General features: G+C 43.8%; 2 protein-coding genes across 6 annotated transcripts; one reads left to right on the top strand and one right to left on the bottom strand.

The window, feature by feature from the left end:
- Positions 1-114,099: 114,099 nt before the first annotated feature.
- Positions 114,100-114,591, top strand: CRH (corticotropin releasing hormone). Its single transcript, XM_029592703.1, has one exon. It carries the CDS (start codon positions 114,100-114,102, stop codon positions 114,589-114,591), a length of 492 nt encoding a protein of 163 aa, XP_029448563.1.
- Positions 114,592-123,588: 8,997 nt separating this feature from the next.
- On the bottom strand, positions 123,589-284,458 carry TRIM55 (tripartite motif containing 55). 5 transcript variants are annotated; one of them, XM_029591393.1, is made up of 11 exons: positions 284,036-284,458; positions 283,114-283,286; positions 267,011-267,176; positions 260,183-260,278; positions 195,772-196,005; positions 193,590-193,612; positions 193,361-193,485; positions 178,658-178,851; positions 170,796-171,015; positions 169,478-169,568; positions 123,589-124,643 (listed from the first exon to the last, which is right to left on the bottom strand). In XM_029591393.1, exons 1-11 carry the CDS (start codon positions 284,201-284,203, stop codon positions 124,550-124,552), a joined length of 1,584 nt encoding a protein of 527 aa, XP_029447253.1. In that variant the 5' UTR covers positions 284,204-284,458; the 3' UTR covers positions 123,589-124,549. The 5 variants fall into 5 exon arrangements, with proteins under 5 accessions (XP_029447253.1, XP_029447255.1, XP_029447254.1 ...); XM_029591395.1 differs by having other exon boundaries at positions 170,761-171,015; positions 284,036-284,203; XM_029591394.1 differs by lacking the exon at positions 169,478-169,568 and having other exon boundaries at positions 170,761-171,015; positions 284,036-284,203.
- Between the last annotated feature and the right edge of the window lie 3,900 nt (positions 284,459-288,358).

The following is a 288,358-nucleotide window of genomic DNA, read 5'->3' as shown; positions in this document are numbered from 1 at the left end:
AATGTCAAATTTTGCTTTAGACTATGGATAGCATTGAGATAGTGACACAGTTGTTCTGTGTTGTGATACTGTATAATAAAAGTCTAAAAACTGAAACTAACAATAAGGCAGTTTAAATGATGGAGTTTTTTTCTTCATTAGCTTCTGTATTAGAACAAGAATTTTACATGTAAGCCCTAAAAAATAATAATTGGTTTTACAGGGATTGACAAAACAATATTATTAGCAGCTAGAGGTGACCTTTAGAGGCTGTTATACTGAGATGAAAATAAGGTTAATATCTCATTATCTATAAAGTCATTCAATGGCAAAGACCTTCTGACAATCAAGCCTCTTCCTGGCCTTCATGTGGTGGGGTGGGAGTCAGATTAGTGGCACTTAAAATCAGTAGCTGTGGGCTTGTTAGCCTTGAATGGAAACTCATCCAGGAGAAAGTAAAATCTGATTTTAAAATCCCATCAGTTTGTTGGTAAACCTCTCGAGTGATAGAAGGCTAAAAGAGTAAATAGCAACAGAAAATCAGGAGTAGAACCTAAGGTGGTATAATGTCAATCTCAACAATGTCCCAGAAAGTCTTGCAAAGAAGTTGGTACCAAACTGCATTGGGTTGGGCCTCTCCTTTGAAGAATACCAGTGACATCAAGATGGAAACCCATTGCTTGGGCAACATAGGATATCACCCTGCCCAGGCTTCTGCTGTGAAAACACCAGCTTTATTTCACAGCATTGACATAAAACGGGAGGCAACAGTTGCTGTTTATAAGCCCTTGCTCAATTGATTTAAAGATATGGGGACAGGGATTGCTTCTGATGGTGGGAGAGATTCTCATATCTTGAGTCATAGGACAGCTACCACCTGCCATATACTGGGCAATCCCTAGCCAATAGGGTACTGTCTTTCCATGGTCTACCTACTTCCTTGAGGTGTGTGAAACTCATGGTGTTGCCCATCAAGTGGACAGTAATAGCTGCACCAGGCAAAACAAATGCAAAATAAAATAGGAAATCAGTCCTCAAGTTCAGGTGCTGAAACATTAGAAATATGATACATTGAATGTCTGATGTCCTTCAATAAATTAACAATGAATGTAAGACAACTGTAATCAATGAAGACAAGTTGACATTGTTACTCTACAAGAAACAAAGCTTGCATTAATAGGCCTTTAGGAATGTGGACTATACATTGTTTTGGCAGGAAAAGAGTCCTGCAGAACTTAGGGAACAAGAAGTAGGTTTTGCTGTTAAAATAAACACTGTTAGTAATGATGGAACAATCCACAAATGGATCATAGAGTTTCCTGGTAGTTCATCTGTTGACTCTCGATGGCTCAGGTAAACTAGTGAATGCATATTCATCAACACTTTGCTCTTCACCTGAAATAAAAGATCGGTTCTATAATAAACACAATACTACGATCAGCAAGATTCCCACCTGGGACATCTTTATCTCCTTGGAGCATAAAGCCTCTTGGAGACACCGAGGATCAAGTTATTGGCATCAACTGGATCTGATCATTACAACACACTGACTTTAAAAGAATCTTCCTTACACAATAGTTATCAAAGTGCTAATTGTGACATGAACATGGTATGCTGTAAGGTCAGTCTTCTGACTAAAAAGACCCTTTGCTCCAATCAGAAAGGACCAGTATGCATAGAGATCAGCAAATCAGTGGATCCAGAGAAGGCAAATTTTATGTTGACACTTTAGAGAAGAAAAGTCCGAAGTCCATACGTTGGTTAAATAGATATTTGCTTATTTATTTGGTACGGTGACTCCACAGATTGAATTAAATGCAGTTCTTATATTTCAACAGATCCCCCGACACGGTACCCTTGTTTCGCCATGCGGCTGCATTGGGTGGTACAACAATAGGTTTTTAGTAATTCTGAAGGATTTCTGCGCACAAAATGACAGGGACCCTCCATTACGAGTAGATCTCCTTCCTGATCTTAAACAATCCATGTACCCCGTAGTCCTTGGACTTTCCAGGCTCCAGTTACATGCACCCCACTTCGACTGGCAATCCCTGCAACTAAATCAGTGGGGCCCTCAATGTCAACCCCACTGTTTATGGAAAATCTCTCCATCTGTGACCATTGTAAACTCTACAACCCTTCCTGCCCCGTACTCAGAATTCAAAGATGTGTTCTCCAAACAAAATGCTGATATCCTGCCTCCACTCCGAGAGTTTAACTGCCCCATAGAAATTCTACCTGGAACCATGCCTCCCAAGGGAAGAACCTATCCCCTTTCACTCCCTGAAACCCAAGCAATGTCAAAGTACATCAAGGAAAATTTGGCTAAAGGATTCATAAGGCCCTCTAATTCCCCGGCAGGAGCCGGGTTCTTCTTTGTAAAGAAGAAGGATGGCAGTTTAAGACCTTGCATAGACTACAGAGGGTTGAATGCAGTAACTCGTAAGGACTGTTACCCACTGCCACTTATTAGTGAACTATTCGATTGCCTGCAGGGTGCACAAATCTTTACAAAATTGGATCTCTGAGGGGCATATAACCTAGCATGGATTCAACCAGAAGACATCTGGAAAACCACCTTCAACACAAGAGATGGCCACTATGAGTGCGTAGTAATGCCCTTCATACTTTGCAACGCCCCTGCAGTCTTTCAGCGGCTAATGAACGAGATCTTCTGGCACCTTTTATACTCATTTGCCGAAGTATATCTGGACGATATACTAATATTCTCCAAAGACCTGAAGTCTCATCGTTCCCACATTTAAACAGTCCTCCAATGCCAAAGAGACCGTCATTTCTATGCGAAACTAGAGAAGTGCATTTTTTAACAACCCAGTCTTCCATTTTTAGGCTACATCATTTCCAACCGTGGCTTCACAATGGACCTCGACAAGCTCCAGGGTATTCGAGATTGGCCTCAACCAGTGGGCCTCCGCGCCCTACAAAGATTCCTTGGAGTCACAACTTACTATCGAAACTTCATCGCTAATTATTCCATGCTGGCCACTCCACTCACCGCCATGACTAAGAAGGGATGTGACCTTCGGGTGTGGAGCCCCAAGGCCCAGTCAACATTCCACGCCTTAAAAGAAGCCTTCTATACCGATCCGTGTCTATGTCATCTGGATCCTAACTGCCCCTTCATCGTCGAAGTCGACGCATCCACCATTGGAGTAGGAGCGGTTTTGAGTCAAAACTCCACTAAGGGAACTCTAGTACCATGCTCCTTCTACTCACATAAATTCTCCTCCACAGAACAAAATTATACTATAGGGGACTGTGAACTCCTAGCAGTGAAACTTGCGCTCCAGGAATGGCGTCCCTGGCTGGAAGGGGCGCAACACAAATTCACATTATTTACTGACCCAAGAATCTAGAACACCTAAAGGAGGCTCATTTACTTAACCCAAGACAAGCCCGCTGGGCCCTGTTCTTTGAATGCTTCAACTTCAAGCTCTGCTATCGTCCAGCGGCAAAAAACCTCCGTGCAGATGAGCTCTCTCACTCTGTTGAGCCAGAAGACACACCCGAGACTCCTAGGCACATCATTGATCCAGCTTGCATATCAATTGCAGTCACCACCATGGTTCCAGCTGGGAAGATGGTGGTCCCCCGCCGTCTCCATGAGCGCGTGCTCCATTGGGCTCATGACTGTAAGCTGGCCGGTCACCCCGGTCGAACCCAGACTCTCAAAATGCTTAGAAGGCACTATTGGTGGCCTAGTATGATAAAGGACTCCCACAAATACATGGACTCCTATCCAGTTTGTGCGCAGCAAAAACCCCCGACTGGCCGCCCATGGGGCTTCTCCAACCTCTTCCTGTGCCCATCAAGCCCTGGTCAAGTCTTTCCACTGATTTTATCGTGGATGTGCCTCCTTCAATAGGAAATACTGTAATGTGGGTCATTGACTGCTTCTCAAAAATGGCCCACATTTTCCCATTACCCAGTCCCCCCTCGGCTCCAGAACTAGCTATACTCTTCTTAACCAACGTATTTCATTTACATGGATTATCACAAGAAATCGTCTCTGATCGTGGGCCTCAATTTGCTGCTAAATATTGGAGGTCTCTTTGTAAAAAGTTCAATATTACGTTAACTTAACATCAGCCTATCATCAGCAAGCAAATGGCCAAGCCGAAAGGACTAATCACTCCTTTGAAAACGTTCCTGCGATCATATGTCAATGACCAGCAAGATAACTGGGCTGACTTCTGCCATGGGCAGAACTATCCCATAACACCCATATTGTCTCTGCCACAGATATTTCACCCTTTGTGGTAGTCTTTGGCCGCCAACCACACCTACCCCTACCGGTTCCACTCAGTGTACCCTCACCTGCAGCCCAGTCTACAGCATAAACCATACGCAGGCTCTGGAACCAAGTAAAGGAGAGATTCTGCCAAGCAGCTGCTCGGGCAAAACGCTTCACCATCGTCGGGTCGCACCACTGTTCCGGTCTGGCCAGAAAGTCTGGCTCAGTACGAAGCACATCCGAATATGATTGCCATCTCAACAGCTAGCCCCTAGATTCATTGGTCCATTTTCCATCCTTTGACACATAGGAGCAGTCACCTACCAGCTACAACTCCCGGCCTCCATGAGAATTCACAACACATTCCACGTGTCACTACTTAAGCCTTTGGTCCTATCCTGGTCTTCCCAAAGGCCTCCTCCACTTACACAGCATACAGCGGAACCTGAAAACACTCTGCAGGTCAAGGAGGTCCTGGACATCTGACGCCGTCATGTTCTTTGGGAGTACCTCCTATCATGGGAGGGCTTCAGCCCAGAAGAAAACTTTTGGGAACCCTCTCACAACACCTTTGACAAAAACCTACTCCAGGAGTTCTACCGGGATCACCCTGAAAAGCCCAGACTGGTAAGGGGGAGGCCAAGGAGGGGAGGTACTGTTGTGCATCCCAGCCGCATGGGTGCCGTGACTGGGCCTGCTCACCTTGTGCTGCCCTCAACCAGTGCTGGCCTCGCCGCTGCTGTTAGCTCCCAGCGTCCCCAATGCTCACCGTGGCCTGCCTCGTCTTCCTCCTAGCTCCAGGGCTCGCAGGGGAGCTTCCGCCGGGGCTCCACGTCTTTGGCTGTCTCGGCTGCGGCCCTAGGTATGCGCACGGCTGACGTCTCTGTATTTAAAGGGCCGAGAGTGGGAAACCCGAACACAGTGCGAAGTGATGACATCACCGCTTAATCCTATTTAAAGTGAGGCCCTGTCCCCCCGTTGGTGTACTAGTTTGCCTTCTTGTGTTCCAGTGTTCTCTTGTTCCAGTGTCTCTGTGTGTTCCTGTGTCCTTCTCAGGTAGTACCTCTTCGGACTGACCTCTGGTACTGACCCCTGCCTGTCTTATCATTCTCCTGTCTGCAGCCTGGAATTGACCACTGCCTGCCTGACCATTCTCTTGTCTACTGCCTGGAACTGACCACTGCCTGCCTGACAATTCTTTTATCTGCCGCCTGGAATCGACCCTCACTTGCCTTGACTACACTCGGACTGACTTTGATATTGACCCCTGCTTTGGCTGATTACTCCTGGACTGATACTCTTGCTCTGACCCTTGCGCTTCACTCGGACACTCTCTTCCACCTGACTAGATCAGCAGGTGCTGCCTGCCTTGCCTGGAGAAGCTTCCTGAACAGTTACCTCCCTGAGGTCTCCAGAGCTTCCATTTCGGGTCCAGTCCATCCACTCTGCATCAGCCGCACACCCTTGCTCATGGTGGGCACACCCCTCTGCTACCTCTCTGGGAGACCACCTGAGGCCCACCTAAGTCCAGGCGGTCCGGGTACCCAAGGGCTCAACCTGTGGAAACCCTGGACTGCTATTGGTGAAGTTCCAATTAGCCTTTGTCTCCTTGTGTGCTCTGCCTCCTGGTGGCAGGCACTTTCTGGGTCTGACCAGAGGGCCGTACAAATCCTGCACCAGTCCAAGGGTCCACCTCCAGTTCAACAAGAGGTTGTTGATGAGTTCACATAATTGGGTTCTGTCATCGCAGACAATCTTTCACTTAATGCAGAAGTAGATCTACACATTGGTAAAACTGTTGCCACTCTGTCCAGGCTTACAAAAAAGAATCTGGAAGAACATAAAACTTACAGAACACATCATCATCAACATCTGCAAATCTTGTGTTATTAGTACTCTCCTCTATGATAGGGAGACATAGATGCTGTACTCGTTTCAGGAGAAGATGCTACCTGTGATGCATCTTTAACGATGTGTCAGAGGTGCACCCTTGGGTCAAGGTGGGGTTGACGCAACCCTTAGGTAGGGACCAAGGGTGCCCACCATTGGCAGGTGGAGTGGGATGAAGATAGAGGCCACTGGAGCTTCACTTATACCAGCCCTCGTTCCCTGCGGGTTGAGCCTTTGGGTGCTGGGGCCAGCAGGACTTAGGTGGGCCTCGAGGTTGGTTCATGAAGTAAGGTGATTCAGCCCAGAGACAGCAGTCAATAAGTGGGGTAGTCCTACCCTGGACTGGGTTCGGTACAGGAACTCAGGCACTAATGGAACTGGAGGTAACTGGAGGTGCCTGAGAAAAGAAAGGCCAAAGCCTTGTAAGTCCACATTCAGGAAGTAGGCTGGAGGAGGCATCACTGACAGGCTGGAGTCAGGGCTGGCAGCAAGCGAAGGTCATGGCAAGTAATGAAGAACTCTGGACAGAATAATCTGTAACGTAGTCAATCAAGGCAATGGTCAGGGCATGGAGAAGGCAGGCATGGTCAAACATAGCAAAGGTCCAGGGTTGGAGATAGGCTGAAGAGTAGTCAAACGTAGCGAAGGTCCGGGGTTGGAGATAAGCTGAAGAGTAGTCAAACAAAGCGAAGTCAAAATCCAGAAAGTCAGTCCAACACATAAACAGGGCAGGAACAGGGAAGACTGGAACCGGAAACCACGGGAGACAGGAACACAATGTAGAGACGATTCTCTATCAGCAACGAGTACGAGAAGAACGAGGAGACCTGTTGCAAAGCCAACACTATGGAGCGAGACCTGAGCTTATATATGCTGAAGAGTCTGACGTCAGTATCCAGGGCCATGGCCAGGTTCCCGACGTGGGCCCTTTAAAAGAATCAGCGATGCACGCGAGCACCTAGGGAGGGGCGTGGCGTTGATGGCAGTGTCTCTCCGATGGCCACACAGAGAGGCCCGAAGAGCAGGGACATCTTGGCTGGCAACACTGAGGACCATGGCAGAGCCGGAGGCAACAGAGCGACCCGAGGTTGGAGCTGGCGGCCCACCGCCGTCAGTGAAGAGGAACCAGGAGCTGGAGTCCATACAAGAAGATGAGAGGGCTGCGCTGCAGGTCGGCCATGGGTGGCACTCATAACATTTAATGAGAAAGGCTGGGGAGATTGCAAGTGCCCATGGATCCGCAAGCAAATTTTCAAAGAGAAACTCTCATTGTTACTGCACTCTCACGATATTTCAAGCTATGCACCATTGGGAGTGCAGTGGCGATGCTGGCAGGAGGATGGGGAGTAAAAGTGTCTCCTTGCTGGGAGATTCTCCAGAATGGGTAAGTATCCATACCAGAGGGATGGGGGTATTCACCTGGAACCCAGAGGGACTTTGTTCTTGGATTGGGGTAGGGTGGGGTAAGAAGGGGTTGGAAGCCACTGCAGATAGCCTTTCATGGTTTTGAAGATGGGAAGAGAATCAGTGGCCCAATGAGAGGCTTCTTTTGTGTCATGATTGGAAGTATCCCCCATGCTAACCGTCCTTTGCATTTTTGGCCTGCATTTTGGCATGCAGTGTACATACTAAAAGGCCTATGCTCCCTTTTAACGTGCACACATTTAATGAATCAGTCACAAATGCTAATTTTAGGGTGCATCCTATAATATTTTTTGCTTGCTCTTTAGCGACTCAACTCCATAGTTTTCCTATAGCTGCACACTTTATTTGTTTGCCTCCTTCACTCCTCTAAATACATCATCCCCTATCCTTTTTTGTTTGAAAACAAACACTGAATATGTAGTCCAATCTATAGTTTGCTTATGAGTACTAGCTCATTTTGCATTGTCCCTTCTAAAGGAAATTTAACTCTCAAAAGCTAGTTACAAAGTATTAAGTTAGTCCAACTAAAAGGTAACACCTGTTGCTTGTTTCTGTCTGGAATACAGGAAATAGCCATTGTACTGGTGAACCCAAAATGTATCTTTTACTAAATAATAATGAAATTGTTCCATGTAAGAATGCTGCCTAAGTCAGTAGGTTGATTGATGCTAGCTTAATAATACTGATCGATTATATCAGCGGTGTCAACCTCAGGAAGAATGGGCTTCAGTTAATGGCATCTGTGAGTAATAGATCCTTCCTTAAATGTCAACCTGCTAAGTGAAGAAGGTCCAATGAGCACTTAAACTTCGAGCTGGTGAAAAAGATCACCTCTTTATCAGCTTCATGACAGAAGGATTTATTGAAAGAAAAAAAAAATCAGCACATGCCTGTCATTGTTTCTCTATTGTATGCATATGTTGTAATCAGTAAGTGCATGATTTATTTTTTTCCCCCCTTTCTGCTGTGGTATATTAACTAGCACTAAAAAAAGCTGATAGATTTGCTTAGGGTTAATTCTAGAATGCCACTCCTTAATGGTTTATTTTGATTCTTCTTCACTTGTTTGTAAAAAGGGCCGTCTCACTGGATTTTATAGTCAGAGGTGCATGATGGAAATTGTCCCCACACTACATTGATACATTCTGTGCCCCAGCTCTCATGTATCATCCTTTTGGCTGCAGGAGATAAACAAACAGAACTAGAAACAGCACAAAACTGAAAAACCTATATTAAACTGCTTTCTTTTTGTAAATGAAAGGAGAGTTTGAAAGCACTTCTAAAGCCCCTTGTCATTTTTCTTTCAAAAGGAAAGATGAAATATCTTAGTGTGAAAAAAGTTTTGAGCATTAGTCAAAACATACAAAATTGATGGTGCCTTTACCCCAAATGGGCATGATTTTGCAAATGTAAGCAGTACCTGAAAAATCATAGCCATGAATATTTGGGGTGAGCTGTGTGAAAGTTTCTTTTCTTCTTACAGAGCCCTCCCTAACTTTGGCATTTTACTTCTGTGGTCTTCTGCAAGAATGATTTTCTGTAAGCCCATCATTTCAGCTTATTATTCTTCCATTGGTCTAGATCCTCTAAAAAATCAATCTGAAAAGAAAAGAAGTTTCTTAAACCATAACAGTGCTGCTGCTGCTTCCATGTAGTTCCTCAGCGCAGTCAGGAACCAAAACACTTACTCCCTGACCTCTCATCATTTTACATCCACCATCTTGCAAATCACCATGGTTCCATTCCTCCACTTTGCTCTTTGTCCATCCTTTCTACCTCACATCCAGAGGGAGGAGACTGGGTTTCTGGCCCACACACTTTCCAAGACTCCATTCACCAGGATCCTTTATTGACAATGTGCAATTCTGGTCACCGCATCTCAAAAGGGATATAGTTGCACTGGAGAAAGTGCAGAGAAGGGCAACCAAAATGATAGGGGCATGGAACAGCTGCCCTATGAGGAAAGGTTAAAGAAGTTAGGGCTGTTCAGTTTGGAGAAGAGATGACTGAGGGGGGATATGATAGAAGTCTACAAAATCATGAAAGGACTTGAACAAGTTAATGTAAATTGGTTATTTACTCTCTCAGATAATAGAAGGACCAGAGGGCACTCCATGAAGTTAGCAAGTAGCTCATTTAAAACAAACTGAAGAAAATTCTTTTTCACTCAGCACATAGTTAAACTCTAATTCATTGCCAGGGGATGTGGTTACAGCATTTAATGTTACTAGGTTTAAAAAAGGTATGGATAAGTTCCTAGAGGTTAAATCCATAAACTGCTATTATGGTAATTAATAAGCAACAGTAGCTTGTGACCTAGCTAATGTTTGGGTACTTGCCAGGTACATGTGACTTGGATTGGCCAGTGTTGGAAACAGGATACTGGGCTTGATGGACCCTTGGTCTGACCCAGTATGGCACTTCTTATGTTTTATGTATGTTCTATGTTCTAACCCTAGCAGTGGCATAGCCAGAATTGATTTTTTTTGGGTGGGCACAAGGTTAACATGGGTAGGCTGTGGGCATGCAGGTCTGAGACCTACTAGTTGTATTCTTATTGATAAATAATGCCATATATTGCACCCTACAATGGCTTTCTAAGTAGTTTGCAACCGCCATTATGCATCATGCATGAAACTTTAAAATATTTTACCTCAGCTATTTCAAGCACTTACCAGTATTACAAATTCCTTATTAAACTGTATTAATCTGTAATAAAACAAAAATTAATTTATTCTTTCATGAATCCTCTTTGCTGAAAGCCAAAAATCTTCATAACTACAATAAAATATCATTAATCATCAGAACAGGTGCAGAGCAGAGCTAGGACAATTCACATTACAACTAACATGGAAAAAAAAATCAAATTCCGATGTCACCTCAGCAAAAAATATCCCTTCACTGCTATTTTGTGAAATAACACAAACTCCTGCAAAGAAAGAGACATCTAGAACCTTGCCATACCATACAGTCACAGCACTGACTCTCAGGATTCAAATAACAGCAACCTTATGAAAAAGCAGCAATGCAAATACCACACCCGGCCCTAGAACATTACTACATCTCCTACTGGAATAAGAAAACAAGCTGTACTACTACAAAGAAACTACACATACGAGCAGAATTCAGTCATACACACACAAGCAAAACAGAGACCAACCTTTACCTGTTCAGAGTCTAGTTCAGAGAAACTAGACTCTGAACAGTGGAATACTGAAGAAAGAGCAAAATACAAAAAAATAAGAAATGCACATTCCCAAAGATAGTCTATTCAAATTGCTAAAATCTCAAAATAATTTTTTGTTTACCTTTATTGTCTGATCTTTGTATTTTTCTAATCAGTTGGTCCTGGTTTCTTTCTCCCATTTTTCCCTTGTTGCTCATTTCCAAATTCCTTTTCAGTGTCTCTCTTCTCCTATTTTCTTCTTCCTTTCCTCCCTCACTCACAGGCTTTCTCTCACAGACTCCCTCACACATGCAAGCTCTCACTCTCTCACTCCCTCCCCCCCAAGGCTCTCATTCTTATGCACACACAGACCAACACCCAGGCTCCCATTCTTATACATACAGATGCACTCCCAGGCTCCCATTCTCACCCACAAACACCCATTCAAGCTCTCATTCTCACCAATACACACACCCAGGCTCCCATTCGCACCCACAATCGCACATTCAAGCTCCCATTCTCACCCACACGCACGCAGGGCCTTTTCACAAGCTGCACAACCAAAGTCCTACTTCTGTTGCTATGGGGATGGGATCCCATGGTGGCCTTGCAGCTCTGGCCTTCCTCTTCGCTGTCACAGGGATGGGATCCCGTGACGGCATTGCTCCAACAAGCCTCTTCCAGTTGGGTGTGGACCCCTGCCCACCCAGGCTCACCCGTGGCTATGCCACTGAACCCTAGGAAGGTCTCTTCAGTGGCTTTTGTTTTACCCTCCTTTCCTTATTAGTATTGAATATACCCTAATTATAGCAGCAATTATAATATTATGCACATGGAGCTTATAAAAAAGATGTACCCTCATAATCCACTGATCCCCCTTTCACCTGCCAGATCTTATTTAAAAAATTTGCCTCAATCCTGCCTCCTGCCCACTCAGCCTGAGACAAAAAATAGTGTCTGGATGACTCTTCCCACTCCATTGGACTCCTCCAAAAGTTCTTAATGCCAAGTTGGCAGTCATGACAGAGCCTTACCTTGTACTGGCCTGGTGTCCATTGTATCCCTGGCACTGCCTAGAGCAAGAACATTGGATACAGAGCAGTAGGACATGAGGTTATGCCCTCTTGGTGATTAATCAATAAGAACTATTTGGGGAGGGGGCGTGGGGCTGGGTGGTGAGAGGATAGGTTAGGAACTGTCCAGAGGCTACTTTTTGATTTTGATTGGTTGGATGGGATGGGGGATTGGGCTGATGGTATCTTATTATGAGATAGAGTGGGAAGGGAGGGGGGGGGTATTTTCTTTTATGAGATTAAGTGGGAGGTAAAAAGGAAGAAAGGATTGAGGACTTGGGGGACAGGGTTTATTTTAGCATTGGGAATGATGGAACTGGGTGAGGGGGCAGTTATTTTTTGGAGAAAGGGGTACATTCTCAGTAAGCCACTCAGTAATTAGACAGCTGGCTCAGTTATAGCTGTGTAAATTGACTAAAGCTAATTTTCAGCCACAACTTAGCATATTAGGTTGTGGCTGAAAATGATTTATTTATTTTAAAAGATTTTAAAAAATGATCCTAAAGCTAGCTGTCTAAATATAGCTGGCTATCTTGGCCACGCAGCTGCTCTTTGAAAACTTACCCCAGTATGCCTATATAGTTTAGTGATGTACAACTCCATTTCAGGCATCCTCTTGCATACACCTCTTGTCATTCACCATTATCTCTGGCCGATTGCATTTCACACCCTGGTTTCTTGAATATAGAGAATTACACAGCTCATCACCTCAGCATTTCCTGGAACTGAATGCCTTAGACAACCTTCTCTTTCAATCCACATAGACTTTTCATTGAATTGATACAGGCACTATACTCCTATCCTCGGCTACATGTCCACAGAACATTAGTCTATCAAATTCCCTACCACAGCGGACTCACCTAACATACTACTCAATCTTCCCATCCCAAAAGCCAACTCAGTTTTCTCTTATTTTCCTCTGTTCTAGAATGGACTGAACTGCTTCTTTACATAGCTTCGGGTGAAAATTGATAGCCTGTCATCTGGACTAGAAGGAAATCATTTGCTTCCTAGTCTCACCTCATCTAAGCCCTTAAACTAAAATAAGGAGCAACAGATAGGACTACATAAGGGAATCTACACTCCCTCCTCAAGGCTTACATATCTCCACATGGGTGTATGTCAGTTCCACAGATCACATTCTCAGCAGAAGTACTAATGCACTAAGTGGATTTTCTATGTTCCATGTATGATTTAGCTGATTTCTAACTTTATACAGGATGCTTCACGCAGTCTGCAGACTTTTCACCCCTGGTTAGTTTTCAGAGAGGCAACCAATGTATCACAATTGTGCAATAAGTGAATTATATACTTATTCTGTACTGGTTCTATTACTTATTCACAACTTTTTGTCTGACTTCTTGACTAGACATAAAGTCATAAAAACTGCTTTGTCTAAAATATATATGCACACCATGGATGAATCCTGAAAATTGTCTACTATATATCCATAAGAACATAAGAAATTGCCATTCTGGGTCAGACCAAGGGTCCATCAAGCCCAGCATCCTGTTTCCATAATCAACATGTTTGAGTTACAACATACTCGAGTATTGATACTCTGATACAATGTACATTTATGGTTCATAGTTTCCTGAGATTGCAAGATACTAAGCCCTCATGAGTGAAATCAATAGCCACCTACTGGAGAGTTGCAAAAAATGTGATCAAAACTCAAACCAGGTGAATTTTAATATAAGTAAAATGTAATGGAATGTTTACATTTTCTCAAAATTTGCTGTGAAAAATGTGGCCATATTTGCTACAGAATCATTGATTTGTGCAAATCTATAACAACTCTGCCTTCTCCAGACTCCTTGAAATGTATGAATTTGCTCAAACACCAATACAGATTTACTAATTGAAAGGGTTTGTGTCAGATTTTTTTTTTTAAGTTCACTATACTAATAAAATAAAGTGGCAAACATGTTGTGGGTTTGTCAAGCTATGTTTTCAAACTTTTTAAAGAAAGTACATATATCTCTAGCCACAATAATTTTGGGAAAATTATCTAGTTGGTAGAATCTCTGTTGAACATCTTGTATTTCCTGAATTAAACAAGGAAACTAAATATATTGGGGGAAGCAGGCTATCATAGCCTCCAATAAGTAAGGTGGTGGAACATCTGAAGATAGTGGGGTGACTAAGACCATTCTGTTTATAGTCACCTTAATAAAGAACCAGTGACAATGGAGCAAAGAGTTGTCAAGTCTTTAGGCTTTGTAGACAAGCTGTTGGAGGTGCCTAGGCATCCCCTAAACCCACTTGCCCTGAGATCAGAGGCTGGTCAAGCAAAACCTAGCCATCTATCTCAGTAAGCTCTTCCAGATCTAGTCTCAGTCAATATACCCTGATCTATTCTGCTCAACAAGATCTTAATCTTATTGCCAAGATGGTGATCAGTTGTACAACCAAAGAGATGCCCTGCATGATAATGAAAAGGAAGGTTAAAAGAATGTGATTTTAAATAAGTCTATTTCCTAGAACACCTCCCTTAACCTAGGTATTCCTGATTGCTGAGAATTTCTTAACCAGGATTACAGACTGTGTGTAGAGACCCTAAGATTCTCTAGCAGGAACAGTTGATTTCTTAAAAAAGGGGGAGGGGGAAATGGAGTAGGTAATGTGAGAGTGATGGCTCCCCTTTGTGGGAGTGTGGATAGAAGGTTCCTATTCAATAAAGAGCTTTGCCACAATCTTATTGTGATCCTTTTGGGGCAGCATGGTTTTTTTTTTCTGTTCCCATTTTGGTTATGTTCCTAGAAAAGGTTTATGGGTTCTCATGATGGAAACCTGGGTAAAGAGAGGAGATGGAGCCCTTTTACCTATTTATTACCCTGGTTTTGGAAGTTTTTTTTGTAGGGAGAGAATTTTCTATCCTGCCTACCTCTTATTTTGGTTTCTATTCTGTTTTATTGAGATTTTCCTTTTGTGTTTGTTGAGATCCCACAGATTTTGGGATTCGGGAATTTGTACCATTGAGGTAAGTAGAATTTTTCATTGTGAAAAACTCAAGGGAACATCCATGTCCAAAAAGGGGAAAATAATTCCTGTTCATTTGCTAAGAGGAGAAAAAAGGAGGAGAAGCTTGATGGTCCCACCCAGGGGATCACGATTATTTCAAAGAGGAAATGGGAGGAAAGGAGCCACAGGGTACCACTTTGGTATGAACAGTATGGAGGAGAGAGGAGAGAAGCTACATGGAGGTATGGGAGTTTGGATTTATTGTGGAATGCAGTGACTTTGATTAAAGATCTATTCCTTATAAACTAGGAGGGACATTTTCTCATCATATGATTGAACATGAGAACTGATAAGTTTTACAAGCGGCAATAAATTGACATCTGTCTTTATTGAAAATAAATTAAGAGTCACAAATGTATTACAAGCAAACCAGGGAAACTTGTACAGTATGTTTTGGAGATAACCGCTCTAAAGACTTCCATTAGTTATAAAATGCCCAATAAAAATTATGTTGCAAGCATTAGTGGCCCCAGCATAGTTATTGCTACAGTGTATCTCTTGAAGCTTCTTTGTGCTGTTTAGAAGGCATATGAAATTGGAATTTGACTTAAAGCAAATGCTTGGGGCCTATAACAACATATTTCCCTGCTTAGATACTCAGGTAACATTACAAAGTGGGAAGGCTTTTATATTAAGAGACAATGTTTGAGATATGGTTCCTGGAGCCTTATCTGGGACTATCAGCCCAGGAGATACATGTGAAAGATGAAAAGAGTCAGGAAAATCACAGAAAACTTAATAAAGCCTCAGGTTGTACTGATAACTTTGTTAAATGTCCTGGAATGTTTTTCTTGTGACTTGTAATCATGTTCAAGAAAACTCCACTCAGCTATAAAACCTGGATAAAAAATGGATTTTATATCACAATCAGAGAATTATTTTTTTGTCCTCCTCTGGTTTGAAGGGATGTTCATTTATTTAAAATGATACAGACGATGTCAACACCGTCTATGTCGTTTTCAAAATGAAACAATAGAAAGAAACATGAAATTCCGTGTTTTTCCTTCTATTGCTTTTAGTGTGCACTATTTAGAATAGTATACACTATTTCCAAAACTGAAAAAAATAATGAACCCCCCCCCCCCAAAAAAAACAAAACTGGGAAAAACCTGAACACCACAGAAATTTGCTCCAAACAACGTGAAGTGATACAAAGTGAAATTTGTTTTGGCCTGCATACACTTACTGGTTTGTAACTACTATAATTAACTATAATTATTAACCTAACTTTGCAAGTCTGCATATATTTGCTGACTGTTATTTAATCATGAATATAAGAAAAAATCTAATTTTGCTGGCTTTGCCGGTGTTGATTAACTTCCTGAATATCCAGTGAGAAAATACAAAAGAAATCACCTTCATACACTTGAACAGGGGATCGCATGTAACAGTGCTAAAGAAAATTCAAAGTCATTATCTTTATGCAAGATAGCATGCAACTGGATTTTGGTGACACCCTATATAAATTTAAATTTAGTGTTTATTTCCTAAGAGCATAAACACTTTTAAAACAATTTCAGGTGCATATTTTGTTCATCCAAAGAAAGACAATAAAGGGATATTTTTTATTTTAGATGAAATATTAATGGATAGGTGAATGACAAGCCCTGGAAATTAGTAATTCACTCTATTATCCAAACCAGCAGGTCTCCAATTATCTAGGGCAGCTAGTAGCTCCTGGATTATGAAGTAGATCAAGGAGCCCTTTTTTCTTTAATTAAATTTATTAGTCAAGCTTAAATGGTTTAAAAACTGAATACTGTTTCCCATGAGTTATTTGACTGGAAATTAGTTAAGTTGTATTAGTACCTTTATATCCATTTTATTTTGTTGACAATGAAATGGTGCTGCCATTGTTGAGTAGGCAGTGTTATCTCATGCCATGTGACATTTTAGGCTGATAGAGTAAGAACATTTTTAACAGCTCACATTCACTTTAACAGGAAATGTTACCGTCTAATGCTCTTGAGGACATACTGAACTCCTTGTGGTCTGAATCATCATGGACTCAATTCATCCAAATTTGGGATTTAGAAACATTTCCATCAGAAAGATATTCACCAGCTTGAATGAATAAAAATAATCAAATCCCATGTATAGAAAATGTTGCTTTGAGGCCTTGCTTTTCTTGAAAAAAAAAAATCATGTAATCCCTCTTTATATGATTTTACAGCAGGGGTGGGCAAACCTTTTTTTAAAAAAGGGCCACATTACTAGTGTTTATCAGAACCGGGGGGGCCACAGGCGTCCCCCCTTAGAACTCCATGAGCGGGGGTGGGGGAGAAATAGGTGGGGAGATACAGTGGTAAATACACCACACACAGTGAGGATCAAAGCAGCAACCACATCAATAAGAAGAAGAATTGAAACCCGTTAACAAACAGAACATCTAAATAGTTCAAAAGTCATAAAAAATATTCCAAACACTCATAAAATATTTCAACGCCGACACATCAAATAATACCCAATTATTAAAATGAGTAAGGAGTTTAAAAAATTCCCCACTTTCCAATTCTGGGAAATTCTGATTTTCAGAAGGCCTGAGAGTGTCCTGTTTTAGCTGAGCAGGTAGAGAGAGGGGAGGGGGAGGGCGGGGGTTTGTGGTAGACACACATGCTCTCTTTCTCTCATCCACACACATACTGTATATACATGCTGTCACCCATCCATACAAACACACATAGGGGTAGATTTTCAAAGGGGTATGCGCGTAAGATACGCGCGTACCCCCAAAAACCTACCCCCAAACCCCCCCTGCGCACGCCGAGCCCGGCAAAATAGTCCTGGCAAAATAGGATCGGCGCGCGCAGGTTGCACAAATGTGCACCCCCTTGCGTGCGCCGACCCCGGATTTTATAAGATACGCACGGCTACGCGCGTATCTTATAAAATCCAGTGTATGTTTGTTCGCACCTGGTGCATGAAGAAAAGTACACGCGTGTGTAAATTTATAAAATCTACCCCAGCATATTCTTTCACCCATGCACATACACACAGGGATAGATTTTAAAAAAGAGCGCGATCACGTACTTTTGTTCGCGCAGCAGGCGCAAACAAAAGTACGCTGGATTTTATAAGATACGCGCATAGCCGCGCGTATCTTATAAAATCCTGGATCGGTGCGCGCAAGGCTGCCGATTTTGGGCAGCCTGCACGTGCTGAGCCGCGCAGCCTGCCTCCGTTCCCTCCGAGGCCACTCTGAAATCGGAGCGGCCTTGGAGGGAACTTTCTTTCGCCCTCCCCTCACCTTCCCCTCCCTTCCCCTACCTAACCCACCCCCCCCCGGCCCTATCTAAACCCCCCCCTTACCTTTGTCCCTCGATTACGCCTGCTAGAAGCAGACGTAAATCTACGCGCGCCAGCAGTCCGCTGGCGCGCCGTCATCCTACCTGGGGGCTGGTCCGGAGGCCTCGACCACGCCCCCGGGCCTGCCCCCGAAACGCCACATCCCGCCCCCGACACACCCCCGACACGCCCCCTTAAAACCCCGGGACTTACGCGCATCCCGGGGCTCTGCGCACGCCGGCGGCCTATGCAAAATAGGCGCGCCGGTGCGCGAGGATCCTGCTTGCGTAAATCCGCCCGGATTTACGCGAGCAGGGCATTTAAAATCCGCCCGACAATGCTTTCTGACACACCCATTTAGTCTCTCACCCACCCATACATACACAATGCAGTCTCTCTCCCACATATACACACGATTCTGTGTCTCACCCACTCATACATGCACAGTGCTGTCTCTTGCCCATCCATATACACAAAATGCTGTCTCTCACCCATCCATTCCACACAATGCTATCTCTCGCCTACACACATAATGAGGCCGATTTTAAATTTTACACAAGCAGGGTACATTTGTGCGTGCTGCACGGCGTGCACAAATGTACACCTGATTTTATAACATGCGTGTGCTGCCGTGCACATGTTATAAAATCCAGGGTTGGCGCACCAAGGGGGTGCACACTTGTGCACCTTGCGTGCGCCGAGCCCAAGGGAAGCCCAGATGGCTTTCCCCGCTCCCCCCAACCTTCCCGTCCCTTCCCCTATCTAACCCACCCCCCAGCCCTAACTAAATCTCCCCCTACCTTTGTTGCAGGAGTTACGCCTGCCTGAGGCATGAGTAACTGCCGGCACGCCATCCCCCAGCACAGTCTGCTGTGCCGGAGGACTCGGGACCGCCCCGGGACCATCCCTGGACCGCCACCACACCGCCGGCCCTGCCTCCAGACCACCCCTATGCAAAATAGGCTCAGCGTGCACAGGGGTAGGTTTTCGGGGGTTACACGCGTATCTTACATGCATAACCCTTTGAAAATCTACCCCAATGCTTTCTAACCCACCCATACACACACACACGCGCATTGCTTTCTGACTCACCCATACACGTATTGCTATGGGCTATTCAGCAGCCCCCTCGATAGCCAATTTAGTAATGGATCATTTAGAATGTCAATATATTTACACATCACCATATTTCTCACAGATACCTTTTTGGATAAGTTACGTAGACAATCTTTTGTTTTTTTGGAAATCAGATGAACTAGCTTTGAAAGATTTTTAGGTCTGGGTCAATACTATTGATAGTCTTTTAAAATTCACCTTTGCAAACAGTCAGTAACAAATAACTTTTTTGGACATTTTGATCAACAAAAATAAGAAGACTTTTGATACCACTATCTATTGTAAACAATAATCTATTGATGTATCATAACTTTCACCCCACTGCTTTCAAGAACTGACTTCCAGTAAGTCAGTTTTTCAGGTTGCAAAGAATTTGCTCCACAGATATAAAATTTAAACATCAAACTCAAGTGTTAGCAATGAAATTTTTTGAAAGAGGCTATCCATATACGGTGGTCCAGAGGGCATATAAATGGGCAAAATATTCCCCTCTCTCTGCACTTTTGGAATACCAATCCAAAAAACACCCCCTGACTGATGTTTGTGTTTTACAACATTCAGATAAATCTCATTTAATTGCTGCAAGCATTAGACGCCACTGGCACATCTTACAACTACATACAGGGACTTTTCCGGATTTACCACTATTTTTCTACAGAAGGGGTAAAAACATCAGGGACCAAGTAGTGCACACGACCACAAACAAAATGAGCTCTGAGCTCACAATGGGATACCACAATGCGTGTGATGATTGCAACATCACATGCATTGTGGTTTTTTTTCTTCAATCAATATTATGTACTCCATGTTATTTTTAACTCTTATGTTCTTTGTAATTTCGAACTTTAGTTCTCTGTAAACCGACGCGATATGTACTATTACATGAACATCGGTATATAAAAGCCTTTAAATAAATAAATAAATAAACATGTGTGCACAAACAATCAAAGGCATATTCTCGCAACACCCAAGCACTGGAGGGCAATACAAGAAAAGAAGAATTACTGATTTTACATCAACAAATGTCATCTATTTAATACAGTGTCCCTGCCCCTCCTTATATATAGGACGTACCAGTAGACAAGTTAAGGTCTGCTTAAGAGAACATAGAAGCAGGATCAATACACTTCATCTGGAAGCCCCAATGGTCAAATATTGTGTTGAACATTCTCATACATTCCAGCAATTGAAATGGACAATCCTAGATCAAATAGTTGGTTCAGATCATGGAGGTGATTTACATTCTCAGCTAAATTATTGCGAGCAAAATGGATATTCACACTGTCATCATATAGCCCACTAAGTATGAACGATTCAGTTGATTGGTTAACAATAATCTGATGTTGCATTTTTTAATTTCTTCATTGGTGAATGAGGTTTGTTCGTTGTGAGTTCTGTGATTGGCTAATGTTAACATCCTATGACAGGGTTTAAAAATGGCCCAGGAAAAGCAAGATGGAGGATCGCATTTGGGAAACTCTATAGCGGATTTGAAACGAGCAGGACTGTTTGAGCAACCTCTGGAATGTATGTATGGTGTTTTCTTCAGATAAATTGTTTTCTTTTATAGAGAATTTAATAATTGGTCTGTTTTCATCATAGAAAACCCAAAGATATAGTGACTGCCCCTGACGAAGCAGCCGATGAAACACGAGCCGTGTCGGGCAGCAGATTGTGCACCTCTCCTCCAGTGTTTATTCGCTCAGCCTTCAGCATGAAATGATAAGTGTTATTTTGCTAGACATTAGGGATGTGAATCGGGCTTCGGACGATTGAAAATATTGTCGATATTTTCAAAATCGTCAGAAATTTGGGGCTCCCCCAAAATGATAGGAAAACCCCATGATATTGTTCGTGGGGGTTCTCTTATCGTTTTGGGGGAGGGCGGGAAAACCAGCACACAAAAACAACCCCTAAACCCACCCTCCTGACCCCCCAACGCAAATGCTTAATTCAGGGGGTGGAGCATATGTTAAGTAGGAAAGAGTTATCATGTGCCACAGTCAATAGCTACACCTCTTTCATTTGCAGTATATTGTGTGCTAGAGGCCAGTAAAGGTTTATCACAGTTCACAATGTTGAGAGAGAGAGACAGAGAGAGAGAGAGAGACTTGCTATAGGGTCTACTCCCTAGACAGGTATTTGTGTCCCTATGGGAGGCCCACCTAGTAACTCGAGGTGGGGATTAGGTATTAGTGTAGAGGGTTGGGGCCACTTTCACATTCAACATGAGACGTACGAACAGAACAGTGGTCTCTTGTGAAGATTTGATGGCCTTCGGAGTAAGGAAACTCACTCCAAGATGAGATTTGGGCAATGTTCTCTCAAACTAGCTTGTTGTTGCCCAGGTAGAGTGTCCATCAAGCTAGGTGGAGAGAACATTGCCCAAATCTCATCTTGGAGTGAGTTTCCTTACTCCGAAGGCCATCAAATCTTCACAAGAGACCACTGTTCTGTTTGTACGTCTCATGTTGAATGTGAAAGTGGCCCCAACCCCCTACACTAATACCTAATCCCCACCTCGAGTTACTAGGTGGGCCTCCCATAGGGATACAAATACCTGTCTAGGGAGTAGACCCTATAGCAAGTCTCTCTCTCTCTCTCTCTCTCTCTCTCTCTCTCTCTCTCTCTCTCTCTCTCTCTCTCTCTCTCTCTCTCTCTCTCTCTCTCTCTCTCTCTCTCTCTCTCTCATATTTGCATGGGAAACACCCCTTAATGTGTTACCAATGCAATATTGGTAAATTAGGCCCCATGTGACAGGGTATCTGTGCCATTGGCTGGCCCCTGTCACATGGTAGGAGCACTGGATGGCCTGTGCCATCAACTAGTAAGGAACCCACACAGGAGGAGGGCAATACTGGATCAGGTGTTTACCAACAACATCCCATGAAGTTAGCAAGTAGCACATTTAAGACTAATCAGAGAAAATTCTTTTCACACAATAAAGCTCTGGAATTTATTGCCAGAGGATGTTGTTAGTGCAGTTAGTGTAGCTGGGTTCAAAAAAGGTTTGGATAAGTTCTTGGAGGAGAAGTCCATTAACGACTATTAATCAAGTTTACTTAGGAAATAGCCACTGCTATTAATTGCATCAGTAGCATGGGATCTTCTTAGTGTTTGGGTAATTGCCAGGTTCTTGTGGTCTGGTTTGGCCTCTGTTGGAAACAGGATGCTGGGCTTGATGGACCCTTGGTCTGACCCAGCATGGCAATTTCTTATGTTCTTAGTATCTGTGATGCTGTAGTGGATAGTCATCTGTGTTCCAGTTATCACTAGATGGTGTAGTTCAGTATTAGAGTGCAGGAGATATAGGTTCATTCAAAGGTGAAGTTCCTAGAGTTCAGGAAAACTAAGTTTGTTAAAAAGGGGGAGTACCTCAAGGCATCATTGTTGCACCTGTCGATCACAGGTGGCTGCGATCTTTGCTGCTCACCTCCTTTCTCTATGCAGCTCCAAGTCTGGGCAGAATGGCGGCCTCCGCTTCCACACGCCAACCCTCATGGCGTGCTCGGGATGGCGTGGGTGCTCCTGGCAGCCATCTTTCATCCTGGGTTACATAAGCACGCGCGCATGCGCCTGCACCCTTTTAACTACGTCATGGGGGGAACCTCAGGGGCGTCCCCGCCACATGACGTCATCCGCTCACGATACTTAAACCCAGCTGACCATCTGAGTTACGAGTTAGCAAGAAATCTCGTCCTGCTAGTTCCGCTACTCTGGGACTTCCTCACTGACTACTGGGTGACCTATGTACCCGCTCCTCGGGGGCCTTGCCGCACTCAGAAGCTATCCGCTTCTCGGAGAACCATCTCATTTCATTCTGTTCCTGCTCCAGTCATCCTTGGGGCTTTGCTACATCTGCCTCCTCTTTACCAGTGTGTGTACACTACCTTTGTGGCACAGATTCTCGGGTTACCCCACTTGCAGACCACTACCAGAGCCATCGTGTCCTGTGCATTCTAAAAGCTGCTCCCGGCCTACCCCGCACTGCGGACCACTACTGGGATAGCCAGCACAAGCAAGCCTAGATAAGGTATTTACCGGACCTCTCCGTGCTGCGGAGTTCTACTGGACTAATCAGCTGTAGTACAGACTTGTTTGCTCTGCTCTTCAGGATTCATTGCTGTACAATAATGTTGTTTCCTCTGTTGCATTCTCTACTGAGACCTTGCCTGTTGGGGTAAGGGCCCACAGGGCTCCTCCCTGTGGGCATAATCTCTACTCGCCTTGACCCAAGGGCCCACTATTAAGTTAAAGACACACCGAACATAACAGATTGCTAACTCCATGGACCCGGCTCAGCTCTCAGCCTTGCAGGCCCTTCCTGGCCTGGCCCAACAGATCACCGAGCAACAAAGGTCTCGCGACACTTTGACTACAGCCTTCAACCAGCTGAATTCCAGACTTATGGACACTTCTAATTCCAGCATGACTGCATCGCCCCTGGTAGTTACTGGGCGTACTATAGTTCCTCTACCAGCCCCCACATGTTTCACTGGAGACTCCCTGTTGTTTAGGGGCTTCCTCAATCAATGCTGAATGCATTTTTCTTTGCAACTAGCTCATTTTCCGACAGCTACTACCAAGACTACCTACATTTTATCCCTGTTGAATTGGAAAGCCCTGGTGTGGGCTTCACCCCTTTGGGAGCATAATGACCCTATATTAAATGACTTGTCTGGGTTTCTGGCTCTCTTTAAGTCAGTTTTTGATGACCCCACTTGCCAGTCTATTGCTAGTTCAGTGCTCCTGGATCTACAACAGGGAACCAAACCACTCCCGGACTACGTGATTGAATTTAAGACTGTCTTCTGAACTCCTATGAGGCTCAGGTTGCCTAAGAGCTATTTTTCTACGAGTACTTAATTACTGCATTAAGGATGATCTTGCCCCCCGGGAGTTACCAGACACTCTAAGCTCACTGATGAACGTGGTTGGGCGAATTGACCACCGTATACGTGAACGCTCAACTGAGGTAAAACTTCTGAAGAAACATGTATCCAGTGGTGTCCATTTCCTGAATTTACCACCCTCTCTAATCCAGACTGCACCTAGCCCAGAAGAAGAAGATGAATCTATGCAATTAGGCCGTAGCCATCTAACAGCCAAAGAGAGGCGCTTTCGTAAAAAGATGGGCCTGCGCATGTATTGCGGGAAGTTTGGCCATGCAGTTCAAACCTGCCCTATCTGTCCGGGAAACACACAGACCTAGGATACGCTGGAGGACTCTTCCTAGGTCTAACTGCACTTTCTCCTCCACTGACTCTTCCTGTTTCCATCATCTCTGGACCTCTCGAATTTGTCACTCAAGCCCTGATCGATTCAGGCGCCGGTGGGAATATCATTCTCAAGAGGTTAGTTGAACACTTACGACTGCCAACTGAGCCAGTGCCCACTCCACTCCTTCTCTCGTCCATTCATGGTGAACCCTTGCCTGGAGAAGTTACGACTACCACACAGCCTGTCTGCCTCTGCACGGGATCCTTACATACTGAAACCATCACCTTCCTAGTTCTCGAAAAAGCCATCCACCCTGTTGTGCTAGGCATACCCTGGCTACAAGAACACTCTCCTCAATTTGTTTGGTCAACTATGGAGCTATCTCAATGGGGACCTGACTGCCATAACAGATGTTTAAAAAAAATAACCCCACTGCCATTTATGGCCACTACGTCCGCTTCTCCTGGATTGGAAAGGGCGGTAAATACCTTTCAAGAGGTATTTTCTAAGCAGGCTGCTGACATGCTTCCACCACACAGATCCTTTGACTGTGCAATCAATTTAAAGCCTAATTCTGAGCCACCTAGGGGAAGAGTATATCCACTCTCCCTAGTCGAAACTGAAGCTATGTCAGCTTACATCCAAGAGAACTTGCAGAAGGGATTTATTAGACCCTCCAAATCTCCGGCAGGAGCCGGATTTTTTTTCATTGGCAAGAAGGACGGATCCCTTCGCTCTTGCATTGACTACAGAGGCCTGAATGAGATTACCATCAAAGACCGGTATCCCTTATTTATTTTATTTATTTATTTATTTAAGGTTTTTATATACCGGCAATCATGAGAACATATCTTGCTGGTTTACATGAAACGGGAGTGCATTAAATACATCAAACTAGAACTCAGGTGACCGAAAGTACAGTTACAATTAACAAGGGTGGCAGAACTTGGTGAAGAGGAAGAAAAAGGAAAGAATAAATGGTTAAACGATATATATGAATAAATGGTTAAACGATATATATGGTTAAAGAATAAATGGTTAAACGATATTATTGTTAATTTCAGAATTATTTGATCGGCTCCAGGGGGCGAAGATTTTCACAAAATTGGATCTAAAGGGTGCCTACAATCTTGTTCGTATCCGCCATGGAGATGAGTGGAAAACGGCCTTTAATACTCGCAATGGCCACTTCGAATATTTGGTAATGCCTTTTGGCCTCTGTAATGCCCCGGCCGTATTTCAAAATATGGTGAACGACATTGAATGGGACCTACTGTATCAATGTGTGGTTGTTTATCTTGATGACATCCTCATTTTTTCCCGTGATGTGCAGACCCACCAAGCAGATATCGTTACTGTTTTACAGCGGCTCCGTGATAACTGTTTGTATGCCAAGCTTGAAAAGTATACCTTTCACCAAGAGTCTGTTCCATTCCTTGGGTACATTGTGTCGAGTAAAGGATTTCAGATGGATCCCCAGAAGATGAGAAGCATACAAGACTGGCCTCAACCTTCTGATATCAAAGCCCTATGCCGCTTTCTTGGCTTCACTAATTATTATCGTTCTTTTATCAAGGACTACTCTACCTTGACAAAGAAAGGAGCTAACCCCTTTGATTGGTCTCTAGAGGCCATCTCCACTTTCCAACTACTAAAGAAGGCCTTCTTTCAGAAACCATGTTTACGCCACCCTGATCCTCATAAGCTGTTCATCGTTGAGGTAGATGCCTCAGACATCGGCGTAGGGGCTGTACTTAACCAGCACAGTGATTCACTCGTTCTACATCTCTGCTTTCTTCTTGAGATGCTTCACATAAGCAGAGAGGAACTATGGCATCGGCGATAAGAAACTGCTTGCTATCAAGCTAGCATTTGAAGAGTGGCGTCCCTGGATAGAAGGTGCCCAACACCAGATAGTGTTCACTGACCACAAGAATCTGGAATATCTTAGGCACACTCAGAGGCTCAATCATCACCAAGCTAGATGGTCATTGTTTTTCAACAGATTCAACTTTCTGCTCAAATACCGACCTACTGATAAAAATGTTCGGGCAGATACCCTCTCCCGGTCCTTCACTCCGGATGATGTCCCTGATGAGCCACGTCACATCATTGACCCTGAGAAGTTAATACTGGCCGCTACCCATTCGGTTCCTGCAGGGAAGACGGCGGTTTCCCTGTCTTTAAGGAAGAAGCTTTTGAATTGGGCTCATGACTCTAAGTTAGCAGGCCCCCCTGGACAGGCCCATACCCTTGCTACCCTACGGCGATACTATTGGTGGCCATCTATGAGGAAAGACGTGCAAGCATGTGTAGAATCCTGCACCTCCTGCGCCAGGCAAAAGCCTCCTGCCGGTCACCCTTGGAGCCTGCTCCAACCTTTGCCCATACCTGATGAACCGTGGACACATATTGCAACTGATGTTGTGGTCGACCTGCCCCTTTCTAAAGGTAACAATATGATATGGGTTACCGTGGACCAGTTCTCGAAGATGGTGCATTTTGTTGCTCTTCTAGGACTGCCATCTGCCCCGGAGTTACCCAAGCTCTTTGTTCGACACATTTTTTGTTTACATGGGATGCTGAAACATATAGTATCAGACAGAGGAGTCCAGTTCACCACCAAGTTCTGGAGGGAACTGTGTTGAAAATTTGATATCTCTCTGGATTTGACGTCTGCATACCACCCTCAATCCAATGGACAAACAGAAAGAATGAACAGGACTCTTATGCAATTCATCCGCGACTATGTCAACTCGAGGCAAAATGATTGGGCAGAGTTACTACCCTGGGCTGCATTTGCCTTAAATTTGCATCCGGCATCTGCCACAGGATCCTCACCTTTTCAGATTGTGTATGGTCGCCAGCCACTTCCACCACTCCCATTATAATTGACTGGTACATCGGCTGATGAAACTCATCAACACTGGATCCAGACCAAGGAGCTTATACATAAAGCTGGACAACGAGCAAAGAAATTCTATGATATTCATCATCAAGCAGCTCCTCAGTTTAAGCCAGGAAATAAGGTATGGCTCAGTACCAGATATATTCGACTCAAGCTACCCTCGGTTCGTTTCGCTCTGTGATATATTGGACCCTTCACCATCCTCCGATGTTTGGGACCTTTGACTTACAGCTTGAGGTTACCACCCTCAATGAAAATACATAATGAATTTCGGTATATAAAAATGTTAAATAAATAAATAAATAAATAAATAAATAATGCCTTGCATGTTTCACTTCTGAAACCACTTATTCTATCCAAGTTTTCTCAGAAGACTCCTGATCCACAACCCCTCGATGCTGAAGATGACATCGCATACAAGGTAGATGATATCCTGGATATGCATAAAAAAGGAAAACACTGGGAGTATCTCATCTCCTGGGAAGGGTACGGACCAGAGGAGAACAGCTGGGAACCTGCTGCCAACATACTGGACAACGAGATGCTACATCGCTTCCACCTTGCTCATCCCAGGAAGCCAAAATCCCCTGGGAGGGGCCCTAAGAAGGGGGGTACTGTTGCACCTGTTGGTAGCAGGCGGCTGTGACCTTTGCTGCTCACCTCCTTTCTCTATGCAGCTCCAAGTTTGGGCAGAATGGAGGCCTCCGCTTCCACACGCCGACCCTCATGGTGTGCCCGGAATGGCGTGGGCAATCCCGGCAGCCATCTTTCATCCGGGGTTACCTAGGCATGCGCATGTGTGCCTGCTACCCTTTTAACTATGTCATGGCGGGAACCTCAGGGGTGTCCCCACCGCACGACGTCACCCGCTCATGATACTTAAACCCAGCTGACCACTGGAGCTAAAAGCTAGCAAGGAATCTCATACTACTAGTTCCGCTACTCTGGGACTTACTCACTGACTACTGGGTGACCTAGGTACCCGCTCCTCGGGGACCTTAACACACTCAGTGCTATCCGCTTCTCAGAGAGCCATCTCTCTCTCTTCTCATTTCAGTGAGTTCCTGCATCGTTCTCATCTACTCCGGCTGTTCCTGCTCCAGTCATTCTCGGGGCTTTGCTACATCTGCCTCTACTTTACCGGTGTGGGTACACTACCTTTGTGGCACAGATTCTCGGGTTACCCCACTTGCGGACCACTACCGAATCCATCGTGTCTTGTGCATTCTACCAGCGGCTCCTGGCCTATCCCGCACTGCGGACCACTACTGGGATAGCCAGCACAAGCAAGCCTAGATAAGGTATTCACTGGACCTCTCCGGGCTGCGGAGTTCTACTGGACTGATCAGCTACAGTACAGACTCATTTGCTCTGCTCTTCAGGATTCATTGCTGTACAATAAAGTTGTTTCCTCTGTTGTCATCTCTACTGAGACCTTTCCTTTTGGGGTAAGGGCCCACAGGGCTCCTCCCTGTGGGCGGAGTCTCTACCCGCCTCGACCCAAGGGCCCACTATTAAGTTCAAGACACACCGAACATAACAATCATCAGCTGGATGGGAAAATCTAAGGGAAGTAGAAGAGCAGTGGATCAACCTAAAATTAGATATTATAAGGGCAACTAACCTTTTTTTCAGGAAAGTACACAAAGGAAAGAAGAAAAAGAGGCCCCTGCAGTTTTATAAAGAACTAGCTGATAAGATTAGGGAACAAACGCTAGTGTTCACAAATTATTAAAAGATCACTGAAAGAGGAAGACAGACAATATCTGGAAAAGCAAAGAGAAGCTGGGAAAGCAGTCAGGAATGCAAAAATTCAAATGGAAGAAAACATAGCAAATATGGTAAAACAGAGGGACAAGAGTTTTTTTTAGATATGTTAGTGTAGAAGGAAGTGCATTTTGAGACATAGAGATGAATGGGAGGAATATGTAGAGGCTGATGAGGAGAAAGCAAACTTGCTAAACAAATATTTTTAGGTTTGGTGTTCACTGAGGAAGGGCCAGGAGCAGGACCACAAAAAGCAAACACAAATAGGATTGGAAGTGAACTAAACCTCAATCTGGAGGAGAGGAGGTGTAGGAGTGATATGATACAGACCTTCAGATACTTGAAAGGTTTTAATGATCCATGATCGTCAACAAACCCTTTCCATTGGAAACAATTTAGTAGAACTAGGGGTCATGATTTGAAACTCCAGGGAGGAAGACTTAGAACCAATGTCAGGAAATACTTCTTCACGGAGAGGGTGGTGGATGCCTGGAATGCCTTTCTGGAGGAAGTGGTGAAGACTAAAACTGTGAAGGATTTCAAAGGGGCATGGGATATACACCATGGATCCCTAAAGGCTAGAGGATGGGAATGAATAAAAAAGCTTAGAGGCAACTTGCACAGAGCGGCAGTTACTACCCTTAACAGAAACGAGGGGGTAACCTGCATGGAGCAGCAGTTACTACCTTGGGAAGCTTGCTGGGCAGACTGGATGGACCATTTTGGTCTTTTTCTGCCATCATTACTATATATAAAAATGTTAAATAAATAAATAAATAAATAAATAAATAATGTTACCATGTAATAGTGTGTTTGTGAGGAGTTAATTAAACTTAAAGTAGATAAGGCAATTAGCTATATGGCATACATATGAGGGTACTAAGGGAACTTAGAGAAGTTCTGTTAGCTCTGCTGGCTGACCTTTTCAATGCTTCTTTAGTGTCAGGAGTAGTTCCAGAGGACTGGAGAAGAGTGGATATGGTTCCTATTCATAAAAGTGAAAGTAAGGAGGAGGCTGGGAACTTACAGGCTGGTTAGTATGAACTCTGTGGTGAGCAATTTATGGAATCACTGCTAAAACAGAAGATAATGCACTTTCTGCAATCCAATGGATTGTAAGATCCAAGTCAGCATGGTTCTACCAGAGGAAGATCATGTCAAATGAATCTAATCAATTTCTTTGATTGATTGACCAGAAAGTTAGATAAAGAGAGCGCCTTAGATGTAGTGTACTTGGATTTCAGTAAGATCTTTGACATAGTTCGTCTTAGATGACTTATAGGTAAATTGAGCACCTTTGGTATGAGCCCTAGAGTGACTGATTGGGTTAGAAACTGGCTGAGTGGGATGTGACAAAAGATAGTGGCAAAAGGAGTTCACTTCAAGGAGGTAGGTGTTACTGGTGGTGTGCCTCAGGGATCGGGCCTTGGACTGGTTCTTTTCAACATTTTTGTATGTGACATGAAGGATTGTTGGGAAAGGTTTGTCTTTTTGCCAATGATGCCATAATTTGCAACAGAGTAGTCAACAGGGCAGATGTCAAAAACAGGAGGAGGGATCTAGCAAAGCTTGAGGAATGGTTTAAGATCTGGCACCTAAGATTTAAGTCTAAAAAATGCAGAATTATGCATTTAGGATACAAAAATCCAAGGAAAAGGTACAGAATTTATATCCACAAAAGTAAAGTGGGATCGGAGGGTGATTGTACCTGATGATCTTAAGGTGGCCCAACAGGTGGATAAAACAATGGTAAAAGCAAGAAATATTCTTTGCTACATAAGGAGAGGAATGGTCAGCAGAAAAATGGAGGTGATATTGCTCCTGTGTAGATCCCTGGTAAGATCTCATTTGGAATATTGTGTACAGTTCTGGAGACCACACCTTCAAAAGGATTTAAACTGGCTAGAGCTGGTCCATGGGGTGGCTACTAAAATGGTCAGTGACTTTCGTTCTAAAGCATTTGGGCACAGGCTTAAAGATCTAAACATGTACACCCTGGAGAAAAGGCAAGATATTATAGAGATATTTAATATCTTCAATGTTTCCATGCACAGAAGGTGAGCTCCTTTCAATGGGTAGAAGGCTCTAGGATGAGCTGTCATAGATAAGAGTCAAAAGGGGTAGACTTGGGAGTAATCTTAGGAAATATTTCTTTACAGAGAGTGTAGTGAATGCATGCAACAGCCTTCCAGTTGAGGTGATGGAGACAAAAACTATATCTGAATTCAAGAAATCATGTAAACATAGGGGATCTCTGAGGTATTGAAGAGAACTGTAAAGCTAAACTATTTGAACGGATGGGCAAACTAGATAGGCCATATGGTCTTTTTTCTGCTGTCACGTTTCTATGTTTCTGTTAGGGGTGTGCATTCGTTCCCTACGAATTGGTAATCCGCAACATATAGGGCCATATTCGTTGTATTCGTGGGGAAGTGAAACGTATCGCGATTCCCCATGAATACAACGAATCTTGGCCGAATTATTTGGCCGTCTAAAGGAGACAATTTAAACAAACCCCCCACCCTCCTGACCCCCCCAAGACTTACCAAAACTCCCTGGTGGTCCAGCGGGGGGTCCGAGAGCCATCTCCTGCATTCACACCCTCGGCTGCTGGTATTCAAAATGGCACTGATAGCCTTTGACCTACTATGTCACAGGGGCTACCGGTGCCAATGGTCAGCCCCTGTCACATGGTAGGAGCAATGGATGGCCATTTTGAATACTGGCAGCTAATAGCCTTTGCCCTCACTATGTCACAGGGGCTGACGGTCGGCCCCTGTGACATAGTGAGGGCAAAGGCTATTAGCGCCATTTTGAATACTGGCAGCCGACGGTCCGAGTGCAGGAGGTCGCTCCCGGACCCCTGCTGGACTTGGCAAGTCTTGTGGGGGTCAGGAGGGTCCCCCAAGATTTGCCAAAAGTCCCTGGTGTTCCAGCAGGGTTCCGGGAGCAATCTCCTGCTCTCGGGCCGTCGGCTGCCAGTAATCAAAATGGCACCGATAGCCTTTGCCCTTACTATGTCACAGGGGCTACCGATGCAATTGGTCAGCCCCTGTCACATGGTAGGAGCACAAGATGGCGTTTTGGTAAGTCTTGGGGGGGTTGTAGTTAATTTAATTTTAGCCGGAAAACGAATAAGAATCAACGTATAAATGTATCAGGGGCCCCTTGCCGAATGCAACGTATCTGCCCCCCGACGAATACGAATCCCAAATTCAACGTATAGCATCCCTCTGCACATCCATAGTTTCTGTTATAGTTATGAGGTGTTGGAATAGATTCTTGGGTACTGTGGTGATGACCACTCCCACGGGGAGGAGCCCCATGAGGAACTGCAGTACTAGGCTAGACTCTAAACACGCAGACACAGAGAAGTTGTATTTATTGTACTGCTCGATGGTACTGCCCGGGGAGCGGGCAGCAGTGAAGTAGTCCAGGGGACCTCAGCAGAGGAGACCAGTCTCACACTTGAGTAGGTGATAGGCAGCGCGGCATTTCAGGGACAGGTCCCGGATGTAGACACAGAGCGCTGAAGCTGAAGGTGAGACAGACTGAAAGAGTTAGTACTCACTGAAGCAGAAAACTGTAATGTTGAAGGCCCTGGCAGGCAGAAGTTGTTCAGTGGCAGGCATCAGATTAGGGAGAGCAGGTCCTCAAGGAGCGAGTACCTGGTATCCCAAGATAGGTACCTGAAATAGAGCGGAAGGGCCCCCGAGGAGCGGGTACCCTGTTTAGTGAAGAAATACTCTGAAGGGCAGAGAGAGCTTCCTGAGGCAGCTGGGAAGCGGCAGAGCAGCTTAGACCGGAGGCAATCCAATCCTTGCTAACTCAGTTTGTTAGCAAACGAAGGGCAGGCTAAATACCAGGATGTGATGTCACTCAGAGGGGATGCCCCTGAGGTTCCCGCCATGACATGGATAAAGACATGGGTGGCGTGCGGAACACCGTCGCCATTGCCGATCTGGGAACACCAACGAGAGTGGCATGAAGACGCAGCAGCAGCCATCTTCCCAAGGCTTGAGGAGAGAGAAGGAAGAAAAGTGAAGCACAGAGGTCGAAGCCGTCTGAGACCGACGGATGCAACAGTTTCAGGAATAGACAGAGACCTTTAATGTGATGCATGACTTATAAGATATGAGACTGTGCCAAAAATTATGTAAAACCTTTGTTTGAAGTTTATTCAGTATATTAATATCAGCTGATTTCTCAGTCAACATTTATGCACTTTTATATCTCCTGTTTCCCTATTGTTTCCTATGGAGCAAGGCTGCATAAGCATTTCATAAGATATTTAAATGAAGTAGTGATTGAATTGTGGGGAAGTGAATTGGGGTTTTTTTTGCCATCTTGGCCATACTTCATGCTGGTATAATGCAGCAAGCATGCTCTGTGTGCTTGCTTGCCTTATTCCAGATATTGCTGACATCAGCAAGGCAACTTTGCATATCCAAAATAGGAATAAAGAGGCACATGCAAGTTGTAATTAAAGTCTGACTCACTGGTAGGTTTAATACCCCAAATATAGGGTTATTTGAGATATATGGGGCTTTTAGCCTTTTGCAAAGAAATCCAATGCTCATTCCTATTTTTCTCAGATCTATGCACTGTAATTTCATTTGGATTTTGGTTTTGGTGAAGGAAAACAATGTATTTGAAACATCACATTTCTGAATCACATAATTTTCATGTAGGTGTTTTTCATCAAGTTAGACAAGTTTGCTGTGGTGAAAAAGAACATGTGTGAGTTGTTTCCCTTTGGAGCCCAAATCAGAATTGAATACATTTGAGACCCAACCCAAGAAAGAACATTTCTCTGATTTGCTTATTTCCTGTTTCAGAGCTTTCTGGTCGTGTAGTGCACGTCTCTTCTTAAGTGTAAACAAGTTCAAGTGCTGTCAGTAACTTAACTGAGCATTATGTGCAATTTCTCCAGAAAGACACAGTAGGTAAGATTTTTTTTTTTAAGTAAAAATATCTTTATTCCATTTCTTTTAGTAGAAATAACAGCAATTTATATTGCCATTTAGCCTTAGTTCATGCATTAACTGAGTCATAAGTGATAGAGGAGTTATTTAGAACACATGGTTTCCCAAATGTTTTAAAGTGACAATAATGAACTTACAGGGTGGATAAAGCTGGAGTATAAATGTAGAAGTACTTTTTTTTCTTATACTCTTTTATTGATCTTTATCCCCCCATTTGTTTTTGTGGTGGTGGGCCTTGTAAGCACTTTGAGCAGTGTGATGACTGAAGTATAAATGTTCTTGGCTTTCCAACCTTTGGTACCATTGATATTATGGTGGGATTATGCTCAGTTGCCCTCTTTTACTCAAGGTCAGATGCTGGTGACATCAAGAGAGTGACTGCATATCGGTAGAGTAATAAACAGTGTCATGAAGAGAAGCTGAAAGTATATTATACAATCAGGAGCTGGAGGGTAGGGTAATGGTGGATGTTTCTGAGAGATGCATGGATTTTGAGATGCCTATATATATATATATATATATATATATATATATATAGGAGCATTTTTACTTGCTGATTTCGATGAATAACTTTCTGCTGGACATTTTTTCTAAGTCAATTTCTGGTAAATCAACTCTTCATAGCATAAAATGCAAAAATGACCACCAACAATATTATTTACAGCATGAATACATTTTATTGCTTTGAATACATATAGCCCTTTCATAATGTACCAGGAGTCACTTGCTAGATTCCCATTCCATCTGCACATGCATGTTTTATGAAAAACCTAACAGAGTGGTGCTTAATGGGATGACAAAAGATATAAAAAAAGCCAAGGGTATATGTGATAAGAAAATCAGAATTTAATAAAAATATTAACCCATAAATCTCAATATTATGAATACACAGATAAACATGAATACATGGGGTACAAATTAAAATTAAGTGCAAGAAATATAAATAGATAAGTTCAAAACACAAATGGCCATGCTTCAGTAGATTGCCTGCATCAGGGGATATTTCTTGAATATTTAAGAAAAACCATATGGGGTAATTTTCAAACACTTAATGGGGTCTAAGTGCCTAAATTCAGTGTATACACATGCATGTCATTTTTATGTTGGTAGAGTGAATTTTCATAAGGGAAGAAATAAGTGTGTATATAACAAAACAGTACGTTTTGAGGGCATTCTGATGTATGTATACATTTACATATTTTATGAACAGGTCCCTTATTAGTTACTCATCTTTTAATATTAGTTTGTTACCTGCCTATATTTATACCTGTTAATAATCTGTGGGATTTGAACCCATAAGTGTGGGATACCTAGACTGTGAACCTGCTCCAGAGCTGCAGAGGTTGCTGGGTTGCCTGTGAATTGAAGTATATTTGTCCTGTTTCCTAGGAGAGTCAGACACACGCCCGCAGCCATCCAACTGGACCAGCACTTGGTGTGCCTCTTATTCCCAGCAGTATATAAGGTCTGCTCAGAAGACACACCATGCTGGGTCAACAGTCATCTTGGCATCTGTCCTGTGGATGTGCTACCTGTTTGTTTCCTGATTGCCAAGCTTTGTTCTAATTGAAGTATTCTGTTTCCAAGATTCCCGCACTTGCATTTGAAGATTCCTACACCTGTATTTATGAACAGCACTCTTGCACATAAAGCTTCCTGCTTCACAGCTCAGTTTCCAGTGTTTGCTTGTGTCTGAATCCAGTGTTTCTGATCCATGTGCTTCTTCTGGAAATTCTCCGTCTCCTGACCTTGCCACCATGCCTCTACACTGCCCCTCCAAGTAAGCAGCTTCCCTCTGGGGCAGCCCTGATTGCCAAGCTCAGACACCCATGACAGACTGAACCAGTGGAGGCCCAGTGAGCTTTTTGTTTTTTCTTTGTGTGAATATGTTTTCCCCACAACAAATTTATAATTGTGGATTGCTTTCTTGTGTCTGTGACACTCATCGAGAACAAGAGCTGTATAGAAGTGCCTGTTCTGTAAGACTCCTAGGATATGATTGCAGCCTAGGTGATACATGATTCCATGCTGGCACTCCAGTTTTTCAAATGGGCTCTTGACCCACAGCAACAGACTTCGTCCCAGGCTGTGCTCACAGTGTCCAAGAATCTGCCCAAGCCTGTGCCTGCAATGTCCAAGTCTCCACTCAAGGCTGTGCCTACAGCATCCAAGACTCGGACAAGGGTGGCAACCGCAGTGCTTCCTATGACTCAGCTCCAGTCTGTCCCCACTTCATTGTCAGAAGCTTGGCTTCAGGTTGTGGAAGCCACAGTGATATTGGCTGAGATCCTGGCTGAAATCCTGGCTGCTTACACAGCACCCATGCCTTCATTCCAGGCTGCATCTACAGCATTCAAATCTTCATTCCATTCTGTGTCCACAGCAAATTCAAAGACTTTACCCCAGGCTGTACTCACAGCAGATTCAAGGACTCCTCCAGGTTGCACCTGCAGCAGTTCCCAGGATTCCTCTCCAGCCTGCGACCACAGCATCCAAGATTCCATTCCAGGCTATGCCTGCAACATCCAAGACTCAGCCCCAGACTGCATACAACATCATCAACGGCTGGGCTTCAAGTTGTGGGAGCCACAGTGATAATGGCTGAGATCCTGGCTGCATTTAAAAAATGGCTGAGATCCTGGCTACATTTAAAAAAAAACTCAAAACTTGGCTCTTCTTACAAGCCTTCCCTGATCCATCAAACTTTCACTAGATAACTACTCAGCTTTTGAATATGGAACTTCGCCCTGCCAATATTCACCTCATTTACTAGTTTGGACATATCACAATGTACTTAATTTAATACCTTCTTAAGGCTTCTCTTTTTCCAGCTGAACCAGCTTCCAAGTTCAAGGTCCTTGTTATTATGTAACTTTTTGCTTCTCTGCTCTTGTCTCTTACCACAAAATTTGCTCCTTATGTTATGTTACGTTATACTGATCTACCCCTGTTCGATGTAAACCGACCTGATATGGTATTCAACCTTGAAGGTCGGTATAGAAAAATGTTAAATAAATAAATAAATAAATACTGTTACGCTCCACGGCCGCAGATGGCTGCGACCGCTGCTGCTCACCTCTCTTTTTGCTGCATTGGCTCCGTTGGGTGGACTCGTGGCCTCTGCCAGCCACCACCGGCCATCCGGCCTCCGTTCCCTGGCCTACCTGAGCAGCATGGACATTGCCGACCACCATCTTACCCTCGGGGTTCCCTAGGTGCGCGCACGCGTCCCAACCAACTTTAACCACGTCATGGCGGGAACATCAGGGACGTCCCCATCAGATGGTGTCACTCCGCTCCGGTATTTAATCTCGCCAGCCCAGACAGCTGGCGACTTGGCAATGAGTTCAATTGCTGCATTTACCTACTCTCACTTTCAGCGTTGTTCCGGTTCCTGCTTCCGTAGTGTGAGACCTTTAGGTACGCGCTCCTCGGGGGCCTTCCTCGTCTCTTGGCTATCCGCTCTTCGGAAGGCCTTTCACCCGGACTCCTGCCTGCCTCGCTTCCCAAGGTTTTCTTCGGAACTTATACGCATCTTCAGCCGCTGTGAGTACCACACTGTGGACCCCCACTTGTGTAATCTACGAGGGACCTCTCTCCGGTGTACCCTGCTCTGCGGACCATTGCCATGATTACTAGAGGAACTCTCTCCGGTGTACCCTGCTCTGTGGACCATTGCCATGACTACTTGAAGAACCCTCGTCGGTGTACCCCGCTTTGTGGACCACTACCGTGATCTCCCACCGAGGAACCCTCTTGAGTATCATCCCTTCGGACCCAGTGTAACTACCGTGACTGTAACTTCCTCCAGCACCCCCACTCCTCGGGTAGTGCCGCAACTATTGCTTGACTCCAGTCTTCCAAGCTGAGTCCGACGGCAGTATCGGCGCTGCTGCTCCGCGGCCCTCCTCCTGGGGTCTCCCTCTCTTTCTCCATCTACACATCTGCTGTATATCATCCCGCAGCTGAGACTCCACCTCCCAACAGTGAGGCTCAGCGGGACTCCTCCCCCTGGGCGGTGCCACCTCTCATCTCGGCCAAAGGGCCCACACACTTACAAATCCTAACACATACACAGCACCCATGCTGTTGTTTCAGGCTACTCCTGCAGTACTTCTAGAGACCCAACTCCTGTCTGCATCCACAGCACTTTCCAAGACTCTATATCAAACTGTTCCCACAGCAGACTACTACCAGTTACACTCACACTGGATACAAAGACTATTCACCAGGCTGCGTCTGCCACAGCACTCAGGAAGTGTTGCGGCTCCGGGTCGGCCCCGGCCGCTTCGCCTACCTCCGCGGGATTCCGGGGCTTCCCGGTCCTCCTCGGGTCTCCAGGGGCTCTCGCCGCGGCGCTCGGGCCTGCCCCTGCTCCCTCCACGCGGCTCCTGCACTGCCGGAGCAGCCGGCGTCTCGCCGCGGCTAGCTCCGCCCCCTAGGGGCACGCGCGCGTCTCGGCCCGATTCTTAAAGGGCCAGGCGCGGGAAACCTGTCTCCATCCTCCCAGTGATGTCAGACGCTGCAGGGCTACTTAAGCCCTGCAGTCCCTCTCCTCAGGGCCTTGCAACGAGGTTCCCAGGGTTGTTCCTGTCTCCAGTTGCTGCGTTCCGCTTGTTGTTTTCCCTTGGCTCCTGACTTGGATTGGCTGACGTTTCTTCTTGGCTCCTGACTCCGGACTGGCATTTGGTTTCCTCTGGCTTCTGACCTCGGACCGGCTTACGTTGACCCTCTGGCTTCTGACCTCGGACCGGCTTACGTTGACCCTCTGGCTTCTGACCTCGGACTGGCTTACGTTGACTCTCGGGCTCCTGATCTTGGACTGGCTGACGGTGATCCATTGGTTCCTGACTCTGGACCGGCGAGCAACGACCCTTCGGCACTCGACCTTGGACTACAGCTGACCAGGCCCCCGCGGGCCCTCCTAAGTCCCAGCGGCCGGGTCCCTACGGGCTCCTCCTGGGGGGACTCCGGCTTCCAGGGTGAATCTCCTAAGTCCCAGCGGCCGAACTCCTACGAGCTCCTCTCGGGGGAGGATCGGCTTCCAGGGCGAAGGTTTTCTCAACGCCGTGCCAGCGCCACCATCACCTCCTTCCTCGCCAGAGCCCTTGGTCGCATAGGGCTTCCAGAGTCCCGCCTTCGACCTGCCACCAGTCTGTCCTTGCCGCCTCCCGGTCGGGGTCACTGCTTCTACCACCTACAGCAGCTCTTCCTACGGCTCCGATCGGCCCAAGGGTCCACGAATCCAACAGATTGCAAGGCCATGGACCCGGCGGACCTTGCCGGTCTAAAGGCCATTCCCGGCATTGCCCAGAAGCTACAGCAACAGCAGTCCTGCCTGGATACGCTGATGTCGGCCGTCCAACGCCTGGCGGATCGCGTAGATGGGACCTCCGCAGCTCACTCCGCAGCATCCACATCTATGGTCAACCCGTCTTCTCCTGTTCCGGTACAGATGCCAGCGCCCCCGAGGTACTCGGGGAATCCGAAGACATGTCGGGGGTTCCTCAACCACTGTTACATCCGGTTTGACCTCCTGCCTGCACAATTCACCTCAGACCGGGCAAAAACGACGTACATTATGTCGCTTCTGGACGGGAAACCTTTGACTTGGGCTTCCTCCCTGTGGGAGCGCCAAGATTCCTGCTTAAATAACCTAGTACAATTTGTCAAAGCATTCCGGAGGATTTTTGATGAACCATCCCGGGCCTCCACAGCTGCCTCGGAGCTCCTCCAGCTGAGGCAGGGTAATCGTCCCCTAGAGGAATTTGCAATGGAGTTCCAGACCCTGGCCACTGAGCTGGCCTGGGGTGAGGACAGTTTGCATGGGATCTTTCTGGAGGGTCTGTCTCCCCGGCTCCAGGATGAACTTGCGGCACGGGACCTTCCCGACGACTTGCAGGAACTCATAGAACTGGCTGGACGCGTGGACCGGCGTATCCAGCACCGCTTCCGAGAGCGAAGGCCCGCCCAGGGGTCCTCCGCTCGGCGATCCACCCCGCCTCAAGTCCGGTCCTCACCGCCTGCAACCACAGCTCCACCTCCAGAGGAACCCATGCAGTTGGGCCGTGGTCCCCTATCCTCCGAGGAACGTAGACGCCGACGAACCCAGGGACTGTGTCTTTACTGTGGGGGTCAGGGGCACTTTTTGGCCCGTTGTACCGAGCGTCCGGGAAACGCCCGAACCTAGAGCTCAGCGGGGAGTTGACTCTAGGCAACATTTCACCCAGCTCCCCATGTACTGTTCCGGTTCGACTTTGTCTTCCGGAGGGAGGATTTGATACCCTCGCCTTACTCGACTCTGGATCCGGGGGGAACTTCGTCCTCCAGGAGTTAGTTGAACAGCTACAGCTCGAGGTCCGCCCGCAGGATCCGCCTGTGCGAGTCTCTTCCATTCAAGGGAGTCCACTTCCTGGTTTAATATCCACTCGCACCAGTCCTCTGAAGCTCCAGGTTGGAGCCCTCCACCAGGAGGAAATCTCGTTTCTTATTCTTGAAAAATCAATCCACCCGGTCATCCTGGGCCTACCCTGGCTTCGGAAACACTCCCCGGTGATTGATTGGGGAACCCTTCAGATTACTTCCTGGAGTCCTGCGTGCCGCCGTCATTGCCTTCCTGCACGCCCACTGCGACCTATCGCACTCTGCACGGCTCCGTTAACGGTACCTCCACCATACCATGCCTTTCAGGATGTCTTCTCGAAAGAAAAGGCAGAACTACTCCCGGAGCACCGACCCTTTGATTGCGCAATCAATTTGCTACCTGGAACCACCCCGCCCCGTGGGAGAGTCTACCCTCTGTCTCTGCCTGAGACCCAAGCTATGTCAGCCTATATTAAAGAGAACCTGGACCGGGGTTTCATCAGACCGTCCAAATCCCCGGCCGGGGACGGGTTCTTCTTCGTAGGAAAGAAAGATGGGTCCCTCCGCCCCTGTATTGATTATCGGGGCTTGAATCAAATCACTCGCCGGGACCGTTACCCGTTGCCTCTGATTCCAGAGCTCCTGGATCGCCTCCAAGGGGCCCGAGTCTTCACCAAATTAGACCTCCGAGGTGCTTACAATCTCGTTCGGATACGCCCTGGGGATGAGTGGAAGACCGCTTTCAACACCAGGGACGGCCATTACGAGTACCTTGTTATGCCGTTTGGTCTCTGTAACGCCCCAGCGGTATTCCAAAACCTTATGAATGAGGTCCTCCGCGACTTCTTATATACTTCAGTGATCGTATATCTGGATGACGTATTAATATATTCCCAAGATCTCAAGACACATCGACAACACGTGCGGCAAGTCCTGCTGAAGCTACGGGAGAACCACTTGTACGCTAAACTAGAAAAATGCCAGTTCGAACAAGAGTCACTACCCTTCCTAGGATATATTGTCTCCTCTACGGGCTTCCGTATGGATCCGGACAAGGTGAGCGCCATCAAAGGCTGGCCACAACCATCAGGAACGAAAGCGCTTCAGCGGTTCTTAGGATTCGCAAATTTCTACCCAGTTCATCCCGCATTACTCCAGCTTGGTAGCCCCTCTGACGGCCCTCACGCGGAAGGGTGCGGATGCACGAAACTGGCCCCCTGCTGCGACGCAGGCCTTCCAGGATCTCAAGGAGGCTTTCCTTCAAGACACTTGTCTTCGGCACCCTAACCCTCAACGCCAGTTTATAGTAGAGGTAGATGCTTCCGCTGTCGCGGTAGGGGCAGTACTACTCCAAACCTCTCCCACTGGCAAGACCTGGCCTTGCTCATACTTCTCCCGCAAGTTTTCACCGGCAGAAAAGAATTACGGGATTGGCGACAAGGAGCTGTTGGCCATAAAGTTAGCGTTCGAGGAGTGGCGTCAGTGGCTGGAGGGAGCCCAACATCTGATCATAGTATATACCGACCATAAGAACCTGCAGTACTTGTCTCATGCTCAGAGGCTCAATCCCCGACAAGCCCGCTGGTCCCTCTTTTTTAGCCGCTTCGACTTCTCGCTTCGCTACCGACCCGCAGCCAAGAATGTACGGGCAGACGCTCTATCCCGCACCACCGAGGTTGACGATACTACGGAGACCCCTCAGTATATATTGGATCCAGCTAAAGTCCTACTGGCAGCTACGAACTTAGGGCCCGAAGGGAGGACGGTGGTCCCGGTTCGTTCACGGAGGAAGGTTCTGGCATGGGCACACGACTCCCTGACGGCAGGCCATCCTGGGATTTCTCGAACCCTTGAATTACTCACGGAGTTTTACTGGTGGCCACGAGTGAGAGAGGATGTCCGGCACTATGTTCAGTCCTGTCCCACATGCGCTCAGCAGAAACCCCCACCGGGACGCCCGTGGGGCCTACTCCAGCCGCTTCCTATTCCCGCAGAACCGTGGTCCCACCTTTCCACAGACTTTGTGGTGGACTTGCCTCGCTCTGAGGGGAAGACTGTAATTTGGGTCACTGTGGACCGCTTTTCTAAGATGGCACATTTCATCCCTCTGCCCAAGCTGCCCACAGCTCCTGAGCTGGCTGACCTATTCGTCCAGCATATTTTCCGGTTACATGGACTGCCCTCGCATATCGCGTCTGATCGCGGCCCTCAATTTACGGCCAAGTACTGGCGGGCATTATGCAAGAAATTTGGGATACAGTTGGATTTTACCACGGCTTTTCATCCCCAGGGTAACGGCCAAGTGGAGCGGACCAACCGGTCTCTGAAAACCTTCCTCCGAGCTTTCGTAGATGAGCTCCAAGACAACTGGGTCTCTCTCCTTCCCTGGGCAGAATTTTCTTACAACCGCCATAAGCACTCCGCTACGAGTCAATCCGCCTTTCAGCTGGTTTATGGGAGGATCCCAAGACCCCCACTACCGTTACCGGTACAAGTCACTTCCCCCGCAGCACAACTAACAGCTAACCAGCTTCATCACCTTTGGATTTCCACGCAGGAGAAGCTTCGCAGAACTGCAGCTCGCTTCAAGGCGTATGCAGACCGGTCTCGACGGCCCGCCCCGGTATTCTTACCCGGGACGAGGGTATGGCTAAGTACGAAGCACATTCAATTGCGGACTCCCTCCATGAGATTAGCACCTCGTTACATTGGACCTTTCCCGGTGGCTGAACGCGTTGGGGCGGTTTCCTATAGATTGCGGCTGCCCTCCTCGCTTAAAATCCATGACGTCTTCCACGTGTCCCTCCTCAAGCCACTGGTGCTCTCTCGATTTCGGGCGGCTCCGCCAGTACCCTCCAACGTTTCCTCGGATCCAGATGTCACCTACACGGTGAAGGAGGTCTTGGATGTCCGGTGCCGTCGCCACCGCTGGGAGTACCTGCTGTCCTGGGAGGGATATGGTCCGGAGGAGAATTCGTGGGAGCCTTCTTCCCACATCCTGGATAAGGATCTCCTTCGCCGCTTCCACCTCCAGCAGCCGGACAAGCCTCGACCCCCAGGGAGGGGCGTAAGGGAGGGGGTACTGTTGCGGCTCCGGGTCGGCCCCGGCCGCTTCGCCTACCTCCGCGGGATTCCGAGGCTTCCCGGTCCTCCTCGGGTCTCCAGGGGCTCTCGCCGCGGCGCTCTCGGCGTCCCCGCGTGGCGCTCGGGCCTGCCCCTGCTCCCTCCACGCGGCTCCTGCACTGCCGGAGCAGCCGGCGTCTTGCCGCGGCTAGCTCCGCCCCCTAGGGGCACGCGCGCATCTCGGCCCGATTCTTAAAGGGCCAGGCGCGGGAAACCTGTCTCCATCCTCCCAGTGACGTCAGACGCTGCAGGGCTACTTAAGCCCTGCAGTCCCTCTCCTCAGGGCCTTGCAACGAGGTTCCCAGGGTTGTTCCTGTCTCCAGTTGCTGCGTTCCGCTTGTTGTTTTCCCTTGGCTCCTGACTCGGATTGGCTGACGTTTCTTCTTGGCTCCTGACTCCGGACTGGCATTTGGTTTCCTCTGGCTTCTGACCTCGGACCGGCTTACATTGACCCTCTGGCTTCTGACCTCGGACCGGCTTACGTTGACCCTCTGGCTTCTGACCTCGGACTGGCTTACGTTGACTCTCGGGCTCCTGATCTTGGACTGGCTGACGGTGATCCATTGGTTCCTTACTCTGGACCGGCGAGCAACGACCCTTCGGCACTCGACCTTGGACTACAGCTGACCAGGCCCCCGCGGGCCCTCCTAAGTCCCAGCGGCCGGGTCCCTACGGGCTCCTCCTGGGGGGACTCCGGCTTCCAGGGTGAATCTCCTAAGTCCCAGCGGCCGAACTCCTACGAGCTCCTCTCGGGGGAGGATCGGCTTCCAGGGCGAAGGTTTTCTCAACGCCGTGCCAGCGCCACCATCACCTCCTTCCTCGCCAGAGCCCTTGGTCGCATAGGGCTTCCAGAGTCCCGCCTTCGAACTGCCACCAGTCTGTCCTTGCCGCCTCCCGGTCGGGGGTCACTGCTTCTACCACCTACAGCAGCTCTTCCTACGGCTCCGATCGGCCCAAGGGTCCACGAATCCAACAGGAAGACTCTGCTCTAAGCTGTGCTCACAAAAAAATCAAAGTATTTAGTCCAGGCTGTGCCGACAGCAGAACCAAAGGCTTTTCACCTGGCTGTGCCCTCAGCAGAACTATGTGCTCATAGCAGAACCAAAGACCTTGTTCCAGGCTGCTTCTTCCACAGCAGCAATCAAGTCTTTGCTCCTGGCTACTTTTCCAGTAGCAGTGCCAAAGACTTTGTTCCAGGCTGCTTGTCTTGAAGTAGCACAAGTGATCCTGCCACAGACTGCCTTGCCCACAGATTCAAAGACTTTGTTCACAGTGCCTCCAGCGAGTACAGTGCTGGCTGTCCAGATTGAGCAGCTTCAGCACCAGCTGCTGAGTCAGCTCCAGCAAGGCCAGTGCTGACTGTCCACATTGAGCCAGTTCCTTCCATATCTCCACCATGCAATGCCAAATCAATTCCTGCCATGTCTCCCCAATGCCAAGCCAGTTTCTGTCATGCCTCAGAAATGCCAAGCAAAGTCAGTTCCTATACCAGTGAAGTCAGAGCCAGCTGTTACTACAACTCCAGTGCATGCATCCACACTGGTGAAATCCATGTCTTCTGTTCCTCCAGTTTGAATTTCTATTCCCTCACCAGTGAGGTCAGACCCAGCTTTTATTGGAGCTTAAGTGCTTGCCCTTGCATCAGAGAAATCAATGACAGATGTCTCGTCAACCCAAGTTCTTGCTTGTGGGCAAATGTTTGCTTGAAACTGTTCCCCCCAAAGTTGTGTCTGGGACTCTGGTGGACTTTGGGAGTGTCCAGAGGCCACCCAACAGAGGGGTGGGGGAGGGGGCTAGCATTCTATCAGGTTTGATGGGATTTGAACCTGCAATCCTGGGATATTTAGACAATGAACATGCAGCAGAGCTGTGGAGGCTGCTGGCTTTCCCAGGAATTCAAGTATATTTGTTCTTTTTCCTGGGAGAGTCACCCTGAAGTCTTCTGATTGACCCGGCACTGAGTGTGCCTCTTATTCCCAGCAGTACATAAGGCATGCTCAGAAGACACACAGTGCTGGTTTGTCCTGCGGAAGTGCCACCCATTTGTTTACTGATTTCCAAGCCTTGCCTTGCTTGTGCATCCAACCTTGTTCTAGTTGAAGTATTCTGTGTCCAAGATTCCTGCACTTGTATTTGAAGATTCCTGCACTTGTATTTACATACAACACTCCTGCACATAAAGCTTCCTGCTTCACAGTTCAGTCTCCAGTGTCCTGCTTGTGTCTGTATCCAGTATTCCGGTCCCATGTGTTTCTCCTGATGATTCTTCAGCTCCTGACCTTGCCACCATGCCTCCACTCTGCCTCTTCAAGTAAGCACCTTCCCTCTGATTGGCAAGCCCAGACACCCATGACCCTGGTGTGAGAATAAAAGTCTTTACTGCCAGATACTGACTGGGTGAAGGGTGTGGGTAAACAGGGGGAAGTTCAGGCTGAAGAACCAGGAGGGTCTCTATGACCTAGAAATGGAAAATTGGTGGTTGAATTGATAAAGCTGGTAATTTCCTTCATGCTCGCATGTTTTAAAATTCAGGGACTTGTGCTAAGAAAAATGTGTGAAATTAGAAGTACAAATATGCATGTATATCATTTGTGCACATTTATCCAGCTAATTTTGACTTATCTAGTTGCTGTTTTTCAGACAGGCAAGTTCCAACTCATACAGCTAAGTAGTGGCACTTATCAGGATAAACTCCAATTTATCAGGTAGCAAGGTGCTACTTAGCCAGATAAGTCTGAAAAGCATTACTTGTCCATCTAAGTAGCAATTTTTAGATGTATTCGACTATCTGATAGCCCAAATAAGTCTGGAAAAAGCACTATGTTAGATTTGGTGGCTCATGGCATGGCCCCACGAGCTGCCACACTCACCCCAGACACCGCCGGCTTCTCTTCATGGCAGGGACACCACTAGTGGATGACTGCTGCCAAGTGCGGCATGTGACACCTGAATGCCGCCATCATCGTGCTCCTCTCTTGCAATCTGGAGCAGCCCCAGACTTAATAAAGTTAAGGTTTTTATCACTTCTACTCAATGACCGAATCCCTAAGGGAAGTACCCCCTTGTCTGTCAAGAAGGGTAGGTAACACCTTCTGACACATAGATGACCTAGAGCCCTGGAAACATTCTTACACTGGCTCCAGATTAACCTTTAGCCAGCCAGCCTGTCTTTAATCAGTCATTCCCTCCACACCAGCCAATTCACCCCTCCAGTCAAAGCAGGCCAGCCAATATGCTTGCCTCCACATGTCCCAACAAGCCAATCAGCAAACCTACCTGCCTCCACTATCATAGTTCAGCAAGCCTGCCTCATTCCTGCCTCTAACCCCTCCAGTCAGCCTGTCTGCCTCCTGCTTCCAGCCCCCACCCCCCCAGCAAGCTTGTCTGCCTCTACCCACTCCTCTAAGCTTGCTTCCAACCTGTCCTGAGCATATTCAAACTCCCCCAGCCTGTTACGCATGCTGTCCGCGGCAGACCCGTGGCGTGGTCCTCTCATCTTCTTACACAGAATCCATCTTCTGGTTCTTCCTCGCTAGCGGTGGTAGGCTGCCAGCTCCGACCTAAGATTGCCCCCGGTGCCTCCGGCTCCACCATAGTCCCCACGTTTCAGGTCAAGATGCCATTGCTCATCGGGCCTCTCCGCGTGGCCTGCGGAGAGACGCCATTAACCACGCCGCGCCCCTCCCTAGGAGCGCTCACACACATCACTGATCCTTATGAACGGCCCGTGGCGGGAACCTGGCCACAGCCCTGGATGATGATGTCGAACTCTTCATTGTATTTAAGCTCAGGCTATGCTCCATAGTATTACCTTTGCAACAGGTCTCCTCGCTACTCGAGTACTCATTGCTGTGAGAGACTCATCTCTACTCTCTTCTGACTCTCATTGTTCCTGGTTCCTGTACTCTTTGTTCCTGCCCCGCCAATGCTTTGGATTGTCTGCACGGATTTCGTCTTTGTTTTGCCCAATTACGCTTCAGCCTATCTCCAGACCCAGACCTCCGCTACGCCTGACTACGCTTCGTCTATCTCCAGACCCAGATCTCTGCTACTCTTGACTACGCTACTGCCTATCTCCAGACCCAGACCTCCGCTACACCTGACTCCGCTTCTGCCTAACCTTTAAGCCCCTAAATGTATGTGAATTTTCAACTGAAAACTTAGGGACCTAAATTCAGCTGAAAATAGTTGCCTAACTTTGGCACCTAATTTAGACACCTATTTAGGAGTTCAGCTTTTATTGAATATCTGCCTCAATATGTCTATGACAAGGAACTCCTGGCCATAAAAATTGCCTTTGACGAGTAGCTCCTACATCTGGAAAGGGCACATCATCAAGTCCAGGTTTTTTCAGAACATAAAAATTTAGAGTATCTTAAAGACCAAGTACAACATGAATTCCAGGCAAGTCTGTTGTTCTCTTTTCTCATTTCAACTTTGTACTAACATATCAACTGGGCTCTGTGAATAGAAAAGCAGATGATCTCACCTGGAGGGAAGAAGAAGGACCTGTGAAGCCAGAAGCTCACACCGCAATAAATCAACTGGAAAATGTTGTCCTTGAAATTAGGAATTCTGATCTTTTGGAGGTAATATGTGACAACCTGCACCAGGATGAGTTTTCAAAGGCCCAGCTACAGGAACTGGAAAAAATGTAAAAGAACACTGAGTGGAGCCAACAGGAAACCTTCCTTTATAAAAAGGATTGACTCTATAAACACAGGGGCACTTCATATCTAGAGGTCCTCTGATGTCACCATGAATCCCCATTGGCAGGTCATCATGGTTATCACAAAACCAGAACTAGTTGCTCACAAGTTTTGGTGATCAGGATGGATCCAAGATGTAACAGATATGTAACCTTTTGTGAAGTATGTGCCCATAAAAAGGGTACTACTTCAATGCCCTCATGGATTACTGTTGCTGTTAACAATACCCTTGAGACTGTGGGAAGGGGTATCAATGGATTTCATTACTGATTTACCATCATAAAAAGGGAAGACCATGATTCTGGTGGTGATGTTTCATTCAACAAGATAGCCTATTTTATAGCCACTATCAATCTTCCTTATTCCAGTGAAATGGCAGACCTACTAGAAGTGATGCATCTGATGGCCTGCCTTATCATATCATCTGATTCCCAGCTTTTTGTGTGCTAATGTTGGGAAATAATGAAACTTTCAAATGTCTAACTGAGAAATTGAAAGAGGACATTGCAAAACTGTGAGACTGGGCATGCAAATGGAAAATGAAATTTAATGTAGACAAGTGCAAAGTGATGCACTTAGGGAAGAGAAACCCAAATTATAGCTACAAAATGCAAGGTTCCACATTAGGAGTTACCACTCAGGAAAAAGTTCTCGGTGTCATTGTTGAAAATACATTGAAATCTTCTGCTCAGTGTGCAGCAGCAGCCAAGAAAGCAAATAGAATGCTAGGAATTATTAGGAAAGGAAGAGAATAAAATAGAGAATATCATAATGCCTCTGTGTCACTCCATGGTGCGACCTCATCTTGAGTATTGTGTTCAGTCGTGGTCACCACATCTCAAGAAAAATATAGCAGAATTAGAAAAGGTACAGAGAAGGGCGACCAAGATGATAAAGGGGATGGAACAATTCCTCTATGAAGAAAGGCTAAAGAGTTTAGGACTTTTTAGCTTGGAGAAGAGACGGCTGAAGTCAGATATGATAGAGATCTATAAAATAATGAGTGGAATAGAATGAGTAAATGTTAATCAGTTGTTTACTCTTTCAAAAAGTACAAAGACCAGGGGAGACACAATGAAGTTACTGGGTAATACATTTAAAACTAATAAGAGAAAGTATTTTTTTACTCAATGCATAATTAAGCTCTGAATTCATTGCCAGAGGATGAAATCTTTTAATATAGGTACATTTAAAAAAAGGTTTGGACAAGTTCCTGGAGGAAACGTCCATTAACAATTATTAAGGGAGAGTTGCAGAAATCCACTGCTTATTCTTGGGATAAGCAGCTTGGAATCTACCCCTTGGGATTCTGCTAGGTACGTGTGACCTGGATTGGCCACTGATGGAAACAGGACACTGGGCTTGATGGACCCTTGGTCTGACCCAGTATGGGAAACCTTATGTTCTTATTTGTCTTCCGCATGCAACTTTCACACCGACAGGCATACATAATGGCTAATCAGAATCCGAAACAGATCTCTACTGCTTCTGTAATTTTCACCAGACGAATGGGGCACAGTTACTCCCTATGGCAGAGTTTGCATATAATAACTTTGAGCACTCGGCAACTAAGGCATCCCCATTCTTCACAAGTTATGGTATCTACCTTTGTTTCCACATGGGGGAGGCTCAGCAGTCCAGGGTCCCCTCAGTGGCACAGTGGGTAAATGCCTTAATGGAGGTACTCATACAAATACAACACAAATTGGAACAGGCTAAAGAGTTGCAGAAAAGATTTACTAACCAGCGATACTGGGAAGCCCCATAATTCACAGAAGGGGATAAAGTCTGGGATTCCACATGACTATATTAACAAGAAATCCTTGAGTAAAACTGAACAGAAGTTTATGGGGCTGTTTCTTATTCAAGAGCAAATAAATCTAGTGTCATTCAAGATACAGCTTCCAGCCAATTTACATATTTATCCAGTATTCCACATGGCCCTTCTAAAGCCCTATAAACCTAATCCCTTTCCAGGAGGAAGGACCATCCATCACCAGTTACAGTGAAAGGGCACCAAGAATTCATTGTCCACCAAATCATGGATGCCAGGTTTATTAGAGAATGCTTGCACTATCTGGTGGACTGGAAAGAGTACAACTTGGAGGATCACATTTGGGAACCAATTCAAAATGTCTATGCCAAAGATCTTACTGAGAATATCCAGAAAACTCAAGAAACAGAGCCCCAGGAGGGGCTACTGGGAGTGGGATACTCTGTCAAGGGTAGCGGGATTGAATCCATGGCCCTGGGTGTTCAAGGTCAGGGGATCCTGCAATGGAGCCATAGAGACTCATGTAGGAATTATCAAGCAAAACAACTTAATGAGACTCACCTCCAGGGCTCCATATTGGACCAACAATGGGTATGTCCCAAACTGAGAGCTGGATATGAGGAGCCCTGGCCTGACACACCTTTGCCAATCTGACAGTTTTTGTGGAGTTTGCTCTGAGAAACTACTGCTCATTTGGTCTAGTTCCTGTTTCTTTCTAGATTTCTGGTTCCTGCATCTTGCCTGGTAAGCTCTGGTGGCTGCCTGCATCTGAAGGTTCAACCTGTGGGGAACTGCAGCTGTTTCAGGCTGAAGATTACCTGCTTCAGAGTGCCTGGCCTCCATGAGGTACACCACTACTACTCAGCTGTGGTACCTATTTCCCTGCCTTTGGTGGAGAGAGCCATGATAGTATCATGCTGGCTGACCCCCCAGACACAGTGACTTCATCCATTGTAGACATGAACTTGTGCTTAATGGTAGATAGAAAGAGATGAAGGACCCTTTTCTCTGATTGCAGCCTTTTTGGCTTTGACTTTTTGGGGGAGCCCCTTCATTTACTTTTGAGATTCTCTATATCCCGGTGGTTATGGAATACTGTATTCAGTTTGTTGGCCATAGCTTGTCAAAATTTTTGTTTGTGATATTCATTGACTTTAATCAATGCAGGTCCAAATAGATGGTTTTGGACCTTCACTATTTCATTGATAAGCAATGCCATATTCTCTAGTGAGAACTTTGTCTTGTTCAACTGAACACTCCCATTATAATGCATGAACTGGACAGTGGGAACATGCATAGTTATAAAATCTAGGTCTGTGCAATTTGTGTTACTTATACACACAAGTTGGAAATTGTTTGGCATGTTAATTAGACAAGTGTACTTTTATAAAACAGAGTAAAAATCTATGTGGGAGGCATGTATGCTCATACTTTTCATAAATCTATGCACACACATTCCTCATTTCTGTTTGTATAGTCCTTAGTGGCTGTTTTATAAAGATGCCATAGCTATTTGTGTATTTAGAGGTTCATATTTAAAAGCCATTTAGATGGATAATGTAATAGTTATCTGTCTAAATGGCTCCCAGCTATATTCAGCCCTTATCCAGCTAAATTCTAGCTAGCTAATAAGTTAGATGGCTAGAATTTAGCTGGATAAATTAGGGGTGGTCCAGGGGCATAACTGGGAGGAGTTGAATTAGCCGGCTAAGTTAACCAACTAACTCCAATTTTCAGTTAGCTAGATGACTTAGCTGGCTAAGTGTGGTTGAGTCAAAGAGCTGTCCTAAAGTTGGTCGACTATAGTTAGCCGGCTATATTCACTAGTATGGCTGCACTGTTGAATAGGCCTCCAAAAACGTATCTGGCTAACTTTGCTATCTGGACTATGTCTGAATATAGACCAGATAATATTTTAGAAATGTATATTTTAAATCAGGTCTCCCCACCAGTGGTTGTCTGTGACACAAGATTGGACTATACAGAGAGAGTGGGATGTAGCTGGAGAGTACAGGGAGAAGGGGGGTGGGGGCAGAGCTCAATTTGCATACTGGGGATGCAGGCATGAGGCAACTTTTCTATTCATTATAGTTAGCCCAGACCAGGAGAGGGACCTTGGGATGATAGTGTCTGGCTGTTCTCAACCATTATGAAGTGGACCCTTAAGCTGAAGGAAGAAAATCCAGTACGTGAGATGCAATCCTTCCTTCAGGAGGTGAGACTGGACAACACTGAAACCCCGCTAAACTTCACCAAAACCAACCCATGTTCCCTTAGGTTGAGCCCTCGGGTGCCGGGGTCGGCTGGACTTACGTGGGATCTCAGATAGAGGATCAGCTCAGCACAGACAGATGGAGAAATTAAAGGTAGTCAGTGAAGATCGATGGATGTCAGCCAAAAATCAAAGGATTTATTAAAAAACAATCAATGGTAGTTTAACAACAAGAATTAGAAATATAGGACAAAATCTGAAATATTCAGCAAGCCATAGATATCTCAGGAAAACCCAGAAACTCAGGAGTCACAAGAGACTAAAATAAAGAACCTCGAGATAAGGTCTCGAGATAAAAAGAACACTGGCCCTTTAAATTTAAAAGAAAACAAACTGCACTACGGAGACCCGACGTCAGGGGAAACCAGGAAGACGACCGAGGCCAAATCACTCGTGCTGCCCCGGTCGCGCGCCCAGCAGTGCCTCAACCACCAGTCCATCCCGGAAACAAAGCCCCGCTCTCGGCCCGAGAACCAGCGCACTCCTCCAAGGAGCGGCCGTGCACGAAGCGCCCGAGAGTCCCGCATGTGCCGAAAAGAAACTGCTGCGACCAGGCTCAAACCGACCACGCCGGCACGAAAAAGGTCACAACCCAAGAGCCGCCAGTAAGTGAGAAAGCGGAAGCGCAACACTGGCAATCTGCAGGTGGCAAACAATAAAACAAAGCAATAAGTAAAGCCAGAAGGATGCTGGGCTGTAAAGAGAGATGGATAACCAGTGAGAAAAAGGAGATGATAAGGCCCTTGTACAGGTCCTTGGTGATGCCTCACCTGAAGTACTGTGTTCAGTTATGTAGATGGTACCTCAAAAAGGATAAAGGCAGGATGGAAGTGGTCCAGAGAAAGGCAACCAAAATGGTATGGGGTCAGTATTGGAAGACTTGTGAGGAGAGGCTGAAGAATGTAAATATGTATACCCTGGAGGAGAGGAGGTGCAGGGGAGATTTGATACAGACCTTCAGAGATATAAAAGTATTAATGATGCGTGAGCTTAGAATATTTTCTGTTGGAAAGGACACTGTAAAACTAGCAGTCACGAAATGAAACTCCAGGGGGGATAATTTAGAACCAACATCAGGATATATTTCTTCACGGAGAGGGTGGTGGATGCCTGAAATGCCTTCCCAGAAGATTTAATAGGGTGAAAACAGTAGGTAAATTCAAAAGGGCATGGGTTAAACACTGTGGATCCCTAGAGGCTAAATGTTGGAAATGAAGGGGAAGCATGGGGATAACCCGCATGGAGTGGCAGCAGTTACTACAGTTAACAGAAGGCACAGGGTAACCTGCACAGAGCAGCAGCAGTTACTAACCTTAATGGAAGTCATGGGAGTAATCTGCACAGAGCAACAGCTACTACCATGAGTAACTTGCTGGCCAGAATGAATGGACCATTTGGTCCATCATTACTATGTTACTATGTATGTAATATTGAGATTTTATGATTTTATATTCTTATTAAATTCTTGTTTTTGAATCACATATATCTTTGGGTTTTTTTTAGCCTTACTATTCCATCATGCACCAGTCCTTTGGCTTTTCATACATCCCACTGTGAAGACTCTTGTCTTTTCACTTTTTTCTTATCAAAACCCTATCTTCACTCCAAGGAGGATCAATTTTCAAATACTATTTTGAAGCACATTCTGGCTCAGACAAATGGAAACATAGAACATAACTGCAATTCCATAGACCCCAATTATTCTGGTTTTGCCTTCACGCTTTTTGCCAGTAGGAAGAAGGAGAATGCATTAAATATTCTTTGTAATGTACTGGATTTGACAATTATTTGTTTTTGCAAGACAAAGCTTGGTTTTCAACAAACTATGTGCGTGATCTTCCAAGCAAAATACAGTAGGTTACTCAATGGTTTTCATTCACCTTGCTTGGGTTCCTCGTTTCAGAATCCAGATAAAAATGTCAACAAAAGGGAGCCAAGTTCCCTATCTCACAGTCTTTTGGGAAGACCTACTGTAATCTGATGTAGCAAGAAAATAGGGTGTTTACAAATACAGGAAATAAATTGATGTACAGTATCCTAATATAGACTGCCAGCAAGATGCCTGTAGAATTAGAATATGGAGAATACTATTCACCTTTACTGTCACATAGTAGAAAGTGCTTAATTCTCTCAATCAGGGCTTATTTTATTGTAAAACGTAACTATGTGGGGGTCTTTAATAAAGTCATTTAGAAAGATACAGAATTTTAAGTGATTTCACTTTCCTATGTAGTATAAAATTATAAGAGCTCAGCAAATCAAACAATTTTGATATACTTTTAGCAGTGTACAATGTAGTGTCATTTCTTTCTTTCTTTTTTTTTTTTAACCTATTTTTCTCTTAACCTGCTATTGATTCCATCACCATTGCCCTAGTCCTGCACATCCTCCATATCCCTAAGGGCAGCCCATCCACAGAATGGTCTCAATCAGGTAAAATCCTAAACCCACAGAGGAAATAGCAATTTGTTTTTCAGATCTGCCCATTTATGGATGAGAGAGCGGGGGTTTCCATGTGCAAAGCCCTTCTTGACCATCCACCAGCTTGTATAGAAGAGGCTGCAATCTGCTCCTTCCACTCAGCCAACTGGAAATCCCAAACAGAAAGAAAACCAAGGCCAGTCCTGAACCTGGACTCCTTTGACTCTCGTGGGCACCGCTCACATCAGTGGCTCCTTGGACCAGCCCTTCTTATGAGATTCAGACTTAAAATGGAGAAATATTCCAGGAGGAAGATGTTAAGTAGTGTGATTTTCTGTAATTTTGTAACTACTGGTTATGAAGTAAGACAGGCTTTCCATCTTTCAGAATTTATACTCTGCCCTTCCATCTTTGATTATTGTAACAACTCATGCATGAACAGGAAGAGATTATGCATCTGTATTCCCCAGCAGTGAGTTTCTGGACTCTGGGGAGAAGTTGCATTAGCATTCCTTAAAGAGCTGATTGAGATTCTAAAAACAGAGTGAAAACTTAATGGTAAGAAATGTACAGCTTGAAAGCCTTAAACTTTGTGACAGAAAAGCATGGAACTGACAGACACTGTCTGTGACGTTGTTTCTAATGAAGTGTTTGTAATGAGACATTTGAAGCTGTGCTCAAGAGGCCTCAATAATCCTTTGGGAAGCTGACATAAGGGACATCTCTGAAAGTTCATCAGCAATGAATATAGAAACTGGTCTTGACATGAATGTAGAGTAGGATTTAGATTTAAATAGTGTTCTGGTGAAGAAGGTACTTATTAGAGCTTGCATGCAGAAGTGAGAGATTTCAGGGCTATGAACTAGTAGGATTATTTTTATTATTCACTAATATAATGTAATGCCATAAAATATTAGGTAGGAAATTAAGCTACAATTAAATTCCTAAAGAAGGAAATAATTATTCCTAACTGCATGAAATTAATATGCTATTTAAAAAGGCTTTCTAAATATTGCATGTAATGCACAACTGTGCAGGTAATAAAATAAAAGTATTATTTCTAAAAATGAAAATGTCTTACAAATGAAGATTGATATGCTACTGATTCTACTCTGTATCGGCTAAGAAGGCCAATTATGGAAGTATTAATATGATCATGATGACACAGAACAGTAATTAGAAAAGTCGTGAATGCTTTAGGCTGAAGAGTCCCTTGTGAATATTTATTGACAAGCAAAGACTTGTGGATCATAAAACATTATTAAGATATCAGTCATTGCTGAGCATTGGGAAGCACCAAATGCATATGGAACAGGGAAACCAGAAATAACAGATGTAACAGTTCTGGAGTAAAGCCGTTCATCCTTAAAGCAACAGCTCATGCTCGCTGAATTTTATTTCCCAGCACAAAAGTCTTGAAGTGTGAAGCAATACTATACTAAACAAAAATCTGCAGCATTGTATATGTAGAGAGGACGAATTTCTCCTGAGTAGAGAAATATCAAAGACTGTGAACAAATATCTTCTGCAGCCAAAGAAAAGCTCTAAAAGATAGCAAGAAATAGCAAAGGGAGCATTTGCACAACCTCACCATCAAATCAATCACTAAGGTGTTACTGAGGAGAGAGAGCTGCAAGAAGAAATATTGTTGCTGGAATCAGTTTCCACTGGGGAAGTCCTATATGTCATTATAAAGTAAGTCCAAATGACATATGAATGGACAGATGTCTTCTTCCAACCAAGCTAACCATTTTGGGCCTGGATTCATCATTCCTCACAGAATGATGAATCCTGCGAAAATGGGGGGTGGGGGGGGGCCTGCAAAAGCCCGCAGCCTTCGCACCACGGCGGTGCGCCAGCTGCCGGCTTTTGCACCGAATAGTGCCACCGTGAAAGGTGGTGCTATTCGGCACACTACTGCCAACAATAATGTTAGTAATATTATCGCCAGCAGCGAAGGCACCGCTGACTCCGCCCTTCCCTGCCCCGACTCCTCCCCTCCCCCTAATTTGCATTCTATCGCATGCGAAAAGGCCTTTGATAAATGACCCCCTTGGTTATGTAAGATGGAGCAATAGTGTCATGCACTATTGTTAGTAGACATCTTTCTTCTGCTTGAGACTGGCCAAGGAAAGGCATAGAACTATTTAAATAATGATGTAGTCAACATATGGTCAGATGGTGGAAGTTATGCAATTCTCATTGTTCAGTGGCTTAAAATAAAGATATAAGAACTCTAATGTTATAAATAATTCTACTATCTTGTATCTTGATTACAGCAGTAATAGATACAGATGGATGAGCTGCCAGTAGCCATGTCCAATATGATAAATACATCTTAGTCACAAGAAACCCTTAAATGCCACAGCTACTCCAAAGATCATGATGTGATAATGCTTTGTTGTGAGGATGTTTATATAATATCTGCTGATGTGTTAGCACAAATTGGTCAGTATTTTCTGACACTATATATGCCGTATTCTCTTTTAGTAGTACAAGGATCCAAATTCTGTTCAAATGTGGACTGGAAGTGTGATATTTCAAACTTTGGGGTATCAGATGGGCTAATATGGTGTATGTTTTGTTCTGACTGTATATCCCAGACTGTTTACCCTCTTCTAGAATATACATAGTTGTTGGCTGGAAAATCCAGAAAAACAAAATTAGGAGTTTGGTTAAGTCCATGTGTAGTGTGATTTTATTGGTGAACTTTATACATGCCAGCACTAATCAAGAATTAAAGGGGGCCAGGTTCATGGAGGGGAGAATAAGCAATACTCTCCTGTACTAGCCAAGAAAATTATATTCTGACTCCACTGCTCCTGACAGGGTCCCACCTTGCTGTATCCACAAAATAAATTGGAAAGACTGACCTGCACAATATGGGGCCAGATCATCATTATTTTATGTGCCCAGAGATTGGGGTTATATGAAATTGGCACCCACAATGGAGATTTAGAGGCAGTTAGACGGGGTGGTACGTGTGATAAGTATTTTGTGGAGTTGTGGAAGTTGTGTGTTATTTCTTCCATTATTCTCAATGGAGGATAATGGAAGAAAGATGGCTACCATGGTGGAATACAGAGATGGAATGTGGAGGATTTTTGTATCAGAAGAGGAAGAAGAAGGCTTCTGAGTCTGTGTGAATCATAATCCTGTTAAGAGGAAGCAAAGGTGGAGGTTCTTTGTCAGTGTGGCCGAGGACATCATCAAGTATGGTACCATGTGTTTGTTAGTAGCCAATCTTGGAGATGAGACAAGTGCACAAGTTGTGATTTGCCATAAAAGGAGGGAGCGCCATCTTGTATTTGTTGAATTTAGCTTTGGAGAGTGTGAAGCAAGCAGTGTCGGTAACTGGAGTAGTAGGTTCCCACTGTGAGGGGAGGGGAATTTTCCGGAAACTATCTTTTTTGAAGCAGTGCCTTCGAGTCAATGGAAAGGATCAGGAATAAAAGAAAAGATGCATACTGAAAGAAAAGAAGCATTAAGCATTACAATGTCACAAATTTATTGACGCACTAAACATGTAAATGGATTGAATTGCATGAGGATTTGTAAACAGTCATTTTCACTATTTCATCTTTAATTGTCAGTAAAGTTAAGTTGGAAACCACAATCAGCTTCCAGCATGATTATTACACTTCTCCATATAGAAGCACGTAACCAAATTCATTTAGCAGTAAAGACCTTTTGACTTGTTAGGACTTTCCAGGCTTCCCTGCTGATCATTTCCTTTGGTCTCCTACTTGAAACAGGAATGGGTAATTAGTTGTTTCTGTGCTGTTTGACTTACTTCATAGTTTCAACTTGCTTCTTTGGCTTTTAGCTAAATCTTCTAATAAGCCCAGAGGATTTCCTTAGTTATGAAACTTGATATTTTTTCAAATTTGGGAAAAAGTTTGGTTTCATATATGCTCATTTGGTATGTGAACTTGCAGTAGATATACTTAGATAATAATATTTGTTGTATATTGTGACACCAGAGGATTCTGTAAATCTGTCTATCTGCACCTGTGTCTATGCTTCTCTGCCTGCAACCTGCTTGTTCAAAGATAGGCTCTACTTGACTTGTGTTTTATTTATTAAGGGTCTTTAAATAACTTATTGATTTACAATGCCTGTCACACAGATCTTTCTGTTGCAATCATTTAGAGCTTCATACTGTATCTGTTAAGCTTTGTTTGAGTTCCTACACTTTCTTCTTGCCATTCAGTGTTATCGGTTGGCAGTGTTAATTGGATTTGATGACAAATCTGTGGCTTCCTTGCATTGGCAATGGGTAGAGACTATTCCCTATAGAGTTATAGGAATCATGAGATGACTTTATGGGTCAAGATCTCCACTTCCCTGGGATTAAAGTTGGTCTTGTGGGATTTCCTGACTTTTTTGTATTTGATCTGTTGTTTGTCAGCAGTTGGAGGAGCCTTTGTGTTGTTCTGGTTCCTAGAGCCTGAGAGTTGATCAAGGTTTGATTACTGGCATATATATATATACAGGTCCTTCTTGAGAGGTCAAGTTTTCTGTCTCTGGAAGTGATATCTTAGTTTTCATCAGCTTTATCTCCTTGAACATCCATTCTACAGCAGATAAAGGTATGGGGTATGTGCAACAGATTTTATAGTTGTTTTCCAACCAATTTCCAAAACAAACCTGATGGAGGATGTTTCATTGTATTCTACTTAGCATTTCTTTGCATTCCCCTTATTGATTAGAACTATACAGATACTTAAACTTTCCATGTTTCTAGGCACATTTATCAAATAAAGAAGTTTTTGCCTAGTTGCTTCATGTTTCCCAAATTAGGTTTTGATTTCTCTATAAGTCGGCATAAATAATAGATTTGGTTTCTGTGCTGATATATATTTGTAGTTTTATAGTACCAGCTTGAAACTACTATCATTTCCCCATTGCTTTCTATGGAGTTGAACTGTGTAAATGCTTTGAAGCTTATTTAAACGAGGCACGCAGAGCCTGAAGTGTATGCAAATGTTTTGATCTTTATGGTGATATCAAGGAAGAACATGCTCAGATGGCTTCCTTTGCCAATTGCAAATGTTGCTGATGTCAAGAAACCGAATCTGAAACTGAATACCTGGAATGAAATAATCAGGGTAATGTGTGCTGTAATGAAACTGACTATTTTTTATGCAAATCTATATGGGGCTGGTCTAAAAAACAGGATATGGGGGGAGTTAGGAGTGGGGTGGGCAGGGCTCAGCCATTTTCCCTCTGACCTGTTTTTTTTTTTTAATGGAAATTGTTTCTAAATCACAAATAGTGAATTATTAGCTTAATTATGAAGTATCTCCCTCTCTCTTCTACTTCACCCTGTGTAATAGGTTTTCCTACATGATGGATTTCATAAGATTTATTCATGCACTGTCGTGACTTTTGTTTTCCTGCTGTAGGCTGTTTGAAGCTGTTGTTTTTGTCTGTCTATTCATGTTGATTATTACATAAGAGAGATAAACATGTTTTATGGAATCAGTGATGTCTGTAACCAAATGTATTCAGTTTACTCATGAATGCTATGTCTCTGCAACCTAGAAGAGGAGTGGGTGAGAGGATTCAGACCTGCCACTCTGGAGCTCAACAGGCAAAGATAGAATCTGCTCCTTTGTATGGTTTTGGTATGGACTTTGCCATTATTTTTGGCTTTATGTGTCTAGTCTTTCCATATTTGCAGTAAACTGACATCTTTGAACAAGTTTTTTTTCTGCCTATCTCTGTTACTTCATTTATTTTATTTTTGTATCTTACTTGTTGGCTTGCAATGGATGTTACAACTCATACCCCCATCCCTGTTATCATGGGGAATGGTAGGTATTCAGCCAATTACTCACTGGTTAAAATGCACACTATTAAACGTCCATCTTTTCTTCAACCTGTTTCTACTTCTTTTTCTCTTACAAAGTTACACATGTGTGGTAATGACTCTGTACCTCATCTGAACTGTGCCCTTCTCAATACTCGTTCCATGGTTAAAAAGTCCCAGCTCATTTATGATTTAATCTTAAATCATAAACTGCACTTTCTTTTTCTCACAGAGATATGGCTTAACCCAGGTAATGCTATTTGCCTCCAACAAGCCTGCCCCACCCCCCAATTATAGTTTTATAAATCATGATAGACATAGGAGTAAAGGGGCAGGCATTGCTATTATTTATCACAATAATTTTCCTATTAAAAAACTAATCGACTATAGTAACTTTCAACCTCCAACTGTTACTTCCCTTGAACTTCGGAATCTCATGATGCTGATCAATGAATGTTTGATTAAAAGCTCCCACCTCATTCTCTTGGGTGGCTTTAATCTTCATGCAGATGAATCTGACAAACCAATGGAATCCAAATGTTTCTCAGCCATGCAAGACTTGTCACTCAATGTACTACATCACCTACACACAATCATGATCACATTTTAGATCTACTTTTTGTTTCTGAGCATGTTCAGATCTTTGACAATTCTCTTCATCATTTCCCATCTACTTGGACTGATCATTTTCTGGTCACCTTTTCTTGTAACCAAGTGGTTACCCATTCTAAACCTATTAAACAAAACTTATATGCAATGACTATCAAAGATCTCAACTTAGATAATCCAACCCAAGCTATTTCCTTTCCTACCAATTTCTCATCTTTATCCTCTTTAGAACAAGTTTCTATCTGAATCATAATCTTAAATTGCGGTTGGACAAAGCTGCATCCGTTCAACAACTATCACGTAAAAATATTCACTGTTTGCCCTTTTATTGCTCAGGTCTTAAAACCCTTAAAAGACAAATCAGATATTTGGCATTCGTTTCGTGGAAAATAAAAGATATACTTCCGGGACCCAATGTGACAAGGGTGAACTTTTTACACATTTCCTATTCCTTGGTGTTCCCTTGGGAGAGGGGATTCGTTCTCAAAGTGGGTGCGAAATAAATAATCTGAAGTCACTGTGTTAGTGTCCAAAATTAAAGTCTTTACTGTTTAAACAATGGTGATCAATAGCACAATAACTCAAACTGCAGCACCACAGAATTATCTTGTTTTTCTTACAGTCTCTTTCCTCTATCTGTGCAGGACTCACATATCAGGGCCAGGGAAAACATCTACTCTCTTGGATTAGGTAAAATGGAGCTCCCAGGTGGGCAGGGTCTCTTTAGACTAGTAAAAAAAAAAAACCAACCTTCCAATCTGATAAAAATCTTAGAAACATAGAAGTGACTGCAGAAGAAGACCAAACGGCCCATCCAGTCTGCCCAGCAAGCCATGCACTCTTTTTTTTTTTCTCATACTTGTTACGCCTGGCTTTTAGTACCCCTTAGTTCCATTTCCCCTCCACTCCACCACCAATGTAGAGAGCAGTGCCGGAATCTCATCCAAGTGAATATCTAGCTTAATTAGGGGTAGTAACCGCAGCAATAAGCAGGCTACACCCATGCCTTTGTCCACTCAGACTAGGTAATTCAGACCTTGTTGGTGTTGTCCATATACAGATCCTCTTTTCCACATTCCCCCTGCCATTGAAGCAGAGAGCTAAGCATTGAAAGTGAAGTATTAGACTTTCTCCCCTGCCACTGAAGCAGAGAGCTATGCTGGATATGTATTGAAAGTAAAGTATCGGCTTATTTGGCTTTGGGGAAGTAACCGCCGTAACAAGCAAGCTACACCTCGCTTTTTTGTGAATGCAAATCCTTTTTTTTTCTTCTACATTTCCTCTTGCTGTTGAAGCCTAGAGCAATGATGGAGTCTCATTAACCGTGTGTATGTACATTGAACAAGGGTATTATCTCCAGGTAGTAGCCCTCATTCTCACGAGCCACATTAACAATCAACAAATATTGAACAAGCCTAATAATTGGCAATACCTATAGCCTATGTCCTCACCGGTAATTTTACATACTCTTACCCACCCCTCTGCTTTTTTTGTTTGGAGATGGCAGCCCTCCATCTTTCCGCTCCGTGAAGGTGGTATACCATTGGCATCCCGCTCCGTGAATGCCACTCCAGCCTTCCGCTCCGTGAAGGTGGAACACCGACCACTGGCATCCCACTCCGTGAATGCCTCTATGGCTACTGCCGCTCCGTGCAGTATTCTGCCGCCTCCTCCCACCCTTGGCCTTGCGGGCCCCGGTTATTGATCCCTGCGTCCGCTACTTTTTGTGGCTGTGACAACTCCCCTCCCCCCACAACAAGACCTGTACTGTCTAGGCTGTGTCATCTGTGGCAGCAGATGACACAGCCTAGACAGTACGGAGAGAGAGAGAGACTGGGATGAGGGTGCAAGTGCCAGAGTAGGAGCTCACTGTGGTAGAGCGCCAAGCAGGCCCCCAAGGAGTCTATGACACAGGGTAATGAAACTCTAGATGGATATTTACAGTGATTTTTGGTTTCCCTTATTCACGGTTTGCAGAACTTCTGGATCTCTTTGGTTATTGCACAGTCTCTTTAATTCTTCTTTCTGGATCTCTGATGGGAGGAATCCCCTTGAATCAAGCAGCTCTTTTTGCTTCATACAGGAAGGAAGGGCAGCCAAAACTTCCTCCTGGATCTTAAAATCAAAATCTGTTTTCCCCAACAGAATTTAACACTGGAGTTCCTCCTTACAACGGTCACCACCACTTCAGGGGCAGGTCTACCCTATCTCTGGGCATCCCAGACATAAGGTTCCCAATGCCCTGAGTCTAAGAGTCCAGTGAGGTTCCTACCACTTCAAATCTAAAAACCCGACAAATAGACCCAGAGGAAAAATCCTAACCAGACAGTGAGTGGACTGGAAGAGGAAACCCCTCCTGACCCTGGTTAGGACCTTAAAGCAGAGCTTGCTTGGTTACCCTGACTAGGCCTGAAAAAGCAACTCAAGCAAAAACTCCACTCTACCTCCTAACTTTCAACAAATCTAAAGGGTCTGCATCCTGAGCTCTCTGTAGGGAGCTGCTATATAGACTCTCTTTGGGGCGGCCATTCCAAATCCCACAAAGGTAGGGGCTGAATTTGAATGGGACCTCCCCACACACTAACCTGCACTCTCTCTAGCTGAACTAAGGGCTCACTGAAGGTCTTAATGGTGACATAACCAAAAGGTCTGACACACAAATTCTCACGAAACAGACCCCATACTTATTAATAAGCTTGCTGCCTTTAATAAAATCTCTCCTGGCACCCTTTCTTTATTACTTAAACAACTTAACCCAATGTCCTCACTGTTATGACCTTCGGTTGCAGATGGCTGCTACTTTTCTTACTCACATCATGTGCTACCGCCCTCTCTTCCTTGGGTGAACTCGCGGCTGTGGCTAGCTGCTTCCGATGCATGTTGCCCCGTTCCAGGACTCCAAATGGTGGCAAGGACGCCGCCGACCGCCATGTCTCCTCCGGACCTTCCTAGGTGTGCGTGCGCCACTTGGCCCTCCTTTAAGGACGCTAGAGCGGAAACCTCAGGGGCATCTCCTCCTGATGACATCACTAGCCCTAGACTCTTAAGCACCACCGGGGCCTGGCTCTAATCGACTTGGCAATGAGTTCCATCCCTGCTGATTCCTGCTGCTGTCTCTGTGGTTCCCGTATCCTGCACCTCCTGGCAGGGGCCTCACTCCTGTCTCTGGCTATCCGCACCTCGGAAGGCCCTGCGCCTCAGAAGCCTTGCATGCCAGCTTCCCCGCTCCTCGGGGTCACTTCTGGAACTACACTGCTTCTTGGAGACTCAGCGTTGGTGTACCCCTCTCTGCGGGCCATTGCCCTACTACTTCAGCGATTGTGCCACATTCCCCTGCTCCTCGGAGCAGCGCCTTATGTTCTTCAGTGACTGTGCCACACTCTCCCGCTCCTCAGGGCAATCCCTTGTGTACTTCAGTGACTGAGCCGCGCTCCTATCCCTTGGGCAGCGCCTTGTGTACTTCAGTGACTGTGTCGCGCTTCCTTGGGGCAGCACCTGGTGTACTTCAGTGACTGCGCCGCGCTTCCCCACTTCTCAGGGCAGTGCCCAGATTCACTTCAGAGACTGTGCTCACACTTCCCCGCTCCTCAGGGTAGTGCCTACGTTCATTTTCAGAGACTCCATTGGGGCTTCCCTGCTCCTTGGGTAAGCCTATGTTATTGCTCCTGTGCTGACTCACAACATGGCTCCGCCCCTCGGGGTTGTCCCCGCGGCACTCCTCCAATATCCTGCCTCGTATTTCCCGCTCCTTGGGGCCTGCTTGGCGCTCCACCACAGTGAGCTCCTACCCTGGCACTTGCACCCTCATCCCAGTCTCTCTCTCTCTCCGTACTGTCTGGGCTGTGTCATCTGCTGCCACAGACCTCGCCTTCCAACAGTGAGGCCCAGTGGGGCTCCTCCTCGTGGGTGGTACCAACTCTCACCTCGGGTCAAGGGCCCACTAACCCACGGATCCTAACACTCACCTTCAGATCCCCTGCCTTTTGATTTAGTTAAACACCTGATTTAGGACATGTCGTATCTGCATAATACTAACACCCTTCCACAATCTGCATAATAATAACACCATTCCAGTTTCTCTTAACGCTACCATAATCTGACCTGTTTTGAAGAAAAATCAATTTGATCCTGAAGTCCCAACGAATTACCATCCTGTTTCTCATCTCCCCATGCTTGCAAAAGTTATTGGAAAAGTTGTTGAGTCTCAATTATCTGCATTTCTTTTGAAGACGATGGCTTTACATCTCAAGCAGTCAGGCTATATAAAAGGACACAGCATAGAAACAGCACTTATCTCTTTGCTTAACAAGATTAAGAACATAAGAACATGCCATACTGGGTCAGACCAAGGGTCCATCAAGACCAGCATCCTGTTTCCAACAGTGGCCAATCCAGGCTATAAGTACCTGGCAAGTACCCAAAAACTAAGTATCCCATGCTACTGATGCTAGTAATAGCAGTGGCTATTTTTAAGTCAACTTGATTAATAGCAGGTAATGGACTTCTCCTCCAAGAACTTATCTAAACCTTTTTTAAACCCAGCTACACTAACTGCACTAACCACATCCCCTGGTAACAAATTCCAGAGTTTAATTGTGCACTGAGTGAAAAAGAACTTTCTCTGATTAGTTTTAAATGTGCTACATGTTAACTTCATGGAGTGCCCCCTTGTCTTTCTAATATCCAAAAGAGTAAACAACTAATTCACATTTACCTGTTCTAGACCTCTCATGATTTTAAACTGCTCCATCATATCCCCCTCATCCGTCTCTTCTCCAAGCTGAATAGCCCTAAGCTCTTTAGTCTTTCCTCATAGGGGAGCTGTTCCATCCCCTTTATCATTTTGGTAGCCCTTCTCTGTACCTTCTCCATCGCAATTATATCTTTTTTGAGATGCGGAGACCAGAATTGTACACAGTATTCAAGGTGCAGTCTCACCATGGAATGATACGGAGGCATTATGACATTTTCCATTTTATTCACCATTCCCTTTCTAATAATTCCCAACATTCTGTTTGCTTTTTTGACAGCCACAACACACTGAACCGACGATTTCAATGTGTTATCCACTATGATGCCTAGATCTCTTTCTTGGGTGGAAGCTCCTAATATGGAAGCTAACATTTTGTAACTATAGCATGGGTTATTTTTCCCTATATGCAACACCTTGCACTTATCCACATTAAATTTCATCTGCCATTTGGATGCTCAGTTTTCCAGTCTCACAAAGTCCTCCTGCAATTTATCACAATCTGCTTGTGATTTAACTACTCTGAACAATTTTGTATCATCTGCAAATCTGATAACCTCACTCATCGAATTCCTTTCCAGATCATTTATAAATATATTGAAAAGCACGGATCCCAGTACAGATCCCTGAGGCACTCCACTGTCCACTCCCTTCCACTGAGAAAATTGTCCATTTAATCCTACTCTCTGTTTCCTGTCTTTTAACCTTCCCCTAGCACTCCTGCCCTCGTCCTCCTTCATCCTCTCCTCCCTCCTCCCTCCTCTTCTTCCTCTCCTCTCTCACCATGCCTCTCACACTCCATCCTCCTCACCACAAACACCACTCCTGGCTGTGCTTAGGTAGGGGGTGAGGCCGTTTTTCTTGCCTGCCTCGATCTTAGAGCAGCTTTTGGTACAGTTGACTGTTGGTTTTTACTTAATTGACTTTTTGATTGTGGCATCAGAGAGAATTCTCCACTGTGGTTCAAATCCTTTCCTGAACCGTGTCTGAATAGTATCTGTTGGAATTCTGAAATGTCTTCGTCTTCTCCCCTTTTCAGTGGTGGGCCCCAAGGTTCTGTTCTTTCTCCTGTACTCTTTCATTTATATCTCACCACTCTGATTACTTTAATTCAGAGTTTGGGTTTCTCAGGGTACTGTTATGCTGATGACATTCAGATCCTTGCTAGATTCAACCCGACTGCTGCAAAACACTTTCTGATTTCAATAAAGTCTCTGACTGGTTACATTCTTCAAAGCAAATCCTCTAAAATTAGAAGCTATCCGGTTCACTCATACTTCTCTGTCTACCTCTTTCCCAGCTCCTATTATGGCAGGCTGTGCGATACCTGTCACGAATACTGTTACCACCTTAGGTATAACATTTGATAGTCAACTCAAATTCTCTTACCATATCTCCAATGTTCGTAAGACTACTTACTTCTTTCTAAGATCTAGACATCATTTTTAACTTTTTTTTGGATAGTTCTGATCTTAAAACCTTAACCTATTCTCTTGTGCTCTCTAGACTTGACTGTTGCAATGCTCTGCCTTATGGTCTTTCCAACACTCAACTCAGATGACTTCAACTGGCAGAGAACACTACTGCTAAGGTCATTTACAGTAAATCCAAATTTGACCAGGTATCACCCCTTTTGGTTGAACTTTACTGTCTCCCAGTGCCCCTTCGTATTCAATTCAAAATAGGATGCCTTATCTTCAAAGCCTTGCATTGGGGTACTCAGTTTTATCTTTTTCTGTAATTTCCCCCTATCTACCTTCTTATCCATTGCGGTCTTCTCAGCAAGAGCTTTTACAACTGCCCACTATTAGAAACATTCATCTTGAGAGTTCTAGACAAATTTGTTTTTCTTATTTATCCCCTTACCTTTGGAACTCTTTTACCACTTAAAATTCACCTTGAGAAAGAGTTCTTGAAATTCAGGAAGGCACTCAAATCTCATTGTTTGTTTGCACAAACCTTCCCTCATCTGAATTCTACTTGATTTTAGTTTTTGTTTTTTTTATTAGATTCTGCTCTATTTTATTGCACTTCATTGTTTTATCCATTTTATTTTGTATTTCATTTATATTTGTCTTGATGCTTTATTTTATTCATTTACATTGTTTTGTTGTATTATGATTTTGTTACATTTTCTTTAGTTTTCTTTTGATATGTTTTATGCTTTATTTTTGCTAGTTTTTAACATTAGATTGCTAGAATTTTATTTGTACATCACTTTGTTTTACCAATGTAATTAATTGCAATTAATCAAGTAATAATGAACATAAACATAATTTATTCATGAGATCCAAACAACGAACAAGAGAAAAAACTATGGTTCAGTTCAGAAAAACGATTATATGATAGAAACTTTCTTGACCTATAAATATCACAACAGAAATAGACTCATACACAGAAGAATAAACAAATTAGTTAATTAACTTATCAACTATTTTCCACCTTCCCCCAACTTTTGCCTTAAATCAGTGGGCTCTGTATGTCCTGAGTACTTGTGTAGAGACCTCTTGGTCTCCACTAGATGGCCCTAGTCCCCATCCCTTGGGTTAGACATCTGCAAGGGAGCAAACCATTCTACACAGCACCTGCCCCAGAGTATTAATGGAATAAAGAGGCACAAGGGTTAGTCTAGGATAGTGTGAGGAAGTGTAGATTTGATTTTGGAAGAGACAGGAGTGCTTTTTGTTTGCTCTCCAGGTTTAGGTCCCCTGCCTAGATAAGGAAGGTAGAGACACTGCCCTGCCAGGTCTGGTTTAAAGACTGGAGGAAAGAGAGACAAAGGGGGTCATTTTCCAAAGGTATTGCATGTGAAAAGTCCCTTTTTGCGTGCGATAACTAAATTGGGGCGGAGTCTGCACTGGAAGGGGAGGAGTCGGGGCGACCTTGGGGCGGACTCCGCGAACGGCGAAAGGTAAGAATCCTTATCGCCTCCAGTATCACGCCCAATAGCACCACCTTTCACGGTGGTGCTATTGGGTGTGAAAGCCGGCAGCGATCACACCGCGGAGATGCGATCGCTGCCGGCTTTTGCAGACCCGTCCCCCGCGTCACCCCCCCACCACCCGGTACCGCGCGATTCAGGAAGCGGGTGAAGATAGAAAATCTAGGCCAATGAGAGATTTTTGTCATTTTTGCTAAGTTTGTGAGACTTTGGGGCAGATTTTGAAAGGGGTATGAGCGTAAGATACGCGTGTACCCCCTGAAAACCTGCCCCAAGCTCCCCCTGTGCGCGCCGAGCCTATGTTGTATAGGCTGCCAGTGCGCGCAAAGCCCCAGGACGCGCATAAGTCCTGGGGCTATCCTGGGGGGCTTGTCGGGGGCGTGCCGGGGGCTTGTCATTGTGATGCATCATCGGGGGCATGTCGCGGCTGGTGCGTCATTGGGGTGTTCCGGGGGTGTGGCCGCGGCCTCTGGACCAGCCCCCGGACCAGACCATGGTGTGCCGGCGCGCGCAAGTTATGCCTGTCTCAGGCAGGCGTAACTTTTGCGATAAAGGTAGGGGGGAATTAGTTAGGGCCGGGAGGCGGGTTAGTTAGGGGAAGGGAGGGGAAGGTGCATGGGGGTGGAGGGAACGGAGGCAGGCTGCGCGGCTCGGCGCACACAGGCTGCTGATTTTGCTCAGCCTTACGCGTGCCAACCCCGGATTTTAAAAGATACGCGCGGCTACGCCCGTATCTATTAAAATCTGCGTACTTTTGTTTGCGCCTGGTGCGCGAACAAAAGTACTCGCGGGCGTACTTTTATAAAATCTACCCCTTTGTGTTTTGAGACCTGTGCCCTCTGAGAGGTAGAAGCCCCTCTCCAAGAGTGCAGGAAGCATTCACCCATTAAGAGGAGGTTGCAGAGACAATGAGAAGTACCAGTACTTTTTCTTCTAAAATTGTGTTTTTGCCTTTTAATTGGGAAGGAAGTATTTTTATGTCCTACTTCTTTATCCAGAGATGGAAGCTTTAAGGACTATTTTCAGTGTTTTGCCTTTCCTCCTGGAAAGTTGTATCTATTCAGTGGAAGAAGGAGTCAGTAGAAGAGAAGGACATCTGGAGACCCCCAACAGAGTTTCCACCTTCTGAGATGCAGGACACTGCCAAATTGGAAATCAGGAGTACTTGAGGACCTCAGGTACTGTGGGGAAACAGGGACATCCACATGTAGGATGCCCTGGCCACTATGTGATACTTGTTCAATCCACTGCATGGAGGATAAGAAATTCTCAAGACCCTGCCCTGAGAGACAAATCCACAGAGGTAGAGACACTAAAAATCTGTACTCCTATATGGCTGCAGAACCTGGATGCAACTAGGCACTCTATTATTTACTTCTATTAATTCTTTCACAATCACAATAAACATTATTTTGAACACCAATCCAGTGAGTCCAGCCTGTTTTGTCGATGTACCTGTCCCAAAGAGCTGAGGTAACATACGCACAAGGGATGTCACCTGGGTCTAGAAGATTATTGTTCCCCCAGACAGAAAGAACCCAACCTTCGGGATAAGAAGAGGGGAAAAGAGCCTGAGCAGTTAGCCCCAAGAAATAAATTATTTTATGGCCATTTAGGAAACAGTATTTCCATGAAAAAGAGGTTACACTTGCATTCATAGATTAGTGTTATTTCCGTGCTTCACTAACTGAGTTGCCAGCTGAACTTTCTTTTTCAAGCATGCTCTGTCTGGCAATGGCCCTTTTAATAATTGGCAAACCTGCCATTCAAACCTTCTGTTTCAGGCATACCCTATCTGGTGGTCCTCCTTTGTTTTGAATAACTGCAACATAGCAGCTGACTTAATAACATAGAACAGAGTTTCCCAGCCTTTTGGGAAGTATGGACCCCTTTTCAACCTTCAAACATTTTGTGGACCCCACATGCATTTCTTTAATTTTTACATGGATTTAAATGCTATACTCCTGGATGCATAGAGGTGCGTTAGCCAAACTCAGATTTTTTCTTAGCTTTAGAAACTACACTCCAGGTCATGATGGAATTAAGTTTCCAGTGATACTGCACTGGCACTTAAAATCAGACCTGAAGTCAGGCAATTTGGCACCTATGGCCAAGTGACAATTGGTAAAATCATGCCAATAAAAAGAATAATTCAAAACAACTAACAAATAAAATAACATTAATAATTAAATACTCATATAAAACTTTTCAAAACACCAATAAAATATTTCAAAACAGACACATCAAAAAACACCTAATAAATAAAACTAATAAGGTTTTCAAAAAATCCTCCATTATCCATAACTAGGAACATTTGATTTCAAGATGCCCTGAAATTGTCATGGATTAGCAAGCAGAGAGAAAGTGGAGTTTATGAGAACATACATGCACTCTCTCTCACCCTCACTTATACACATGCTAGTTCTCACTCACTCACACACACACACATACACACAAACGCTCTCTCACTTTCACTCTTACACAAACACACATGCTCTCACTTTCCTACATACATACACACACACACACACACACACACATGCACTCTCACTCTCCCCCACACGTTCTCCCCCCACATATACATACACACATTGTCTCTTACACATATGCTCTCTCACTCTTACACAGACACTCAGACACACACACACATGCTCTCTCACTCTCGCATGTATGCTCTCTTTCACTCATATACACACACACATATATGCATGGTCTCCCTCACTCCCCCCGAAGCAGCAGAAGTCTTCCTCTTCAGCCACTGTGGCCAAGGGAATGACTTTGAGCATTGTGGGCCAACCAGCACTGGCCTTTGGCTCTTTCCAGCAGGGCATGGTATGCTACGCCTCCTCTTAAGGCAACACCGGGCATGTTACTGATTCCAGTAGGCCTACATTGGCTACTCTGTCAATTCCAGTGGATTGGGGCTTGCCATCTTTCTTCTGCCTAAGCTGGCTACACTTCCTCTTCTGGTAGGGCCTTGTTGATCCTTCTCTTGCTAGGTCCCCACCAGCCATGCTGTCTATTCTGGCAGGACCATGCTGCTCTTGATGGCACTGGCAGTGCATTGGTGTCTTTCGGTAGTGGAACCTATAGCCATGGCCATATTGGCCATAGACATGCTATGGTTCTGTTTAAAATCTGAAGAAAAGGGGAAAACAAAAACAAAAAAGAGAAGTCAGGAATACTTAACTGGAGAAGTACTGACTTATCCAGCTATCTAGCCATGGTTTACGGCTACTTAGCTGGATAAGTCAACCTTTATTTCTGTCCCTTCCTGCTTTCCCATTTGCACCCCAGTTTTGGCCAGTCCAGACTCTCTCCAGCTGGCACTGTGCTATGTAGCTTTTCCTTGCTGCTGCTGCTGCTGCTTTTGAGTTCTGTTTGTGTGCAAACATTTTCAGCTCTGTGAGCATCCCTATCCACCTTTGCTTCTCTGCTACCCCTTAGCTATCTGGTCAACCAGTAACAAAACCAGAGACAACAGACAAAAACCAACTGCTGGGATACCACCAGGTCTGGAATTTGCAAGCATGAGTTGACTCTCCTTATTGGTTGTTGAGGAAGACTCCTGTTCAGCACTGGAGAAAATGACTACTGCAATTATACATGGCCATGTGCACCATGAGCCCCAGAGGCAGTAGATACCAACTGTTTTAAAAATTCAAAGTAGGGTAGCAGGAAAAACCTGGCTCAGCCTATTTTAGCATATTCAAACATTTTTCTATTACAGTTTTCTCCTGCTAAGTGAGACTAAAGTCTTTATGTCAGTGGAGCATAACTCTGGTCCTGAATGGCTGCAAACAAGTTTGGTTTTCAGTGTAACTAAGCTAGGCACATGAACCTGATTTTGAAATTAAATATGTACAAATATAGCTCATAAAAATTCATAGCAGCATAGAAACTTAACTATATGTCAGATGATTTATGTTCATGCAATTTTAATTGGTAATTGTTGGTTTTAAATAATTATGAATGTTTCCTGTCTTTTTATGTGATTCGCTATAGATATAAATTCTAAAAAATAAATAAATAAAAATATGACATCAGATAATGACTGCATGGCCATCATTGTCTGTCCATTTTCTCTTGCTACTGCAATACTGCAGACCCTAATTTATCTTTGACTTTATTTTCACTTTCTCATAACTAAATGTTCTTTGTGCTTATCCCATGCTCTCTTGAATTCTGATACTGCTTTTGCCTCTACACTTTTACCGAGATGCTGCTCCATGTATTCGCCAACCATTCTGTGAAGAATTATTTCCTTATGTTACTCCTGAGTCTATCTTATTCCAGACTCTTACACTAACCCCCATATTCTAGAGCTTCCTTTGGACCAAAAAATGCTTGTCTCTTGAATATCATGAATGTCATCCCCTTCCCTCCTAAATGCCTCTTTTTATTTTTAAGAGAAAACTTCTAGGAATGGGAGAGTCCATGGAAGGTTTTGGTATTCTGAGTGATTATAAGGGTTCATTCTTTAAAGGAGGGGTCCTTATATTCGGTCCTTGCATGCTGCAACCTATTTGGGTTTTCAGGATTTCCACAATGAATATGCATGAGATGTATTTGTATACAATGGAAGCAATGTATACAAATAGAACTCATGCATATTCATTTTGGGAATTCTGAAAATCCAATTGGTCTGTGGCCCTTGAGGATGAAGGTTGGGGATCCCCACCTTAATGGGTGGTTCAGTAGTCAGTGATAATATAGGTGACTCAATGAGTGAATGGATGGAGTTGGGGAGAAATGTCTTCCAGTGAGCATAGGAGGGGTAGTATATGGACTGTGCTCTTTCTGGCTCCAAGGAGGGAAAGGTCAACTGCCATTCTCATTCATCAGGAGAGGGGTGCTCTTTTCTGTCACCTTTTGAGAATGGATTCCAAAAGGGTCCTTGAGATCTGTGCTGGGAGGGTTTATAATCCTAGGTCAGTGGATTATGAAGCTCATCCAGAAGGCAGGTCCCATCAACAAGGTATTTAAGAATTTCTTTCCAATTGGGAGAGAAAAAGAGTTCTGTGGAACAGACCAGATCCCTGAGGAGGAAGGAGAGTTTTAGGAATCCATATCTCATTGAGATCATCATAGCTGGCTAAGTAAGTTAGCCGGATAAGACTTATCTGGCTAACTTACATGAGATATTTAGCAGTATGTCTATGCTGCTAAACATCCTCATATTTGCTGCTAATTAGCCAGATAAACTTTATACAACTAAGTTTAAAGCTGAATATTGCTACGTATCTGAATATTGCTACATATCTGGCTAAATTTGCCATATAAGTAGTGCCATCCAGCTACGCCCACCGCACACCTACTCACTATGGGGCGGATTTTCAGAGCCCTGCTCGCGTAAATCCGCCCAAAACCGGGCGGATTTACGCGAGCAGGGCCCTGCGCGCCGGGAAGCCTATTTTACATAGGCCTCCCGGCGCGCGCAGAGCCCCGGGACTCGCGTAAGTCCCGGGGTTCTCCGAGGGGGGCAGTGTCGGGGGCGTGTCGGGGGGCGGGCCCAGTCGTCGCGGCGTTTCGGGGGCATGTCGGCAGCGTTTTGGGGGCGGGTACGGGGGCGTGGCTACGGCCCGGGGCGGTCTGGGGGCGTGGCCGCGCCCTCCGTACCCGCCCCCAGGTCGCGGCCCGGCGCGCAGGAGGCCCGCTCGCGCGCGGGGATTTACGCCTCCCTCCGGGAGGCGTAAATCCCCCGACAAAGGTAAGGGGGGGCTTTAGACAGGGCTGGGTGGGTGGGTTAGGTAGGGGAAGGGAGGGGAAGGTGAGGGGAGGGCAAAGGAAAGTTCCCTCCGAGGCCGCTCCGATTTCGGAGCGGCCTTGGAGGGAACGGGGGTAGGCTGCGCGGCTCGGCGCGCGCCGGCTATACAAAATCCATAGCCTTGCGCGCACCGATCCAGGTTTTTAGCAGATACGCGCGGCTCCGCGCGTATCTACTAAAATCCAGCGTACTTTTGTTTGCGCCTGGAGCGCAAACAAAAGTAGGCTATTCGCGCGCCTTTTAAAATCCGCCCCTATGTGGATAACTACTTAATTGGATAAGTGACTTATCTGGCAACTGCTGAACATAGCAGGATGTTCAGTGGCCATCACTTAGCCAGATAAATCATACTTATCCAGCTAAATAGCTTTTGAATATTGGGCTCACATTTCAATCAGGTAGCATACGGGATCTTGTTTTATGACTTTGCCTCTAGAAGCTATTTGGAACTTTGTGAGAATTACCTTTGGAGAAGAACTATTTTCTATATTTTTGTATGATTGAACTGTATTTCTGCTTGTTGTGCTGCTGAACTGATTACTTTTGTGTTTAGGAAAATGAACTTATTTAGGAACAAAACATTTTGATCGTGGACTGGTTTTTTGGAGTGAATAAGTGTGATTCACTGGGGTCTTTCAAGTTAGAAAATCCCCTACAACAGAATTTCGATTCCAGAGCTACATTGAATTGGAAAGTGCCCTGTAGCATCTAAAGCAGTGATGGTGAACTCCAGTCCTTGTGTGCCACAAACAGGCCAGGTTTTCAGGATATCCACTATATATATATGCTGCCGCTTCATGCATCCTTTTCTTCATTTCACCTCTAGCCTTTAGGGAGTCACATTGTTATCCCATGCCTTTTTGAATTCATTACTGTTTTCAACTTCACCATCTCTTCCGGAAGGTGGTGAAGTTAGGCTCATGTTTACTGCCCACATAACAGATTTAATGAATCATTATGTGTGTCATGTAATGCTTTGTGGGAGTGGGGGTGGTGAGGTGCAGGGGGGACGAAAGGGATGTGGAGATGTTCTGCCTGATTCACCTGTTTTACACATATACAATTTCAGGGATACATGATGTATAGATATGTTTAAGGCTTGTTTGATAATTTGCACAATTTTATACTGTGAAATTTGTGGATTGGGTATATTTGTTTCTCAGTAAAACTTTAAATTAAAAAAAATAGAAAAAAAAGAAAGCATACATATTTACGTGCTAGGACTTATGATTCAGACTTGGCAGTTTGTTTTTTAACTTGCTTTTGGACTACTTTTATTTATTTTATATACCATTGTTCCAAGTGAAGATCATAATTGTTTACAAAATTAACATTCATCTTCTAGATCATTACATACTTTGGTAAGACACTTACCCCTAGATAATTTTAGAATTATCACTGCTTTGCATTTCATGCCCTGTGATGCTTGTACATGAGAGAGGGAGAGAGAGATTTATAGATTGATATAGATTGATTCTCTATAAGGGATGCATAGTAGTGAACTATTTATAACACTATAGGAGGGCCAGCTATTAACTTGAGGTGAGGTTTTGGTGGTGGTGTAGGGTTTGGGGCCAGTTTTACATGCAGAATGAGACATATGAACAACAGAGTACATTTCACATCATTTGGAGTGAGGAAAGTCCCACAAAGATGAGATTTTTTCAGTGTTCTCTCGCCCTAGCTTGATAGAACCCTGGTAGAGAGTCCATCAAGCTAGGGTGACTCTGCATACTTCAATTTAGTCTACTTCCTTGTGGAGATGTGAACTGGATATAATCTTCCATATAAAGTCTCACTGGTGATTCCATGGAGGTATTATCAGATTCTTGTTTATACCATAATCTCTTCCAATGCACATTAGTATTCCTCTGGCTCTTACCACTATGTTAAATATTTTATTTTATCGGTTTTCTGTCCTACCAACTTTTGAAAACAAGGTGCTCATGGGGCTCTCTCCAGTTCTGCTGCAGTGAATGTGACACTCTGTTTTCATAAAATAATCCAACCAGGGCCCACAGGAGCCTCTTCCAGCACAACATTGGTTAACTTTAGAGAAATCAAGTTCTGAACTTCCACTGCTAAAGCTAATGTAGTTTTCAGGTCTAAATACGCTATCTCTTGGTACCAAAAGGTTAATGAGGAAGGTAAAAATGCCTGAAAATTAACCTACAGTTCAACTTTCTGCTATATATACAGAGCTCTGTAATGATTTTCATATGTTTGCTGTGATCCCCTAGGGCACCATTTACAAATGTAATCACTGATTTTTGCCCATCAACTATATAAAAACACACATCAGTATGCTGCTTCTTGTCTCATTATCCCAGTGGACTGCAATGTAGAAACACAGAAAGCATTGATCTACTTTTAATTATTCTAATTTACACATTCTTGCTATTCGTGTAGTTAACAAAATTATTTTTTCTGCAGTATGTAAATATAACCAATTCCCTATAAGGTATAACAATACCCTTGTGGTTAGTGACAGCCATCATTAGGTTTTCCTACTTTTCTCCAGATGGTGTACTAGATAGAGAAGAAGGAATTGATCATATTCAGTCCCATATACTGAAAAGTTCCAAATACAATACATACTCTACATTAGCTGCTCTTTGCTCTAAAATTCTGCAATTCAATATTCCAGATTTACCACCATAAAGAAAAATGTGGGCACCTTCTCATTGTTGAAAGAAGGAACAAATTAATGAAATAATTTATTTTGCATATTAATATTCTTAAGCCATTGTATCAGAAAGGTACCAGTTAACATCAAATTTGTTAATTTTTTCTTTCTGGAAAATATGTTAAAAGTTAAAAAATGAAGAGGGTGTAAGTCACTGACTTTCAAAAATGTTTTTTCTGCCTTTAAAATATAGGTTGGGTGGCCAACTCCAGTCCTCAAGATCCACAAATAGATCTATTTTTCATGATAACTGCAATGAATATGTTTAAGATAAATTTGCCTGCACTGCCTCCAATGTATGTAATTGTAAATATATATTTCATGCATATTCATCGAGAAAATCCAGAAAACCAGACCACTTCAGATATAGGTGGTCTTAATTATTTTTGTCTTCAAAAGCTTCCAAAGCTGCTTATATGGATTTTTTTGACTTATAGAAATTTACATTTACCCAGACTCTTGTCTAGTCACTAATAATTGCATGATGAGACATCAGAGAATTAAAAATTATCTATCTTAGAATAGAAATAAGAGACAGCAAAAGAGAATGGCTCAGGAACCAGTGGGTTCATTATGAAGAGTAGAAAGATAAGGAATAGGAGTGAGAATAATATGTGGTAGTCATGATGGCTGAGGCTTTTTTTTTTTTAAGAAGACGAGGACATCCTCAACCTCTGCTATTCTTCTGGATGCCAGTAGTTATAATGTACTGTGGTTGGCCTGGCTTTCATTGTGGAGCAAGTCCCTGGTGTTTCATAGCAATAATCAGTACCATTTGCAGACCATAATCATTAGATGGCAACTAAAGGATTTATTTCCTAAACTGCGATAAGGCAAACGATGCACGTTATGCGGAAAATAATGTACATTATTTGTTGATTCTGCAGATTATTTGACTTTTCACAGTTTAAATCACATGATATGTAAGAAAAGTAATGAGCTGTATCACATGCAAATGTTTGCAAAGCAGCTCATTACTATGATACCATAATCTGCAACAGGTTAGACAGCCAGGAAAATGTGGAAAATATGAGGAGGGACGTAGTGAAGCATGAGGAGTGGTCTAGGGTCTGGCAGCTATGATTTAATGCTAAAAAATGCGAGTCATGTATTTGGGTTTGAAAATCCCAAGCAGCAGTCCAGTATAGGAAGTGAATTACTTTTATTATGCATGAAACAAGAGCAGGATCTGGGGGTGATCATATCTGATGATCTAAAAATGGCCAAACAGGTGGATAAAGAGACAGCAAAAGCCAGAAAGATGCTCAGGTGCATAGGGAGAGGAATATTCAGCAGAGGAAAGAAAGTGATATTGCTTCTGTATAATAAGATCCTGGTAAGATCTCATTTGGAACACCAGGAATAATTCTGGAGACTACATTTTCAAATGGATGAAAAAAAGGATAGAGTTGATCCAGAAGGTGACTACTAACTAAAATAGTCAGTGATCTTTGTTATAAAGCATAAGGGGAATGTGGACAAATGTAAAGATCTAAGCATGTATACTTTAGAGGAAAGGCAAGATAGGGAAGATATGATAGAGACATTTAAATACCTCAGAAGTATAAATGCGCATGTTTCAATGGAAAAGAGGCTCTTAAATGAGGGGTCATGGAATGGGAGTGAAAGGGGGAAGAGTGAAAAGTAAAATAAAGAAGTATTTCTTTACAGAAAGTGTGGTGGATGCATGGAACAGCTTCCCAGTGGAGGTGATGGAGACAAAGACAGTATCTGAATTCAAGAAAGCTCTGGACAAACACAGGGGTTCTCAAAGGGAATGGTAGGAATTGTAGAGCTGAGACATCCTGCAGCTAGGCAGATTAGACAGGATGTATAGTCTTTTTCTGTTGTCAAATTTCACAGCTTGGTGAAAAAACTTTCTCCATCATTCAGCAAAATGTGTGATATGTCCAAAATGGCCATAATGCAATTTGGAATTGTATTTTGGCCATTTCTCGGCTTGAAGAGAGAGAGAGAGAGATTGAAGGAGAGAGACTATCTACAAGGCCCTTATAGTAGGGTTGATTTTATATCTCTATAGGAGGGCCACCTAATAGGTCAAGGTGAGGTATTAATGGTGGTTCAGGGTTTAGGGGCCAATTTCGCATATAGAGTGAGACATATGAACAGCGCAGTACCCCTTGGTGAAGATTTGACATCATTTGGAGTGAGGAGTCTCAAAAAGATTAAATTCTGTACTATGTTATCTCACTCAAAGAAAGAGCAGCAAGGGAGAGTAATCAAAATAGCACAAAAAACACCACAGTGCTCTTCCTAAAAAAATTTTTTTCTGAATGTACTACCAATTGTGATATTAACTACTGGATTGAGAATATATTTCAAAATAATGGAGGAAGAGACCTCAGAATAATAGCAAGTACCATCCACTTTGAAGATTTGCTCTATTTCAATCATTGGTCAAAAAAACCCTCCAGCCATCCTTTATTCATGATCACTTCTGATAATTCATTTATATAAGTATTTTTTATCTGTACTTTTTTTGCTTTATATATAAAAAGTCCTGAACGGGGCCGCAAGCAATCTTCAAAGTGGATGGTACTTTCCATTATTATGAGGTCTTTTCCTCCATTATTTTGAAATATATTCTCAATCCAGTGGTTGATACCACAATTGGTAGTACATTCAGAAACAATTTTTTTTAGGGAGAGCACTGTGGTGTTTTTTCTGCTATGTTATCTCACCCTAGCTTGATGATTCCTTGTTATAACGTCCATCAAGCTAGAGTCAGAGAACATAATAGACATTTCATCTTTTTGAGGCTTTCCTCACTCCAAATGATGTCAAATCTTCACCAAGAAGTACTGTGCTGTTCGTTTGTTTCACTCTACATGTGAAACTGGCCCCTAAACCACCACTCACACCTCACCTTGACCTATTAGGTGACCCTCCTATAGAGATATAAATAATATGAAAGCTTTATAGGTAGTCAGTCTGTCTCTCTCTCTCTCTCTCTCTCTCTCTCTCTCTCTCTCTCTCTCTCTCTCTCTCTCTCTCTCTATCGCTCTCTCTCTCTCTCTCTCTCTCTCTCTCTCTCTCCTCCCCCCCCCCCCCCCTGATCATGCTTACAAGGGGCAAGGCAATCTTCATTCAGCCCTGTCAACACCATTCTCCAAAGCTCTCCTCTACCCTATGGGCCTGATTTTAAAAAGCATTTACTCGAGCAAAACTGGTTTTTGCTCGAGTAAATACACTTTACTCAAGTAAGTGGGCTTTTCAAAATTGCTACAATATATGCCATTGAATTGTCCATAGGATTTACTCAAGTAAGTGCACTTTACTCGAGTAAATAGCTTTTGAAAATTGCTACGATAGTATGTCACATTTACATGCGTAACTCCTTTGAAAATTACCCCCTATATGTGCCACTTTGAAATTTGGCAGCAGGAGAAAGTGGGGATTGCTTTGGACCACTGACCTTCTTTGGGTGAACTGGGAAAAGGAAGGAGTAGGTTTTTCTACCATTAAATGGGTGAGGAATAGATTTTTGTGACCAGGATGGGTTAAGCCATGGGATGGTAGGGCTTTGTCTTGGGACTAGGAAAATATTAATGACATGCTGGGTGGGAGGAAGGAATATTCTACAGACCACTGAGGGAGAAGGGGAGTGTTTTTGCCTGGAGATAAGGAGAATGGCAGTTAATTGGGGCTTGTGTCCCCTTTAAGATGGGTCCTTCCTGAAGTCAGGTCATATGGCTCAGAAAAATCTTCTCTTGAACCTGGTGACACATATAGACCTCCTGATCTTCATCTCATCCATCTGTCTGTTATTCCAAGGCTAATAAAACACAACCCAAATATTGATTGTGTTAGCTGGAAGGTCACCTTCTCATATCTCTGTGTGTGTCCACTGCCTTTGGACAGCCAAAACCACACTGAAAAGGCATCAGTGTGGTTACCCCTAAAAGTCCAGAATTACTGGGTCCTGTGCCTAGAAAGTATGAAGCATAGACATCTTTGAGAGGTGCAATGCTGTCTTACATGAACCCAGGACTATGGGCCTCATTTTCCAAGCACTTTACCGCGTGCGATAAATTCGCAAATCGCGTTAACAGCTGTTAATGCGATTTGCGAATGCAAATTAGTCATTTGGTATTCAGGGGGCGGAGTTGGGAACCTGTGTATCGTGTGCGGCGAAACAGCCGCAGTGTTAGCGCGGCTGCTATCGCGGCTAATAACTACAACCTCAACTTCGCGTTATGGACTGCGCTACGGGCCAGAAAAGGATTATCGCCATCCAAGATAGTTCCGGACAGCCTGTTTCAGGAGAGAGAGAGAGAGAGAGAGAGAGAGAGAGAGAGAGAGAGAGAGAGAGAGAGAGAGAAACTTACTATAGTGCCTATGCCCTACATAGGTATTTGAATCCCTATGGGAGGGCTACCTACTAACTCGGGGTGGGGATTAGGTATGAGCGTCGGGGGTTGGGGGCCACTTTCGCATTCCACATGAGACCTACGGACAGAACAGTGGTCTCTAGTGCAGATTTGCTGGCCGTCGGAGTGAGGACGCTCACTCCAAGAGGAGATTTGGGCAACATTCTCTCCACCTAGCATGTTGTTGCCCAGGTAGAGTGTCCATCAAGCTAGATAGAGAGAACGTTGCCCAAACCACTTCTTGGAGTGAGCGATAAAAGACTGAAAGAATCATCGCACACTGGGAAAACATTGTGTGCGGCGCTAATGTTTTCGCGAATGGCGAAAACATCGCCGCACGCGATGTTTCCCCACTGCACGAAAGAAGCCTCATTTGCATTGGTAACGCCCCCTAATGCGTTACCAATGCGATATTGGAAAATGAGGCCCTATGATTGTACAATTGACTTAATATTAGACTCCAGAATACCATATGGTCACCTTTATACTATGACGGAACCTAAGTTAGGTACTCTACAGGAGTGCTTGCAGTAGAATCTGCAGAAAGATTCCACACATAGGTCACCTTTTCCAACAGGGTTACCAGAACTCTTTGTAAAAGAGAAAGATGTAAGTTTATGTTTGTGTGTGAACTACAGAGCCCTGAATCAAATCACTGACCAGAATTGGTGCCTTTGACTCCTGATTTTCTGTGTCCTTAAGCATTAGTACAAGAAGGATTAAGGGGGGGATGCTGGAGAGGCACACAAATGCATTGGCCCCCGGGCACCGGAGACCCTTGGTGCACCGCTGGGTGGGAGCCATATGGGGTCGCAAGCGGTGGCAAAGAGGAGTGAAGATTTGGCAGGCCGCAAGCAGTGCCAGACCTGCTCGTGACCCAGAAAACCACACAGTTGGCGGGCGTGATCGAGAATGAGGTAGGGGCCGAGACCGGAGGTGGCGGCGTGACCCGGGGGGCGCAAGGGAGAAGGCTCGCCTAGGGCGCCTAATCCCCTTGCACCGGCCCTGAAGTTACCCCAAATGCATACTAGTTAGGATTGCCAACTGTCACTCTATGCAGGTTATCCCAGTGCATCCTTGGACCACTGAAGAAATCATTCAACTGCCGTGATGGGCTGAACTGCTGCTTCACTGCCAATGTCTTGGTTTCAGGGGTCCTCTGTTTTTATCCCACTGGTTTTTGAATTCCGTTGCTGATGTTGTCTCTACCTCTTCCATCAGATGACACACCAGGCATTCACCACCCTTTTTTAAACAGAGTGGACTGAAAGGAAGATGATGTGAATAATTAAGCTATGTAACTATTATAAACTAATTCCTTTTCCTCTTAAGTTAATTATTCATCATATAAGGTACTTGCACCAAAGTTTAGTATTCACTCGTGAGTTATGCACAGGGACAGTAACTTTCAAAGGGCCTTGCGGGCGTCCATTCATGCGGGTGCTTTGGCGCATGCTCAGGGAAGTGGCTGTTTTATAATATGCGCGCTCATATGTGCGAATCAAATCGAGATTTACATGGCTAGGCGTGTGTCCATTTAGAATGGGGCGCACGTGTGTGCGCCCCATTCTAAATGGACACACGCCTAGCCATGTAAATACACTGGGTGTGCACACACGTGCGCCCCATTCTAAATGGACACACGCCTAGCCATGTAAATCTCGATTTTACCGTGTAAGTCAGGGTATTTTATAATGGGCGCACAGCCATGCCATTGCCAGTTTCACCGGTTTGTCCACCAGTTTGCCCAGTCGAGAGCTAGGTCCTCCAAATCCTCCTGGTTAAATACTCCCCCCAAGTTACCCCAGACCCTAGAAACCTGTTAGAAATGGCTGTTTTTTATTTTTTAAGTTACACCTCCTCCATAGCAGAATTAAACTTATGCAGCACTGGATCTGGGCATGTGCCCAGGCTCAGTAAGTATTTGTGCACACATCTCTTGTCCCCGCCCTGGTATGCCCATGCCCCATTCAGACCACCGCCCACACCCTGCCCCTTTTTGAATCTCATTGAGATGTGTATGCAGCCCCAGATGCACCTCTCAGAGCTTTGAAAATACGGTGGCGGCATGTAAGCCTGAGTTGTGCACGCATCAGCTGATTTCAGCAGGCTCTGGACTTTTAAAATTCACCTGTAAGGCTCTACCACGCACACTAAAGGGGTCCCTGAGGATGTTAGTTAGCAGGTATATGCTACAACATCATGGATTAAAAAATGTTGAGTCCCCTTTACAACAGCCAAACAATATGTAAAGCATCTGGAAAATTCTATTACCCTACAGTGGATAATCAGGCAAATTACCTAAAATTACACCAGATGATTTGATAAAATGTCAAGATACCTAGATTAGTTGGTGGTAAGAAATGACCGTTATTAAAAAAAAGTTTTGCTCAAGATGTTACATTTCTTCATCATAATCTCTTTGACTATTTCTGGATTGATCTTTATATAACTAAATTCCAAAATTATCAATTTTATTTAGCAAAGGTAGAAACTAAGAATAATATGATAGTTATTTGATTGCCCATAGAAAAAGAGGTGGGATTTACTTTTAGGACTTCAAAATGCATTAGTGGGACACCATGTTAAGAGGTGTAGCATTGTGTTAAATTTTACTATTATTGTGTCGTTGTTTGAAGAAATAATGCTAAGGGAGCAAAGTGCAAGGTAGTGCAAAGTCCACAAGTAAACTGCAAACTTTAAACAGTTTTCAAAGGGAAAGTTTTCACATACTTTCCCTTTCAAAATTGCCATAAGTACCTGTGGATATTTGCACCTGCTTTTTTCCATGGAAAATAATGTGAGCAATTTGAAAATACAATCTATGGGTGAATTTGGAAAAAGTAACGTGTGAGCAAAAGTGCCTGTATGTGCATATGTGTGCATTCTGTATTTTATAAACAGGTTACACAGCGCATGTTTGCACCTTCGCGAATAAACGTATGCGCAAAAAAAGTGGACATGTTAGGGGAGTATCAGCGTGGTTTGCACAAACGCACATAAGTTGGTATTTTAAAAGTGATTTATGTGTGAACATCATCAAAACTGTGGGGCATATTTTCAAAGGGTTACGCGCGTAACCCTGAAAACCTGCTCCTGCGTGCGCCGAGCCTATTTTGCATAGGCTCGGCGAGGCGCACAAGCCCCGGGACACGCGTATATAATAAGTGGAATATAAATAAATGGAATATAAGTGCAATATAATATAATACGTGGAATATAATATAATAAGTGTTGCGGTCTCCACCGCTTCCCCTTCTTTAACTCTGAACACTGCTCACCTTCGCTGCTGGAAACGCCGCGTTCCGCATGCCCGGGTCACCTGTGGCTCTGCCTGTTCCTCGTGGCGGCCGCCATTGCCTGCCCGTCTCCTCGCTACCTCGCGCGCGCGCGTGAGGACGCACACTTTGAACGCACAGTTCCCGGAAGTCTGGCCCCGCCTGTGCTAATGACGCCACGCCCCAAGCCTGATATAACCGGCGTCCGGACGCCTTCTCTTTGCCTTGCAACGAGGTTCACTACTGCCTTGTAGTTCTGAGTTGCGCTTCGTCTGTTCCTCGTTCCTGCCTTGACCTTTGGACTGCCTTTGACTTCGCTTCAGCCTGCCGCCTGCCTCCGACCTTGGTCCGTTCCTGACTTCGCTTCAGCCTGCCGCCTGCTTACGACCTTGGTCCGTTCCCGACTCCGCTACAGCCTGCTCCAGTTCCACCGCCAGCTACAGACTCCATTCCAGTCTACAGCCTGCTTCAGTTCACCGTCAGCTACAGACTCCATTCCAGTCTACAGCCTGCTCCAGTTCCACTGCCAGCTACAGACTCCGTTCCAGCCTACAGCCTGCTCCAATCCACAGCCAGCTGCAGACTCCCCTTCCAGTCTACAGCCTGTTCCACTCCACAGTCTGCTACGATTCTACCTCAGCCTTCAGCCTGCTCCCGGTCCAGTGTTCTACAATCCCGGTCTCACGGTCCGGCTTTCTACAGGTATCGCTGCCGCTCGCTGTCCTGTCATCAGCTGGCCCTCGGCCTGCACTGCCGGCCTGCAGACTATCTTTCACTCTTTGGACTGTTCTAGCCACACGCCCTGCCCAGGCTTTATCTGCTACTTGACTCTGAGCTGATATCCCAAGTCCCAAGGTTCCAGGACCTTATGGGCTCCTCCTGGAGGGCTCCTGGTTCCCGGGTGAACACCACCAGCCTGTGGCTCCGCCTCCCGGCCTACCCGCTCACCCTGGGTAGACCGGCCCAAGGGTCCACTATCCTGCCTGCAGCACCCAACTGCAACAGTTTGCAAGGCCATGGACTTGGCGGAGACTCCAAGCCTACAGGCCATTCCGGGGATGGCTCAACATCTCCAGCAACAACAACATTGCATTGACTCTCTCGCTGCCATGGTGGAACAGTTGGTCTCTCGCCTTGAGGCTTCCACTCGGCAGTTGCCTCCTGCATCTGCCTCTACGTCAAGTACTCAGCTGCCCACACCTACCCGGTACGCCGGGGACAGCAAGGCATGTTGTGGTTTCTTGAACCAGTGTCAAGTGCGCTTCACCTTACTGCCATCCCAATTTCCCTCAGATGCAGCTAAAGTAGCCTTTATCTTCTCCTTGCTGGATGGCAAGGCCCTAGACTGGGCCTCGCCCTTGTGGGAACGTTCCGACCCTCTGCTACAGAACCTACAAGACTTCCTCCTTAACTTCCGCCTGGCCTTTGATGACCCAGCACGCCGGTCCACCGCGGCCTCGGAGCTCCTACACCTTCGACAAGGGACACGCCCGGTGTCGGACTATATTATAGACTTCCGAACCCTGGCCATGGAACTCGCTTGGCAGGATGATTGCCTTAAGGGGATTTTCCTCGTGGGCTTGGCAGGCCGAATCAAAGATGAACTGGCAGGTCGGGAGCTTCCTGAAGATTTAAATGATCTAATGGACATTGCTGGTAGAGTGGATCGCCGTCTCCAGCAGCGGGATAGAGAGACTCGCTCCAGTCGCAAAGCTTCACCACACCTGTCCGGCTCTGCCAGAACACCGGCTCCCAAGGTTCTTCCTTCTGCCATGCCTACGGGGGAACCTATGCAACTGGGCAGGTCTCCTCTCACCCCGGAAGAAAGAAAGAGACGGCGCTCTCAAGGCCTCTGTCTTTATTGTGGGGGCAAAGGACATTTTCTTTCTTCATGCCCAGAGCGTCCGGGAAACGCTCGTGCCTAGGTTACACTGAGGAACTACACCTAGGCACTACTGGATCAGCTCCTCTCTGCACGCTACCAGTAACCCTGAAATATCCTGGTGGGGAGATCCAGGTTCGTGCCTTCATTGATTCAGGAGCTGAAGGGAACTTTATTGTGGCCGATCTGGTGACCCAACTTGCCCTGCCTACACTACAGAAGGTTCCTCCTCTGCGGATCTCCTCGATCCGAGGAACCTTGCTCCCGGGGGTTATCACTTGCTCCACGGCTCCAGTGACTTTGCAAACAGGTCTGTTCCACTCAGAGGAGATCTCCCTGCTTGTCCTAGAACGAGCGGTGCACCCGCTAGTGTTGGGACTCCCTTGGTTACGTCAGCATTCTCTCGTGATCCAATGGGATGACTTCCAGCTGGTCCGTTGGGGTCCAGCCTGTTTCGAACGCTGTCTTCACCTCCCACGTCCGCCTAGGCCTCTGCACCTCTGCTCTTCGCACCTCCTCCCTGAACCGTACCAAGGCTTTCAAGATGTCTTCTCCAAGGAGATGGCGGAGATCCTTCCCCAGCACCAGCCGTTTGATTGTCCCATCGATCTTCTGCCGGGCATCACGCCTCCTCGTGGCCGAGTGTATCCTTTGTCACTACCTGAAACAAAGGCGATGTCCCAGTACATCACGGAGAACCTAGCCAAGGGCCCGTCTCGCTCACCGGCTGGCGCCGGATTCTTCTTTGTGGCCAAGAAGGATGGCTCCCTCCAGCCGTGTATCAATTACCGCGGCCTGAACGCCATCACCAAGCGGGATCGGTATCCTCTCCCGCTCATCCCAGAGCTTCTGGATCACCTCCAAGGTGCCCATATCTTCACGAAGCTGGATCTCAGAGGGGCCTATAACCTCGTCCGCAAAAGCCCAGGGGACGAATGGAAGACGGCGTTCAACACCAGGGACGGGCATTACGAGTACCTGGTGATGCCCTTTGGGCTCTGCCACGCCCCCGCCATCTTTCAGCACCTCATGAATGAGGTTCTCCGGGACATGCTCCATTCGCATGTCATAGTCTACCTGGACGACGTGCTCATCTTTTCTAAAGATATGGACTCTCATCGCCATCACGTCACGCAGGTTCTTCAGGTCCTCCGAGACAACCACTTGTATGCCAAGCTGGAGAAGTGTTTATTCGAGGTGGAGTCTCTGCCCTTCTTGGGCTACATCATCTCCTCTACCGGCTTCCGCATGGATCCAGAGAAAGTAGTGGCCATTACCAAATGGCCCCAGCCCACGGGACTCAAGGCCCTCCAGCGGTTTCTGGGCTTCGCTAATTTTTATAGACACTTTATCCCGCGTTACTCGCACCGAGTGGCTCCGCTCACGGCCCTGACCCGCAAGGGAGCTGACGCCAAGAACTGGCCTGACGCTGCGGTGGCAGCATTCTCCGATCTCAAAGAGGCATTTCTCTCTGATGTCTGCCTCCGGCATCCGGATCCCTCCAGACCATTCATCGTGGAGGTCGACGCCTCCAGTATCGTGGTTGGGGCAGTCCTCAGCCAACACTCCGACTCTGGCCAACTCCTTCCCTGCTCTTACTTCTCCAGGAAGTTTTCTCCAGCCGAGAGCAATTACTCCATCGGGGACAAGGAGCTCTTGGCAATAAAGCTCGCCTTCGAGGAGTGGAGGCAATGGCTCGAGGGATCCCGACATACCACTACTGTGTACACAGATCACAAGAACCTGGAGTTCCTGTCACAGGCCCAACGACTGAACCCCCGTCAAGCCCGTTGGGCTTTGTTTTTCAGTCATTTTGACTTTGTTCTACATTATCGCCCAGCAGCCAAGAACCTCCGAGCAGATGCTCTTTCTCGCACTACATGTGCCGAGGAGGATCAAGAGCCTCCTCAATTTATCCTGGACCCGACTAAAGTCCGCCTGTCGGCGTTAACAGTCCTCTCCCAGGATAGGACTGTACTTCCCCGCCAGGATCGGCTAACTGCCTTACGCTGGGCTCATGACTCCCTCGTCGGAGGACACGCTGGACACGAAAGGACCCTAGAGCTGGTCAATCGGTTCTACTGGTGGCCCAACATCCGGCGGGATGTCTTTTCCTATGTAAGTTCTTGCCCCACCTGCGCACGCCAGAAGCCCAGTCCTGGGTCTCCTTGTGGACTTCTACAGCCATTACCGGTCCCCACCGAACCATGGACCCATATAGCTACGGACTTCGTGGTGGACTTACCCCCGTCTTGTGGGCATACGGTCATCTGGTTCACCGTTGACCGCTTCTCAAAGATGGTGCACCTAGTCCCTCTGCCGAAACTTCCTTCAGCGCCCGAACTGGCCCGTCTTTTTATCCAGCATGTCTTCAGGCTACATGGTCTTCCTCAAGACATCGTCTCTGACAGGGGTCCCCAGTTCGTCGCCCGCTATTGGAGAGCCCTCTGCAGATGCTTTAAGGTAAAGCTCAGTTTCTCCACAGCCTTCCACCCGCAGAGCAATGGACAGACCGAGAGAATGAATCGGACCCTGAAGGCTTATGTTCGGGCCTTCATCAACGAGAGACAGGACAATTGGTCAGAACTATTGCCATGGGCCGAGTTCGCTTACAACAATCAAGTTCACGCTGCTACCGGCAAATCCCCATTCCAACTGGTTTACGGGAAACCACTGAGACCTCCACTGCCACTGGAAGCCCCCAGTGCCTCACCGGCCGTTCAGGTAACGGCCCGGCAACTACAGACATTGTGGCACATGATTCAGAGACAGCTACACCGCTCGGCCGTGTCCGCCAAGCAAGCGGCTGACCGCCACCGATGACCTGCGCCCACCTACCAGCCCGGGGATCGAGTCTGGCTCAGCACCAAGAACATCCACCTCCGGCTCCCATCACGGAGATTCGCACCTAAGTTCTGTGGGCCATTCCGGGTTGCTGAGCGAGTAGGCCTGGTGGCATATCGGTTAAGACTACCTTCTTCTCTCCGAATCCACAATGTCTTTCATGTGTCCCTGCTTAAGCCTGTGGTCCTCTCTCGTTATCATCGTACGCCCCCGGATCCTACGGCTACTGCCGTCGACGATGACCCCACGTATCAAGTGCGAGAGGTTCTTGATGTCCGATTCCACAACCGTAGATGGGAATACCTACTGGCGTGGGAAGGCTGCGGTGATGAAGATAACACTTGGGAACCCAGCCGCAATATCCTTGACAAGAGCCTTTTGCAACAGTTCCATCAGGACCATCCAGGAAAACCAGGTCCTCTCAAGAGGGGCCGTAAAGGGGGGGGGTACTGTTGCGGTCTCCACCGCTTCCCCTTCTTTAACTCTGAACACTGCTCACCTTCGCTGCTGGAGACGCCGCGTTCCGCATGCCCGGGACGCCTGTGGCTCTGCCGGTTCCTCGTGGCGGCCGCCATTGCCTGCCCTTCTCCTCACTGCCTCGCGCGCTTGTGAGGACGCACACTTTGAACGCACAGTTCCCGGAAGTCTGGTCCCGCCTGTGCTAATGTCGCCACGCCCCAAGCCTGATATAACCGGCGTCCGGACGCCTTCTCTTTGCCTTGCAACGAGATTCACTACTGTCTTGTAGTTCTGAGTTGCGCTTCGTCTGTTCCTCGTTCCTGCCTTGACCTTTGGACTGCCTTTGACTTCGCTTCAGCCTGCCGCCTGCCTCTGACCTTGGTCCGTTCCTGACTTCGCTTCAGCCTGCCGCCTGCCTACGACCTTAGTCCGTTCCCGACTCCGCTACAGCCTGCTCCAGTTCCACTGCCAGCTACAGACTCCATTCCAGTCTACAGCCTGCTTCAGTTCACCGTCAGCTACAGACTCCATTCCAGTCTACAGCCTGCTCCTGTTCCACTGCCAGCTACAGACTCCATTCCAGCCTACAGCCTGCTCCAATCCACAGCCAGCAGCAGACTCCCCTTCCAGTCTACAGCCTGTTCCACTCCACAGTCTGCTACGATTCTACCTCAGCCTTCAGCCTGCTCCCGGTCCAGTGTTCTACAATCCCGGTCTCATGGTCCGGCTTTCTACAGGTATCGCTGCCGCTCGCTGTCCTGTCATCAGCTGGCCCTCGGCCTGCACTGCCGGCCTGCAGACTATCTTTCACTCTTTGGACTGTTCTAGCCACACGCCCTGCCCAGGCTTTATCTGCTAATTGACTCTGAGCTGATATCCCAAGTCCCAAGGTTCCAGGACCCTACGGGCTCCTCCTGGAGGGCTCCTGGTTCCCGGGTGAACACCGCCAGCCTGTGGCTCCGCCTCCCGGCCTACCCGCTCACCCTGGGTAGACCGGCCCAAGGGTCCGCTATCCTGCCTGCAGCACCCAACTGCAACAATAAGTGGAATATAAATAAATGGAATAATAAGTGGAATATAAATAAATAAATAGGAGCAGCAGGGACCAATGAGTCCACCTTCCACAACTGCAAGGGCTTCCACTCCCTTAATATGTAAGTGGACTGTGATGCAAAAAGGATCATCATGTACTTCATGGCCAGATTTCTGGGTTCCAGTCATGATGCTTAAATCTTCTCACAGTCAGGAATTCATGACCATTTCCAGGAAGGGCACATCACCGGAGGCTGGCTTATAGATAGGATTTCACATATCACTACTACCACACAGCAAATTACCTCTACTTTTTGTCTCTCTCATATCAAGGTGGAGTGACTGTTTTGGTCCAGGACTGCTCAAACCTTGTCTGGTGAATTACCCCACTACCCAACCCTAAAGGATATCTAACTTTGCCCTTCTCTGTTTTCTTCCCTACAGATGATAGAGGATATCCACTCAAAACATGGCTCATGATCCTGCTACCTAACCCACAGACTGCTGCAGATGCTCGCTACAACAGGGTCCATCAGCAGACCAAGCCTACTCAAAACATTTCTGCTGTCAGGACAGATCTGGGGGATGCCTTCTCTACAAGTCCGCTACAGTCTGTGGAATATTTCTACCCTGCGGTATGCTTCATAATCTTGCCTTAAATAGAGGCCTGCCTCCCCCAGAAGGACTAGAAGATCATAATGCAGCAAGGATTGTAACTGGTACCAGAGTAAGAGAGCATATTACATCCGTCTTGTCATCACATCACTGGCTTCTAATCTCCTAGCAATCCAATACAAGATCTTAACCTTGATTTTCAGTTTATTACATGAGGATTCCTTTATATAGTTGAATACAATTTTTCGCATATATAAGTCTGTAAGACATTTGTGTTCTTCTATTAAGATGTTCCAGCACCAAAATTAGCTCAATTATATGTGACAAGAAATAGAGCCTTTTCCATTGCCTGCTCACATTTATGGAATTTGATTCCAGATTGGCTATGTGATGCATCTGGTCCCAAGACTTTTAAGAAGGCCCTTAAGACTTACTTATTTTCTATGGCCTTCAATACTAACTCCTGGAGTCCAGAGCTGCAAATTGCTTCTTAAGACCTTTTTTTTTTTTTTAAAGAAGCCATTTTATTTATTTATTTATTTATTTATTTATTTATTGTTTTTGTTATACCGAGTTTCATGACTGGCATCACATCAACCCGGTTTACAATTAACAATGTGTGAAAAGCATAAGGTAACGTGATAACAATATTCCCAATAGAACTGTGAACTTTAAATACAGAGAATCAATTGAAGGGTGAGAAAGTTACAATAAAACAATAAAACAGGGAAAATTAACTTGGAGCTGGAAGAGGGGAGAGATTGAACAATGCAATATTTACATTTCAGCCAATTAGTGTAGTAGTATAGCGGAGTGAATAAATAAGCCTATGTGAATAAATGGGACAGTACATAAATATGAAACGGTAAAATAAGTAACCAAGAGAATAAATATGACACAGTAGTGAATGATAATAATATGATAAAACTCCGCAGGTAATGATGTGCGTAAGTTTATGGTAGTTGGATTCTTATTTAGATCCAGTTATTGCATGCGAGTTTGTGTTGAAGAGTGGAGGTTTTATTCAAGGCTTGGAAATGCTTTTTTGAAAAGCCAAGTTTTTAGTCTTTTTCTAAATGTTAGAGAGCATGGTTCCTGTCTCAAATCCGGTGGGATAGAGTTCCAAAGAGATGGACCTGCTGAAGAGAAGGCTCTGAGACTCAAGGATTTATGTTGGAAGGTTTTGGCATTTGGAATTTGGAGTGACTCTTTGTAGTATTCCCTGATGGGTCTGGCGGAAGTGTATTTTTTAAGTGGTATTTGTAGATCGAGTTGTGTGTGTTGGTTAATGGTCTTGTATATGATGTTGATGGATTTGTACATGATTCTATAGTGGATAGGTAACCAATGGAGGTTTTTGAGGATGGGGGAGATGTGGTCAATTTTCCTGGAATTTGTAAGCACTCTGGCTGCAGAGTTCTGAACCATTTGAAGGGGTTTGGTATAAGAAGCTGGGAGGCCTAGTAGTAATGAGTTGCAATAATCTAGTTTAGAAAAGATTATTGCTTGCAAGATTGTTCTAAAGTCTTGAGCGTGGAAAAGTGGTTTAATTCTTTTCAGAATATGTAATTTGTAGAAGCAATCTTTGGTGGTTTGGTTAATGAATGTTTTGAGGTTGAGACGATTGTCTAAGATAGCTCCTAGATCTCTTACGTGGGTTGTTTGAAGGAGTGTGGGTGGTTTTGGAAGTGAGTTATTGTTTTCCGGTGATATGAGCAGGAATTCCGTTTTCGAAGCATTGAGTACGAGGTTTAGGCTGGTGAGGAGAAGTTTAATTTCTAATAAGCAACTGTCCCAGAATTCCATTGTTTTTAAGATTGTTTCTTTTATGGGAATCACGATCTGTACATCGTCTGCGAACAGGAAGTGTTTCAGGCTTAATTTTGTAAGAAGTTGACATAGTGGTAACAGGTAGACATTAAAGAGCGTGGGTGAAAGTGATGAACCTTGCGGCACTCCTCTGTTAGAAGGGTGGTATTGGGATTCTTTATTGTGGATTTTGACTCTATATCCTCTGTTTTCTAGGAATGTTTTGAACCAGTTTAGTGTAGCACCTGTCAATCCAATGTTTGCCAGTTGTTTTAGAAGAAGGGCGTGATTGACGGTGTCGAAGGCCGCCGAGAAGTCTAGGAGGATTAGTAAAAATGTTTGGCCTTTATCAATTCCAGAAATGAGGTAGTCCGTGAGAGAGAGTAGTAGTGTTTCGGTGCTTGCGGCTTTGCGAAAACCATATTGGTTTGGGGACAGAATACTGTGGTCCTCTAGGTAGTTGGATAGTTGGGTGTTTACCAATTTTTCCATGATTTTAGCTATGAATGGGAGGTTGGAAATAGGGCGGAAGTTGTTGGGATCACATGCGTTTAGATTTGGTTTTTTTAGCAGAGGCTTGATTGAGGCAGTTTTTAGGTCATCTGGGTAGATACCGTGTGATAGGGTGTGATTTTTTGGCCTTCTCGTAAATTTTCTGGTTCATCACTATTGGTTCAGTCTTGTGCTATATTGTTTATGTTTTCAATGACGTTTTTATTAATACTGTTCATTTGCCTATTATGTATGCATTATTGCAGGCTGTCTTGAGCCTTGCTGTAGAGTGTAGATTATAAATGTTTTAATATAAATAAATCAATAAATCTTGATGAAGAGGAGGAGGAGGAGGAGGCACATGACCTGAGTCAGAAGTTGCAGGAGATGCATTGCCAGACTCAACAGCGGGCTATACAGGAAAGGAACACTCTGATACTAAAACACTTTAAAAAGTGAAAGTGCATTTATTTATATGGAGTGCTCAATGTGCTGATTACATGCAGCAATATATTGCTTCCTTGGCCATCTCTTCTTTTTTTTGTTAGACCTCAGCTGCCTTGGCCTTTCCCAGTCTCATACTCCTCTGCAATGGTGTCCAATTGAGGTAATGTAGACCAAGGAAGGCTTGAAAACTGGGGACAGTAGCACTGCTTCTGTTACATATGAGGGTAGGCCCATGACCAGCTGCTCTGTCCAACTCACCCTCCCGATGCGGCAGGAATACCATAGGGGTGTGCATTCATTTCTAACGTATAGGTAATCCGCAATGTATAGGGCCATATTCATTGTATTCGTGGGGAAGTGAAACATATCGCGATTCCCCACGAATACAATGAATCTTTGTTGAATTATTCGGCCGCCTAAAGGAGTGAATTGAAACAACCCCGCCCCCTCCTGACCCCACCAAGACTTACCAAAACTCCCTGGTGGTCCAGCAGGAGGTCTGGGAAGCCATCTCCTGCACTCACGCCCACGGCTGCCGATATTCAAAATGGCGCTGATAGCCTTTGACCTTACTATGTCACAGGGGCTACCGGTGGCATTGGTTGGCTCCTGTCACATGGTAGGAGCAATGGATGGCCGGCGCCATCTTGGGCACAATATATAAAGAATACGTCTCCATTCAATTAAAGTTTTCAAAAGGACAACTCCTTGGCGTCAACCTGAGGGGGAGGCAGCTAGTATAGATGAAGGTCCAGTCAGTCTCGCTTCAGGGTGCATTCGCCCGTTGTTAGCATAGGCCTCATAAGTTCACCTATGAGGCTGTCAGCTATGCCACAGCACCAAGAGCTCACTTCCATACAATTGATCGCAGGTTCACAGCTGTGGAGGGGCCTGGAGGGCTGTGAAACTGAGAGGATGGCTTGGGAGCAGTGATGGTCCTCTCATCTTCAGCCACCCATGTCTTCAGAGAAGGGACATCATTTCTCTGTGATGGTCGTAGTGGTGATGCTTGAGGCTGCATTGGTATAGGTGGTGATGGCAGAAGAGGAGGTGGAATCAGAACTGATGGTAGCTGAATAATAGGTGGAGCTGCAATTGCCAATGGCGCAGGCAGAACTCTGGTCTGGGGAGGCACCATCCAGTGTAGTGGTGCTGCAAAGGCTATTGGGGGCTGCATCCAGAGAGGCATCACATAGTAGGGATGTGCATTCGTCCCGGTTTGGGGAGCCCGAAACCCAAAGGAATTTTTTCTGATTTTCGGGAAAAATTCGTTTTCGGGTTTACTGTGCACTACCAGGGTGCGCGCTAACGAAAAAATGTTAGCGCGCACTAACGGGAGTTAGTGTGCACTAAAACAAATTTCGGGTCTCCCCGAATTTTAAAGGCCCAAATCGTGGGAAATACACAATTTCCAGCGGCGAGCCGATAACGAAGCCCAAACAGATAGGTTCGGGCTTGGAACATCCCTATCACATATGGGCCGATACAGAAAACCGCGCAGGAGAGACGGCGAGCGCTCACTCTCCCGACGCACACACAGGCCACTCTCCTGGGCACACGATTCAGGAAGCCCAGGTATGCTAATTGGGGTCCACGTAAAAAGAGGCGCTAGGGTCACTAGCGCATCCCTAGCGCCTCCTTTTTGAGAGAAGCCGCGGCTGTCAGCGGGTTTGACAGCCGACGCTCAATTTTACTGGCGTCGGTTCTCGAACCCGCTGACAGCCACGAGTTTGGAAAATGGACGCCGGCTAAATTGAGCATCCGTCTTCTAACCCGCGGGCTGCGGGCAGATTTAAATTTATTTTTTTTAATTTTAAATTTCTTTTTTACTTTTGGGGCCTCCGACTTTCCCAGTGCAGGCCGAAATTAAAATGTGCAGCATGGCTGCACATTTTACTTTCTGTATCGCGCAGGAATAACTAATAGGCCCATCAACATGCATTTGCATATTGCGGGCGCTATTAGTTTTGGGGGGTTGGCTGCGCGTTTTAGACGTGCTATTACTCCTTACTGTTTAAGGGGTAAAAATAGCGCGTCAAAAACGCGCAACCAAACGTGGGCTAACAGTGCGCTCCGCTGGAGCGCACTTTACTGTATCAGCCCGATATTAGGGAGCTGGTAGTGGCTGTGGCTGGCAGGGGACATACATTGCAGCATCTCCCTCCACATTGTAATCTGGGCCTGCATTTCTTTTTTTTTTATTTATTTATTTATTTATTTATTATGCATTTCAAAATACAAGACAGCAAAACCGCATGTCACAGATTGGGTACAAATAATATAACAGGCAATTTCCATTCCTATACTATACTCTATTTAAATCAAGAAAATCTGCGTGTTACAAACTTTTTCTAAGAGAAATAATATAGGTTAGAACAAAACAAAAACTAACCCCCGTTATAAAGTAATAGGAGATCCAAGGTGTAATTAAAGCAAAAAAGAAGAAGAAGCATTATTGCTAAAACATAAAGCATAAAGCAGGTAAGCAGTGCTTTTCAAACTATTCCCTTTAACTGATATCAGCAAGCTCTAGGTAATTTTGCATCAATAAACTTTCGTAATTCAAGCGGTTCTAAAAACACAAACCTCTCACTTTGGAATTTAACCACACATTTACTGGGGTAATAAATCATAAACTGAGCACCAAGGGTTTTCACCTCTTGGCCCATTAGAAGAAATTTTTTTCTACGTAGTTGTGTGGTTTTAGTTATATCAGGGTATGTCCAGACTTTCTGACCCAGGAACTTCTTATCTCTATTTTTAAGAGATAACCTCAGCATTTTATCTCTATCTGCTATATTTGCAAATTTCACACATAACGTCCCCCGTTGCTCTACTTGATCAGTCATGCTTTGTTCAAGAAATGCTGTTATATTTTCCATTTCCTGTTGTTGTTGTGATCCATTTTTTTCCGGTTCTTGATCTTTCTTTTCCATTTTCTTTTGGTTTATGAAGAAAATCTTCTCCATCACCGCTATTTCTCCTGGTGTTAACATCAAGACTTCTGAAATGTATTTTTTATACATCTCATAGGTGGATATCAGTCTGATACTAGGAAAATTTAGTATCCTAAGGTTTTTATATCTGGCTTGATTTTCCAGCGTCTCAATTTTCCTTGAATTTGCATTGTCTCCAAGTATCAACCCATTTTGGGCTTTCTCTATAATTTCCACCCGATTTTCAAGGGATTGAATCTTTTCTTTATGCTTTGATATTATCGGATCAATCTGGGTAACGCGATTCTGCATTTCTATCAGCGTTTTATTTGTTATTTCAATAGATGACTTTAAATCAACAAGGACTGCCCACACATTTTTCAAAGTAATATTATGCGTTTGTGGAACACTTGAAATTAGATTTTGACTCACTGTTCTCTCCGTGCAGTCACCATGCCTCTCTCTGGAGGCTTCTGCACGTCCTTTGCCTTCTTCCGGTGTTGAAGTTAGAGGGAATCCTTCCCCTCTATTCTCTTGGCTCGCCTCCTCTCCCATCGGATTTCCCTCGATGGAGTCGGGTAAGTCTGGCAACTCCGGTCTGACTTCCGTTCCCAAATCCGGGGATGTGGCAAGTCCTGGAGGCAAAGGTTTAGAGGGAGCCCCGGGGCTTAACGAGATGTTAAGGCCTAGATGCGTCGGCGTTTGCTCTCCGTCAGCGCATACAACGGCCGCGTCTCCCGGGGTATTTTCACTGCTTGGTAGAAAGAAGTTCCCGATTAAGGGCTGAAATGAGGTAGGAGTCTGGGCTGTCGGGGTCTCTACCCTGACTCTACCTTTCCTCTTGGTGTGCGGCATTATTTTTGCAGGAAAAAATCTTTCAGCTCGGGAGCCCTCCTCATACACGTCCTGCTACCGAGACGCCATCTTGGATCTCCTGCATTTCTTAATGAATGCCCATTTAAGTTCCATAATAAGCCTCTGTTGCAACCGTCGGTCTGTGACGGCTTTGCCCCGCCTACCTCACTCTTCTTGCGGCTCCTCCCACTCACCTCGGACTAGGGGCTGCCGCGGCGTCTGTCTGCCGTCCTCTCCGGCGTCCCTGGACCGGCTTTGGTGCTGCTTCCCACCATGCTCCTCCAAGGTACCTTAGGGCGTGTGCGCACGCCGCCCTCATCTTTGTTTCTGCATTGGCGCAAACCTCAGGGGCGTCCCCCTGAGATGATGTCACGCTGCCTGGATATTTAAGCCTACAACTTTTGCTAGCTCATCAAGTTAGCAACCGGAACTCTCCGGATGGGATTCGCTCTCCGTACCGAAGCTACTCTGCCACTCCAGCGTTATCTGGAACTCGTATTGCTAATGAGGTACCCGCTCCTCGTGGACCTCTTCTGCTTCTTTCAGGTGCTATCAGGAAACCGGTACTCGCTCCTCGAGGGCCCATGTTCTCTGAGTCGCTGTCTGCATCTACAACCCTTTCTACTTGGAAGACTTCACTAACAGTTTCCATCTGTGAGTACAACTACCATCTATTCCACAGTGCTGCTTCCCTGGAACCAGGTACTCGCTCCTCGAGGGCCTGCCCTCTGTTCCAGTGCCAGACCTCTCATCTAATGGAATCACTGTGTGAGTACAATACCACTGAGTTTCTCTGCTCTAAAGGATCAGGTAGTCGCTCCTCGAGGGCCTGCTCTCCCTGTCTCGGAGCTTCTTCTATTCTACCTGGGACTTTGTATGTTTCTCACTGTGTACTCATAACTCTCAGTCTCTTTCCACTACAGCACAGCCAAGCTGAGGATTTGCTGTTCCAGCGTCCTGTGGGAGACCTGCCCAGCCGGGCTCAACATCTACTACTCACTACTGCCACCTCTGGTGGTTTCCCAAACTGTTTAAATAAAGATTCAAATCTGTGTTTGTGTGTCCAGAGTCTAGCCTGACACCATGGTCCCTCACGGGACTGCCCCCCGTGGGCGTGGTCAGCTGCCACAGTGTCCAAGGATCCACCCAAACTTCAATAACCATAACAGTCTCTCAGCTGTAGTGTTCTGCACTTCATCCTCTTTAACCAAGATGAGGTTCTCCTCAGCAGAGCTGCCCTTCACCAACTGCAAGCCACCAGAGATCTGGCATGCTTGACAGAGTTGCAGTAGACTGGGCCTCCTTCTCTTCCTGCTCCTCCTCCTCCATCACAGTGTATGGATGCTCTGGCAATGCATGCTCTTCTGCTGGTCCCTCATCCTCCTCTGTGTCCTTTTCTAGGCTACAGGGCAGCACCTGTGAATTCCACCTTGCCCATCAGAGGTCATGCATCAGAGTGCTTGCATGTCTACTCCCCTGCCCAAATGAAAGACGTACATACTTTCAATATATATGCTATGTGGGATTTTCCCTTCACACTCACTGGACCTTCCTTTCCTTTCTGCCTAACAAAACAGCTCCAAAGGCTCTACTCTAGCACCTCCAACCTAACCATTAACTGTATAGAAAGAATTCCTATGGTACTGAAATCTACCCTTGAAGCACTTGTAAAGCACCAGAAGTCAAGGACAGAGGAAGGACTCACAAAGAGGTGTGGCTCCTGACTGCTGACCCTATCTGCTTTGTGCACCATTTTATATTTATAACAAGTAACATATCTATATATAAGGAGGTGGCCAAATTTAGCCCCTTGGAATATGTCCCAGCCCCTTACTAACGTCCTGTATATGGCTTTAGCTGGTCTGTAAAGCTGTCTTGTAATACATGAAGGTTAGGTAGTGTTTGTGGCTTGGAGGTAGGCTCAGTGTCTAAGTGGTTTGTGTCGGGGTGTGCCCTAGAAAACAAGACGTCAAAGGCCAGGATGCTATCACTAGTTTCTGGGTGTTTGCTCAATAGGAGGCATAGAATTTGCCTGGTAAGAATATAAGGAGTAGGGTCTAATACCCTCTTGAGTTCAATACTAGGCCTGTGAGTGCATAACAAGAGCTGCCTCATGACTATGCTCCTCGTGACCCTTAGAATAAGCAAACATGAGGAAAATGTACATGAGGATTACTTGAAGCAGTACTCAGAGACAGGGCCATGTAGACTGGCAGAGCAATCGTGGGACCAATGATCTAAGCATGAAATTAAAATAACTTGTAGATACTTCCCGGATGGTAATGGTATATAAAATTACCCCCTTGCCCCTTCTCCCAGGATCGTACCTGATACAACCACTCTCTTTCCTTCCTTCAGAGTTCCCAGGCCTTCTTCTTCACATTCTCAAGAGAAATATGAATAGTTCACTATTGCCCCACCAATTGCTTCCTACCCAAACCCCCACCCCTGTTACCCCCAACCCACCCCAACCACATCCCAATCCCTATAGCTCCCCTATTACTCCAACCCACCCATAACCACATCCATTACCCCAATCCACCCCAAATCCCTATTTCCCCCATTGCCCCATTATTCATAAGAACATAAGAACATGCCATGCTGGGTCAGACCAAGGATCCATCAAGCCCAGCATCCTGTTTCCAACAGAGGCCAAACCTATTCCCCTATTGCTCCCACCCCAAACCCTTACTGTTCCAACCAACCTTAACACACCTAACTGTACAACCAACCCTCATTGTCCCAATGAACTGGGAGGGAGGCCAATATAACCCCAATATTTAAAAATGGATCGAGGGGTAATCCGGGAAACTATAGACTGACTGATGAGCCTGAATTCAGTGCCAGAAAAAATAGTGGAAACTATTCTAAAAAACAAAATCACAGAACATATAGAAAGACATGATTTAATGGATCACAGCCAGCATGGATTTAGCCAAGTGAAGACTTGCCTCACAAATCTGCTGCATTTTTTTGAAGGGGTTAATAAACATGTGGATAAAGGTGAACTAACATATGCTGCATCTTTGGATTTTTAGAAGACATTTGACAAAGTCTCTCATGAGAGGCTTCTAAGAAAAATAAAAATCCATGGGATAGGTGGCGATGTCTTTTCATGGATTGCAAACTGGTTAAAAGATAAGAAGCAAAGAGTAGGATTAAGTGGTCGATTCTTTCTGTAGAAAAAGGTAAACAGTGGAGTGCCTCATGGATTTGTACTTGGACCCGTGCTTTTTAACATATTTATAAAAGATCTGGAAAAAGATATGACAAGTGAGGTAATCAAATTCGTAGATGATACAAAATTATTCAGAGTAACTAAATCAGATGTGTATTGTGATAAACTGCAGGAGGACTTTGGGAGACTAGAGGACTAGGCATTCAAATGTCAGATGAAATTTAATGTGGAGGAGTGCATGGTTATGCATATAGGGAAAAATAACCCATGCTGCAGTTATACGAAGTTAGGTTCCATATTAGGAGTTACAACTCAGGAAAAAGATCTAGGCGTCATAGTGGATAACACATTGAAATTGTCGGCTCAGTGTGCAGCGGCAGTCAAAAAAGCAAACAGAATGTTATAAATTATAAGGAAGGGAATGGTGAATAAAACTGAGAATATCATAATGCCTCTGGATCTCTCCATGGTGAGACTGCACCTTGAGTACAGTGTGCAATTCTGGTCGCCGCATCTAAAAAAAAAAATATAGTTGCACTAGAGAAGGTACAGAGAAGGGTAACCAAAATAATAAAGTGGATGGAACGGCTCCCCTGTGAGGAAAAGATAAAGGAGATTACAGCTGTTCAGCTTGGAGAATACATGGCTGAGGGGGGGTATGATAGAGGTCTATAAAATCCTGAGAGGACTAGAATGGGTAAATGTGAATCGCTTATTTACTCTTTCAGATAATAGAAGGACTAGGGGGAATTCCAGGAAGTTAGCAAGCAGCACATTTAAAATATATTGGAAGAAAATTATTTTTCACTGAATGCACAATTAAGCTCTGGAATTCATTGCCAGAGGATGTGGTTAGAGTAGCTAGTGTAACTTGGTTTGAATAAGTTCCTGGAGGCAAAGTCTGCTATTAAACAATTTGAGTTAGGGAATAGCCACTGCTATTATTGGCATTAATAGCATAGGATCTATTTAATGTTTGAGTACTTGTCAGGTACTTGTATCCTGGATTGGCCAATGTTGGAAACAGGCTGCTGGGCTTGATGGACCCTCGGTCTGACCCAGTATGGCAACTTCTTATGTTCTTAATTAAATGAAATGAAGATAAATGGAAAACAAAAGAAAAAAATGAATGAAAAAATGTTTTTCCTTGCACACACCTAGCAAAGATTATGCTTGCAAATAACAAGCTATATACACATATAACTTTGTGAAAATTCATTTTCCAAGTGGAAATCCTTAATATGCTACCAAAACCACCCCTCATTTTTGTACTGATAAATTTATGAATGTAAGGAACTTAAATGCATATTTTTAGGATGATGAAAATTCACACTGAGTGCATTTGGCTGACGTACACTCATAACTGCTTATTTTACTTGTGTAGATCCTGTCTGAGCTTTTGAAAATTACCCCATAGTGATGTTATTATTTTCAAAAGAGAAGAAATCTGTATTTGCTATACAGTAATTACAGACAAGATTGAATCAGAGGGTGCTTTTCTTTGAACAGTTTCTGTGTTTGTTGAAGAATAACACAGAAGCATAGAAACATTGGTGGCAGAAAAAGACCTCACGGCCTAACTCTCTGCTCATCCACACAACTAGAACAGAGGAAGAATCTTTACAGAACTCTCTAACCTTAGAAATCTGAGATATTCAGGAGGTAAACTTAATGATCTTATGTTGGGTTGTAAAATGCTTAGGGACTTTCATTTTTAACAATTTTTCCTGGGAATTTATCAGTGTTTATTATAACGAAGAAAAATGGGAGAAAATCATTGGAAAAAAATGAATCCAACAGTGGCTACATGATTGGCAATCTGAATGGCGTGTCCACTATGATACTACTACTACTACTACTACTACTACTACTATAGCACTACTCGACATGCAGCATTATACAAAAACATATAAGATATAGTTCACGCTCAGTAGAGTGATAGGAAAGGTCTGGAAACTAAAGACATGCAGATTGTTGCATCAATACCTACAATCATTATTAGTATCTTGAATTTATTCACCAGCAGCAGTGGGAATATGAACTACACAATTTCTTTGCCACTGAAAAGGTGACAGCTGTGTTTGCATTTTGTGAATGAGACAAAATCAGTCGGCTGCAAGCAATAGAACTTCTCATCTGCCAATTTTCTGATTTTCTATTTAGAACTCTACTGGAGTTCCCCACTCCCTTTGTTACCTGCTTCAGTGGAAAAAAAAAGTAAATGCACCAGTAAATATTTAAACTGCAAAGATACAGCCTTCAGAGTAAGCGGGCCTTACATACAAATTCTGAGGAGCTGACACTGTGTAGTTCCATATAATGGCTAGAAATAGTCATGTCAGAAAATGTGAAAGGAGAGCTGAGCCAAATTAGTTAGCAGAAGGAAAAAAAATACAGCAAGTAATTCTCGGTATAATTTTCATGGGCTTCTCAGTTTCTGCATTTTGTCTCCAAATTCCTTCTTTTTCAAACTCCAGACATTTTCCTGACTGACTCTCATTTCTTAATTTTCCTTTCCTCTTTCCTCCATCTCTGTGTGTCTGTCTCTTGTCTTTAGTTATCTCCATACTTTTCCTTCCTCCCTGTAAAGCTTCTCGTGCCCCTTCTTCCTCTTCCTCCCCCCCCCCCCCCCCCCCCCCCGCAGCTCACTCTATCTCTACATCTTTCTCCCTCTCATACCATTCAACTTGCATTTTCAGCCTTTTTCTTCTTCCCTAGCCCAGCCAGTCTCTCCCCTACCCCGGCCTACATTCTTTCTCACCCTAAGACGTCCTTACTTCTCTTACCACCAGTGTGACCTGCTTCTTTCTTTCTCCGTTTCATCCATGCATCCTTTCCATTTGCTTCCCTTCCTCTGTTCCTCTCACTTTCTCCTCTCCTTCTTCCTCTTTCACTGCTTCTACCCTCTCCCACTTCTCCCCTCCTCCTTCCTGGCTTGGATTTCGCCTTCATTTTCCGATCCCTCTTGCTTTCACCTCGCTCCCTTGCTTGTCTCTTTTCTGATGTTTCTCCCTAGCTTTCCTCTTCCCTTATCCACATTCCCTGCTCACTTCCTCCTTCCACCTTGTGATCTACAACTAGGGGTGTTCATGGGAAAAAAATGTTTCAGCTTGTTTTGGATTTTTTTTTGTGGTTTCTTTTTCTGATTTGTTCAGTTCATTCATTTGAGATCAGAAGCTCATTTTTATTTTATTCAAATCATTCATTTCATTCATGTCCCTTAAAGTCAATGGGGGAAGCCATGCATCCTACTTTGGACTCTGACTTTGGGGGTTTTCATCCACGTTTTATGAAACCTGTTGATGGGTAGCAACAGCAGAGTCAACAGTGCCCCGGGACATCAAGAGTGGCATGGGCACTTCACGGCATCAAAAGAGGGGCAAAAGCCACTAACAGTGGTATAGAATGAGGGGGTATGGCAGCGAGCACAGTGGCATGAAAGCCACAAGGCATACAGTGATAGGTAAGGCAGCAGGAAGTGCGGCATCAGCACAACAGAACCAAGAGAGCAGCAAGGTAGCAAAGCAGACCTGACAGCAGCTGCAAGGTGTCTGAGACACCCAGAGAAGGGCAGGGGAAGAGATGGCTATTTCTTTCTTTAATTTTCTTTTCTTTCTTTGTATTTCTTGGGGTAAAGCACCCGAGTGGAACCAAGATGGCATAAGAATATAGCAGGGGGCAGGCTGGGCAGCAAGAGTGACAAGCAGCGAGGCAGGGAACTGAATCAGAAGAGAGGCAGTGCAGCGGCAGAAGGCCAGGCAGGAGCAGCCAGAGTAGCAACTGGGTAACCACACAGCAAGATGGGCTTGTGCAACTGGCAACTAATACATCTTTGGAAATAAATAGGGGTTCCCCACTCCCTTTCTTACCTGCTTCAGTGGAAAAAAAAAAGTAAATGCATCAGGAAATAGATAAGTGAGTAAAATGCGGAAGCCAAAACGTTTGTTGTAGCTTTGCATTCGGTCCTCCTGTCACTTGCATGAAAATTCGGGGAAAGCCAACAAAGGGAGGCTAATCTTAAGGAATGCCGACATTTCTATCAACTCTGCTGCCAGCCACGAATGATGTGGGCTCATCATGTCCCCTGCTACTGAGAATACATGTTGGAGGGCAGAAAAGGAATGCTGGGTGACTAAGGTGAAGTCCAGCCAGAACACAGCCTTGGTTTTTTTTTTTTTAATTTTGATTTAAGTTCTGCCTTTCAGACACTTCAGTCAGGAACCGACCCCAGAGGGATCAAAATCTAAGGGGTACCATTACTAAACTGCTGTAAGGCTATAATGCGAGTTAAACAACATTTATCAAGTGATATGGCGCAACATTCATGCAATAAACATGCCCCTATTACGATTAGCTTCTTTATATGCCGTTTACATGCCTGAATTTTGCAGCTAGTGCATAACTAATTTTAGGCAACTAAAATAATGTGACTGACAGAAAAAAGTCTGACCAGCATGCTGGACATCCTGTTACAGACAGGAGCAAGTGGGCGGGGCTGACAGAGGATACAATGCTTTACCCACTTGCTGCATCTGGCAGAATGGGGGAGTCTGGGGCTGGGGGACAAAGAAGGTGACAGCTGTGTCCTGTGGGATCTTATAGAGAAGTGCAGGAGAATGTGAGATATTTTAATCACAGCATGAAGGGCAGACGGCTTCTTTGTAAGCAGGCAGGACACAGCTGATTCAGGATGCATGCACAGGTGGAATTTCACTTATCTGATGATACAGAGGTTTGTGGAGTAACAGACACCACTTCACAAGCTGTCTGTGAAGGCTGATATCAGTGTGGATCACCCCCCTGGGATGTCAGGATTGGTTACACCCGTCAAAGGAGGTGTAAGTGTTTAAGCCCTTCCTGGAGGATCTGAGTTCAACAACAACAACCTCAGTGAGGTCATCCCCGTAATCAATATCTGGCAACAGGGCATAGCTTAAGTGGTTGGCAACAATGATCAGGATCCCCCCCAAGCAAAGGAAATCCCTGTACAAACTGCAGTCATACTGTATCTTGGAAATCCCATCAAGTTCATGGACACAGACCCATTGTCATAGTGGCCACATAAGTAGTAGAGGAATAGCCTAGTGGTCAGAGTAGCAGGCTGTAAGCCAGTGTTCAAATCCAACTGCTGCTTCTTTCAATTTTGGGCAAGTCACTTCTCTCTCCATTGCCTTAGATACAAACATGGGGGGTCTTTTATTAAACCGTGATATTTTATAGCTAGGGGGCAAAATATCACGGGGGTTCCTGATGATATTTTATCTCATGGAAAAACTCTGCAAAAATGCACAATGGTGGCCTTCTTCACACAAGGCCGCAATCATATTCAAAGGCCAAGTGGCCTGAAAACCACCCCCAAAAGTGTCAAAACAAATCCCCCGGGGGGGGGGGGGGGAGGGGGAGGTGTATTGAGATCCCTGCCACCTGTCGAGATGCAGTAGATCCTCAAAATTAAAAAAAAAAGTGCACGTGCCATGTGTTTCCGGCCTAGACACCAGCTCCCCATCATCCCCCTTCTTACTGCTAAGATATCGGCCAAGGTGTGGCTTTCATCACCTGGGAGTACAGCACAGCCCACCTGTACCCTGTAGATGTGCCCTAGGTAGAGTTGCTGCTTGCCCCTCCAAGGCAGATGTGGGTAGCATTATGGCTGGTCCAGATGTCACTTGTAAAATGGATGCTTCTTCCCTCTATCTTAGTCAGCTGCACCTGCATCTGGGAATGGCACTGAGTATACAAGGTAAGAATCGCCCACCTACTTAATGTTCTTCCCATATAACTTTTTTAATTTGAGGCTAAGAGATGCAGAGGTTGCTTAAATCTCATGTTCTCAAGTATCTGCAGGGGCTGGTCATCCAGGGCAATCATTTCCGTAATGGTCCATGTCACCACCTTCAATGATGTCTGTCTCTTGCCTTGGGACAATGATAAGGACCATCCCATCTGCTCCAGAGTAGCATGTTGCTGACGTGGGTGCAGATTGCAGGCCTGCTTCCCTACTGGAGGAAGGGGTCGAAGGATCAGCTTGAGAGATGGACTTCTCCTTTGCTGTGTCTTCCTCGCTCTTACTACTGCTGTTCTGCATGAAGAATGGGATCTCCCAAGCCCAACACTAACAGGTGTTGTTTTAGCAGATGGCGGCCCACTAACTTCTCTCTACTGATGGTCTTTCAACAGTGATTGCATTCTGAAAAAATACTGAACCTCCATAACTGCAAAGTGTCTCTACACTTCTGATGTTTTGTGGGATCCCCTCTCTGTAATCTTGGGTGCTTCTATTGAGGCTGGTGTTGAAAACAGACCAAGAGTTAAAAGGCTCAGGTCATCTCTTATGCTCTTGACTTCCTGTTGTTCCTGGGGCTGATCTTGTCCCCAGCAGGATCACTTACTGCCTGCAGCTGCTCACTGGATATCACGCTAATAACTAAGTTCTCTAAATCCTCCTCAGCTACTAGACTTTCAGTATCCTCTTCCTCCAGTTCTTCAAATCCCTCAAATAATTCATCTAGATCAGTAGGTTCTGAAATGATCTGCTGCAGACATTGACAGTACAGAACAAGGCGTGTCCTGGCTTTAGCTGCTGCATGGCTTCTAGTCCTCTTGTACTTTTGCTACTGACCTCCACTGAGTCTGCCTTGTTCTGCCCTTGCACAATACCAACACCAACAGTGTAGGCAGCTTCTGTTCCAGGTTCTCAGGCAATCCTGCATCTCTAGCTGGTTTCCTCTCCTAAAAGAAATCTCTTCTGAACTTTATAGGAGGGCTCCTGGTCCACATCCTATGCTTCTCATTACTGTGCTTACTCCAGGTCTCTCTGGAGGAAAAATTCCTTTTTCCTCTTCCTTTGCCATATTTGCTTCTTGCAGCTGCTGCTACTACTGCTTATCACTTATATAGCGTACGCAGTCCTGCATATAAAATATATAAAAGACAGTTCCTGCTCGGTAGAGCTTACAATCTAATCAAGACAAACATACAGGGCAAAATAAATTTAATTTATTAAGAAAATAGTTAAAACCAATAAGCCTGTAAGTGGAATAATCAGGGGTTCAGATTTAAAAGCAGCCTCAAAAACATAAGTTTTTAGATTGGATTCAAATAAGGCATGAGAGGGGGCATGATGCACCAGCTCAGGAAGTCTATTCCCAGCCTACAGTGTAGCCAGGTGAAAATCATGGAGCTGGGCACTGATGGTAGAGAAGAAGGACCTAAATAGGAGTGACTTGCCTGATGAGCAGATTTTATGAAAATGGGAGTAGGGAGAGATATGCATAAAACCTTGGATATGGAGAAGTAGTGAGGAGCTGCAGAATGAAGGAGCTTGAACCGAAAGCAGAAATGGACAAGGAGCCAATACAGTGACTTGAGAAGAGGGGCTAAATGGATTTAGTGACTTTGGCAGAAGAATAAATTGTGCAGCTGAATGTTGGATAGATTGTAGGGAAAAGAGTTGGTCCACTGGGAGATCTGGGAGGAGCAGGTTGCAGTAATCTAAGCAGGAAGTGATGAGAGAGTGGATAAGAGTTCTGATAATGTACTCAGAAGGGAATGGACAGATTTTGGTGATATTAGAGAGATAGAAATGACACATTTTAGCAGTGTTTTCAATATATGTACAGAAAGAAAGACAGGAGTCAAAGATAGATCATGGGCTGAGGGGTCTAGGAGGATGACATTGTTATCCACAGAAACAGAGAAAAGGGAAAGAAGGGAAATAGGTTTTGGGTGGTAATATAAGATGTTCTTTCTTGGCCATGTTGCATTTAAAGTAGTGGTGGGACATCCAGGCAGCAATTTTAGATACGCAGGCTGAGATTTGAGACTGGATTCCTGATGAAATTTCTGGTGTAGTAAGGTAAATCTGTGAATTATCAGCATAAAAATGGTATTAAAAGCCATGAGAGGAGATCAAAGCACCAAGAGAATTAGTGTACAGAGAGAAAAGGGCCCAGAACTGTTGCAATCCCCGGCCGCAAACCTCCGTGACCGGCCTCCCTCACTACCCACTGCTGGCTCCTTCTCCCCGATGGTCCCTGGCCTTGACCACGTGGAGGGGAGCCGCCACCACTTCTCCCGATGCCGCCAATGCCAAGACCCCTGCTGGCCCTCCTAGGCCATACGTGTATGCCTCTCTCCGATTTAAAGGGCCAGCAGCGGGAAAGCTACTGGCGTCCCCGTTTGATGACGTCAGGCTGGGGCCCTATTTAAACCCAGCTGTGCTGCTCCTTCCTTGCCTCAGCAACAGGCCCCGCTCCTAGTGAGTAGCTGGTTGCTTCATTCTCCGTGCTCCTGGTTCCTGCCTCCGTGCTCCTGGTTCCTGATCCCGTGCTCCTACTCATGATACCTGCCTCTGTTCCTATCCCTGTGTTCCAGTCACCCTGTCCTCCTTCTCCTGGATCTCTCCTACCTGCCGCGTGAAATTGGCAAGGCTCTTCTCCCCCTTGTGCGTGTTGCACGCATATGTGCACGAGGATTACAAAATCTGATAAGCATGTGCGCGTGGCCCAACGATTTAGTAACATGCGCATGCCAGCACGTGCATATTATATAATTACCGGTTCCATGTGTGCGCGCCGGGACGTGCGTGCACATGGACGCGTGCATGCAGCTTTCAAAATCTACCCATTAGAAAATAAGTATCCATACTTAATGTTAGAGACACACACACAAGAATTAGTACACTCTGCTGTCACACTAACTCTTTTACAGAGAGAAAACAGGGAACTGCCTCTATGTCACTTTAATGAACAAAGACTACATAGACTGAGAAAAAGACAATCTGTGTATCTTTCCTGTAGCCACTGGCATAGAGTCAGCTAACTGATAGTCCTACTATGATGATATTCTCTGTAACCCTCTCATAGAAATTAAAGACTTTTTCTTGCTACCAGGTACCAGGCAACCCAAACCACAGCTAAGTATAGAATCAGTGACTTTAAAAACACTCAAACAAATGAAATCTTTATTTCTAATCTTTTCTTTCAAGCAAGAAGCTTGAGAATCTCTGACTTCTCTCTCTGAGATCCAGTAGAGGAATGACTGAGAAAAATGGTCACTGCCTAAATTGCTTATAGTTTCAATTTCACCCAAAAAAATGATGGAAACAATCCATGCAGCTGCCATCTGGGATAGGTTGGTTAAAAAAGTGGTGAAATATGATTAGTCCTGCTCCTTTCTTGTCCCTGCTCTGTATGACTGGAAGTAAAAAAAACAAACAAAAACGCATTACTTGCTTCCTCCATTGACTTTAATGGGACTGAACCAAATGAGCCAAAACTGATTCAGATTAGAGGACTACATCCATTCGGTTCAGATGACCCAAACCAAAGTCAATTCGGATGGATCAGTTTTCAAATTTGGATCATTCAAATGCACATCCCTAATCTACAACTTCATGCAACTTAATTGGATAAGTTGAAACTTTATGGTTTTTACAACACAAGTTACAATCATCACAAGAAAAAGATAGCAGTACCATTGTCTTGAAGTTCAAACTTACTCAATGACTCACAAGGTGCCAAGGAAAAAAGAGAGAACTGGTAGTAGCAATGGTGTCATCAGGGGAATAGGGCAGAGAACAGTGGCAGGAAGGACAGAAAGATAAATGGCACTGAGGAGGTAGCAAAGAGAGTAATGACAGCAACATGAAGGGATGGCAGCAAATAGCACATTTGCAGCAAGGAGTGAACATATCTCAGCTCATGATCTATGAGGATGATGAGTTAAGCCCTATATATGTACTTAATGCTAACTGGGCTCAAGCCTCACCCAGCTATGATAATATCACATCAATAATTTCTCTCTAGTGAGAGTTCCTTTCTTTATACTTTTGATTTAAACATTTTTAAATGATCTGTAGTAGAAGCTCAGCTTTCAAAATTAGTTTTTTCAGAGAGTAGTATAACCTGTTGCTAAATACAGAAATTGCATTTAGAATTAGATTTGATGTTGTGATAAACTAGAAGCATGCAAATTGAAACATTACAAAATGCACTTGGTAACCTTAAGATTATACTTCAGCATTTTATTTCCTATTTCACTGAATTTTGCTACTCTGCTTTGTTAGATGCTCTGCTGCTTGGTTGTCGTAAGACAACACCACAACCCACCCTTATCTATCATTATTAATGTATTTGAAATCCTGCTTATCTTGAAATGTCATCCAATAAGGATCATCTTAAAGATATACTAATAATTTGTTGAGAAAAAAATGTTAACCTTTGAGTCTAACTCTTTCAATCAGTCTTGATGAAAATGAGAGAAAGTATATTTCCCTAAGCTGGTCCAAAAATTAATATAGACTGCCTCAAGAAGTACTTTGTGCAGACTAGATGGCCTTTATGACCCTTATCTACTGTTTTTATCATGGATATAGATAACTGTATTATTCTGACACAATATATATATTTTTTTTTGGGAGAATTATTTAAAATGAATAAAGTGTAAAATTATTTTTTACTTACCTATTTAATACATGCATTTACAAACCTTTAAATCTTCAGATTTATGAATAAGGTAAACTGTGATTCTCAGTGTTTAAAAAAAATAATTCTGAATTAAGAAGTGAAACCTTTGATTTCCTTGAAAGTTACCCTATGATGGTAGGTTAGGTATTTACTTTCATTATTTTCAATTATATATGTGTATCTATCTAAAAAAATTCTTGTTAAATATTAAGGCACTTTTTATTGACTTATAGTAAATTATGCATATTTAATTGTAATTCTATCTTTAATTTTACATCCACCATAAATTCTTGTAATTCCAATAAATGTCAATATACAAAACTACATTGGGATATTTTATGTAGCACACATATAGCATGTGAATTGGTAATGCATATCCTTTTTCTTATGTATTATTCAGATACGATGAAGGAAACAGATTAATACAGAATCATGCTCCAGTGGACACACATATTGAGTTAAGTACTCATGATTTTCAGAGTACTGGATATTCTACACAGATGTTGAAAAATCAGCAGTAAATGCATCAAGAAATCCAAAACAACAGGGGTAAAAATGTAGCACAAACAGAAAAATCAATGCATTTTTGTGCACATACTTGCAAACCTATGGGGTCCCTTCCTAAACTCAGAAAAGTGTTAAGAAAACAAAGACTGAGCTGTTTTTAACACACTCTTCTTTACAGTGGGACATCCTTTTATCAATTCCATCCCTATCTGAGGGCACTAAATAAAAATTTATTTCCTCTGACCCTTCATAGTAAGAGGTCACTAGCCCTTGGTTAGTACTCTGGGGAAATCTCATTCAAGTTTTTTTGTGAATGAGAGTCATGAATAGCATTTCCATCTTAGGTGTGGCTGACGTCACTCGCAAAGTGATAAATATCTGTAGAAATAATTGGATGTGAGATTCAGTGTTGTGATAGGAAAACTCTGCCCATTGCTCCAAAGGGCCATTATTTATTCAGTAGTGGATCAGCATGCAATAGTTGTCAAGAAAGCGTCAGCTTATTAGGCAAGTGCTGCGTGATTCCAGAAGAGGGTCTAACCTATAAAAATCCTGCATCAAGGCTCCTTTTTGTAAGAAAATCATTTCACAAGTGCAGGAGCAGGCAGCAGTTTCCACAAAGAAGCAGAGAAAAAGAAACAGGGAAGAAAAGCAGTGCATAACACCAGCATCACTTACCTTTCCAGTAGTGACAGTCTTCACCTGAACAACTCTCAGACACTGGACAGCGACAACGGCTTCTTCCCCTCACCTAGGATGTAAGTGACCAACTTTTTAGTGTCTTTCTCTGCTCTGCTAAAATTAGTCTTTTTTATTTCTGGCTTCCAGCAGTTTGATTAAACATTAGAATAAAATGACTACCCAGAATTATGTGTTACTTTGAAAACAAAACACATTTGAGATTGGCATATAATTTTTGGGTGAAGGTGTATCTGGTAATCTGTTTTTGAATATTTAGTTTCTTTAAAAACTGTAATATAAAGTTGGACTCTTCTAATGCTTCAGCTCTCCTCCTCCTATAAAATATGTGAAGGAAGGCTACTTTGCTAGCAATATTGAACTCCTTAGTCCGTGAATTTTATGATATCCCTGTATATTACTGAATAAATGTAAAGCTGTCTCTATGCTCCTTCTGGTTAGCTGGCAATAGTGCATATACAGCTGTGAGGGGAATGCTGATAATAATGCAATTCCCACAGCCCGCTGCGCTCCTCCCACCTTTCCTCCTTCAGCACCATGGAGAGTTGCTGCCTCCTTCTCAAAGCCTAGGCTGTAGACCCCCGAATGTTATTTTCAATATAGTGACACGAGTTTTAAATAAACCCTTACTTAACGAGGTACTTCGTACATCTCCCTCCCCATCTTTATTCTAACAAAGGAAAGCCTTGATCCTCCAACGTAACTTTTGTGCAATATTCAAACTCCGTTTCCACAATCCTACTTCACGATAAGTTTGCTAGCTCCACTCACTGATTATTTGGTGAGAGTGCTGCATGGTGACATGGTATCTGTCTCCTTCCCTTTCTTTATCCTTCTATTCCCCCCTTTTTTATTTTTATTTGCAGATTTGCTTTCAGCCTTTAACATGAAGTTCCAGCTGCTGGTATCTGCCGGAATTCTCCTGGTCGCCGTCCTGCCCTGCCACCGCTGCCGAACCCTCAGCAGAGCCCCGGCCGCCGCCGCCCCCCCGGGGCTCCCTCCCCCTCCTCGGCCCGACTTTCAGCCCTTTTTCCTTCGCCTGGGAGAGGAGTACTTCCTGCGGGTGGGAAGCCTGAACAAGTACTACCCGGCCGCCCTCCTGGCTGGCCGCCTGCCCGACGCCTCTCCGGCCACTTTTTGGCGGGCACTGCAGCAGCTGCAGTTCTCCCAGCAACCGCTGGAGCAGAGCCCGGCGGCACCTGGGGTCTACGCTGCCCACCGGGAGACCATGGAGCGGGGCAAGCGAGGCGAAGAGCCCCCCATTTCCCTGGACCTCACTTTCCACCTCCTCCGGGAATTCTTAGAAATGGCCCGCGCCGAACAGATAGCCCAGCAAGCCCACAGCAACCGGAAACTGATGGACATTATTGGGAAGTGACCAACACACATCTTCATCTGCCAAAGATTTTCCTGCATTTAGCACAACAATTATACAGTATTATGTACCATAGTGCTGCTCTGATATCATTTGTTTATTTTTATATAGCTTTAAACATAGACGATGTACATTAAAAGAGTCTATTTCCCGTTATCCGCATGCACAAAGTGTATTTCAGTGCATTAAAGAAAAGGAAACGTATTCTGTAATTTATTCTTCTTTATTTTTCCATTTCAAGGTCACACAATTCTTTTAAGGCACAAATGGTTAGCATTTTGAAGAAATGTTTCAGCGTATCAGTTGAAATTCAAGGCAATTTACAGTTTAAGTGTTTATAATATAGCCCAAGAGATATTTTTTCCTTTTTGGGGAGGGGGTAATCACTGTATGTTATTTTGAACCAACTTTTTTCTTGTAAGCATTTCCATAATAAAACATATTTTCAGCGCTCGGTCAAACTTGTTGTGTAAGAGAATGTTTAATATTATATATTTTTTAATAAAAACTGCAAAGTGATGATTGTTTGTTTAAAAACATTTATGTCCGGCACCAAGCAACGTGCACGGCTGCCGCGAGTGACTGTAGCACCCATTACCGAGCTGGCCCCCTGCGCTTACCTGGGGGGAGGGGGGAGGCGATAACCTGACGACATCAGGCCCCGAGTCGAGGGAAAGGAACACTTCCGTGCAACGGCCCTGGCCGGCCCTCTTCCTAGATCAAGCATTGCAAGAGGCCTTGGAGAGCCCCAGAGCTGGGGGCCCCCACCTCCCACGCTATTGCCCTCATTTCTTCCTGGGAGGATTCGCTCTGCTCCTACAGAGTGTGAGCTCTTGGGGCCCTTTGCAGTAACTATGGCCGCTAACCCCAAGGATCAGGTCAGGCCTGGGGGGCGGGGCGCCAAGTGTGCATGGGCGGGACTTGGGAACGACAGCCATGGCTCTCTCTCTCTCTCTCTGCGTGACAGGACTGGAGACTTTAGTGCGCTCGTCATCTTTGTCTGCTTCGCCCTCAGCCAGACCTGATTTCGTTTGCAAATTAAAGGACTGGAGGAGGTTGAGGCAAAGGTGGGGGGCGTGGTGGCAAAGCCGCCGGCATGAAGAATGCAGGGAGCAGAGAGCGGCTTGGCGACTCCCTGCTGCGTCCCCGATGCTTACTTGCCGCTTCTGTCGTTTTGTGTTTAAAGTAGCAGCTGCCTGTCCACGTGGCATGGTAGGTGCAGGGGTCGGGGCCTACTTCCTTTCACTTCTGGAGCCGGCCGCAGCCTGGAGTGGTGCAGAGAGCTGCAGATATTGGCTTCCTGTTCACATGGCATGATAAGGCTTGCAGTCTGGGATAGAGGCCTGTTTCACTTGCTTTTGAAAAGCAACCTGATGGAGCCTGGGGCAGTGGGAGAAAGCACCAGGGAGGTGCCCTCCTGTTTGAATCAATGAACTCACCGTTTTCAGATAGTGGAAGTGGTTATCTGCCGGTGGAGTTGGGTGATTTCTGCAGCAAGGGCTTGCTCCTAGGGTTTCTTTCCATGGGTGGCAATTAACCCTGTGGTCTGGGACAGCTGTCTTGCTTCCACTTTTCCTGGGAGAAAGGGGTGGTCCAACAGGCATAATCCCTTAAAAACTGGGGAGAGGAGTGAGTTGCCTCTCAGGAACCTTATCGCAGTTCAGCTAGTTCTGTTATTTCTGAGAGAGATTCTCCCTTTTCCTGTGAAAATCAAAACTACTGGGAATGTAGTAACATACAGTCCTTGCAGGATTTCAGCTGTATAGGTATCAACTGATCCTTCTCCCCACCCCATGCTCCTGTTTGTGGTTGCTTAAGCCTTGAAAGATCAATGATTTGTGCTGGTTTCCTGCTTTCTGATGCTGACTCTCTCCATGCCTTAAGCTCTTTTAAAGTGACAACACCTGCAACAGACAGGGTTGTGGATCAGTTTAAATAGTTAAACAGTAATGAAAAAGACAATGGTGGTTGTCTTTCCTACCTGTAGTTGGAAGCAGAATCTGAGCCCTTTACTCTGGCATCATAAGAACATTTGGGGTGCTATGTTGGGTGGAGCCCAGAGTTCCTTTCTGACAGTAGCCAATCTGGATCACTAGAAAGTGGCCAGCAAATCCTGAGGTGTGGGTCCAATTCTTTGTTGATCACTCCTAGGGATAAACAGTGGTTTTCCCCAGGTCCCTGGCTAATAGTTGTTTGTAGACCTTCCTTTGGAATTTTCTGGGCCCCCATTTTTTGAGTACAGCAAGGTTGGATGCCTTGGCTACGTTCCCCTGTGGCAAGCTGCTTAATCATGATGAATGAAAAGTACATAAGAATATAAGTTGCCATACTGGGTCAGACAGAAAGTCCATTAAGCCTAGAATTCTATTGCCAATAGTGGCCAGTCCAGGATACAAGTACCTGGCAAGTACCCAAACATTAAATAGATCCCATGCTACTAATGTCGGTAATAAGCAGTGGCTATTTCCTAAGTCAATTTGAGTAATAACAGCTTATGCATTCTCCTCCAAGAACATGTCCAAACCTTTTATAAACCCCAATAATGTAACTGCTTTAACCGTATCCTCTGGCAACAAATTCTAGAGCTCAATTATGCATTGAGTGGAAAAAAAAAATTCTTTGATTTGTTTTAAATGTGCTACTTGCTAACTTCATAGTGTGCCCCCTAGTCCTTGTATTATCTGAAAGCATAAAGAACTGATTCACATTAACCCAGTGATGGCAAATTCCAGTCCTTGAGTACCACATACAGGCCAGGTTTTTAGGATATCCCCAATGAATTTGCATGAGATAGATTTGCATACAGTGGAGGCAGTGCATGCAAATCTTTCTCATTCATATTCATTGAAGATATTCTGGAAACCTAGCCTGTTTGTGGCTCTCAAGGACTGGAGTTTGCCATCACTGCATTAACCTGTTCTAGTCCTCTCAGGATTTTATAGTTCTCCATCATATCTTCCCTCAGCCTTCTTTACTCCAAGCTGAACAGCTGTCACCTGTTTGGCCTTTTTTTTTTTTTTTAATAGGGGAGCTATTCCATCCCCATTTGTATGTTCTCCATTTGTTTATAAATCTGCTATTTGCTAGTTTCATGGAGAGTCTCTTGGGACTTAAAAAAAATTTTGGAGGTATTGATCTGCCACTTCTTCATTGATTCTCTGAAAGATGAGCACAGGAGGACCTTGGCCAGAGTATGGCACCAGTTTAGCATACTGTGTAGTTAGTACCCCTTTTCTCAGATATGGGGATCCAAGGATGTGGCATACTAAGGCTTTTCATTAGGCATGGCGGGTGTGATCTGTCCCCAACTTGTATAGACTGTAAGATCATCATTGGCCTGAGTGTACAAGGCAGTGGCACACTTCTATTTTCTTCACAATTCTATAGATCTGATGGATGTATAGTGCTGTAGGGATACAGTTTTATATCTCTTTCTATATATACAGTATATATATATAGACTCTGTCCCAGCAAGCATACAATCTAATTGAGGCATACACACACAGACATAGGGTCACTGAATATGATTTTAACAGGGGTGGTAGCAGCTCATGAGTTATTACAGGATGCAGCCATGTGCTCATCTTTGTCCTTTGTTACAAAACAGACATTTGTAGCATAGCCCTCCCAGCAGCTCCACCCAGCATGGCACCCCATATGTTCTTATGCTGAAAAGATACGGTTAAACCCTGCAGGCATGAGATGCAACTTTACCAGCATGGAGCACCTGAATCACCATCTCTTATCCTGGAATGGTGAAGTTGTGCCAATTGGGATTGGAAGGGTCCTTTTCGACACTCTGGGATCCATTGGGCTACTGCCCCTCCAGTTCTGAATCCAGTGATATCCACAGTGGTGGTGGTGTAATGATCGGGGGAGGATTGTTCTAATTCTACTTTGTGACATTGTCCCAGGCCTGACTCCACTGGTATCCTAGGGACCAGCTGGCCAAAACATTCAGCAGAATTGTCCAGATTATTTCCTGCAATCCTGTTGTCTCCCAATTAATGGTAGCCAGCCACTAAGGGAAAAATAATGGAGACTCTGCTGAAGAAAAGAATAGTGATCTATCTACAATCTGGTGGGTTGCTGGACCCAGGGCAGCATGGATTCACCAAGGGAAGGTCCTGTCAGACAAATCTGATTGATTTTTTTGATTGGGTGACTAGAGATTTGGATCAAGGAGGAGAGCTTGATGTGGTCTACTTGGATTTGAGCAAAGCTTTTGATATGTTCCCACACAGGAGGCTTGTGAATAAAATGAGAAGCTTGGGAGTGAGTGCCAAGGTGGTAGCCTGGATTACAAACTGGTTGACTGATAGGAGACATAGTGTAATGGTAAATGGAACCTACTCTGAAGAGAAAACAATGTTAAGTGGAGTGCCACAGGGTTTGGTTTTGGGACTGGTTGTGTTCAATATCTTTGTGAGCGATATTTCGGAAGAGATTGAAGATAAACTTTGTCTATTTGCGGATGATTCTAAAATCTGCAATAGCGTGGACATACCTGAAGGAGTAGAAAGAATGAAAAGGGATTTAAGAAAACTGGAAGAGTAGTCGAAGATTTGGCAGCTGGGATTCAATGCCTAGAAGTACAGAGTCATGCATCTGGGGTGCGGTAATCCAAAAGAGCTGTAAGTGATGGGGGGTGAAAAATTGATGTGCACGGACCAAGAGAGGGATCTTGGGGTAATAGTGTCTGGAGAATTGAAGTGTTATTGTTTGTAAGGTTTTGGGTGGACCCTTGGACACTGTGGCAGATGACCATGCCCATGGGGGGAAGTCCCATGAGGGGCCACAGGTCAGGCTCAGCTTTAGGACACACAACACAGAATTATCTTTTATTAAACAGAGTTGAGAAGCCACCAGAAGTGGCAGTAGTGAGTAAAGATGAAGCCCGGCTGGGCTTGTAGTCCCTCAGGACACTGGAACAGCGATCCCTCAATAGCTGTGCTGTAGTGGTGAGAAACTGAGATAGTGAGTACAGTGGAGCATACACAGGGTTCTGGTATAGAGCCTCGATGTTTGATTACTCACACAGCGGTTTCTCCCGGAAGGTAACACAGAAGCTGGAATAGAGGCAGGCCCTAGAGGAGTGAGTACCTGGTTCCAGGGAACAGCTCTGAGAGAATATAGATGGTAACTCACTGATGGTGTAGGCAGCGGTTCTTCCAAGCAGAAGTGAGCTCAGGCAGCGAATCTGGGACATGGGCCCTCGAGGAGCGAGTACCAATTCCAGACAGCGACCTAAAAGAAAAGAGAGAGGCCCCCAAGGAGCGGGTACCCCGATAGAGTAAGTCCAATTAAGGAGAAGCAGAGTAGCTAGATACGGAGAGCGAATCCCATCCGTAAGGAGTCCCTTCACCAGGAGTCCTTCATCATTGCTAACTCAAATACTAGCAAACAGAGTAGGCTTTTGTATCCAGGATGCGTGATGTCATCACAGGGGGAGCCCCTGAGGTTCGCGCCAAAGAAAGAATAAGAAGCAGGGCCGCGCGGCGTGTGTGCCCTATGGTAGCTGAACAATATGGCGGGATGCAGCGCCCAAGCCGGACCAGGGATGCCGGAGAGGACGGCAGGCAGATGCCGTGGCAGCCAGACATCCATCAACCGCAGGAGGAATCGCCAAAGAGGTAAGGAGGGCGGAGTGGAGACGTCGGGCAGCGTCAGTCGTAACATGAAGATGGGAAAGCAATGTGACAAGGTGATAGCTAAAGCTAGAAGAATGCTGGGCTGCATAGAAAGAGGAATAACTAGAAAGAAAAAGGAGGTGTTAATGCCCTTGTACAGATCCTTGGTCAGGCCTCACTTGGAGTACTGTGTTCATATCTCATGAGGGCCAAAGATAGGATGGAGGCGGTCCATAGAAGAGCATCCAAAATGGTGTGGGGTCTGCATGAGAAGACCTGTGAGGAGAAGCTGAAGGATCTGAATATGTATAACCTGGAAGAGAGAAGGTGCAGGGGAGATATGATATAAACCTTCAGATATCTGAGAGGTTTTAATGATCCACATTCGACAAACCTTTTCCATTGGAAAGAAATCAGAAGAACTAGGGGGGCACGAAATGAAACTCCAGGGAGGATGACTCAGAACCAACTTCAGGAAATATTTCCTCATGAAGAGAGTGGTGGATGCCTGGAATGCTCTTCCGGAGGAGGTGGTGAAGAGGAAAACTGTGAAAGAATTCAAAGGGGCATGGGATAAACACTGTGGATCCCTAAAGGTTAGAGGATGGAAATAAAGAAAAGAATGCATAGGGTTAACTTGCTGGTGTGGCAGTTACTACCCTTAACCAATAAGCATTCATACTCTTGATGCAACTCCATCATGGCTTTCTGCGTCAATGTCAGGGGGAAAAGGGGAATTGGATTTGAACTGCAACCAATGTGGGCCCCGACCTTTATGGTCTGGAGAAACAAATAAGTATGGGGGTAACTTACTGATGCAGCAGTTACTACCCTAAACTAATAAGCCTGATACTTTGCTCTCTACTTCAACGGCAAGGCATAACAGGGAATTGGTTTCAAATAGCAACTGAGGGCCCTGATTTTTACGGTCTGGGAAAATGATAAACATGGGGGTAACCTACACAGCGCAGCAGATATTACCATAAGCTTGCTGGGCAGACTGGATAGAACATTTGGTCCTTTTCTGCTGTCATTTCTATGTTTCTATGTAAGGTGGAACAAGGAGATCCTGCCCCTGGTAAAGACAGATTGATCTTAGCTGTCATACCTTGAGTTCCACTCCAGAGACAATCCATCCCTCTCAAGGTTTCCTCCACGCATTACATCCCTTCAACAGCACATGGATGGGTGGAGTAGGTGTGAAAGTTAAAAAAAAAAATTTCTGATAGATTTAGCACAAATGGTTTCAGGGTGCCTATGATTAATGGGCATGATTGTGTTGCTGTATGGGTCTCTCGCTCATGTTTAATCAGCACCGTGACTATGATGCATTTTCTGATGTGGCAGTGGCCGATGGAATTTGTCAGTCCTCACTCATAATTAAACATCACTGTGCATTCAAAGCATGTCCTGAGCATGGCAAATGGCAGCCTTGCTGTGGCTATAGACTATTTATCTATGGCCACACAGGGAAATCCCTTGTAGCAGGACTATAGTTTACATTGCCAGGACAAGAATGGCACCAAGACACTTACATTGTTTTACAGATGCTTGGGGTTGAATTGTCTTGGTTCTTCTGATGTGTCCTGCTGTCTCTAATTAGATTGCCAATGTATCCTGTTTTAGCTGTCAGTGTGTGCTGGAAGTTGCCATCATGAACAGATGCTTCAGTTCTCTGGTATTGGATCACCACTCATAACAAGTTCCAGAAAGCATATGGATTTGATGCATCAACTGTTGGCGGATTTATTTCCATTTCCTTAAAGAATTAATTTCTCTTTTTGCAAGTGGTTCCTGTTTCCAGGTGCTGGCTTCAAAAGAGTATGCAGTGATCTACTTGTTTCTAGAGATGTGATTTAGTTCGGCCTTCATTATCGGCCTGCCATGGGAAATTTTGTTTTTCTGCAGTTCGGGCAAATTTTTTTCGGCCGCCCCAAAAAACAAATTTTCCCAAAATTTCGGTAAAATCCTCTTCGTACATCCCTATTTAACTATAATCCCCCCACCCTTCCGACCCTCCCAAGACTTACCGAAAGTCCCTGGTGGTCCAGCAGGGATGGCACAGGCCATCCATTGCTCCTACCATGTGACAGGGGCCGACCAATGACCATCTTCATTATCTCATGACTTGAGTCAGTATACATAGGTAGGCGTTGTAAACCCAGGGTTTTAGGTTGTCTCCTCATCAGATGCAGTTTCGCTCCAGTGGCATGGGTGGTAATGAATGAGAATCATTTGCATTGAACTATTCTGACCGGATGGCATTCACCTGTAGAAGATTGGGTCAGGATCTTATTCTGAATGAGTTGATTTAGACGGCATGGCATCCACTTGTCTAACATGGACATGTGGCATGTGGCACATTTAAAACTAATCGGATAAAGTTCTTTTTGACTCAATGCACAATTAAACCCTGGAATTTGTTGCCAGGGGGTGTGGTTAGTGCAGTTAGTGTAGCTGTGTTTAAAAAAGGATTGGATAAGTTCTTGGAGGAGAAGTCCATTACCTGCTATTAATTGTTGGCTTAGAAAATAGCCACTGCTATTACTAGCGACAGTAATAGACTTAGTTTTTGGGAACTTGCCAGGTTCTTATGGCCTGGATTGGCCACTGTTGGAGACAGGATGCTGGGCTTGATGGACCCTCGGTCTGACCCAGTGTGGCATTTTCTTATGTTCTAATGGGTTAGGATGTGCCTCTAGAAGGGTGGTTTAGGTAACCAAGGTACAAAAGAGGGTGGTGGAAGCAGGGTAATTGGATCAAGGCTGCAGCTTGATATTTGGGGGACCTGGGCAAGCTTGTGGACTCATTTAGTAAGCATTTTTCCCATAGATACAGAATGGGAGAAAAGCCTTAGTGAATCAGGCCCTTAGCGAGCTACTTGGATCCTGTGGCAGGGGTACCTGAGCCTTAGGGGGAGGGTTAAGGTTAAGCAGTATCATTTGCAACAAGGCTCATTTTAGAACAGAAGGCGGATCATCTGATGCTGGGATCTAGGCTCCAATGTGACATCAGGCCTGTGACTCTTGATTCAGCCATGTCACAGGCCCTGAGGGATGACATTCTTACTTCCATGGGGTGGACTGTCTGGAAGCCCTGAATCTAATTTCTCTGACTGGATGACTTTTGGTCCCAGGTGGACTGGTGGCCCTGCTTGCATGGGGTGGGCTATGCAGAAAACCATGATCACCAGGTATATTTGTAGCTATATGTTAACAGAGGTTCAGGTACATAGGTAAGACTCCCTTGTCAGGGTTCATGAATAAAGCGGTAGCCTTTATTATTCCATTCAAATAACTGTCCCTGAGTGTTCACTGAACTGAGTATTTCTCAAATGCATGCAGGCCCAGACATGCCATGGATGCCACAGTTACTTGCGCTATATTTTTATGTTCAGAAAAGATTTTTAATCAAAAAAGAAACTAGAAAAGAAAACATTCCCTGAGCTCTTGATCCACAAAACAGTCACATATACACTCCCTAGTTCATTTAGATACATATACCTAGAAGCATGAAGTAAAACAGAATATTAGTAACGTAGTAGATGATGGCAGAAAAAGACCAGTTGACCCATCCAGTCTCCATTTGCAAGGAGTTTTTTCCCCAGCAAATTATTCTAGAAATGAAAAATCCATAGCTGCTCTGTTAGCTGACAATCCTATCACTCATGGAGAGATTTCTTCTGAAGAGTGGATTTTGGTATTGACTTGTTTCTTTTCCAACTTCCTTTGATTAGATCTCCAATATTCCTGAAAATAGCCATCTAGGAATGATCGCTGCTTCATCTGTCACTGAAGACAAACCCCCACCCCGCTCATTTCATTAAAAAAAATATATATAACTGTCATCAAAACCTTTCAGCTGTGTATGTGTTTCTGGTTAGCTGAGTTATACCTTGCAACATTACATGCATGAATTACACTGTGACTGAGGGACTCTGTGTTATTTCAAATCACTGTCAGGAAGTCAGTTGAGGTTGAATGAGGGAACAGGCTCCCACATTCTTATACCCTCTATGCTTTATACCCTTTTCTGTGTTCTTCTTAAACACGCTTATGATACACAGGGATTTAATTACCATCACACACCCTCCCCTTTTCTTGACAATATTTTATTATACTGGATGTGGCAAAACTCAACATGTTTTCTTCTGTCTAGGTAACTGCTTCTAACACAATTAAGGTTTGCTGAGAAAGCGGCAGATGACCCATCTCTATCTTGGAATCACTCCTTCTCCTTGTTGCCGGTGGGTCACCTGCTGCATCTGAACGTCTCTGACACACAAGACAATAGGAGGCCACAGGACTGAGAGAGTCATTCCGTCAAGGAGTTCAACCAGGAGAAGGAGAACACGTGCCGAGCCGGTTCGCTATTACCACTTTCACTGCTCTCCACAGTCCCTGGCACTGAGGCTTCAGACCCCATCTGCAAAAGAAGAGAACAACTTTTAAAAATGTAAAGGGTACCACCAAACCAAACCAAACCAAAAGCTCATATTAGTTTGGAATTAGATGGGCGGTTACACTCATTGTTACAAGAAGATTAGGTTATAGAAGACACAGCTGTGATCTTCGGAAAAGGTAAAGAAAGCCACCCTGGTAAAAGTGAAAGGTTTCGGTAAGATCCCGATCTTGCAAGACCTTCTAATTACTCGCTGATCGTGGACCATGTATAAATCCAGAAATAAGCACATAAGATTAATTATTTTAAGGTAGCACAATGATCCTGAGGAATCCAGGGAAGCTTTAGGGTGAGAAAGCCAAGGAGCCCGGCATGGCATTGTCTTCCAGTGAAGATATTATAGATCATAAAAGAGCTGTAAAAACCACAGAAAAAAAATTGCATAATTTGCTTTTCATACACAGAACACGTTTTCTAACCGCAGTCCAACTGACTAAAAGAAAGAGAAGCCTTTGACTTACTACTAGGATGTTTAAAATAAAATTTACAATGCTGATAACACCCAGCAAAATATTCCTACTCACTATTTACATAAGCTCTCACTCTCCTGTATTTTGCTCAGAAGAGAAAGCAGGGATGTGAATTTATATGGGCAGGCCCTAACATTAAGTGACAAGTCAAGTACTGCGCACAGTACAGCTCCTAACTTAAACCACAGCACTCTTCTTTTCATCAGTATTTGACTGCCTACCAAAATAAAGCATATATCAGTTTGAAGAAGCTACTAGGACCTGTATTTAGGGATGAAAAGAGTTATGCCTTGCCTTATGTTTATGTGCAAGCCATTCAACTAGTGTACAGAAGAAAGTTTTTCAATCTCCAAATAACATAAGACATGCAATAGCTTACACTAGTCTACCTAGCTAGGGCAGACTTGTCCAAACCTCTATGCTAATTGCCTTGACCACATCCTCTTGTAACAGATTCATAGCCTGATTGTGCAGAGTGAAAAAGCACTTTCTACAATTTGTTGTAAATCTGGTAATTGTTAGTTTCATTGAGTGTCCCCTTATTTTAGAATCATTTGAAAGTGTAAATAACCATCCTTTATTTACCGTTTTCCCTCTACTTAACGCTCTATAAACTTCTATTATGTCCCCTCTCAGCTGTCTCTTTTCCAAGCTGAAGAGCCCTGACCTGTCTAGCCTTTCTTCATAACAGAGCCAGTCCAGTCCCTATATCATTTTTGTTGCCCTCCTCTACACCTTATCTAGTTCCATTCTATCTGTTTTGAGATGGGGTGACCAGAACTGCACATATTACTCAAGGTGTAGCCGCATATGATTTATTTATTTACAAATTTGTTTCCTACAATATCCAGTGGTGTATGTGGAGTACAGATAAAACATACATAATAAAAGTTAAAACATGTTTAAACCAGGAAAATAACCAGAGCCACTGCAGAAGAATGGAAACAAGACTTAGAACCTCCAGCCAAACAGACAATGTCATAATCTACCCCATTAGACTTCAATTAATGAATTACCCACTTAAGCCTCTCCCTGATGATTCAAAAGACTGAGTATAAAGAAAGTGGAGAGCTTCTGTTCAGAAGTTCTTCAAATGTTCGCAGAGATACCTTAGGGGCGGATTTTAAAAGCCCTGCTCGCGTAAATCCGCCCGGATTTATGCGAGCAGGGCCTTGCGCGCCGGTGCGCCTATTTTACATAGGCCTGCCAGCGCGCGCAGAGCCCCGGGACTCGCGTAAGTCCCGGGGTTTTTCGAGGGGGGCGTGTCGGGGCGGAGCCGATTGGCGTGGCGTTTTCGGGGCGGGCGCGGCATTTCGGGGGCGGGCCCGGGGGCGTGGTTGCGGCCCGGGGCGGTCCGGGGGCGTGGCCGCGGCCTCCGGAACCGCCCCTGGGTCGCGTCTTGGCGCGCTAGCGGCCCGCTGGCGTGCGGGGATTTACTTCTCCCTCCGGGAGGCGTAAATCCCCCGACAAAGGTAGGGGGGGTTTAGACAGGGCCAGGGGGGTGGGTTAGGTAGAGGAAGGGAGGGGAAGGTGAGGGGAGGGCGAAAGCGAATTCCCTCCGAGGCCGCTCCGATTTCGGAGCGGCCTCGGAGGGAATGGAAGTAGGCTGCGCGGCTCAGCGTGCGCCGGCTACACGAAATTGGCAGCCTTGCGCGCGCCGATCCAGGATTTTAGCAGATACGCACGGCTACGCGCGTATCTACTAAAATCCAGCGTACTTTTGTTTGCGCCTGATGCGCCTACAAAAGTACGCGAAGGCGCCCTTTTTTAAAATCTACCCCTTAGCTTGTAATTCCTCAGGAAGTGAGTTCCATAGAGAAGGACCTGTAATGGAGAAGTTTTTATTATGTGTCCGAGCTGCGTAACTGAAAAGAGACGCGATAGATACTTTTTCATCACAGGCCCTTCTCTATGGGGCCGAAGACCGGAACTGCTGGCCTCCGCCGGAGACCAGGCCGGCAGGGCTGAAGAAACAAAGACTGGCGCTGATGGCTGCCGCCAGAGACCAGGCTGGCAGGCCAAAGAAACAAAGACTAGCACTGCTGGTCACCGCTGGAGATGAGGCCGGTGGGGCTGAAGAAAAAAAGACTGGCAATGCCGGCTGCAGGCAAAGACCAGGCTGGCGTGGCCAAAGACCCGAAGATCAGTGCTGCTGGCTGCCGCCGGAGACCAGACCGGCGAATGAAGATCACTGCTGCTGGCTGATGCTGGAGACCAGGCCAGCAGGGCCGAAGATTGGAGACACTGGCCACTGCCGCCCAAAACCAGGCCAAAGATAAGCTGTTCAGCTAGGGGCCGGTGTGAATGTGTGGTGTGTATGTGAGACAGGGAGGGTACTTCTGTGTGTGTGTGGTGTGTATATGAGACAGGGAGGGTGCTTCTGTGTGTGTGGTGTGTATGTGAGTCAGAGAGGGTGCTTCTGTGTGTGTGTGGTGTTAATGTGCGACAGGGAGGGTGCTTCTGTGTGTGTATGTGAGACGGAGGGTGCTTCTGTGTGTGTGTGGTGTGTATGTGAGACAGGGAGGGTGCTTGTGTGTGTCAATGTGAGGGAGGGAGGGTGCTTCTAAGTGTGTGTGTACGAGAGAGAGATGGAGTATATTTCTGGCTGGCTATGGCTATGAGAGAGAGAGGGGGCATGTGTGTGATTGAGCCTGTTTGTAAGTGAGATAGAGAGAACGTGTGTGATTGAGAACTTGTGTGAAAGTGAAATAGAGAGAGCATGTGTGTGATTGTAAGCCTGTGTGTAAATAAGAGAGAGAGAGAGCATTATGTGATTGAGAAAGACTGGTCAGAGAGGTGATGTGCGTATGTGTGAGAAAGACTGATCAGGGAGATAACTGGTATGTGTGTGTTTGTGTCTGTGTGTGTGTGAGAGACAGAGAGAAGAGACTGGTTGTGGTCCCTAAGGAAGAGGACCGTGAGGACAGCTTCAGCAGCTACTGCTGCTTCTGGTGTGGCCTCCAAGGGAAAGGAGTAGGAGAACTGCTGGAGAGAATAAGTAAAGGTAGCTTTTTAAGTTCATTTTTCTTCATTGACTTCCATTTTAATTATTGGGTATTATGTGATGTGTCTGCTGTTTTGAAATATTTTATTGGTGTTTGAAGAATTAAAAAAAATGTAAGACTTTTTAATTGTTAGATTTTGTTCTGTTCATCAGCTGTTTTGAAACATTTATTCATATAGTTTTACATTATTTCTGTGTGGGAATCTAATATAGCTTGGCTTTTTCTGTTTTCCTAATTGGAGGTGTATTGGTGTTTAGGGCCTGGTCTGGGGATTGGACCTAGGCCACGTGACTGATGAGAGAAGCAGATTTCACCTTGTGCTGTGGAAGGATTGGTCAATTCACAGTGCTTTGAAAGAAAATTCACTGCTACTGAAAACATGACCTTTCATTTGGGTCTGATTATTTTTGGAGGATGGGAAAAATATAGTGAGGTTTGAGTGTGGAGCATGCCACCAAACTCAAGCACCAGTGGAAGTGAGTATTTGGTGGACTCCTGTTAACAGCAGTTGTACAACTAGGATCTCTACCCTCCACTACAGTTCTCACATGCTTTTATGACTTTTTCTGAGGTTGGAACCACAATCCCAGAATCCATTGAACATATGTAGGTATTTACCCTCAAATCATTGATCATCTCTGAACAGAGTAGCCAGTGGAGAGCTTCTGTTCAGAAGGTGAGCATTTCAAGCATGGAAAAGATAGTGTAGGGAAGCCCCTAAAATTTGATCTTCTTTTTAGGTTTTAGTGCACAAGACATTTTAGGTGGGGGGGGGGGACGACTTGTTATTATGATCTTTAACACGTTTGAGAATATATTTGCTATTGCAGTACTACTAACAAATGACAAATGCATGGCATTTTTACAGGTATGAGCATTGTAGTTTAATGTGATAATGTGATTTGGGGGGAAAATGGTGTGTGTCCCCTTAAGTGTATAGGATTTGCTGTTTGGGTGACCAATGTGTAAAGGGAGATATAAAAGTGGGAAGGTTTTGGTGGGTTTTGCCCTTTTCTGTTCCTGCCCTTTCCCATGTGGGGTAGGAAAAAGGCTCCTCCAGGGATGTAGTCAGCTGAGGTAGTCAGCCTGCAGCCTGGGGGACCCAGGGATCCTTCTCAGTGGAAGAGGCCTGAAGGTGGAGAGGGTTTCTTACTCCTCCTGAGGATTTGACCAGATCCAGATAGGAGTATCAGTTGTTCCTCCCTTTGAGGAATAAGACCAAGGAGAGCAGGAGTGGGATAATTTCGAGGGAAAAGTGCATCAAGAGATCCATAGTGTGGGTATGTTGGGAAGAAGCATACCTGTTATGGAAGCATTATGGTTGGAAGTTGATGCAGGAGGTCGAAGACCCTAGAGTTGTGAGTAGCTCTGTGATCAGGAAATTGCATTGTGGTCCCTTTTGGATGTGAATTTTGATATGGGTATTAGGAAGAAGTGCACCCCTTTCCTCCCTACCAGTGTTGGGGAACTGAGGTAAAGGTGAAGAAAAAATGAGAAGTGTTAACTTGAGCTTTGGTGCATAGGCAGGAGGGTTTAGTTTTGGAACATTGAACCCTCTATGAGGTGCTGAAGGAATGTATGAGAGATTTGGTGAAATATGCTTAATATCTGGAGTGTTCCATTATACCCCTGATTAATGGTTATGATGGAAGGAAAAGAAAAATGACTGAATGTTGATTCCCATGATGTATTTTGTTATGCTCAGGCTTGTGGACCCTTGGCCGACGAGAGGATGGAATACCTTTCGGAGGGTCCATAGGCTCTCTCGTCAGGTGGCGAGGCAGAACAGGAGGCAGGACCAGTTGACCCTTGGCACTGGAGGCTGAGGTGAATACGGAGGCGATGAAGAGTTGAGACGAGGCGCTGTGTCTTCACCACTGGTGGTCTGCGGTCCCCCCGGGAGGAGCCCGTAGGGACCCGACCGCTGGGACTTAGGTGGGCCCTTGGAGACGGAGTGTATTTTGTTATGCACCATCCGGTGCTATAGAAGGCTGGGGCACAGTCACTGTACAATTTAGGTAACTAGTGTGTGCACTTATCTTGAATGCCACGTAGAGAGAGCTGGCTTGAACAGTGCTGAAGTTTTCCTCCGACACTATAGTGTTTCGGAGTCTTATACTCCTTCCTCAGGGATCTCCAGGTAAAAACGAGCCGTCTACATGAATTCCATGATGTCCGGTCAGTACTTAGATCAAAAGCAGCGAATGCTTATGCGGTGCACTGTGTTAATGTGACCTGTCAGCGTGCCGTCACACGCTGGCAGGTCACATTACTGCCGTCAGTCACATTACTGTCAGTAATGCCGTCAGTCACATTACTGCCGTCAGTAATCAAGACGGCACGCTGGCAGGTCACATTAACACAGTGCACCGCATAAGCATTCGCTGCTTTTGATCTAAGTACTGACCGGACATCATGGAATTCATGTAGACAGCTCGTTTTTACCTGGAGATCCCTGAGGAAGGAGTATAAGACTCCGAAACACTATAGTGTCGGAGGAAAACTTCAGGACTGTTCAAGCCAGCTCTCTCTATGTGGCATTCAAGATAAGTGCACACACTAGTTACCTAAATTGTACAGTGACTGTGCCCCAGCCTTCTATAGCACAGGATGGTGCATAACAAAATACACTCGCAACCTATGATTATACCTGCCTAAAGTATTACATGCTTTATCTAATAAGCCACAAGTACATTGAGGCCATTTATGACGGTTGCGGTATATATTTATTAAGAGCTCTCTCCCAGCTGAATATTTATATTTTGATGAGTTTTATAAACCGTCATTCGGTTTCGCCATCACAATGGTTTAATAGCAGAAAGATATATATTCAATAATTTTTGTGAATTTTCATAAGAACATAAGAACATGCCATACTGGGTCAGACCAAGGGTCCATCAAGCCCAGCATCCTGTTTCCAACAATGGCCAATCCAGGCCATAAGAACCTGGCAAGTACCCAAAAACTAAGTCTATCCCATGCTACTGATGCTAGTAATAGCAGTGGCTATTTTCTCTGTCAGTTTAATTAATAGCAGGTAATGGACTTCTCCTCCAAGAACATATCCAATCCTTTTTTAAACCCAGCTACACTAACTGCACTAACCACATCCTCTGGCAACAAATTCCAGAGCTTAATTGTGCGTTGAGTGAAAAAGAACTTTCTCCAATTAGTTTTAAATGTGCCACATGCTAACTTCATGGAGTGCCCCCTAGTCCTTTTATTATCCGAAAGAGTAAATAATCGATTCACATTTACCTGTTCTAGACCTCTCATGATTTTAAACACCTCTATCATATCCCCCTTCAGCCATCTCTTCTCCAAGCTGAAAAGTCCTAACCTCTTAGTCTTTCCTCATAGGGGAGCTGTTCCATTCCCTTTATCATTGTGATCACCCTTCTCTGTACCTTCTCCATCGCAATTATATCTTTTTTGAGATGCGGCGACCAGAAATGTACACAGTATTCAAGGTGCGGTTTCACCATGGAGCGATACAGAGGCATTATGACATTTTCCGTTTTATTCACCATTCTCTTTCTAATAATTCCCAACATTCTGTTTGCTTTTTTGACTGCCGCAGCACACTGAACCGATGATTTCAATGTGTTATCCACTATGACGTCTAGATCTTTTTCTTGGGAGGTAGTTCCTAATATGGAACCTAACATTGTGTAACTATAGCATGGGTTATTGATTGGTATTAAGATTTGAACATCATCTGCGTAGATGTAGTAGTTTATTCCAAGTCCTGCTAATAATTTACATAACGGTAACATATATATGTTGAACAGTGTTGCAGAGAGACAGGACCCCTGAGGGACACCAGTCTCAAGGTCTATTTTCTGTGATTCATAAATGCCCATCTTCACTTTATAAGATCTATTATATAAGTATGATTTGAACCAATGAATTGTATTAACCTGTTGATCAAAATGTTATAGTTAACTGCTGCTGAGATGTCTAGCATTACTAGGAGATAGGATTGTCCACTATCAAGTCCTCTGAGGACAATGTCAATGAGAGAGACAAGAAGTGTCTCAGTACTGAAGAATTTGCGAAAACCAAATTGTGTCAGGTACAGAATATTATTTTTTTTCAAGGTGTTCTATAAAGTTGTTGATTCACTACTTTCTCTATAATTTAGCCACAAAGGGTAAATTAAAGATGGGTCTAAAGTTAGCTAGGTTTAGAGTATCTAACTGGGGTTTTTTTTAAAGATGGGTTTAACTATATCACATTTAAGAATCTCAGGAAATTTGCCTTAACAAAGAGAAATATTGATGATGTCTGCTAATGGTTTTGCAATAATGTTCGGAATTAACTTTAATGCTTTAATGGGTATTGCATCTATTGGGTGAAGCTGGAAGCCCATAGGCTTGAACTACATTGGGACCTGTCTGGATCCAGCTTGACTTTAAATTGTTTACACATCTCTAAAAAGTCCTTTATGTAATGAAATGGACTCTTGTCCTCAAACGTTCATGCCTAAATAAATCAGTTAGTGAGTTTATAAGATGTCACCAGCCTATATGTTGTTTTTTGCTGCTAGACTAACATAGCTACCTTGTTGAAAGTACTTCATTTTCTGATCCTAAATTCACGGTTCCCAGACTCTTAGTGTAAGCTAGAACAAACTTCCAAGCTATGTGTATTTACAGCTGTTTAGTCAATGGAGAGCGATATACTGCAATTTTATATACACAAAATAGCTTACTATTGGTAAGATAATAGACTTTTTATTTACAAATTTAGAAAAGCACACTTATTACATATAGTCTTAAAGAAACTAAGTGCATGTTTTAAACACAGAGATGCTTGCTATTTAGCTGTCATTTCATGCTGATAAATGCATTAGCAAGGATCGAAAAAGGATTTGATGGTGTTTTTATGGCAATTTTAAGCACTGCCATAAAGGAATTCTTGCAGTGTAAGTGGTGTACGATGATCTGCACTTATTTATGAAAGAGGTTCCGCATATGATAATACTAGTTTTACATAATCTGGATTTTTGATTCACCCAGTTACATCTACCAACATTAATTCATCATCTGCTCACAATGACTAAATTTGTTTACTATATATGCATTATTTAGAAACACAGGACTTAATTCACCTTAATTCTTTTTGGCCTCTGGAGGGTTAGTGGAAATAGCCTGAATGGCTTTTACACAGATCATCAGCAAAAACAACAACAGCAAATCCCTATCATGTGCTGGTGCTATGAATAGGGTTGCCAACTGTTCAAATTTTCTCCGGACAGTACGGATATTAGAGGAACTGTCCAGAAGTCAGAAGGAGGGCCAAAATGTCTGGAAAATGTCTGGATTTTAGCCCCCCAGGTCCATCTCAGTGCCCTCCAGTATATCCTCTACCACACTCTCCATTTTATTTTTCAGCTTAGCTCTGCACCTCTAGCCCAGCACCACGGTGTCTCATCTAAATGCTTCCCCAGCCACACAATCTCTTTATGGAGAATGGTTCAAACGTCAGCTATTTGAACTGTGCAGGGCTTCATAGCCTGGATGGTTTAATCTGCTGACGTTTGAATTGAGCCCACAAGAGGAACAAGAATGTGGGAGCAGCGGTGGCCGGGCCTTCGTGGCTGAAGAGTGGAAGCAGTGAAGCGGTAGCCAGGTCTTCTGGACCAAAGAGAGGAAACAGCGACGTGGTGGCCGGGCGCTCCGGGCCAAAGAGAGGAAGCAACTAAATGGTAGCCAGGCCCTTTGGGCCAAAGAGAGAAGGCAGCAAAGCGGTGGCTGGGCCCTCCCGGTCGAAGGTAAGACTCATAGAAGTGGGAGCCGGGCTCTCCCCCAGCAGAAGAGAGAAGCCAGAGCAGTGGTGACTGGGCCCTCCTGATTGAAGAGGAGGCGGAACATCAGAAGTGATGAGCCTGCGAGGTCAAAAAGAAGAGCGGTGTCAACCGCACAAATGGAGAAAAGGTGTCCCAATGCCACATGGGGCACACTCTGGGGAAAGATAGTATATGTGAGGGAGGAGAAAGCATGTATGTATTAGTAGGGGAGAGAGAGTGCATATTTTTTTTATATGGGGAGGGGAGAGAATATATTTATGTATGTGTGTATAGAATGGGAGAGATAGATTGTGTGAGTGAGATTGCATGTGTATGTGTGGTTGTGTATGGGGTGGGAGAGAGCATGTGTTTGTGCATGGGGTGGGAGAAAGCACAACTGTGTGTGTGTGTGTATGGGGTGAGAGAAGGAGAGTACATGTATGTGTTTGTATGGAGTGGGTAAGAGTGCTTGTGTGTGTGGATATGGGGTGGGAGAAAGAGAGAGTGCATGTGTGTGGGTATGGTGTGGGAGAGAGAGAGCACATGTGTGTGTGTGTGCTGGGGAGAGAGCGCATTTGCATGTGTGCATGTGTGTGGAGTGGGAGAGAGCTAGCTCATGTGTGTGTATGGGGTGGGAGAGAGAGCAGGATTAAGGTGGAGGAGGTGGTAAAAGAAGGGTACTTGGATGCTGAGTAGGGGTAAAAGACAAAAGAAAGGGGCAGGAGGCAGAGGAGGATATGAAAAACAGAGGAGTGTTACGATCCTGCTCGCGGAGCCCATCTCGTGAGCGGGCCCTCACCTATCTCTCCGACACCATGCTGTGCTTACCCTGGTCCTGACGTTGCGGTCATTGCTGTGCCACTCCTCGCGGCCCGGCCACCATCACTGCCTTCTTTGCAGCAGGGAGCTGCTCATGCCACCACCCTGCGGGGAAGACGCCGCCACCAGGAAGCCTTCACCTTTGCGGCCTGGGGCCGCTGCCACCAACTGTCCATCATGCGCCATGGAGCCACCACCGGGATTTTGTTTTCACGGCCTGGCCGCTGCTGCAGTGCTGCCGCTGTCTTCATCTGTGGCAAGAGAGCCGCTGCCGGGATCCCCTGCCTTTGTGGCAGGAGAAGCCATTTCCACAGACTCCTGCTGGGCGGCGGGGAAGCCGCGGTCTTCCTTTTCATCTTCGTGGCCCAGTGCCGCTGCTGGGACACTGCTGTTCTCGGTCCTGCTCCCTGGCTCTTTAAGCACGCGGCCGCGCCTCCTCTCAACGTTTAAAGGGCCAGCGGCGGGAAAAGCCTGCGGCCCCACCGGAAGCCAGCCTCAGTCAACTTCCTGCTTCAGTTCTATATTAGGGCTCAGTTCCTGTTCCTCGGGGCCTTCGTATCCAGAATCCACAGTTGTCTGTGCTCCTCTTTGGGTCAAGGTCCTCTGTGGTCTTCACTTGTCTAGATGGTTCTTCGTTCCATGTTCTTGGAATTTCCTGATCTCCTCGTCTTGATGTTCCTGGTCTCGTTCCTCGTCGGAGCTCCCTCGTTGCCTTTTCCTTGTTCCAGATGTCCTGATGTTCCAGATGTTCCTTGCTCCTGATGTTCGTCCTGATGTTCCAGAGGTCCCTTTGTTCCGTGTCCAGAGGTTCCATTGTTCCATTTCCTGAAGTCCCAATATTCCTGAAGTCTTCTAAGTTCTGAGTCTTCCAAGTTCCGAGTCTTCCCAGCTCCTCGAGTCCTCCAGATGACCACCTTGAGGGTAAATTTGTATTGATTCGGTTCCTGTCTCCGGTCATTGGAGCCTCGTTTTGGTTGGATCCCTTTCTGGTGCTTGTCTCGCTCCCTCGTGGTCCGCGACCAGCCTTCTCAGGTTGTGTAGGGTGCGCAGTGGGACAGCCTGGTCTGTGACCAGCCCATGGGGGGCTCTGTAGGGCGCCCCGAGGGACAGTGCCCACCTGTATCTTCCAAGCACCTTGAGTCCTTGTCTGAGTCTTCCAAGTTCCAAGTCCTCATCTGAGTCTTTCAAGTTCCATGAGTCTTAGTCCAAGCCAAGTTCCTGTCTTGGCTTGTTCCTGCCCTCAGCCTTCGTCTGGCCTCACGCACTCGTCGTTCCTAAGCGGCGGGCCCAGAAGGGCTACCGATGGCCGATAGGCTACTCCTGAGACCAGCATTGCATTGCTGGGTCTCAGTGGTGTGTGTAGGTCTAGTGGAGGGCTGACCCTGCCTTGTTCCTGTTCCGAAGTTCCTTGCCTTACTTCCAATCCTGCCTTGTTCCTGTTCTACCCATGCTTGCATGCCCTCAGCTCCCATGGGGTGCCTTGGGGCTCCTCCCTGAGTCGTGCCATGGTTCAGGGGCTCACGCTGTCCTATGAGCTAGCGACTGCGCCTCCATGCCCTCAACACCAGCCCTAGGCTGCGCTTGCAACAGAAAGCGAGAGTGCTGATGAGAGGATTAGATACAGAGGAAATAGTTGAGGATTGGAAATAGGTAGAGATAGGGACTAGGGAGTGAGGGAATAGAAGATTGGGAAAGAACAAGAAAGCAGGGAGATGGATTGGGAAGTGACCTTCCTCCTACAGAAGGTGATGGGAATGGGACAGCTGGTGAGAAGGAGACAACTGAAAAGAGACTGAGAAATAAAAGCTGACGAGAGAGAAAGAGGGGTGAAATCTAGCTATGAGTGGCTAGAGCCAGAGGAAAGGAGATGAACATGAAAGATCAATCTCAGAGATAAATGTAGAGGAGGAAGTGAAAAAGACAGGAGAGAAGAGAAGAAATAAAAAATACAAGGAGACCATGGACAAGATCATTGGAGAAACAGAAAAGAGAGACTGGGATCAACACAATATGAAAAATAAGATTTCTAGATAACAAAGGTAGAAGAAAGCAATTTTTATTTATAGTTTGTTGATTGGAATATGTTTTGGAAATATATATCTCTTATCCTTTCATTTTGCTCAGCAGAGGAGGAAATGCATTTCTGTTTCGAGTTCTCCAGTATTGCACTGCATCTGGAGTCTGGCTTCTCAGGGTTTCAGTTTAAATGTTTATCTCAATATTTTAATTTTCTGGTCACTTATTCTGTATTTGGTGAGGGTCTTCTGTGTTCTGCATGTGTGGTTGAGGCGAGGTATAATGCCAGTATATAGTTTTTGTGCAAGGATTAATAGCAATCTGCTTTCTTCTGTTTTCCTAGTAGGAGATTGTGATAGAGTAAATGACAGAAAGCCCCAGACTGCCTTAAAGGACCGGCTCCAGCTATCTGGCCCGGTCCACCTTAAGACAGACAGGAAGAGGATCCTCGGGTGGGGGCGTTTCCCTGAGGTAAGGGATAAAAAGCTGAGGCCCTGAGAGAGAGAAAAGGCCCCAGGAAGAGGAAGGAACTGTAATTAAATGCTGTGTCTGTTCTGGACGTTTTTCTTTTGCTTGTCAGTCTGCTGAGATAAGCAGCCATTTTCTTCTGTTCTGTGATATAATTTTGTAAATAAACTGGTGAAAAGCAGACCAGAGTCCAGCCTGGTCTGTTCGGCCTACCCCAGTCCTAGACGGCTCCAAGGACATCACAGAGATATATTGGTACTCTAAGGCTCATTTCAGTATTTGAGTGCCACCTTTTCATACGTAGGGTTATTTCCGTTTTTATTCCGGGTGTTAGTGCTGTTTGGGGATGGCAGGTTTGCAACATAGGTGCAGAGTTTGCTTTTTGTAAGGTTTTATGTTGCTTCATAGAGTGCCTGTAACAGGATGGAGTTTGCGCAATTGCTACTGAAATGATGCCAAAATTTGACTATTCACTTTGGGGCAGATTTTCAAAGGGTTACACGTGTAACCCCGAAAACCTGCTCCTGCGCTAGGGATGTGCAGCAGGGACGGATTTGTCCCATTCGGTACTCATATTCATCGGGACTCAAATCCGTTGCATCCGTTCTCGGGGGACCCCGATCCGTTCATTAGTTACATATGTATTCGTTTCCCAAAAAAACCCCCATCCCAACCCTTTAAATTTAATTAACTACAACCCCCCACCCTCCTGACCTCCCAAGACTTGCCAAAAGTCCCTGGTGGTCCAGCGGGGGTCCTGAAGCAATCTCCTGCACTTGGGCTGTTGGCTGCCGGTATTCAAAATAGCGCCGATAGCCTTTGCCCTCACTATGTCACAGGGGCTACCAGTGCCATTGGTCGTCCCCTGTCACTTGGTAGGAGCAATGGATGGCTGGCGCCATCTTGTGCTCCTACCATGTGACAGGGGCCGACCAATGTCACTGGTAGCCCCTGTGACATAGTAAGGGCAAAGACTCTCAGCGCCATTTTGAATACCGGCAGCCGACGGCCCGAGTGCAGGAGATCGCTCCAGGACGCCTGCTGGACCACCAGGGACTTTTGGCAAGTCTTAGGGGGGGGGGGGGGGGCCCGACCAATGGCACTGGTAGCCCCTGTGACATAATGAGGGCAAAGGCTATCGGCGCCATTTTGAATATCGGCAGCCGACAGCCCGAGTGCAGGAGATCGCTCCAGGACCCCCGCTGGACCACCAGGGACTTTTGGCAAGTCTTGGGGGGGTCAAGAGGGTGGGGGGTTTATTTGTTAGTGATTCGTTATATTCGTGGGGTTCGCCATATGTTTTGTGACCCCCCCACGAATGCAACAAATATGGCATATACATTGCAGATTGCCAATACGTTGCAAACGAATGCACACTCCTATCCTGCGTGCACCGAGCCTATTTTGCATAGGCCTGGTGACGGGCGCAAGCCCCGGGACGTGCGAATGTCCCGGGGCTTGAAAAAAGGGGCGGGGAGTGGGCAGGGCGGGGCGAGGAGTGGGCAGGCCCAGAGGCCTCTCCACTGCCACTGGGCCCAGGGATTACGTGCCAGCACTTGGCCAGCGCGCGCAAGCTACGCCTGGCCAGAGGCAGGCGTAAATAACGAAATAAAGGTGGTGGGGGGGATTTAGGTAGGGCTGGGGGGCGGGTTAGATAGGGGAAGGGAGGGGAAGGTGGGGGGAGGGAACGGAGAAAGCCATCGGGGCTCCCATAGGGCTTGGTGTGCGCAAGTTGCAGAAGTGTGCACCCCCTTCCGCATGCCGACCCCGGATTTTATAACATGCGCGCAGCTGCACGTGCATGTTATAAAATCAGGCGTAGATTTGTGCGCACCGGGTTGTGCGCACAAATCTACGCCCGTGCGTAAGTTTTAAAATCTGGCCCTATATAAAAAAGAATATTAAGGGGAAACATCTTCCTCCTGCTCTGCACACTTTTGGGGTGTTTCTATGGTTACAGAATATTTGCAGAATGGGAGGATTTCTATAGGAGTTCTAGTCTATTCTGTATAGGTTGGGGATTAATGATAATCACTCTCATATGAAAATCAATTGAATGTTGTTGAATAATTAGTCTTAATCTGCTGTCATTTACTGTTATTAATGGTGGGGTGGCAATAACACTCATGTGTGATGGTGGAAGTACATTGTCAGCAAAAATTTTGCTAAGCACCTCCAAGTGTTCAGAATTTTCATGATTGAACGTTAGCAACCCTAGCTGTGAAATAGAATATTTAGGGTGCTTAGGAGGCAAAGTCACCATAGATGCTCTGTAATTGTCCTCCAGTCCATCCACTGACACCCCACAGCCAGCCTGTTCATCCAGTTAATACATGTGTAGCTTTTAATTGCCTCCGGTAGCCCTCAGACACAAATATATTTATTCTTGCTGGAGAGTTGTATATGTCCAACCAAAATGCACCATGACCACACAGCTCTCATCATGAAAATCTCTTAATTTTTGTTTTTTTTCTACCTGTGAATTATGATTCCCTTTTATTTGCAAACAGTTGCCATTTCAGTATATTCATACTCTGTGTATAACTAAAGTCTCTCAGTTTTTCTCTCTTTTTCGTTTTTATTAAAATGGCCTGCGTCCGCTCATAAACTCATAGGTGTGGGGCTGGATTACAGTGAACTGTGCCATGTGTAACATTTATTTATTTATTTATTTAGACATTTTATATACCATCGTTCCATATATAGACCACAACGGTTTACAAAGTGACATTCATAATTACGTCTTAACAAACAAACAATGATTGGTGACAGATGGAGTATTCCTGTATATGTATTATCTATTAATATCTATCTTGTGAATTTTATATTACATATTAATTATATCTCTTGCTGGATTTATTTACATGTTTTGATTACTATCTTTTGTCCTTTCTGTCCTTGTGGTTCTTGACTTTCAGGTGTATTAGGTTAATTCATACGCGGTTTTGAATAACCATGTTTTTACTTCACATTTTAAACTCTTTCTATTAGGTAAATTACGTAAGGTCACAGGTAGAGAATTCCATAGCTTTTGGCCTGCTACAGAAAACACACGATCTCTTATTTGCATTAGATGCGTATTCTTCATTGTTGGAATAGTCAATAATCCTTCATTTTGCGATCTTAAAGTTCGCTGGGGTGTGTAAGGTTGTAGTGTCACTTCTAACAAGCTGGAGTTATTGTAATGAATGATGCTGAAAATTATCGTTAGTACTTTATAATAAATTCTGGATTATACTGGTAACCAGTGGCACTGTGCCTCCAGTTACTTCCTGCTCCTTCTCTCCATGGCCTTTGTTTAAATCAGCTGAAGTGGGAAATGAGGCTGTAGCACACATGGTCGCAGGGCTGGAGGAAAGGAGGAGGAGCTGAGTTGGGGTAGGGTTTTTTTTGGTTTTCACCAATTTTATGGTTAGTGCGCATTAACTAGACTTAGGGGTACATTTTAAAAGAGTTGCCTGGGTTAAAAGGCTCATATGCGTGAGTATGTAGGGTGAACGTGAGTAACTTATTTTAAACCGGCAAATTATACATGTATATGTGCGTGTGCACAACAGAACGTGTAAAAAAAAAAAAGGGCAGATATGGAGCAGGTTAGGGGCATTCTGGGGCAGGGCTAACATTTACGCACATAAATTCTGATTTCACATCCGGCAAATGCAGCACGCATCGGGCTGTTACCTGTGCATATTTATTTCTGCTCTTTTTCAGGTGTAAGTCAGAATAAAACTTGTTATAGCCAAAAACTGACTGGTTGAGGGGTCTGGGTAAACTAGGGGGAGTGCAAGCTGAAGATCCAGAGGGTCTTCTTTATGACCTAGTGATAGATTGGGCAAACTGATAGACTATGTGGTCAAACTGGTTATTTCCTTCACTTGTGCATTGTTGTGGACGTAGACCCTTGGACGGAGGTGCAGGAAGGAGACCTGCAAGTCTCCACCATCAGCTGGTGGAGCTGGCGGCAGCAGAGACCCAACGTCAGCTGGCGGTCAGAGTTGCTCACTCTTGGAGGCCAACCCCGGTATAGAAATAGCATCTAGCCAGGTCAGGGGCACAGATAAGGATGACAGTTTGTAGGCCTGCCCTGCGGACCGCCAAATGCAGCACATATATTTTAAAATTCAACAGTACCCCACCTTAAGCCTCTCCCCTTGAAGGGCTTGGGTCTGTTGGGGTGCATGGTGTAGAATGCCTTTAAAAGTGTGGGGTCCAAGATGTTGGCAGCGGGTTCCCAGGTATTTTCCTCAGGACCGTATCCTTTCCAGGATATAAGATACTCCCACTTCTTGCCCTGATACCTGGAATCAAGAGTTTTGGCAGTGATACTTGAAATAAGTTATGAACCCCCAGGCAGCAGTAGTTGATAGGTCACAGGATCAAGTTGCTGGATGATTGTAAATGATTTAATGTACCGAGGAGCATGTCTCATGGAAGGCACTCGGAGTCTGATGTGCCATGTACTTAATCACACCTTTCTACTAGGTTTGAACTGTGGTACTGGTCTGCGGTGCAGGTCTGTGGCTCTTTTGGCCTTTTCGTACGCCCTTTGGGGCATTTCATTGGTATGGGTCAAGAGGTCTTGGAGCTCCTGCATGGATAGTTGGGACGCTGGCGAAGGAACTGGTAAATGGAGAGGTAAAGGAGGCAAGGATTGCTTCCCATATATTATTTGGAATGGCAAAGCACCTGTGGCCACGCTGATGTGAGAGTTGTGAGAAAACTCTGCCATGGCAGAAGAGGCACCCAGTTGTCCTGGCGTTCGTTTGCATACGCTGTGAGGAAGATCTTAAGGGTGCGGTTGGTTCAATCAGCTTGGCCATTTTCCTGGGGTTGATAAGCTGTCGCAAAATCCAGGGAAATGCCAAACTTCTTGCACAGCGAGGGCCAGTATCTAGCCATGAATTGGGACCCTTTATCTGAAACAATGTGTTTAGGCAGGCCATGCAGTCGGAAAACATGGTGCATAAACAGCTGAGCCAACTCTGGCACTGAAGGGAAGCCAGGGAGTGGAATGAAATGAGCCATTTTTGAGAAATGGTCGACAATGACCCAAATGATTGTGCATCCATTAGAGAGGGGGAGATCCACTATGAAGTCAGTGGACAAATGGGTCCAAGGTTCCCTGGGGGCTGGCAATAGCTGTAACAGCCCCCATGGTTGTTCCAACAAGGTTTTCTGCTGAACACAGGTGGGACAGCAGTCCACATAGGCCCGGATATCTCATTGCATCTATGGCCAACAGTAGTATTGCTGGAGGTATAGCGAGTGTTCGAGTCCATCCAGGGTGACTTGCGACATGAGAGTCATGGGACCATCTTAATATCTTTTCTCTGAGTTTGCAAGGGATGAACATCTTCCTTGGTGGGATGGTCATAGTGGTAGCTAGAAGGATCTGGGCTGGATACATGATGTGCCTTAATGGTTCCAGCATGTCCTCTGACTGGAATGAGCAGGAAAGAGTGTCCACAGGGGCGTTTTTGAGTGTTGGATAGTACCTCAGTTCAAAGTCAAAACTTGCAAAATATATTGACCAATGGGCCTGACTTGCATTCAAACATTGAACATGGATGGATATGTTCCAAGTTTTTATGGTCTTTATAGATGATGATTCAATTCTGGGCACTCTCAAGCCACTGACACCACTCCTCGAGTACAAGTTTGATTGCCAGGAGTTCCCTATCACCGATCCCATAGTTATGTTCACTGATGAGAATTTTCTTAAAAAGAAGGAACAAGGGTGGAGAGTTCCCTTAGAGGAGTGCTGTCTTAGAACTGCCCCTAATCCTAGGGATGAAGCATCTACTTCGACAATAAAGGGGCATATCGGGTTTGGAAGGTGAAGGCAGGGTCCTTTAAGGAAGGTATCCTTCAGTTCTTGAAAGGCGATAATGGCTTCAGGCAGCCAGTGCTTAGTGTTTGCCCCTTTTTGGGTGAGCGCAGTGAGTGGAGCAGCAATCTTGGAGTAGTTAGCGATAAAGTGCTGATAATAGTTGGCGAAGCCCAAGAATCTTTGAAAAGCACATAGCCCAATCGGTTGGGGCCAGTCCTGGATACTTTTAAACTTGTCAGGGTCCATGTAGAAACCTCTATTGGAAACAATGTATCCCAGGAATGTAAGACTTTTAATAGGCACTTCTCAAGTTTTGCATAGAGCTTGTTATCTCGCCGCTTTGGAGCACTTGGCGTACATGTTGACAGTGTGAGCTGAGACCCTTGGAGAAGATTAGGATATTGTCTAGATACTCAATGACAGAAACATAAAGGAGATCCCTGAAGATCTCATTCATCATCTTTTGGAAGACATCCAGAGCATTATAGAGGCCAAAGGACATCGCCAGGTACTTGTAATGCCTGTCTCAAATGTTGAATGCTATCTTTCATTCATCACCAAATTTGAATTAAGTTGTAAACGCCTTGAAGATCCAGCTTAGTAAAAATTCTCACCCCTTGAAGGCAATCAAACATTTCGATGATTAACAGCAAGGGAATGACCCGTCCTTTTTAGAGATGAAGAAGAAGCCAGCTCTGTCCGAGGATGTGGAGTGCCGAATGAATCCCTGGTCTAGGTTTTCCTGGATGTATTTTGACATCCTTGGATTCTGGGAGAGATAAAGGGTATACCTTGTCCCAAGGCAGCTTGGTGTTAGGCAGGAACTTGATGGCACAGTCATACTCCTTATGGGGTGGCAGTATCTAGGCTTTTTTCTTAGAAAATACATCATAATTGTACGGTGAGCATATGCCCGGAAGCTTGGCGGCTGAGGGTTCATAGAGTGGAGGCTCCAATCTCTCCAGACATGAGTCGTGAAAATGGAAACCCCATTTAGAGAGGTGCAAGGTGGACCAGTCAAATTGGGGTGAGTGTAACTGGAGCCAGGACAGACCCAGTACCTTGGGATCAATGGCTTTGTCAATAACATTCCACGTGAAGGGTTCCAGTTTTCTCCAATAGAGCTGCCATGGCAGGGGTAATCCTGCTAGGCAAAGGGTCCCCATAAATTGATGAGATAATCAGATGATCTTTCCTGGGAATGGTGGGCAGCTGGAGGTGATCCACTAAAGCCTTCATCAGAAAGTTCCCCTCAGCCCCGGAATCCAGCAGAGTGAGGGTCAAGAAAGTCTGACTATCAATGGATATGTTTACTGGAAGTGTCAGTTGAGGAGCCAGAGTAGTAAAGCCTAGGATCAGTTCCCCACCACACCCTAGGCTCTGACGTTTCCTGGTCTGATCAGGCAGTGCGCTAGACAGTGCCCAGTAACAGCACAGTATAGGCATAAGCCTAACTGGCAATGACAAAGTCTTTCTTCGGGGAAGAGGTGTCCTTGCCCAAGTTGCATGGGTTCCTCAGTGCATATCACAAGAGAAGAGGCTGAAACAGGAGGTGATAGTGGCCGCTGAAATCAGGGAGCCAGGGTAATGTGCCTATGCTTAGATGGGAGCTCTTTGGCTCACTGCTGGAAGCAATGGTCAATTCGGCCAGCCAAATTGATGAGTCCCTCCAAGGTTTTGGGAAGCTCATGTGCAACCAGCTCATCCTTCATCTTGGAGGATAAGCCTTCCAAGAAGATGGTGAGGAGGCAATCTTCCCTCCAGTTGATTTCTGTGGCCAAGGTTCAGAACTCTATGTGTAGTCCATTAGAGTCCAGGTGCCCTGGAGCAAGTGGAGGAAGTCGGAGCTGGAAGTGGCCAGACAACAGGTTCGTCAAAGGCTGATATAAAAGCTGTGTTGAACTGGTGCAGGTCTCTGATTGTTCCCACAATGGAGAAGCCCAGGCTAGGGCCTTACCTTCAAAAAGGGACAGGATAAATATAGTCTTGACAGGTTCCTCCGGAAAAGTCCCGGTTGAAGAGAAAAGTGCATGTAGCACTGATTGGTGCCGCAGGAGTAGGCTGTGCTGGCACAGGATGAGTCGGGACAGCAGCAGCCACTGTAGTGTCCAGGTGAGTGTTGGCATTCAATGGATGCTGCCATTGGACTTTGACTTGCTGTTGCTCCTGGAGTCTTTGGGCAAAACCCAGAATAACCTGAAGGGCAGTCTGTTCACCAGGTCCATGGCCTCAGCAATCTGTTGGGAGTGTAGATCCTTGGGCCGAGGTGGAGTTGATGCAACCTGCATGGAGGATCCCTGCAGGTTCCCACCATCAGCTGGCAGAAGCAGAGGCCCTACTGGAGCTTCACCAATACCAACCCACGTCCCCCTTAGATTGAGCCTTCAGGTGCTGAGACCAGCTGGACTTAGGGATGGGCCTCTGTGGAGATGAAGATCCGACAAGGTGGTGTAGTTGCAGGCCAGGGTCAGTGCCAGTGAGAGTGAGCAGGGTTGGTGGCTGGCAGTGGTCAAGGCATGTGGAGATCAAGCAGAATCAGTAAGCTGGCATGGTCAGTGGCAGGCAGAAGTTAGTCTAGGTTGGTATCCAGTCAGTGGTCAGTGGCAGGCATTCAGGAGCAGTGGCAGTGGCAGGCATTCAGGAGCAAGTTGGCATTCAGGCCAAGGTCAACATCAGAAGATCCATCTGTAGGAAAACAAGGGAATGGATAGAAGGCAGGGAGGTGAGGAGTGAGACAAGCAGGAGTGAAGACACTGAAGACTGAAGACATGAAGGAAGACTGACCACGAGGAGGATGAGGGATTGAAGATTCAGAACCAATGTCAGGAAGTATTTCTTCACAGAGAGGGTGGTGGATTCCTGGAACGCCTTCCAGAGGAAGTGGTGAAGACCAAAACTGTGAAGGATTTCAAAGAGTCGTGGGATAAACACTGTGGATCCATAAAGTATAGAGGATGTGAATGAAGTGAAGAGGCATGGGGGCGGCTTGCGGGAATGACGGCTACTACCTGGAGATTAATATCCTAATTAAATAAACATACACACAGTTAATGCAACTCCAACATTGCTCTATGCTTCAACAGCAAGAAGAAATTAAAAAAAAAAGAATTTGCATCCACAAAAAAGCAGGGGAGTAGCTTGCTTGATACAGCGGTTACTACCCCAAACCAAATTAGCCTGATACTTCACTTTCAGTGATATCCAGCATAGTTCTCTGCTTTAACGGCAGGGGGAATGATGACAAGATCTCTGCTTTAATGGCAGGGGGAATGATGAAAAGATGATTTACATTCGGACAACAACCAACAAGGACTGAGTTGCACAGGCTGGATAAACATGCATGGGAGTAGCTTGCTATGATGGCGGTTACTACTCCTAAACAATTAGCTAGATACTTCACTTAGATGCAGCTCCAGCACGGATACTTCACTTAGATGCACCTCCAGCACTGCTAACTACATTAATGGTGGGGGTGGAAGGGAAATAGATCGATGGCTGGGTGGAAAGGCAATAGAGCAAAAAGTCACTTACAAGGGACAAAAGAAAAAGATAAATTTAAACAAAAAAAAGTGAAAGCTTGCTGGGCAGACTGGATGGACCATTTGGTCTTCTTCTGCCGTCATTTCTATGTTTCTATGTTTCTATGTTTCTATGAAGAAGACCTGAACTCAGGAGAAGGATCAGGCTACCAACACAGGCATCAAGAACAAACTCAGGAACTCAGAGCAGGAACTTGAGACCAGGAACAAGGATACGCTGAGGCAATGCATTACTTTGTACAAAGTCAACCTATTACCGAGGTGTGGAGCATCTTCTGGAATGGTCTTATATAGGGCCAAGCTAGTGATGTGATCCCAAGGCACCTCTGCAGGTTTCTTGCCGTGGGTCCTTTAAGAAGAGGCCGATCCCGCACACACCTAGGGAGGGCCCAGGCAGACGGCGGTGTCGGAGTGTCGCAGTGTGCTGCGGCCTGCTGCGTGCTCTGAGGGAGAGCTGGACCAGCATCAGCGCAGGCCACCGGAGCAGAAGGGGTGCGGTGGACAATGTTGCTTGCTCTCATGGGCTGACCCCTGCATAGAAATAGCATCTGGCCAGGTTGGGGGCACAAGTAAGGACGACGGTTCACGGGCCTGCCCTGTGGACTGCCGAATGCAACACACATGTTTTAAAATGTGTTCACTTGCACATGTAAAAGCTGACAAGTCCTAAGGAAAGATACATTAAAAACATATCCTTGCAAAAACTGCTTGAAATTAGGAGTACACATACATGCACTATGTTTATTTTAAATAGTCGCATGCACTTGTGTGGATGATTTAAAATTCCAGCGTACATGTGCCTGTGCCCATTTTAAAATTACCATCTTAGTGTGCACTAACTGGACTTAAAGGCCACTAAATCCAAGTTAGTGCACAGTAAGTCCAGTTAGTGCGCACTAACACAAAAGTAAAAAAAAACCCTGAAATTTCAGCATTTTTTCTTTCATGTCATGGTTCCAATGAAATGAACCTAAATAGACAATATCGTTGACACATGCCTAGAGCATAGATGTTCCTGGTGGCCCCTTAGTGGATGATGAAATATGGTGGTAGGGGGAGATATTTAGGGGATTTAGACGTTATACATAGCTCAGGTACTGTGTTGGAAACTGTTATTAATAAAGTTGTGAGCTTTGCTTCATTCCACAAGACTTTCTCATGAGCTTATTTGGCAGGGGTGGGATTCATTTTTGGAAATGAGGTTACATGGAAGAGGTGGGAGGAGGGACACCAGAGATGGTAAGAGCTACCTAAATTACCTCTGTAATCTCATTTTTCTTTTTGGTGCTATCATCCTGCCACAATACTTTCACATGATATCCTCTACGCTTTTCTATATCAAAGCGGCAGTGTAGGAAAGGGTCAAGGTGGATTTATTTATTTATTTATTTATTTAATATCTTTTATATACCGACGAACGTTGGGAACATCTCATCGGTTTACAGAGAACAGAACTTAGCAATAGGCTTTACATTTGTCACATGATTATAATAGGAATAGCAGAAATAACAATAATAACAAAAACAATAACATACGAATAATATGGAAGTTATACAAGTAATAATTAACTAAGTGGGATACATGATAGTGGTTAGTCAGAAGAGGGGCAGGGAGATTCTGCTAGATATGATTGATATCAACATTTGTAGGAGGAATAAATTTGTATATACAATGGTTGTCGAGGAATATATACACGTTTGTGAGTAAAAATGTTCTTATTTACAGTAAGCTGTCTTGATAAATTTGCTTTCCGGGAAGCATAGTAGAAAGCTAATTGTTAGGCAAGATGGAAAGGGGTGGTTAGGGGGTGGGAAGGAAAAAGGGGTGGTGGGGGGGGGGGGGAAGGGAGGAGGGAGGTTAGGAGTTAGGGAGGGGGGGGGGCTAGTGAATGTGTGAATGTTAGGTGTATGAGTGTCTAAAGAACCAAGTCTTCAGGTTTTGCCTGAAGTGGGTAGTTTATTCCAAATTATCGGTCCTGCTAGGGAGAGGGCTCTTTCGTTAGTGGTGCGGAGTTTAGTAAGCTTAGGTGAGGGGGTGTGTAGTGTGGCTAGATATTGTTTTCTGGTGGGTCTACTACTGTTGTGAAAGGATCCGTAATTCAATTCTAAAACCAGATAAAACAGAACAGTCATATGTTACCCCCTCACTGTTCACATGTATTTCAAGTCAGGATCAAAAGCAAAAGTGCCAGAAATTGTCTTTTTTGGTATAGAGGGGAAGGGGCAAGAGGACTTAAAATTAACACACAGAGCCTTATTCAATAAAGATGCTGCACAAATCATTCGGCTAGATGAGCAAAGAGCACTTTCCATTTTCTATCAATGAGATAAAGACTTAGAACATTCAGTTGCAAGCCAGCTAAAATAAACAACTACTAAAGCAAAAGCAATGATTTTGAGTGTTTCTCCAGTTCCATCTTCAAAGGGCCAGGGCCAGTTACATGATGCTAATCTAAGAGAGAAGACATTAATCTAAAACAACCTAGTGCCAGCTAGACAAAGTTCTTGTAATAAATTTTGTCAAATCATAGGGAAATCTTCCCAAGATTATGAAGCTTGGCTCTAAAGCAGTTTTAAAATGGAGCACTAAACATAGTAAACACCAAAGAGCCCAAAGAAGATGCAAATGAATAAAAATTATTGAATCATTTTAACATTTATATTATAAATATGATGAGAGAGAATAGAGAACAGCCTGCAGTTGACCCCTCTAGCAACTAAAAGAAAATGTAAAAAGTAGGAAACATTTAAACAAGGTTATATACCCAGCAAAAAAAGAAAAAATGTGAAATAAACTAATAAATCAATACAAATACAGAACTGTAAGGTCTCTTTGCACCCCATGGATTGGCCACTAGATGTTCTAGGTCCCAGTATAGAACTTTAATATCATGAGTCTTCCATCACTCATCGGCCCCTCTCACTGGAGGGCTGTGGTTGGACTCATCAGTTTTAGAGAGTCTTCAACAATGAGGATATTTTGGTTTTACTCTCTGGGGAGGCCTACCAGCCTCACTCTGCACTTTCAGTTTGAAGTGATACCTCATTGAGCACTCCCTGCCAGAGGGTCCTTCTCATATTAATTACAGAGAGAAAGACAGATTTTTACACCAGATTCCCTTCTGGGGCAAAGGGCTCTTGACCAGAGGACTGAAGACTTATGTGCCCACTTTATTCCTTAGGTGAGGCAAGCACCAGTGACAGATCCTGCTGAGAGAGACAGTAACGGCTGAAGATGTATCCAGCTTTGCCTTTAGAAGTATTTTTTTGACATTGGCTGTGTGGGGAGCTTTTTTTCTGATTGTCCCCTCCCCATAGGGTTGTAGAGCTGAGGTAGCCTGATCCTCTTTTGAATTTTCCTCAAGAGAAGTCCCCAAAAACTGAATTAATGAGGATGTGCAATATCAGGAGACCCATAACCGGATCTCCACCCATGGGACGAGGATGGGTTGGGTGTCCAAGAAAGATGTGGAGTCTGGTAGAACTATTTTTGCTATGAATATAGGGACTCCTACAATAGGATTCCTAGTTAACCACCGGGTGAGCTTTGCGCAAGTAAAACTACCATGGAAGCTCTACCCAGACGCCTGAAATTAAGAACACCTACTTACAGAGAAATACACATAAGCACATAAGAACATGCCATACTGGGTCAGACCAAGGGTCCATCAAGCCCAGTATCCTGTTTCCAACAGTGGCCAATCCAGGCCATAAGAACCTGGCAAGTATTAAAAAACTAAGTCTATTCCATGTTACTGTTGCTAGTAATTGCAGTGGCTAATTTCTAAGTCAACTTAATTAATTGCAGGTAATTGACTTCTCCTCCAAGAACTTATCTAATCCTTTTTTAAACACAGCTATACTAACTGCACTAACCACATCCTCTGGCAACAAATTCCAGAGTTTAATTGTGCATTGAGTGAAAAAGAACTTTCTCTGATTAGTTTTAAATGTGCCACATGCTAACTTCATGGAGTGCCCCCTAGTCCTTTTATTATCCAAAAGAGTAAATAACCGATTCACATTTACCCGTTCTAGACCTCTCATGATTTTAAACACATCTATCATATCCCCCCTCAGCCATCTCTTCTCCCAAGCTGAAAAGTCCTAACCTCTTTAGTCTTTCCTCATAGGGGAGCTGTTCCATCCCATTTATCATTTTGGTCGCCCTTCTCTGTACCTTCTCCATCGCAACTATATCTTTTTTGAGATGCGGCGACCAGAATTGTACACAGTATTCAAGGTGCGGTCTCACCATGGAGCAATAAGGAGGCATTATGACATTTTCCGTTTTATTCACCATTCCCTTTCTAATAATTCCCAACATTCTGTTTGCTTTTTTGACTGCTGCAGCACACTGAACCGACGATTTCAATGTGTTATCCACTATGATGCCTAGATCTCTTTCTTGGATGGTAGCTCCTAATATGGAACCTAACATTGTGTAACTATAGCAAGGGTTATTTTTCCCTATATGCATCACCTTGCACTTATCCACATTAAATTTCATCTGCCATTTGGATGCCCAGTTTTCCAGTCTCACAAATTCTTCCTGCGATTTATCACAATCTGCTTGTGATTTAACTACTCTGAACAATTTTGTATCATCTGCAAATTTGATTACCTCACTCGTATTTCTTTCCAGATCATTTATAAATATATTGAAAAGTACAGGTCCCAATACAGATCCCTGAGGCACTCCACTGTCCACTCCCTTCCACTGAGAAAATTGTCCATTTAATCCTACTCTCTGTTTCCTGTCTTTTAGCCAGTCAGATGAAACTTGAACATTATGGACAAATGGACTTTAATTTAATTATTACCAACCAGTAGGCTTTATTTTAACACCCAAAACCTGGTCCTGTCTGATTTGTCCCAGCATCTCACCCCTTGGGATGCAGCTGCTAACAACATACACTGAAAGCAAGACTCTATGGTCCAGGTCATAGGCGAGAGCTTCCCCTCCCATAAAAGGAATTCACCATGGGATAGAATCAAGCATGGGGTGTTAACTGCTAGCCGGAGCAGCCCTGAAGAAAACACATATGTTTATGGGGCCTTGGGACTTAACCCAACCCTCCCACCCCAGTAAAGATTGCAGCTTGATAAATCTACCCCCTAACTCAGGGGTCAGGAACCTTTTTGGCTGAGAGAGCCATGAACGCCACATATTTTAAAATGTAATTCCATGAGAGCCATACAATATGTTTAAAACTAAATACAAGTAAATGTGTGCATTTTATGTAAGATCACACTTTTAAAGTACAATAAGTCTCTGAAAATATTACACCAGGCCTTAAGACACCAATACATCTCCTATTAGGAAAACGGACCAAGTCAGGCTGCTAGAGTCCTACACAGAAACTACACGCCAGCAAAAAACCTCACCTGAATCACGTGCTGTCCCTCACCTAACAAAGAATAAAGAGACCAAAACGCATAACAAGAAGCATGCAGAAAAAACTGAATTGGAAACTGCAACAAGCCAGAGTCTCTGTATGCAGTGTAACAAAAGAAAAAAGAAACATCACCCATCCTTATAAAACAAATCAAGAAATATAAAATCATCAGCAGTAAAACTGTACTAACAAAAAGAACATATTTCGAAACAGCTGATGAGTGGAATATCCAATAATTAAAAACTCATATAAAACATTTCCAGATACCAACAAAATATTTCAAAATAGCAGACACAAAGACCCAGTAATGAAAAATAATAAGGATACAAACATTTTTTTGCTCTGCATACCTGGGAACGTTTGATATCCAGGTGTCCTGAGATTGTTCTGAATTAGCAGGAGGTGGGGTGGTTTGCTTGGAACTTTCTCCTCTCTCAGTCACATACCAGCGCTCTCTCTCACACTGGCTCTCAATTACACACCTATACACACATGCTCTCAGTACTCACATATACACATGTTTTTTCTCTCTCACTTATATAGGCTCTTAATTACACATTTACACACATGCTGTCTATCTTTTCACGCTTACACACACACACAGGCTTTCAATCACATACTCACATGCTCCCTCACCTAAATCAGCTCTCAGTCACACACAGACACACATGGTCTCTCTCTCTCATTTAAACACAGGCTCTCAATCACATACTCACATGCTCCATCACCTAAACCAGCTCTCAGTCACACACAGACACACATGATCTCTCTCTTACTTATACACACAGGCTCTTAATCATACATACACATGATTTCTCTCACACACAAAGGATCTCAATCATACACACATACTCTTTCACACAAACAGGTTTTCAATCACAAACTTACACATACAGGTTCCCAATGGTAAACTTACATTCATGCTCTCTCTCTCACAGGCAGGCTTTCAATCACAGACATACTCTCTTTCACATGTACAGGCTGCGATCTCTCACTCACTCACACACACACACACACACACACGCCCCCGGCCCCTCCCCCCCCCCACGGCCCGGAAGAGGAAGTGGAGAGTATCGCGTGCCTGCGCGGCAAGAAGAGACCATGCTAGTGCGCTCGGCATCGGCCCGAAGAAAAGAAGACTGCAGCGCAGCTCGGAGGAAAATGAAGAGGTTCAACCGTGGCCGATGGGACCCCGCCTCCGCGAGGGCTGAAAATGAAGAGGTTAGCGTTGGGAGGAGGCTGCTGCTGTCGCGAGTTCCCGGGGTGGGGGGGAGAGAGAGAGTGAATGAGCGAGCAAACACAGCTTGCTCGCTCATTCACTCTCTCTCTCCCCCACCCCCACCCCCACCCCGGGAACTCGCGGCAGCAGCAGCCTCCTCCCAACGCTAACCTCTTCATTTTCAGCCCTCGCGGAGGTGGGGTCCCATCGGCCGCGGTTGAAGCTCTTCATTTTCCTCCGAGCCGCGCTGCAGTCTTCTTTTCTTCGGGCCGATGCCGAGCGCACTAGCGTGGCCTCTTCTTGCCGCGCACGCACCCGATACTCTCCACTTCCTCTTCCGGGCCGCGGAGGGGGGGGGGGGAAGAAGAGAGCACGCTGGTGCCGCTGACTCCAGTTGTCCTGCCGCGTTCCGCCCGGGCTGACAGCATTTTAAGCCTGGGCGGAAGAGGACCGGGGAGCAGCTGGGTCAGCGGGAAAGTGTGGCGTCACTTGTCTGCGAGCCAGATGCAGCCCTCAAAAGAGCCATATCTGGCTCGCGAGCCATGGGTTCCCGACCCCTGCCCTAACTCAAGGTAACAGTCTGATCTAGTAAGCCCTATGCTGGGACAGTAACAGGCCGATCCAATATCATACGCTGAGCCTAGCGCACAAATTAAAGAGCGTTTGGATGCACTTTTTGGATGTGCGTCCATAACCCGCTATGCAATAAGGGGATCAGCGTGTCCAAAACGTGTGTCCAAACTCGCACATAGCTAATAGCGCTCATCACATGTAAATTCCATGTAAATGAGGCTATTAGCTATTACCCCTTGCAAGAAATCTCCATGCGCCCAAGGTGAACTTTTTAACCTGTCAAATTCTACGCCTGCCCGGAGCAGGTTTAAAGTGTTCCCACATGTCAAGGGCTCAACTTAAAAACAAAGAAACTGCTTTGGGATAGACAAATAACAGTTTGAGGTCAACCAAGTCTTTCTGTTTACTTTTGGCAGGTAATTATCCCCCCCTCCTCTCAGCCCCTTAACAGGTCAGAAATGCCTGAACTGCAAGGCTGGAAACCTATTTACATAATTGCTCTTCAACAGCCTGAGAGATTTGTCATTCTGTACAGTAGCTGCATTAACAACAGAGGGAAAGTAAGAAACAGCCTGAGATATGTAAGGGAGATGGAAGAGACAGGAGGTAGAAGGTTGCCAGAAATGAAAAGGTTTTGAAGCCACTGCCATGAAGATCCACATAGGATGGGGGTAAAGGCTGGAGGCAGGGTGGAGGACTGGTCAAAGTGCCCACTCAGGTTAATCTTGGGGCCCCTCCTGCAAAACAAAAAAACAGTTCTAGCTATAAACCTAGTCTGTATGTAGATCTGTCTAGACCCTTTGGGGTATGGTTAGCTTCCACAAAGTTTGCCACAAGTAGTGCATAGATCACCTTTTTTCTGGATTCAGTTCCTGGCTCAATCAAATGTGTTTTCAGCTCTGTCCAAATGTATAATATGTCACATGTACATTTCACAGCACACACGATAGAATAGTGTTTGGGCATTATGGCTAGGTTCTCTCTCTCTCATTGTAGGAGGGCCCCAATAGCTAGGCTGGCACTTATCACAAAGTGCAAAAAAGTTATTGTGCTTTGCATAGGTATTAGTGCAAATTACAATAAAATGCCCATTACCATAAAACACCCCCTTTTCCTATCACATGCGATATTTAGTGCATTTTGATAAATCCAGGCCTTAGCTAGATAATGTCAATGATCAGAATTATGCAGCTAAGTTAGTCGAATAATTCTAAAATTGTCAGAACAGACATCAAGTTTTCCGGGTACATGTACATTCAGAATATAACCAGTTAAGTATATTTAAAAAATACCCATCCGGGCCTAAAGACTTGATCCCGCAGCCCCCAACTCCCCTGCCCCGCAAAATACTTAAAGTACATAATATGGATGTAATGCCCAATCTCCCCTCAGCCTCCCAAATTAAAAAAAAGATGCAGGCCATAGTGACTCAAGACTGGCCCCCTCCTTCCATATTTAATGGCAAGGAGCCCCTTTTTTGCCACCCACCCATAACTTCTAGTTAGAACCCCCAAACCCGAGCCAGGAGCTAATATACTCCTACTGTGCTCCCAGTCGCTTCCAGCATTACTCTGACAGCAGTATGCTAACTATACTATTGATAAGAATTGAAGAGAAAAATACCTAAGGGGCCCAAAGGCATAATAACTAAAGAACAGACAAAAGGAAATCTATATATTCATTGGCTTCTGACTCCTTTCCTAACATTGTGCTGGCTATTTTTAATAAGTCCCAAATTTGAGTGAATCAAGCTCGTGCTGAATATTTGACCTTATGGGAAATCAGCATGAGGATAACATTATGCTCTATATTTTATTGTAAATATTTGAAATTAAATAGCTAAATATAAAAAGCTATCAATACTTCTAGCATATGATGCCTCTCTTCTGAAAGTCTCCAGTGGCATCTTCATTATATGTTTGATCATGAAATTAAACGAGATAAGAAAAAAAGACTCTTTGCTCTCAAAAGCAATTTGCATAAAAATGATTTTATCACCTGTTTATAATGACTTGTGTGTTTATAGCTCCATTCTTTCTTTTCTACACGAGAGATCTTATTTAACCCTGCTGGACCATGGATTGTTAGTAATCCTCAGAGACAAAGGGGTGAATTTTCAAAATCTTCCATGCATAAAAATGAGAGTATATATGTGTGTAAGTAGCATGTGCTCACGATATTGCAATTTTATCAACATTTTATATATGTGTGTGCTTTATGGTGTGCGGACACACATAGCACATGAAAATGGAGCGGTCTAGGGCTTTCCCATGCAGGATCAACATTTTTGCACATATATGGGCCTGATTCACTAAAGCTTTTTTTCCATTATGTGTCTATGGGAAAACAGCTTAGTGAATCAGGCCCACAAGTTGCTAGTTTAAAGGACAGGTGAGTATATCTGATAACTTACTTGCGAAATTTCTCACCTGATAATTATCTTGCATAATATCAAACATGTCGCTTGTGTACTATTGGTTGGGTGTGAGATCTGGGTGAACTGGGCTAAAGAACCAGGAGGGTCTGGATGACTTGCAGGAGGGGGCTAGGCAAACCAGTGGAGATAATTGGTAAAACTGGTAATTTCATTTACATGTGCATGTTTTAAAATATACTGACTTGCATGCGTTATTCGGGATTTATGGAAGTCCTACTTTATTTCTGCACATAAACTAGTGAAAGAAACTGGTAGTAGAAGTCCATGTTACCATTGTATAGGCTGACAAAATAACCTGGACTATTTTTTATAAAGTTGTTCTGAGAAGCCAAGATGAGTTAATGTTATAAAGTGGTAAATTTCATAGAACTCAGTGGAACTGGAAGGGACTGGAGAGTTTGCTTTTTGGATCGCCACAGCACACTGAGCCAATGATTTCACTGTATTATCCACTATTTCGCCTAGATCTCTTTCCTGGGTGGTAACTCCTAAGATAGAACCTAACATTGTGTAACTACAGCAAGGGTTATTTTTCCCTATATGCATCACTTTACACTTGTCCATGTTAAATTTCATCTGCCATTTGGAAGCCCAATCTTCCAGTCTCACAAGGTCCTCCTGCAGTTCATCACAATCCGCTTGAGATTTAACAACTCTGCATAATTTCGTGTCATCCGCAAATTTGATCACCTCACTCATTGTACCCCTTTTCAGATCATTTATAAATATATTAAAAAGCACTGGTCCAAGTACAGATCCCTGAGGCACTCCACTTTTTCCACTGTGAAAATTGACCATTTATTTCCTGTCTTTTAACCAGCTTGCAATCTACAAAAGAACATTGCCTCCAATTCCATGACTTTTTAGTTTTTGTAGAAGCCTCTCATGAGGGACTTTGTTGAATGCCACATCTACAGGTTCATCTTTGTCCACATGTTTATTCATCCCTTCAAAAAAATGTAGGAGATTTGTGAGGCAAGACTTCCCTTGTGTAAATTTATGTTGTCTGAGTCCCATCAAACCATGTCTATCTAAATATTTTGTGGTTTTATTCTTTATAACACTTTCCACAAATTTTCCCAGCACTGATGTCAGGCTCACCAGTCTAATGTTTCCCGGCTCACCCCTGGATCCCTTTTTAAATATTGGGGTTACATTGACCATCTTCCAATCTTCAGGTACATCGGATGATTTTAATGATAGATTACAAATTAATTGAAAAAGGTCTGTCTGAAATTTTATTTTTTGTTCTTTCAGAACCCTGGGGTGTATACCATCCGGTCCAGGTGATTTACTACTCTTCAGTTTGTCAGTCAGGTGTACCACATCTTCCAGGTTCACTGTGATTTGGTTCAGTTGATCTGAATCATCACCCATGAAAACCTTCTCCAGAACGGGTATCTCTCCAACATCCTCTTCAGTAAACACCAAAGCAAAGAAATTGTTTAATCTTTCCATGATGGCCTTATCTTCTCTAAGTGCCCTTTTAACCCCTTGATCATTCAACAGTCCAATCGACTCCCTTGCAGGATTTCTGCTTCAGATATATTGTAAAAGTTTTTATTGTGAGTTTTTGCCTCTATGGCCAACTGCTTTTCAAATTCTTTCCTAGCCTGTCTTATCAATGTCTTAATTTAACTTACCAATGTTTATGCTTTATCCTATTTTCTTCCCCTTCTTCCAATTTTTGAATGAAGAAGGATCCATCCATTTTTGAATGAATTTTTGAAATAGCCTCTTTCACTTCATCTTTTAACCATGCCGGTAATTGTTTTACCTTCCTTCCACCTTTCTTATTGCATGGAATACATATGGTCTGTGCTTCTGGGATGGTATTTTTTAAACAATGTCCACATATAGCTGTTACAAAGTTTCTAGACACACCGGCTGAGAATTCCTCTGCCTGAATATTAAAATCCCATAAAACAAAATCATTGAGAGTAAATTAAATCGTTGAGAGCCCAGTGCAAAATCCAGTGGGTCTATAAACCCCCTCACCATTCTGAATAAAGCACATTTTGTCATTGCTGTCTCTTTCCTTTTAAATCGCCAGATGCTGTCAGTCTTAAACTCTTGGGCCTATGCCCACAGATTCAGTCTTTTTAACAAGTGTGCCATAAGGAACTGTGTCAAATGCTTTAGTGAAATCTAGATATACCTTGCCTCAATTAACCCCTTTTATGAGATGCTGTTGTAAAGGTCCCCTAAAAGACAGACAGCTTTTAGACATATATTTAGAAGGAGCAACAAATCCAAATGGAATACATTAGGGATGTGAATCGTGTGCCAGATCGTCTTAACGATCGAAATCATCTGGCAGGAGAAGAAAATCGTGTTTGGCACGATTTTTTTAGTAAAAAAATCGGTTTTTCCGATTAGTGCGCACTAACGGGAAGTTAGTGCGCACTAACAGAAAATGATACAATTTGACACTTTTCAGGGCAGTTAAGGTCAGTTTAGGAATGAATATGTATTCCTATTGGCTGCCCTCTTATTTATTGATGTTACCAAGGTTCCCACTGACAATATATGGGGGGTGGGAAATGGAAACGGTTAGTAGCTTGACAAAAAAAGTAATGTGATCAGTCAATGTGAGTAGAACTTGTGCCCTATCCCTGATACCGGGAGTGTTGTGATCTTCCTGCACGCAGTGCCCTATCCCTGATACCGGGAGTGTTGTGATCTTCCTGCACGCAGTGCCCTATCCCTGATACCGGGAGTGTTGTGATCTTCCTGCACGCAGTGCCCTATCCCGGTTACTGGGGGTGTTGTGATCTTCCTGCACGCAGTTCCCTATCCCTGATACCGGGAGTGTTGTGATCTTCCTGCATGCAGTGCCATATCTCTGATACCGGGAGTGTTGTGATCTTCCTGCATGTAGTGCCCTATCCCTGATACTGGGGGTGTTGTGATCTTCCTGCACGCAGTGCCATATCCCTGATACCGGGAGTGTTGTGATCTTCCTGGCTGTGCCAGCCCGCTTGCAACATTAGGAACACACACATACGCGTGCCTAAAGGTGAATTTTAAAAGCCTGGAGTGCACTTTAATTAGGGAATGCATGAATAAGTTGGACTCGTGCTCGCCGACCGTATTTTAAAAGGTGCCCAGAAATGCATGTAAATACTGCAGCGCACACATCTCAAAACTTTTCAAAAAGGCATAAGCATGGTCTGACCGGAGCATGGGCATTTTGGGGCCTGGCCAAGAGATGTGTGTGCAAACACTTACGTGCCCCTATGCACCGAGGTACCTGCCACTTAACTTTACTTCTTTTATGGATGATGTGTAAGTTATAAAAGAAAATGAGCTATTTGGAGGTGTTTAAAGGTTCTGGGGTAACTGGGTGGGCAAACAGGCTATCAAAAGGGGGTAGGGCTGGAGGACCTAGCTGCTAAATGGGCGACTTGGAGGGTAAACTAGTAAAATGTTAATGGTGTAGGCACGCGCCTCTTTCAAAATCCCCCAATTTTTGTGGTAGAGGCGGGATTTGAGCACCCATGTGCCCGCCCACTTAAAATTTGGTGCACATGTGCGCGCGGCCAGGTTATTTTATAACATGCACACATATACGCGCACAAGTTATAAAATGGCTGCACCCCTGTGTGCAGGCCGACATACATGTGTAAATGTGAGCCTGTGCACTGGTTTGAAAGTTATTGTCCTGGGCTATTTCATAATGTACATGCATATGTTATAAAATTGGTTACCAGTTAAATATTTTAGAAAACTGGCTACCAGTTAAATATAGACTTCAGTACAAAATTATCATGTTAATACACTCCTTGTTGAATAATACTGATTCTACTTGGCTATGTTCCACGCTGCGAGTTTATAAACCTCAAAGAGAGCTTAGATCAACAGGTAAAAACTTACTCGAAATTCCTTCAGTAAAAAATGCAGCACAATGTGACAAGGAACAGAGCTTTCTCGGTTGCTGGTCCTGTCCTATGGAACGCCTTGCCAGACCCTATAAGGTTAATATGTAGTCGAAAGGAGTTCAAGAAGGCTCTAAAAACTTGTCTTTTCCAGGAAGCATTCAAGGATTTCAAACCTTCTAGTCAAACAAAGTAAGGTTAAGTATGTTTAAACTATATTGATTTACTTGTTATTTCTATTTCTGTTCTTTTAGTTTTTAATCGTAATGGCCAAACTCTTATTTGCCATCATTGTTTTTATTGATTGAGCAACACATTGTATTTTTATTCGTAATTTATTTTAAGTTTACATTTATTACTTAATTATCTAATTTTTAATTAATTTTTTGTTTACATTACTCTGCTATTGTAAACCGCTTTGGTTAGTTATTTTTACTGGTAAAACGGTATATAAACTTGACAAATAAATAAATAAAATTGCCGCGTCTCTGGACGCGCACCGAGGTACATGAGCACCTACGCACCCATTTGAAAATTACTGTCCCTATGTTTCATGAAGATGTCATCAGAGGGAGAAATCAATCAACAATATTTGGTGCACTGCAGGGAACCATTTGAAAGGTTTTCCCTGGGTAGATGGAGGCTTGCAATTTTTATTGAAAATTGTGGGCATAATATGGAATAACTGTGAGCTAACTGCAGCTTTTCTCAGTATTTATTTATTTACTTATTTCATTTAAAATGAACTAAATGCCTGGTTTTATTTCATTTTGAAAACAAAACAGAGGGAACGGAGGCAGCCTTGTGCGCGCCGATCCAGGATTTTATAAGATATGCGCGGCTATGCGCGTATCTTATAAAATCCAGCGTAATTTTGTTTGCTCCTGCTGCGCGAACAAAAGTACGCGATCGCGCTTTTTAAAAAAATCTACCCCTATATTTTCAATAGTACAGAGTTTTCACCCCAGCCCACACCTTGCCTGCATTTTACCTCATCTGTTGGTCCACATGGGGAAGGCATGATCTCCAGTTATGCCTTCCTCATTGGTGCTATTTAAAAATGGCAATAACTGGCCCTGAAACTGGTGCCATTTTGAAATACAGCGCTAGCAGGGCTGGAGCAACTGAAGAGAACACCTGCCCCATTTGGACCCATGATTGAGGTAAAATGTGGGCGGGGGTGTGAGGACAGGCCTGTGGGGTGCTTAAATTTTTAAAATGTTGGTAGCATAGGTCTTTTTTGGTAGGAGGGAGAGGAGTAAGGGACCTCTGACCCAATGCCTTGTTTCATTTTGTTTTTACTTATTTATTTTCCATTTGTTTTATTGTTTATTTCATTTCAAACAAATAAAATAAAATAAACCACAAAAAAGAAGCAAAATGAAAAGAAACGCTTCAAGTGCATACCCTTACTTGTTAACAGCTCTAATCAGGACACAAACATTGACCTAGATTCATCATTTTGCTATAAATTTTGCATGAATAATGCCTGCGATAAAAACGGCATGGTTAGGGAAATTTTTGAGATACCGAATGATTGCTATTTTACTGCTTTATATAGATATTTTACCACAATGCACATTAAATTTATTGCATCCTGAGAAGTGCCCAGACAGGCATTTCCACAGTTTGTGCTGAAGTGAGAGAGGGAGAGAGAGACTGTAAGGGTCACATATAAGTCAACAATTTATACACTGTAAGAGGGTCAACTAGTAACTCGAGGTGAGGTTTTGTTGATGGACTAGGGTTTGGGGGGCAGAGGTCCAAACAGCACAGCATACATCAGTGAAGATTTGATGTGATTTGGAGTGAGGAATGGTGCGCAAAGATGAGATTTGTACATTGTACTCTTGACCTAGTATGATGCATGCTCTACCTAGCTGCTACCAAACGAGGACGCAAGTACATTGTACAAATTTCATCTTTGTGTACCTTTCCTCACTCCAAGTCAAACCAAATCTTTACTGATGTGTACTGTGCTGTTCGTACATCTCACTTTGAATGTTAAACTGGTCCCAAAACCCTAGACTACCACCAAAACCTCACCTCGAGTTACTGGTTATACCCTCCTACAGTAATATAAATAGTTGAATAATATGAGCACTTTATAAAGAGTCTATCTCTCCCTGTCTCCCTCTTCCCTTCCTCCCACCCCCTGGGGATAAAAGGTAAAGTTGTAACATTAAATACCCCTCATATGTATATATTATCTTATTACATTGTCCTTTTATTTTTAGAATAAAAGGTAGGCTTTTTTTTAATATGCCCAAATTTGTTTTTTTAAACTCCTATGAGAGCATGCTTCAGTTGCTTGTTCTCTAGTTGCCAACATGGGATTCTAATTAGGATCAACACAGCGGCATCTCAATTTATTTGATTTATAAAAGCAGACAGAGCTAAGCAGAAGGTGTTTCCAAAAATGCCAAACATGACTATGTCCCCAGTAATGTACTCAAAACCAGAAAGGCACCTCACCTGTTCTTCTCATCTCTGAATGCAATTTCAACTCACATTTTATACAGTCCTGACTGATCTTTCTCCTAAACACATTAGAAACTCATTTTAAGCACATTTCAGAATGGTTGAAGACATCTGGTAGTGAGGCTGATAAAGCATTCTGGAGCTTGGAGGCAGGTTTGCTCCAAATGCCATGTTATAAGTCTGATTTACTATGACATTTTTTTCCCATTCTGTGTTTATGGGGGAAAAAGGTTAATAACTCAGGTCCTATTTGCTTGTTTTTTGCTCAATTCAGCCTTCTGCACAGCTTCGGCTGAACCTGTGAATATCAATTTTTTTTAATTTGCACATTCTTCCCAAATATCTATTCACCATAAGCTCTTTATTGGTTTCAAATTGGCTAAATTGAACCCAATATTTTCAGAGAATTTTATTTTTTGAGTCATAGGGAAATTACATATCCCTGGCATTTAGTTCTCATTCAGCTACTTGCATCAACTGTTTTCTTAAAGTTTCCTAGGATTTTTGACCCTGCAGCTTCTTCCTGCTCCTTTTGAGCCTCCAGCTCAGCTGGAAACAGGGCTGAGATCCTGATATATTGAGCCATCAGTCGCAATTACCCAGTCTTGCCTTGAGCGAGCACCATGCACCAGGTTCCTTCCTAAACCTTGCTATCATGAGTCCTGCATCTGGCTACTAGGTATCACCCTTGAATGATGACCATGATGCCCTCTCTCCCAGGGGGCTGCAAATGCCTTTCTTAAAGCTTCTTGAGTATGCTAGGGCTTTGAAATGTTCTCGGATTTAGCAAGCCCTGGTTCAAGAATGCTACCAGAAGCTATAAATGGATGAACATCTTCTTTAAATAAAGTATTTCTAGCAATCAAGAATATATCTATAGAGATCACATTTAAAAAAAAATCCACTACTGACAAATAGGAAACTTATCAGAGCATAATTAGCAAAAGAGTACACAAAATAACTTTGGTAGGCTCTGTACAACAGACAAAAAAGAACATTAGAGATCTGTGATTATGATCAACTTCAAGGATTTTGTTGTTTTTAGTTTACTATCTTGAGCACATTTCACATCCTCAGCATAGGGATCAGAAGCAAGAGAGAGAGAGAGAGAACTTTAATAGGGTGATAGGACTCTATATAAGTAGCATTGTAGATGGGCATATTCAACTCAGGGTGGGTTTAGAGGGGTGGTGTTACAATCACAGTCAGAGGAATTAACTACAAATTTGATATGACTGATGAATTTCTATCATTTGAATCACTGAAAGGTACAATAAGAGGAGATGATTTGTACAACTGCTTTCATCAATCATATCGAATTTGCAGTTAATTCCTCTGACTGTGTATGTTACACCACCCCACCAAGCCCACCTCAACCCCCCAAGCTCATCCCAAGCTGAATATGCCCATCTACAGTGCTACTTATATAGAGTCCTATTCACTCTATTAAAGTTCTCTCCCTCTCCCTCTCTCTCCCCACCCTATGAAAATGGCTGTGGTTGTGCATTACGACCCATGATAATATATCATGTGTGTTAAAAACAAATAATATGCAATAATGTACCATGCGTTGCAATATTTATCTATGCAATGTGGTAACTCTACAATTTTCCTAACCACGCCCAATTTTTTATCGTGGCAAAATGATCATTCTAGGCTTCTAATAATAGCCAACTGGCAAGGGCTGTGACATCATGAGGGTTAGTCAAAACATTTGTGATAGATTCAGGGAAGGTAATTTTAAAAAGGGACTTCTGCAGGTAAAGCAGTGCTTTACCAGCAAAAATGACCCTCTTGAAACCTGTCTGATTGAGAAGCACATAAAATTATGCATGCAATTGTATGCAAGTAGTAGAGAGGCATGCAGGGGAGCAAAGCCTGGGCAGAGTTTGGATTTACACACATACTATCTGATTTTGAAAAGTAAGTGTATAAAATCCCTCGGAAAAACTCCTCATAGAAATTAGCAGGTGGAACTTTAAGCTTTGAAAACTGGTGTAATTTGTGGCTGCAACAACCTGCAAATGTATGGGAGCTGTTACAAATTATCCTGTGACCAACCCATTGATCAAGGATGAACAGAAAGAAAAAAGAGACACAAATATAGGGAAATAGAAAAAGAAACCATGAAACAAAGAATAAAGGAAGGAGGAATGGAAGAGAAACCCCTGCTTAGTGTTGTGTCGGAGGTGGACCCTTGGGCTGAGGTGGGGTTGACGCAACCTGTAGGTAGGGACCTACGGGTCCCCACCGTCAGCAGGAGGAATGGGCTGATAGACAGAAGCCACTGGAGCTTCACCTATACCAGCCCTCATTCCCCGCAGGTTACGTTTTTGGGTGCCGGGCCCGTCAGGACTTAGGTGGGCCTCTGTGTGTAGTCGAGGTGAGAGTCGGTTCAGCCCAGAGACAGCAGGTGAGGGATGGTACAGTCTTACTTTGGACAGGGTAGTGTCCTAGAAACTTGAGCGACAATGGAACAGAGGCAGACAGGGGGCACTCGAGCAAGAGCAGGCCGAAGCCTGAGTAAACCACGTCCAGGGAGTAAGCTGGAGAAGCGTCGAAGAGCGGGCTTGAGTCAAGGCTGGCGGCAATCCGAAGTCAGTGGCAAGCAAGGCTGAGGTCTGATCATGGAGATATTAGCCAATAGAGTAGTGAAGCGAAGCAGAGGTCTGGGTCTGGAGATAAGCAATAGCGTAGTCAGAGGAAGCAGAGGTCTGGGTCTGGAGATAGGCAATAGCATAGTCAGGCGAAGCAAATGTGGGCTTGGAGAGAGTCAAAGGCGTGGTCAAGCAAAGCAGAGGTCCGGGCTTGGAGAGGGTCTATTGCGTGGACAGGCGAAGCAGAGGTCCGGGCTTGGAGAGAGTCAATGGCGAGGTCAGGCAAAGCAAAGTCAAAGTCCATGTAGTCAATCCGAGGAATGAGGTAAGGTAGAAACAAGGAGACAGGAACCAGGAACAACGAGGAACAGGAACACAGAGATGAGACGAATCTCTAGGAGGCAACGAGTACTCGACCAGCAAGGAGACCTGTTGCAAATGCAACGCTAGGGAGCGGAGCCTGAGCTTAAATACTGTAGCTGGGTTGACGTCATCATCCGGGGTCGCAGCTAGGTTCCTGCCACGGTCCCTAATTAAACATCAATGGTGCGCACACGCACACCTAGGGAGGGGTGCGGCGCGAGTAGCAGCGTCTCTCTGCGGGCCACGCAGAGAGGCTCAATGAGAAGTGGTAGCAGGACAGGGAATGCCGTCGGCAGGTGGAGTGGGTTGATAGACACAGGCCGCTGGAGCTTCACCTATACCAGCCCTCATTCCCCGTGGGTTGAGCCTGTGGGTGCCGGGGCCGTCAGGACTTAGGTGGGCCTCTGTGTGTAGTTGAGGTGAGAGTCGGTTCAGCCCAGAGACAGCAGGTGAGAGATGGTACAGTCTTACTTTGGACAGGGTAATGTCCTGGAAACTCATGCGCCAATGGAACAAAGGCAGACAGGGGGCACTCGAGCAAGAGCAGGCTGAAGCCTGAGTAAACCACGTCCATGGAGTAAGCTGGAGAAGCGTCGAAGAGCAGGCTTGAGTCAAGGCTGGCGGCAATCCGAAGGCAGTAGCAAGCAAGGCTGAGGTCTGAAGGTCTTGACTACACTATTGACTATGAAGATAGTCAATAGTGTAGTCAAGCGAAGCAGAGGTCTGGGTCTGGAGATAGGCAATAGCGTAGTCAGGTGAAGAAGAGGTCTGGGTCTGGAGATAGGCAACAGCGTGGTCAGGCGAAGCAGAGGTCTGGGTCTTGAGATAGGCAATAGCTTAGTCAGGCAAAGCAGAGGTCTGGGTCTGGAGATAGGTAATAGTGTAGTCAGGCAAAGCAGAGGTCCGAACTTGGAGAGAGTCAATGGCATAGTCAGGTGAAGCAGAGGTCCGGGCTTGGAGAGAGTCAAAGGCATGGTCAAGCAAAGCAGAGGTCTGGGCTTGGAGAGGGTCAATGGCGTGGTCAGGCGAAGCAGAGGTCAGGACTTGGAGAGAGTCAATGACGAGGTCAGGCAAAGCAAAGTCAAAGTCCATGAAGTCAATCTGAGGAATGAAGCAAGGTAGGAAGAAGGAGACAGGAACCAGGAACAACAAGGAACAGGAATGCAGAGATGAGACCTGTTGCAAAGGCAACGCTAGGGAGCAGAGCCTGAGCTTAAATACTGTAGCTGGGTTGATGTCATCATCCGGGGCCACGGCTAGGTTCCTGCCGTGGTCCCTACTTAAACATCAATGGTGCACGCGCACGCGCCTAGGGAGGGGCACGGCACAAGTAGCAGCGTCTCTCCGCAGGTCACATGGAGAGGCCCGACGAGAAGTGGTAGCAGGACCTGGAACGGCAGGGCCGGAGACACCGGGGGAGGCCTGAGGATGAAGCTGATGACCCACCACCACCAGAGAGGAGGAGCCAGGAGCTAGAGTCACTGTAGAAAGGTGAGGGGGCCGTGCAGTGAGTCTGCCGCGGATGGCACGCATAACAGAGGAGAATGATAATATAATAAGTAGCCAGTGGTGGAAAACCAGAAGAATAACTTAGATACTGGCCAGTAAAATAAAAATCAAATTTTCCCCATCAACCGCAACTGTGTAACACAAATAGTGGGCAACTGAAATGTTAAACGTGTCCTGCCACTATCTTTCTGTGATGCTATTGACTTTGGGCCTTTACAAGAGATGAGCCTAATTTTGTGTAGGGGATTCAAGCTGATGGGGCTGCATTTCAGTATTTCTGGAAATGGATACTCATTTTTTAGGATTGTGAACCGCAATCTGAAAATGCGCACTTTGAAAATCGATCTGGATAAAAAACGAAGGATCTTATTCAATCAAAAAAACCCTAAATCTCTTATTGTGTGCAGTCCCAGGTGCCTGACCCAGTTATTGTCATTAGGCAGGAGGCCAGGCCCCTGCAGAGTTTCTAGCTGCTACAAATTCATTTTTTCAAAGTGCATTTGGAACTAAAGTTAAATCTTGGTACTACACAACACATTCTAAAGAACTGCCCAATCCCTTTATCAGCCCTATGAACTATCTTACGAAATTGCTAATGAAATCTTCAAAACCTTTCTACTTCACCAGATTTCAGATTCACATCTAGCAACCAATCTACTGTTGGACAAAAAATGGCGGATGAAATTTTGCAATAGGAAAGTTCACGAAAAAAATGCAATTACAACTCATCGAGGTACAGTTACTTTGTTTATTTGCACAATTTAACCCACAAGTCTAATTTTGCATGTAGTTTAACTACGCAGTTATAGAGCTGCTGTGCATGATCTGGCATTGCAGTAGCTCATTAACTATTAATTTGAATTCAGAAAACTAAGCACAAAATATTATTGTTTATAAATGTGAAAACATTGAAAATTGTGCTATGCATGCTAATATGCCAAATGGTGCATGCTATCACACATAGGGCCGGATTTTCAAAGGCCTACGTGTGTAAATCCAGAGGGGGTTACGTGTGCCGGGCCTATTTTATAAAGGCCCAGCAATGTGTGTAAAGCCCCAGGACGCGTCTAAATCCCGGGGCTTTACTAAAGGGGCGGGGAGGGGAGGGGGAGGGGCGGGGCCAGAGGCCTCCGACACAGCGGCCATTGCCGCTGTGTTGGAGGATCGCATGCTGGCAGGCTGCCGGCGCACGCAACCTGCGCCTGCCTCCAGGCAGGCGCAAAAGGTTTGACAAAGGTCGGGATGGGGGGTGGGGGGGGGTTAGAGTAGGGCTGGGGGAGGGAAAGGTTAGGGGAAGGTTAGGTTAGGGGGAAGGGAAGTTCCGCTCCAATTTTGGATAGCGCGCGCACATGTACGCTCGCGCGCTGCTTTGAAAATCTACCCTATAATGTGCACTATTTGGTGTTTTAGCAAACAAAGCGTCATTTACGAAGTTTTTATTTCAATACATTGACTTCCTAATTTCTCTCCTTCTTGTGAAACTAAGTGTGCTGATCACATGCAGAATCTTCTGCAAAAGCATATTCAACACAATCAGCTTTGGAAAATCAAGACTTTCCTGCACTGAAACTAAATTAGTTTCTACTAATTGCAACAAAATTGACAGATAACGATAAAGGCTCTTTAAGTGATTTAACTCATTTCCATTCCCCTATATTTTTCTGGTAAATAAACTGGTAGAGCAAAGAGCTCAGAACAATGCTTCATTAACCCAGTTATTTAAATAAAATCATAAACAAAATATTCTTTCATGCCAAGGCAAAGTTTTCGTTAATATAATTTCAAAACAGGAGTGTTAAAAATGTATTGCATAATGCATATGTATTTGCATTATTACATTATTGCATATGTATTTGCCATCCATACTGGTACTTTTATAAATGATTATATGTGCCTTCTATAAAATACAGAAGAATACTAAAATTCTGTAGTTTTATCATTTTACCTTTTAAAGAAATGATGTCCTAATAAAGGGGTAGGAAACTTTGGTCCTGGAGTGCCAGAAATAGGTCTGGTTTTCAGGATATCCTCAATGAATAAGCATGGGAGGTATTTGCATTCAATGGAGACAGAGTATGCAGATATACCACATACATATTCATTGTGGATATCCTAAAATCCAGACCTGTTTGTGGCACCCCAGGATCAGAGTGCCTAACCTTGATCAAATGAAATCAATCAAGCCTCTGAATTGCAAATTATTATATACATTAAATTTAGAAGGAGGAATGCTAGGGAAAAAAACACAGTGATTGCTGGTATAAGCTGTCTGCATGTTGGGGCTTTTTTTTTCATGATTAAAGTTAAGGAGAGCGATTTCTTCTTTTTTAAACCAGCTGGAAGTATGATGGGAAAACACTGCAGTACAGAGGTTAGTTGATGAGTAAAAGGTAAACATTTCATACCCATTAAAGAAAAAATCATGTATTGAATCTGACTCCAGAGGTGATGCAGTATGATAAACAAAGCCAAAACTGATAAGCAGAATTCTAACTCCTGTGAGAAAATAAGAAGAATGCTTTATTATTCAGACACTATACCATACTGAGCTGTGTGTTAACAGTACTGAGTTTTCAATCAGAGTAACACATTTCATCAATTGACTTTAGTGGTGTGCGGTAGTGGCTAGAGCATTCAGCTCTCAGTCTGGAGAACTCGTGGAATGCAAGGGATTCTCCCCCCATCTTCCAGAAGGAGAGCATGACCTTGGGCACGTTACTTTATTTTCCATTGTTTATTCAACTGTAATTGAATAATAATAATAATAATAATAATAATAACTTGTTCTTATCTCCATACTCCTTTGGAAGTGGTCATGCAATCTTGAAGACTGAATTGTGGTGTCCGGCCATCCACCCCTGATTATATATGTTTTTCTGATGGATTATAACAGTAAAGAGCATTACCATCCTGTTGGGACGAAAAGTGCCATATCAATCCAATTTATTATTGCATTCAGTTATAGCTTTTATAATTTATTTTTTGGTTGTTTTTAATTTTGCTTTAAATTATTTGATCTTTTTTTCCCCTTTCCAGCTTAGAGCAGACACTGAGTTTTGTCTGCAGCAGCTTCAGAGCTTCCAGCAGAAAATCACCTGAAACATCAAACATAGCTTCCTCTACTTGGGGACATGAACGTTTCTTTAAAAGAATAGCGTTTGATCCTTTTTTTTTTTTAATTGACTTCACTATCATTTTGCCTGGATAATGAGAAAAAACAAAAAAAGGCAATATCCAACCAAAATTATTATTCTAAAAGGACTATTTTGATAAAGGATCTGAGTTTTGTTATCATTTTACATCTTTTAGCATTGCTGCATGTTCAAAATGGAGCATTAACTTGCACTACAACAACTAAAGCAGATCACGTTTTTCTGATTCAATACAAATATGCATATTTGGGAGGCCCAGTGTTACATTCTGCATATGTGAACAGCGCAATTATAGAAATAAGAATCAATAGCTGCATGCACTGAACATTATTTTAGCTGGTTTCCTTTTTTTAAATCAAAACAATTTTGCAAGCTGTGTTTTGAAATCGCTAAGTAATTGTGATTTGGTGACTTCCCAGGAGGCCAGTTTGCCTTTGTAGTCTCAAAGTGCATCGATCTTTCAAAGGTGTCTTCTTAAACTGAACCGCAGAAGCACACACATACACCCGTATCATTCGGACACCACAGACACTGACCTGGGGATCAGCTGCAGCTGACCTGCTGTCCTTACCACTCAGAGTTGCCTTTTCCTTTGCTGTTGCCTCGGCACCTTCTGACTTCTGCACATTCACCTCCGTAGAGACTGAAGGCTCTGCATGGCCCAAGGCATTGCTTGCCTGAGCTGTATTCGGGTTGGCAGCTTGCCGTGTCTGGGCTTTGTACCAGCTAGGGTAAAAGAGGGGATCGGAGGTTTCTGGAGAATGATGAGCACCACTTGACTCCAGCTTACCCTTTATCAGGACAAAAGGTGAAGGGCAGGAGAGGGGGGAGGGGGTTGGGGGGAAGAAGCAGAGAATACCTTGTTACCTTCTGTGGTATAGTTCTCTGTATTCCTCATTTAATTTTAGATCTCTCCAATACAGGATATTGTTTTAAGTTTAAAAGAATTATTCCAGCTACAATGCACAGCAAAATGTGTTTAAATTATGATCAGTGTCTGACTGAAATTCAGTTTTACAATAATTAACAACATTTTTCATCTTACACTTTTTTTGGACTCTACATTAGGAATGCGCAATTGTTTTTCCCGAATTAGGCAATTTCAAATTGCCTATTTCGAAATGGTTCAGGAGAACCAAAAAACAATTGAATTTTTTCCAAAATTTCAGAAAAATTCATTTTCAGAGGGAACAGGGAAAGCCGACCCCAGATTTTATAACATGCGTGCGGCTGCGCACGCATGTTATAAAATCAGGCGTAGATTTGTGAGCGCCAGGTTGTGCGCACAAATCTATGCCCGCGCATAGGTACTAAAATCTGGCCCATTGTGAGCCATGATTATGAATAAAATTATCTTATTGGGCGTATTGTCACCCTTAATCGAGTAGTTATATTTATGACTACTCCTACATATTTTAAATTCTTAAGTTTTCACTAAGGATATACAGGCAAATTTGTTTCATATTCATTTTGTTAATTAATTTTATGGGAATATTTTGTTTGTCTTCAGTTTTGGGGTTTTTAATTTTTTTCATTTTTTCATGGTTTTTTGTTTTGGGTAAATAGTATGCATTAGTAGCAACCAGCACACATTATTTACAAATAGTGCACACTATTTGCTGAAAACACTTTTCATTTTAAAAAATGTTTTGGTTTATCTGAAACAAAACAAAAATGGACTAATTCATCCAATTATAAACAAATACACAGGTTTACTATCTATGTTAAATTGAGATTCTTGTTATTATCATGATGGTGATGCTGATGGTCTTAGAGATAGAATGGTGTGTGGAAAATCATCTGCTGCCATAAGAACATGTGGATAAGTCAGATCCACTTGCTATGCTAGTGGATTGAGGGACTTTGTCGAATGCCTTCTGAAAATCCATATACACCACATCTGGTGGTTCACTTTTGTCCACATGTTTATTCAGCCCTTCAAAAAAATGTAGGAGATTTGTAAGGCAAGACTTCCCTTGGATAAATCCATGCTGGCTGTGTCCCATTAAACCATGTCTATGTAAATGTTTTGAATTGTATTCTTTATAACAGTTTCCATGATTTTTCTCACTTTTACATGCTCTCTCATACAGCTTCATATTCCCACACAAACACAGGCTCTCTCGCACATGCAGACTCCCATTCTCATGCATACATACACACATACAGGCTCTCTTTCTCATAAACAGGCCACACAGAGAAAATACAGACAGGCCTACATTCACACACACATACACCCAAAGACAAAACATAGGCAGTCTCCCCATTGGGAACAGAAAGGGGAGACTGTGCTGCTGCTGCTGCTCTTTGTGCCTGCCCTGCAGTATTCAAACTCTTGGGGCCAACACTCCCCTATTCTAATCTTGTGATGCATGAGATCAGCATAGAGTACCTACAGGCTGTATGTGGTTTGAATGTCAGAGGGCAGACACTTAGAATGGGCTCCTTCCTCTTCTCGGCCATTAGCATCCTCCTGGGCTTGCTCCTCAGCTGCCTCTTCTTCCTCTCTGTTGCTGCTTCCCTGGATGTGCATCCTGCAGCCCTGCAACAGGGCCTCTCTTCTTAGGCCACCAGGCAGTTGGCATACCGATTTTAAAGTGGTGGTGCCTGTTAAGCACTGTGCACAATAGATGCTATGCCCATGACATGTGACCACAACGTCTACATTCTCTGTAGATCTATCAGGGTCATAATCCCAGTATTTATGTGGTACTGCAATTTTATAATGTTTACAGAGAAGTCCATATTCAAAAGCATTTACCCAGCTAAATTTTAACTGGCTAATAAGTTAGCTAGCTAGAATGTGGCCGGACAAGTTGGGGTATTCCGGGCGCATAACTGGGAGGAGTTGAGTTAGCCAGCTACGTTATGTTCTCTCACCCAAGCTTGATGAACTCCATGTAGTACAAAAGTTCATCTTTGTTAGACTTTCCTCATTCCAAATGTTGTCAAATCTTCACCAAGGTATACTGTGCTATTCGTACGTCTCACTCTACATGCGAAACTGGCCCCGAAACCACCACCTTGATCTATTAGGTGGCCCTCCTATAGAGATTTAACTACTATGAGGGCCTTGTAGATAGTCTCTCTTTCTCTCTCTCTCTGTGTCTTGCAGGATGCAAAAAGTAGGGTTTACTGCACTGTGCAATGATACTGATGCAAAGTGGTAAGTTACCAAGCGGTAACTCCAAAATCTCCCTAAACATGCCCCTTTTTGTTAGCACAGGCATTATTAAAACTTTTTGATGAATCTAGGGGTAAGTCTGGTCGGGCCAAAGAGCTGTCCTAAAGTTAGCTGGATATAGTTAACCAGCTAATTTTAAGATAGCTGGCTATGTTCAATAGGGTGGCTGCACTATTGAAAATACCTTCAAAGTTAGGTGGTTACGTTTATCCGGCTAACTTTGCTATCCAGACTGTGTCTGAATATGGACCTCCGTTTCCAATGGATAAGCCATGATACCTTGCCATTTGTCTGTCTGTAGGGTTTGAGGTGTAGAGTGTCTGCCTCTCTGTGGCCATGTTTTTGTGTGTGTGTGTGTGTGTGTGTTTGTGTGCATGCGAATGCACGTGTGCTCCTTTCAGCAACCTGAGAAACAAAATTAGGTTTTGGAGCTACTGGATAGCAGTTTGGAAACTGGTTAAAGGGCTGATTGGTTATCAAGAGAATGTGACACAATGCCAGGAATCCAGGATACTCTTCATGTGTGGAGTTCGTCTGTGTACATTAATATACATATATATGTATAAAATAATGTAAAACAACTGGGGTGGGAGGGGGCAAGTATTGCAAGGATGGAAGAAGAGCTACAGCTTGAAACTTTGCTCACCCCTGCTGTGCATTACAAAATCACATAATCTTTACAATTGTATCATCAGTAAAAGGTAGGATTTCTGCCCACTCTTGAGCCTCATTCAACTTGTAAAAGACATTTATTTGCTTTTATTTATACTTGCACATGTTTTTGCTTCCTTCTCCAATCTGCCTATAACCAGATATATTCTTGAGTCTAACCTAATTACTGCTGCTAAGGGTTACTCCTTCGACAATAAGCTATATGTATTCAACAAGCTATGCACACAATGGGCCTAATTCAATATATAGTTTTCCATAAATGTAGAATGTAGAAAAGTCCTTTTGGAATAAGATCCAATATTAGCACAGAGCGACTATAACTAAAATGAGTGCGCATGCACCCACATAAGCATGTATGGGGGCGCAAGCTCACATACACCAGAATTTTAAATCGTCTGCACAAGTGCGCACATATAATATAAAATACACTTGGCACGTGTATGTGTGCTCCTAATTTTAAGCGGTTATGTGATGAAACGTTATTCACGTATTTTTCCTTGGGACTTGTCGGCTTTTACATGCATAAGTGAGCCAGTTTTAAAACTTGCACACGTGAAGGAAATAACCAGTTTGCCCACTTGGTCCACCAGTTTGCCCAGTCTATCTCTACATCATCAAGACCACTCTGGTTCTTCAGTGTGCACTTCCTCCAGTTTTCAAAGACCCCTCCACTTGTCCGTTTTTGGCTTTAACAAGTTTTATTCTGACTTACACCTGATATAAGTATGTGCAGGTAATAACCTGAAGTGCGCTGCAGGCGCTCATTTTAAAATCGGGATTTACCTGCGGATATTTTGGCCCCACCTTGGAATGCCCTGACCTGCCCCAACTCCTATCTTTACATGTTCTGTTACTCATGCATGCAGATTTTTCTGGTTTTAAAATGAGTTGCTTGTGCTTGGCCTATATGCTCACATATATGGGTCTTTTAACTTGAGCGACTCTTAAAATTCACCCCAAATTTTATGCCATCAGTACGTTATTCCACACCATGAAGATGACTGTGTGCAAGTATACAGGAGTGCTATTTGCAGCCAAGGGAATCCTTCCCTTATTCTTAATTAAAATTTGAGGTTCATTATACCGTTTGGAAATCTAAATGTTCATTACTATTCACTGCCGTGTACCTCACATCTCAAACTTCCCCATTTGTCCTTTACCTTGCTCTCCCACAAAAAAAGAAAATTGAGAAATGCAGTTTTATATATGGAGTAAGAAACACATATAACACTGGTCAACAGCAAACAATAAACCAACTAAAAGCAAGTTAGGAAAATCTTTTATTTAGCAAAACACTGTGATCCTGTTTTCTTGTTGGCCCTTGTTATTGGTTTCCTTTGACGTGATGGATTTATGGGATAATTGAGGGAAGGGGGCTAGATTTTGGGGAGGGGGCATATGATAAGCATTGCCCTAAGTTGGGGTCCAAAACACACTGGCAGATGTTTTGGCTGGCTGCTGCCTCCACTGCTGTGATGTTAGCCTTGATAGCCTCTTGACTGCCAGTGGCAAAGGCTGTGACAACTTCAGGTGTCAAGTTCTGCATGAAGAGTCACAAAGGGGTGCAGACTGGTTTCCTATGAAAGAAAGCACAAAAGGGGTATAGGAAAGAATGAAGACATTTTATTTGCCCTTCTCATTACCTGCACCTCCAGCCCGCTACTCTTCATGATATCTCCATGTTATCATGATTTGGAATATTTCAGTTTTCATTTTACTGGAAACTGGAGTTGCATTATGCCCCACCCCATGAAGTTTGATGAAATTTCTAAGGCACTCTATGGAATTGATATATATATATAGAAAGTCTATAAAGTACAGGAACTGGTAGAGAGGAAATGATCAGAAGCAGAATCTATAGACTGCATTGCCGATAGGGCAAAAGATATATGACAGCTAGCAATGGATTATCCGTTATTGTGGTCAATAGATTATGTGCTCTAGAGCATATCTTATAATTATGCATCCATGGCATAATGCTGAAGGAAGGTTTGGGTGAGCTTGGGGGGTCCTGCTATCTGGAGGGGCTTTGCCGCACAAGTTTTATTCTATTTTTTTCACTTATGTGGTTGGCACTGCCTCTAGAGGGAGCAGGAATCTCATTACACCTCCAGAGGGGTATCAGTTTTGGAGAGGTGTTAGTTTTGGGTTGCTTGGCTAGCATCCTGATGGCCCCAGTAAAAAATAACTACTCCGCACTGAAATGCGATAAAATAGGGCTGGTTTTTTTCTAAGTCTTCTACGTTATCTTATTTGCATTAAATTGACTAGTAATTAGCGGATATGCATGCATTTGCTAATTTTTTGCATGCAAAGCAGGTAATTTACATAGGGATGGAATGTTGTATAAAAAATGTACAGAATCATGCAATATTGCTGCAATATGGTATCGCATGATGCACAGCAATTAACGCGCATTAAACGCTGTTTACCACAAGTTATCACCTTATCATGGCTTAGTAAACCTAGGATTAAGAGAGAGGGGTCTGTTCGATGCTGATGGATGTGAACATCCATATGTCATAGCTAATTCAGCCCTGCTTGCCATCCAAGAATGGCATTTGTCAACCAGTTTGAGGTATTGTACACACCCACTTTTGATTCTTCATCCATCCCAACTAGCTCATTTTAACTGCCTCTATCAAAGAATTTGCTTTGCTTCATTGGGACAATCATTTACAGTTCATTAACTAAAATGAGCTCCTATACTAGTTTCAGAACAATTGTTATCTTTAGAGATCATTTACAAATAAGATTATGACTGTTTTAAAACCAGGTACACATGGAGGTCTGGGCATTCTTTTGGCTAATGGTGACCAAGTAGCAATTTCCTCCAGATAACAACTGCTAAAAAAAAGGGGGATATTCAACTGCAATTTGGGCACTTTGAAACTTTCAGCAAGAAACAGGGCCAGTGCTTCCATTAGGCAAACTGGGCGGTTGCCTGGAGCGTCAAAATTTTGGGGGCGACAAAATCCTACCAGCATGAAGCCAAGAGGGGTGCTCTGTCAGAACCAATCCTATCAAAGAAGAGAGAGATGTACTGGAATCACTTCTGCTGGTAGAAAGGAGCACTGTGCTGGAGGTATGTGGGAGGACGGGAGGTGCTTGACAAAGGTTTGCCTAGGGCACCAAATACTCTTGCACTGACCCTGTTTAGAAAGGCCTCAAAAAAGATATTTGAAGAGCATAGGTGCTAGATCCCACCAATATTTGCCATTTTAGACTCCATTTCACTTCCAGTTCCACCCACAGCCAGCAATTCCCCCCCCCCCCCCCCAAACACACACACACACACACACATGACTTTTATTCACCTCTTGTGCTCTCCCTTTCAAATACATTTGCTTCTGTTCAGGGCAGAGGTGAATCCAGGCAACCTCCTTTTTCATTAAGTAGAGCCCATTCTTTCCTAAGGGATGAAATATGTTTTCTCCCAACAAAAAAGCATGAGAGCTGTCTACTCACATACTCCTTTCATTTTCTAACCCATGATACTGGAATGAAGGCCAAAAGATGGTTCCGGAAAAAGTTGAAAAAATGTCTGAATGCCATTTCTCAGCACTATTATTAGAAGAGGTAACTGTGTGGGATGAAGAGATGAACATTGAGAAGGAAGCCGAGGATGGTGACACATCTGCTTCAGGTAGGGCATTGCACAGAGTTCAGGTTATATCTAAATACTTCAGCTAAGAGGATTCTGGAAGGGATATATGTAGTGTATATGTATTAGGATGAAAGAAGCGATGAGACATTTTTTGTAAAGTTGTTCTGCTGTCATGATGCTTTGCAGGGATGTGCAGGGAAATTTTATTTTTGTTTTCATTTTGGTTTGTTTTTTCATTTTCTGATCATTTTATATTTGTTTTCTTGTTTCCTGGACTTTTTTTTTGTTTGTTTTTTTTGCTTTTTCTCATCTTGGAGAATAGTGCACTTTTTACATGGTCTAACATTTATGTTGCACTTTATGGCAGCAGATGTTTTTCTTTGAGGGGTTAGATGTACATTTTCACAAACTGGGAGATCTAAGGCTAAATACAGGTTTGCAGTGTGATGCTTAAACAAGTCAGTAATGCTCAAGTGAGGTGAAGAGTAGGGATGAAAGTTAATGGAAAGGGAAGATTCAGGTCAGTGAACTGCAATAGTAACCAACATCTGTAAGAGACTGGCTAAGAAAAAAAAAGAGTGTAGATATTTTTGGGATTATTTGCTTTTCACTCTGAATTCTGGCATAGATCAGTAAGACAGAGCGCAAAGTCATCCACAATTTCATATTTAAAATAGCCGAATCATTCAATTTGATTGGGTAAGTATTCCATGCTTCTGATACTGTATTCATAAGAGGGTTATAAAGCTACAAATGCACTTTAAAAATATTGCTTTAAATTGATCTGTTTGCTTCCTTAAATGACAGACTAGTAGTGGACTCTATGCCCCTGTTCTCTACATAGCACATTTTAAACTTGTTTTTTTCTGATGGACCTTTGCTTTCTAACAAGATAGAATAAATGTTTCTTATATAAGATGCCAGTATTCAGAACATTTTGTTTACTGCTGCCCCATTGCACTTACAGTACCTGAACAGAACCAGCTGCTAGAGTTGGCATGGGAGCTACTTCAGCTGAAGGTCGGGCAAGGGCACTGCTAGGATCTGTGTCCAGCTGAGGCTGCGGTGATACTTTCTCAGCTGCCTCTTCCTCTTCCCCAGATGATTCTGTATGAACATCTTCCAGCTCGCCACCTTCTACTGCCTCCTCTTCATCTTCTTCCTCTAATCATTACAACAATTTAAACTGTAGTCACTGGCTCTTACACATTGTACGCAGGTTAATTATTAAATCGGTTTACTCTGTTTCAGGACAAAAGAAAGCAATACCAGCATGCTACAAGATAAGGACTCAATGAAGCAAGTCTAGAAACTATTCACCTATCCAGTTCCAGATGTTGCAGTTAAATTAGCACAAGCTGGGCCCAGGCTTAAAAAGCCTATTTCTATTTAAAACTAAGTTTACCTTTCTGCTTTTTTTTTCACCTAAATTTAATCATTCCAAATATAGCAAGTTGGAAAGCGAACACTAGAAGCAAGGCACATTTCCCTTCCTCTAAGCAAGTGAAAGTTGGCACAGACTAAAAGTAATCAGGCAGTAGTAATGTTGCACTTATTTGAATCAAAATGGCAATCTGGCATGCCGAATTTCAACATGTGCACATATGTATGGGCAGACAGATGGACATACCATGAATAGGTGCTCTCACACCAAAGAAACACAACTAAAAAGGAAATATGCTCTTTTCCTTCTTGATTTGCTTTAAACCTGCATATACAAAGTTGAAAAACTGACAAACTCAATTAATCTATTTAGCTATTACTTCTGTGGCCTACTGTCTGTGTCAGAGCATTTCTTCCTCCTTCCTCCTCCTCTTGTTGTGTTCCGAACTGAGGCAGGGGTAGGACAGATTAGTTCCAGCATCAATTCAAGGTGGAATGGCCACTGTAGTGTCTGACAGCTTTACAAAAATACACCCACCAACCTATAGATCAGTTATGCTTTGCTTTTACACCTATAACACATGTTGGTGTTGTAGTGGTCAAGATTTTGATTTGTTTTCACTTGTTTTTCTATAAATTAACCTTTTTCTATTTTACTAATATCATGTGTCATTGCTTAATATAGGCCAAGTATTGTGTTTTGAGATCATGTATGTTAATTTGTATGCTGCCACGATCAGTGGAGTGTGCATCATAGCAATTTTCTCAATAAATAAATAGTGCCATGTATGCCAGAAGAGTTATGAGTGATGATCTATATAAATGGACGTATGTATCTGATAAAAGGAAGGGCGTTGAGTGAAATATGCTTTTTTGTTATGTTTATCTTTATACATTTTAACATTATCATACAAGCAAATTGCTTTTAAAAAAATATGGCAAGCTCACTACAACCATTCAATTAAAGAAATTAAGCTAACATGCAAATACAGTATATAGCAGAATGATCCTGCATAGTTAGTCCACCACGATTGTGGGGAGCCTATTTTAATGTAGAATTTAAAAAAAACACGAAAGAATATAGGAAAATAAGTAGCTGAAGGTAGTGTCAAGGCACGGCTACTCTAACATGCAGGATTTTTAAGACAGATTGACTTCTAGCCCTTCTGGTACTTGAGTAATGAATGGGAGCAAGAAGATAAATTTTCCTAGGACAGAAATGCTGACACGTGAAGGGGATCGTAAAAAGCATAACAAACCCCTGAAACGTAAGGATGTACTTACATGAAAACCATAACACAATGGAAGCCCCAGGTTGTAATACCCTGCTTCCAATTCTTCAGTTACTTGTAACACACCAAGAAACATACAAATTAGAGTATTTAGAAAAGTACTTCTCTATATTAAAAAAACCCCAAAACATTTTCATCAATCCTTCTCAGTCCAAATCTAAAGTAAGTTGAGCAAAGCATTCCTATTTTCATATCCAGCTTCTCAAAAAATTCTGTTGTCTAAGCTATTCTGAAGGAAATGTAACTGTTAACCCTTATTATGAACCCTCCTACCAGGAAATAGTTGATACATTTTAGAAAGAGGTGGAACAGAGGCAGGTGGCACTTTTAAGATCTCTAATAAATATCTCCTAAATATAGCATAAGGAAAAATTGAAACAACATTGGGAAAATTAATCAGCTACAAATGTCTTCTTTGGACTATATTCTCCAGAATTTCAAGACTATTCTGCAAGGCCACATTGGGCCCAATATTCAAAGTGTATTCAGCACTATTTAGCTGGATAAGCAGGATTTATGCGGCTAAGTAACACCCACTGAATATGTGTTCAGCGGCCGCAGCTTAGCCATATAAGTCCCTTATATGGCTAAAAGTTCCACGCACAAAAAATAGTCGTGTACTGGGCAGATCAGGGGCAGAACGAGTTAGCCATATATGGCTAACCACTAATATTCGGAGTTAGCTGTATAAGTATACATGTAAGTCTAGATGCCCACGAAGCAGGTCTAATCTCAGCTGGGTAGACTTATCCGGCTAAGTGCATATATGTATATATATATATATATATATAGGCATATATTCAGTGGCTTTGCTGAGCCACTGAATATACATCATAACTTGGCCGTATAAGTTCTAAACAGCTAACTTAGTTTCACTGCCAGCTTTGAAAATCTACCCCATTATCTTTAATCAATATAACTTCATTAATTTCCAACCTTTTTACCTTGGTATAGATAAGATATAGACCTCCGCTTGCATTGACACTGAAGAAACCCTGAAGCCCTGAAATATGTTTATTGGAGCCTGGACATTTTTGTTTGGTCCTTCAAGCCCTAGTATTTTCAGGAATTGATTACTGCAATTTATTATTAATGGGCCTGCCAGAAAATACATTAAGGTCTTTACAAATATTACAGAATACAGTGGCACACATTCTATCCGGTGTACCTGTAAGAGAGAATATTGCACCAGTTCTCTTCTCTCTTCGTTTGCTTCCTATTCAGTCGAGAGTCATATTTTTATTTTTTATTTATTTGTGTTTTTCTATACCGGCATTCACGGCAGTTCGTATCATGTCGGTTTACATAAAACAAGGGGGTGAGCAATACATTATAACGTACATAGCTAAAACGTAAGAGTATACATTACAAAAGTATAACAAGTGCGTAGAAGAAAAAGTTACAATAAAACAGGGGTTATTCTAACTGGGATTAGAGTTAGAGGAGAGATAAAAAGTTTAACAAGAAGTAAAACATTGTAGTGATTGGTTGGTATTGTCTGTTTCAGTTTAATAGAAGATGCTCAGTGTTGCTGCATTTGATGGAAGTGAATCATTAAGGGTCCGGAAATGCTTTCATGAACAGCCATGTTTTAAGTCTCTTCCTGAAGGTTGGAAGACATGGTTCCTGTCATAATTCTAAGGGGATTGAGTTCCATAGTGGGGGACCTGCTGTGGAGAAGGCCCGATCTCTCAATGTTATATGTTGGGTGGTATTGTTGTGAGGTACTTGTAGATATTCTCTATATGCTTCTCTGATGGGTCTGTTGGAGGAATGTTTTTTGAGAGCTATTTGTAGATGGAGTGGAGCCAGTCCATGGATATTTTTGTAGATTGTGGTGAGGGACTTATGAATTATTCTGTAGTGGATTGGTAACCAGTGAAGGTCTTTGAGGACTGGTGTAATGTGATCTCTTCTCCTTTTGTTTGTTAGAATTCTTGCTGCCGTGTTCTGTATCATTTGGAAAGGTTTAGTGTGGGATGATGGGAGGCCTAGAAGGATAGAGTTGCAGTAATCAATTTTCGCAAATATTATTGCTTGGAGCACTGTTCTACAATCATGGAAATGAAATAGGGGTTTTATTCTTTTTAATACGTGCAGTTTGTGGAAGCAGTCTTTGGTTGTTTGGTTGATAAACGATTTTAAATTTAGCCGGTTGTCTATAGAAACTCCTAAATCTCTTACTTTTGAGATTTGCAAGTTGGCTGGCGGGTTTGTAGTGATTTTGCAATTATCTGGAGAGATTAGCATGAATTCGCTTTTTGATTGGTTTAGAATAAGATTTAAGCTGGATAAGAGATCGTTAATTTCTTGAAAACAGTTTTCCCAAAGTTCTAGAGCTTTAGTGATGGATTCTTTGATGGGGATCACAATCTGGACATCGTCGGCGAATATGAAGTGTTTTAGGTTCAATTTGTTTAGCAGTTGGCAAAGCGGGAGAAGGTATAAGTTGAAAAGTGTTGGTGAGAGAGAGGAACCCTGAGGAACTCCTTGTGAAGATGGGTATCTGGGGGATTCTTTGTTGTGGATTTTAACTTTGAAACCTCTGTTTTCTAAGAATGTCTTGAACCATGTTAGTGCTGATCCTGTAATACCGATGTTCGCCAGTTGCTTTAGTAATATGGCGTGGTTAACAGTATCGAAAGCTGCCGATAGATCCAATAAAATCAGTAGGAAGGCCTGTCCTTTGTCGAGGCCCAGTATAATGTAGTCAGTCAGTGAGATTAGAAGGGATTCTGTGCTTGAAGCTTTTCTGAAACCGAATTGAGTAGGGAATAGAATTTTGTGTTCTTCTATGTATTCAGATAGTTGTGTGTTAACTAGTTTCTCCATCACCTTGGCAATGAAAGGCAGATTGGAGATTGGACGGAAGTTGTTAGGATCTTTGGGGTCCAAGTTAGGCTTCTTGAGGAGCGGTTTAATGGATGCTAGTTTGAGGTCGTCTGGATAGAAATCCTGGGTGAATGAGCAGTTTATGATGTCCGCTAGGGTTTTGGTTATGGTGTCCGGGATTAGCAGTAGTAGTTTAGATGGGATCTGGTCTAGTGGATGAGATGAGGGTTTCATTTTCTTAAGAAGTGTTTGGATCTCTGAGGAAGTGGTGAGTTCAAGAGACTGGAGGGAGATGTCTTTATTATGGAGTGCATAATTGCTGGCTGGTGTGCCTGTATTAGGCTTTAATTGTGTTAGCAGGTTTGTGATTTTCTTACTGAAGAAGAATGCCAGCTCATCAGCTTTTGTTTGAGCTTGGTTAGGTGGTATGTCAGGAAGGTTGGCCTGAGTTAGATTGGAGACAAATGTGAATAGCGCTTTGGAGTCGAATATGATGTCATGAATCTTATGTGCGTAGAAGTCCCTTTTTGTTTTTAAAGTGGAGCTCTTGTATGATTGGAGGGCGAGTTTGTATGTAGAAAGTGTAAAGGGGGAAGGGGCTTTACGCCATTTACTTTCTTTTTGACGCAGGTTAAGTTTGAGGTTTTTAAGTTCGTTAGTAAACCATGGCTGTCTTTTTGACTCGCCTTGTTTGACTTTTTTTGTTGTCCACGGACAAAGTTTGTTTGCCACAGTTTCTGTTATAGTAGACCAGGAATTTATGGCTGCATTAGGTGATGTGACGTCTATGTGTGAGAGTTCTGTGATTAGATGATTGCTGAGTTCATCTGAGGCGCATACTTTTCTGTAGAGAAATGAGTGTTGAGGAGAGGGTTTATTGCTCGTTTGGGTCATTGAGAAGGTGGTGGAGATTAAAGAGTGGTCTGACCAGGGAACTTTTTTGCAAGTGGGTTGTACTGAATGTGTTATACCTGAGTTCACAAAGATAAGGTCCAGTATGTGACCTGCCTTGTGGGTAGGTTCATTGATTATTTGTTTGAATCCCATTGCAGACATGGCTGTAAGAATGGTTTCGCAGCTGGTAGAGAGTGTGGTGTTATCAACGTGCAAGTTGAAATCTCCTAGGATTATCGTTGGGGAGTCTGGTTTTAGATAAGATGCTAAGATTTCTAGGAAGGGTGATGGATCCGCTTCTAGAAGTCCTGGGGGGGCATATACTAGAAGGATTTGTAGAGAGTCTGATTTGAAAAGACCTGTTTCCAATTTAGAGTCAGATTTGATTGGGTGATGAGAGAATCTGAGTTCTTTCTTTGCTGCTAGGAGAATGCCCCCACCCCTTTTTTTCTGTCGTGGGATCGAGAAAAAGTCGTAGGTCTGAGTTGGTAGTTGATTAATTAAAGCTATATCTGTAGATTTAAACCACGTTTCTGTTATAGCACAGAGGTCTGGGTTTGCATCTAGGAGAAGGTCATTTAAAATCAGAGATTTCTTGGATAGTGATTGAGCATTAAATAATGTCAGTGAAAAAAGAGTGAATCCTAGAAGTTGTGTGATTGGAGTAATCATGATAGGGATAAGGGATTTGTAGGTGCGTTGATTGTAGAGTATGTTTGGTTTTCCTGTGAGTAGCGTTTGATGATGGAGAATCGGTATTGGGAGACCGTGGCACATTTTTTGCATTGTTAGGAGCTAGCTGAGTTGTCAGCGATGAAGCGACTGGATGTCAGATCAGTAGCTGAGTTGTTTAATTGATGACGTTTAGTTGTCTTGGTATTAGTTGAGTTGTCTGGTGATGGCGTCTGGTTGTCTGGGTAGTGGTTGAGTTGTCTGGAGATGGCGTCTGGTTGTCTGGGTGGTGGTTGAGTTGTCTGGAGATGGCGTCTGGTTGTCTGGGTGGTGGTTGAGTTGTCTGGAGATGGCGTCTGGTTGTCTGGGTAGTGGTTGAGTTGTCTGGAGATGGCGTCTGGTTGTCTGGGTGGTGGTTGAGTTGTCTGGAGATGGCGTCTGGTTGTCTGGGTGGTGGTTGAGTTGTCTGGAGATGGCGTCTGGTTGTCTGGGTGGTGGTTGAGTTGTCTGGAGATGGCGTCTGGTTGTCTGTGTAGTGGTTGAGTTGTCTGGAGATGGCGTCTGGTTGTCTGGGTGGTGGTTGAGTTGTCTGGAGATGGCGTCTGGTTGTCTGGGTAGTGGTTGAGTTGTCTGGAGATGGCGTCTGGTTGTCTGGGTGGTGGTTGAATTGTCTGGAGATGGCGTCTGGTTGTCTGGGTGGTGGTTGAGTTGTCTGGTGATGGCGTCTGGTAGTTTAGTTAGTTTCGTTATTTGTGATGTCTGTGTAGTCTGATTATCAGTCAGGGCTGTCTGTTTGTCTGCAACTGTGGATTCTAGTTGTCTGAGCAGTGAAGACTTATTGTTTAAGCTGTGTCGTTAGTGCAGACTGCGGCGTCTCATTGGGTTGTCTGTATTGTAGAGGGCTTGTTTGGAAGACTGGTAGTCTGGATGATGAATGTTTGTTTGGTAAGGCTGTGCTGTGTGTTTGGTTGCCTCTGTGTGGTTCTGCTCCGCTCTCAGGGTCCGCACGAAGGGGCGCACAAAGGGGCGCACATATATAAAGTCTTGATGTTAATTTCTAAACTAATCAATAATATTTCCTCATCTTGGATGTCCTGTATTCTACATATATATAGACCATCTCACGCTTTAAGATCTGTGCAGAAGGGCTTTCTTGAAATCCCAGCACCTAAGCTGATTCATTTAGAGGTAACCAGGAAGAGATTATTCTCAGTGGCAGGAACACTCTTATGAAATTCATTACCTGAACAAGTTCAGTTGCTTATAGATACAAATGCATTATGAAGGCTCTTAAATCCTGGCGAGAGAGGGAGCAATTTTAGATCTAATTCTCAGTGGAGCACAGGACTTGGTGAGAGAGGTAACGGTGGTGGGGCCGCTTGGCAATAGTGATCATAATGTGATCAGATTTGATTTAATGACTGGAAAAGGAACAGTGTGCAAATCCAAAGCTCTCGTGCTAAACTTTCAAAAGGGAAACTTTGATAAAATGAGAAAAATTGTTAGAAAAAAACTGAAAGGAGCAGCTACAAAAGTAAAAAATGTCCAAGAGGCGTGGTCATTGTTAAAAAATACCATTCTAGAAGCACAGTCCAGATGTATTCCACACATTAAGAAAGGTGGAAAGAAGGCAAAACGATTACCGGCATGGTTAAAAGGGGAGGTGAAAGAAGCTATTTTAGCCAAAAGATCTTCATTCAAAAATTGGAAGAAGGATCCAACAGAAGAAAATAGGATAAAGCATAAACATTGGCAAGTTAAATGTAAGACATTGATAAGACAGGCTAAGAGAGAATTTGAAAAGAAGTTGGCTGTAGAGGCAAAAACTCACAGTAAAAACTTTTTTAAATATATCCGAAGCAGAAAGCCTGTGAGGGAGTCAGTTGGACCGTTAGATGATCGAGGGGTTAAAGGGGCACTTAGAGAAGATAAGGCCATCGCGGAAAGATTAAATGATTTCTTTGCTTCGGTGTTTACTGAAGAGGATGTTGGGGAGGTACCCGTAATGGAGAAGGTTTTCATGGGTAATGATTCAGATGGACTGAATCAAATCACGGTGAACCTAGAAGATGTGGTAGGCCTGATTGACAAACTGAAGAGTAGTAAATCACCTGGACCGGATGGTATACACCCCAGAGTTCTGAAGGAACTAAAAAATGAAATTTCAGACCTATTAGTAAAAATTTGTAACTTATCATTAAAATCATCCATTGTACCTGAAGACTGGAGGATAGCAAATGTAACCCCAATATTTAAAAAGGGCTCCAGGGGCGATCCGGGAAACTACAGACCGGTTAGCCTGACTTCAGTGCCAGGAAAAATAGTGGAAAGTGTTCTAAACATCAAAATCACAGAACATATAGAAAGACATGGTTTAATGGAACAAAGTCAGCATGGCTTTACCCAGGGCAAGTCTTGCCTCACAAATCTGCTTCACTTTTTTGAAGGAGTTAATAAACATGTGGATAAAGGTGAACCGGTAGATATAGTATACTTGGATTTTCAGAAGGCGTTTGACAAAGTTCCTCATGAGAGGCTTCTAGGAAAAGTAAAAAGTCATGGGATAGGTGGCGATGTCCTTTCGTGGATTGCAAACTGGCTAAAAGACAGGAAACAGAGAGTAGGATTAAATGGGCAATTTTCTCAGTGGAAGGGAGTGGACAGTGGAGTGCCTCAGGGATCTGTATTGGGACCCTTACTGTTCAATATATTTATAAATGATCTGGAAAGAAATACGACGAGTGAGATAATCAAATTTGCAGATGACACAAAATTGTGCAGAGTAGTTAAATCACAAGCAGATTGTGATAAATTGCAGGAAGACCTTGTGAGACTGGAAAATTGGGCATCCAAATGGCAGATGAAATTTAATGTGGAAAAGTGCAAGGTGATGCATATAGGGAAAAATAACCCATGCTATAATTACACGATGTTGGGTTCCATATTAGGTGCTACAACCCAAGAAAGAGATCTAGGTGTCATAGTGGATAACACATTGAAATCGTCGGTTCAGTGTGCTGCGGCAGTCAAAAAAGCAAACAGAATGTTGGGAATTATTAGAAAAGGAATGATGAATAAAACGGAAAATGTCATAATGCCTCTGTATCGCTCCATGGTGAGACCGCACCTTGAATACTGTGTACAATTCTGGTCGCCGCATCTCAAAAAAGATATAATTGTGATGGAGAAGGTACAGAGAAGGGCTACCAAAATGATAAGGGGAATGGAACAACTCCCCTATGAGGAAAGACTAAAGAGATTAGGACTTTTCAGCTTGGAGAAGAGACGACTGAGGGGGGATATGATAGAGGTGTTTAAAATCATGAGAGGTCTAGAACGGGTAGATGTGAATCGGTTATTTACTCTTTCAGATAGTAGAAGGACTAGGGGACACTCCATGAAGTTAGCATGGGGCACATTTAAAACTAATCGGAGAAAGTTCTTTTTTACTCAACGCACAATTAAACTCTGGAATTTGTTGCCAGAGAATGTGGTTCGTGCAGGTAGTATAGCTGTGTTTAAAAAAGGATTGGATAAGTTCTTGGAGGAGAAGTCCATTACCTGCTATTAGGTTCACTTAGAGAATAGCCACTGCCATTAGCAATGGTTACATGGAATAGACTTAGTTTTTGGGTACTTGCCAGGTTCTTATGGCCTGGATTGGCCACTGTTGGAAACAGGATGCTGGGCTTGATGGACCCTTGGTCTGACCCAGTATGGCATTTTCTTATGTTCTTATGTTCTTATGTTCTTTAAGTTAGTGTTTGAGATAGATCATTAATCGCTGGCCTTTGTTGGAGCTCCTTAGTTGATAAGTAATGTTTTTATCGGTCAAGCTGTAGGGATTTGACTTATCCTTGAGTTTTATAAGTTAAATTAGTTTGTATTTTAGTTTTTAATTTCGGTTTTATTTTCTTTTGTCTATGTATTTTTTATTTGATTGTTCGAGCTTTTACTCTGTCACATTTATTGTTTTTATTGTTTATGAACCAGTTTTGTAAACCCAGCTACACTAACTGCCTTTACCACATCCTCAGTAATGAATTCCAGAGTTTAATTGTTGTAAGATTTGTGGACCCTTGTTGCTGTGGTGAGGTTAACTTAGCCTACAGGGTAGGCCACATAGGCTGGCGGCACTATGCAGGGAAGAGACTGGACATTGGAAAGGTCTTTGTAAAAAATATGACATTACCCTGGACCTCACCACAGCCTACCATCCACAAGGAAACGGCCAAACTGAAAGAATTAACCAGGTCCTCAAGACCTGCCTACTTCTGATCCTTGCCTGGACACTGACAATTCTCATTTGCCTCCTGCCTCTGACCCTAGCCTGACCCTGGACTTACATATATGCCACTTCCACAGAGACTCTCGCCTAAGACCTGCTGGCCCCCGGAACCCAAGAGCTTAACTCAAGGGGAAAAGAGTTGTTATAGGTGAAGCTCCTGTCCAGTTGGGCCTATGCTTATACTGTGCATGCCGTGGGCTTATTTATTTATTTATTTATTTATTTATTTATTTATTTAGTATTTTTATATACCGATGGTCGTTGGGAACATCCCATCGGTTTACATTTGAACACAATATCGCAACAGGCTTTACATAGAACAATAACTTGAGAAATTGTAGGGAGGAATATGGGGAGTATGAGGTTCAGTCCAACAACAGTAACTACAAATATAATACTCAGAAACAGTAATCATAATCAATTATAGTCCATAAAATATTGAGTAAGAAACTTATATACAGAGGAAGGGAACTTATATGGAGAGGATAGGAATGGCTATATTGATAGGAGGTTACCTGTAAATTTGGAGCAGAGCAGGGGGTACTTTGGGGGGGAACTTTGAGGGGGTATGTAGTTGCTGCCTGGTGGTAGGGAAAGCTAGAAGCAGCTGTCCTGAGGGGGGGGGGGGGGGACATGGAAATCAGCAGGAGTATGCCTGCTGATTTCAGGCACTGATTCCAGGCACTGTGATGACATAGCATATGTCATCACAGTGCCTGGAAAAACTGGGAAATTCTCGTGCCTAGAGTTGACCGGGCAGGCAAGCCTAGGCCACACACTCTCCTCCCCGCAATTACTCTTTCCTGTCTCCATCTCCACAGTACATGGTCAGTTTGAGACAGAGGCATTCCTAAATTTATCCTAAAAACATGGAAAAACCATATCTTAATTATTTTACAAAATAATAAAATACATAAAATTTAATCAAATCAATCAACTAAAATAGGGTAGAATACTCTACATTGTATATGGTGCAAAAATCAATCAGAGAATCATACTATGTTGCTAAAAGCCTGTTCAGAAATCAATCAGAGAATCATACTATGTTGCTAAAAGCCTGTTCAAACAGCCATGTTTTTATCTGCTTTTTGAAATGCTGGATATTATCCTCTAGTCTTAACTTGAGCGGAAGAGTATTCCAAAGTTTCGGCCCGGCTATAGAAAGGGCCCTCTCTCTAACAGTATTGAGATGCGCTGACTTAGGCGATGGAACAGAAAGAAGTGCCTTACCCATGGACCTAAGATTCTGTACAGGGGTATGAATATGGAGTGTGGCATTCAACCATTCATTTCTATCACCATAAATAGTTTTGTGAATCAATGTCAAACATTTGTATTTAATTCAAAATTGAATGGGAAGCCAATGCAAACTCATCAGAATCGGGGTAATATGATCAAATTTTTTTGTATTAGTTAATAGACGAGCCGCTGAATTTTGAAGTACTTGCAACGGACAAGTGGTATTTAACAGTAAACCCAGGAAAAGTGAATTGCAATAATCCAACTTTGTCAATAGTAAGGCTTGAAGCACAGTACGAAAATCATTAAAATGTAACAATGGTTTCAGTTTCCTTAAAATTTGTAATTTATAAAAACCATCCTTGATTATGTTCTTTACAAATGGCTTTAAATGAAATTTGTTATCTAGACTAACCCCCAGACTCCTAACCTCGTGTTTTATGTTACAAAGGGCTGAACTAGAACTAATTTCCAGTGAAATTTTATCTGTCATCTTGTTACAGATATATAAAACCTCAGTTTTAGAATTGTTAAGAGAGAGTGACATCTGCGTGAGAAGTTGATTTATAGAACTATTATAAATACTCCACAGTTTTAATGTAGCATCCAACGAATCCTTTATTGGTAAAAGGATTTGAACATCATCGGCAAATATATAATATATCAACCCTAATCCTGACAGTAATCTACATAGTGGTGCCATATAAATATTAAATAATGTCTGAGATAAGGACAACCCTTGAGGGACTCCTGTTGTCAATCTCATCATAAGTCTTGGGGGTAACCAGCATAAAGCGGCAGTTACTACCATAAGAAATTTGCTGGGCAGACTGAATAGGCCATTTGGTCATGTTCTGCCGTCATTACTATACTACTGTTACATTTACCCATTGTATTCCACTCATGATTTTATAGAGCTCTATTATATCCCCCTCCTCCCCTCAGCTGTCTCTTATCCAAGCTGAACAGCCCTAACATATTTAATCTCATAGGGGAGCCATTCTGTCTCCTTTATAATTTTGGTCACTCTTCTCTGTACCTTTTCCAGTTCAATTATATCTTTTTTTGACATGTGGAGACCAGAATTTCACACAGTGCTCTAGGTGTAGTTTCACCATGCACAGATACAGAGGTACTATGACATTTTCCATTTTATTCCCCATTCTTTTCCTAATAATTCCTAACAGTCTGTTTGCTATTTTGACCACCGTCGCACACTGAGATGAGGATTTCAAAGTATTGCCCACTATGATACCCAGATACTTTTCCTGGGTGGTAAGTCCTAATATGGAACCTAACATCATGTAACTACAGTGTGGGTTACTTTCCCCCAATATGCAATTAAAATTTATTTATTTATTTATATTCTGCCCTATGCAAAACATAAAAAATCATTACACATGTCTTACTACACTATACTAATCACACTTAAGTATGTGTCTCTTAAAGACCCTAACACGTAGGAGGAAATTTTCAAAAGGATTTAATCCAGCTCTCAAAACAGATTTTTATGTGTGTAAATGCACTTTTGAAACTTGCTATATATGCTATTTAAATTGTCAGTAGGTTTTACGTGCATACGAGCACTTTTGAAAATTGCTGTGATATATGCTTACACATATAAATCCTTTTTAAAATTGTCCCCAGAGCCATGCACAGCCTGCAGTAGGTATAGTATATGAAGCAAGGGGCTAAAACTGTAGTGGCTGCTACATTTCCATATCGTCACTATTGTGTCTTCAATGAGAGGATAGTACAGGGGAGATGTTTTAAAAGATTCATTGTCATCATCATTTTGTCTTCTGTCAGACACCTACCTACTGCTTTTCAATCTTTTTCTATTCTATAAGCCTTGGTTATCATCTAAAATAAATCTTTATACTTGTCTGATATTTTCTACATTATGCTATTCTGAATCGATTTATTTTGTCTCCTAAATCATGCTAGACATAATACCAGGTAAAAAAAACTCTACAGGTATTCATGTTTAAAAGTTTACTTAGTTTATATAATTATGATAAGTTTGCATTCTTTCAGAGGAGATAGAAGAGCTCATTCCTATCACCGGCAGCAGCATGGGGAAATCATGTATAGCTTCACAGTATTTCCTACATTTTCTATGCATAACTTTATTGAAAATTCAACTTATGCATGTAAATCTTTAATACAAATTGAAGAAAACAGAGAGGGAAACAATAATTCTCCCAAATACATTAACTAAAAAACCTAAAAAAAATTTTTTTTTAAAGGAAACAAAGAATCTTTTGAGGCAATACGGTATCAGGACAAAGTGCCTATTTCTTAATCTTTAATACTCCACCACATATCCCTTCCTTCTCAGAACACTCCACCCCCTTTTAGGTGTGAGCAATTTTATCTGAGTAATGAAATTCTGTAAATATTTTTAGGTTTAGGTTAGGGTTGCCAACTGGCTCCAGATTTTTGGGACAGGTCGATCGAGTCCTGGTTTTATTCCCCTGCATGCAGGAATTTATAGTCTTGCATTCCATAGGGAATGCAATAGGGAAATCAGAATAAATCCCAGAATGCAATGGGGTAAAACCAGGACTGGATAAAGCTGTCTTGAACATCTGGAGCTAGTTGGCAACCCTATTTTAGGTGGCACAAAATTCACATTGTGCACATAGGGCCAAGTTACACATCACTTCTTTTTTGGTGCCTAAGTCTCAAAAGAGCTTTTGAAAATTTTCTCCTGAATGTCTCTAGTGTTCTTGCTTACTACGGCCTTTGTTTACAGAACTATGGTTGTACCACAACAGAATTGCCTGTCAAGTTTATATACTATATATTTAGTTTTATTTATTTTTCTCTTATTGACTAATATTTTGTAGTAGTACAGCAGATGTGTTAGGATTAATTTTCTGATAAGTGTATCCAGAATCAAAATATTTAGGACTGTTAGATGAAATAGGATTTGCTTTGGATTATGTCTCCTAAAACGGTGCCGTGACATGTTTGTGCATCTTCTTACCCAGGACCGTTCTGCAAATTGCACACAGCTACATTTGTTTTTCTTTTTTTTAAAGCAGTTTTGTTAGAAGAGATAACCTACCTCTGTAAAAATCAATTTCTCTTAATATTCTTTCTTCTCTATTCAGATCAACTGTGAAATGATTCATATTTTCATATCCAGGTTCAAGCTTTTCCATCTGAGATACTTTTGATGCGTCTGTAATTCTGTAAAGAAAGAGACCAGATGTTCCTTTGAGTGCTTCATGCGCTGAGGTTTGTCTTTGCACAGGACTATGTATGCTGGATATCCTAGTGTTTTGTACACTTACTTTTGCAAGAGGGCTTTGGCGTTCTGTAAAAATAAACAAATGAAAAGGTCATTTGAATAGCTGCTTGAATAACACAATTAACCTTGTCGAACTTAGAATTAAAGTTGTGCCCCTGGCAATAAAGCCCATAGATACTGAAGGGTTAGCTCTGCACAGGCTTATTATTACTACAGATTTCAGCGTGCACAGTGCAGCAATACTCATCCTGAGGCTCTCGGTCCTTTAGGGAGCCCACTCTAACTCTTTCACGTATCACATATTAATTGCTGTTTGCTATTTTATTGTGATGTGATTTTGTATCTTGTGGTGATTTTGTACACCACTTTGGGAAGTGGTGGGAGGTCATGTTAATTGGGGAAAGCAGGAAATTAAATGTAATCAGGGCCAGAGTTCCCATTAGGCACATGCTTAGAGATGCCAGTGCTGCACAGGACACGGTGACATCTTCTACCTCCTTCCCTTTCACCCACCAGCAGGAGGAGAGCAGAATTTCCGCCCAGCACCTGTTGCCTCCCTGGCCAGCTTCAATCCAAAGTCTGAACTGCTAGGTGCTCTGTGGTCTTGTGGAACTCCCTAGCACTGCTCATTCAAATAGAGTTAGAATTTTTTTAATATATATAAATAGATAGTGATAGAATATATGGGGTACATATTTAATAGGATGTTTATTAGACAATGTATCCAGCTAAAGTTAGCCGGATATTCGGTGGGATAAAGGTCTCATTGAATATCCCCAATTAAAGTTATTCACCTCCATCATAGTTACCTAGGAAGGGCAGAGGCTACCACGATCCTGGAGACCAACTTCAAATAAAGGTATAGGGTAGGGGTAGGGGGTAGAAGGGAAATTGTTGAGGTGGGGTTTTTTGTTTTTTTTTTTTGGGGGGGGGGGGAGGATCTGGAGCCTGTGAGATTTCATTTTTTAAGTATAAGGGGAAGTAGGAACAGGGGATGGGGGAGGGGGAACTTCCAGCTCCAATAATTTTTTTGTTAACATTAAATGGGACATTTTGGAGTGGTGTTAAGTTAGGGCCTTTGCAACTTGGGTGGGAGGGTGGTGGGGGACAGGCCGTGATGTGAGGATTTTTTTTTTTAAATGGAACCTTACTTAACCAGATATATTCTTTTTTTAAATATATCCAGTTAAGTCTAAAGTTATATGACCACACTTCACAGTATTCAACTATTTATATCTCTATAGGAGGAACAGCTAATAGCTTGAGGTGAGGTGTTAGTGGTGGTTTAGGGTTTAGTACATCAAGGTGAAGATTAGAGGAAAGACTCACAAAGATGAGATTTCTACAATGTTCTCTTATCCTAGCTTGAGGATATAAAAATACTATGAGGGCCATATAAATAGTTGAATACTATGAGGGCATTATAATAGTTTCTCTCTCTCTCAAAACAGAGCTATTGTGGGGTATAAAAAGCTTAGTGTGGTCTACTGGATATGCCTGGCTAAGATAGTTGGATAACAGGACCCCTCCCTGGAATGACCACATATTGCCCCTTTTATATCTGGCTAAATTATAGCCGGGTAACAACATGTCCAGCTATAATTTAGCTGGGTAAGAGGCTCAATATGCTGTATAACCCATTTAGATGGATAATGTGTGAGTTATCCATCTAAATGGCTTTTGAATATCTACCCCTATATATATATAAAATCGTTTATTTATGCAGGCTTTTAGTCTGCTTTATTCCAATAAAATATTGATCATTGCAGCTCATAATAAAAACATTCATAAAATACAGATTAAAACACACATAAAGTTCAAAACATTAATAAACCAGAAGATAAAATAAATAGACAATATACGTATATATATGTATATATATGTCTATATACACATACTGTATATAGATATAGAATTCTATTTTGTGTGTGTCTATGTATATGTTACTATTATTGTCTCTGTAGTTCCCAATTTGACACCCCAAACTATCATCAGAATCAATCTCCATCGGTCCTTATACCTGTTATCAAATGTGTCAGTTTCTTGCAATGTACTCAACTATATATAAGACAGCTTTATCATTGTTTTGCAGAAAATGTATTAATCTGGTCTTGCCTATGTTATCTTTTATATTCTTTGGATTATGTATGTTAACTTGGAACCTGCCCCAAACTACAGAGGGCACAAGATATAAATAATTTTAGATAAAATAAATGCATAAGTACCTGCAGAAACACTGCCATTTCCGGCTCCTCCATGATTTGGATTCCTGACTCAACCAACTTTGCTACTGTCTCCAAATGATCGCCATATTTTTTCATCAGAGTGCGGACGTATTCCAGCTTCTCTTCCTGGTCCCTGGTGATGACCTGCGTCATCTCTTTTTTTCTTTCTTCCAGTATTGCATATAAGAAATCGAACTTTTCGCACAGGTGTTCCTTCTGTCTTTTGCAGCTTTCCTGCAGAACCAAAATATTTCATGATAAAATTATTTTGTGACTAAAACTGTTCCCCCCATTTAATTTTAATAGATTAATTTTAAAAAATAATCTTTTTTTTTTTCACATTTGGTACTGGTTTCCCCGGTCTTGGGGCTGTAAAATAAGATCTTCCAATGAACAATGAGGTTGCTTGATATCAATCCCTCCAAGCAACAAAGCTGAGAGGCCTCCTTTAGGCGCCCTTGGCACAGGCTACAATATTTGATCAATAGGTGTTGCTAGAGTGTGAAATCAGTGCTTCCCTCACATCAGTGGCACTGAGAGCAGTGCCTCTGTGATGATTCTGTCTCAGGGAGCCAAATCAAGATCTAATGTCAGTCCCCCTACCATCTACTTGGTACCATTTAGCACTATTACTGTCACTGACCCACTAGGTTGGCCCTAGGCATTTTCTTAAAAAAATGTAATATTCCAGGACCTACATACATCCTGCTGTAGGGCTTTTTTCAGTTACAGCTGCCAGATTTCTAACTTGTTGAGGAAAGATAACGTATGGCTTTCAATAGATACGGTAAAAGTGATTCTGATATTAAAAAGGTGAATATAATAAATGTGAACAATTTAGTGAAAAATTTGACCATCTTTCTACAAGATAAGGACATCATAATGAGTATGAATTACAAATGACACGGTAAATACATAGTTACATAGCTGACTACCTTGATTTTGTAATAAGTACCTGGGCAAAGTGAAAAATACCTTCAGTGCAATGCTTCTTCCTGATCTCAAATATCATTATCAGCAGAGGTCCCAGGATCTGTGCTTTCCCCTAGAGTCTAATTATATCATTACAAACACCAATACCATTTTCTTCCAAAAATGTATTCAGTTTTTTCTTTTGAAATTCTTCAACCTTATTTAACCTTGTCGCAGTAACAGAATCCATTACCAAAATGGATTCTTTGTAAGTGAAGAATTCTTCTTTTGAAAGAAAATCAATGTTTTCCTTTAGCTTGTGAAAATTCCCCATTGTTCTAGAATAAAAAACCTGTAATATCTTTGTGGGGAGAGTGATACATTTCTGTCCTGTTAATAAATCTCCCCTCTCGTCTCTCTTTAGGGTTCTAAAAGCAAAGCAGTGAAACCTTATAACCAGCTGGTGGTGTCCACCCAGCTATCACTACAATAGTCACTGAGCACGCATGAAAGTGCAACATTGCCACCATTCCTCACATGTTGGTAGAGCTGAGGGTGACAGACATGGGCAGCTGGGAGTAGAATGGAACAGACTGTTTGTGTACTTTTCCACATGCTCCCTTGGGTTGCCAGCTGGCCAGAATTTGGCTCTGACTCATTTTGATTAAGGGAGGCCATGATTTAGAAGGACCTTTAAACTGACAATGTAATTGCTGATATTTTGCAAACCACCAGCTTCCAGAGAAGTAGATATTTTCCCCTCCCTCTTCATAAACCTGCCTACTTCCCACTACACCAGAATTCCTCTTCTCCACGCAGCCGCCAATAAATCCCGCTATCAGAGGCCTTTTCTTGCCAAGTAGCGACTAGTCCAAGGCTTGGCTGGGGTGGTGGAAGCAGCAACAGGTTGTAAAGGAACATGGGACAGGGAGAGAGCCAGGGCATGACCCTGCCACCTCCTGGCTTCTGTAAAGGGAGGAGGGTGTAGGATCAGGATATGTGATGGCTCATGTCCCAGATCATGTTCTAGTCCTTTACAACCTGTTGCTGCTACCATCACTACAGCTGGGCCTAAGACCAGCCCCTGCTTAATCAGAAAATTTTGGAGGAAAGAAGGTCTGCCGGAAAGGGAATGTGTATGTAGGAGAGAAGGTCTGCAGAAAGGTGTGCCGTGGGCTTAGCCAGTTTTTAAGTTTTCAAAGTTGGCAACCCTAATCCTCCTCCAGTCCTCTGGTGATGCAAAGGATCCTTGCCCTTCTTCTCCTTTCACTTGCACCATAATGACTCAAAAGCAATCCAACATGACACCACCAAATTCACCAAATCTAATCCCTTCTACCTTCCAGGGAAGCCATTGAGTCTAATCCTTTCCCTTTTACCCTTCTCTTTTACCTTCCAGTGACAATTCCCAGTCCTGACTATATCTCCCTTCTCTATTAATATCCTTGAGAACCCCTCTCAATTGGTGATGCCTCCAAGCCTTGTCCTTCCACAAAAACACTTCTGCGTCCAAACCATACCCTTCCTCTGGGATGTCTTCACTTCCAAGTGCTGTATCGTTCCCTAATGCTTCCAACTCTTCATTCTGCTTTCTGCCCCGGTGATATCTCTACCACCTTGCTATTTCTTCTCCCCAGATGTCATGGTACTAACCTGCCACTCCTCCCATGATGTTTGAGGTTCCTCACCAGACATCCCATGATGCTTCTACTCACCTAATTCTTTCTGTGGTGCTTTTATTCCATCTCCACTCTTTGAGATTCTTCTGTTTCACTCCCACTTACTCCCTTCCATTTCTTCTTCCATCCACTCCCGTTAACATTCCTACTTCACTCATCCTCAGTAATGATACTCCTCTTCCTCCTCCCAACAATGCCAGTGACTCTTCTCCTCCTTATTTCCTCACACTCCATCTTGGTGATGATGTTCCTCCTCTACGTTTGCTCCCTCTTGGTGCCAACACATCTCATATTCTATCCTTTGTCCTTCACATGCCGCTGTAATTTCTCTTCCTCATCATGGGTAAGGCACCTTGTATGGCCCTAAAGTTCGGAGTGTGGAAAAACATTACCAGTAGGCGGATGAGAACACATGTCACTGGCATGGGGGATGGAGGATAAATAGGGAGGAGAAGCATCACAGGGAGGAATGGACAGGGAAGGAGAAGAAGGAGGGTTATTATGTAGGGATTAGGGGTTCACAAGAGGCATTGCCAGGAGAAGTGTGATAAAGGAAGTATCACTACTGCACAAAGGATTGTAGGAGCATCACCAGGAGGTGGGGGATAAAGGGCGTTTGGCAAGGAAAGTCATCACAGAGTTTGATTTCCAGCTTGGACCTTCTGCTCTCTGGTGGGGGAGGGAGCCATAGATCTTGTGAAATGGTGACACCTAATGGAAGCATTTAGGGTCCATGATTGCAGGGTTCTGGAAGGGGCCCTGCTGCATAGCTCCTGGCTGAAGACTGTCGCTGTGATGATTTGGCTAGATAAATTGGGAGGAGGTAAAAAATAAGAGGAAAAAACCCTAGATCTGGTTTCAATTGAGCTTGAAGCTCAAAGAAGCAGGAGGAAATTGCTGGATTCCAAAAAAAAAAAAAGTCACCAGTGAGGCGAGGAACATCACTGGCATGAAGAGATGAAGTAATGAGCAAGAAGAGCAAGGTCATCACAATAATAGAGAGATGAGCCAGGAATGATGAGGACAAGTGTCAGGGCTGAGAGTAGGAGGAGCACCTAAAATTGCAGTTATCCCCGATGGGTGTTTTTACTACTTGTTTAAATAATACAGCCACAGTTGAGAAATCTTTCAGCATGCATTAGATCTTGCATCCCTTTATGAACCTGACAGTTTTTTCTACTCTTTTTCCAACACTTGACATCTTTGTCTCTTGCCTCTTCCCCTCTTCAATGCATTCCGATCTCTGCTCAGCTGTCACAGTTGCGGCTTGACCTTGCACATTTGGTCCTATTAGATTGTTGAAAGGTATGAAGACATTTGTGAAGCATTTTCATAGAAAAATTAAGCCATATCTCAAGAACTAAAAGTGTATGAATGGTGAAGTTATACGAGAGATGCTGCCAGAATGCTGTGACAGGCCTTCAAGGTCCCTGACAGGAAGTGTGCAGCAGCCAGCACTGCAAGGAAGAAGCTTAAGTTTTATTGCGCCAGCGAAGGATTTATAATTTCAAGGGGATCTTTCAAAAGCAGGCATGTACGCTACAGATGGGGGCAATTTTCAAAGGGATTTCTCTTGGTAAATGCATATTTACTTTTGGAGGAAAAAAATAACTTTAGGAAAATTGTCCTCCCCCTCTCTCCAGGGAACTGGGAGAAGGAGCAGACCTGGTAAAGAATATGTGATACTTACTCTCCACCCCCTAAATACTTGCACCTGGATAATACATGGCACGGTTCCCTTTGAAAATTGGTTTGCACATCTGCAGAGTTTAAAAATAGCCATTCCTGGGTGCAGTTCAGCCCCCTGTATTTTGAGGAACCAGGCAGTGATCATGTGAGGATCATGTTTGGCCAAACATCGTCACCATGTATTTATCTGTCAAACAGTTTAGAGGGTGTTACAGCAGGCACAATTTCAGTAGGTCAGAAATTTACATCAGTTTTGGGTGAGTTATGAGGTAGCATGAGGTGTGCTTATTCTTAGCAAGCCTAGGGAATGGCTGGGGAAAATCCTTGCCACAGGTAGGTGTGAATTGCCACCTAGGTTGGGAAGGCAGATTTAAACAGAAACTATTCAAAGCTGGTAACTCACAAGTTATCTGTCTAACTCAGTTTGCCTTCTGACTTCAAGTTATCCATTTAAATGTTTAGTTTTGAATATTGACCTCACATTGTCTAAAATGGGATATTTGCAACTATTCAGAGTGGTGAAAAAGATATTGGATTCGTTTTGAAAAAAGATACTTGGAGTACGTAGAAGGTAGAGCTTTCATAGATGCTGCATTAGCACCCTCCACTCTACCAACAAGATAGCCCTTTAAATAATATTCACCCACATACTTTAAGTTTATTTATTTTATTTATTTATTTAACGTGTTTTGTATACCGTCATTCGGTTTCGCCATCAGAATGGTTTATTTGCCTTCTGGAACATTCCAGTCTGAATATATTTACTCTTGCCTAAGGCTAGAATATTGCCAGCATGAAGCACTGCTACAGCCAGTCTGTGACAAAGAACCCTGACTGAAGATTCCTGTCTTGCTGGTATAGCTGCCAGCCCGCCAGCATCTGTCTGATGCATGCTGGAATATTGGCTGAGGTATGGGCCTTGTCCGTCAGGTGGGTGTGCAGTAAAGCCCACCTCCAGCCTGATACTTGCTCACTAATAGAGCTGCTGCCTGCCCCTGCCTCAGCCAGGTCCCACCAGTATGCTGTCAGGGAGAGGTAAGAGTGTGCAGCATTCATGGTGGTCCAGATATCACAGGTGAAATGCACACTCCCCTATGCCTTAGCTAGCAGCACTTGGATGCAACTGCATCACTGGTTGTATAGGCTGGGGATGACCTTTCTGCTAAATTTGGTTCTGGAGGGAACTTTGTAATTTGGAACTAAGACTTTCAGCAAATGCTTGAAACCCACATTCTCCACTATCTGGTCATCAAGGACAATCATTTCCCCAATGCTCCTGGCTACAACTTTTGAGGTTGCCTGCCTCCTTCCCCAGGATAGCGTTACCAAACACCACCTCATTTCCTCCATGGTGAGTTGTCACTTCTGACACAAGGCAGGGGGCTGCTGAGCTGCCACTTGACTGCTAGAAGAGGCTGAGGGCGTGAGGTGACTCTGCTCCTTTTCAAACACTTTACACTGCCTGGAAAAAGTGGCCCCCTGACTGGTACTGCCACCATCCCCAGATGGCAGTACTGTTGTTGGGTGTTGCCTCTTCATATGATACATCATGCCAAGATTAGTTAGATGTCCCATTTGCTTGCCTCTGCTAGTAGCCCTGGCACAGTAATTACACTGAGCAAAACGCGGGTCCTCCATCACTTTAAAGTGGCTCCAGATCGCAGATTTCTTTCGTGATCCCTTCTCTATAGCCTTCGGGGTGGATGCTGGCACTGAGCAGAAGTATTGGGTGCACCCTGAGAAGCAGTGTCAGGGGCATCAGTCACACTCTGTGCCTGCGCTGATTGCTCTTCCTCCTCCTCCTCATCAGTTTCATCTCTCCCCTGCAGCACTGAAGTGGAGGCTAAGACAGGACTTCTTCATCTATTACTTCTTCCATTTCTGATGATGAGAATCCCACACAAGATGATTATTCATTGGAATCAGAAGCAAACAGTGCCTTTGCTATATTGTCAACACAAATTCGAGTCTGCTGTCGCACTGCTGCTTTTGGGTGTTGCCCTTTAGTCTTGCATGACTCAGCCTCCCCTTCCCTCACCTCAAAAACTACAGGGTCAGAAACAGGTGGTGGTGATGCATCATCTTTAAATTTCATTTTTTTCCAGATGGAACTGCCTGCCCTTCCAGAGAATTTAGATTGGAACAGGTCCCTTTTTAACTTTAATAGGGGACTGGCATTGACTTTTGAAGTGCCTCCTCTGCCAGTCCCAATCACTCGAACATGTCTAGCTTTCCCTGACATTATGGATTTAATGTCACTGCCTACTAGGGATTTCAATGAAAAGAATTATTTCCAAAAGAGGCCCACTAGGGATTTGGCTTCAGAAAGCACCACTGCCCCAATATACGTGAGTCTGAAAATGTTCCCACAGGCCCACGAGGCAGTGCCTGAATGTACACTAAAACTGGGACCGCTGTATGTGCACACACAAAGCTTGTAACTACAAAAGAGACCCACTGGGGATTTGGCTTCAGAGAGCACCGCTGTCTCAATATACGTGAGTCTGCAAAAGTGCCCACAGGCCCACGAGGCAGTGCCTGGATGTACACTTCTACTGGCACCGCTGTATGTGCACACACCAAACTTGTAACCACAAAAGAGGCCCACTGGGGATTTGGTTTCAGAGAGCACAGATGTCCCAATATACATATACATGAGTCTGCAAGAGTGCCCACAGACCCACAAGGCAGTGCCTGGATGTACACTTCTACTGGGACCACTGCATGTGCACACACCAAGCTTGTAACTACAAAAGAGGCCCACTGGGGATTTGGCTTCAGAGAGCACAGCTGTCCCAATATATGTCTGCAAGGCACACGAGGCAGTGCCTGGATGTACACTTCTACTGGGATCGCTGCTGTCGCAATATATGTGAGTCTGCAAAAGTGCCCACAGGCCCACGAGGCAGTGCCTGGATGTACACTTCTACTCGGACTGCTGTATGTTTACACACCAAGCTTGTAACTACAAAAGAGGCCCATTGGGGATTTGGATTCAGAGAGCACTGCTGTCCCAAAAGATGTGGAGTCTACAAAACTGCCCAGTGCCCACTGATGCCCAGTGAGTGCACTGTCTTCTTGGCTTAAAAGAGCACAAAGAGACAACCTGAGTTCAATAAAAAAAACTGCAGTTAAATAAAAAGCATGGCTTGCTTGGCACAGCAGCAAAAACAAAGAAATATGCTTTTCAATGGAAAATTCTATCAAAGTAGCTAGCAATTTAATATATCTCTTATCCACAACACCCAAATCTTGCTTGCAACCTACCCCAGGGGGTAAAATAAGCAGAAAAATGCCACTGCTAGCAGCTTCTCTCAGTGGCACAGACAGAGAGACTGTCTCAGATCAATAAAAAAAAATAGCGGTAAAAATAAACATGGCTAGTGTTATGGTTAAGAGGTGTTTTGGTGGATCCTTGGGTACTGTGGGAGATGACCATGCCCATGGGGAGGAGCCCCGTGAGGAGCCACAGTACTGGGCTAGACTCAGAACGCACAAACACAGAGTTAGTTTATTATACAGCTTGAAGAGTTCCACCAGAGGTGGCAGTAGTGAAGCAGTCTGGTTGTAGCAATCTCAGGGCCCTCGGCAGAGGGAGCCCTTCTCACCCCGTTGGTATACGGAGGTTCCAAAGCAGGTTTCCAGCAAAGTAGTACTGTGGATGAGATAGACTGAGAGAGTACTCACTAGATGTTTGCTGTAGGTATGCGATTCCACCAGGTTGAAGAAGATGGTACAGGCACCGAGGCAGGGAGAGCAGGCCCTCGAGGAGCGAGTACCTGTTCCCTGTAAGGCACCTGAAATAAAGCAGAGGGCCCCCGAGAAGCGTGTACCCAGGTTAGCTGTTACCCCGAAGGGAGAGAGAGAGCTTCCAGCGGCAGCAAAGAAGCGACAAAATAGCGTAGACAGGAATGGATTTGAGTCCTTACTAACTCAACGAGCTAGCAAATTAGAATAGGTTATATACCCGGATGGTGTGATGTCAGCAAAGGGGAACGTTCCCGAGGTTCGCGCCAAGGTTGGAAAAAAGACGTGGGTGGCGGGCACGCGTGCACCCTAATAGGTACCTGGGAGGAGTATGGCGGGAGGCTGCACCATAGATGTTCCGGGGACGCCGGAGAGGTCGGCTTGTAGAAGCCACGATAGCCATCTTTCCTAGGTAAGCGGGAGGAACCATGAACAAGGTGAGGCAAACTGGGCAAAGCTGTCTAGTACCGACGGACACAACAGCTAGCTGGCACTGCAGCCAAATAGAACAAATATCTTTTTCAATGGAAAATTCTATTAAAGTAGCTAGCAATTGAATACAGATTTGAGACACTCAGACTAGCTCTGAGTAAAGCCACCATCCCTGGACCACCTCCCCAGACCACCCCCGCAAAGAAAGTGCATGGCACGCCGCGTGCTTAAAGTATAAATAGTGCTGCATCATCAGGAATAGCGTCACAGAGCACTGAGTGAGAGCGGCGATTGGCTGCATTAGAAAAATGCTTAGCTCTGATAGGTTGCATTCTCATCTCCTTGCCAACCTGTCTGACCCACCCTATGACAGTTCTGTGAGGTCACTTATGACTCACAGGAAAGGGCTGGTTTTTGCTATGGATACTCCCACATGGCCTTCTCCTATTTTAAACGGCCACTAAGAAATCACTGCGAGCCAAAAGAATGAAACTAATCTGATATGTTGTATTCGTGGGGGATCACAATGCGTTTCGCGAATCCACAAATACAACGAATAGGGACTCATGCATTGCGGATTGCCCATGCGTTGAAAACAAATGCGCATACCTACAGACTAGTACTATTTGCTTTTTATATTTTCAACTTAAAATCATATATAATGCTCATACCTCCACATCAACACACGCATGACTCTTTCCATGTCCATACACATAGAGCCTTGAGGTCTGGCTGCTTAGCAGTGTAGTAATGTGGGTAGTCAGTATTTGCACTTCCTCCGCAACCACCCTTTTATAACATTCACCCTTTTCCCCAATAAACACATAACAACGTAACTGGAATCGGCCGCAGCTTTATTATAACAATAGGTACCCGAGCCCAAAATCAACATTCTGGAACTGCAAAATGACCATCCACCACCTCCCAGCAAGATGCTCACTGCTAGCCAACAGCCAGTGAGTTCCTAACAGCCTTAAATTGATCATCCCGGCCCCTGCCACCTCCCAGCAAGGAGGCAAGCCAGGAAGACCCCCACCACCTCCCAGCAAGGAGTCAAAAATTCACAACTGCACCCAGTTGTCCTAATACTCCATCCTCATAAATCAGTTGGTGGCAATAGGAATTACTGGCACCGCACTTAATTGGTTCAAAACTTTTCTCAACAACAGAGGCTACAAGGTTAAAATCCAAAACAAAGAATCATCACGTTACAATTCAACCGTAGGAGTCCCACAGGGTTCCTCTCTGTCCCCTACACTCTTTAACATCTATCTCTTACCGCTATGCCAGCTCCTCTCCAGCCTCAATCTAAAACATTTTCTATATGTGGACGATATTCAGATAATAATCCCTGTTAAAGACACAAACTTGAAAACACTAGATCACTGGGAAAACTGCCACCAACAAATCAAACTCCTCCTCACTAGTCTAAACTTAGTATTAAATTCCTCCAAAACCGAACTCCTGCTCATCTCTCCCGAGAACAGTAACATCACTTCCACTCACCCTGGCATCCCACAATCCACGCAACTGAGAGACCTTGGAGTTTTAATTGACAATCGGATGAATTTGAAAGCTTCTATCAATAAAACTACCAAAGACTGTTTTCACAAACTCCAAGTCTTGAAAAGGATAAGACCTCTCTTTCATTTGCAGGACTTTAGAACAATCCTTCAGGCATTAATTTTCTCAAAGTTAGACTATTGCAATTCTATCCTACTAGGTCTCCCTTCCTCCTATACCAAACCGCTTCAGATGGTACAAAATGCGGCAGCACGAATATTAACAAACACCAGAAGAAGAGATCACATCTCCCCTATCCTAAAAAGCCTTCATTGGCTGCCAGTGCACTTCAGAATTCTCTACAAATCCATCTCCGTTATCTACAAAATCATTCATCAACATACTTCTATCGACCTGCAAATTCCTCTCCTCTTACACAATTCTTCAAGACCTACCAGAGACGCATATAGAGGTTCACTCCGGGTTCCTCCAACCAAAGCCACTAGATATATTACCTTCAGAGATCGGGCCCTCTCTACCACCGGTCCCCCTTTATGGAATTCCATCCCCCCAGACCTAAGACAGGAACCCTGCCTCCCAACCTTCAGGAAGATACTTAAGACTTGGCTCTTCAACAAGCTTTCCCGGACTCCAGCTAATGTCCTTCAACTTCAAGTTCTATAACACAACCAGCTCATTTAACTGTTCGTTGTAAATATTTAAAATGCTATTAACCTTTTCTTTTTCCTTCCACTCCCAGTTTAAGCATCCCTGTTTTTTGTAACTGCTTTCTTCCGCACTATAGTTCCAGTTTGTTTTTTCTTTCTGTGCACCACTGTTTTAATGTAAACCAGCATGATGTGATTTTATCATGAATGCCGGTATATAAAAACCTTAAATAAATAAATAAAAATAAATAATACATTAAAACATGACCGAAGTCAAGTCAGCAGAAATAGTGATGTTGAACTCCCAAAGGCTCGGGTAACCTGCTCAGACCCCCCTCCCCCCGCTGCGACTAGAACACCCCCAATATACAATCAACAAAGGAAGGGCGGGTGGGAGGGAAGCGGCCGTGGCAGCAATCGGGCGCGAATGGTAAGTTCAGCGCCGTTGCTGCTGATGAAAATCCCCTAGACTCCTCCTACTCCCTAGCACCCTGAGAGTCAATAGGCTTACACCATCTAAAATTTTAAAACATAACGAACTAGGAAAGCGCCCACCTCAGCCTCCTCCCCCCCCCCCCCTTGCTAACTAGTGGGCACAGGATCCTGACGCCAGATGCCCCCCCCCCCCTATTCCTCCTAATATCGTAATCCCCACCCCCCTAGGATGGCCTGCACGGTCTGCACCTTACACCACATTACTTCTGTCGAGCAAGCACAAGACCTGCTCGACCTCCCATTATCCCTGTATTCATTCCGAAATTATGCAACAAAATGTGACCACGCTTACAGAAGTTGATATACTAAAGTCCAAAAGTCCTGGTTTAGCATGCAGGATAATGTCATATCTGTCATGAATGAGTTAAATTATGAGTGTATGCTGTGTAACTAGGGGGTGGTGGGAGAAAGGAATCAGGTGATTACTAGGCATGTGCAGGGGTAAAAAAATTAGTTTTATTTTTCATTTAGTTTTCAGGAGGATTTTTCCCCACAAACCTCATTTCGTTTAATGTTTAATTTGTTTCTTTTCTTTAAAAAAAAAACAAAAACAAATTAAACATTAAAAAAACAACCCTACAAATGAATTAAAAAAAAAAAAGGAAATGGGTATCCCATCCTGGTCACCCATCCTTCCCACTTGGAAAAATAAAAGGGCCAGGATCCCTCCCCCACCAGACCCTACTTACTCAGTGCTCTGGGGATCCTCTGGTGAGACCTAGGCCCAGGCTGAAGCCTTGGTCTTGTGTAGGATGAGGCTATGGTAGGTCACCGCGACCTCGGCCTAAGCTCTGCACAAGGCCGAGGCTTGGTGGCCTGCTCTGATCCCTTGGCCTAGGCCTGAAACCAAGGCCTAAGATGGACACTGGGTCTTTGACCTCAGCCATGAAGTGACTTCTGGGCCTCAGCCTAGACCATGATGCTGGTGCCTGGTCTGGAGACTGGATCCTGATGTCTGGGCCCTCGATATCATGGCCTGGTCTGGAGACTGGATCCTGACGCATGGGCCTCAGTCTAGGTCATACCCTAGATCCAGACCCGATGCCAGGTCCCAGTCTGGATCTGATGCCTGGGCTTTGAGCCCAGGCCCAGGCCTGATGCCAGGGCCCAGCCTGGAGGTCATTTCCTGACACCCGGTCCTTGACAAGGCCCAGGACTAGGCACGATGCCAGAGCTGGGACTGGAGGCCGGTTCCCGACACCTGGGCCTTGGCATTGCCATATAGCAAAATAGTGCCCTCTAATGAGTATGACACACCAGAGGTTTTACTCTGGCATATCCCCAATGGACACCGTCATTTGCAGAAGAAAGAAGACAAGAAGAGGACCTATGCAGCCAGTTCTCTGGCCTCAGGTCCTGGGCCTGATCCTGGGCCAAGGTCCTGGTGTCCAGAACCAGCCTTTGGACTGGGCCCTGATGTCAGGCCTGGGCCTGGACTCTGGCCTAGGCTGAGACCCAGGCATTGGTACCCGGCTTCTGAACCAAAACCCTGCATCAGGCCTGGGCCAAGGACCTGATATCCTGGCTGAGCCCTGGCATCAGGTTTGGGTCTGAGTCAAGGCCCAGGCATTGTGACCCAGCATTGGGCCTTCAAGTCGAGCAGCAGTGTCAAGCTCTGGCCTTGGGTTTGGCTAAGGCTGAAGTCACGGTGACCTACTGCGGCTTTGCCTTATGCAAGGCCGAGGCCATGACACTGGCCATCGGACCTTTGGTCTGGGCTGAGGCCTCAGTGTTGTGACCTGGGCATCAGAACCTAGCCTTTGGGCCTGGTCTTGGCATCAGGACTGGGCCTGTGCTCTGACCTAGGCTGAGGTGTTGGCCTTACATAGGCTTCAACTTATGCCTGAGACTTGCCGGCAGGTCATCACCAAACTTGGTAATTGGGGTCCAGGTGGGTTCCTGACCCCAGCATTTTTCCAGGTGGGTGGAAGGCCTTGGGAGGCCCGTTTTCATTTTTTTGGCCATTTTTTAAAATGTTTCACTCGTTTTTTTCACAATAATGTAACATATCAAATATTCCCCAAACTGAAATTTGTGCAGGAAAAAACCTCCGGGAATTGAACCAAAAAACGCTAACAAATATTTTTTTTCCCTGCACCCTTAATGACGTTTGCCCATTTCAGAATAGAAAAGCATATTTCTCTGAAATTCCTCTTGAGCCTCCCACTACAGCATCCCAAAGAAATGTGAGCCGTTTGCTGGGAGTTCATCAGGAGGAATGTCAACAGACTGAAGTGTGACTCTGCAGAAGGCAGCTTTCGGATCAAGCATGCTTGCGCGGCACGTGGCCTGTGGAATTCACAGTACTGGCAGCAGATGGGCACAGGCATTTGTTTCAACCTGACAAATCTTTTTCTACACTGACTTGTTGATTTGCTTTCCAGAAAATATCAATATCTTTATTCTAACCATCCCTTCGACATACTCTGGATTGAGGAGCACTTTTCTCAGTGTTATAAAAAAAAAAAATGCAAAGTACCAGCATGCCCTCTCCTAAAATTCGATATGATATTGAGACACTGCAATTCAGCACCGCCAGACCTCGGAAAGGCTCTAAGAGTTTGTTCATCCTTTCCACTCCTTTTAATTTGATTTGGCTCTGATCAGAGAGTTAAAATAGTGTATTCTTAAGGATATGCATTTCTAAATGACCGTGTTTTAGTTAATAGGATACAATAAATGTATTGAATTGGAGTCTAAAAAAGACTTGAAACAGCAGGGTACTGCTAGAGTCACTAATAAAGCTCTTTCTTATCCTCCTTTTCTTAGTCACTCTGTAGCAGGAAGCCTAGGGTCTGCATAATAAGGGCAGCATATATCCAGGGACCATATTCTATTCATTTCATTTTCTAGAATGTCGGCAAACAATGCATTTTTTGCATCATGTGGTTTTACTTGTTTATGTCTTTATAATTACGACAAGCATAGGAAAATGTAGACATACATTCATTTTAAAGGACCTATTTATTATTACATCGTGTAAATGTGTGTTAAATGCCTGTGATACACTGAAAATGCATTAAGCATAATATTTTCAGTTAATGTGGAATTTTGCATTCAAATTTTAATGAGCTGCTTAATATGCACAATTATGCTAACCTGTTCATTTAAAAGTAATGCATTGTACATTTTTGTGTTTATGTACATAAACAATATTAAGGCAAAAATAGAGGTGCAGTTAAAGGTTTGTATTAAATACATGTATTAACATACAAATTTCAATATGCATTATAGTGGTTTTAATGTGCAATTCACCAAATAATTTATATCCTTTACTGAAGCATATATTAAAATCATGCATTATCATACATATGTAACCCCAACCCAGCATGTGTCCTGCATGGTTGGGGCCATAAAGTAATTTATAGTCTCTTTGGGGCAGGGACCCAGACCAGCCTTTTTTTGCTCCTTTTTTGCCCCTTTTCCCCAGGGGATGAAAGGGTTCCTCTCGGGTCTCAGTGCAGAGGTGGCTAACTTCCCTTTAGATATCCCTGGGAGAGGGGTAATTTCTATTTGGTGTACACTGAGTGCCAAATAACCACGCTGGAGCAACTGGATGAATGTCCGACTTAAAATCTTCACTGTCAATAATACCAATTGGATAATGACACAATAAATATGATACAGAGCCACAGCCTTTTCTCTTCTCTGGTTTTAATTCCTTAATCCTCTATCTGTGCAGGAGTCTTTTCTAGTAGGCAAGGAAACGTTCCATCATCTGGATTTCGAGGATGGCAGTTCCAGTGAGCAGTGCAACCCTTAGATGGTCAAGACCTGGCCAAAACCTGTCTGCACAGAGAGGAAAATCTCTATCTCCCCAGTGGCTTTTGAAGACTCTGATTGGGTGTCCTCCAATTGTAAATAGTTCTTAATCACAGTTCTTTCTTTCTGTTTTCTTGATGGGGACCCCTTTTGGGAGGGATCCGCTGATGGGTAGGAAGAGGGGAGAAAACACTTCCTCCAGAGTTGTATCTTGCAAAGGGTCACTACCACTTCGGGGGCAGGTCTTCCCTATCCCTGACATCCCAGACACAGGGTTCCCCATGTCCTAGATCCAGGAAAGGCTCAGGTGTGCAGCAAGGCTCCTATCAAGTAAAAGTCCAAAAATACAAAATATTCCCAGGACAACCACTTTTCACCTTGAGAGAAGAGCACAGCAGTGGTGCCCTCGACCTGCCCTGAAGGATTCCAGGCAGGATGGAGCCCAAGCCCCCAGGTGGGCCAAAAATATAACTAAGGCCAAAATCTCCAACCTTCCTCCTGAACTGCAAACTAAGGGGGTTATTTACTAAAGGTTTATCGCGTGCGTTAGGGCCTTATCGCACGCGATAAACCCCTATCTCACGCGAAAAGGGCCTTTTCGCCTGCGGTAGGATTTACATTAGCTGGAGGGGAGGAGTCGGGGCAGGGAGGGGGAGGAGTCGGCCGCGGCACCGCTGCCAGCGATAATGTGAGGAACATTATTGCCGGCAGTAGCGCGGCGAATAGCTACACCTTTTATGGTGTCGCTATTTGTTGTGAAAGGCTGCAGCCGGCCGCACTACGGTCGGCGATATCACATTGCCACGGTGTGAACGGCTGCAGCCTTTCGCAGGCCCGCCCCCCCCCCCCACCCCCTTTTTCATGGGATTCATCATTCCGCAAGTAATATATTTTTTATGGATCTTTGTTTTCAGTTTTTATTTTATTTTTCCTGGGAATTTCAATGTTATAACAAAAAAAAAAATTAGTGGAAAAATGACTTTGTTGTTATAAACAGGAGAAACATCAGTGAAGTCTTCATTTTTCCACTGATTTTGTTTTATTGAAATGTTGAGAGTACATATTTATTTTTGATTTCATGCATACATTTTACTGGGTGAAAAAGGAGAAATCTAAGGGCATTCTGGGGCCAGGTTCATAATTACATATGGTAGTTGCTATTTTGTTAGAGATATAATATGTATTCATTACTGAATTTGTACACTTTTACATCTGCTAATTGACTTGCACGAGTGCAATTAGACTTGTCTGTAGTCTGCTGCTTTTGGGTGGGAGGTGTGGCGAACTGGTAGAGGTTCATGCCTAGTATAGAATCACGGAGACCAACCCCTATCACATGATTGGGGTGCCCGGCCCACTGGGGCATGCCTGAAGCCTCGATAGGCCAATCCACCCCTGGCACCAGTTATAAAATGCTAGCATTAATCTCTGTGCTCTCATTTACATGCACAAATGCTACACTGTAAATAAATTTGAAAGTTGGGTTCTAGTTTGGCACCTATTTCCAGCTCAACTTAGGTGCCTAAGGCTGAGAGAGAAAACCTCTATACAGAGTCAGTCTGACACTCTCTATATATGTACCACTGTAGTGGGGCACTTTGAATCGATGACTACAAATCTTTAGTGATGTCACTTTTACTGTGAATACCTAAGAATGTTTCTGGAACACCACCCCTGGTGGGTGCAAAACGATTACTGTTGAATGTGCTGTAAGAGACTCTGATGTCACGAAGATTAAAGTGAACAAGAATCAGACATGCCCCTACTGTGGATGACGTAATCAGTAATATTTCTTCTCTAAATATATGTTGTCTGAATGAACACTTGTGATCCAGTATCATGTCAGAAGGTGATTTAAATTAAGATGACCTCTACTTGATACCTCAAATTCTAACGTATATAGCCCCTGAGGCAGCCACTAATTAGGTGGCAAAACTCAGTCAGAGTTGGGCAATTTTAATACGTCTCCACTACAATAAAGCATTTTAAAGGACATCCGGCATCTAGTTCTTCTTGTTTTACCCATATGGTGATTCATTGGCAGGAGGAACAAACCTTTCTGGTGGGCTCTGAAGACAGTAGTGGTAGTGCTGGAGGGCCGAAACTGAAATCGTCTGACCAATCTCCCTCACCAAAGGTACCAACTAGCCCAACATCAGCTGAAGCCATGAAGCTGGATACTGGGCAGAGTCTAGCATTTCTGTTCGACAAAGGCCATATATAAGAAACCGGCAGATGGTGGAGTGGGTGGAGACATATCAAGATTATTGTGGGTGGAACAAGTGGAAGCCTACCGCCAAGTTATAGCTGAAATGACTGTGCCAATATAAGTGAATAGGCATAGCTGAAGATCTTCTATGCCGGAGTCTATGCTGCCACCATCTGCAGCAAGGAACCTGCACAGGAAATTCACTGTAGCTTTAGCTATCTGCCTGGGAAGAAGCAGGGTGCTATAATCTGATGACCGATTGATCAGCTTGATATTCTCTGGTTGCTCTAAAACCATGCCCATGCCAAGCCATCAAGATTGCTGGGAATGGTGCATGGCAGTCAATCCAGCCAAGCCCGAGACTTCTACGCCATTGTGACTCCAAAACTAAACCTGGTGGTCCGAGGGCCAAACACCTTCAGGGAAATGTGTTGGATGGCCATGGAACTGCAACCCATAGGTTCCAGCTTGGGTGTATCCTCAAGTGGTGGGAGAAAAGCCTTATTAGTGGACAGTGATCTGTCATGAGTCACAGATCTAATGCTGGAGAGGACCTGCTGGACCAGTCATCCCTTGCTGAGAGGGATCAGTTATGGGTGGCCCCCAGCCACCTTGGACAAGAAAATAACCTGTACAGAATTTCACATGGGTAGCACATAGTGGAGAGGAAGATGCAGGGGATTTTCATTCTCCATTACCCATAAGTGCCAGTATATGTGGTAAACTACATCAAGGAGAACTGGGAATCCTGGCTGGCCGAGCATACAGACAGAACCATCATTGAGGACTCCATGGATCCCCAAGGCATGAGGTATGACCCTGATTACAGAAGGGCCCTCAATCACAACATGGCAGATATGAAGCTTGGAAGAAACATTTACAAGCATGATATAGTTTATTACTTGAGGAGTAGGGACCAGAGGCCTCAGGCAATAGATTGCTTGCAGCCAAATGGAGTCACCATAAAGAAAACCATCCCAAATCACTATGATCCAGCCACACCAACCCAGAAAGAGGAAGGCCATGTTTTTACCATGGCTGGTAAAAACATGGCTGATGATTTTAGAGTCTCCTTTTGATCAAAATGTTCTCATAGGGCTGTTCTATTAATTTTTAACTCTGAACTTTTCCCAAATTGTCTCTCTAAAAGAGTTTTTCTTGTTTAGCATTTACACAGTTGTCCTCCCCAAATTCAATAAACACTTTTTTTTTAAGAACATAAGAAATGCCATGCTGGGTCAGACCAAGGTCCATCAAGCCCAGCATTCTGTCTCCAACAGTGGCCAGTCTGAGTCACAAGTACCCAACAGATCCCCAACAGCGTTTATCCTTGGGAGAGTGATACAATAAATAGAATAGTTGTTCTATTTATTGTATCACTCTCCCAAGGATAACGCTGGCTTATAACAGTTTATGGACTTTTCCTTGAGGAACTTGTCCAATCCTCTTTTCAACCCCACTATGTTAGTTGTCTTGACCAGGTCCTCTGGCAACAGATTCCATAGCTTGATTTTGCACTGAGTGAAAAAAATACTTTCAATAATTTGTTTTAAATCTGCCAGTTGCTAGTTTCATGAAGTGTATCCCAGTCCTAGTGTAACCGTCAGGTTGAAGCGTTCAGACTCCTTCATTAGTGTTGTTTGAAAGGGTAAATAACCATTCCCTATTTACCCATTCCACCTCACTAATGATTTTATAAATTTCAGTCATATCCCCTCTTAGGGCAGATTTTTAATCTTACGCGTGCGGGGTACATTTGTGAGCGCTACCTGGTGTGCAAAAATGTACACTCGAATTTTTAACATGCACGCGCTGCCGCACGCATGTTATAATATCCAGGGTCGGCACGTGCAAGGGGGTGCACACTTGTGCACCTTGCACGCGCCGAGCCCTAGGAAAGGCCCGATGGCTTTCCCCGTTCCCTCCGAAGCCGCTCTGAAATTGGAGCAGCCTCGGAGGGAACTTTCCTTTCACACCCACCCCCCTGCCCTATCTAAATCACCCCCTATCTTTATTGCAGGAATTACGCCTGCCTCTGGTTGCACTCTGGCAGGCGTAACTTGCGTGCCGGCCAGCTACCGGCGCGCCAACCCCCGGCACAGCCACTGTGCCGGAGGACTTGGGACCGTCCCCGGACTGCCCCCAGACCGCCGCACCACCCCTGTCCCCGCCCCCAGGCCACCCCTGTCCCCGCCCACGGACTGCCCCTTTTTAAAAGACCTGGGACATACACGTGTCCCGGGGCTTGGCACGCGCAGGGGTAGGTTTTAAAGGGTTACGTGCGTATATTACGCGCGAAACCCTTTGAAAATCTACCCCTTAGTCTCTTTTCCAACCTAAAGAGCACTAACTAATCTGTTTAGCCTTTCTTCATAAGGGAGCTTTTCTATCCCCCTTTATCATTTTTGTTAACCTTCTCTGCACCTTTTCTATGTCCACTGTGTCTTTCTTGAGATGGGGCAACCAGAACTGCAGAGACAGTTCTCAAGGTGTGGTTGCACCATGGATCTATACAAAGACATTGTGATATGCTCGGTTTTATTTTCTATTCCCTTCCAAATTATTCCTAACATTCTATTTGCCTTTTTGACCACCACCACCACACACTGAGCTGATGATTTCAATATATTGTCCACAAGGACTCCAAGGTCCTTTTCCTGGGTGGTGACTCCTAATATGGAACCCAGCATTGTGTGCCTGCAGTTGGGATTAGTTTTCCCTACGTGCATTACTTTGCACTTGTCCACATTAAATTGCATCTGCCATTTAGAAGCCCAGTCTCTTAGTCTCATAAGGTCCTTCTGCAGTTCTTCACAATCTGTTGCCGCTTTAATGACTTGAAACAAATTTATGTCATTTAAATATGAGATGAGGGTAATTAACATGGAAGCCAAGAGCAAATTACCAATCACAGAAATGTTGGCAATTATATAGCCTAGTTTAGGAGCAGATGAAACAAGTGTAGAAATCCTATATATAGTCTTGCTATCAGTAAAATCACTTGAGAGAGTGTGTTATATCAGTGCTTTGCATAACACACTGCCTTTCTCTCCAAGGTATACCTTATATTTTATATTATTTTGTAGGATTTTAACAAAAGAAGTTTGTTTTCTGCACAGCTATTGGCTTTAAGCATTCTTATTTCACTGAACCATATCAGAGGCCAACAGTTACGCATGAAAGTTACTATTTAAAAAGACACTTAAGCACTGACATTTTCCAACTTACTGACATAATTTTTAGATATGTGCAGTGATATTGCACTTCGGTTCAGGCTTCGTTTTTGGCCCGCCATGGGAAATTTCGTTTTTCCTGTGGTTCGGGCTTTTTTTTTTTTGGAGGGACACTGATTTTCGGGTTAGTGCGCACTAACATTTTAAAGTTAGTGCGCACTAACCCAAAAAACTAATTTTCCCAAAATTTAGGAAAAATTGCATTCGTTTTTCGGGTCCTCTGAAGCAGGACGAATTAGACAAGAAATTGTCTAATTCGTCCAAAATGAATGCACATCTCTAATAATTTTACACCTGCTAATTATCTGGAGTAAGTGATATTAAACATGTTTATTATGTAGAACTGCTGGGGTGGGAGGTCTGGGTGATCTGGGGGAAGTTCAGGCTGAAGAACCAGGAGGGTTTCGATGTCCTGGAGATAGAATGGGTAGACTGGTAGACTAATTAGTTAAAGTGATAATTTCACTCACAGGCACATATGTTTTAAAATACACCAATTTATGCATGTAAATCCTGACTCATGTAAATCCTACTTTATTTTTGTACATAAAATGTATGCGTGTATATTTTAAAAATAGGTAGGTAAAGTAAGTGCATTCAATGACCAAAATATGTGATTTCAAAGCATTGCGTGTATTTGCGCGTTAGTAGACATTCGCATATTGGGGTAGATTTTCAAAGGCCCGGCCATGCACATAAAGCCCTGGGATGCATATAAGTCTCGGGGCTTTGGGAAAGGGGTGGTTCGGGGGTGGGTGGGGGTGGGGTGAGGCATGCAACCTGCGCCTGCCCTGAGGCAGGTGCAAAAGGTAAGGGGGCTAAGTTAGGGCTAGGGGCGAGTAGGTTAGGGGAGGGAAAGGGAGGTTAGTGTAGGGAGGGAACTGAGGAAGGCCGCAGGTGTTGGTGCACGCAGAATGCACAAGTGTGCACCCCCTTGCGAGTGCCGACCCCCGATTTTATAACATGCGCGCTCCTGCGTGCGCATGTATTAAATCAGGCGTCCATGTGTGCGTGCCGGGTAGCTTCTTTGAAAATCTACCCCATTTTGTAATATGTGATATGCGCGTGTTATAAAATACTGTGGCAAAACTACACGTGGCCATATACACGCATATTTGTCACCATGTGCAACTTTGTTTAAGTTATCCTCCCTGTTTTTTGCTATTTCCTTGTCTCCCTGACCACCCCTTTTACTCCTCAATCATCCAGCAGCTCAACTTCTCCCTCACAGGCTTTTTGCTTTGAATGCACTTGAAAATGTTGTTATTACTTGTTTTTTTTCTGTGGCAAGCTTCTTTTCAAATTTTCTCTAAGCCTGCTTAATAACTTTTTTTTACAAATAACTTGCCAGGGCTAATGCTCTTCCCTATTTTCCTCATTTGGGTCTGCTTTCCATTTTTCGAATGATGCCATTTTTGCTTTAATTGCCACTTTCACCTTTCTATTAAACCACACCGGCAGTCATTTGATTTTCCTTTGACCTTTTATAATGCACAGAAAACATTTTGTCTTGACTCAAGGATGGTAATTTTAAACAGTGTCTATGCCTCCTTTCTTTACCCTTGGTCTGAGTTGCCCATTCTCCAAACCTCTTAAAACACTGTTCTGACAGGGTTGATTTTAGCTACCTTTGGGCTCCTCTGAGTTTATGACATCACTCACAGGCATGGGCTACAGTGTGTCCCTGCATGATCTTCCATTTGGAGACTTCATCTTGCAGCACTTTGAGAGCCCTATTGCTGCATCAGTGTTATAGTAACATAGTAATGACAGCACAAAAAGGCCAAATGGCCCATCCAGCCTGCCCAGCAAGTTTCTTATGGTAGTAACTGCCGCTCCGTGCAAGTTACCTCATGTTTCTGTTAAGGGTTGTAACTGCCGCTCCATGTCGGTTATGTTAAGGGCAGTAATATTTACAATCAAAACCAAGCAACTGTCAAACCCATAACAAAATTACTGCTAGCAACGTTTTTACGGGGCGAGCAGCCTTCTTGCTAATTCAGGCAATGTTGCTTAAATGTGCTTTGCTTTTGGATTTGACCATAGAAGCTGCCCTGTACTTTTTCCCTAATGGCTGCGTATCATACCCTGGACCATAAAAGTCAGGGCCCAGCATTGACTGTCGTCTGAATCCAGTTTTCTCTTTACCCTCTTGCCAAAGCGGAAAGTGATGTTGCAGTTGTATCAAAAGCTTCAAGGCTAATTGGGTAAGGGTAGTAATCCCCATGCCTTCTGTTAAGGTTAGCAACTGCCGCCTCATACACCCTTTTCTTCATTGCCAACCTCTAGCCTTTAGGGATGCACAGTGTTTATCCCATGCCCTTTTGAATTCATTTAATGTTTTCAGCCTCACCAGCTATTCCGGAAGAGCATTCCAGGCATCCACTACCCTCTCCTTGAAGAAATATTTCCTGATGTTAGTTCTGAGCTGTCCCCCCTGATGTCAAACCAAGTATCAGTTTCCCCTAGGGACCAATTGTACTGTGACTCCTGCCATTAGGCTTGTTGCCTAATGGCATGAAGTTAGCATGTGGCACATTTAAAACTAATCGGAGAAAGTTCTTTTTTACTCAATGCACAATTAAACTCTGGAATTTGTTGCCAGAGGATGTGGTTAGTGCAGTTAGTATAGCTGTGTTTAAAAAAGGATTGGATAAGTTCTTGGAGGAGAAGTCCATTAACTGCTATTAAGTTCACTTAGAGAATCGCCACTGCCATTAGCAATGATAACATGGAATAGACTTAGTTTATGGGTAATTGCCAGGTTCTTGTGGCCTGGATTGGCCACTGTTGGAAACAGGATGCTGGGCTTGATGGACCCTTGGTCTGACCCAGTATGGCATTTTCTTATGTTCTTATGCTGCTAACTACAGACTTCTGCATAGCAATACAAAAATAAGGACTGCAGCATCATAGCACAGGAATTGCATCAGCTTAAAGGGACAGTAACAGCCACTTTTATCAATGTGTGAGTGCAAACAAAACTGTTCACCCCTTTACAGCAGGCAGGGGGACCAGATCCTGTTTAGATCTGACATTAGAGGGCAGGGGTCAGCAACTCTGGTGCTTGTGTGCACCAAATCGATCTGCTTTTCAGGATATCCACAACGAATATGCATGAGATGAATTTGCATGCAATGGAGGCAGTGCTTGCAAATACATCTCATGAATATTTGGTGTGGATAGCCTGAAGACCAACTTGTAGCACTCAAGGAGCAGAGTTGCCTACCCCTGCTATAGGATACATTTTCAGAAGTTCACCTAACTTAAAATTATGCAAGTACTGTTAAACTCAATCTGTTATAGACACAGAATTTAAATAATTTGTATTTGAATATTGGGTTATGATGCAGATTTGGACATAACTTTCAAAGCAACATGCAGGCGCACATTGGCGCATGTGCATCAGCATGTGCCCAGGGACTCTGCAATTTTTTAACTTGTGCGCACATGAGTGCCTAACTTTAAGGGTTTTATGTAAGTCCTACTGTATTTTCATGCATAAAATATGTGTGTATATTTAAAAAATAGGTAGGAAAAGTGCACATATTCAATGCAGTACATATATTCACACGTAAGCATACATATGAATATGTTCCACGGGAAATCAATGGGCCAGATTTGAAAAACCTACGCACGCGGCGTTAATTTGTGCGCGCTACCCGGCACACAAATCCCTACCCCCCCCCCCCCCCCACACCACCTTCCCTTCCCTTCCCCTAACTCTCCCGCCTCCAGCCCTAAGCTAAACCCCCCTAAAAAAATTAACTTACGTCTGCCTTGGGCAGGCACAGGTTACCGCGCGCCAGCCAAGTGCCGGCGCGCGATCCCGGGCACAGCAGCAAATGGCCGCTGTGCCCGGAGGCTCTGGCCCTGCCCCAGCCCCGCCCTCGACCGCCCTTGCCCTGCCCATGCCCCTTCCCTTTTTGCAAGCCCCGGGACTTACACACTTTTGAAAATAGGCCCGGCGCGCGTAGGGGTTTTAAAATCTGCCCCTATGTGTATTTTATAATATATGTGTATATGATATGTGTGGGTTATAAAATACTAGCATGGATCTCTTTGTGGCCATATACACACATATATGCTGCAGTTTGAATGTTAACCTTTTTGTGTTTTCTCTCTCTCTGTCAAATCTTTTCCAATTATGGAGGAAAATAGTATGTAGTAAGAGTAATTACCATTACTTTTGTATCAGTTTATTACCAATCATCCTCGGCTAATCTTCAATACCTGCATATATGCACTGCAAACAAATAAGGAACTTCTCTCACACTAAATTCTAAATTTGGAAACTCTTTTACTATATGTCATACACATTCAGAAATTGTTTTGTTCTTTTTTTCATAGCTATAACTTTATCTCTCTTTCTATCTATATGGGATACAAAAAATGAGGATATGTGACCAGCATTCTGTAAACAGGCGTGCATTGTGCCTTCATTTAAAATGGCTCAAGGTATACTTTTCTCTTTATCTGCATAAAATAACATAGAAACATGATGGCAGAAAAAGACCATATGACCTATATAGTCTGACCAACCACACCAGCTACTCAGCTCTATAATCCCTATCACTTCCTAATAGATCCACTATGTTTATTGTTTATCACAAGTTTCTTGAATATAAATGCTATCCTTGTCTCCACCAGCTCCACTAGAAGACTCTTCCATGCATCTATCACCCTCTCTGTCAATAAATATTTCCTTAGATTACTCCTGAATTTACTCCCTTATCCCATGACCTCTTATTCCAGAGCCTCCTTTTTATTGAAAGAATCAACCCATATCTATCTATCTATCTATCTATCTATCTATCTATCTATCTATCTATCTATCTATCTATCTATCTATATTTGTTTGTGTGTGAGTGTATGTGTTTCAACTCTATACTGTTGCTGTAATACATGTGATTGTGTCCTCTGGGGTCATATTATATTGTACTTCAACATCTAGTGGTGGAAAACCAACAGCTGACTATCCAAAGTGTGCACTTCTGGTTTGGAACTCAAAACTACATTTGTTCATATGATCTTAGTTTTAAGACACTGATATGTTTACTATATGATTGTGCAATATGAAGCCTGCATTGAGTCATCAAACATAGAGGACTGAAAATATAATTTAATAAACAACTATGTGCAATATAATCTATGCTTTAATTTTGCAGCTATTTCATAGGCAGGGCTAATTGGCAAAATTTTCCCTCAAAATCAGCTTCCTACTAACATAAGATTCGGGATTTGTTTAAAATGTGGTTGTGACAGTGACGCACATTATATACTACATAACATTATAATTTACAGATAAACTACTAAATATTTTAAGGTTGTGGACACAAAAGCTGGAGCACAGAAAAGCAGTTTCGAAGGCCCCAAAAAAAAGTAAAAAATAAAAAAAATGTAAAATGGGCCCGCGGCTCGCGAGTTAAAAACCGGATGCTCAATTTTGCCGGCGTCCGGTTTCCAAACCCGTGGCTGTCAGCAGGTTTGAGAACCGACCCTGGCAAAATTGAGCTTTGGCTGTCAAACGTGCTGACAGCCGCTGCTCCTGTCCAAAAAGAGGCGCTAGGGACGCGCTAGTGTCCCTAGCGCCTCTTTTTGCCGCGGACCCTAATTTAAATAAATTAATTTACTGTATCGCATGCACAGAAGAGTGTCCTGTGTGTGCGCCAGGAGAGCGGGCGCTCGCCCGCTCTCCTGTGATTTTTACTGTATCGGCCCGTATATGAGTAATTTAGTTCTGTGATTATGGAATCTGTTTCCACTGACAGAATAAAAAAATAAATCATCTCTTTGCATAATATTACTGTTGTTAAATGGAGCCTTTTAAAGGGTTCAGAAATGTTTTATGGTTGTCTTTTCAAATATTTTTCCCATGTCATTTCCCCAACAGGAAGCCATCCCAGTTAGGGTGATGATTTGAATTTTACTACTATCCTAAAAAACTTGCTGGGCAGATTAAATGGACCATTTTAGTCTTTAATTGCCATCATTTATTGTTTTAATATGTTACTTCATTTTTCACTTTTTTCCAAGAATCAAAGAGGTCAATAATCAGAAAGCTGGTGAGCAGAGAAATTATCAGGATAAAGTTATCTCAATATTCAGTGGCACTTATCTGAGTAAAAGTGCCACTGAATATATTCAACTAAAGTTATCTGGATAAATTTATCTGGGCAACTTTGCCACTCACCGACTTACTTGAATATTGAAAAAAAAAAGAGTATGGTATCCCGATCTCCATTCTTTCCTATCCACACCACAGTATAAAAAAATGTAGAGCAGGCCGAGTAATCCCTCCTTCAACATCTGTGAATTAAAAAAATGTAGAGGACCAAAGCCGACCTTAACCGCCCCTCCCCCTTATGCTAAAATTAAATATAGCCTCCAAATTCCCAATAATGTGCAGGAGGCCTAGGAGGAGGAAAAGCTCTTACCTCCTCTGAATGGGCTGTATACTAAGTGCCAGTAGAAGCTGTCAGCTGCCACTGGCATTTAATGTTCATTTATTCACTTCACTCGGGTGACTAAATCACCGATTGGTCCTTTTACCACCAATCCCCATTCAGAACTGAATTCTGAGCGGGGATTGGTACCTCTGACAGCTGTCAGTGATCAGCACTGCTCATTCACTACTTTTTGTTTTAGTTTGGAGGTGGGGGATTGGTCGTCCTCGACTTGTTACTTTTTTTTTAATCTTGGGTGGGTGGGTGGGTGGGGGTATCAGCTGCTGCTCGATCTGATAGCTTTTACAATTTAGTTATCCAGCTAACATTAGGACAAAAATGTTTTGTCCAGAGTTAGCCAGACAACTTTTTCTGGCTAGTGCTGAATATCAGCACTAGCTAGATGAAGTTTAACCACACCCAATAGAATTAATGGTATGGAGATCTTGAACAAACTGGTATCGTTCAGTTCCAGGCTTGGGAACTGGGAGGATAGGAAAGTTGCAGTGGATCTGAATATCTGAGTATACTTCAAGAAGGATCCCCTGGGCAAGCAGGTCCTAGATGACTTAGCAGATATCTTCTACAGGTTTCAAGGGGAATTGTGATTGCCAAAGAAAGATGTGTCTTACTTCCCTTAGTTCTTATCAGTTTGCATGCACTCTGAGGAACAAGCTTCCAGCAAGAATCAGAAAATTGTTCAAACTATGCAGTAAAGATACACTCATATATCTAAGACTACCTTTAAGACTAATCAGAGAAAATTCTTTTTCACTCAACGCACAATAAAGTTCTGGAATTTGTTGCCAGAGGATGTGGTTAGTGCAGTTAGTGTAGCTGGGTTCAAAAAAGGATTGGATGGGTTCTTGGAGAAGAAGTCCATTAACTGCTATTAATCAAGTTTACTTAGGGAATAGCCATTGCTATTAATTGCATCAGTAGCATGGGATCTTCTTAGTGTTTGGGTAATTGCCAGTTCTTGTGGTCTGGTGTGGCCTCTGTTGGAAACAGGATGTTGGGCTTGATGGACCCTTGGTCTGACCCAGCATGGCAATTTCTTATGTTCTTACCTCACACATCTTATCCATAGAAAGTAATCAAAGGCAATTTAACATATCAACTGTCAGTATCAATACGCTAATATCAGTATTCATGTATCTAATACCTATGCATAAGTCACGTGCTGCTTGTGTAATATAGCAGTCAGCTTTAGCTGTAAACAATGTATTTATGCCTATATATAGATAACTTTTGCTTCTAATATATCACTTTTTTCTCATTAGCAGGGCTAAGCTACATCATATTTGGTTCTTTGCCTTAAACTGTTTCAGCCAATAAGCCTAATTGCACAGTCTCTATTCTCTGACAGATGCTATCATCACTTACAAAGGAATTTAACTAGTAAACAAATTGGCTAAGTGCATCCATAAAACTCCACTCACCAAACCGAAATCTCCGTTCAGCTAACAAAAGTCTATTAAAAATTCCACCTGCTCGTCACAAACTTACCTCAACTCAGAAGACAGCCATATCCCTAGGAAGCCACGAACTATGGAACTCCCTCCCAACTGAACTGAGAACACAACAAAATTTAAAAACCTTCAAAAAAGAACTAAAAACTTGGATGTTCACCAAAGCCTACCAAAACACCCTATGACTCTATGCTACATCTTCCCTCCCTATCGGCCCATATAATCATGCAAGATCCAATCCAAAACACGTAATTTAACCTGTACAACTTACAACCAAAGGGGTAGATTTTCAAATAGCGCGAATTGGCCTACTTTTGCTGGATCGGCGCGCGCAAGGCTATTGATTTTGTATAGCCGGCGCGCGCCGAGCCGCGCAGCCTACCCCCATTCCCTCCAAGGCCGCTCCGAAATCGGAGCGGCCTCGGAGGGAACTTCCTTTTGCCCTCCCCTCACCTTTCCCTCCCTTCCCCTACCTAACCCACCCACCCGGCCCTGTCTAAGCCCCCCCTTACCTTTGTCGGGGGATTTACGCCTCCCAGAGGGAGGCGTAAATCCCCGCGCGCCAGCGGGCCTCTTGCGCGCCGGGACGCGACCTGGGGGCGGGTACGGAGGGCGCGGCCACGCCTCCGGACCGCCCTGGGCCGTAGCCACACCCCCGTACCCGCCCCCAAAACGCTGCCGACACGCCCCCTAAACGCCGCGACGACCGGGCCCGCCCCCCGACACGCCCCCCTCGGAGAACCCAGGGACTTACGCGAGTCCCGGGGCTCTGCGCGCGCCGGTAGGCCTATGTAAAATAGGCTCACTGGCGCGCAGGGCCCTGCTCGCCTAAATCCGCCCGGATTTGGGCGGATTTAGGCAAGCAGGGCTCTGAAAATCCTCCCCAAACTATGTTTATAACGACTAAGATGACTATGTTAACAAGCGTATGAATTTTTGAACACTCTGTTAAACATCGAAACTTTGTAAACCGTTGTGATGGCAAAACCAAATGACGGTATATAAAACTCAATAAATAAATAATTCCTGCAAATTACAACAGTTCTGCCTCCTTTTATCCAACTGAATTCTGTTCAGATAATGAGTTACCAAGACAAAATTTAGCCAGGGACTAGAAGGAAATTTTCAAATCAGGGTTTTTGTCTGGGTACATTTTGGGATTACCTGGACATAGCCTTTGATATAAACCTCATGGAAATAATTTTTTTTTAGATTTCTGTTTTTATGGACAAAGACAAGACACCATAATTGTGACATGGCAATATCAATACAAAAGCAATTTGTGGTCCACTGTGCCATTCATATTTCTTCTTCACACATCTGCAGCATTCTCTTCACAGAGATTGTGAGTTATTCTTTGTACCCAATAACATTTCTGAACAGAACTTATTTACACATCTGATTGTGCCATTGTAAGAAAGAGAAAATGACTTAGGATGGAACCTACCAATAAAAAAGCAAAAACCAATTTTTGCAAAGGACACAAACTAACAATGATACAAAATGTCTTCCACATAAATTTCAAATAATATTGCTCAGCATCCTTTTGTGACTGCCATCTTGGCTTCTTCAGCTTGCAGTATATTAACCATACTTTTCAATGCGCTCAGTCTTATATATAATCATAAGTCACATCGCTTCTGGATTAGCTCCAGAGAATTTGAACATTTTTGTTGCTTTTTTTCAATTGCAGTTTAAAACAATTAAAGACTTGTCTTCCACCCGCTTTTTAACTTTATGATCACTATCCTGGTAACCCATAAGTCCCAGTCTTTGGGAAGTTTCCAGGAATCCAAGATCCCAGCTGTCTGAAGCCCCATGCTACTGTATATGAACAGTATGGCACATCCTATAAGCTCCGCCGTTAATTATATGAATACCAGAACACTAAGGCAGATCATACTGTGCATAAGCTTCTGATAAGTGATTTGCTGCCTCTATCATAAGCAAAGGATGCTTATGTTAGGCATTTATCCTGTTACATCTTGCCATACAGAAGCTCTCATTCCAGCTTGTCAAAGACACCTCTTCTAACATGGTCAGTACTCCGTGAACCTGATCCACCCATATTAAACAGTAAGACAAATTTATGTTGGAAAGCTAGTTGGGTTCAGCTAGTTGGGTTAATAAAAAATAATTGCATCCAGAAGCCCCATGTATCCTGGAAAAATTGAATACAACTTTCTTATGTGAGTATTTTGCCACCCTTCTCAAAATTCATTAGAAACGTAATCAATATTAGCTTTAGCCTCAGTCTACCTTTTCAGATATAAAGATTCACGCCTATGATGTCACCAACAACTGAAATTAGGTAGAAGAAATGATGTGAACATATTCTGACCATGATATCAGTTCAAAGTGAGGACAAAAAGCCCAAAACACTTTCCCATTCTTGAGTTACCAAACTGTTTCATATAGTAAACACTCCAGAGCAGTTATATTTCCCAAATCCATAAGAAATACTGGGGAACAAGATAAATAAATGAAACATAGAAATCTTTCATTTATTGAGCAAATAACCACATTTATATTTATAAGAAAGGAGCAAAGAGTGCCATACAGGAGTTATGAAAGTGTATGATGTATGTTGAACCTAGGGAAAGTAATCAAGAAAAGGAAAGGTCTCATGCGTATTGCTTTCTTTCATAGATATCAGAGCAGAAAATCTGCAGTGTGAATCATATAATAAAAGTAGGTTTTCAGAAAACCAATTATACATTTCATGACTGTCTTGACGGAGTAATTAACACTATTATAGTGTTCTTCTGTGCTTGCAGATGAGTGCAGAAATTGAGTTAACAGCTTGGGCAAGAGGGGATACCTTGACTACCTCAGACACCCAAAGGAGGAATTTATAACATCATTTACAATATTCAATATATACAGCTCTCATGACACTATACAAGTAGTCATGATCTTCTGCAACTATCAGTAGAACATTGTTCTGAGGACTATGACCATACATCAACTTTCAGGCAATTATGGATTACAAATATTTTAATACAAATAAATAAATAAACAAACTATATTTTAATATATATGCATCATTATAAGACCCAGGCAACTTGGCTACCTCATCTATCACTTGGAGTTCTGTGCATGATGTGAAGAATGGGTATGAATTACATAAGTGCATATTTGTGTGATTTAGAAATGACTATATGTAGAAGTGCTATTGCGTGCTAAGGATATTTAGTATAGGTGAGTCCTGCTTGCTAGTGTAATAGTACTGTATGACAGTATATGATATCTGTACAATCCTAGGGGTTCAAAGCCTTATTGATGAAAATTGTATGCTTGCATAGATGAGAGGTTTTTATTTATAAAATGGTTTGTCTGTATTTAGAAAATGCGTGTAGTACAAGAATACATATGTGAGATGTAACTAAATGAGTGCATGAAAATAGAAAAGTGTAACTGTGAATCCAAGTAGTAAAAGCTTAGATAAATGTCAGGATTATGGCTGCTAGGTAGCTTCTCAGCCAGCAGGGCCCTCCTTGGGCTATGCTTTGCCCTACTCTAGACGCCGCCGCCTTGAAGGCTGCATGATGCAGCAAGGCCAGCCCTTTAACAACCTCCCTCACAGTTTGCTTGGAGACTCATCATCGAGTCACCTCGTCTCCTTGCTTTGGTCAAACTTGCCTTGCCTTGCAGCCTTCTTGCCTTGTCTTGCTTCCATGTGGCCTTAGAGGCCTTCTTGCCTTGCCTTGCTTTGTTCCCAGTGTGGCCTGTTTAGGCATTCTTGTCTGAGCCTGTCTTGTCCCTGTTCATTTCCTAGTTCTTGTCTGGGCCTTCCAGTGGCCCCCCCTTGTCTATTGCCTGTGTTACCTTGTCTTGTACTTATCCTGTCTTGCCTTTGGTTCTTTGCCTGTATCTGTGTATAACTTGTCCTGTTCTTCTGTTCCTGTCCTGTCTGGGCCTTCTTGGAGCCCTTCTGCTCTATTTTGTTCTCCTGCTAGCCATTTTTGCCATTATGTTTAGATTCCAGCAGCCTAGCCCAACTGTATATCTTTGCCTTATTCATGTTCCAGAGTGGCCTGTTCAGGCCTTCTTGATTTGTTCTATTTTTGCTAGTGTCCTTGCATGTCTGTTAGTTTGTCCTGTTCCCTGTGGCCCTCAGTGGCCCTCTTGTTCCAGTGGTCCTCCCAGTGGCTCTTCTGTGCTTTATCAAGGTCTCTCAGTGACCTACCCTGTCTCTATATTCCCTTTCTGATCCCTATCTTACCTAGGTCTCTCAGTGGCCTATCTAGCTTGTCCGAATGACTCCATGTACCTCTGTTACAGTTTAGCTCATCTTTTACCCTGTTCCTGCCTGAGTGTGTTTTACTCTTTTCCTGCCTGTGTGCTTTTACCTTGTTCCTCATTAGGTGTGTTACCCTGTCTTGTCTCTCCTTGTTCCTGCCCTGCCTTGCCTTACCATGTTTCTGCTTTGCCCAGCTTCACCTAGCCTTGCATTCTTGTCCTGCTTTGTCTTGCCTCCCAGTCAAACTCTCTCAGACTGATCTCCTGCTGCTGACCACAGCTAGGGCTTTCATTACTGCCCTCTACAAAATTGTTCCTAGAGGGAATAATATGTAATGTACAACTGAGGCAGCACCCCAGCTGGACTTATGGTAGCCTCAAGAAAAAGTATATCTATTCATGCCTGAGGACCTCCAGCAATGAATAAAAGGCACCTATGTGTGTGGGTGAAAAGATGTTTGAGTGCATGTGTGTGGGTAGGGTGGAAGGAATTAGCTGTTTGTAGAGCTTCTGCATGCCCCAAATGCACTCCCGGGGACACTTTCACTCTCCTTACAAAGAGGGCTGCAGATAAAATAAGGAGCTTATAGTGCTTATCGGCATCGCCGCTCATTAAACAGAATGTATCTTTGTTCCCTGTTAGTTTAATTTTCACATCCACACCATTTATGAGCAGCTTTTCTTGAAAAAACAGATCACTATGTAAATGCCCCTGTAGCTCTACTTTATGGCTAACTGCTGTAAAAAAAAGCTCTTTCATTAAAACCGATATTACGGGGCCCCATGTCTCTCACTTCATAGTTTCTGACTGTGTCTTTATAAAATAGACCGCTTGTAAATTGTGTTTTGAGAGGTTCTTCGCCATAATGAGAAGCAGCTCTATGAGGGCTCTGTAAGGGTAGCAGTTGTTGCTCTAATTAATGAGTCTGTCTCTGAGAGGGACATCTAGCTGGCTAAAAAATAGAGGCCACCGGATAGTTCACAAGAGCTACTTTGGCCCCCATGTCAAGATCTGCTCCATTTTTTTTCATAATTTTACAGATCAGATACAGCAACGTGTTGTTTAAATCCAGGTAATCCTCGCCAAGTCCAGCTATATAAAAATCTAAAGGGGCTGTTTCTGACAAGACAGGTAATGGTGGAATTTCCGCATAAATACTTTTTTCGATGCTGGTTTGAGTGGGGTCTAGGTGAAACAGATCCAGTTCTGATTTCAAGCATTCTTCAGACCCCTGATGTACAAAAGCCATAGTATTTTAGAATATATTTTGCTTCCTGGTGGAGAGAACTCTCTTCTTAGACTTGTGGTTAGGCTTCTGAGAATTGGCACTTTTGGGTTTCTTTGTTTTAAAAGGATCAGGAGGCCCCTGTTGATTGGTTCTCTTTCTTTTAACAGCTCTTCTAATAACCACTAATCCTGACCCCACTTGCTCTGTGTTGTTGTTCATTTTATTCATAAAGGCAGTTGTGACATGGCCCATAACATCTTTGGCGATGTTTTTTGCTGCACTTTTCACATGAGGTTTAACAATCTCAAAACCACTTCTCAAAAAAGAGGTATTGCTTTTCTAAAGAGATTATGAAACACACTGCCTATCCCCGCACCATGTATGACCAGAGCCCTGTAATATCCCGAAAGCCCCGAAAGCCTGTGCTGCATAATAATTTTTGTATGCACTGGGGTCACCATAGTCTTTAAGCATAACCATTTTAAAAATCAGCTTTATGGGGTCACAAGTGTAGCTTAAGGATCTGGATCTGGTCTGTCTTTATTTCAAACATTATCGGGTCAATGTGCTGCTTGTTCACAGGGACATAATGTGGCTTATCATAAGTGAAGGTGATAAACTCGTCCTTACTCACTTTAGCTAGAACACAGCGAAGAAGATGCACAAAATGGCCTCTCCCCAGCTGGTGCTCTACTATATCTGTGTACAGGTATAGGGTATTAAACCCTCCTGTGATATCTGTTGGAATTAGCGAGCGCCACATATTCATTTTAGCTTCTAGCCCCAAAATGGTTGCTAAATCACCTTTTGCGGAAATTACTTCTTTGTCCTCTGCTTTTTTTTTTTTTTAACTATTTATCAACTTTTTATTAATACAAAGCACATATTCATTACTTTGTAACACAATATGAAATGGAAATGAATCAAATATAAAAATACATGAAATAACAAAAGGCAACATAAATAATGATATTTGACCACTCTAACAAACAGCTCGATCCAGTATCGTCCGCTCGAGGATTGCCCGTCTGTAACGTGCTCGTAGCGCACAATTCGGGCGCGCAAGGCAGTTCGGCGATACAGTGTCCAGTTTCACGCGTCCGTATCGCTTCTGAAAACAGACGCATAACCCTTTCCGCACCCGGCATGTAAATGAACGAAAAAGCTGTATAATGAAGGAATTAGCTATTCCCCTGCGATACTGTAACGGGCGCTGATATTATCTCCTCCGTAACCCGCTGTTCTGCCGCGGCCTTAACCTGCTAGTTTACCGCCTCCCCCTAGTAGGAGTTAGTGTAGTGTAGTGTAGGGTAAAAACATTGCTTACCCGCCCTGGTCCCGTCCGGTCTCCTGCAGCCCCGTCCGGACCGGACGGGGCTGCAGGAGACCGGACAGGACCAGGGCAAAAAAAAACAAACGAAAAAGTAGCAAGGCTCGGGCCTGCTATGGTAAGTGTAAAAAGTGTAAAAAACAAAAAACCTGTGTGTTATATAAAAAAATAAAACAATTTTAAATACCTGTCGGAGGGCCGTGGGTCCAGGCGGCCGGTGGGCGGCGGGCAGCCATCAGCGGCATCCGGTAGTCCCTTCTCCCTTCCTCCCTCCCTCCCCTGCCTGGATGAGCGCCAAAATCGCACGGGCGGGTCGGCAGCGGGGGGGGGGGGGGGGGTGGCAGCAGGATCCGGGAGCGGCGGGTAGGCAGCAGCGGGGTCCGGGGGGTCCGGGGCAGCGGCAGCGGGGGGGGGGGGGGGGGGGCGGCAGCAGGATCCGGGAGCGGCGGGTAGGCAGCAGCGGGGTCCGGGGGTGGCAGCGAGATCCGGGGAGCCAGCAGCGGCAGCATGTTCGATCGCGCAGGCAGGTAGGTGGCAAAGTAAAGATGGCCGCCTGCACGGGAAAATCGTGCAATTGGCCGCTGAAGACGTGACGTCACGACGTTTGGCGTCACGGGGTGTGACGTCACGTCTTCAGCGGCCAATTGCACGATTTTCCCGTGCAGGCGGCCATCTTTACTTTGCCACCTACCTGCCTGCGCGATCGAACATGCTGCCGCTGCTGGCTCCCCGGATCTCGCTGCCACCCCCGGACCCCGCTGCTGCCTACCCGCCGCTCCCGGATCCTGCTGCCACCCCCCCGCTGCCGCCCCCCCCCCCGCTGCCGCTGCCCCGGACCCCCCGGACCCCGCTGCTGCCTACCCGCCGCTCCCGGATCCTGCTGCCGCCCCCCCGCTGCCGCTGCCCCGGACCCCCCGGACCCCGCTGCTGCCTACCCGCCGCTCCCGGATCCTGCTGCCGCCCCCCCCCCCCGCTGCCGCCCCGCCCGTGCGATTTTGGCGCTCATCCAGGCCGGGGAGGGAGGGAGGAAGGGAGAAGGGACTACCGGATGCCGCTGATGGCTGCCCGCCGCCCCACCGGCCGCCTGGACCCACGGCCCTCCGACAGGTATTTAAAATTGTTTTATTTTTTTATATAACACACAGGTTTTTTGTTTTTTACACTTTTTAAACTTTTTTACACTTCCTGGTGCCTGTCATTTCAAATGTCATTTGAAATGACAGGTACCAGCGCACCCAGGTTACTGTATAGGCGCTGTTACAGCGCCTATACAGTAAAATGGGTTGCGCGGGCATAACCCGTCCCTAACGCTGCACAGCCGCGGCATGCATTTGCATGCGATTAGAGGAGAGTATCGGGGAGTTAGTGAAGAGAACTGTGCGTGCGGGGAGGAAGGGTGCGCCTGACACTACCTCACTGTTTTTACCGCGGCCTTACTGGATCGAGCCGAAAGGAAATAAGGGGGAGGCAAAGAAAAAAGAGGAGGTAAATAAGAAATTATTTATGAAAGAGCCATAGCGATGATAATCGCCCTGAAATTTTTAATCAAGGCTATTGCTGTTGCACCTAGTGCAGGATTGGTAGGCTCCCTGGTCGGACCCAGAGAGCACCTGCCACCAGGAGGCAGAGCACAAGAGGAGACAGAGGCTAGCTGGAGCTTCGCCACTAGAAACCCTAGGTCCCCCTGGGTTGAGCCCTTGGGTACCCGGGCCGCCTGGTCTTAGGTGGGACTCGCAGGATCTCCTTGATAAGAAGTTCAGGGGTGTGCCCACCACGATCAAGGGTGCACGGTGATACTTAGGCCGGAAGTCCTGGGTGCCTGAGAAGACCAGAAGAGAGTCTCTGAATGTATAGCAAAGATCAAGGCCAGATTCAAGGAAGCGTGGTCAGCCAATGCAAGGGTCAGAGCCAGTAATCAGTCCGTGGATAGTCAGGCAAAGCAGAGGTCAGTTACCAGTAATCAGTCCGTGGATAGTCAGGCAAAGCAGAGGTCAGTTACCAGTAGTCAGTCTGTGGGTAGTCAGCCAAATCAGAGGTCAAGTTCCAGGACGCAGTCAGTCTTGGTCGAGGTCAGTTCCAGGCAGCGTGCAGACGTGGTCGGTAATCAGGCAGAAGGACAGAGGCAGGCAGCGAGCAGACGTGGTCGTAGAGGCAGGCAGCGATCAAACATAGTAAAGGGAAGCCGAGGTCAGTACCGAGAAGACAGTCCGAAAGGTACTACCTGGGGAGATGAAGAAACAGAAGGACGCTGGAACAGGACTGGAACGAGACTGGAACAAAGGCTGGAACGAGACTGGAACACAGACTGGAACACATAGGCAAACTAGAAATCACAAGGATTGACCGATTGCCAAGGCAAGGAAGTCAGGGCAGAAGCTTCCTGATATAGGTCCCTCAATCAGGGTACGGTGTGGAGCTGGGACCCGCCCCTGGCCCTACAAGGTGCCGGGCAGTCCTCATGCGTGCCTAGGGGTGGGGCCGATGCCACGGAGGACACCGAGCCCCGCTGTGAGGCCTGGCTGGAGGTTGAAGGCCTGGCGACCACCTCTGTGGGATGCCGAGGCCTAGCTGTGCTTGCCACTACTGCAGGGGAGGATGACCCGGGACCCCCGGAGGAGCTGGAGAGGTGAGCAGGCCCGTGCGCAGGCCGACCATGGACGGGATGCGCAACAATTGCTCTTCAAAGGGGACAGGAGATGATGTTAAATTCCTCTTTGCATCAATAAAAGATCTTTGCTCAGGAGAGAAGAAGATATAATTATCTGATAGGTATTTAATGTGACATTTACAAGGGTATCGTAGCATAAAGAAGCCCCCAATTCACCTCTTGTTTAAGCATAAGAAACCCTTTTCTCTGCTCCTAAGTAAATCTAGATAAATCTGGAAAAATACAGAATTTCTGACCAAAAATTCATAATCTAAATTACGAAAATAAGAAGACATGACCTCACTTATATCTCTATCCAATGCAAAAGAAACAAACAATGTAGCATGCTCAATTATTTTATATCCAGATGTTACTACTAAATGTAATAATTACATTAAAAGACGGCAAATTACAACGTGAAGAAATGGGAAGAAAAATTGCTTTGTTGATAGATGGTAAAACATCAACAGAAAATTTCAAAACATCCAGAAGGTATCTCGTTAAGGTCATAATAGGAAGTTTGCCCATGATCTTAGGAAAATTCAGGAAACATAGATTTTGCGTCTAGATGAGTTTTCCAGAAATTCAAGCCTTCTAGAAAAATTACCAAGCTTCTGGACCAAACTAGACTGAGCAGCACCAAATTATTAATATCTTGTTGTAGAGAAACAATTTTATTGTCATGTTCTGTAAACTTAAGGTTATGAGAGGTAACCAATGGGTCCAGTTTAGATAAAAAAGGTATCCAATTTATGAGAAACAATGGTCAAGGTCTTGGCCAAAATAATCGATTGCGATGGCACAGAATGATGACTCACATGTCGTGTGGGAGGGGGTCGTTGTGACATCAGCGTCCTTTACATCTTTATAGGAAGGACCGCCTTCCCATTGCCTGTTCCTGTTGAGGATTTTAATCGCTGGACTGGTTTCTTCCCAAACCTGATACAGAAGGAGAAGAAACCAGTCCAGTGATAAAATCCTCAACAGGAACAGGCAATGGGAAGGCAGACTTCAGGGAAGATGAAGGCAGTCCCTCCTATAAAGATGTAAAGTATGCTGACTTCACAACGACCCCCTCTCACATGGCATGTGAGTCATCACTCTGTGCCACGGCAATCGTTGAGGGAATGTCGCATCCAATTGCCAGCAGAGAGACTTGAGGCCGGGGGCTGAGAGAAACCTCTCCTTGTCCTCTAATTTTAATTTGATTCTTTGGATATTGGGGTCATAAATGATTTGTGGTGGCATGGGTTTAAGAAGACTATTCATGTCATTGTTCATTTAGTCCACTAGGCTTTGAATGGTTGCATAATACTCTTCATACTGTAAAATGATGCTCCATGCTTCTTTCTCCTGAGGTGACAACATAATTATGGTCTTCTTTAATATTATCCCATGTGTGTGGTTACTGTATTTTCACCAACCCCACTTCCCATGGTCCCTGTAGGTCCAAAGGCCTAGCTAATTGTATCGTGAAATTAGAACTGGTATTTTGTGGAAATATCCTCACAGAGGTGTTAATAGGCAGCATTATATACAATCCCCTTCATTCATTTTTTTCTTTTTTATAATACAAGGCCTTTCCAAATCAGATGTCTTGAATCTCTGTTGCTTTTATCCAACTGTTAAATTTTTCAGGCCATCCCCGCCATTTCACAAAACACTGCTTGCTTCTACCACTCCCTTTTACCTTTAGAGCCTCATCAACGTGGTATATTCTATCCTGTCGAGGGTTGACGTTCAGTAATTCTTCAGATAAAAAGAACTTTGAATAGCTTCCTCACCATAATCTTGTATGTTGTACACTGTTTTCTCCCTCTGTTTAAGAAGCCCGTTATTATAAATATCTCATCTGTCCATGTTTGTTCGTAATCTTTTTCAAATTTCCCTTTAGTTTTTGACAGTCTAACATGATCCCCCTTTTTAAAAAAGAGCTCATTGACAAATCCAGATCTGCTCTTGTTTCTCTTCCCTTGTCTTTCTCTTTTCCCTTCCTCCTAATTTCTCCTTCCTTCCACACTCCTGCTGATGATGCCTGCTCTCAGAATAACAGCCCAACAACAACTTGGTCAGCATGTCAGTTCTTGATAGGCACACAAACGAAAAGAATCACCAGTGCATGCCTTTAAATCAAATATATCTGCCGAATATACAAATAGCCATTTATTTACTTTATGTCTATGCTTTTGTCAGGGCCCTGAGCTGGTAACTTTCTTGAAGCTCTGTACTGTCCTCAAAGGCTTAGGGAAAAATGTTAAGCTCCCCATCCTCACCCCAGGAAAAGGAAAGTGTAGAAAAGTTATAGTTGACCTCTCACTGACTACCTTCCTTCTTTTCCCTCTGGTAGCTGCAGTCATTGGAAAAGGACGTGTCTAGCAAACTGTAGTGCTTCTGGTTTAAGTCCATCTTTTCTGCTTCATAACATTTCAGTACATCCACACTCCTTTAAAAAAGGACTTTGGCATCACAAGTACCCTGTGAGGAACACAGCCCATGAGTAATTTTATCCTTTCAAAACATGAACAGGGGTGGCACAGTAAAGAAACGGAGGGAGGGAGGATGGTCCAGGAATTCTCCTCCAACGCCTGCCCGTGATACTGATCCTGTCTTTTTCTACCACCTCCTAGGTCAGCACTTATGCACCTCTTTTTACTTCCTCAGTTTGCTGGCAGGAAGGGACCTGCATTCCTTCAGCGCACATTCTTCCACCATGCCATGCCATTATCATCATATGAAATGTGTGGTGCCTGTAGTCTCCTGCTGCTTTCATGCGATCCAGCAGCACAGTTCATACTATAATAATGAAGCTATATGGAGGAAAAGAGTGAAAGCATTCAAGAAGTTCCCTCTCCAACCATTGGCTATGCAGGGAGGGGGAAGAGTTGAGCGAGCACTGACCCAGGAGGTAGGGAGAAAGAGTTGAATGAGCTGACCCAGGAGGAGAGGTCAGTGAGCTGACCCTTGTTGGGGGAAAGCAATTGCTAGCTGGACAGTGGGTGGTGGTCAGTGTAGGGAGGGAGGGAGGGAGGGAGGAAAGAGGGGGGGTCACACTTGTCAAAAGGTCAGCTTCTTGGGAGATGCTTATGGTTGGTCAGACTGCAGGAGTTCACATTGCCAGTCCCTTCTAATAAACACCGGCTAGCTGCCAATGCATCCATGTCTCATACCCAATGAATTGCTCAACCCTTTGGCAGCCCTCTTTGGTAGAAAAAATGTAAAGCTAATGTGCCTTAGAATAGTAAAACCTCAGTTTATAGATTTCAGCATCCGGAAAATACTTGAAAAGTAGTATTTTAGATGCATCTAATACATTATCATTATTAAGGAGGTAATTTGCAAAGGAGTTATGTGTGTAAATGTAACATGCTATTCTAGCAATTTTTCAAAAGACCATTCACTCAATTAAAGTGCACTTACGAATGTAAAACCTATTGACAATTCAATGGCAAATATTGTAGAAATTTTCAAAAGCCCACTTACATGCGTAAAATGCATTTACATGTGTAAAACCCAGTTTTAAGTATGTAAATCCTTTTAGGAATTACCCCATACATCAATGTAATTCTCAATATGAAATTAAATTGCAGGAGACTGATTTTCAGCTCCATTTGTCCAGCTAAGTCCAGATTAACCTGGACAAATGGTGAAATTTGGCTAGCTTGGGGGCGGGTCAGGGCAGGATGGGGCATTTCTTGGTGGAGTCAGTTACACTGCACAATATAAGTGATATTTTGCATCTACCCACCCAGGTTCCCTATCCTTTATGATAACATTCTTTGCATGCATGAATAATGCACATGCATGCAAAGAAGGTCATGCACAGACAATCCTATACAAATATTTTATCGTGGCAGACTGAGAAGGTAGTCAGCTGCGATAAAATAACTTCACCTCTTGGAAAAGCGATAAATGTGAGGTGGGAGGCCAGGGGCCCTAACATGGGTCCTGAGGCTCCTGCCTTACATTTAAAGAGGCAGCAAATAAAAAAAAAAAAAAATAGCGGCAAAGAAGGGAAGTTGAGCGAGGGTCAGGGTTGATCCCTGGCTCAACCCAGGCTGCCACTCGAGGTGGCCCTGACTCCCCCCAAAGTTAAAAAATACAAAAAAGAGTGTTGAGGGGGTGGACACCAGCCGAGGCGGGGTTGGTGCTACCTGCAGGGAAAAGCCCTGCAGGTCCCCACCATTGGCAGGCAGAGCTGGCTGAGGTAGAGGCCCAATGGGAGCTTCATCTGTGCCAGCCCTCGTTCCTCTTAGGTTGAGCCCTTGGATGCTGGGGCCAGCAGGACTTAGATGCAGACTTCTGTTGCTGAGGAGAAGATCCATAGAGGAGGACGGGCATGCTGAGAACAGAAGTTGACCTAAACAGGCAGAAGTCAGGAACAAGCTGCATTCAGGCGAGGTTGTAAAACAAGCTGAGGTCAGAGGCAGGCGGAGTACAGGTGAAGTCGGGTTGAGCAAGCCGAGGTCAAAGACCAGAGATCCGTCCAAGGAAAGACAGGCCAGGAAGACAAACAGGGAGGCTTGGAACAGCAAGGTTAGGCTGGAGACACAGAAGACACCAAAGGACTGGATTGACCAAGACAATGACCTGACGAAGAACTGAAGAGGCAACCAAGAAGACAGAAGAGAAGACAAGGACCAGAGGGCTGAAGAAAAAGAAGAGAGCTGGAACAGAAGATGAAGAACACTGGAACTGAAGCACAGAACTGGAATCAAAAACATGCTGGAACAAGGGTCTTAGGAACGAAGATGCTGGCAACTCACTCCACTGGAAGCAGATTGACCTGTTGCCGAGGCAAAGGCTGAAGACAGGCAAGGGCCTTTTATAGGCCAGGATTCTGACATCATTCTCAGGGGCCACAGGACTTTTCTTGCCACGGTCCCTTTAAATCATAGCGTGCACTCGCCTAGGGGAGCCTGGGGAGAGAGTACAAGAGTGGCAGCATCTGCCGCATATTGGTGGCAACTTTGAGTGGTGTGCATCGGGGCCTGGTCAGACGCAGCGGGCAGCCACACAGGCTACTGAGGGGTCTGCTGTGGCATCAGGGGAGCCCAAGTAAGGGTCGAGACCAGAGGTAAGAGCTGTAGTCCAAGGGAGCGGCCCACGAACCGCCAATTGCAACAAAGAGCCCTTGCAGTGACAGTCCCAGCCCCCCATCACACCCATCAAATCCATTAAAAAAAATCTCTTCCCATTCCTGGCCCCCTTTACTCCCCCCAGTCCATCAAGGTCTGGGGCAGGCCAGGCCCCTCCTAGTCCATCAATTTTACATCTCAGTCAGGCCCCGGCCCCCCTTTTCAAACCCACGACCCTCCCTAAAATGTTAAAATCAAAAACAGGGTTCCAGGCCCTACCCTTTTCAGCCACCCTCCCCCCATCCCAACCTCCTTTCATTGAAATTGCCTAATTTGGGAAAAAAAATTGCACATCCCTAGTTAATAGGTAGCTCATTTAAAACAAATCAAAGAAAGTATTTTTTCACTCAGTGCACAATTAAACTGTGGAGTTTGTTGCCAGAGGAAGTGGTGAAAACAGTTAGTGTAGCTGGGTTTAAAAAGGATTTAGACAAGTTTCTGGAGGAAAAGTCTATAAACACTGTTAGCCATGTAGACTTGTGAAAACCACTGCTTATCCTTGTTAGTGAACAAGAAGGATTGGATCTATTCTTTGGGATCCTGCTGGTGGCCACTGCTGGAAAGAGGATGCCGGGCTTGATGGACCTTTGGTCTGACATAGTATGGCATTTCTTATTTTCTTATGTTCTTATATTTCTTCACAGAAAGACTGGTGGATGCATGTAATAGTCTCCCAGTGGAAGTAGTGGAGACAGAAATTTTAACAGAATTCATAAACACATCGGATAAGCATAGAAGATCTCTACTTGTCAAAAAGTGATAGGACAACTAGAGATGAATCATTATCTATGCTACTGTAAAAGAAAACAAATTGGGCAGACTAGATGGACCTTAGAGAACTTATTTGCAATCATATTCTATGTTTCTCTGTTTCTAAAACCATTTGTCTCTGACAAGCCTGTTGATAGCATTTCTGGAAGGAATATTTTAATTAATTTAATGTACAATCTAAACAAAGCTTTTTTTTTTATATTATCATTAATATGACTGTGGCTCAGGCTCTAAATATTGGTCCTACGCCACTAGTAATATGTCTTTTTACCTTAAAACAGTATTGTCACTTAGCCTCTACTTTTGATTATTTTGTGATTATGCTATTACAGAAGAGTAGGGCATTGTTTCTGGTTATCTCTTTAAGTAAATATATGGAGAGATGTAGAGAGAGTGTGCTCTATAAAAATAAATCAGAGTGGGACCTGGTGATTCTGGATGTGCTTTTTCCTTGAAGAGAGTCTGAGGAATCCTGGTGGGTCTGCTGGTGCTTCCAGCCCAGCAGGGCACTTTGTCACTGTGACTGCTACTGTACCAAGGGAACGTTCCTAGGCATTTGCTCAGGCCCAGAAGCACTGAAGATCATGTGGCCTTGTCTAGAATTCCTTCTGAGAAGAATTCAGTGATAAGATGTGAATATTAATGAGCTTTTTGTTAAAAAAAAATTACTAATACACTGGGGTTGTTTGGAGAGAAAGAGATTAAGAACTGAATGCTGGGCTAGAAGAAGAGAAAAGTGGATTTGTTTTGGTGCTGCTGTTTATCTCTGTTGTGAGTCTTGTGACTCAAAGTTTTGGTGATTTTTATTGTGAATTGACTTCTGGTACCCCAGAAGAATACAAGTTTTATAATTTTTTAGTGAGGCTCTATATGTTAAATCCCAGGGTTGGGGGTTCAAGATTTTGAGTCTGCCAATGTGGATGAGAAAAAGAAGACTGAACATTTTTGTGTCAGGGTGCAATCTGATGGTCACAGGGAGAAAATAATGCCCCTAAGCCTCAGAGCCAGATCCAGTCCAATATTTGACCAATTGCAATTTTCAAACCCACAGGACTGGTGCTAGGACCACAAAATCCTAGCATCAGACCTCTTATTTTACAGCATGTACCCCATCTAGGGGTTTGATGATGAAAGGGTCTGAGTCACCATCAGACCACACTATCAGAGCCGGTGCAACCATTAGGCGCTAGTGGCGTCAGTGGACAGGGTACCGCTGAGGTACATGAGGGCACCATTTTTAAAAATGTGAAAGAAGGGGTGACAGTAGTCACAGAGCATATGTGTGTATGTATGTGTGTGTGAGAGAGAGAGAGAGAGAGAGAACACTGTAGGAGGGTGACCATCACTCTATAAATCTACCACTGTCAGAGGGCACATTCAACTGGGGGGGGGGGGGCGGCCTATTACATTGGTCTGCCTAGGGCACTACAGACCCATACACCTGCCCAACACACTAATGTAGTTCAATATTAAATAGACTGCTTTAAAGTTACATTTAAAAATAGAAAGTGAGTAAAGTATGCCAGATCTACTGCTTGCCTCATGGGACTAAAACAAAATTTAGCATACAAGTCACAGGACTTGTTCCTTCAGTATATGTGTTTTGCTTGCTGACATGGAGTAAATATCAACAGTGACCTGTGTCAACACCCAGGGGATTGGAAAGCACAAGGCGATTAAACAAGTGAACAAGTAAACTCGAAGACAGAAAAGTGAAAATGCACATCTAAGAGAAGAGTAAAGGAGCAAATGGGAAAACAAAAAAAAGTGAGCAAACAGGATAAGGGAGGAACACACAATATGGGAAATGAACGACCAAAACTAAAGTTGGATGGAGATGCAAGAAGAGAATTTGAGAAGACGGTTAAGAAAAGCAACAGATGGCAATTCTCTAGGGTCTTTTCTCCTTATTAAGGCTGTATTATTTTCACACTCATCACAGATTCACAAATTTCATCCCTTTACATAAAAATATCAAACTCATGAAAAGGAGTGAAAGCTTCGGCTTTTAACATTTTATCAGCATCATTGACCATCTATAATTATGCAGTGAGAAGCCCGAGAGAAGCTGTAACAGGGTACAAGCCTGGATTATGTCCCAGAACTTTAGAAAACTGCCATGAAAAGAACTAAAGACATATGGAGGGGATTGGATGGGTTATAAGAAGTTGACAGGTTACTGGGACTTAGGAACTAAAACTTGCACTAAAATGATTTAGAGTGCATGTCACTACATTTTCAACATGCATATTAAAAGCTCACTTAAATGTGGGATGCACCAAATATTTTTTTGCATGCATGCTAAACAGCAGCATATTTAGCAGGTGTGGAAAAGTAGCAGGCATGCCACTGCTAAATCTGCTATGCACCAACTAACCTCTTTCCCTTTACAAAATAATTCTCCAACACCCACTGATTCAAGGGAAAACCTTGCTCAGTGGTCTTTTTTTGTACGCAGGCTCTGTTCAAGGATAACCACTTTTTAGTTATCCCTCTCATTTGCCCCGTATATTGCTCTTTATTATTCACACTTTATATTCGTCTTTTTACTGTTTCTTTTTTCTTTTTTTCTTTTACTTTTTACTTGTAAAATCCCTTCTCCCTGGCTAGGCGGATCCGAACCCATAGGAAGCGATGAGGGTGGCAGCCTTGATAAGTATATGAGAATAAAAACGGATACGTGGGTCGGATAAGTAGCCAGGGAGAAGGGATTTTACAAGTAAAAAGTAAAAGAAAAAAAGAAAAAAGAAACTGTAAAAAGACGAATATAAAGTGTGAATAATAAAGAGCAATATACGGGGCAAATGAGAGGGAGGACTGCTAAATCTGCAGCATATGCATGGTGCATATTTAGGGACCTTCATTTTCAATTTTTATTGTTTTTTTCTGGGAATTTATCAAGGTTTATTGTGAGAAGAAGAAAACCAGGAGAAAATCAGTGCAACAACAAAAAAAAAAAAAGCACATTATTTTTCCCAGTAAATATTGGAGTTTATTTTGGTGAACAGAGTCCAAAATAAGCAGATTCTCCCACCCACCCACCCACTCAGCAGCATATACCCCTAGCTCCTGCCTAATATGCCCCCACCAAGAATCTCCTAATCTCCCCACCCCCCAAACTGCAACATCACTCATCCTTACTGGTGGTGGCTGCAGACCCCTCTTCTCTCCTTCTGTAGTACCATGTTTCCTGTGGCTCCTACGCTCTGCAGCATTGCACCTCTGCTTTTGTGTAGGTCAGGCAACCTGCTGGGAAGAAGGGGCTCTGGTGGAGGGGGGCGGCTTCAAATGCCACATCAGCAGCAGCAGGCAGCAGGCACTTTGGCTGGCTGGAGAAGGGAGGCAGGATTTGAAATGTGGCATCAGCGAGCACGTTCCCAGGTGGAGGAAGAGCGGGGCTTGAAACGAGGCACACATTTGGTCTGCCCTGGCTTCCAGGAGTGGTGGAAGGCCTTGAAACTGGAGCTGCTCTACAATCAGCTTAAAATTAAGGTAAAAAAATCTTTTAAAGCTGATTGTCACCTTTGGAAAAAGTCTGGGAATTTATGAGTGAAAATCAGTTTAAACTGAAAATGAAGGACCCTATGAATATTGAAATCCCCTGGGTTAATTGGCTCAAAGTGATTGGGGTGATTAGCATGGGGGATTTCATCCTTCCCTCCTCCCGATCAAGAGTTCTCCTTCCCCAATATGGTGCAATGTCCAACACACACATTATAGCAACTCCCAAGTCTGAAGAGCCTCCACAGAGCTTGACACCCATTCATCCAGCTTGACATCTTCCACCACAGCACCCCCTCTCCAAAACAGCACGGTATCTCCTGATATAGTTCAGCATCACTCCCCCCCCCCCAAAGAACCCAGTTCAGTCCTGGCACCCCCCTCTGATCCTGATCCCCCAAAGGCAGTTTTGACAATCCCAGCCCCCTCCTCCACCCTAGATCTCAATCTCCTGAAGGCCATCTTAGAACAGTCACCAACACCCATCTCCCTTCCTCCTACTCGCCACTGTAATATTCCCTTGCCCTTCTAGAGGGGCCCCATATTCATGGCAAGAGGGACATGAAAACCCTCCCATCAGCAATGCTGCCAAATAAATGCTGCCTTGCAACATTTCACCAAGTATCATGCTCTGGTCTTCAGGGGGAAAAGGGGTGCTGGGACTGGATCAGGCTCTTGGGTGGTGCTGGGACTGCATGAGTCTGTTAGGGTGGTGTCAGGCTGGATCAAGGGGATGCTGGGCTGTGTGCAGGAGTGTGCTGTGATGTGTGTGGTGGGAGGTCCACTGTATTGGGAGGGGTTTGTGAGGTGCGTGGAGGGCTTGGGAATTGAGGCCTGCCCTCCAGTGTTGCTAGCATGTCAGCCTTACAGGCACCCTAACATTTAACTTCCATTCTGAAGTAGGATTTAAATTGAACACACTAGTAGGGGAACACAAAACAGTGTAGTATTTTGCACTTGTCTGCTAACGGCTTCTTTATATACGATGTTCCCTCATTTTTATATGAATACATGCTAATTTTAGCGCCTACCCACTAATGTCATCTGACCCTGTTGAAGTGTTCATACTAAGGCCTTAGGGGGCAATTTTCAAAGATCTGTTAAGCAGATTAGATAACTGGTTAATTTTAGCTGCTCATCTTTAAGCAAATTTTCAGTTGTACCAGCTGGCTAGCATGTTCAGGTGAAAATTCTCATAAATCGAGCCGATCAGAATTTAGATTTAGAACAGCTATTTGTGTGGTTGGGGTTGACTAGTAAAAGTCCCTAGAGCCACTGCTTTTTTGACTAGCTAAGGGGGTTATTTTCTAAGTGTTTATCGCATGCGATAAGGCCCTAACGCACGCAATAAATCCCTATTGCACATGAAAAGGGCCTTTTTGCGTGCGATATGATGCAAATAAGCTGGAGGGGAGGAGTTGGGGAGGGGAGGGGGAGGAGTCGGCCATGGCACCGCTGCCGCACTGCGGCCAGCGAAATCGCACTACCGTGGTGCGAATGACTGCAGCCTTTCATAGGCCTGCCCCCCTTCGCCCCCTTTTTTGCTGGATTCATCATTCTGCGAAGAATTCTGCGAAGAATGATGAATCCAACCCTAAATTTGCAAGCCTTGTGAATTTAGTTGGTTCAAGTTAACGGGAGAATATTTTGGAAAACTAGAGGTTTAACCAACCAACTCCTGGTTAAACTTTTTGAAAATCAACGATGCATAATACATTATTTTTATTCATGTCATAATATGTGCACTAACTTTTAGAACATAGGTCCCACAGTAGAGTAACTGGTCTTACCCAGTCCTTAAATTTAACCTGTTCTTCCCCAATCGTTTTTTATATACATTTTTGCTTCCACAATGTTTTTCTGTGAATTTTTCCCCCTTCCAGAATTTGCAGGAAATAACCACTTTGAGCAATAGATATGCAAGCAAGCTGACTTGCAGGATTTTTGCATTTCTTTTATCTTAATTTTGCCAGATCTTTCAATCCGTACCTTAATGAGGACAATTTTCAAATTCCTTACTTAGCTGCAAAGTCTTCAGTTGGACCTTGTACCTAATTTTCCCTTTGAGAATGGTCCATGGACTTTGCACCTGCTTTTTTGGGGGAAGCGGGAGAGGGCTCAATGAATAATAAATAGGGACCTTTGTTTTCAGTTTTTATTTTATTTTATCCAGGAATTTATCAGCATTTATTACAATAAGAACAAAAACATAAGAAATCACTTGGAAAAATTGACTTGTCACTTTTCCAGGTAAATATCATTTTTGTTCTTGTTATAAGTACTGATAAATACTGGGGAAAAATAAAATAAAAAACAGAATATGAAGCTTCCTAAAAATAACACACATAGATTTGAAATAATCCAATCAACACACATTATTTTCTTCTCTTAACCTAAATGCATCTCTAGGAATGCCTCCTCACAATCTGGTTAATGGTGCATGTGCTACAGAAGACTGCAGTATGAATTTGTATTGATTTTTAAACCATCTTACAGCATTGGCAGATTAATGTTGGTCATGTACAGGTTATCGTGCCATTTAACTTAATTCTTTGCAAAACTGTCATTTTGTTCCATAGAAATCGCCACGTTCCTCTTCACAAAATGTTGCACGATTTTAGGAATAGAAAAGTATTTCTTTGTGTCTGAATTAGTCTTCTGATCACCAGAGTCCTAAGGACTGGTCTCAACATGATGAAACATTTTTGAGGCAGAAGAAACTTAAGAGTTAAGAGCCACAAAGAATGTTGGTGATAAGGCACAGGCCTAGGACCACAATAGAGTTGCAGATAAAAGAACAAGCAGATTACCTCTAAATAAGGTGCAAAATAAGAGCTATTTCAGTGTTACATTCCTGTATAAACCTCCGCCCCCACCCAGAGGGCACATAAAAGTTAAGAGGTATGTGAAATCTGTTTGTGAACCAAATGCTGTTCTCTTTGTGGATTCACAATTCAAAATAGTCAAACATATTGTGTAGTAGATCAGGCACAGAGGCAAATGGAAAACTCTCCTAGCAGGAGAAGGAAACCCCAAACACACCTGTTTCCCCTCTATGACCCCCCTCTGACTACTCTCTACTTGTCTTCAATACTGATGCCAGCCTCTGTCGAACCCATACCTTGGGCTCCCATCGAAAGTATCTTCAACAAACAACTTTTATTTCTGGGATGATATTGGTGTTTAAAACTTGTTGTGCATTTCTCAGGGGATAAGAATGCAGAAACTTTCTGTTGCCAAATCTTGCTAAGTACCTTTACGTAATGACCTCATTGTATAACATCATACCTGTGGTTCCCTAACCTGTCCTGAAAGGCTCTCAGCTAGATGGGTTTACAGGATATTCACAATGAATATGCATGAACTAAATTTGCATGCACTGCCTCTATGCAGGTTTGGGAACCTCTGATCGATATGAAATCTCAGAAAGATGACCACTACTACTGAAGTATGAAAGGAAGGAAAAAGAAGAATTCATATTGGCTAAATGTTGCCCAGAATAAAAAGGAGCTTCAGCATTAGAATTAATGATGGTGGTAGCGATAGCACAGACCCTTTAAATGAACCTGTTCATTGATCTACTGCAGCAGGACACAGACCACAGAAGCTAATGAAAGAATTGAGGACCTCAAATGTTTTGGGGTCCACAGGGCTCTATTTTATCTCTGATATTATTCAGCCTGTAATTGGCCCCATTTTAATACAAAAACATGGCTTTAATTCTTATTTTTAGTGGATGATATTCAACTTGTTGCCTTTACTAAGTCACTTCTTTCAGATGGCTGGGCCTCTTTACATTTATATTTATCAGCAATTGCAACCTGGTTAAGGGAACACAAATGAAAACTAAACCCTCAGAAAGAGGCTTTAGGAATCAGTCAGTCAGGGGTTCCGGACCGCCGCTGAACGACCTCCTGCAGTCGATCTCCTGCCGGCGCCATTTTCCGTACGGAAAACGATTCGCAGCAGGAGATCATTTTCCGGACCCCCGCTGGACCCCCAGGGACTTTTGGCCAGCTTGGGGGGGCCTCCTGACCCCCACAAGACTTGCCAAAAGTCCAGCGGGGGTCCAGAACGACCTCCTGCAGTCGAATCGTGTTGGTCTATGGCCGCCGCCATTTTGCGGCCGCCATTTTGCAAAATGGCGCCGGCTGAAGACAACACAATTCAATTGCAGGAGCCCGTTCCGGACCGCCGCTGGACCCCCAGGTAATTTAAGGCATTTGGGGGGGGGTTCGGGAGGGTGGGGGATTTAATTTAAAGGGTCAGGGGTGGGTTTTAGGGAGTTTTAGTGTGCCGGTTTTCCTGCCATTGGTTTAGGGCAAGTAAGTAAGTTCCTGCCCTCCCCCTTCCCCCGATTTACGATTTTTTAACGATAAATCGGGGGAATTGGTATTGTATCGAGGCCCTAACGATTTTTGACAATTTAAAATATATCGGACGATATTTTAAATCGTCAAAAAACGATTCACATCCCTAAAATGTATTAACATTAGTCTAGAGACTGGACTAACACTTAGCAGTAATCCCTGTAACAAGTAGTCACACAGGAGGACCATAATACGATCATTTGGCAGCCAAGGGCAGGGAGCTGGATTCATCTGACTGTCCTAAAGAAAAGGAAATTATCAAGTAAGTTGTAATTTCTCATTTCTTAACATCCAGTCAGATGAATCCAGAACAAGTGGGATGTACCCAAGTTACTCCCAGATAGAGTGGGAGACTGCCTGTGGTCTAGTCAAAATTGCATGTGCAAAGGCTGCATCCTCCTGGGCCTGCACATCCTGATAATACCTGGAAAAGGTCTGCAAATGTCAACAGGAGACAATTTCACCTCCGCCTATGACACTGCCTGAGCTCTAGTGGAATGAGCACTAACCTGTCTAGGTAATGGCATCCACATATGCAACTGTGACTACCTCCTTAATCTAGCGAGCTATTGTAGCCCGTGAGGCCGGCTCTCCCTGTCTAGTACCGTCAACTTCCGCAAAGGCTTAGTAACCTCCAGATATCTGACAATATGTCTCTTGACATCCAAGGGTCACAACAGATGATACTCCCCTACATCTTTCTCTTTGTTCAGAGACAGCAGGGAGATGGGCTGAATCATGCGAAACTCAGAGACCACCTTTGGTAAAAAGGAAGGAACAGTATACAGGAGTCACCCAGAGGAATGGCTCCCGGCAAGACAAGGCCTGCAGCTCATAAATCCTACATGTGGAACAAATTGCCTCAAGAAACACTGTTTTCAAGGTCGGTAACCACAAGGGCAGAGTATGCAACGGTCTAAACATAGGGCCTGCCAAGAAATCCAATGCCAAATTAAAACTCCATAGGGGCACTGGAAACCGCAAAGGAGGACGAAGATGTTTCACTCCTTTCAGGAAACAAGCCACATCAGGATGAGCTGGCTACGATCCACCATTTACCTGACCCCTGAAAAAGGTGAGAGCCGCTACTTGTACCTTTAATGAATTGCGGGACAAGCCTTTATTCAAGCCATCCTGCAGAAATTCCAAAATGAGCGGGATCTTGACCGAAGAAGGAAGAGTACCTCGATCCTCACACCAAGCCTCAAACACTCGCCAAACTTGCACATAGACCAAGGGAGTGGAGAACGTTTTAGCTCTTAGCAAGATAGAAATCACTGCCACAGAGTATTCATGTTTCAGCAAGCGAGACTTTCATGGGCCATACCATAAGACAAAATTGAGTCGGATCTTCGTGAAGATCAGGTCCCTGCCACAGCAGGTTCCTGTGGACCAGAAGTCGAAGAGGCAAGTCCACTAGAAGCCTCCGCAGATCCACATACCACGGTCTCCTAGGCCAATCTGGAGTGACCAAGGGTACCATCCCTCTATGGCACTCAATCCTTCGAACCAATCTGACCAACATGGGCCATGGAGGAAAGCATACAGCAACTTGTTTTCCGGCCACTCCTGCACTAGAGCATTCATCCCCAATGACTTCAGATCTCTCCTGCGGCTGAAGAATCATGGAACATTTGTTCTCTTACTACTGGATCCAGAGGGTACAGGCCTTCCAGAATTCGACCCCCTTTGAAATTAGTCTCTAGGGTGCTTCACTTGAATGGCCTCCATCCTGAGGAAAAACAAGAGGCTTTATGCAAGGAAACCAAAATGGGATTTCTCTTTGGCTCAGACATGGAATCTGTCCCAGGGACCCCGAGCATTTTCAAGGTCTGGGAAATCAGAGCTGGCAGTTCATCTCTATGAAAGAACCATAGCATGGTTCTAATCCTTCACCATCCTTAAGAGAGTGAGGATCAATGTCATCATCCATGCCATCCGGATCTCTATTGGGCAGTCCTGCTGCCGCTCTAGGAGTACTCTAGCACTTAACAGTAGGTCCAGGCAAGGTTCCTACCTGCGACTCTGCTCTAGGAACATTGGACAGGACTGAGGACTCTGCCTGAAGAAAGGATTGCAATCCCTGGAAAAATTCTACCCATGAAAAAGTAGAAGTATCCAAACCAGGAGGTACCTGAGGTGTACTTATTGAACTACCTTCTCCTGCTGAAGAACCAGTTAGGGGAGTTCCAAATTCAGATGACCTACTTGACACGTCTTTACCCAGGCCTACATCCAGCTGGAAAGAACCAGGCTTATTGAAATCAGAGGAAGATAATTCTCCCTGAGCCTCCAAACAACACTGGCAAACTTTAGTGGGCACTCCTGGCTGAGATGCCTGAATATGACAGGCAGTGCAAAGAGAAAGGCACTTAGGTTTCTTAGGTATAGGTGTCATTATGGTCGACAGTGTGCTGAGCGGTGACTAGAGGCATGTGTCTAGCTGTTTATTTTTTTAAAGACGTCCAAAAATTCTAGGCTTCCAATCTAGACATCCCACACTTAGGCATCCCTATGATAAGCGCCGCAAAAGCGCACAGCAACATACAACTTGTGCGCACAGGTAAGTGGGCAGCCAATGAAAGCGCTGCTTAACTTGGATGCACAGACTACAAAGCTTGACAAAGCATCCAAAAACTGGATGCATTGCTAGAAGCAATTTATGAACTGACAATCCTGTAGAGGGCAGCCTATAGAAAGTGCTCAAAACGCCATTGAGGCCTACCATGTGGTGAGCAGCGAAAAAGCCTCAGAGCATAGCCTAGCCTACAAAGGCAGCACAACCCACCAGGCTGCCCATGTAACTCGACCTCCCATGGAGCGGGTCGATCATTGGAATGGTACACCGAGCACAGAGACCAGTGAAAGAAAGAAGCCCTACACTAAAAAACCCTCCTCTGTTTCGGTATATATATATATATATATATTTTATTTTTTTTTAAACTTACAAACTTTCCTGAGCGCAGTCTTACCTGACTGAGTACAGAGACGGTCTCCAGCTTTGGGGGGAGAGGGCATTTGCTATCACCGCCGCGCTCAGCTTCCTGCACCAGCTGCCTTTCAGCTGCTTAATCAGCTAAGTCTACCCTGGTTGAAAACCAGTTACTGGACCAAGGCACTCATCTGAGGGACCATGGAAATCACCTCAGAAATTCTCAGCTGGGGGAGGGACCATTTGATATCGCCACAGGAGAGCAGGGAAAATTAATTTTCCTTATTTCTCCTTTTTCAAATTGAAGCAATCCCCAGAAGGGAGATGCACGTCCACCATCTGATGGAGAATACTGGCAGGCTGATGTCACTTCAGGGGTATATATGCTGTGATGTCAGTTTGCTCCATCTCCATCTGCTGGTAGAGGTGCATAACCTACTTGTTCTGGATTCAGCTGACTGGATGCTAAGACACGCATTTTAATTTTCTATGATTTCTTCATTGACCTTTTCTTGATCGGAAAGATCTTGAACCTTTAGTTTACGCTTTAATTTCTGATTTGTTTGTTTTTATTTGTACTGTTGTTTTTAATGTTCACTATTTTACTCACCAGTTTGGGTGTTCATTTTTTGGTCTGCTAAGTGATATAGGAAAATTGAAAATAAATAAATACAATTTCCAGTCGACTAGACTACTGTAATACTTTATACCTAGGTTGCCCTCTAAAGTTTCTTAAATGCCTTTAGCTGTTTCAGGCCAAAAATACTAATTCATTCACCCCAATCCTTCATAGACTTCACTGGTCACCATTAGTTTATAGGGTTAAATTTATGAACATATCCTTAGTTTAAACCTTTGTACAGGGGTTGCTGATCAACTACTCATATACACAGCATCTTGAACCTTGAGATCAGCCCAAGACTTGTTGATGGTCCTTTCTTCCACTGTAACAAGACTGGAGCAAACCCAAATAATATCTTTCTGTTTTATAGCCCCCTTCCTTGTGAAATACCCTCCCTAGTAATGATTAAGAAAGAAAATAACTATCAAATTCTGCAAAAATCTAAAAGCCTGGCTACTTAATTTGCAACTTCTGTAATATCTTTTGGCCAATGATTTATATTTTATAATCTGGGCTCATTTTGTATCATTGTCTCCTGCTCTTATTTATCAAGATGGATTATTTAATAAGACATTATTTTTATGTAATTTAATTATTTTGGTTTTAATTTGTGTAAATTACCTGTAATAATTGTATTACCTTTTGAATATTTATTGCCTGTTAAAATGATGTAACATATAACACTGTATTTTGTATTATTTTTATATTTTATATCTTTCTATTTTGAACTGCTTTAATGATTTGAATGGAATTGTATTATTTCAAATAAAATAAATAATTAGCTGAGAGACTGAGATCATACCCAATATATCTTGGCTTATGAGTGAGATTCATTCCCATCAAGGTATGTGGAAAACTTCTCCAAGAATTTGATCTGTGAAATGTTTCATCTTTGGTGTTTTATCACAGTGGTAATAAGAATAACATTCTTGTTGTAATGAACTGTACTGAATTTTCTGGGAGACAAACTTTATCTTTTTGTGATAAACAGACTTTTGTGCTGCTATATAGTAAGCCATCTGCCTATGATCTTTGCTGTTGATCTTGTGGTGTACCTTTTTTGAAGAAACCCCATTTTTTTTCTTAAATACATTTTGGCAGGTTGGAACTACCAATCTGGTTAGGACTGAGATCTGAGGTTTGGGTTTCCCTGAGGTGAAGGTTTCTTATTGGCTGATGTTTAGGGAGTTAAGGCATTTTAGAAAATCAGTTTAATAAATAAAAATTGCCATTGCCATGTTCAGCTACAGAGAGGAATGTCTGCTGTCCAGTAAAGGGATTATCTCAAGCATGATCCACTGCATCAGCTGCTTGACTACCCTTTCCAAGAACCCAGAAGCAAGGAAAAGGCTTGGACTTCCTTTCACTTAGTAGTTGGTTACATTCTGGGGTTAGTTTTGTGTAACCGACAGCCAGCTGGTTACCAGTAAGCCCTGGGATATGTCAGCTAGTACAGTAAGTAAGAGATAATTAGGGGAGGGGGGGCAGTATAGTTTGCAGTACAGCTTCTCCCTTTGAGGGTGCTGGGGTGGACATTCCCGTCCTGTGAGATTATACAGCAGCTTTCTACCGAGAGCTCCTGAGGGGGGCATTATAGTTTGCCGCGCATGTTATAAAATCACCATGTCCATGTGTGTGCGCTTGCTTTAAAATCAACCCCAAGGAAAGCAGCTGTGCCTCCACTTTTCTTCTCATCACTCCACTCCCTCTGCAGAAGCAAAGACAGTAGCACAAGGACACAGTGGGGCGGATGCAATAAAGTGCACCCAGCCTAGAGTATAGGTTTACTCACAGTTGGAAGTGCATTTTGAATGCGTTAGACTACCATCCAATGCAATAAGAAGCTTAGCGAGTCCAAAACGTGCACCCAAACAAATGCATGGCCGATAGCGCTCATCACATGTAAATTCCATGTAGATGAGTCTATTAGCTACGCCCCCGACGCAAAAAATTGCTGGGCGCCTAACGCACACTTTTTAATGCAGCAAATTTGACTCCAGCTCCAGAGGTGGCGTTAAGTTAATCTGTGAGTCAAGGGCTCATGAGAAATGAATAAATATGGTTCTCTGTGGTTCCTCCTAGTTAGTATCGTTGTGACATTTAAATTTACTGCTTGTGGTGTTTAAAAATAAAGGTATATGGGCTTGATTTAGAAAAATAAAAATTGTGGGCGCACAATATGCACGCACCATAGCAAGGGGTGCTTAGCTATAGGCATCCATCAACCTCAGCAAAATTGGCCAGAAGCGGGATAAAAACGAACGCTCGTATTGAGCGCCTGTTGCAGTTGTGAACGCCAGATACATTTGAGTGCTAGGGATGCACAATTCTTCCCTAGCACATCCTTTTTTTTACACAGCCCCTCATTTACATATTGCATTGGGTTCCCAGGGGATGTGGTTGTGCACCTGTTAGGAAAACAGGTGCGCAATCCGAGCGCCCATTTTTCATGTGCATCTTATTGCCTCAGCCCCAGTAAGCGTGTGATCCCAGACCCCCAAGAGCAGCTGCTTCTCTCATACTCCCATGCATTTCCTGTCTGGAGAGAAAGAGTATGAAGAAGGCGGCATGGGGCCTGTGCTCACCTCTGCCCATGCTACTGGCCTCCTGCCACTACAGGCAGAGCCAGGGACAGAGAAAAGTGATGGCTCACAGAAGTGGAGTGCTCCATTCTACCTGACAACGTCGTACAAACTTATCCTGCCATTAGCGCAGGCACGGCGCTGGCTCCTTTTTCCTACTGTGGTGTGGATCTGATTTTGCTCATCCCTGCTGCCAACTGACCTGATCTTGCTCACGCCTGCGCGGTAGCTGCTCCTACCACTGCAGTCCAATAGGGCCTGGGGGAAATGAATAGAACGGGAGGGTGAGAGGAGAACTGGGGAGGGGGGGAGGTTGAAACTGGGGGCAAGACACCAGTTCTACTATTTTTCCTTTCTATAGCACTATTAGACCAACACAGCACTGTATTACTACACATAAGAGATAGTCCCTTCCCCACAGAACTTAAAATCATGTCAATACACAAACAGAACAAATAAGAGATTGAAGGAAAAAGTATTTGTTACAGAGAACAAGGTTAAAATTGAGAAGAAAGCCTGAAAGAAGGAGACATGGAAGCAAGAAGGGAGGGAAAAAAAAAATCTAATGAGTGATTTCTCTTTTTTTCTCACTTAACTGCTATGCTTCCAGAATATTTTTCTGTGCTTCATCAAAATGTATTAATGTATAGGAGGCAATAATCAAAGTGTTTTTTTTTAATATGGGCAAACGTGGGAGGGGACAGGCCAGGGGAACGAGAGTAAGAGCAGAGATTTCTGTTTTGAATCTCTGCAGATTCTTTCCGGCACGCTCTTTGTGTCTGCTGCCGTGCAGGTGGAAAGCGAGGCAGATATTTTTTCTGTCCATGTTGCGTGTGCCAGTGCCGTCTTCGCAGGGAAAGCTCATGGAGAGTTTCCTTTTGAAAATGAGTTTGCAGGCCCATGGGTACATGTACCCACAGGTCTGCAAGCCTCATGGGGAGTATGAAATTGTCCTCCCCATATTTAAGAGCTGACCCTAGAATATTATGCCACATCTTTGCTACCTGTTATTTTAGTAGTAAGGCAGCAACTAGGGCAATAATTTATAAAAAGGGTAGTTCTACCGCCACATCTTTACAGCTTACATTTATTCCAGTAGAGGCATTAATTGTTATATTGACGGTATATAAAACTCGATAAATAAATAAATAAATAATAATCAGCCGTTTTTACAACGTTTGGAAGTTTTGCAGGCTTACACTAGATATGTCTGTATGAGGCACAGCTAAATGACCTCTTGATGTAATATAAAAATAAAGTTATTTTGAAACGTGATGCACCCAACCCATACTAACAGTCTGCTATATTCTGGTTTCATTATGTCAGAGACCAAAAACAACACAGGGAGCATATTCTATGAAAACCTGCCATACACAGCAGATTGAGCGAGAGACAGCAGAGAGGTTTCCCAGCTGTGTTTAAAACCTCTTCCTTAACTGTCTGCTTCTAAGGGGTTTCATTGATATATTTAGTTATAAAGCACCAGGAAATTTAGCCAATTAAAGATCCTTGGCTGTAATTTTGAAAAGGCACCCGCAGTGGATCCGCCATTGGCCTTGCCTACTCTGGGTCCTGGAAAGGAGATCTTCTCTGGCACTTTATTAAACGATAATACATGTTTTTGGCACTGTATCTTACTATATGTGTTGCTACTCACAAACACAATTTGCCAAAACTGTGGCCTGTGCTTTGTTCATTTTGTAGTAAGTCTACTAAATATGCAAGTGGAGGAGTAGTATCGTGGTCGGAGCAGCAGGCTGAGAACTGGTGAAAAACCAGCATTCATATGCTGCTAATGCTTTTGGGACCTTTAGCAAGTCACTTCACTTCACTTTCCATTGCCTCGAGTACAAACGTAGGGGGTCATTTATCAAAGTGCTATATGGCATTTTCGCATGCGTTAAGGCGTTGTTTTCACAAATAGCATTTTCAGCTGCTAGGACAGAGAGAACCTAGCCTAGCATCACAGGGGGGGAGAGAGAGAACAGATGAGATTTGTGCAATGTTCTCTCAACCTAACTTGATGGACTCTCTACCTGGGTAAGATCAAGCTAGGTTGAGAGAACATTGCACAAATCTCATCTTTGGGTAGGTTCTCACTTCGAAGGTCATCAAATCTTCACAAGAGTGCACTGTTTTGTTCATACGTCGCACTCTGAATGTCAACTTGGGCCCTAACCACTACACTAATACCTAAACTTCACCTCGAGTGGCTAGGTGGGCATACCTACCTAGTATGAAGGCCTTATAGCTTCTCTCCCCTCCCCCCCCCTCTCTCTCTCTCTCTCTCTCTCTCTCTCTCCCTCTCTCCAATGGTTGTAGGTAGGAAATACAACAATTCTGGCACTTAGTTTGCACTAATACCTATGCAAAGCACTAAGATAGTGTACTTTGTGATAAACAGACTTACCATAAAACACACCCCTTTTCCTATCACATGTGATATTTAGTGCATTTTGATAAATCCAGGCCTTAGAGTCCTATTTATTAAGCATTGTCCCACAGATACAAAGTGGGAGAAAAGCTTTAGAGGCTGATAATCAAAGCGCCTTTAGCGCTGCTGAATATTGTTATGTTCTGTGGCCGCTAGATAGCCAGATATGTTGTCAGCAAATCAGGGCTGCACTTAGCTGGAGAAGTTAGCTGCAGTTCAACATTAAAATATTTGTGCAAGCCTCAACAATGTTAATAATTTAAGCCCGAATTTTAAAAGCCTTGAGCGCGTAAAATTTGGGGGTTATGCGCACAAGTGCCAGGCCTGAAGAAAGGGGTGGGGTGGGGGGGGGGGGCAGGCTGGGACACTGTCCCGGGAAAGTGTGCGCCGGCAGCCTTCCGGCACATGGAGTTTACTTCTGCTCTGGAGAAGCAGTAAGTATAAAATCAAAAAAAGGTGGGATAGCTAGGGTAGGTTTAAGGTGTGGGGAGGAGAGGGGAAAAGATAGAAAGAGTAGGGTTAGGGCTAGGGTTCTTCGCTCCCAGTCTGCTCTTTAATTGGAGTGGACTGGGAGACAACTGGTCTAGGCCCGATCGCGTCGCCGTGTGTATTTTTCAAATATTCCCTCCCGTCCCGCATGCGGAGGCCACCCGCCCGCACATGCACACATGGACATGAAAATCCGGCTCGCATGTGTGTGCGGGAACCATATTTTATAACATCCGCAAGCCGGCGCATGCATTTTAAAAAATTGGTGTGTCCATGTGCACGCACTGGGATCTCCAGCCCTCTCTACTTTAGCACTCACAACATCAGCCCCAGCTTTACCCCCCTTCCAACATGGCTCCCCACATCCCCACCACTCCTCTTCACAGCCCCAGCCCCAGCACACACAACATCCTCCTACTGCAGCTGATCACATTAAACTGTGTGGCTCACTCACAATTACTGCTCAGCTCATGCTGAATTGGGATCCATGTTGTTCCTGCAAGTATAGGAATGGTTTGAACTCCAATTCAGTGTGAGTGAAGTAACAACTGTGAACTATATGGTATATTGTGATTGGCTATGTGACAACAGCCTGTGCCACACAACAGTAACAGCTGTGCTGTGTGAGAAATGTGACATCCTGTGTTGCGATGCCTGTCACAGGATATTCCACCCGATCAGTAGACCCTTTGCCAAGTACCTCCTTATCCTGCCTGGCAGCCAGGGTGCTCCTACCACTATAGGCGGCACCAAGGTTGAAGAGCCCATGGCAATCATGGCTCTCACAGGATATCCCCAACCTAGCACAGTCCCTATAGACTGAGGTGGCAGTAGCAGGTAATGGTGCTTATTGGTTAAAAGTGATAGCCTTAGGCCTGGGATTACCAACTGTTTTATTGTAATTTACATATTTTGGTTTTGAATATACTTATATTGTATGTTTGTTTACTTTTTCATCTGGAATATTTTTAACGAGTTCTGGGGTTATGATGTTTTTGTATGTCTATGTGTTGTGGAGTCTCAGTTTTAGTGGACCCTTGGGCCGACCTGTCAGAGACTGGGAGAAGGAGTTCACTGTCTCTAGCAACCCGCAGGTCGGGAGGCAGATGTCAGGCAGGACGTGGATGGTGCTCTTCACCCTGGAAGCTGGTGCTCCCCCGGGAGGAGCCCGTAGGAGTCCAGCCGCTGGGACTTAGGTGAGGTTTCACCCCTGGAAGCTGAAGCCCCCCTGGGAGGAGCCCGTAGGGGCTCAGCCGCTGGGACAGACGAGTAGTGGAGCTTGAGACTGAGACAGGCAGGCAGGCTGGTACTGGAGAAACTGGAACCAGACAAGAACAGCGAGCGATGCTGTAGTAAGAGACGGGAACCGGAACCAGGCAGGAACTGTAACAAGACTCGGGTACTGGAACCAGGCAGGAACTGTAGCAAAACTCGGGTACTGGAACCAGGCAGGAACTGTAGCAAGACTCGGGTACTGGAACCAGGCAAGAACTGTAGCAAGACTCGGGTACTGGGACCAGGCAGGAACTGTAGCAAGACTCGGATACTGGAACCAGGCAGGAACTGAAGCAAGCAGGCAGGATCCAGGCAAGTACTGTAGCAAGCAGGCAGGAATGGGCAAGTACTGTAGCAAGCAGGCGGGAACCAGGCAAGTACTGTAGCAAGCAGGCAGGAACGGAGCGAGTTCCAAGGCAACCCACTCCGTGGCACGGAGCAACTGGGAACCGAATGGTAACCCTGTTGCAAGGCAAAGACAGAAAGTCCGCGGCCGGCTTATCAAGGCCGCGGCGTCTGATCGTCAGGAATTGGGCGGAGTCACCACTGGCGGGAAACGGCCTAGAAAAGCGCCCAAGTGGCGCGCGTGCGCCTAGAGACAGGGCATCCACGGGAGGCTTCCTGACGGCGCGGTCCCCGCGGGGACACCACCAAACAGGCTGCAAACCAGGCCAGCAGAAGCGGGAACAGGTCCAGGAACACGGAGGTAAGGGTCTGGTCGCGGCGCTCGCGGCCAAAACCGTAACATCTATGTTGTATATTGCCTGAAGCTCTGGATAGGTAATACATTTAAATAAATAAATGCATGTTAATAGATAGAGAAGCCTTAGGTTTTGTATCCAGGGATTTATTGGGATTTATCGGTTTTAACCAATAATGGAAAATTACAGGGGCAATTTTTTAAACTGACCACATTGTTTCAAAGTCCATAGGTGCATTGTACCTGCAGTCATATTTGTTATGTGTATTCTTATGTTGAGAACTGCCTAAAGAATAACTACCCGCAGGGATTTCCACTCACTTTTTCTGCAGATCCATTTCTTGACCAAGACAATGTGCATGGTTTTAAAAATCCAAAATGATGCATGTAGTCTTTTCCTGAAACCTAACCTGCCTAGGGAATGCTTCCACTACAATGCGGGTAAAAGTGCATCCCCTTATGTACTTTTCCCTGCTTTCAGACAGACAATTTATATGGGCAAAACACTTTTTACCTGCTGAAAGTCCTTTGAAAATTGCCCTAACTATATATCTGTATACTGTAAGTAAATGTGTATCACATACATTTGTGTATACCTACATCACAACGCATAAAGCAGATTAATTTTTCAGCAAATCTAGTTTGAAACATCTACCAGGTCATAAATTGACCAAAATAGAAATGTTTCTTAGAAAACAAATTTTGAAAATGTTTGCAGACTGAGGTTAAATGTGTGCTTGGTTTATCCTGGACCAATCAGTACACAATAGTACAAAGAGCTGGGTGCTAACTAACAAGCTGGATTTGTTGAAGGACATTTTGAACATTTGCAGTGGGAATGAGATATATTGTAATATGGTCCTGAAATATATTGGTCTGTATGAACTGTTTTTCGGAAGAAAGTGAAAAAAAAAGTTACTTTTTACCAAAATGGTACTGAGCGTGACCCCCCTTTCCTTCTTAACCATCACTAGAAAAAGGCCTCAACTTATTTCTGTGGTACTTAATTTAAAGCATGAACATGAATCTAAGAATACAAAATCCTGTAAACACAGCTTGTTCAATTTATTAAAATAAAGTTACTTAACTAATAACAAATGTATAAGGAACTATCCAATAGAAGAGTCTCATAAGAGGGAACTGAGCATGCAAAAGTAGAAAAAGAAATTAATCCTTTAAGAGGAGGACAGAGTGTTCTAAGAGCCAGGATGTCTCTCAAGAATGCACGAGTCAATCAGCAGAGCATACCAGTTCATTGTACATGCAAACTGTACTAAGCATTTTCAGAGCAAGCTTACGCGTGCAATTTCGCTTTGAAAATATTCCGGTAAATGGATGAGTCCACGCCCACATTCACTCGCGTAAAGTTCCACATCTCTTTTGGAAGGCACAACTTCCACTTGTACTGTAGTGCATACTTTTCACAATCAGAAAGTGTGCGCGCAAGTGTTGAGTCTGCCCCAACTCTGCCCCCTGGAATGCTTCTTCTCGGCGCAGGGAAACCAGTTTACTCACTGCTCTTTTATGTGCACAGCCTGGGTCAATTTTAGAGCAGCCATAGATGCGCATGAAACCGAGTTTTATGCGTGTGAACGGCTTTGGAAAGTACCCCCTAAAATGTGCAATGCTCTCCTTCCAAAAGCTGTTTTAAGATAGCTACACCAGTGAGAGCTCAGATGAGTACCTGGCATTCCAGATAAATAGATAATGTCTAGCACTTGCAACCCACAGGCAGTGTTCTACAGCTGTTAAGTCATGTCCTGTCTTTTTGTTCTGAAATAAAGCTTAAACAAAAGGTTGAAAGGCTTAACACGAAGCTTCGCAGCCCTAGGGCCACGCACACTGGACCAACAAACGAGGGGATTTTTTTTTTCAGTACATGGTAGTTTGAAAGCTCTGACTTACCTCAACAGTTCTGCATGTCTCTTCCAGCTGACTTATTACTGCTTGGATTCTGTCATTGCTTCCAACCAGCACCGCAATGCCGTCACTAAGCTCAGACTGAATATTAGCATAAAAGTAATTAGTCTTACAGTAAATAAATTCTACCACGTCAATTGCAATTTAACTTTCAGCACTTTAACATTTCTGTGTAGTTCACATAACAATATACTTAATGTAATATGTCAGTCCTCCTAACTGGAGCAAGTCACATCTAATAAAGTGTCCCTAGGTACAGTACAAAAGCTGCATGCTTGCTTAGGACTGCACTATAACAGGTATGTGGCTGAATCTCAATTTAAATTCTCACAAAAGAAAACCTACAAAGAAATTGGTTGTATCCCCCTGTTCCCCACACCAAATCATTTACACTTAAAAACTGTGGTTTCCATGAAAAGTGTATCTTTATGTATTTAAAATATATCTAATCAAAAACGATTTAACACAGTCAGATCCAGAATTTCCTCTCATCTGTATCCATAAAAATGCAGACGTGAGTTAACTCATATTGTGTATTCATGAAATGCAAAACATTTACCATGCAAGAATAATAAATATTCATGTCTGCCCCAAATCTAATTTAATGCAAATGCCAATGTTTAAGATCATAGCAAAAATAATCATTTTCAGTTATATCTACCAAAGATCTAAAACCATCAGCATAGCTTACTTAAATTTTGCTTAATTGAAGACATAGAGTTCAAGAAAATAATTATTGGTGATACCTTTATATTGAACTAACTTAATACATTTGTGATTTATTTTGAAGAATTTGCCCTCTTCATTAGGTCAGTACAAAATGAGTTATGAATGATGTTGTCCAAGTAGAAATGATGTGGATAGGCAAATAGAAAAATATAAATGAAAAAAAAAAATGGGGATTTAAAGCCTCTTGGCTTTCTCTAATGTCCAGTCCACCAAAGTCAGGTTCCGGCCAACCTCTCGTTTACAACCCTTTGTATATCCGAGTACTGCACTGATGTATAAGCATTTCGCTGTGAACTGTTTGTGGCTTAAAAAAATATTATGTTGCAAATAAAATATTTTGACTAGTTTTCGCTGAGTCAAATTTTCAAAAGATATCCAATACTCTCCAGTTCGTACACACTTGGCAGGAAAAACTAATAAACTGAAACTTACCTTTGTAGGAAGCATTGCATTTCAACTTTCTTATATGACAGCGTCCTGCTTAGTGAGCTATGCCCCACACTGGCAGTGTTTCAAAGGACTCGTCTGCTTCAGAGGCTTAGGAGAGCACTTCTAATGAATATATAAAAACAATTCATATTAAACAAACTTTCGGACTTGAGTAAGATGCTAACAGTTTAGAAACTTACTTTTCATATGGTTCCTTGCTTCTGTTGTGTAGCCGCCATTTTGAGTGGGTCATCAATAATTGATTACTATTTTAAATGAATATCGAACCAATCAGACTCTCACCATTAGATGACATAATTACTGAAAGTCAGTCCCACTTTCCTGATATTCACATTTGCTTAATAGAACAAAGACCAATCTATTTCTTTATTCAACCCATGATGTGTAACAAGTGTAACAATTTCTTCAGTGGCTCAGTACACGTAATAATAACCTACAATTCACCTGTGCTCACAGCAAAGAAAGATTATCATATTTAGATATTTCCATAGCTCTTACCTGAGAGGGATTTGACTTTTCTAGCCAGTGAAAGGAGATGGATAGGAATACCCTTCTTCATTATGCAAGTTTCCATCCAAGACACTTGTGGGATAATCTCCCAGTAGAACAGTTTTTGTATTTGAGACACCTTTGCTCTTCCAATGAAGAATTTAAACTTCAATCAGTGACTATGAAGGAGTAGTTTATTCAGAGAGGCTATATAACTCAAGTAGTTAGGAAAGCATACAAAAGAGAAAGATGGGCAAACGGCAATTTTTGTTAAAGGTGTCCCCAAAGACTATGATTCAGAAGATTGTTTACTCCTCATATACTTGTTTTGAAAACAGTATTAAAAATCATTGGCAGGTCAAGTGTACTCTCAGTTTTTTTGCAGAAACCTATTTTTGCAATGACTAGAGCAAAATATTTAGGAAATATGTTGGTCTATTCTGCCTTTATAACACATGGTCAAAGCCCAAATGATGAGCAACTAAGGGGACCATACACATGTGGCAACTGCAGTATGTGTGATAGAATTGTACAAGAACAAAAACTTAGGTTGTCTGGTCGAAAATCGTTTAAGTTCCTTCAGCATCTATCTAGCACCTCAGCAGGAGTGATTTATACTCTTTGCTGTCCCTGTGGATTAATTTACATAGGGAAAACCATTTGGATATGCCACACGAGATTACAGGAACATATGAGTTGCATCCGGCTTGTGGAACATTGGGTATCAGTATCGCATTCAATTGAAGACTTGAAAGTGATATGTTTGTTGCAGCTATATCGATCACCACAAGGAGGAGATTTTGATACACCCTTTCAACAGTTGAAACAATGGTTTATTTACAGTTGGAATACTGTAACACCTCAAAGGTTGAATAAAGAAATAGATTGGTCTTTGTTCTATTAAGCAAATGTGTATATCAGGAAAGTGGAAGTAATTATGTCATCTAATGGTGAGAGTCTGATTGGTCCAATATTCTTTTAAAATAGTAGCCAATTGTTGATGATCCACTCAAAATGATGGCTATAAAACAGAAGCAATGAACCATATGAATAGTAAATTTCTAAACTGTTAGCATCTTACTCAAGACCGAAAGTTTGTTTAATATGAATTGTTTTTATATATTAGAAGTGCTCTCCTAAGCCCCTGAAGCAGATGAGTCCATCAAAACACTGCCAGTGACGGGCATAGTGCACTAAGCAGGACACCATCATATAAGAAAATTGAAAGGCAATGTGTCCTACAAAAATAAGTTTCAGTTTATTAGTTTTTCCTGCCTATTGTGAGTATGAACTGGAGAGTATTGGATATCATTTGAAAATCTGACTCAGCAAGAACTTACGAAAAAGACATTTTATTTGCAACATTAAAAAACTTAAAAAATATTTTCTTAGGCCATAAACAGTTAATAGCAAAATGCTTATACATCAATACAGTACTCGGATATAAAAAGGGTTGTCGCCGAGAGGTTGGCCAAAACCTGACTGGAGTACCGGACATTAGAGTAATCCAAGAGGCTTTAATTCCCTGTTTTTTGGTTATTTGTGTCTTTGCAAGGGGAAGTTTGTAGAGGCAGTAAGTATATTACAATGAACAAAACCTATTCAATAACAGGAGGTTTTGCTCAGTAGTCAGGCACTTACTGCCTTCCTGCCTCATAGAATATGATTGTAGATAAGCACCATTGGGCTTATCTAGTTTGCCCAATTTCATTCCTGGTGCAATGTCATATACCCAGTTGTTCTCTGGCTTTCTCCTCATTTCTTTATAACTAGGGATCCTCTCTGCTTTTACCAGGCTTTCTTGAATCCCTTTCCTGTTTTTGTCTCCACTGTAAGGCCATTCCATGCATCCACCATCCTTTCTAGGAAGAAATATTTTCTGATGTTGCATGTGAGTCTTCCCTTTGGAGAATCATACTATGACTCCTTGTTCTAGATTAGGGCTTTCTTTCTTCTGAAAAATGTTTGTTATTTGTGAATTATATATACTTTGTGAGGTATGTGAATTTCTTCTAACACATCCTTTCATTTTATTTCATATATTATTTATATACTGTAAAACCAGGACTGAAGTCCTGCCCAATGCTGTATATAATAGAATAAAAACTATAATTGAACAAACATCTATAACACATAACAATAATAAATATCATAGCATTAGTAAATCCACCAATTAAATTCAACCCTAAATAAGTCACTCCCATTTCAGCCATCCAGAGGCTATTTACTCTATCCTGCATATACAGATGGCCATTCATTTTTAATAACCCATTAACTCCAGACGCTCCATTTACTCATCTCTAGGGAATAATCAGGTTTTTAATTTGATTCTGAATGCTATGTAGTCACTTGCCAAACTGATCTCAGCTGAAAGGGAGTTCCACATCTGGGGCCCTACCACTGATGTAATTTAGTACTTCACCTTCTTGATCTCATTAATTGAGGGTACTTACAGCGAAGACCCTCACAAGTTATTGAAGCATGTTTTGGGCAATACCAATGAGTACATTTCTTAAGATACTCCGGCCTTCCCTGCTCAGGACCTGAAAGATCCTGGTTACCAATTTAAATTTGGCCCTTAGCACCACCAGAAGCCGATGCAATTTATGCAACAGTGGTATCTAGGAGATCAATCAAAGATCACCCTTACTACCATGTTCTGAATGACTAGCAATCTCTGAGTCTCCTTGACTGGAATGCTCTATCAGAAGACAATTACAATAATCGAGCAGGGAAATTATGGACATCAGAATCACCGTTTGAAAAGGTGTCTATAATTTCCCTGCTCGATTATTGTAACTGTCTTCTGAAAGGGCTTTCAGTTAAGGAGACTCTGAGATTTCAAATCATCTTCCTGTGTCTCCTCTCTTAGTAAACACAATGAAGGACAGACCACTGACTAGCGAGCTCTATGCCAAACATTTTCACCCTTGCCTTTTCTTCCTTTACATCTCTGCAAGTTATTAGTGAGGCAGATGTAGTTGGGTGAGGAGCAGTCAACACAGATAGCAGCCAATCTTTAAAGATTCACATGTCTATTCCAAATTAAAACAATAAAACTACTTACAAATGCTTAAAAGATAGCACTCTCTTTAATCAAAACACTATCAGTTGCTTGTTGCTGGTATGGCAATCCAGAATTTTTCAAAAGTGGCATTGCAGATACCTTATTTTTTTGTTTAAGTTGTTACTGCTTTAACAAACAATTCTAGAACTAATGTTAGAATTAATTGCTAAACATCACTCTGTGAAACTGAAAAGCTTGGATACCATATATGTCTTGTGCTAAAATGATTGCAAGGTCATATTAGCTCAGTTATTTAGCTGAAAAGATTTCTCTTGCCCACTCAGTTACCTGCCAGTGAAAATGCATCACACAGTTCAAGCTAAGTGCTATCTGCTCATGAGTTCATCAGACAAAGTGATCTTTAGATAAGTCATGTGCTGATATCATAGAAAATAGTGAAAGGGAACTAGTAATGCATGAGAAGGAGGCTAGCCAGAGAGAGACTATAGAGACACTTTACAGCAGCAGATCCCTTCAAAGGGGTTGGGTTTCCCCAAGCTTGGTAGCCTGGATTAAAACACCGGCAAAATATTAAGCTCACTGTTTGTGCTTAAAGTGTCACATAGCATCACTTTTGGTGGCTATTGATTATTTCCTATTAGAAAATGTTAGCATTAATAGCAAAAATAAATAGTCTACCCAACTACTTCCAACAAATGGAAGTAGTATTGTTAATGAACTGTGGAGCCCTACACGGTTTCTACTAAAAGGCTTAGTTCAACCAAGACAGGGAGAGAGAAGTAGGTTATCTGGTTTACAGTCCCCCTTGTGGGCTGCTGAATTGGTTGTGGCCTTTTGCTGTAAAAACCTAAGCCCCCAATGTTATTTGTGGATTTTTAGTTTCGCTTTTGAGGAAGCAGGAGTGCTTTAGTTTTAGTTCCTATTTCTTTCCCCTTTTTCTTTAAGTTTGGGAAAGAAGAGCCCTTAGATGTCTCAAGATCTTGGTTCAGAAAAGAGTAGACAAGGTGTTTTTCCCTTTTCTTAAGGAATATTATTTTCTATTATTGAAGTTATTTTGAAGGAAGTTTTATACCTCCTTCCTTCTATTGTCTTGGATTTTTGAAACCTGATCCTATTTTGGTTGCCTTTTGAGTACCCTCTGCCAGAGGAATTTAGTAGAAGTTTTAAGGGGTCTGGGACATCCAACTAGGTCCCTGAAGAGAAGGGAGAAGTACAAGAGGAAAGTTTCACTCCTCCGGTGTTAACAGGGCCGGCGGACGCACTAGGCGAGCTAGGGTCTAGAGTGCCAACCATTAGGGGGCGCGAGTCATGTGGGGCCCAAAAAACTGAGAGGAAGGAGTCTGAGACACGACCAGGGGACTGGGGATGTGACGGCGTGACTGGGGGGGCGAGGGGTGTGTTTGTGCGACCAGGGGGGTGCAACTGGGGGGGAGGGTGTTGGAACAGAAGTTGCCTAGGGCACCTAATCCCCTTGCACCGGCCCTGGGTGTTAACCACTTGAAATATCACCAAGATATTATGGAGAGGAGTTGGGAGGTGCCAGCCAGGTAGCAGCCAGGAAATGGAAAAGATTGGACAAACAGCAAGAAGTCCTTCCAAGGCATCTTAACTAAGATCTGACAAATTTGGAACTAAACTAGCCCACCCAATATCACATTCAAGTTTGGGAGGAAGCTTCAAAACTGTCCTCAAATTGGAAAGGGATTTGGACTGGGAATTCAACTATTTGAATGCATAACAGAGTCACAGATTTTACCCAGAGGAAGTAATTTTGTGTAAAGAGATGAGCGAAGGCTGGACTGTAACTTAATTTTACCATTCTTCTTAACTGAACAATTGATACAGCTATATTGGAACCTAAGTATGGCCTCCAGTGCGATTTTTATTAAGCTGTATCAAAGGATTTTTAACAACACCCAGAGCCTTGAAGAGAAATCTCCGCCCACCCTCCTACACAAACACACACACACACACACACACACACCACACACACAAACACACACAGAGTTTTAAGCTCTGATACATGAGGAGTGCCCTTGGACTCCAATGGAGGATACCAGCCCATGGGTTACAGAACTGAGACCAGAAATAGAATTACAAAGTGGAAACATTTTTACCTTTTGTCCTTGGAAAACATGTGAGAGAGGAGCAACCTGGCAGTCTTTGTGTACCCCAAATACTTTACACATGGAACACGTTGGCACTTCACAGTTCAAACAATATATATTAATTTTTTCATCCTCATGTTCATCACACACAGGCTGATCAGATTTCCGCTCGGGTCTGTAATGTAAACAATTATATTGTTATTAAAAAAAAGTTTTGTTTTGTTTATTTTTAAAGAGATCTTACAGGAATCTGCTTCTATAGTCAAGACATCACGAGTTTGCCAGTGTGGTTTGAGTTCAAGAGAAAGCAGAGCTCACAACTAACTATAATCTACCAAAGCTACTTTGAACCATTTTGGGTGTTTTATCTTCCATCTCTATGAATTCTGGGAATAGTAGGTCTTCATTTTGTATTGGCAAAACAGGTGCAATCCCAAAAGGCCTACAGATGAGATATTAAAAAAATAGAAAAGGATCCAACTATCTCTAAGGGATTGGAGCTAATTGGCAGCTCTGAATGAAAGTCCTGCTGTATTGTCATTGAGAAAACAAGTTGTAGTTTCATTCTACATGAGCATGGCATGCATTGCACTGGGGAATTTGTCATTTATCCCCTGAATCCGATTTCCTGGAACCAATAAATCCTGCCTACAGATGAATACTTCACCCACAATGGGATTTTTCAGCCCATCTTGACTGATAAATACGAATGTCTTTATTCAGCCTTTTTTATAGAAGCTGAAGCCTGCCTCTTAGAGGAGAGCCTGACTCACAGTAATATTCATTGGCATGGCCACAGGATTTGTAGAGTCACAAAAATAGCATCCACAGCTTAGCAAGTACAGCTTTGAGGGTTATTTTTGGTTTGCTGGAAAAGATTTCAGGCCCCCAAACTGAGCCACCTGACATTCTGTGCTTATTAGAAGATCAGGGCCACAAGACCTGGATCTAAAGGAAATATTTCCTGGAGTTTGCTATGCAGTAAGGCAAGTTTATAGCAGCTATCTCCTCAAGCAAATAATTTATACACTGTGATAATCCTAGCAATCATGGTGAATACAGTAAGAATCCATACATTGGGGAATTTTGTTTTATAGAGAAAAAATCATCAAGTTAGTATCAGTATTTTGTTGCTCTGGTTAAGTCAAAGACATTGAAAATGAACAATTTATGGAATAGGAAACATACATGGATGCCCATACATATCACTTTTCTATGATGCAGTTAAGTTTGCTGTTTTTGGTATTGGGATTTAGTATACGAGAGAAAGGTGAAGGTTCCATTTCGGCAACAGAATGTTTTATTTTGATAACCTATGTTGTCTAGTGATTAACTGCCGGAATGTTTGTAGGAATTGAAGTGAGGATAAGCTATGTTGCAGGCAAATATATAAGAAATACACTAGAAAGAAAAAGGCAGATTAGGGTGGCCAATAGCTCTGTATTAGCAAAGACAGTTCCTCATTTTGGTAAAAAAAAAAAATATATATAATAATTTTTTCACTTTCCTGCTAAATAAAAAATAAACCCTATCCAGTCCAATGCATACAGCTTGTTGTGGAAAGCACTAACAATGAGCTGGAAGAAATCCCCTTTGCCACAGACCTTCTGGGTGACTCTGGACAAGTCACTTTGGGACTGATTTGTTAAGGATTTTTTCCTATTCTGTATCTATGAGGGAAAAAAACAACTTAGTGCATTTGGGACCAGGTTGAAAACAAGGAGGTCCATATTCAAAAGCATTTAGCTGGCTAACTCAGAAGTTAAGTAAATCTCAAAAAACGACCACCACAACAAACAGCGCTCCACTAGAATCAGATATAAATCAAGAGCAGCAAAACTGCTCTATTACTGTGAAAGTGTATTTTGCGATGAATTGCTCAAAAAATTGCTTTATATAATTTCAATAATACTCTGTGTACCTACACTCTGTGGAGCTGTTAATTTTCAAAACAATTTTAAAGAAAACTAAAAAAATATATTTATAGGAGGAGTGGAAGGTTTCATATATAGTGTAGGTGTCCCAACACCAATATACAATTGGTTATAATCATCAACCTCCTACCTCCTCCAAAAGAAAATTTAAAAAAAAATGTTTTTGCAATGTATTAACATTAAAGTCCCAGTGATATTCAATGGCAGCCGTGGTTTAATAGGTATTTACCTTACTCGCGGGAAAACCAAAAGTAATCTTCAAAGTGGCATTCAATTTAAAGCGGGTGCTTAAACGACTTCCTAAATCTGTTGGTTACTTTTGGATGTTAAAGTATAATCCCGACACAAACGAGTTCGTGTTTCAGACAACAGTCTTTCTTCAGGGGAATCTGATGTTAAATATAACCAACCTTGTTGGATTCTAGCCTCACAAGAAGTTGTCCTTCACATCTGATGAGTATTGTTGCTTCCTGTTCACCATGTTGTGCTAACTGTTCTCCGCTCCATACCGATATCATCGGAGGAGGTAGGAGGTTGATGATTATAACCAATTGTATATTGGTGTTGGGACACCTAAACTATATATGAAACCTTCCACTCCTCCTATAAATATATTTTTTGAGTTTTCTTTAAAATTGTTTTGAAAATTAACAGCTCCACAGAGAGTAGGTACACAGAGTATTATTGAAATTATATAAAGCAATTTTTTGAGCAATTCATCGCAAAATACACTTTCACAGCGATAGAGCAGTTTTGCTGCTCTTGATTTATATCTAACTCAGAAGTTAGCCAGCTAAATGAATATTTGTGCACATATTCGGCTAACTTCTAGCCAGCTAACAAGTTAGGAGCTGGATAAATTAGGGGCCTTCCAGGAACATGACTGGGAGGAGTTGAGTTAACCATATAAATTAACCAGCTAACTCCGATATTCAAAATTAACCAGGTGACTTAACTGGCTAAGTCTGGTCAGGCCAAAGAGCTACCCTAAAGTTAGCCGCTGTATACAGGGGCAGATTTTCAAAGGGTTATGCGCGTAAATCCAGGAGGATTTACACGTAAAGGCAGTTACATACTCCGGGCCTATTTTCAAAAGGCCCGGCAGCGCGCGTAAAGCCCCAGGAAGCGTGTAAGTCCCGGGGCTTGAAAAAATGGGTGGTCCGGGGCAGGGTGGGGCGGTCCAGGGTGGGGGCATGGCAAGAGGCCTCTCCTCAGCCGCTGAGCCGGGGGATCGCACGCCGGCAGTTGGCTGGTGCGTGCAGTAACTTGTGAAATAAAGGTACGGGGGTTTTTTTTCGGGCTGGTGGGCAGGACAGGTAGGGGAAGTTATGCAGTTATGCGCATGCACGTGCGCGTAACTGCACGTGCATGTTATAAAATTCGGGCATATATTTGTACGAGCCGGGTAGCGGCACAAATGTAGGCTGCGTGCATACCTTTTAAAATTTGCCCCACAGTGTTTAGCTGTCTAACTTTAAGATAGTCAACTATATTCAACAGTACAACTGCAGAATTGAATATACTTACAAAGTTAGCCGGATATGTTTAAAAAGGTGGAGGAACCATTTGCTACAGTTTATCTGGCTAACTTTGCTATCCAGACAATGTCTGAATATGGACCTCAGTGTGTGTATCATGATCTGACTTTCCCAGTCCATACATTTTGTTTGCTCTTTCTTCCTCACTAATCATTCTCAAACTCTTATCTCAAAATAACTGTTGAAAGCTGGCCTCTCTAGTGCACCAGAGAATGTGTTATGATAGGGTTCACAGTTGGTGGTTGTGCAGATATTGCTAAAAATAAAATATTGAAGTGGGCATTAGAAAAAAAAAAAGAAAGCGATGCAGGTATTTGCCATTTTAGCTTTGTCCTTGTGAATTATCACTAGCTTGGCTTGGAGTCAGACAGTGCAAATTCTTTCAGAAGCATGACCAGTAACTAACCATAGCCATAGCACAAGTACAACAATCTACAATGTGTGATGTCAAAAGGGGGGAATTGGGTGATAATGAACATATATTAAAGTATCTGGGGCCTGCCCGGATGTGAGTGATTGAATGTATTATCAACCTTGACTTTTATTAACCCTTTTCCAACATGCAGATTTGCTTAACTGATATCTCTTCCTCATAGAAACAGCAGACAATCCACATTTGAGTTTGTGTGAGACATGACAGTATGAGCTAAAGGCACAGTCAGTCTCCACACCACTTCATTTGTATAATCTCTGAAACACTTATTTGCCTCAACTCCATAGCAATCAATGGGGAAAACTCCAGCAAACATATACACATGTAAAAAAACACATAACACAGGGAGAAAAAAATGCCAATGCCTAGCAACTTGCAGTGCCTGAGGAACCTCTGGTATGGAAGGCCAGCATGCATCCAAATATAAAGAAAATCATTTTCCCCCCATCCATACAATATTTAGTCTCCATTTCTCACTCATAGCTACCCTGTTTATACAGTATTCACAGGATCTTAAGCACACACATCATGCGGTCTTCAACCTCTGAATTGCTATCATAGTCTCTCCAATTCAAAATGCTCTTTTCTACACTTCAATATAAGCCAGCAAGGCTAGTGGTACTGGGCAATGGAACTTCATCTGTAATGCACAAGAGCTCCATTGCTGCATCTCCCCTGCAGTCATGCCATTAATAGAGGTGGTCTTTCCTTTGTACATCTCACTCTTGCAAACACCCTGCCATTTTCTATACATTGGCTGGCATAGTGCCCTCTAGGCTAGGTTTCCCTACACACCTCCTTCTATCACTGCATTGAATAAGGATGTATGCAGGCACATGAAGGTAACAATGCAGTGTATACTCTAATAAACACATGTAGAGGTCAAAAATGACTTTTGCCACTCACTATTGTTCTTTCTCAAGATGCATTTGTTTATGGTCATCAAAAAGCACAGGATGCTTGTCAGCCATGCCTAGGTATCACAAACAAATGTGGTTTCTTTTAATACTGATAATGCACCACAGAAGCAGCTGTGCTGAACACAGTATCTCTCTCTCTCTCTCTATATATATATATACACATATAATCTATCTATCTATATAGTGGAACTCTATACCTGGGTGCAGACTGCACAGCGATGGGGCCATAAAAGATGTTCTCTTTGGGGCTGGACCCACTCGCCACCTAATTCTCTCACTGTCCCTCTTTTCCCCAGGGCTGGATCCTTTGTAGGTGGGAGGGAAAGATTTACTTTCAGCGCCCAATGTGACAGGGGTGACTCTACTTGTGTTCCCCTTGAGAGGTACACTTACCCAACACTGTGGATGCTGTATGTGCCAGAAAGAGTACCCAGGAGACTTTGGGTTTAGTGTCCAAAATCAAAGCTTTTACTGATGGGTAATCAGATGAAGTAATGGCACAATTCAACTTAATTCCTGTGGTTTCCACAGGTGGCTGTTACAGTTCTTTCTATTTTCTCTATCTGTGCAAGGATCTCTTTATCTTGGTCCAGGACAAGGGAAAAAAACTCATTATCCAGGTCTTGAATTAATGAGGTTCCCAAATGGGCAGGGATATCCTTGCTGGAATGGAAAACCTCCTTCCATCTGGCCAAAAAATCTACTACACAGTCTCTGCACATTTATTCCCAGTTATCTCTCCTCCCAAGGGTGAAGACTCCAAGTGGGGGTCCTCAGATGTAACTCAAAGTTGGTTTTACTCACAGTTCTCCTCAGTCCTTCTCAATCTCACTTACAGTATATGAATCTCATATACATGCAGCTCTTGATGTTCCTTCTCAGGGAAGGAAGAATGGGCAGCAAAACTCTTCTTCCCAGATCTTCTAACTAAATTATCTCTTTATTTGAAAAACTGATCTTAACACCAGAGTTGTTCCTTGTATCAGGTGACCACCTCTAAAGGGCAGGTCATCCCTATTCCTGAGCACCCCAAACATGGGGTTCCCTATACCCCGTGCACAGGAGAGGCCCAGATGTCTCACAGACTCCTGTCATAAAAAGTCAAAAAATCTCCCCAAAATATCTCAAGAACAATCCAGCTAGCCCTCGAACTTGCCCTGGAATTGTAGGTAGATGGTACTTGATTCCAAGGGTAGACCAAAACCAACAGAGGCAAAAGCTCCTACACTTCCCCTTAACTCCAACTCAAACTTGCACTACCCCCAGAGCTCACTGTTACAAGCTGCTTTTCTTAACTCACAGAAGGTGGACCATCCCAGCACCCTTAAAGGAAGGGGCTATACTGAATAGTTCCTTCCCCTTTTCTAACCTACACTGCTGTATCCTTAGATAATGGAAAAACTACAGGCTTACACGTGATCGTAGGGTCCTTTACAATAAATATAGATATCTATATTATATGTATATGAACTTATGTTCATTTCCTAATGGAGAAATAGCATAGTAGCCAGGGCCAGTACCTCCTCTACAAGTTCCAGGCATCACCCATCAGCCTTTCTGCAGCCGATCTGAGACCATTATTAGGATATACATGACTATCCCTGGTGAATTCTTCTGTCCACTCCAGTAAATCTGGCATGTTATGATGCCCATCTTTCTGTATGGAGCCCCCCTCCTGTGTCTTCATTATAAAGGGATGCTAGGGGTAAAGATTTGTTCCCAGGCGGGGGACCAAGAGGAAGAATTATCAATTTAAGATGATTGGTTTTACACACTTGAACTGTGACAATTCACTCTCCTCACTCTTGAGTGGTGCTCTAACAGTAACATTTACTATAATAAAACTTTATCACCTGTGACAATTTGGCAAACAGTACATTTATGTGGTGATGAATCTATGTCTTCCATATGCACATGCACAAATGTAGGACCCCACTGGGATCCCTATGACGATGTGGCCTTGAAGGAACATGCCATGTCTGTTACAGCACCCCTAGGTCAGGCTCCTGCCATGGGATGATCCTCCTGGTATAAAAGCCGGCATCCCTTCTGTGTAGATTTTGAGTTTACTTTTGAGAAGGAAGGATTGTTTCTGTTCAGTTCTTGATAATTTGTTAAAGTAAGGCCCTAAGCCTTAGGTCAGGAGCCCCAGAAGGAGGTTTTTAATCTCGAATTCATACCCAGTGAGTAATACATTTACTCCTAAATAATTTTTTAGTTTCTTTTCTGAGAAAGTGATTTTGTTTTGGAAGGAGGTTTCCAGCCACCTTTCCTCCACGGAGTAAGAGAGGAGCTGCTTTTCAGCTATGATTCACCTAATCCAAGGGATCAAATTGCTCAACCAGTATGTGAAGGAGAAGAGGTGGATATCCAACTGGTTTCAAAGTCTGGGAGGAAAGAGGAGAAGCGAGTCGCCTAAAAGGTGACCATCATCAGCTACGTGCTGTGGAGGTGCTCATCTGGTAGCAGAAGAAAGAGGAGAGAACAGTGAAGAATTCCATGATGAGCTGTAGATCCCAGGTATTCAAGGCTGGCAGGAGGATTAGATGTATTGGGCGATTGCCTCAGGTGCTGGAAGTGGGAGGGGAATTGGAGCGGTACGACGGGTGGCCTTTTTAAATGTGCTCGAGTGGTTTTGAGAGGCAGCTGCAGAATGGAGATTTGCGGTTGTCTCAGGTTGCAGTATGTTTGCACGGTTAGTGTTTGGGCTCTTGGTGGTAGCATTGGGGGTAGGAGAGGGAGGGAGAAAACATGTTGCTGTGATGTTATTGCCTAGGCTGACAGCAGATACTAGCACCAGCCCTGCAGGTATTTCAAGGGAATTCTTTAAAGAGAAAGGATACCTGTAATCCAGGTGGCTCAAGGAAGCTTCATATTCAATTCAAGGATAAAAGAGGGAGTAAAAGATCATAGATTTACCTACACACAGTCACAAGTCTACAGATTTTAGCAATGGATGAGTATTCTAAGGATGAAGGGTAGAAAATGCCATTTTCCATGTTTGAACGTTTTCATCAGTAAAGCTATATTGGAACACCAGTACTGTGTCCAGCTTCATCACTGGCATTATTAGGAATTATTAGGAAAGGAATGGTTAATAAAACAGACAATGTCAAAATGCCTCTGTATCGTTCCATGGTGAGACCGTACCTTGAATACTGCGTACAATTCTGGTCGCCGCATCTCAAAACATATATAGTTGCGTTGGAGAAGGTACAGAGAAGGGCGACCAAAATGATAAAGGGGATGGAACAGCTCCCCTATGAGGAAAGGCTGAATAGGTTAGGGCTGTTCAGCTTGGAGAAGAGACGGCTGAGGGGGGATATGATAGAGGTCTTTAAAATCATGAGAGGTCTTGAACGAATAGATGTGAATTGGTTATTTACACTTTCTGATAATAGAAGGACTAGGGGGCACTCCATAAAGTTAGCAAGTAGCACAATTAAGACTAATCGTAGAAAATTCTTTATCACTCAATGCACAATTAAGCTCTGGTATTGGTTGCCAGAGGATGTGGTTAGTGCAGTTAATGTAGCTGAGTTTAAAAAAGGTTTGGATAAGTTCTTGGAGAAGAAGTCCATTAACTGCTATTAATCAAGTTGACTTAGGGAATGGCCTCTGCTATTACTGGTATCAGTAGCATGGGATATTCTTGGTGTTTGGGTAATTGCCAAGTTCTTGTGGCTTGGTTTGGCCTCTGTTGGAAACAGGATGCTGGGCTTGATGGACCAATGAAACTGAAGAACGATGGGAGAGCATCATCACATAGTGTGCACAATACTTAGAATAAGGCAAAAAAACCCCAACTCAAAATTTTAAATGGTATTGGATTGGCTTCACAAAGTAGGAATTAGCAAAAATAATGTTGTTGCTGCCAGAGGCATCATAACACATATTGAAGGACTGTAAGAAGTTACAAATATTCTGACACAAGGTCAAGCAAATGATTGACAAAAAATCTATGTGACATCTCGGAATTTTGATTACTAAACATTACAGTAAATGGTTATTTGTGGCCCTGCTCTGCTCAAAAAGAATCATACTAAGATTCTGGAAATCCACTTCAGTACCCAAAACTGAGGATTGGGTCAAAGCGATTGCCATAATGGAAGTTTACGAGACAGTCATTCACAGGTTAAGATGACAAATTACCTCTGTATTGCTCCATGGTGAGACTGCACCTTGACTACTGTGTACAGTTCTGGTTGTCGCATCTCAAAAAAGATATAGTTGCGATGGAGAAGGTACAGAGAAGGGCAACCAAATGATAAAGGGGATGGAAGAGCTCCCCTATGAGGAAAGGCTGAAGAGGTTAGGGCTGTTTAGCTTGGAGAAGAGACGGCTGAGGGGGGATATGATAGAAGTCTTTAAAATCATGAGAGGTCTTGAATGAGTAGATATAAATCGGTTATTTACACTTCTGGATAATAGAAGGACTAGGGGACACTCCATGAAGTTAGCAAGTAGCACATTTAAGACTAGTTGGAGAAAATTCTTTCACTCAATGCACAATTAAGCTCTGGAATTTGTTGCCAGAGGATATGGTTAGTGCAGTTAGTATTGTGCTTCGCGGTCGCAGCCGCCCGCAACCACAACCCCCTACCTGATCCACGCCATCAGGGCCACCGCGGAAGCGTCGGGAGGGTCACTGGAGGCTGGCTCCGTTCGCCCCCCGCACCTCAGCCCAGGCCCTCGTGGTGGTTGCCGGCGGGAGAAGTGTCCCAGGCCTCCCCTCGCGGCGTCGGGCTGCTCTGCATAGCTCTGCATAGTTCCCAGATCCAAGATGGCCGCCCTGCCCTTAGGCGCAAGGCCTAGGCACAAGGCCGCGCCTCCTCTCAGAATTTAAAGGGGCCTCATCCCCTATATTGGATTCAGCTGCATCAATTGGGCTTAGGCAGGTATTTAAGGAGACTTCCTCTGCACAATCCTTGACTTGGCAACGAGTCTGCTCGCTTCGGTGAGTCTCCTGGTGCCTCGGGTTCCTGGTTCCTGCTTCTTCTCAAACGATTCCTCAGTGTGCGACTTCAGACTGGCAATTCTTGGTGATTCTTCGGTGTGTGACTGCGGACTAGCAAGCTGTGATCCCTCGGTGTGTGACCTCGGACTGGCAAGCGACGAGGCTCTGGTACTCGACCTCGGACTTCTTCCAGACCATCCGTCTTCAAGGGCTCACCTAAGTCCCAGCAGCTTGGGTCTCTACAGACTCCTCCCGGGGGGGGGGCTGCGGGCTTCCAGTGGCGAAGATCCAGTTGGCCCTTGCACCGACCTCACGCCTCCTCGAACTCTCAAAGGTCCACCTAAGTCCCAGTGGCCCGGGTCCCTACGGGCTCCTCCCGGGAGGGCCGCGGGCTTCCAGTGACTTCACGCCTCTTTGCCCTCTCAATGGTCATCTAAGTTTCCAGCATCGAAGATCCAGCTAGTCCCAACTTCTGTTCTGCCTCGCCACCCGAAGGGGGAACCTGAGGAGCCATCTCCTAAGGTCATACCAACCTCCCATCGGTCCAAGGGTTCACGTTCCCTTCTGGTCATAACAGTTACTGTAGCTGGGTTCAAAAAAGATTTGGATAAATTCTTGGAGGAAAAGTCCATTAATTGCTATTAATTGAGTTGAGTTAGGGAATAGCCAATGCTATTAATTGATTCAGTAGCTTAGGATCTTCTTGGTGTTTGGGTAATTGCCAGTTTCTTGTGGCCTGATTTGGCCTCTGTTGGAAACAGGATGCTGGGCTTGATGGACCCTTGGTCTGACCCAGCATGGCAATTTCTTATGCTCTTATGTTTTTACATAGGGAAGGTGATCTTTAAACATTCCTGCAAAACTTATACTGCAAATATAGGCATACTCAACACCAATTTTTAAAGCAAATTTATATAGTCCGCGAATGCGTGTGTGGGTGGCGTGCGTGAGGGGGGGGGGGGGGGCGAATTTTATAAGAGTATGCAATGCTATGCAATTAAGCCTCCCCGAGTTTCCTCCCACCCTACCCAACTTTCCTTCCCTTTCCCCTCTCCACCTCTACCCGTAATGCCTACCTATCTACCCCTAATTTTTTTATTGTTTTACTTACTTCTCCTTGGGAGCAGAAGCAATTTATGCACTATCTCAATAATTTTAATTCTTATTCTGCCCATTCACTGTTCTTTAATTTGTTGTTTCAAGTTATTTTTTAACTATTTATTGTAATGATTTATTTTATTTTTTTATGTTATTTTATTATTTTATGTCCTATTTAATTATGTATGTTTTTTGTAACCCGTCCAAACATTGGAGGGCACAGCCAATAAACTTATAAATAAATATATATAATATATCATGATTTTTTAATTCTATTTTTCTTTTTAATTTTCAGCATTTATGTGGATTTGCTGATTTTATTTTTTATTATTATATGTTCTAATTTATTGTCTTTTGATAAGTAATTCACTGTTTAAGTGTCTGTATTTGTTCTTGTTTGCTGTATTTGTTTGTTATTTTATGCTATATATTTTGTATTCACCTAGAATCTGTAAATAAATAGATGGTTTTATAAATGTGAATAATAAATACAATAAATAAATATGAGTGTTGATACCCAGGAGCAACATGAATGCCAACCAGTACTGAGGACTTTCCCCACTTCTAGCTCTGCTCTCCTCCTTTTTCCTCTCTGCTCTCCATCTTCCTTCCTCCTTCTCTCCTTTCTTTCTTTTTAGGCCCTGTGCCACCGGGTGTACAAACCATGCAATTGCACAGGGCGGCACACCCAGGATGGCAGTGTCAGGAGCTGGGAGAGGATCCTGCTACCGCTGGTGGACCCCATTCCACTGGTGGTGGAAGAAGAAGGCCCATGCGGCTGCCAATGGACCCCATCCCACGGGTGGTGGAAGAAGCAGAAGGCTTGTGCGGCTGCCGGCAGGCTCCATCCCACTGGTGGCAGAAGAAGCAGGAGGCCAGAACATAAGATGAAGGCTATCCTGCAGCTCCTCCTCATGTGCTGGCACGATGGTAATTCAACACTCGCAGGGCTAGCTCCACAAGTGTTGAATTATTGCATGGCTAGTATGTGGGAGGAGCTGCAGAATGGCTGTTCTCCCCAATGAAGAAGGTACAAGCTGGCAGCAGAAGCAGCAGAGGAGGAATGTTCCATGGACCCTGACTGCCTGGTCTGCATGTGTATGTCTGTGAATGGGAGCTGCCTGGGATGAGTGGATATGTGAATAGGAACCTCGTTGGGATAGCTGTGTGTGTGTGTGCGCATGTGTGTATGTGTGTGCATGGAAGCCTATCTGGGTTGCATGTGTGTATGTGAATGGGAGCCTGCTTGGGTTGCATGTGTGTGTGTGTGTGTGTGCGCGCACGTGTGCATAAGAATGGGAGCCTGCCTGCTATTTGGGTGGATGTGAATGAAAGCCTGCTTGGGATGTGTAGGTGTGAATAGGAGCTTGTCTGGGTTGTGTGTGAGAGAGAGAGACAGAGAGGGAGAAAGAATGGGAGCTGCCTGGGTTGTGGATGTGTGTGAAAAAGAGAGACTGGGGCTTTAGGTGGAGCCCAACCTACAAGCAGCTTAAATGAAGTGGAGGGTCCAGGGCTGCTGGCAGATCCCAACCAAAAAAGAGTTGGAGACTCCTGGGATTTTGTCTGAGAGAGAGCATATGTATGTATGAGCTTTTATGCATGTGCGGCTGTGTGAGTGTATGAGAAAGAGAGGAAAAGGTTTGTGCATCCCATCTCACTAATCCACGACAATCTCAAGGTGACTGGAAATCAAAAGTTCCCAGGTATGGAGAGCATGAATTTTTAAAATCCATTTTAGTTTTATTTTTCGGGTGTTGTACCTGTTTTGCAATATTTTATTGGTGTTTGGGACCTTTTTGTTTATTTATTTTTATTTTATTAGTATTTTCAAACAATACAAAGCAAAATATCTTTGTACAGCAATTATTGAGATCATTACCAAGAAATTCTTATAAAGACAACATAAAGCATATAATTTAATCATTTCTTTGAGAGCACAACCTTTAAACTCAAGGGGAATTTCCAACAATGAGGAGAATTATTCAAAATTCCTAAAAATTATTTGAAGAAAATAATGGTTTACAACTCCTGTTAATTTATTTATTTCCTAGTATTACTCTGGTGTTATTTTAACTCTGGGGACCTTTTTGGTTTTTCAAGAAATTTCACAGTTGGTCTGGCTTAAAGAAAATAAAAGTATTATTTCCTTTTTTTTTTTACCACTCATGTACGTGGGTAGTATAAAAGAAATACTGCACTACAATCCAAAACTTCTTTTTCATATTTAAGAAATATTGAGATTTTGGAAATAATGCTTCATTACTAAGTTTAAATCTTGAAAGGAACAAAACGTCAACATAATGTGGCCTACCTTATCATCGCCAGTGAAGTCGTTGCAGAATCTGCCCCGATGCTGACTCCTCTTCTTCCGGTGCGGACTCCGCCCCGACTCCGCCCCTAGTAAACTATCGCACATGAAAAGGGACTTTTCGCGTACGATCCCATTAGAAAATGACCCCCTATGACAGAAATAGGTGATCCAAAACTTTAGGAAATTTATAATCCTTAAATTTAAATGACGAAAATGGTTCTCCAAGGATTCTACTCTCCTTATAGTATTCAAATGCTCTCGAATAATTGAGGCATTGACTGTCTGCAAATTTTTTATATCAGAACCCATAGTTTGCACAGTAAGAGAATGCTTTGAAAGAATTTTTTGGTGATCTCTAGCCTCTACATCCAACTTTGTTGAGACAACTTCCAGCTGCTGGGATTGATCCCTGAAAAGCTTCATTGCTCCCACAGTCAAGTCCCAAAGAGAGTCTAAAGTCACTACTGCTGGTCTCACCATAATCTGAGAAGGGTCTGGAATAGTTGTAGTCCCAGGATATACACTTTCCAAAAGATGTTCTCTCTCTCGAAGAGAGGTTGGTGAATGTATTTCTTCTATTTCTCCTTCATTCACCAAAGATGTTATTGGTGAATTATTCCCATCAGACCCTCCCACCTGGTTTGATTCTCTACCTCCTTCTGCCAGGGTACTTGCAGAAATATTTGCTCTCCCCCAGGTAATAGTATCATTACCAGGGAAAATAAGCAGTGGGGTCCTAGGATCTGGCGGCGTAAGTGAAACTTCCTCTGGCGAAAAAGATGCTCCTCCTTTACTTATTTCGCCAATGAAGCTTACCCGCGAAGGGTCAGAAGTAGAAACAACAAAGTCAGTGATAACCCATTGGTCTATTGGAAGTGAGGATTCTGAAGGGTATATCCTCACTTTACCTTTCCTTTTATGCGCCATAACTATTAATATATAACAAAGAACAAGAAAGTCCAGAATAATAGACCAACTTTGCTGTATAAAAATCACCTGTTTACCTTACCCCTTGTGTGGACCGAGATGATTGAAGAGTAAAGGGAGGTCTTTCACAAATATTCCAATTTCTTTACAAAATTATTTACAAAGCCGCGCACCCCTTTGACACGTGTGGCTTCGGCAGCGTGCCGGCAGTGGCTGTGCACTGCTGCGAGCCAGGTTTTAAGGGCTCCTCCCGGCGTGGGCGGAAGTGACATCACGGTACCTCTATTCCTGCACCTGGGTCCTTGAGTCAGATGACAGCAAACTCAGTTTTAGCAGGGCGATGTCCCCCTCAGAGTAGGACCTCTCCTCACCTCCTCCAGATGGATCAGTCCCAGTCTGCGCGCTGCTGCGAGCCCGGTTTTAAGGGCTCTTCTGGGCGTGGGCAGAAGTGATGTCACGGTACCTCCATTCCTGCACCTGGGTCCTTGAGTCAGATGACAGCAAACTCAATTTTAGCAGGGCGATGTCCCCCTCAGAGCAGGACCTCTCCTCACCTCCAGATGGATCGGACCCTTGGGACATTTTTTAAAAAATTGTATGTGAGTTTTTAATTATGTGATCTTTTATTTGTCATCAGCTTTTGGAATATTATTATTAATATGTTTTTACTATAATGTCTATGTATTTATTTTATTTCTTGATTTTATTGTTTGATGTTTGAGGAATGATGATGGTTCTGGTTTTATATTGTTGTACTGCATAGAGAGTCTGGCTTCTTATGGTTTCCAGTTCAGGTTTTGTCACGTTTGTAGTTCTACTTTACGGTTACTCTATTCTGTATTTGGCGAGGGTCTTTTTATGTTCTGAATGTGTGACTGAGGGGACGTATTCTCCTAATAGGCAGTGCATTCATGTTTTATGGCTTTCAGACGGTCAAGCCCACACACAACACATGTTACAACAGGCCTAATACCATATAGACTCCAAGAGTGTTTTTGCAGCGATTTTTGGTTGGCATCACACAACAGTGCATTTAAATATAATGTAAGTGATGTTTTTACTTTGAAATTTTTTCATGTAAAAGATTATTTTAAATGCACAACTTTCAACTGTGTGTGTGTGGAGAGGGCCAAGGGGAGGGGGAGGGGGGGTGGTGGTGTTGTGCAAGGCTATAAGGTTGCACCAGCTATGGGTTCCAGGTTGGGGGGGGGGGATTGATATCAGTTTTTAAGGTTTGTATCACTGGCGTGAGCTGGGATTTTTTTCCTCTCTTTTCTGGGTGGTTCAGTGATTCTGTTATGAGTATTAGCTTATTTTGTTTTCAGTGCTCTTGTTGGATGTTTGGAAAGTCATCAATAAAAAATAATCTTTGAAAAATGAAAACCTGGCCTGGCTAATGTACAAACAAAATCAAGGTAAATCCGCGGTCATGCAGCATTCTCATGGGTAATTCAGATTTTTGTGCAGCTGGACATCAGATTCTAGCTGATAGGCCTGGAGAACCTCCAGGTTTTGTCGAGATTTGTGATCCAACTCTTTGACGTATGGTATCTGTATGATATGAATCCTGAAATTGACCTGGCATGTAAATAGACTACAGTACAAGAACTCCTGGAAAGCAGCCCTGTACAAATGCCATGTATCTTCGGCATCTCATTCTAGAATAAGTAAACAAAGACCTGGAATACTGTATCATTTGCCAAGCCAGTCCTGAACACCTTGACTTGTCTAAGGAGAACTATAACAATAAAACATCATTCACATGTCATAAGCCTGTTATCATGTACTGCCTGTTATCTATAATACTTGTTAACTGTAAAGCCTGTTGCTAATTATTGTTTATTGTAAACCGCGGTGATGTATTTTTACGTAATGCGGTATATAAAAACCCCTAAATAAATAAATAAATAAATAAATAAATAAATAAGCCACATCAATGTGGGTATATCTATACCATCAGGTTCTTATTTTTAATCAATACATTAGTGCATTACCTGGTAGATTCTTGTTTATAAATGTCAATGATATTTTCCACCAGCAAGTTCCTCTGCAGTCCATACACGCCATGCCGATCTAGGATCACTTCATGCCTACAGGACGGACACCTGAATCGACCTCCTGATGCCACTGTGTTACCTCCTCTTGTTGGCAAATATGGGTTGGAGGACTGTTCTTGCAAAAAAATAAAGTAACCACTTAGCAAAACCAGGCACAACATTTGCAAACTTTTAAATATGAAATTAATCTCTGTTTCTTACTTTTATGCCCCAGAGCTATGCAAGTTTGACTGACATATGACTTCTGAGAAGATTATAAAATTATGCCAACAACTTTTCTGACATGATCAAGGTTAAATGGAATAAAGCAGAAGTAATTTAAACAGATTGGACCCTTTATTTAAAAACATTTCTTCAATTTCTGTGACTAAAATATTTGGAAAATGGTATCCTGTTCAGTAATAAATTTTTACACAGATGTATAATATTAACTAATGTACTTACATGGGATTTTTATTCAAAGAAATATATAGGCAGACAGAAGCATTATTTTCACCCATTTATAATCGCTACTCTTGTAAATTACTTTGGAAGGATGAATGGCTGAGTCATTCTTATTAGGGTTTGGACCTGTGAGTCACAGTTTTGACTGAGATGTCAGAAGCGAATGCCTCAGGCAACTGTCTTATCTTTCCAGCTTAAAAAAAGATTTTAAAAATATCCCTATGAAATAGAGTCCTATGGATTATGTTGGTTCTAATAAAGCAATAGAATACTAATAAAATATATTCTAGAAAGCACACTAATATGTGTATAAGATAGATTAAAGGCCCAAATGGCACAAGTGCAATTTATGCATGCAAACTACTAGTTTTGCTCCTCTCAGGAAACTGAAAAATCTGCAGCCCCATAAACCCACCTGGAAAATGTCACTGGCACATTTTCTGCACAGGTTGTGCTGACAAGGTAGAATAACCACTGGCTTTGTGAACATCTCTAAACAGATGGGGCAAATGAGCTGTTTCTCCAAGTTATCCATGGTTTGCTGCTCTTTGGAAAAGGACTTGTAATTCAGAGAGGCGCTCATCTCCCAGCCAACTCCAGGCGTGTGTGAGTTCGGAAATTACGCCCTGCTGAGTGACCACTTTCCCAGGCTCGTCTCCCTCAATCACTTCCAGAGCTCGGTGCGATCGGGTGTCCTTCGAGTTTCCCCGGCTGGAGGACATTGTTTAAAGGGTGGGACCGAAGAGGCCCGAAGCTATGTTTAGAAACAGCACATCACAAGTTACCATACCGACTTGTCCATATATGCGAGTGACAGGAGGATGGATTCAGGCAGGTGACGGGTCACAGGGATGAATGAGCAGCATTCTTGTCTAAAAGAGAGAGAGAGAGAGGGAGGGCATAAAAGAAGTTGGCAGTTGTTAATAGCAAACGCATCACTCATCACTTAAGAGAAGCACAAGTGTTAAAATTGATAATGAATGCACTTCATTCTTATCTAAGTTTCTCAGGCCATACCTAAAATTACTGAGACCCATCATTATAAATTATGCTTGAGTCAAAAAAAAGCCTTTTTTTTTTTTGTAAGGTTTATGAATCATTTTAAAATTATTTCCACTCTCTCTCTCTTTTCTCCACATCCCCTTTATCCCTTCCTCTGCGAGGTAGGGCTGACTGCGGCATTTGAATCATTTCAACTAAAAAGTCCCAGCAATATTAAAAAAAGACCACCAACCTTTAGAAACGAATTTAAGCTTCAGGCAAAAGAAGCGCAAAGGGGGTTAGAAAATCTTCAAATCAGTTTTCTTGCAACAAAATTCAATAGAAAAAAATAAGCAAGCTAAAACATATGAAAAGAAACACAGTGACTCTTTTGTTCAGTACAGCTGGCCCATTCTCTGGGTCACTGTAATCTCTTGTCCTGTTATTAATGCTTCCAGCATGGGGCAGAGGCACAAACACTGAGCATACTTCCCCTGCTGACATCAACATGGAGAGAAAGCAGGGAAACAAACATGACTATCCATACTCACGGTCTGGGCATGCGGCAATAGCAGCGCTCACAGTCCCCCTGACACAGGGAGTTGCAGGCGTTGCTTAAGGGTGACACCTAGTGGCTGAATTCAGGTCCCATGACTGCAGGGCTTAGGAAGGAGCAAGGGCATACCTGGGAAGTTTCAGGATTTCACCCTTACTCAGGGCATATACATCAATTGCAGGGTCTCAGGGGAAACACTAAGAAAGCTCAGGGCCTCTCTGTGTACAGCTCCATCCACTCTCCTTCCTCAGTAAGCCCGCAAGGATCAGGAGAAGATGTGTGAATCTGGAGCAGATGCTGCAAGCAGCATGTGGGGAGAAACTGGAGAGGGGCTACAACACACACAGAACTCAGTCTGCAGCTGTGACTCCAGGACTTGGGACTCACTTAGTTAAGGGTAGCGTGAGCTCTGACTTATAGAGGGTGGCAGCGAAAAGGAAGGGGAAGTATGCTGGGGTCATCTCTGGAGGGGGAACAGGTGATGGTGATGGGTGGGAGAAAGAAAAAGTATGGATTACTTGGGGGGGGGGGATGGAAGAGAGAAAGCTGATACATATTCCTTCCTCCTTTCTCCTGCCCTCTGCTAATCAATAGCAATCTCAGGGTGATCACAACTCAAAAGTTCCCAGGAATGAGCATTGGTACAGGATCCAGAACGGGGACTGTCACTGCATTGATGAGACTAGGTATGTTTTTGGGCTGAGAGGTGGAGGGGTTAAGTAGGTTATGAGTGAAGGCTCATGGTTCCAGATCCCAGCCCTCATTCCAATTGAGCTAAAAGTGGGGCAGAGGAGGAGGATATTGCCAGGTCAAAATAAATTAATAGATAAATAATAAAACTGTTTTATCCACATTAAATGGCTATCTGAAAGTGCCCTTCCCTCAATGCGGCTAAAAATGTGCTTGATGTTCCACAATGTACGTACTTTTAGCCGGAGGCGCGTTTAGGTCAGGGAGAAAAAAAGTATGCATGTAGATGACATTTTCAAATCTTTACCAGAATTTTCCCAGCAAAATTCCATCTGCAGAAACAGCAGGTGCAAATGATCACATGTCAAGTGTGGGGAAATGTACCGTGCCTGGATAGGTCCAAAAAAACAAACCGGAAACTGATCCAATATTGCAGTAGCGACCAAAGAAAAGAGGATCAGTAAACACCAGGAGTTCTTTATTCAGCACAGAACATGATAAAAAGCCCGACTCAGGCTGAGTTTCATTCTTTGAGCTGCTTCAGGGGCTGGTCAGTAATGTTCCTGTGACTCCCTTGCTCTGACCAGCCCCTGAAGCAGCTCAAAGAGCACAACTCAGCCTGAGTCGGGCTTTTTATCATGTTCTGTGCTGAATAAAGAACTCCTGGTGTTTACTGATCCTCTTTTCTTTGGCCGTGCCTGGATAGGGGCATACTACAGAGTGGGCAGACACTCTGGAGCAGGTGGTCTTCTCCCTAAAGCAACTCCCCCATAGGTTGGGTCCTTGGCTGCAGGCAGCTTTCAGGACTTACTAGGCCAGAAGCAGGAAGCAGGATCAAGGAATGGAACAGGGATCAGGTCAGATGAACAGCAGTTTCTCAGGGCAAACTCCACAAAGACTGTTGGACCAGCAAAGGTGCGTCAGGCTAGGGCAGAGCTTCTCAACCCGTGTGCCGCGGCAAGACCTGTGCAGTGCCGCGCTAGCCAGCCTCATCCCTGGCTCTCCCAGATCCTCACTCCCTCAGGACCAGCACAGGCACAGAAACACCTGTATCCCAAAGTGGGAGTTGTGTGCACCAGGCAGAGCAACTGCTAGAAAAATAAGGCCGGCGATGCTGCTGCTCCCGCCCAGTCACACTTTCGGGTTCGCAGGCATTCATGCTGAGAGCCGTAAGCTGTGGGACAACCAGCAGCAGTCTTCAGAAGTGGTAGCCAGCGTTCATGCTCCTGGTGGCACTCCGGCTCATTCCTAGCACTAATAGCGGCATTGAGAGTTTCTTCCATATGCTCCCTTTGCTGCACCCATGGCGAGAGGCATTTGTACATTTTAATCTGCCTCCTCTCCTGCCTCTGGCCCCTCTATGACTGGGGCTGCAGCAGCTAATAAAACTGTTGGGTGCCTTTCTGCAGGGTTCAAGGCAGCCCTGCTTTACTGCTCTGACGCTGCCTGGTCTACTTTAGCCCGAATCTCCTCACTATGCCTACACTTTTGGGCTACGACAACCCTCTTTGCTTGCCAACCTGCTACTGGCCCTTTCATGGCTACATACTGCCATGTCTTTTCTGGCCCCATAACGTCATTCATTTATTCAGTTACTAGTCAATAAGGGGTACATTTTATAAAAAAGCGCGACCACGTACTTTTGTTCGCGCACCAGGCACAAACAAAAGTACGCCGGATTTTATAAGATACGCGCGTAGCCGCGCGTATCTTATAAAATACGGGTCGGTGCGCGCAAGGGGGTGCACATTTGTGCACCTTGCGCGCGCTGAGCCCTGTGTGCGCTGCCCGTTCCCTCTGCCTCCCCCCACCTTCCCCATTTAACCCACCCCTCCAGCCCTTTCTACACCCCCTACCTTTATTCCCAGTTACGTCTGCTCGGGCCGGCTGCAGGCGTGCCAGGTTCCGGTCCGGGGCCTGGTCCGGAGGCCGCGGCCATGCCCCCCAGAACGCCCCCGGACCGGAACCATGCCCGCGGCCACGCCCCCGGATGACGCGCCACCGTGACACGCCCCCGACACGCCCCCCAGGAAAGCCCCGGGACTTACGCGCGTCCCGGGGCTTGCGGGTGCCGCTGAGCCTATGCAAAATAAGCTCGGTGCATGCAGGGGGGATTTGGGGTAGGTTTTCGGTGGTTACGCGCATAACCCTTTGAAAATCTACCCCTAAGTGAACAACCACAGGGGCTGAATTAGAAGTTTGAAACATGAGCAGTAGTGTCAATTATCAAAGTTTTAATCTTGGTTATTGTCCATTTCATAAACATTCATAATTCAATATCTTTTCATATATTAAAAAATATAAAATAAAAGTTAACTAATTTTCAAAGGAAAATGTAAATGTTATATACTATTGTACCAATTTAAACAGGGGTAAATGGGCTTTTGAAAATTGCTATGATAGTATGTTACATTTACATTTTCCTTTAAGAATTACCCTGTAATCCTGCATTTATTCATCTTATTCACTTTTGAGTACATTTTCAAAGGGTTTTGGAAAATTAGCATATAC

The sequence above is a fragment of the Rhinatrema bivittatum genome, chromosome 2 (assembly GCF_901001135.1).
Source record: "Rhinatrema bivittatum chromosome 2, aRhiBiv1.1, whole genome shotgun sequence".
Lineage (NCBI taxonomy): Eukaryota > Metazoa > Chordata > Amphibia > Gymnophiona > Rhinatrematidae > Rhinatrema > Rhinatrema bivittatum.
This window is presented reverse-complemented; position numbering and strand designations above follow the sequence as displayed.

What these genes read in the sequence shown, in the direction of transcription:
- TRIM55 (XM_029591393.1), bottom strand. Translation starts at nt 284,203, where the DNA reads ATGAGCGCCTCTCTGAATTACAAGTCCTTTTCCAAAGAGCAGCAAACC. An exon ending in AGACATGCAGAACTGTTGAG is followed by an intron (nt 196,006 to 260,182) that starts GTAAGTCAGAGC and finishes TTGGTTCTGCAG; the next exon opens with GAAAGCTGCAAAAGACAGAA. An exon ending in CATGATTTTTTCTTTAATGG is followed by an intron (nt 124,644 to 169,477) that starts GTATGAAATGTT and finishes CTTCTTTTGCAG; the next exon opens with ATGGGGTCTGAAGCCTCAGT.
- CRH (XM_029592703.1), top strand. Translation starts at nt 114,100, where the DNA reads ATGAAGTTCCAGCTGCTGGTATCTGCCGGAATTCTCCTGGTCGCCGTC.